Here is a 288,358-nt window from a genome sequence, read left to right as displayed (position 1 = left end):
TAATGAAATATAACAGACAATGATGCCAAGGAAAGTATAGGAGAGGTTATAAGACCGAAATGTAAGGTACATGTGAACAAAGAAAAGCGGGTAAAAAGATAACTTGCCGTGGGTGGGAACAATGCCTATGACCTTTGAATAAAGCGTTCGATGCTCTTACCAGTGAGCTATCACGGCGGCCATCCCCCCAGCCACTTTTTTATGTGAATTTAAACATATGAGTGTCAGTCAGCGCCATCTGTCGCCGTAGCGGCGAGTGTGGAACAACTATTCGTGAGTCTGTGTGGCGTCACGTAGCACGTGAACTTAATACGAGTGGGCAGCTGACCACTAGTTGCTCGTATACATCCTAAAGCCCCAAGTCGGCCAGTACGAGACTCTCGTTAATGAATAAGGGAAAGAAGTGTATATATAGGGGTCGTTTTTCCGTGTTTTGACACAATAATAATGAGATCTAGCAGACAATAATGCGAAGAAAAGTATAGGGGAAGTTATTAGACCGAATTATAATGCAACTGTGAAGAAAGAAAAGTGGGTGAAAGGATAACTTGCCGTGAAGAGGAACCGAACCTGCGACCTTCGAATAACACGCTCGATGCTCTACCACTGAGCTACCACGGCGGCTATCCTCCCAGCCACTTTATTGAGTATGTATGTGAATTTAAACGTGGGAGTGTCAGTCAGCGCCACCAGTATCCATGACGGTGCGTGTGGCACACCCTTTATGAGCCTGTGTGGCGTCGCGTAGCACGTGGACTTATCACCAGCCGGCACCTGACCAATAGTCCCTCGTATACAACCTAAAGGCACCAAGTATGCCAGTACGACACCCTCGTAATGAATAAGGGCAAGAAGTGTATACATAGGGGATCGTTTTTCCGTGTTTTGACACAATACAAATGAGATCTCGCAGGCAATGATTCCAAGGAAAGTATAGGGGAAGTTATTAGACGGAATTGTAGTGTCGTGATGGTATTGTGACTTTATATATATATATATATATATATATATATATATATATATATATATATATATATATATATATATATATATATATATATATATATATATATATATATCTATATATATATATATATTTATATTTATATATATATATATATATATATATATATATATATATATATATACATATATATATATATATTGTCACGTTATTACGGTTACAGAAAGACCACAACGTCTGTTCAAAGGAGCAGAAGCACTGAACGACGAGCCGAATCGAACGTTAGACTACGAGGACATTAACTAGTTTTCTCCTTTTCACAAAAAGGCACATACTCGCATTGACATGGCTCAATCTCGTTCCATGCCCGTGGCATTACCTTTTTCCAAAAAAAGTACCGCCTTGATGCTCAATGCCGAATAAACGTTAAAGTAATCACGTACACGCACAAAAACGCATGATGAAGCAGTGTCGGGTGGCTCGGGGATAGTGTGGCTTCATCCGTGACACTTGAACAATGCCCGCCTGCTGGGAACATCGAGATCGCTGAGCTGTGTTTTCAAGCAGGACTTCTTAGTTCACATCTGTGAGTCGCTGTAGTACTCTATAAGGACCGAAGTAGCGGTGAAGCAGCTTTTCCGAGCGGCTTCTTTGGCGAACGGGGATCCAGGGCCACACCACATCACCGGATTGGTAAATAACATGGTGATGACGGGAGTTGTACCTCTGCGAGTCGATGCGTTGTTTTTTTGTTTTCGAATCCACTCGAGTGCAAGCTGGCGGGCCACGTCGGTGAGCCGGATGAAGTCGTTCGCATCAGTAGGAATATCGGTCATGTCCGGCAGGAGCATGACATCTAGCATCGTAATTGCTTCTCGACCGTGAAGCAACCGGAAAGAAGTGAAAGCTGTAGTCTATTGAACCGCAGTGTTGTAAGGGAACGTTACGTATGACAAAATTGCATCCCAGTTTCTGTGTTCGTGGTCGACGTACATGGATAACATGTCAGCGAGCGTCTTGTTTAATCTTTCTGTCAGACCATTGGTTTGTGGATGGTATGCGGTCATTTTGCGCTGAGCTGTTCCACTAAGTCTCATGACATCTTGCATCAATTGTGCTGAAAAGGCTGTTCCACAGTCAATGATTAGAACTGTTGGCGCTCCATGGCGGAGGACGATGTTTTTTCTGAAAAAATACACAATCTCATTGGCGGTGCCTCGTTGTAGGGCTTTCGTTTCGCAGTACCTCGTTAAATAGTTAGTAGCGACTATGATCCAGCGGTTGCCATTATATGACTTCGGGAAGGGCTCAAGCAAGTATATGCTGGTTCGTTCAAGCGGTTGTGACGGTGGTGCAACAGGCTGCAATAAACCAGCAGGGCGCTCAGGTGGGGGTTTACGGCGCTGGCAATGATTACAAGTAAAATGTCAGCACGTAGCCCGAGTGGAACAACGAGGAGGTATTCAGTCGCATAAGGTTTGGAGTGCTCTTTGTAGAGAGGTCATTGCGGAGACAAAATGACCCTGAACGTGCGAATGCCGATGGTGGACTCAAGCTGTGACCTTGAAGGTATTTGATAAGTTGTTGGAGCTCTGAATCATTCCACTGTTGTCGGGCCAAGTCAGATTCACTGACTGCACAAAGCAAATCGCCATCGGTATCATCATCGCCCGATGTCGTCGCGAAGGGAGTGCGTGAAAGGAAATCAGCATCAGTGTACCTGGGGCACAATTTGTAGACGACTGTAACCTCAAATTCTTGAAGGCGCAAGCTCCACCTCACGAGGCGCCCTGAAGAATCCCTTAGATTAGCCAGCCAACAGAGAACATGATGGTCCGTAACTACTCTGATTGGACGGCCATACAGATACGGTCGGAACTTTGATATCGCCCAAATACCAGCAAGGCATTTTTCCTCCGTTGTCGAGTAGTTAGTTTCTGTAGATGATAGAATGCGACTACCATAAGCAATGGGACGCTCTGCGCTGTCTTGTCACTGACTAGCACTGCACCAAGACCGATGTTGCTTGCATCAGTGTTAATTTCAGTGGCGCCATCTTCATCCAAGTGCCCTAGTAAGGGTTCACTCTGAAGGCGCTGTTGAAGCCTGGAAAAAGCGGCTCTCTGCTCTGAACCCCATACAAAAGGAGTATTCTCCTTCGTTAAGCGGGTAAGGGGTTCAGCGATGTTAGCAAAGCTCTGTACAAAGCGCCTGTAGTAGGCGCAGGGACCCAAAAATCGGCGCTAATCCCGTTTGTTTGAAGCTGGAGGAAATGCAGCGATGGCCATGGTCTTTTCTGTGTCCGGTCGAATGCCGTCGTGACTGACAAGGTGGCCGAGTAACTTTGGTTCCTCGTGGCCAAATTGACACTTATCCGATTTTAGCGATAGGCCTGCGGATCGAATAGCGACGAAAACGGACATAAGTCGTTGCAAATGCTGCTCGAATGTTTTGAAAAAAAACAACGACGTCGTCTAAATACACGAGGAAGGATTCGCACTTCATACCAGGCAGCACGGTGTGCATCATCCTTTAGAACGTTGTTGGCGGAGAGCACAATCCAAACGGTAGCACTTTGAATTCGTAGAGGTCATCGGGAGTTATAAACGCTATTTTTTCCGGTCACGTTCATCGACCTCGATCTGCCAGTAGGCGCTGCTTGAATCCATTGAAGCAAAATATCGGGCATGTCGAAGTCGATCCAGTGGGTCATCTATGCATGGGAGAGGGTACACGTCTTTCTTCGTCACTTTGTTGAGCTTCTGGTAATCGAGGCAAAATCGAAGAGTGCCGTCTTTATTTTTAACAAGTGCGACGGGTGACGCTCATGGACTGTTCGAGGGTTGGATGACGCCGTCGTCGAGCATCTGTTTCACCTGAAAACGTATTGTATCTTGCTCTTTTTGTGACACGCGGTTGGCATGCTGTCGTACAGGCCATTCGGTAGGGTGCGTTACAATGTGGGGCTTCACGGTTGGGGTCTGCTTGATTTTGGAGGCGGATGCGAATCAGTCACTATAAGTACGTAAAATCATGCGTATCTGCTGCTGCTGCGCAGAGGATAGGTGGCAATTCACGTCAACTGTACTGGCTAATGCAGTGTCATATTCGGCGGCAGTGGCAATCGGAGCGATAGTGGAACCTTATTCGTCATCAATGGCATCAAAGTTCGCGATCGCTGTTCGCTTTGCCAAGTGTTGGTACTGGCCGCCGTGATTCGTGATCAGAAGCTGAGTCCTCCGATGTTTCAGTTGGACGATAGCGCGCGCGACACAAATCTGCTGAGCCAAGAGCACCGAGAGGTTAGTTTCCGCGAAGCCACTACTCTTGTTGTCACAGTCACTCTCCACAGTTTCCAACATACTAGCTCGCAGCGGAAGTGCGATGGTGTTGTCAGCAACTCGAAGTGTTGTGGTCTGCGCAGCTGCATCCTTTTGTCTGGCTGTATGGTCGTCAGCGAACGTTATGAGCAGACCGCGAAGGTTAATAATGGCTCCATGCTCGCGGAGGAAATTCATTCCGAGAATTAGGTTTCGGGAGCATTCGCGCAATACGACGAAGGAAGCAATGTATGTCGACTCACAAATTCGGAGCCGAGTAGTGCTTATTCCCAGTGGTGTCAATAGGGGACCTTCCGCAGTCTGGAGGTTGGGTCCATGTCCCCAAGGTGCCCTTACTTTTTGTATCTGTGTAGCGAGGTGAGCGCTTATCACGGAATAATCGGCACTCGTATCCACCGGAGCGGTAAGCGGGTTGTTGTCGACAAAAATGGAGATGCAAGCTGAGACACGTTTGTGGTCGATGGCACACGTCGGTGAAAGGATGTCGTCAGATGTCGGCAGGCTGTTCGGGGGAGACTCTTGTAACGGTCGATCAACAGCGGCCTCACCCCCAGAGGTCGCTGTACTTCGTTTCCCCGCCGCGGGGTCGTGAATTTAGGTGATCTTCCTGCAAGGACATCCGCAAAGGTTGATTATTGGCCAGGTGGCGTGGAGCACCATGAAAACGGTGAGCGGAATTGACGACGCGGAAGGGTTGGGGACTGCTGGCTTACCAAGTAGTCGGCAATAGCATGGGGACGCTCACGATCTCTGGGTCGACGAGAATCTGGACGAAAGCCAGGAAGACCCATGTGCCCATATGCTCACTCACGGTAGATTTGACCTGGTTTACCTCAGAGATAACAGAGAGGCCGGTTATCGGGAGCACGCCGCACACTGGATTTTTGTGTAAGTGGTGGGTTGCCCTACTGCGGTGGTCCTGAGTAGAAAGATGGCGCCGTCAGCAGGGTGGATGGACGGGACGGATAGTCAACAGCTGGTGCAGGAGTACGTAATGCTTCCACGTGCGTTAATGGCTATGGTTAATGGCTGTGGGTCCAAACAGTTTTTTATTTAGCATGTTGAAATTGAAAATAAAGTGAAAGTGAAAGTGCAAAAGAAATAGTGGAGCTTCGGCTAGATGCGGGGCCGCCAAGGGTTTGAACTCGGCTGGGCGCTGAGTCATCATGGGTTGCACCAGCAGCCGGACCTCTTCGCGGACGACAATCGTTAGAGCAGCAACATGGGGCTGAGAAGACACTGCGTGCAGCTTTTGCAGCTCCTCGTGCACAACACTGCGCATAAGCTCCGTCAGATCTCTTATAGTCGTGACGTCAGGTGTTGGCAGGGCCGATGACACTGACGAAAGACTGCCAGGGCGCTCATACTGATACGAACGCTGCCTTAGCATTCTCTCCGTCGTCGTGGCTTCGCGGAGGAAATCCACTACAGTGCTGGGAGGGCTGCGCACTAGTCAGCGAACAACTGCTCTTTCACTCCCCGCATCAGGAGGCGCATTTTCTTCTCTTCCGTTATTGAGGATTCAGCTCGCCTGAACAACCGCGACATATCCTAAACGAACATGGCGGCACACTCGTTCGCACGTTGATTTCGGGAATTGAGGAGCCGTTCCGCTTATTCCTTTCTGTCATAGCTTCGGGAGGTATTCCGCAACTGGTTGCAAAACTCTGGCCAGGTTGTCATAGCGGCTTCATTGTTTTTGAACCTAGTGCGCACAGAGTCCTCGAGCTAAAAGTAGACATACCGAACCTTTCGGTCTCATTTCACTCGTTGACACTGGCGGAACGGTTGTAGTCGTCAAGCCTGTCGTCGACGTCCTCGTAAGAGTCACCATGGAACAGCTCCGGGGTTCGTGGGGCGTTGAAGAACCATGGAGAAGGCAGCATCGATGTCTCTTGGGTTGGCGTTCCCACACTAGCCATAGTTTTGTCAAGTTGTGGAAGTGGTCGAAATTCAGGCGGTACGCCTAGTTGTCGCCTGCTTCGCCGTAGGTAAGCTGGTTCTTCCAAGTCGCGACTAGTGTCGGGATTTTGCTGCTGATTGCAGTGCATACAACACTACCTAACAACTCCACCAGAAAATTTCACGTGATTTCAGAAAGACCAAAACGTCTGTTCACAGAAGCAGCAGCACAGGACCATGAGCCGAACCGAACGTTAGACTACGAGCACAACAGCCAATCTTCTTCTTTTTCACAAAAAGGCACACACTCGCATTGGCATGGCGCAATCTTGTTCCTTGCTCAAGGCAATGTATATATATATATATATATATATATATATATATATATATATATATATATATTGCTACGGGTCGCCACAAATGAACATTCTAGAAAAGAGGACGATGTTCAGCGCGAGCTCGTGCAGACCGGGCTCCATATTGTGTGCCTGCCTGTTTACCAAAAGTAAAGGCATTTTTCAGACGCCTTCTCCCCGTAAAATTTTGGTGGAGAGTGCGGGACTTCCCACAGTCAACACCACGACGATTCTACGCAGCGGACGTTCCTTGGCTGCCTGTGCGATGCCTGATCAATGTGAACACGAGGATTCTTCGGAGACTACCCCAAGCGTGCTTCGTCCAACTACGCAGCAACCAACAGCACCGTCGTCCTGACTCAACCGCGTGACCCAGGCACATTTTCGGGCAGTGACAGTACAGACGTGGAGGAATGACTCCAGCTGTACGAAAGGGTGAGCGCTCTTTACAACTGGGATCCGACGCTCATGTTGGCCAATATTATTTTCTACCTTGATGGTACAGCTAAAGTTTGGTCTTCCAACCACGAGGAAGATATCACGAGTTGGGACATCTGTAAGCAGAAACTCATCAATCTCTTCGGCAAGCCCATCGGGCGTCGTCGTGCTGCGCAGAAAGAACTAGCGTCCCGACTCCAGTCCGGCACCGAGTCGTACGTCACATACATACAGCATGTGCTTGCCCTCTGCCGCAAGGTCGATGACAAGATGCCGGAATCTGAAAAGGTCGCGCACATCCTCAAAGGAATCGCCGATGACGCTTTCAATCTCCTCGTATATCGAAACTCATCGACCATAGACGGCGTTATTAATGAATGCCAACGCTTCGAAGACGCGAAAAGTCGCCGTATCACTCCACACTTTTCGCGTCTTCCCAACACGGCTGCAACATCAACCTGCGAGGACGCCCGTTTGGCACCAGCCCCTGCTGCTTCCGACAATATCGTGCGCATCGTGCGCCACGAAATCGAGGCAGCATCACCTCTGTCTGACCAAGTCCAGGCCCCTGACGACTCTCGCGCCACGATTTCTTTAATCAAGAGTGTCGTACGCCAGGAACTGGCCAACGCCGGACTTCAGACGCTATGTCCCGTTAACCGACCTGACTACCGACTGCCCAGAACACCTAATATGTCCTGCGGACCGAACAACCGCCCACGTTACCGGAACCCGGCAGAATGGCGAACTTCTGATGACAGGCCGATCTGCTTCAACTTTGGACTGGCTCTCGGATGTCGATCTACACGGCACAAGATGATGCTTCGCCATCCAGGCCCGCCCAACCAAGCCGCTCTCCGTCGCCCTCTGGACGCATGTCCCGCTCAACTAACCGACGTCGCTCCCCCTCGCCCTCCTACCACCAGTCCTCGGAAAACTGACGGGCGCAGCTCCTAGAGGTGAGCCTGCTTCGACGACCCGACCCAAAATTCCTCTACACACGATACCCGGACACAACAACTTGATTAAAGTAAATGTTAACGGTACTTCTGTGGCAGCACTCATTGACACTGGCGCTCACATATCAGTCATGAACTCCAGCCTTTGTGCTCAACTCAAGAAAGTGCTCACTCCTGCTCCGATCACTCTTGTCCGAGTAGCCGATGGTGCAACACCAGCGGTCACCGGGATGTGTACCGCCCGCGTCACTGTTGCTGGACGTCATACCACTGTTCTGTTTTACGTACTGGACCACTGCCCACATGACATCATATTGGGACTCGATTTTCTGTCGGAGCATTCCGCCTAATTGACTGTTCTGCTGGTGTTGTTCAGCTCGTCCTACCACACGCCGTTGCCCCTCCTGATCTCGCGCCGCCAAAGCTATGCTCCGCCGACTTTGTTCGCCAATCTTGTCGAGCTGTGACGTATATCGACGTCTCTTCTGATCCACCTGTGGCTGACGGCGACTATGTCATTTCACCTAATCCTACAGTACTCTGTTCGCTCAATGTTGCGTTCCCCCACACCATCATCACAATGAAGAACAACGTGGCATGTCTCCCTATTGTGAATTTTGGACTTTGCTCTGAAGTGCTGCCACGAGGAATATCCCTTGCAGCCCTTGCCCCGGCCGGCGACTACCACATATCGGCCTTAACAGAGGATACACCGTCATCTGCAAGTATTCATGACTTCATTGCGCAAACACGTACACGGACACAAGGAAAAAAGGCAAACAACACGGGTGCAAACTCACAACTAGTTTATTTTGAACAATGAACTGTTCTTATATCTTCACGTAGCCCACGCGCCCCCCCATCGGTGGATCCAGGAACAAACGAGATAACCTAAAGAAAGCTTATTCAGCGCTACGTCATGTGGGCTACGTGAAGATATAAGTGCAGTTCGTTGTTCAAAATAAACTAGTTGTGAGTTTGCGCCCGTGTTGTTTGCCTCTTTTCCTTGTGTCCGTGTACGTGTTTGCGCAAAGAAGTCATGAATGAGTACCGACTCGCCCAACTTTCAGTACTGTTGCAAGTATTCAGTCGCGCAGTACACTAGACTGCATAGCTGGAATGATTGCCTCTGATCTCCCGGCCGAGCATGTGTCTGCGCTTCGTGGCCTTCTTGCGTCGTATCAAGACGTCTTTGATCTCTGCGACCGACACCTAGGTCAAACGACCGTCGTAAAACATCGGATCCAGACCGGTGATGCAAATACAGTACACCGGCCACCCTATCAAGTTTCTTCCACCGAGCGCCACGTGATCCAGCAAGAAGTCGACAAGATGCTTGCCCGAGACATCATTGAACCTTCTTCAAGTCCTTGGGCTTCGCCCGTTGTGCTTGTGAGAAAGAAGGATAACAGCTGGCGCTTCTGTGTCGACTACAGAAATCTTAACAAGGTTACAAAAAAAGACGTGTATCCTCTGCCGCGGATAGACGACGCTCTTGACTGCCTTAGTGGCGCAAATTATTTCTCTTCCATCGACCTTCGTTCCGGGTACTGGCAGATATCAGTTGATGATCTGGACCGTGAAAAGACAGCATTTATAACTCCCGACGGGCTCTATCAGTTCAAAGTAATGCCGTTCGGTTTATGCAATGCCCCGGCTACATTCGAACGAATGATGGACGCTCTTCTTCACGGTTTCAAGTGGTCAATCTGCTTATGCTACCTTGATGACGTCATTCTTTTTTCGCCAACTTTCGAAACTCACCTCGAGCGTCTCTAAACAATTCTTTCAGTTTTCCACAAAGCAGGGCTCCAACTAAACTCGTCGAAATGTCACTTCAGCCGCCGGCAGCTCACTGTCCTTGGACACCTTATCGATTCTTCTGGTGTTCGTCCCGATCCTGAGAAAATGTGTGCCGTCAAAGATTTCCCTGTGCCGACCTCTGCGAACGATGTTCGAAGCTTTGTGGGCCTTTGTTCTTACTTTCGTAGATTTGTGCAGAATTTCGCTGACGTCGCACGACCGCTCACGGAACTACTAAAAAAAATGTGACTTTTGTGTGGGGACCTGAACAAACCAGAGCATTCGTTGAACTGACGAGTAGACTTACGACGCCACCGATTCTCGGCCACTTTGATATATGCGCTCCAAGGAAGTGCGTACCGACGCCAGCGGCCACGGCATCGAAGCCGTTTTGGCACAACGACAGCATGGCTGCGAGCGCGTTATTGCATACGCTAGCCGTCTTTTATCGCCAGCAGAGCGAAATTACTCCATCACAGAACGCGAATGCCTCGCACTCGTCTGGGCAGTGGCTAAATTTCGACAGCTGGTCACCTGGAAGTTTCAAGAACTTATGAGCGCGTTCGACGTCGCTTCTTTTGGCCCGGTATTTACCGATCCGTCTGCCGTTTCGTCGCCTCATGCAAATCCTGTCAACACCGCAAAAAACCAGCAACCCTTAAAGCGGGACGCCTTCAACCCATTCAGATCCCATCCGAACCATTTTATAGGGTAGGTGTAGACTTACTAGGACCATTTCCTTTATCGGCGAGCGGAAACAAGTGGATAGCAGTCGCCACGGATTACACCGCTCGGTATGCCATCACACGGGCCCTTCCTACCAGTTGTGCGACCGATGTCGCTGACTTTCTTCTAGAAGACGTCATATTACACCACGGCGGTCCTCGGCAACTGCTTACCGATCGGGGTCGCTAATGTTTATCACGAGTTATCCAAGACATATTGCACTCTTGCGCTACAAAGCACAAGTTCACAACGGCGTATCATCCTCAAACCAACGGGCTCACGGAGCGGCTAAATAGAACCATCACGGACATGCTCGCCATGTACGTTTTTTCCGACCATCGTGACTGGGACTTCGCCCTTCCATTTGTAAAATTTGCCTATCATACATCTCGGCATGACACTGCAGGTTTCTCGCCATTTTTTCTCCTGTACGGACGAGAACCTACGTTGCCTTTCGACACGATCCTTCCTGCCATTGGCCACACGTCAGAATATGCCCGCGATGTGATTTCTAGAGCTCTAGAGGCACGTGAGACTGCTCGCCGACGTATGAGCTATTCGCAAGAACGACAACGACAGGTCTACAACGCGTGCCATCGTGACGTCTACTTCAGTCAAGGTGACACAGTCCTTCTCTGGACGCCGTCGCGGCGAGTTGGCCTGTGCGAAAAGCTGACTTCACCGTACTCGGGTCCGTACTGTGTGGTGCGCCAAGTCACCGACGTGACATATGAAATTGAACCTCTTAACGCCACCAGCGCGCGATCGTGTTCTGAGGTTGTTCACGTCACTCGGCTGAAACGATTTTACTCAGACCAACCAAGCACCGAGACGGTGCCTTCGCCGCCGGGGGTGATGCTACGGGGCGCCACGAATGAACATTCTAGACAAGAGGACGATGTTTAGCGCGAGCTCGTGCAGACAAAGGCTCCATATTGTATGCCTGCCTGTTTACCAAAAGTAAAGGCATTTTTCAGACGCCTTCTCCCCGTAACAATATATGTATAAGTGTGTGTGTGTGCGTGTTGTGTGTGTGTGTGTGTGTGTGTGTGTGTGTGTGTGTGTGTGTGTGTGTGTGTGTGTGTGTGTGTGTGTGTGTGTGTGTGTGATTTTTAAACGTGGGAGTGTCATTCAGCGCCTTCTGTAGCCATGGCGGCGAGCGTGACACACGCTTCATGAGCTTGTGTGGCATCACGTAGCACGTGCAGTTATTACGAGCTGGCAGCTGAACATTAGTCCCTCGTATACAAACTGAGGCACCAAGTCCGCCAGTACCAGACCCTCGTTAATGAATAAGGAAAATAAGTGTATACCTAAGGGCTCGTTTTTTCCTGTTTTGATACAATATTAATTAAATCTAACAGATGTTAGTACGCCTTTATCAGTGAGCCGAAGGCACTTTTATTGAAAGAAGTGCAGAGGTAAAGCCGACCAACTGTCAAGGGGAGTGAGCGCGAGCAGCAACAACACCCATCCTTCTCTTCTTTCACTGGTGCTTCAGCCTGTGCCACATATCAATGCTACAGCTCCCTCCCCCCCCCCCCCAGAAAAGGAGCCATCCTGGCGACTTATGAACCGGGTAGAACGGGTGGGTCGTAGTGCGGTTTCAATCGATCGACATGAACAGTCTCGCGACCGCGACGGCGTCAGTCTGTCGATGGTTGAACTGGCTCAACATTACAGTTAACCGGTGATGACTGACGTAGGACTTGGTAGGGGCCTTCCTACTTCTGCAGTAGCTTGGTGGAAAAACCAGGAGCAGTTGAGGGAATGCGAAGCCATAGCAACGTGTCAGGCGGATATGACGGGGGGGGGGAGGTTTTCATCATGACGGTCCTTCTTGTACGCTTTATCTTGTGCGGTTAAAGAACGTGCGAGTTGCGTGCAATCTTCCGCATAGGCGGCGACTTTGGATAGAGTTGTGGATTCTGAAGCGTCCTGACGGTACAAGAGAATTGTGTCCGTGAATGAGGAAGGTTTGCTTCCGTAAAAGAGAAACAACGGAGAGAATCCTGTCGTAGGCTGAGTGGCGCTGTAGTAAGCGTAAGTAAAAAAGGGAAGTATGTGGTCTCAGTTGGTGTGGTCAGTGGACACGTATATAGACAACACGTTGCCCAATTTGCGTTTAAACCGTTCGGTAATTCTATTTGTTTGCGGATGGTACGCGCTGGTTGTCCGATGCACAAAGTTGCATTCACGAAGAAGGGCTTGAACGGCTTCGAAAAGAAACGTACGTCCACGGTCGCTGAGTAGCTCACCAGGCGCGCCATGGCAAAGCACATGATTGTGAAGGATAAACAAGCCAACTTCTTGTGGTGTGGCTTCTGGCAGCGCAGCAGTTTCAGCATAGCGTGTCAAGTGATCGATAGCGACAACCACCCAGCGGTTCTCGTCAAGAGTGTAGCGAAGGGGACCGGGCAAGGCAATGACTGCAGTTGTCCATTGGCTATATTCGGTGGGCTTTTTCGGCGTTGACATTTTGAACACCAACGTACGTACTGTTGGACAAATCCGTACATTCCGCGCCAATAGTACCGCAGCCGGAGGCGTGCATACATTTTTATCACACCGGCGTGGCCGCATTGAGGATCCACGTGAAAGGAGTCGCAAATAGCAGCACGTAGGTGGCGAGGAATCACAATCAACCACTTGCGGCCGTCGGGAACGTAGTTGCGACGATACAGGAGTCATGACATGCTGCCTTATTTTGTCAGACTCTGCCATAGATGCATTCACGCGCTTACACAGATTGATGAATCCTCAATATAACTCGTAAACGTCTCACTGTTCCTTTGGGCTCTGGCACGGAGGCGTTGTTCGGCGCGAAGCTTGTGCAATCCAGGCCGACCGAAGAACGACACGATGATTTGCTTGAATGCCGACCAGAGGTCAGCTCGGCTTCATGATTGTAGTACCATAGCTTCGCCACATCAGTCAGATAGAAGGTGACGTGCGTCAACTTAACAGGGTTATCTCATTTGTTGGGACCGCTAACACGCTCAAACTCTACCAGCCAGTCTTCGACGTTAAGTTCGTCGGTGCAGCTCAACACCGGAGGGTCATGTTCACGAAGCGTCCCAGCACACATGACCTTAGGTGGTGCTTGGGAAGGAGTGGAATCCTCGGCCGTTCCGGGGGCAGATGGTAAAGTACGGTTGCCGAGCTCCAGGACTAAAAGAGGAACGACCTAGCAGTGCTCCACCAAATGTAACAAGCGTGTTCGTCGGAAGAGTTTTAGCAAGAAACTCGCCAGGGCAAGCAAGACAGCTGCAGCACAGAAAACAGTTTAAACATACGTATCCAAATAACTGGCTGGTAAAACAATTTCATCTTACAAAAGGGGCACTGTCCGTTTCATGGCCGATCCTCCATGGTGGGTTGCGCCAGGACCCTGAGGAACAACCAACCAACCAAGCATTCAGTTAGACCTTGCACTAAATAAATATCTTGTTCACCGAGTCAACTCCTGCTTGTTCAACAACCCGTTTCAAGTAGTGGAAGTGTTGGGATACATCTGGTCTTCACCCTTGAACTTCGCAGCCATACACTCCAACGACCTTCTGCAGTGACTGATCCGGGGCCGTCTCAGGCCACCACTCCAAATCTCGCAACCGTACCTGTCTTCTGTGCAGGCGCTCTCCGACAGCGCGACCCCCTCCCCATATTTGGTGGCACAAAGGACTAAGATGTGGACAACTGGATTGCCGAGTGTGAACTGGTGAGCACGTAAAATAAGTGGAACGCAGCCGATAGGCTCACAAGTGTGAGTTTTCACATGACCGGCGTTGCGATACTATGGTACCGGTATCATCAAAGTGATTTCAGTACCTGGTCGGAATAGGCAAAAACCCTCTCGGAAGTCTTTGGCCGTCCTGCTTTCCGCAGCCTTCGCGCTGAACAGCGCTTGCGTGTCAGAGTACATAGAACAGATGAAACTTTCACGAGCTACATCGAAGATGTGCTCTTCCTCTGCAAGCTCGTCAATTCGACTCTGGACGAGGCAGGCAACATCAAGAACATTAGGAAAAGAATTGATGACGGTACATTCCTAATTCTTGCTGCGAAGAGTCCCCAGATGGTCGCCGATGTGATTCAACTCTGCAAAAGATATGATGAGCTGCGAAGGCAGCGCGCTTTCACACGGTGTGCTGCTCAAGACACCACGGACCTTTAATCCCTCGACTATCACCATGACACCGCCAACCACTCTGCGTAGATGCCACTTATAAAGCAAGTCATACGCGAGGAGATCACCCGGCAACTATCTATAATCACAAGAACTACCAAGCCGATGGCACCTTTGTCGCCTTCGCTTCGCCAGGCCATTTAATCGCAAACTGCCGATACATTGCCGCCAGCTAAGGCTCCACCATCTGTTACCGCACCACTAACGTATGCAACCGTTGTGGCTTGGCCACATGCGCCATCGTCTTCGGCTATCTACGAAGCAACTTGCCACGTTTATTCGTCGACGCCACCTGCCCGCCCGTTGACCGTCCCGTTTCCAGCTATATACGAAACAACTCGTAACGTTTGTATGACGACGCCGCCTGCACGACCGTTCACGGTACCTTATTCGATTAACAATGCTCCTACCGTCAGCCAATGGCGCACTCCGGATAATCGGCGATTATGTTTTTTATGTAGCATTCCAGGCTACATAGCTCGTCACTGCCGCCGTCGCAGCTTCCGTTCACATGACATTGCAGGGGCCTCCCATTACATGCCCACCATGCCCACTGAGCCGCGATATCCCATTCTTGCCGATCCACCTATAGACGTACGTACCGGTCGCCGCCCATCCTGCTCAAGCCGTTCGCCTTCTCCTCGTCGCAGATCTATTTCTCCAATGTTACGTCGCAACAACCCACCGCGAGGGGAAAACTGACGGGCGCAGTTCCGGAGGCAAGAACTGCGTTGACAGCGAAAATTTCAAGACCTAGCTGCTGTCCCCCGAATGAAATCGCACTTTATATTGATGGTATTAATGTGCACGGACTTGTTGACACTGAAGCTACCATATCTGTAATCAGCGAGAAACTGTGCCAAAACTTGAAGGAAGTGACCACTAAACTTACCGACCTATCTTTGCAGACAGCTACGTCCCACCATGTTCAGCCTGCAGCTCTGTGCACTGCATGAGTCGTCATTCAAGGTGCGATGTACGTCGTCGCATTTGTAGTTTTATTCCGTTCTTCGCATGACGTTATCCTTGGATGGGACTTTCGTCAAATTCTGCTTTGGCCGACTGCTCATTCCGAACTCGCGTAATCTGTGCCGTGCTATGACCCCGACGATGGCGCTTCGTGTAGATTGTTTGCTGCTTCTGACGTTGACATTGCGCCTTTCTCAGCTGTTGTTGTCCCGGTGTCGTGTGCCTCTGTTCTGAAATCGCCTGTGTTGTCTATGCCATCGGTCACATCCACGTGCCGTCAAATTTTCATGCTTCCGTTTGCCGTCATCATTTTTCGCAACGGCCATGCTGCCATTTATGTGTGCAATGCCTCGGACAGCCCGTCATCCCTACTACGGGGAGAATGCCTGGGAAGCTACGAATCTTACGAGTGCATTCTTCCAGCTACTATACCCGATTGTACGGTTTCACTCCCAATTTGTGCTGTCACTCCTACCAACGCGCCTAATGATGTTCTGGACGTCTTCTCGGATGCCATCGACTCTGCGCTCGCACCAACTCAGCGCCAAGAAATTATAAATCTTCTACTCCGTCTTCGCTCTTCATTCTATCGTGACCAGTCAGGCTTAGGCCGAACCTCTGTGGTCGTTCACCGTATTGACACCGGTCAACGAGCCCCAATTTGACAGCGTCCATACCATGTGTCATCTGCTGAACGCCATGCCATCGACGAACAAGTGGACGACATATTGAAACGTGGCATCATCGAGCCCTCCAACAGTCCCTGGACTTCCTCGGTTGTCCTCGTCAAGAAAAAAGACGGATCCATCTGGTTTTGCGTTGATTACCACCGATTGAACAAGATAACGCGCAAAGGTCTATACCCCCTGCCTCGCATCGACGATGTTTTGGACTGCCTACAAGGAGCACAGTTCTTTTTTTCGTTAGATTTACGCTCCGGCTACTGGCAGGTGCTCATGGCATAGGGTGACCGCCCGAAGACAATTTTTGTAACACCGGATGTACTATATGAATTCAACGTGATGCCCTTTGGCCTCTGCAATGCGCCTGCCACTTTCGAAAGGATGTTGAATACCATCCTGCGAGGTCTGAAATGAAAAACATGCCCGTGTTATTTGGCCGATATTGTGGTAATTTCAAGCGACTTTGCGACCCACCTCAGCCACCTCGAGCAAGTTCTTGCGTGCCTTTCCACGGCGGGACTTCAAGTTAACTTGAATAACTACCACTTCGGCGCTCGCAAGCTTGTAATCCTCGGCTATGTGGTTTCCAAGGACGGCATTCTTCTGGACCCCACTAAACCTAATGTAGCCGCGGCGTTCCCAAAACCAACAACCATCAAAGAGCTCCGAAGCTTCATCGGCCTATGTTCGTACTTCCGGCGCTACGTCCGCCATTTCCCCTCCATTATCACCCCCTTGACCAATCTTCTCGTCGGAAGTTCTGATTTGTCAGCGTGGTCGCAGGCGTGTGATGATGCATTTCAGGAACTCCGACTGCTCCCCACTACGCCTCCAATACTTCGACATTTCGGTCCATCTGCTCCATTGGAAATTCATACGGATGCTAGTGGTGTCGGGCTAGGGACAATACTGGCCCAACCAAAGGATGGCTTAGACGAGTACGTCATCGCCTATGCCAGCCGCACCCTCAGTAAAGCCGAGAAGAATTACAGTCTGACTGAAAAGGAGTGCCTCGCCAAAGTTTGGGTAATCGAAAAATTTCGGCCTTATTTATATGGACGTCTGTTTGATATTGTGACAGACCACCATACGCTTTGCTGGTAATCTTCACTAAAAGATCCGAATGGTCGGCTCGCTCGTTGGGCATTCTGGTTACAGGAATTTAATATCCGTGTTATCTACCTTTCTGGTCAGACGCATTCCGACGCCGATGCCCTGTCACGCTCACCGTTGGCTTCAGAGTCGGTCTGTTCACCTATCTCCACCAGTGCTGCCTTGGCCGTCAGCATTTCGGACATGCCTTCCGAGCAACGCAAAGACGCTTGGATTTCTTCCCTTTTGGACTTTCTATCAAACCGAACGCCCGCTCCAGTTCCCAGGACGCTTCGCCGTCAAGCACAACACTTTGCTATTCGGGATAACCTGCTTTACTACCGAAACTACAGCTAGATTGGCCGTAAGTGGTTGCTGGTCATTCCCCGACCTCTCCACTCTGACGTCTGCGCCACGTTCCACGATGATCCGCAATGTGGCCACGCCATTGTGTTAAAAACATACACTCGCTTGTGGCTGTGGTACTACTGGCGCGGTATGTACTGTTTCGTTCGACGTTACGTAAGGTCTTGCCTTACATGCCAGCGACGCAAGATGCCCGCTCAGCACACCACTGGTCTCTTGCAGCCGTTGCCATGTCCAACACGACGTTTCGATCATGTCGGAATCGACCTTTACAGTCCGCTTCCCTATACTTCGAGTAGCAACCGCTAGGTCATTGTTCCTATCGACCACCTAACGCGGTACGCTGAAACAGCTGCTTTACCTTTTGCTACCGCAAAAGACGTTGCATGTTTCATACTGCAAAACCTGGTTTTAAGGCATGGAGCACCTCGGGAGTTACTAAGCAACCATGGCCGCTTTTTCTCTCCGATGCCATCAAACCGTTGTTGAGCGAGTGTCGCATCATACACCGCACTACCAAAGCCTATCACCCGCAAACTAATGGAATGACAGAGCGTTTTAATCGTACACTTGGAGATATGCTGGCCATGTACGCTTCATCCGACCAGTCAAATCGGAATAGCATACTGCCTTTTGTGACATATGCATACAACACTGCAAGGTAAAGCACCACTGGATTTTCGCCTTTCTTCCTTCTTTATGGACGCGAGCTATCATCAACAATGGATACTATTCTTCCTTATCGACCGGATCGTTCAGAGTTAACAACCGTTTCACGAGCAGCAGCACACGCTGAAGAATGTCGAAAGCTTGCCCGTGCGTTCACGTTACACGACCAGACGCGCCAAAACATCGCCACGACGCGTCAACCACGCCTATGAGCTTTGCTCCTAACTCACTGGTGTGGCTATGAATTCCTTCTACTCCTCCAGGACTCTCCCACAAGCTTTCGTCTAGGTACCATGGTCCCTATCGAGTTGTACGCCAAACATCCCCTGTCAACTACCTTAACGAGCCACTGGACCCATCTCCTGACAAGCGCCGTCGGGAACAAGAAATCGCACACGTCTCTCGCCTCAAGCCATACCATGATCCTTCTGTGTACAACTGTCCTTAGGTCGCCAGGGGGGCTACCTCTTCGTGTGATTGTAACGAAAGCAGTGGACACAGAGCGCAGGTAGAGAATGAAGAGCACGCACTGGTATCACAGGCTTGCATTCAGTTAGCCCTTGCGCTAAATCTTTTGTTCGCTGAGTGAACTCCTGCTAATTCAACACCTTGTTTCAATATATATATATATATATATATATAGGTTCACGTCCATACAGGAGAAGGAAGGAAGAGGAGTCGGTGGTAGTTTGGGACGCAGAGTTGTAAGCGTAGGTGACGAAAGGAAGTACGCGGTCCCAGTTTCTGTGGTATTCCGACATGTACTCCGCCAGCATGTTGGCAAGGGTACGAATGAAGCGTTCCGTCATGCCGTTAGTCTGAGGATGGTATGCGGAAGCGGTGCGGTGTACAATGCGGCATTCTTTAAGCAGAGCCTCAATGGCATTTGAGAGGAATACGCGGCCATGGTCACTAAGTAATTCACGTGGGGCACCATGGCGCAGAATGAGATGACGAAGAAGGAACTGTGCGACGTCTTTCGCAGTGGTGGCTGGTAGCGCAGATGTTTCTTCGTTCCGCGTGAGGTGGTCGATGGCGACTATTATCCAGCGCTTGCCGTCAATAGTGGTCGGGAGTGGACCGAAGAGATCGACTCCGATGCGGTCGAATGGTCGGGCAGGGCAGGGCAATGGCTGTAGAGGACCAGTGGTGCTGTGAGTAGGAACCTTGCGACGTTGGCACGCAGGGCTCGACTGAACGTAGTGGCAAACGTATCGATACATGCCTCGCCAGTAGTACTTCAGGCGAAGACGTGAATACGTCTTGAACGAGCAAGCGTGACCGCACTGAGGGTCGTCGTGGAAGGCACTGCAAATGTCCGCGCGCAAATGATGGGGGATCACGAGGAGCCACCTGCGGCCTTCGGTCAGGTAATTGCGACGATACAGCAAGCCTTCACGAAGTGTGAAGTGTTGGACTTGACCACGTAGAGTGCGTGAGGCGGAGTTTGGGGCCCGTTGAGACAAAATGTCAAGCAGGGAAGCGATCCAGGTATCTTTGCGCTGTTCTTCCGGCATGTCGGTGATGGTCAGAGATGATGAATAACAAGTGGAAGCTGGTGAGCCGGCATTGTCGGAAGGAAGTGGCGATTGAGATAGGGCGCCAGCGTCTGAGTGTTTTCGTCCAGAGCGATGAATCGCACGTATATCGTACTCCTGTAATTGTAAAGCCCAGCGAGCCAGGCGTCTAGTCGGGTCTTTCAAGGACTGCATCCAGCATAGCGCGTGGTGGTCGGTAACAACATCGAACTGACGCCCATAGAGGTAGGTGCGAAATTTACAGATTGCCCAAACAATTGCCAAACACTCCTTTTCTGTGACGGAGTACTTTGACTCCGCCCTTGTGAGGGTATGACTGGCATATGCTACAACGTACTCGCCAAAGTCTGGTTTTCGCTGGGCGAGTATCGCGCCAAGGCCGACACCGCTAGCGTACGTATGTATTTCTGTAGGCGCGTTGGGGTCATAGTGGCGCAGAATTGGAGGAGACGTGAGGAGTAGGCGAAGCTTCGTAAATGACTCATCGCAATCGGCAATCCAAGATAAGAGGTCGTTGCTGCCGACGAGAAGCTGTGTCAAGGCAGATATAATGGAGGACAAATTGCGGATGAAGCGCCGAAAATATGAACACAGCCCAATAAAGCTTCAGAGTACCTTATGAGGGCTGGGCTTGGGATATTCGGCAACCGCTCGAAGTTTGGCAGGATCTGGTGAAACTTCTTCTTTGGAGACGACGTGGCCTAGGATGGTAAGCTGACGGGCACCAAAATGACATTTCTTCAGGTTTAACTGCAAGCCACCGTTAGTGAGGCACTCGAGAACTCGTTCAAAGCACGCGATATGTGACAGGAAATCTGCAGAAAAAACCACTATGTCATCTAAGTAGCACAGACAGGTCTGCCATTTGAGGCCTCTGAGAATGGTGTCCATCATTCTTTTGAAGGTAACAGGCGCGTTGCAAAGGCCGAAAGGCATTACGTTAAATTCGTATAAACCATCAGGGGTGACGAACGCTGTTTTCGGACGGTCGGCTTCAGCCATGGGCACTTGCCAGTAGACTGAGCGCAAATTCAGTGATGAGAAATATTCGGTTCCTTGAAGGCAGTCCAGGGCGTCGTCGATGCGGGGTAGGGGATAAGCATCCTTCCGGGTAATCTTGTTTAGGTGGCGGTAATCAACGCAAAATTTTATTGAACCGTCTTTTTTCCGCACCAGCACGACAGGAGAGGCCCAGGGACTGTTCGATTCATGAATCACGCCACGTATCAGCATGTCAACGACGTTGTCGCTAATAACGCGGCGTTCGGCCTGCGATACCCGGAAGGGGCGCTGTCGCAGGGAAGCATGATGACCGGTGTCAATACGATGAGCCACTGCAGACGTGTGCCCCAATAATGGCTGGCCAACGTCGAGAGAGACATGAAAGCGTTCAAGCAGTTGAACAACCTTTGTGCTCTGGACTGGCGTAAGCGCGTTATCGTTGCTACGCAGGAGGATGTCTTCGATAGGGGAGGGGGGGGGGGGGGGTTGCAGCCACAACGGAGGTGACGGCATTCATCGTCAGCGGTGCCTTTTCGCACGTTGCATCTAAAGGGAAGATGGCCTCAAAACTGTCTAAGTGTCCAACACATTCACCGCGTAACAGAGTTGCCGAGCAAGGAAAGGGATTGCACGCGTATACCACACCGGCACAATGCGCAAGGGTAACAACAGCAAATGGGAGCATGAGGTTCCGTCGGCGTGCACAGTCTTCAGACGGTGTAAACAGGGCGGTTAAAATACAAACTGAGCCAAAGGAAACGGACACCAGGGCGACAGAGAACGGAGAAATGATAGCGTCCTCAGCGACCATCAATTTAGGCACCGAGCTCGGGACGTCGACGACTGTGGTACTGAAAGGGGACAAAGCGAGTCGAGCTCCAGCGCAGTGAACGAGCGCATTATGTGTAGAAAGGAAGTCCCAACTGAGGATCACGTCATGGGACGCATCTGGCAGGACAACGAATTCCACAGTGTGGAATGCGTCGTTGATAAAAAAACGTGCCGTGCACGCCGCCACGTGCTCTGAGCTCTCCGTCCGTAATAAAAGATCAGAAACGGGTGTCGTTACTTTCTGCTGTTTGTGGCACAAAAGTTCACTTAAAACAGAAACGGCAGCTCCTGTGTCGACAAGAGCGTTTGTCGCAACACCATCAATAATAACCGCGATCTCGTTCGGAGGCGAAAGATGAGGCCTTCAAATTTTCAACGAGGGTGCAGTTCATGCCTCAGGAACTGCGGCTCTTAGTTTTCCTCTTGCGTGGGGATTGTACGGCGGAGCATAGGGGAAATCGAGCGGCGCCGGGGAGGAGGAGGTCGACGTCAGAGGGAGGGGGGGGGAACTAGCACAGCAAGAATAAGCACTCGATGAGTCGGCGGAAACAGGGTATGCTGGCTGCTGTGGCATGTAGTCGAGTTTGGGGTTGTAATCATTGGCATAAACCCTGCACTGACGACGACAGTGACGCGCAACAAGGCCAGGAATGCCGCAGGCGTAGCAGATGGTCCTGTTGTCTGGAGTGCGCCAAGGGTTGTGAGGTGGTCCGGGAGGCGAGAGAGGTTGCGCGAGAACCGGGCATATTGGGTGAACAGGGCGTGGTGGCGAGTAGATGTTGGTGACTGGGGCGGATGGTGTTGACGACGGTCGAGCATAGGAACGGGTAATAGCTTCTTCATAGGTTAGAGGTGCTGCAGGCTGCGTTGGTGGTACAGGAGGTGGAACCGCCTCAGCAACTTGAACTTGAACGACACGACGGAGCGAGTGATCCAGTGCCCTGGGATTCTCGTTGACAGACGTGACAATAGAGAGCTGACGAGCCACTTCCTCACGGATGTATTGCTTAATTTACGGCAGTAACGTGGAATATTCAGCGCCAGTGCTCTTAGCTTCCAAAGATGAGAGTCCGCTGTGGGAATTCCGGTGCGACAGGTAGAAAGGCGCTCTTTGCGCAGCTCGTCAAAGCTTCGGCACAGTTCAATGACTTGCGCTCCTGTCTGAGGGCACTTGGCTACCAGCATATGAAATACATCGTCATCTATGCCGTTCAGTATGTGCCTTGTTTTGTCAGATTCCACAATAGATGCATTCTCGCGCTTACACAGATCGATCACGTCCTCAATATACCTCGTAAACGTCTCACCGTTCCTTTGGGCTCTGGCACAGAGGCGATGTTCGGCGCGAAGATTGCGCAATCCAGGCTGACCGAACAACGAAGCGATGATTTGCTTGAATGCCGACCAGGTGGTGAACTCGGCTTCATGGTTGTAGTACCATACCTTCGCCACATCGGTCAGATAGAAGATGACGCGCGTCAACTTAGCAGGGTCACCCCATTTGTTGGGACCGCTAACACGCTCAAACTCTACCAGCCAGTGTTCGACGTCATGTTCGTCGGTGCCGCTGTACATAAGAGGGTCATGTCGACGAAGCGTCCCAGCACACATGACCGTAGGTGGTGCTTGGGAAGGAGCGGCGTCCTCGGCCATTCCGGGAGCAGATGGTAAAGTACGGTTGCGGAGCTCCAGGACGAAAAGGGAAACAACCCAGCAGCGCTCCACCAAATGTAACCAGCGTGTTCTTCGGAGGAGTTTCAGCAAGAAACTCGCCAGGGCAAGCAAGACAGCTGCAGCACAGAAAACAGGAGGGCAAGAGCGCGACGTATGAACTTCGTCGTCTTTTTTCTCCCTGGCACAGAACTAACGCCGATGTGCACCGGTTCTATATATATATATATATATATATATATATATATATATATATATATATATATATATATATATATATATATATATATATATATATATATATATATTATACCTAAGGGCTCGTTTTTCCGTGTTTTGACACAATAATAATGAGATCTAACAGAGAGTAATGTCAAGAAATGTACAAGGGAAGTTAGTAGAACCAATGGAATGTAAATAAAAAGAAATGAAAGTGGGTGCAAAAATAACCAGCCATGAGCTGCTCACGGCTGGTTATTTTTTCACCCACTTTTCTTTCTTCTAATTTACATTCCATTGTTTCTAATAACTTCCCTTGTACATTCCTTGGCATTACTGTCTGTTAGATCTCATTAGTATATATATATATATATATATATGTGTGTGTGTGTGTGTGTGTGTGTGTGTGCGTGTGTGTGTGTGTGTGTGTGTGTGTGTGTGTGTGTGTGTGTGTGTGTGTGTGTGTGTGTGTGTGTGTGTGTGTGTGTGTGTGTGTGTGAAGAACCAGCATAGGACCCGTTAGTTAGTATTAGAAATAGTTAGTTTATTTTTCGGTAACTCACAGGGCAAAAACGACGAAGACGCAGACGAAGGATAAGACAACATGAGCACTGACTCTCATCTAAAATTTATCAAAAGGAAAGGCACGAGTATATACACAGGTCAACCTGCTTCGACAGAGAAACTGCGCATGTCAGCAGAGTCATTCAAGTGACAAAACTTTTTCAGGGCACGCGAAGCATCCACGCGCGGCAAACAACAAAACAATAGCTGCAAAAACGGTTTCGAAAGTTCCACTTATCCTTGGATGCTGCACACGTCTGTTTTTGTTATTATGACCTGTTTTTGTAGATATGTTTTTGTTCCTGCCTTTCCTTATATTCGTAGATGCCTTTTTTTGATTAAACTTTAGTTGAGAGTCAGCGCTCGTGTTGTCCTATCCTTCGTCTGCGTCTTCGACCATCTTGCGTTGTCCGTTATCGAAAAATAGTATATCAAGAACGTGCAAAAATCGTCCCGGAGAAAAACTGACGGTTCGGCCACGGAACCGGCCTTCATCGAAGTGATGCACAAACGCAGCAGTAGTGTAATATAGGACACTGGTGACGTAGTATAGCACTGTTACTGGCAGACAAGAGATTGTTACAAGCGCTCAGCCGTTATTTTTCATTGTGGTTGAGGTGGTGATGGCTTTGCAACAGACAGGTTAGCCTGGCCTGAACAGCTGGCAATCGTTCCACCTGAATATATCGTGCGATCCGCCACCGCATCAACGAAGTGCACGTATATTATGATGAGAACCCTGCAGAAGAAAAAAGGTGACGAAGAGGTGCAGGCAACGTTCGAACGAAGTAAGTGCACTATAACGTGAAGCGGGAGCCGCGCGACCCAAGCTGCGAACGGGACGCGAGCAACGATGCGCTGGCATTTTCGGCGTCGCCTTGCAAGGAAAAGGTCTTTCTCACCAGCTGACTCACTGACAACGAGAATGGCAGGACTTCGACACTCAAGACTGCGAAGCCGTTGTCCTGAGAACTCGACCCGATCCGAGTGTAGCTGCTCGGGATTCAGCAACCACGCACAGCTATCACAGATGTCCCTGGTGCCAGCCCCCTTCGAAGCAAGCAGCCGCGGATAATCCGCGGTGGGCCACCGCTCGTGCCGGGTGTAACCGACCACAAGTAGGTATAAACTTGGCGGCCGCTGTGACGTGAGCAATCAAGCCATGCGCTGACGACAACGGGCGACTCCTCACAACGGCGAGGACAGCGATGTTCGTCGAGGGAGCCGAGTGCAAGAGCGAGACACAAAACAACCAATCACAGGCTTTGACTGTGGAACATCTGAAGTAAGCGCGATCCAATTCGTCAGCTATTCGGAGTCTAGCAGAGCTGTCCTAGGATTAAGACAGTATAATTAGCAGTGATACAATTTACTGGTTTGTGTGAGTAGGCTTGTAGTGATCCACATACTTTTGTAGATTTCTACATTGATTACGGTCCAATGCGTGTGTTTGTTAAATGTGTTGTGTCGTTAAACGTGTCTTGTTTTAGTTCATCACCCGGAATCACCCACATTAGTGACTACAAGCAAGCCGGCCATGATTTCATTTCCTGCCTATTATGAATTCCAGGTGCCTAGCTTTAGACTTAGTCAAGATACTTACCTCAGTGAATGGCTACGAATTTCGAACCAAGAAGCGTTCCAGCATGAAGAAGAAGAAAAGCATGAGTTCCTAAACAGAAAGATTTCGCGTGAACTGAAAGAGAGGCGAAACGTGCCGCTGTGCCAGAGGACTCGCTTGGTGAATTTCCTGCCGCACGATTGTGTCGCCCGCGATTTCCGACGCCAGCGTAGCTATCTCTGATCGGCCCACCGTCCACCACCTCCTGACGCCATGAAGCAATCACCGTGTGTTGCCCCGACCTTGGACTCTTTAAACCCTGTCCCAGTCCTTCCTTTTCTCAATCTTTACTTCTCATTGTATACTTTTTCTCCATCCTTATCCCTTTTGCTCGTTAGCTAGTAATCAGGTGTCGCACTTTGATAGAAACCATTGCGCAGGGCTGAGGTTTCTCTACTTTTTTCCCATTTAGGATTTACCCCCCCCCCCCCAGCCGAGCGAGAAGCGCATGCTACAAAAGCGGAGCTGCTGCTAGAGCTCGAATTGCGGTTGGGGAAAGCCGTACGAGACGCAAGAACGGACGTAGGGTTGCCGTAGGCAAAATTGTCTGAAGAATTTAGAAGGCCCAACGTTGAAAATACGCCTTTGTTTGAGTGCTGAATGCGGTGATAGCTCCACACGCCAAACAGCTCGGAGTGCGCAACTGACAAGAGAAAAAGAAGACTGGTTCTTGGAGCGTGCGCGGCCGGCTTCGATTGTCCACGAGGCTTTGGACCTCGTGCCCTAGGCGCTTTTTCCGAGTGAGCATTACCAGGGTGCCTTCAAGTTGTCACGGTGTGACACATCGACTTCGAGCTCGAGCCAGGAAGCCACACGACAAGGCGTGTTCGCACCACGGACGCTACAACGACGGACTAGACACAACAGTCTGGCTAGTGCTACAGTTATCGCAATGGCGGTGCGCGTGAGTGCTGTCTCTGAGAACTCAGTAGAACGCGAGTGAAGCACGTTCAGTATTAAAACTAACACTTCCGTCTAACCAGAAACAAAATTTACTATAGAGGACAGTTACCAAGTTACAGAAACACGACGGTTTTTTTTTCTTTTTCAGTCATTGTATAGTAAACTTTCTATTTCGTTAATTAAGTGTTGTCGTTATGACGATAGTTATAGCGCGCGAACAGAGCCACGACAAAGAGAGAACAAGGACACGAGCGCTAACTTCCAACTGAGTTTGTTGCACAGAACTCGAAAACATATGTAGGAGACAGTAAACCATGTGATAAAAACCATGTGGCACAAAGGGCAATTCATCAGTAAAATAATAAAGCAAAAGCACATAAAAGCCGAAGAAAAGTCCTTAACGAAACGAAACGCAAAACTAAAAGTAATGTAACTACTTGCGCGCACCGAAGCCTTCGAGGGACCTCAGTTCCTCATAACGAAAGGTATAGCGCAAGAACAGAACAACGACACAGACGCAAAAAGGACACGAAGGACACGACACGACACGTCTCTGTGTCGTCATTTTGTTCTCGCGCTATAACTTTCGTCATGTCATACCAACCAGCCCGAGCTGCCACAATTAGTTCCTCCTCGGACAGGAACACGAAGGGCTTGCTAATGCGTGACACCTGTTCGCGTACCATCTGCGCGGCCTCGACAATAATTCGGGTGCGCTCATTCCTGTTCTTATACACCGTCACTGTGTCCTTGAAAAGGGGCACACAGTTGCACTCAGCGCAGTGCTGAGCAAGAAAATCATCTTTCACGTTTCTAACATTGTTAGCGTGTTCTTTCAGTCGATCATTCAGACACGTTCCGGTCAGTCTGACATAACAAGCACTGCAGGAAAGGTGGACCCAATAGACAACTTTCCGGGAGCATGCCACATACCTCTTTATAAGCCTAACTCTACATTCAGCTGATGACTGCTTTTTCCGGGGGGTTTGTAGATTTGGTGGGACTGATTAATTTGAACGGTACAGAGAACAGCACACGTACTCTCGCACGTTTTCCGATTTTCTGGAGCCTGTGTAATACCAGGTGTTCTTTCACAGCTATCCTTTCACGCTCTGTATATGTGTTGCTCGGGTCATGTCCCTGCCTCTGCTCTGCCCTATTGGTCAAATCAAATCAGATCATTTTATTTTCCCAGAAAAAACAGGCACTGGAAAGGTTCACTGGCTGAAAGACGTCTATGGACAGCTGGACGAGGCCTGTGAACCCCATACAAGGCAGATGGGACAATGATAAAGATGTGATTTACTGATTGATATGTAGGATTTAACGTACCAAAAGCACCATTGGATTATGAGAGACGCCGTAGTGGAGGGCTCCGGAAATTTTGACCACCTGGGGTTCTTTAACGTGCACCCAAACCTGGGTGCACGTTAAAGTGACTGTCTCTGGATTTCATACAATGGACAGTCACACAGGATGTGGTGTAGCGTCTCTTCGCAATGACAGGCATCGCAGAGAGCGTTGTCGGCCATTCCTATGACAAAGGAGTAAGATTTTGTAAATGCCACTCCTAGCCATAAGCGATGAAGAAGGGTGGCTTCTCTTCGGTCGAGTCCAGTGGGCATGCGGAGAGCCATCAAAGAGGACAGGTGGTGTTGACGATTCGTATCGATGCTTGGTGGGCACCACAGTGAAAACGTGATTTCACGCGCAAGTCGTCGAAGATTACTGGCAGCATCAATCCTCGAAAGTGGTATGGCTTCTTCTCGTGTTCCTTCAAGGGCTGCCCGCGCGGCAGTATTGGCATGTTCGTTCCCTATGTTGCCGCAGTGACTTGGCAGCCATTGAAGCGTCACATGATGCCCTCTCTCGAGTAAAGTGTGGAGAAGGCATCGAATTTCGAAAACAAGCTGTTCGTACGAGCCGCGACGCAGTGCTGAGAGCACAGATTGTAGGGCAGCCCTTGAGTCGCTGAAAATCGACCATTGTTGCGGTGGTTCTCGATTGACCACACAAAGTGCAGCGCGCAAAGCAGCTAGTTCCGCTGCTGTAGATTGCGTGGAGTGGTCAGTCCTAAAGCTGATTGTAACACCTCTTGCTGGGATAACTACTGCCCCTGACGAACACTGGTGGTTCGTGGAACCATCGGTGTATACATGTATGCTGTCTGAATATTTCTCGTGCAAAAGAAGGAGAGACAGTTGTTTCCGCACGGGCGACGAAAACTCAGATTTCCTCCGGATCCCTAGTACACTAAGATGCACTGTGGGTCGAATAAGACACCAAGGTGGTATGGATGGTTTAGATGCATGAGTGAAGCCCGAGGGAAGTTTATCGTTGTATTTCATGATAATTTTGGCGAACGATGCTTGGCGCCTCTCTGAAGGCAACAGTGCAAGGTGATGGCCGGGGGCACGTGCGAAGTGTCGGATGTGCGTTCTCAGGACTTCTACAACAATGTGAGTTTGTATCGAATAGTCACCAGCAATTGCAATTGTTGCTTCTGTTGACGTACCTTTGGGCAGACCGAGGCACACTCTCAGCGCTTGGGCTTGTACTGCCTGTAAAACATGAACATTGGTCTTGCAGGTATTGCTAAGCACGGGCAAGGTATATCTGAGGAAACCGAGAAACAGGGCCCTGTAGAGCTCCATCATTGCGTCTACTGACATCCCCCACGTCTTTCCTGCCAGGAACTTGAACAGTTGAGAAATAGCGGTCAGGCGCTTCTTCATATAGGTCACATGCGGACTCCAGCAGAGGTTCCTATTATTAATGATGCCCAGAAACCGGTGGGTTTTGGCGTAAGAAATCGGCCGCCCGCAGATTGAGATGACATAAGGGGTCATTGCTTTGCGAGTGAAAGCCACCAGCGCGCATTTTTCTGGTGATATGCTGAGACCTTGTTTGAACAAGTAGTTGGCAATCATAGTTGCTGCTTTTTGAAGCCGGGAACGTATCTGAGGACGTGTGACTGCCGATGTCCAGACACAGATGTCATCTGCGTATATTGAGATTTTAATGGTGCTTGGCAAGTATTCAGCAAGGCCAATTAGTGCAAGATTGAATAGCGTCGGGCTAAGAACTCCGCCTTGAGGAACACCCCTGGAAGTATAGCGTCGCGTAGTTGGGCCATCTTCTGTTAACACAAAGAATGACCCTGCAGCCAGGTAACTCGAAATCCACCGAAAGACTCGACCACCAAGGCCAACCACCGCAAGAGCACCCAAGATGGCTTCATGTAGTACATTATCATAAGCGCCTTTCACATCTAAAAAGAAAGCTGCAGATAGTCGCTTACGGGATCTTTCGTGCTGAACGTACGAAACTAAATCAACGACATTGTCAATAGAAGAGCGGTCGCGTCGGAAACCAGCCATTGAATTCGGATAAATCTTGTAGTATTCAAGATACCACTCCAGGCGGCCTAGTATCATCCGTTTCATTATCTTCCCTACGCAGCTGGCCAGTGCTATTGGGCGGTATGAGGTGAGTTCGAGTGGGGATTTGCCCTGCTTCAAGATGGGTAACAAGCGGCTTACTTTCCAGTCATCAGGAACATTGTCATCCTGCCACGAGATGTTGTAGAGGCTCAACAGTTCTCTCCTTGCACCTTCCCCAAGGTTGCACAAGGCTCGGTACGGAATACCATCTGGGCCCGGAGAAGTTGAACGCCTGCAGAGAGCTAGTGCCGCCTCGAGCTCCTCCATTTTAAAAAGGAGGTCCATGTGGTAGTCACGGGAACAGGGGACGTCACCTCTCACTGGAGAATCTGGACGAGTGGCTTGGTTGGCGATCTGCGCACAGAAATCTTCAGCGACATCGATGTCTTGCCTCCTTTGAAATAGCGCGAGCGCTTTGAATGGAAAGCACTGTTCCGTAGGGTGACGCAGACCTTGCACCGTTTCCCAAATGTGTGAGAGTGGCTTGCGAGGATCTAGTGACTGGCAGAACGTTGTCCATCGTTACGACGCTAATCTATCCATGCGACGCCGAATCTTCTTTTGCATCCTCCTGGCTGCCCTAAGATCATGAATTGATTTTGTATGCCGATGCCGACGCTCCGCCCGGCGTCGCAGTGCTCGGAGTCACTCCAACTCTATATCAAAGTCGTTTCGTGTGGAAGATATCGTCACCGTGCGAGTGGCGTTTTGCATTGTGCTCTTAATTGTTTCCTCTAACCCAGATCGTAGGCCATCGCTGCAAGCATCTTCCATGTTAGATTTGAAGTTGGTCCATTGGACTGCTCGAATGGTCGTCCATGGACCATAACTAGACAAGCATTTGATGTTAAGGTAGATTAGAATGTGATCACTTCCTCGTGTCTCAACATCTGGAAACCACTTGACGTACCTCGCGAGAGAGTTGGAGACAAAAGCAAGGTCGAGACAGCTGCCGTATGTCACCCCTCGAAGAAAAGTGGGGCTGCCGTCGTTCAGGAGAGTAAGGCCATAGTTGTAGGCGATGTTTGCTAACCTGCATCCTCTTGCATTTGTCCGCGTACTTCCCCATGCGTGACTGTGTGCATTGAAATCACCTATGAGGACCCATGGGGCAGGACACACTCTCAAAATATCCGCTAATCTCCTGGAATCAAGATTACTTGACGGTAATATATAAACGCCTATGAGAGTAAACATGAGTTGGTTCTTTTTCACAGTGATGCAGACATACTGATTGTCATCGTGAGGTGCAATTGGTTGCACAACATACGTCAGTTCACGACGAACAAAGACGATGATTTTGCTGCACGCACCGTTCGTTGAAGACATGACAGCTTCGTACCCCGATAGTCTTATTGGTTTCGACAAATTGGGTTCACAAAGGACGATCATTAGAAACACGTTGGTAAGCACAAACTGACAAAAATCTGAAAGGCGTGATTTTAGTCCTCTGGCGTTCCATTGGATGACGGATGCAGCCTTGACTTCTTTACAAAATGTTGAGGTGTGAGTAGCCATCTTCCTAGTTGAGAGATTCAAGCACTGGGCTTAGGGCGTCCAATAGTCCAAGTGCGCTTCGAGCAGATGGTGTCTTCATGTCGACTAATATCGCTCGGATGGCTTCTATAAGGGAACGCAGCACCGAGATCACTTGACGATCAGTTTTAGGCAAATCTTCCATGGTTGGAGACGGCTCTTGTGTGGCCACAATCTGCAGAGGTTCCTTGGCAGAAGAGCGCGTCGGGAGCGTGGGCCATTCCTCCAGAGAAGGAGGCTTCTTTGTTTCTTTCGTAGAAGTGGTGGGTCCTTTCGCGGCGCTACTCGATAGAACCGCTAAAGAGTGGGAAGGAGCGTCTCGGGAATGTGCCTTCTTTGAAGACTTTCGATGATGCCGACGTCGACGCCGACGCCGGACTACTTCGGCTACCTCCCTGTGTGTTGAGTTGTCTCGAGCCATTTGTCTAAGAACCGCGCGCTCCTTTTGGATTCGAGGACAGTCTTTCGACGAAGCAGCATGAGGACCACTGCAGATGGCGCACTTCAGAGTAGTCGCCCGACAGGCGTCTTCAGCATGAGGTTCAGCGCAGCGGGGACACAGTCGTAAGTTGGGGCAGACGCCCTTGACGTGTCCTAGCCTGAAGCACTGATGACATTGAAGTGGCTTTTGGATGAATGGTCGAACCGGATGTCGAAAGTGTCCAACTTTAACGTGGGACGGTATGCAATCTCCCTTGAAAAACACTTTTACGCAGCGCGTATTTCCAAGGCGCCGCACTTGTGTAATAACAGTTCCCTCGTTTGCAGGCTTGATGAGGGTAGACCAGTCAGCATTAGGAATGGCAGTGTCGATGTCATAAATTACACCGGCAATTGATTTGTCATCCATCGGGATAAAGGGGCGCATTTTAATGCCACCTAGCTCAGTCATCTGCTGCAGCTGTCCTAGCGCACTCACATCGTGCACGTCTATGGCGAGAATGTTCTTCCTTGGGTTTACTCGTACGTCCTTAATTTGATGTGGCACCGCACATTCGAGAGCAACCGAAAGGGCTTGCCTGTTCAGAAGCCGTAGGTTGCTTGATGAATCTTCGGGCATAAAGATGATGACGTGCGGCCAGCGCGCAGGCCTCGAATGCACAGTCGCTGTGCTTGCAGGAGCTGATGCTGCTGTATTCGTCGTCCTTCTCTTCGCCCTCTTACCCCGGACAGGTATAAAGCTGCCATCGGATGTGTCGTCTTCCGACATAGAATAGAGATCGGTGTCCTCAGTGTCACTGGGAGGGCCAGCTCGCTTCCTTGTGCTTGACGGGTGTGAGGACCTGTGACCAGGCGGGCCTCTGGCATGCTCCATGTCCATCACCGCAAGACGGAGAGGCGAGGCACCTCAAAAGACCGATGATTTCACTAAAATAAAACAGAGCGCAGAAACAAGCGTTCTTCTAAAGAGACACTTCTTCCTCCCTGCATGATCTGAAGCTGCACTATGTTAGTTTTTGTCGTGGTTGCCCACACCGAATTGCCCTAATTTATGTGCGAAACAAAAACAGCATGGTATATATACAGTTTCACCTTTGCGGGAAAGATATGTTTAGAACGAGCTAGCACGCCAACTACACTAGAGGCTTTTTTTGCAGATGTCAACGATGTGTTGGTTCCAGCTGAGGTTTGATGAAAAAGGTGACGCAAAGAATTTTGTGTTCATCTACAAAACGAATGTCTTCACCGGCGTAAGATAACGCTTGTGTTGATAAAAATATTTTGTCTTTAGCTCAGAATACGAAGGCTTTTGTTTTCAGTAGATTATTTCTATTAAACTTTTGCTAGACCACAAGAAAACCTTGTTAAATAGCTTATTACACCAGATATTAGCTCATGCACATGAGGGCCTGAAAAAAGTATTTTCGTGTCATCAGCATATATAACAAAGCTTACACTGGAATCAGTATCCACGATATCATTCATGTAAACATATTAGTGGCCAAGTACGCTTCCCTGGGGCACACACCATTTATAACAGGTAATTATGATGACGTATGAGTGCCTAATTGAACGCATTGCTGTCTATTTTGCAAGTATGACTTTATCAACTGAAGTAACGTGCCACGGAATGGCACGTCACTGACATGCCACGGAAGCAGTGAAATGGCATAATTATGCAAGCGAAGGCCTTGCTGAAATCAATAAAAACAGCTATCGTGAGAAGATTTCTTTCAAAATTTGGCAGTACCATTTTCTTAAGTGTTAATAGGGCCGTGTCCGTTGACCTTCCTTTCTACAAATCAAACTGAAAGTCAGTGATTATATTTCTGGAACAGAAGAAGGCAGATATACGCGTATGGATTATTTTTGTAATCTCTTAGAAAACACCGTAATAACAAATATAGGTCCATAATCTCAGATATAGGTCTATAGTCTAAGCAACAGAAGCGATAAACGCCCCATGAAAACCTGAAGCCATAAGTCGGAACACTTGAGTTTTGAAGCTCTCAGAGATGTTGTGAACACACTTGTTCAAGGCATTCTCAAGGTAGGTCCGTGTCATGCATTTGCAAGCCTTCCGTGTCTTTGTTCGAGAAGGAACTAAGGTTCCTCGAAAACTTTGTTGCGTGCAAGTAGGTATAATACCTTTAGTTTTATAATCCTGTTTTGTTTCCTTATAAAATTTTTTTGTGCTTTTGTTTTTTTTCCTTACTCATGCATTGCTCTTTGTGCAACATGGTTTTTGTCCCATGGTTTACTGTCTTCTCTATATGTTTTCGCTTCGCGCTCTGCGCAATAAACTCAGTTGGAACTTAGCGCTCGTGTCCTTCTTGTTTCTTTGTCGTCGTTCTGTTCTCGCGCTATAACTATCGTCATGTCATACCAGCTAGCCCTAACTGCCACTTCTAAGTCGTCGTGATGTTCGTTCGTGTGTCGTGCTACATTGGTTCAGAAAACGTTAATGACTTAGGTTACGGTGACTTCATTAAAAGAGAGCATAAAAATGTCCCGTGACTTCACACTTGTTGCGGTCGTGAATGCTTCAGGGCAGGCAGTGATAATAAATGTTGACTTTGTAATTATCAGGCTGTCTTGAATGCGTCCGATGAATGGGGACCATTGAATATTAACCTTTACCCACCACAATTAAATATATTATTGCTATAATTGGATCTGCGTGAAGGAATGCATGCTACCAATTAGCGAGGAAAAGAAGATGTCAGGTGTGACAGGTAGTTCCAGTGATTCAGTCTTTTGTGAATGGCGTGCGGATAATTCGAATGAAGAAACTCAGGAAACGATTAAAGTTCATCCAGGTGTTATGAAATTAAGGGTAGCTAATTGCTGAAAGTTCCGCCCAGGACAAACACAAAAGCTGTTTTTACCGGAGAATGCAGCATTCATTGGCGGAGATGAGGACAGCGGTGCTGCACGTGTAAAGCAAAGTAATAGTAAAACTGATCCCATGACTGCTCATAGATATTTGGAGGCTAAGAGAGTTGCATGAATTCTCAGCTGAAAACATTTTGTTAGGACACACACATAATAATGGATGTGGCGTTCGACGATTGATCAAGAGCCGTAATAATGGGAGCGTTCGTTGTTTAGAGAAAGTGGTTACCAATTTTGAGTACATGGTACTCTACTATGTGAGAGCATAAAGCCGTCCCATGGGCCTCACACTTCATGAGGTTCATACTAAATGTTCGCGAAGGCGAAGATGTGAAAGAAAATCGCCTAAGACACACTTAGGGATGGAAAGAAGGCCTGATTAAATGCTCAAGAACAGTACGGGTGTATAAAAAGAAAGTTCACTGAGACAGCGTTAATTAACAACGTGGGAAAAAACTAAAATAATTTAGGCAAAAAAACTATTGACTATGGGTATCTTCATGGACCTACCCAAAGTTTTTGATCTTGTATTCACTGACATATTGCTGCAAAAACATGACTAATATGGTATTTATGGAGCATAACTAAGCCTTACTAGCACGTATCTCAGAAAACAGCGACAGTATGTAGTTGTGAACCATATAACACCATTCCAAATGACAACTAACAAAGGAATTCTCCGGGATTCCATTTTAGGCCCTTTTCTTTTCTTGGCATACATATTTGATTTTCCTGACTATATCACAGAAGTCTGCAATTTATATGCGGACGATACCAATACATTTCTCAACGATGAAACGCAAACCGAGCTTTATGAGAAAGGTAATACTGTCCTGCTAAAGCTATCTAACTGGCTTTAAGGAAATCACCTTCTAGCAAACAAAACAAAAAGTGACTTTATAATATTAATCGCAAAAAGAACTCGACTAATGAGTACTACATTGTTGAAATCAATAGCAGTGATGACCAACCTCTTACCCACTCCCTCTGTTCACTAGAGCAGAGCTCTCTGCTGCGTAGCTGCTGTTGCTACAGAAGGGAGTGGAAGGTTGGTTGCATGGTGTGCGTCTTGTCTTGACGTGGCTGCTGCTGCTTGTCAAGGATGGAGACCAGCGCCTTTCGATACGTTGCAGCCACTCGACTTTATGTACAGAAACCTATGTAGAATTTTAGAAGACTCTTCACCGTTGGAATCGTCGCATGTCGCCTCGGCAGAGCCAATAGTACAGAGCAGTGTTTGCTGCGACCAGAACGCCCGTGAGGAGTCAGGAGCCAGGTTTTAACACCTGGGTTGTCCCTCCTCGTTCTCCTCACGGCCAACCAAAACAACTCAGTCCGTTCATTGGACAGGCTAAACACACTTAATGCCGGCCTCTTCTCTCGCTCTTTCATTCAAGCATTTGAGCTCCCGGTCCGAGAGAGAGAGCCGAAAGAAACGACCTGCAAAAGACGTTCCGTGAACTGTGCAAACGCACACGATGGTGGCACTCTTTGGTTGCCCCGCTCGTGTTACCAGGGTGCAGCTGGTTTATTTGTGAGCCGATGCCATTACTGACAGATGGTATACGCTGTCCTGCAAAGCAGCCGCCTCGCGGACTCTAATCAAGATGTATGGGTGTCAACACACCAGAAGTCTTCGCACCGCATGCTGGCACTCCGCTGTCCGGAGGCCCCCTCGCTGGTAATTAAAAACAAAAACACACCGCGGCCTCCTGCCCCCCCCCCCTCTAATGGCCACGGGAAACTGTGAGGGAGGATGGGGTTCTATCGCTACACCTCGTTTTCTAGACCTGGCGCCTTTATGTCGGGATTCTCGTTTCCCGACAATCGGCTCCTTAGAAAGCGCACACTTTTTGGAACAAAGAAGAGTCACCACTATTACCTGCGATGCCACATTTACAATAGCCTTCCTTTGCAACTACGGCCAGTCCAGAAGGTCCACAATGGCACCACGAGACAAGGACTAATAATTCCGACGTGGACGCGGCCCTCCTCGGTCTGAAAATACCGGGCTTCAGGACACAAATAAAGTTTTGTGAATCAATGAATGAACGAGTTCATCACATGAAGTTTCTCGGTGTTCATCTCGACAGTCAGTCCAACTGGCATAAACACATACAAGAAACAACCCTATCTATCTATAAGAAAATAACAATATCCTATAAACTGCGTTAAACGTTTCCTTTGCACACTTTGCGCACACTCTATACCTGTCTCATACATTCACACATTACATACGCTATCTCTATATACGGGCTCACATACCACAACACTTTTGTTGCGAATTATTGCCGCACACAAAACACTACTCCAAGATATTCTCTTCTTAAAACAAACCGATTCAATTACGTTTGCATACGCAATGCTTAACATTATTCCTGTGAAACGCTTCATTGATTATTTTGTTCTCAGATTTCTGTATGAAATCATGCATGAAATTATGTTGTGTCCTTCTGTGAAAATTATTTATTAAACGCCCCAATTCCATTACGATCAGTTACTTTCAGTACTTTTACCATTCCGAAGTCTCGCACGAATTCGGGATCATTTACCTTTACACATACCGCATCACATCTTTGAAACAAACTACCAACAGGCTTAACAGAACGGCAGTCTCTTGCCTGTTACAAAAATAACCCGCATTTGTTCATGCTCTGTTCACTTATTTGAAATATACCCCCATTCTATCCAAGTCATAATGATTTCATGCGCGCTCTAGCACTTCTATTACTGGATACGACATATGGGCCCCCTGCACAACTTCTTTCGAGTTATTGGCCCTGCCTTTACAAGTAAACAGATGTGCATATCGTCTTGTGAATAATAATAAATAAAGTTTCGAATATGCTACTAACTTTGCATGCGCTAGAAAAGAGTTCGTGAATAAATAGTGTTGTCTATAGTGGAAACATCGCTTGTTAATTGGCTTACGCGGTGTTTTAGACGATAATATTTGGGAGAACAGTTACAGCTTTGCGCAAAAGCAAAGCAATGAACGTGATAGCAACAAATTGGAAGGTCACGCGCGGAATGGCAAGCAGATCGAAGCGTACCTTGTGTTTCTCACGCACCAATGACGCACGAAACGTACTCACAGGTAGACATGAACGCGAATAAGCGTCTCACTTGTAACTTCGCTGTGTCTGAAAAGCGCGCCCTTTGCGCAAACGGAGGCTGCGCTACGATTGCAGTGACCTTTGTTATTGATTTATTTGGGGGCTCACCATTCCAAAATTACTATATGATTATGATAGACGTCGTAGTGGAAGGCTACAGAAATTTCGACCACCTGGGTTTTTTTAAGGTACACCCAAATCTGAGCACACTGGCCTACAGCATTTTCGCCTCCATCGGAAATGCCGCAGCCGGGGTTTGACCCGCCACCTGCTGGTTAGCAGCCGAGTACCTTAGCCACTAGTATAGTGCCTAGAATGCACTCACTAGTGTGCCGATCATGGAGCGTTTACAATAGAAAAAGCTGACACTACCAAAGACGCCTTCCTCTGGAGTCCAGATGGTCGCTAGGAGTCTACGGAGTGCGGACGTGCGTCGCATCGGCTCCGCGGCTTTTCTACGGTTTTCGACATTCACTTGTCATGCTATTCTGTATAAATAATAGCAAGTGACAGCGCAAGTTTTGCGGACTCTCGCGATACCAGCTTTAGGCAGGTGAGCTCATAATTCGGTTACTCCTACAAGATTTTTCGTACCGCCACGCTGGCCCGACAAGCCAATAGACGGGTACCGTAGGACCGACGTGTCGGTGTCGCAAACCATTGCTACCCATCCACTGTGATGGCGTCTGAAATGGACGTCGTGCAAGTCGATGGAGAGGAGCTATGACCGACTGTGTTCGGGAAAGAGCAAGAATGGTGCAAAAATCAAGCGTAAAACTAAGAAAGTGCTGTAGACGCCAATCCAGCGACTAACCAACAAGCAAAACCAGCAAGTTCCAAGAAGGCCGCATTCATCCATAGAGCCACGCAGCATGTGCAGAAAATTTGCGCAGCAAGGCGAGCCGAAAGCCCGAACTGTTGACGGATGACTACAAGATCATCATACGACCTTGGAACGGCTTCGACGTATCGCAGTACCAGAACGACCACGTCCACTGCTACATATGCAATGTGGCAGGGGTGGGACGCAAAGAAGCCGAGGAGGACAGCGTTTGTCTAAACGAGCGCAAAAACTTGATTGTGGTAAGCATGCCGTCAGAAGATCGTGCAAAACGGTACAGTGGCATTTGCAAGCTGCGTATCGGTGACCCTGAATTTGAAGCGAATGACTACAGAGTGGCGCCGGAGAACAGATCCAAGGGCGTCATCAAGGGCATATCGCTTGACGAAAAGCAAATGGACGTGGTGCGAAGTCTCGCAAACCACCGCAACCCCAACATCCTGCATGCCAAGCACATGCACTCTAAGGCAAAATTACCCGAAAAAGAAGTAACAGAGCCGAGTGGGCGCGTGCGATGAACGGATAGATCGTTGAGAAGCAACCACAGAGGGAAGCGTGCTGCGCGAAACCACTTAGTCTCCAAACACGCTCCAAAGAGATGAACCGCCCGAGGATCCCAGGCAGTGCGAAAAGCGTTGCCGAGGCGATCAGCCCGCCTTCTCCTCCTCTGCTGGCTCAGTCTTTCCCCGTATTTTTCCGGCAATGTTCGCGTTGCGTCGCGCTCGCAGTGCTCGACCACGGCCGCCTGGATTCGAAGATCTAAGAATTACGACGTGGTGCTTGTGTGTACGCTTGGATGAACGTGGGCTGCTGCTTTTTCGTTTCACTGCACCCATGAAGTCTAAAACAAGTCTCGACACGCCACCACGTCACGCTGTAAATCTCTGGCTAGAAGATAGTCACGACCAACACACGACAGCAACAATTGGGAAGGCCAACATGGTGGTTGAGAAGACAGCAGGCCTATGAGATATATACTTCAGTCTGACTCAGGGCAGAAATCAGCGCTGGATTCTTTCGCAAGTTGTTTAGCATTTCTTATGCTACGCCACTTCTTGCGTGTGCAATAAGGATCGCGCTTGCCGGCAACGGGCTTGGTCGTGTTGTATATCGCACGCATGAAATGCATCGCTAAGGTGAGCTTCGGCGTCTGCGGTTCGCCTGTAAATTGGCCGCCACTGCCGTCGACGGCCTGGAAATTGGCCGCCATTGCCGTCGGCCTCCCATACGCTCGCTCATCGAGTGCTCACCTGTCTTCGCCACCGGGATGAGCTCCTGGCTGGCGATATTGGGCTGAGACCTCGTCGCTGTGTTGGGAGTCTTCGAATGCACGTTGCGGGTTCTCGTAAAGAGCTTGGATGTAGTATGTCGCGTGCTGTAAGTGCACCAGCACAGGCTGGCAGGGCTTTCGCTAACGTCGGAACTCTTTGAAAATTGGTCGCCATTACAGTTGGCTTTCCCGTCAGTCGGTCGAAAGCAGCTCGGCGCCGTCCGTTGGCCGCGGCGGCAGACTCGCGTCTGCGCGCTGCACTCGCTTAAGTTTGTGAAAAAGGGCCGCATACCGTCGATATCTTCAGCGCTAGCTCCAAACCAGCTCGGCGCTGTTCGTGGCGGGGCTAAGTGTACGCTCACTCTCCTGTTCGAAGTTCGCTGGCGGCAGACACTCCACGTGCAGCGCCGTGTTTGGTCTCGCGTTTGCTTGCTCGAGCTTAACGACGTCACTCGCTAGGACTCACCAACTTGTTAGCAACACGGTGGTGCGCGGAGATGTGGCTGCGGCCGCCGCTCCTAAGCTGTTGCCCTACGGGGATTGAAATGAGTTTTTGACGATGTGCGACATCACGGTGAAATTATTAGCATGACATATCTCACGTATGTTTTTATTTCCCCTTGCACGTATTTCTCAAATGCATTTGTATTCATCCTCTGTCACGTGTGACTCACTATTTTACATACTTATTGTGCAGCCGTGGGCACACACCATGCTGAAGACTGTGTGCGCTGGCGTCTGTGATGCCTGTCATTCATCTCTTTCGTCAGAGCAGCTTCAGAAGGTCTGTGCGATAAGTGAAGGTAAAGTGATTTGTGTGTCATATTTTAAGGCTTGTTTTTATATTAGCGTGCACGTACTTGTCATATGCGTGCATCTTCATCTTCAGTGACGTGTGCCTTACTATATTTACTATATTATTGTACGTGCAGCCGTGGGAACACAACAGGCAGAAGGCTGCGTGCGCTGGCACCTGCAATGCCTGTCATCTATCGCTTCCATCGGAGGAGCTCCGCAAGAAGTGAACAAGATTTGACAACGAGACTGTACTTGTACACTTCACCATGAATTAACTTTAAAAAATGGAGAAACTCCATGTGCATGTAGCAAAATAAAAGATTTAGATGTCTCACTTTTGTCTTTCGTTGTTGCCATGACTGCGAAAGCAGTTACGTATGGGTGGCTAACTACATTTTCGCGTGTTCTTTTCTGTGCAGTGAGCAACAAAGGCGAAAAAAGTATTAGTCCAGGCGGAAAATAAACAAAAACAATGTTCGAACAGGGGACAAAAAGTTCATTTGATTGGATTATTTAAGTGGATCAACCGTTCGTCCGGCAAGGTGCAACTGTGAGGACTAACGGCTGCCCGGTAAGGTGCAAATGTAGCGATTACCAGTTGCTCTATAAGGTGCAATTGTGAGGACTAAATGTTAGTTCTTTGAGGTGAATATTGGGACTAACGTTTACTCACTAAGGTGTAAATGTGAGGACTAAATGTTAGTCCCTTGAGCTCGTCTGTGGGGACTAACTGTTAGACCCGGTGCCATTAGTCCTTAGAAAGAATACTGGTTGTGGCAGCCCCATTAGTCCCCAAAAGGACGAACCACACACCCGTTTAACACCCTTTTACCTTACAATGTGGGAAACGCGACGAACATGATCATTCTGTTCGACGGATAATACGTGCCCCGTTACGTCAAATACGGAGGAATGGTGCTAAGGTGCACCCTGTACAAAAAACATTTCGACATGTGCTACCAGTGTGGTCATCTGGGACGTAGGGCTGACGTGTGCTCCAACCTGAACGACAAGAAGTACCGTGGGTGTGGATGTGGCAACCAGCCCAACGATCATCGATGCGAGCCCGTGTGCCAGCTGTGCTGAAAGCACCCCTCACCGGAGACCACAACAATTTCTATGAGTCCGGGAACAACCGGATGTAATCCTTTTGCAGGAAACAAACGACCCGGTCAAGCTGGTGGGGTACAAAACAATATATGAGGTTGTGAACACGGGAGACCCGCCGGTCGCTGCAACGCTAGTGCCACGCAACCCCACCGTGCACAATGCGAACTTACAAACCTCAACATACTGCCAGTACTCATAGAGCTCATTCCATTGAAAATGCGTGGCTCAATCATGTTTATATTGAACGTATATAGCCGACTTAAAGCCAAACGTTGTTTTAGCACGTTACTGCGAAAGGTGCGCGATGCAGCTGGCGACGCGCCCCTGCTCATCGCGGGTGACTTCAACGCACCCTACGCGGCTTGTGCGTACGGATACGAGACGCCAAAGGGTAAGCGCTTTTGGCACGACGTGCAGAATGAGAGGCTCGAGTTTATAGCAGACCCTTCTGTGCATAGGCGCAGGGGCAACACCGTATGTGCAGATTAGCCGACCTAGTTTTCATTAGGAAGGTCTCTAGCGTGCATTGGCAAAATGCGCAGGAGGACCTGGGTAGTGATCACTCAGTGATTGAAATCTAGGTCGACGCTAGACGTCACCACCACCTTCATTGGACGCCACCAAAGGCAAGCAGCATCAGCTAGTGGATTCGGACGCGTTTCGCAAAGCCCGGAAAGAGTAGAAACGTGGCAGCGCAGCCATCGAGGATAACGAGAGCTGGACCGCGACGCTCTGGGGCGATGTAGAACCAGCAACGTGGAAAGTTTAACCGGAAGCAGAGCTAAATTAATAGACAGCAAACTCCTACATATGTGGGAAGCCAAATGCAGCCTGCAAGACAGGTGGAACGCTACGCAGACGCATTGCACTGCTAAGCAGGGATATAGGAGAGCATGCCTTACAAGTATGCAAAGCGCAATGGGAAGAGACGTGTAACGGAGTGGAGAACCAGTGAGGCTTTGCCAAGGCTTGGCATCTTCTCCAGCATCTCTTGGATCCGGAGGAGACCAAAACAGCGCACGCACATAAGCTAAACAAGTTAATGCACCAGTACAAAGGCACGCCCGTGGATTTTTCGGATGACGTGCCTAGCCATTGCTTCACGCCCTCAAACCCCATCCCGCACCCGGCATACGTACAGGATAGTGAGAGTAACGAGGAGCTAGACGAAGACTTCAGTGTAGTAGAAATGAGGGCGGTACTACGCAAGCTGAGCACGAAATTGACACAAGGCCTGGACGGGATAACAACAAAACACTGCGTAACTTCGATGATGACTCGATAGATAAAGTGACAGCTTACATGAACAATTGCTGCAACCCAGGTGCTATACCGAGCTCATCGAAAACTGCACCCATAATTGTGATCCTCAAACCGGACAAACGGGTAGAGATTGACAATCCTCGACCAATATCTCTGACTTTCTGCGTTGGTAAGGTCATGGAACACGTGGTTCTCGCTCATCTTACTAACTACCTCAAGGACCAAGACATCATCCCGCACACGATGTTGGGATTCCGCCGTAACCTTTCCAGGCAGGACTTTATGCTTCTACTCAAACGTGATATCGTAGACAATACCACGCGATTGCAAAAGCAATACTTGGGCTCGACCTCAAGAAAGCGTTCGACAACGTTAAAGACGCCACAATATTTGAAAGCATACGAGCGTTGGGACTGGGCGAAAGATCGTACCACTATGTCCGGGATTTCCTTACAGGTCACCGGGCCCGCTTAGTGATCAGGGGACTAAAATCGCAAGATATAGACATGGTTTGCACGGGCACGCCGCAAGGCTCTGTAATGTCGCCCATGCTTTTAACCTCGTCTTTGTTTTAACCTCGTCTTTGTCGGGTTAACACAAAAATTTGCTGAGATAGCCGGCCTCCACCACAGCTTATACGCCGATGATATAATCCTCTGAGTTGCCGAGAGGAATGACGGACATATCGAGCAAACGTTGCAGAAGGCGGTCGACGTGATACAGGACTACCTTTGCGACACGGGTTGGAATGCTCCGCGTTTCGATCGGAGCTCCTTCTCTACAGGCCCCTAAGCAGGCGCCGTAAACCCAAGAACGCCGATTTTTCCAGCGAGCGTGAAGACGGAGATATTAAAATAGTAACATTGGACGGCGCTGTCATCTCGCAAGTTAACAGCATTCCAGTACTGGGCTTGCACCTGTCGGCCAATCGCCATAACCGTGAAAGCATATGCATAGTAGACGGTGCTTTCAATGGAACGCTCCGGTTACTGTAACGAATAACAAATCGCCATAGCGGAATGAAAGAAAGAAATACCGTCCGTGTGGTACATGCTTTAACAATAGGCCAAATAACGTACGTCGCCTCCTACCTCAAGTGGCAGGCGACTTAACGAACCAAGCTAGCGCGTCTTATCCGCAAGGCGTACAAACGCGCAATAGGCTTAGCAATAAATACTAGCACGGGAAATTTGCTCGAACCGGGGTTGCACGATACCCTAGATGAACTAATGGAAGCGCATAACATCGCCCAGTACGAACGCTTGGCGAGAACCAGAACCGGTCAACACATCCTTCAGAGACTGGGCATGAACTACCATACACAGCGTGGTGAAAATGTCGGAATACCAAGACCAATTTGTGAGCTCATTGTCGTTCTGCCATAGCCCAGAAATATGCATTCCACTCATCACATTGGCCTGCAAAGAAATTCGGCAACAGTAAAGACACCGTTTACGTAGACGCGGCCCGTTACGAGTGGCAACGCCCCGCAGGGGCGCCTGCGCAAGTAGGCGTTTGGTGTGTAGCGGCACCACGGACCAGAGCTAACGGGGGAGTTTTGACTCCCTCCCACGCCTAACCGTGCGTGGCTTTGCCATGTCTGGGCTAAAAGGGGATCCTGGGAGTTGAGCTGACGCTGGGTGATTTGACCTTTAAGGCCCCCCGGCAGAGGCAACACACCCCTGTGGCCCCCGGCCTCACGTAGACGGCACCCCTGGGCTGACACACCCAGGGGAAATCGGCAGTCGCCTTCTCCTATCTCTCTCTACCTACATCTTCGTCTTTCGTTCTCCCTTTACATCTTTCCTGTCTTCTCCTCACTTCATTTTACTTTCAATTTTTCCTGGTGGCAAAGGTTAACCTAGTGTAAATATCCAACCTTGGGTAGATATATTAGGTTATGGCAGTGGCGTACTACTGGCATTGTGCAGACATGTTTACATGTTCTGCCACATCCCCGTGTTGGGCTCCGTGGTTGGAGATAGGCACCATTACTGAACGAACTGCACTTTTTTATGGGACCACAGAACCTCTTCTCCATTGATCACCCCTTCAAAAGGTGGCACACCGAAGCAAAGGTAATGCTGATTTCGGAAAACAAGACCATTTCCCTAAGTACCACGTTATTCGTTGCAAAAACTCGGACAAAAAAGCTGGCAAAATCTTCCCCTTCCTCGTGTCTAGGTGCCTAACCGAGACTATCAGAACTGGCTATAAGGCTACAAAGATGGCAAGCGGGGACTTGCTGGTAAAAGTTAAAGACAAGACACAGTTTCAGGAACTAGAGAAATTAGTAGCATTCAGGGACAAGCCCGTAACCGTCTCTGTGCACCGAACGATGAACACTGTCAAAGGCGTTGTGTCAGACGATGACCTGAAAGACCTAACAAGCGATGAGCTTCTGGCTGGCTGGAAGGGCGAAAATGTCATTCACGTACAGCGTATCATAGTGAGAAGACAAAAACAAAGAAACTCCAACCAAGCACATAATCGTGACCTTCGGGTGCTCCACACTACCACATGAATTAGCTACCGGCTACCTAAAGCTGTCTGTGAGACCCTACATTCCGAATCCGCGGCGTTGCTTCAAGTGCCGAAGATTCGGACATGCTTCTCAGAGTTGCCATGGGCAGCTTACTTGTGCACGGTATGGTACCACAGGCCAATCTACAGATGATGACTGCAAGGCCGAACCCCACTGCGCGAACTGCGATGAGGAACACGCGGCGTATTCTACATTCTGCACAGCATGGAAAAGAGAAAAAGAAATTATTACCATCAAAGTCACCCACAACGTCAGTTTCCGCGAAGGAAGGCATCGCGTCTCTCCTTACTATGCAACAAAATAATTTCCTGAAGTGGTGCAACAGGGGGCAGCAACACAACAAAATAATTTACTGAAGTGGTGCAACAGGGGGCAGCACCACGACGGCATTAGGCGGCCGCCCAAGCTACGCACAGCGTGCTGGAGCGACCGCCGCTTGCCCCTTCTGCGGGAGCAGCCAAGGCTGCTCAGGCCTCACCCAACAAGGCCCCACCACCGGCGCCGACATGCACTGGCACGAGCCAGGACAACGGGAAGACTGCGGGAGCCCCGTCGACGTCCGGCGTAGAGGGTTTGAAGGCTTCGTATTCTAAGCCGAAGCTCACAACACCCAGGGATTGCTCGGCAGAGCGACGGTCCAACGCTTCTCATGATGCTATGGACACAACCGCCAGTCAAATGGCGCCTGCAGTGCCAAAGAAGCGGCGAGTTTCTCTCGACCGCTCCAAAACAGACAAAAAACAAATTGCAGGGCCTCTAAAAAGCCCTGTAAAATAACTTTCGTTTCCCATAACCTAAAAGGTTATGGCACCATTCTGTTTTTACTTTATTATCGCACACTCGTCACCAAGGTTTTATCGCCAACAAATCAATTCTAACTCCACCTTTGCGCTCAAGTTCATTGCCCAAAATGGCTTTTCTTCTCCATCGGAATTGTAGAGGACTCAATCACAACATAGGTGACATAAAACATTTGCTAAGTAGTCTCTCTTCAATGGCTATGTCCTTACAGGAGACCAATCCGGGAGAAAAACACACTAACTTCCTTAAAGGTTTTACCGTAGTACGGCGCGATTTCGTCCATGCTAGGCGGTTGTTCGGCAGCGTGGCTATGGTCGTCAAAAGTGGTATTGCAGTGAGAGAGATCACCATCAACAGTCACATTGAGGCCGTGGCCGTCACCATTTTAGCTCACAAAACTGTCACCATATGTTGCATTTATATCCCCACACACACGCATTTTACAACTAAAGATATAGAGCATATTTTGGACCAACTGCCTGAACCGTTTGTTATTGCACGGGATTTTAACATTCACGGAATGCTTTGGGAAGCAGTACAACTGACACCAGAGGACGAACCCTCGAAGATTATATTCTCAATAATGACGTATGTCTTTTAAATACTAATAGCGGCACCTACTGCTCCCCAAGCACAGGAGCCACTAGCTGCTTAGATCTAGCGCTGTGCTCACCGTCGCTCTTTTGCGACCTAAAGTGAGGCGTGATAGGTAATGTTTACGGCAGTGACCATATGCCTGCTCTCATAAAATTAACACAAACCCTCCCCACCACTCCATCTCGACCAACGAATTGGAAACTACATCTGGCAGACTGGTCACTGTTCACTGAAAAAGCTGCCCTAGAAAAAGAGGTGCTTGATGGCCTAAGCATAGAGGAACAAGACAGTCACCGCCTGCATACTCGCGGCAGCCGAGCAAACTATACCGCAATCTTTCGGCGTTATAAAGAAAAAACTTAAACCCTGGTGGACAAAAGAGTGCACACAAGCTAAAAAATGCAACACAAGGAGTGGGGCATTTTTCGTAAATATTCTACAGGAGAGAACTTCCTAGCATTTAAAAAAGCGAGAGCAAAGGCAAGATTTATTTGCAGGCAGGCTAAAAAACTCTTGTGGAAAAAGTACATTTCATCCGTATTCAGTTCCATCACACTTAAAGAATGCGGGATCAGGTGCACAAGTTGAACGCAACTACAGTTCATATACCATCCCCATTTTCTCAACCCCTGGCATCCAGACAACTTTAGGCGAACAGGCCGACTTACTAGCGCAGCACTTTTGCGCTATTTCGAGCTCAGCAAACTGTTCGGCAGTTTTCCCAAAACACAATGTACAGAAAAACAAAAGCTTCTTATTACAGGTTATCACGACAGATCATACAACTCCCCCAACTCTGCAAAAAATTAACAGAGTGCTTTCTCAAGGTAAAAAACAGCACCTGGCCCAGACAAAATCCATTACCAAATGCTCGCCCATTTGTCGCAGGAAGCGGTGAAGGCATTGCTGCACTTTAACGCTATTTGCGTCACTGGAAGAATGCCAACAGAAAGGAAAAAAGCCATTAAAATTCCATTTCTCAAAGGCGGAAAAAATTCTACATTACCAACAAGCTACAGGCCCATAGCACTCACAAGTTGTATGGCGAAATCCTACGAAAGCGTTATTATTATTAAGCTAACACACATCCTAGAAACCCTATAACTTGATAGATGTCCACCATTGTGATTAAAAGAAAGGATGTTCCACCACCCATCACCTTGTTCGCCTTAAACATACAGTACGAGAAGCTTTCTTATACAAGGAGCACTGCTTAGCAGTATTTTTTGATCATGAAAAGGCATACGACACAACGTGGAAGTTCGGTATCTTACGGGACCTGGCAGATCTAGGAATTCGCGGAAGCATGCTCAACTGCTTGTCCGACTTCCTGTCGAACCAGACTTTTCAGGTTCGTTTAGGTACCACACTTTCAGAAACTTTTACTCAAGAGAACGGTATGCCTCGGGGCTGTGTCATAATCACAACTTTCTTTGTCATCAAAATGAACTCTGTGAACCAGGTCATACCATCTACTCTCATGCTCTCACTGTATGTGGATGATCTCCAAATAGCGTGCCGGTCATCTAACATGGCGACGTGCGAGCGACAGATTCAAATAGCACTAAACAAGCTAACGCAATGGGCTAACAAAAATGGCTTCCGGTTTTCTGAGAAAAAGACGGTTACTGTAGCGTTCTCCCAGAAACTAAGCTTATAGCCTGACCACGTACTCAAAATAAACGAAACAGTATTGAGAATAAAACAAGATCAGAAGTTTCTGTGGGTCGTATTTGATAAGAAGTTCAATTTTTTCCCCACATTATTAATCTCAAGGTGAAATCCAACATCGCCCTCAATGTCCTCAAGGTCTTGTCCCGAAAGCACTGGCGTTCTGACCGTAAGTGCCTCCTGCTCATCTACCGCTCTTTTGTACGCAGCAAATGAGACTACGGTAGTATAATCTACTGTCAAGCAAGAGACTCGTACCTTAAGTGCCTAGACCCTGTCCATAACAAGGGGTTATGCCTCGCAACAGGTGCCTATCGAACCTCACCTATTTCGAGCTTATACGCCGAAAGTACCGAATCGTCCTTGGAATATAGGAGAACGAAATTAATGCTCACGTATGTCCTTAGAGTTAGTTCTTCACTAGATCATATATGCCACAGTATTGTCACACGCTGTGACCTACGACAACACTACGCCAAGATGCCAAACGCAATTAAGCCACTAATACAAAGATTTGAAGAAACATTTCACACCCTAAATCGGCCTAACGAAGCACTCTCTATCGCCAGAAGGCCACCCAGTTTGGTCCCATGGAGTGACTTCTCCAAATTCTTAGATTTTTCACTCACACATATAAAGAAATAAAACACCCACGTGAACATGTACTACACGAATTCCTCACATTACAAGAAACGCACAACACTTGCGAAGAATTTTACATTGATGGTTCGAAGACATCTGCTTATGTCGGAAGCAGCGTGGTAGGAGCAACACACGGGCAAATAAACAGACTACCGCAGTTCCTATCTATCTACACCACTGAGTGCTATGCGTTATGGAGGGCAGTACGATACATTATAATCTCAAAACATAAAAAGGCTGTAATATTTACAGACTCGTTAAGCGCGCTGAAAAGTCTCAATTATAAATCTCAGTATGAGCCATTCATAGGCGATATTTTAAACATGCTATCCCACACATGTCTAATGAAGAATGAATTCATACGGTTTTAAGTTTGCAGACCTTAAGAAAATAGATTTTAAAAATGTCTAATTTTGCGACAGTTTAAAATAGGTTACGTATTCCGCATTTTTTTTCTCCGAAAATAATGCAAGCAGCGTTTTCAAAGTTGACATGTTTTAAGGATATAGTGTGTTCATTAGGTACATGAATTATTGCTGTCGTAGGGCAAATGCAAATTTTATGTATTGCCTCAAAGTTCTCATATTTTCAAAAGTGTACTCCACTGAAATTTGAATAATGAAAGCATACCATCTGCATTTTTTCTTAAAATATCGTAAATAGACAACCGAAGGCTATCATACAGTAATATAGAAAAACTTGTTGCATTATTTTGTTTTTAGCGACAATATTCGTCGTACAAATCAGAGCTTTTCGAGAATGCGCTGACAGGTTGAGAAATCTAGAAATCGGAACGGAAAAGCAGCAATAAGCTTCAAACGCGAGTAAACGTGACCGCATTTGCTGAAGAAAGGCTGTTTTAGCATTGTGACAAATACGTACCCGTGAAGGCGCATTTATGCTCCTGATAATACAGCTCTAATGGAGGAAATCTTCGACACTGTAACCCAGTTGCAAAACATCTGTCTATACTTGCAGATAAACTCAAACATGAAAATGTTCCAACGCAAGTGTTTAGTTTCGCTAGAAAAAGCATATTCGCTTCTAGTACCCTCACTGGTATTTTGGTGGTGACTGCGTGAACCAAGAGATGCGCTCAAAATGGCTGCATCTTTTGCAGATCACATTTAGCAGTACGTGACGCTAACAAAACACGACCACGAACAGTGTTCTCAAATGTGCTTAGCCAAACATGCCAAGAACCTATGCCTGGAACACGTGGCAACGATTTCCACTGGCTCTTCTTAAACTGCGGAATGTTTCTAGCTCGTCAGCATTTGCACACAGCAGCTTGACATTCTTGAGCTTCGCGCTCATTTGCGCCACCATTTAGGATGCTGACATAATCACAGCTGAGCTTCCCGCTCTGCGGTTGTAGAGCGTAGCCTGATGCTTTAGTAGGCCACCAACACCGTCACAAGAGTTCTTGCCATGTCCTGTGGCCGAAAAAGTCCACTTTGTTGATATATGACCTTTCTGACATAACTCGATCAACTGGTACTTGTTTTTGAACTGACTGCATGCACCATCAGAAACATAAGTAACATGCGTGTCAGGCTTAAGTTGTTTCTAGATGTAGTTGTGGATTATTTGTAGAGCAAAACAGGCATGTGCAGCATCATGGCATGTGTCATCACTGATGACGAAAAAACTTTGAATTGGTTGCTTCCTTGTGACGACACACGTGAATATAGACACCTGTCTTTTGTGCCAGTGATACCACTGTACCTCATTCGGTAAAATGGCTGTCCAATTTTCGGCGAAATCAAAATGAAAAATGCAGGATTCTTTTTCTTGGTTCTCTTTCGCCTGGCGTATTGCTGATTCTTGAATGCATCTTATGTAATCATGGGTTATTCACTTCACGAACCATAGTTTAGCTCTCGCAGAAACGCACTTTCCTGGGCTGTTTTTTTACTAGATCGCCATTTTTCCATACTGCATAGGCTAGCTCAATATCTTCAGGGATTACTAAAAATGTGGCTGTCAGAGCGTCCTCTTTAGCTAAATAGTCACAATGGCCTAAAAAACAATCACTTGTAGTGGAGCTGCAAAGACATAGTTCTTTCAAGAAGTCCGCCGTGTAGGCACCATCGGTGACGTCTTGTAGGGCAGAAACACACTCTGTGGCATTAGCACAGTATATTCAAAGGCACACTTCTTGGTGTGGTGCAAGAAGAACCCACTTCGGCCTCAGTGAATAAAACTTTGAGAACCCAATAGGCGTGTTCGGATTAGCTTCTCTAAAGAGACGGTAAGCCTCTCGCACCGAACGGGTCATAAACCTTTTCGAAACAAGCTCCTTTTTTTCCGTCAATGATAACAGATACTACATCTTTTTTGTTGGGACTCTGCCGAAAGCAGCTATACTCATCTTTGGAGTAGTAAGCCCTACTTGCCTGGACGTCCATTGGGTTCAGCCGTGTCCTTTTTACCGCATTCGGTGCTAACCATATCCCGTGTTTTGCGCGCCAGCGTCGGGATCTGTATATCATGTAAGCTGACAAGTTTGGTAAAAGCGCTTGGAGTTTTCGGTGCTCTATATCGCTCGGCAACAGTGTCAACAAATGCATGCGCTCTTGATACGAAGAACACGCTTCATAGGCTTGTTGAAGTTCTTGAACCACTGGGCACACTGCATTTTAGATCTGATGGTTGAAAGTGGCAGTTACACACGTTACGATGGCATTTCATGGTTACTGTAGAATTGCTGCTAAGTTGTCTTGGCTCTGCATGAACTTTGCTATTTTGCGCATGCAGCTTCTCCAGTCGCATATGTGACAATGCTTCAGGCGTGTTTACGCACCACTCTTGACTGCTGCTTTTTCTTCTTCCGGCAAAAACTCATCAGCTGTTTCAGCTGAGAAGCCATTAGACGAAGACAGCATATCTCTGAGGTGTCTGAAGCAGTTCTGGCAGACGTGGTCGTTGTTATGTGCATGGTGGGCAGCTTTCGGAGCATGGCAAAAGCTTCTGGAGGGCAAACAGGCCGATGTCTTCGACCTTGAGGAAGTTTCTTTGATAAGGTATTTCCTTTTTATGCAACATGAGGTAATCTGAACAAAATACTGTATCGCGGCTGAAGTGGTCAGCCATCCCCACGCTCCTTGAGGCTCAAATTACTGGCAATGCAACTATGCGTGAAACCAGCAGCACGAAAGTGATATATCAGTCGTCTGTTACTATGTCTCTGACCTTTAATGAGAGCAGACGTAAAACAGCGTGCGCAAGTATCCGCAGTGCGAATGCAAAACTGAAGTATAGTACGTTAAAATGAATTTCACTATGTTTTTGTCGATAAAATTACGGGAGGAGTAATCTTTGTCCCTACTTTGAACCATATTGTAAGCGCGACAAGCGAATGACTTTTTATTCTCTTTGATATCATCATCACCTGTACATTTTCTTCATCTGTAAATATCATCACCAGCGTGATTATCTCGAATCTGGCTGAATAAACCGGTTCCTCACAAGTGGTGGACTGTGCTTTTCGTTCCCTCAAGTCCTCTCACCCGTTCTCGCTGGAGCTCCGCTCGGGTTGTCCCATACAACCCCCTGCCATGGCGGCCCAAGAAAACCCTGGCCCATCCAACGTCGCCGTCCTAGTGCAGCAACCGCTACCCGCTCCGCTCAACAACATTCGCCTGCGTGATCCACCTGTGTTTTCCGGTCTCCGAGGCGATGATTTCGAAGACTGGATCAAGAACTACGACCTCGTCAGCGATTTGAACAGGAGGGACAATCCACAGAAGTTGCACAGCGTCCCATTTCACTTGTCCGATGTTGCGAAAACTTAGTTCTGGAACCACCACCCGGATCTTCCCGACTGGGACACTTTCGAGCAGCTAATTCGTCAGATATTTGGTGCCCCTGCAGTTCGCACTGAGGCAGCAAAGAAGAAACTCGCTGAACACACGCAGCTGCCGGGTGAATCTTACACCTCTTCTATTGAGGATGTCCTTGCACTGTGCAAGCGTGTTAACACCGGCATGTCTCAGAACGACCAAATACGCCACATTATTAAAGGCGTTAACACCGTCGCCTTTAACGCCCTCGCCACGCAAAATCCGGCCACCACCCAGGACGTGATAACCATCTGTCAGCAACTTGATGAGCTTCAGTCTCTTCGCCTTTGCTACGATGCCACCGACATTCATTTGCCTGCACCCCTCGACTTGCGTGCGCTTATTCGCGACATTTTTCGTGAAGAGCTTCACGGGCGCTGCTCTTCCTGTGCTGCAAAAGTTACTTTCTCTTCTTAAAAAGATAGCTTGCGAGAGCTAAATAAACAAGAGATCGCCTCCGCATCACGTCCGACGTGTTCCAACGGTCCCTGCATGCGCCAGACGCGCACGTACGCCGAAGTTGCCGCGCTCTCTGCCGCCCCCACCGTTTCTGTGCCTACAACAGCAGACCATACGCCTGTGGCTTCGTTATCACCGCCAGTGCGTGCACCACCTTACTACGCACCTCAGCACCCACCTCGACCAAACTGTTACTACTGCGGCTATCGAGGATATATCGCTCGGTTTTGTCGAAGGCGCCAACAAGACGAGCAACGTGGCTACACTCCCGAAGAACATCGAAGCTTCCGCCCGACTATGAACTACCTACGGCCACCCTCCCGATTGTCCTATTACCGTTTACCGTCTCCTACCTACCATAACGACATGCCTGGTAATTCCCGTACGTCTTGCCGCAGGTCGCCTTCGCCAGGTCGCCGTTCAGTGTCACCTTTGCGGCCCGCCTCCCATTCCACGACCGCCCACGCGGAAAACTCCCCAATGCAGTTTTAGGAAAGGAAACTGCATCTACCGGACAACTAACAATTCCTCCAGAGCGTCCATCAAATTTGGTAGTAGTGTTTGTAGAAGGTGTACGCGTTGAGGCTCTTGTAGACACTGGAGCTGCCGTTTCGATTATTCGTGATTTTTGCTCCCGCCTTCGAAAAGTCGCCACACCTTATGGCAGCCCACCTCTACGTGCGGCGACCAACGCTCTCATTAGTCCACTTGCACAGTGTACCGTTCGTGTCTGCGTAGAAGGCATTCGTCATCACACTGTTTTAGCGGCATTTCGTGAGTGCACCCACGCTTTCATTCTTGGGTGGGATTTTTTGTCTTCTGCATCCGCTTTCATATCATGTCATCAGCGCCTCCTGCATCTAAATGCCACTGACTCTTCTCCGCTTGAACACGATGGACGCATCCGCCTTGTCACCACGTCAAATTATCTACTTCGGCCATACATCGAAGAAATTATAAGTGAACAAATTATAATTATATTCGAAGAAATTATCAGGCACCGACATTGTGGATGGTGACGTACTAATTCTCCCTTACGGTCATACCCTACGTAGGGGCATTGTGATCACACCAGGGCTTTATTGGCTTCTTCGATGGGTCTACGTACCTAACCGCCATAAATCAAACGCCCGAGTGTGTACTGCTCCCCTGTGGCTCAACAGTATCTTGCGCGGTCGACAGTGAGCCTGTTGCGATTGTTACCCTTCCGAACAACAACCACAACGATGTTCCGAAGTCACAATCACTGCCATTCAATGCCTCTGCCACACCTGTGTTGGCAACAATAAGCACTCACTTAACACCTGATCAAACTGAAGATTTGCTCGCCCTGATAAATACACATCGTTCTTTCTTTGACGTGAACTCGCCCGCCCTCAGCATGACCACCACCGCTACTCACAGCATCCAGACTGACGGCTCTCGTATTGTACATCGGCGTCCATATCGCGTGTCTCAGGCAGAACGCAAGATCACCGAGGAAAACGTCTCAGGCATGCTACGACGCAACATCATACGTCCTTCTTCGAGTCTCTGATCATCCCCAGTTGTTCTCGTCCAAAAGAAAGATGGGACAGTGCGTTTCTGCGTCGATTACCACGTGCTAAACAAAATAACGCGCAAGGATGTTTATCCCCTCCCTCGGATAGATGATGCACTGGATTCATTACATGGCGCAGAGTATTTTTCTAGCCTCGACCTTAGGTCAGGCTACTGGCAGATACCAATGTCGGAGTCTAATAAAGCGAAGACCGCCTTTTCAATGCCAGATGGGTTGTACGAGTTCAATGTGATGCCTTTTGGACTCTGTAATGCGCCCGCCACCTTCGAACGCATGATAGACGGCGAATTGTGTGGTTTGAAATGAAAAACATGTCTGTGCTATCTCGATGACATAGTAGTGTTTTCATCCACGTTCTCGCAGCATGTACAACGTCTTGACGAAGTCCTCACATGTCTTGCAAAAGCCGGTCTACAGCTTAACACCAAGAAATGTACCTTTGCTAGCAAGACAATCAAGGTTCTCGGCCACCTTGTCAGCAAAGAAGGAATTCGGCCCGACCCCGAGAAGCTTGCCGCTGTCCTCGATTTTCTTCGTCCACTACGTCAAGAGCACCTGCGCAGCTTTCTTGGGTTATCTTCTTACTTCCAGCGCTTCATACGTGGCTTCGCGGAACTTGCGTCTCCGCTCCATCAACTCCTCGCAAGGAACGTGCCCTTCATTTGGTCTGAAGACTGCGAAAGCGCTTTCACGGCATTGAAGCAAGCCCTCACGTCAGATCCGGTACTGTGCCACTTCGATTCCACTGCACCCACAATCCTTCACACCGACGCAAGTAGTCATGGTCTTGGTGCGGTACTCTTGCAGCGTGACAAAAACTCACGTGAACGCGTCGTTGCTTACGCAAGTCGTGCTCTTACCGCTCCAGAAAAGAACTACACTTTCACCGAGCAGGAGCGCTTTGCTGTTGTTTGGGCAGTGCAAAGATTCCGACCATATCTTCACGGCCGTCATTTTACCGTCGTGACCGTCCATAACGCCCTATGCTGGCTTTCATCGCTGAAAAACTTATCGGGTCGCCTCCGTCGCTGGGCGCTTCACTTGCAGGAGTATGATTTCGATGTCGCCTAAAGATCTGGGAAGAAGCATCAAGATGCTGATGCTCTATCGTGCTCTCCTTTGCCCAGCGGAAGCTACTCACCATCGATACTCCTAAACGACAGCACCTCTCCAATCGCAGCGCTAAGTTCATCACCTGCCACCCTATGCGTCCTTGTTTCAGAACAACGTGTCGACCCATACTGCCGCACCATTGTTGACTGCTTGACCGGCTCTAGTACTCCTCCAAACGCCAGACTCCGTCGACAACTTAGACAATTTAAGCTTGTCAGTGATGTTTTATGTCGCTACATTTACCACATCAATGACAACAAGTGGGTACCTGTTATCCCACGTTCTCTGCAACGTGAAGTTCTGAAAGCCTTTCATGATGATCCAACCGCCACTCATCTAGGCTATCCCAAGACTTACGACAAAATACGAAGTCGTTGTTTTTGGCCTGGCCTCTCTTCAGCCGTCGCTAAGTACGTCACCTCCTGCGTCCATTGCCAACGGCGAAAACAACCGACAACTGCTCCGGCTGGCTTAATGTAACCTCTTCCTTGTCCCGCCTCGCCTTTTGAAGTCGTTGGAATCGGCTTGTATAGTCTTCTTCCTATATCATCTATTGGGAATCGCTGGATTGTCACAGCCGTCGACCACGTTACCCGCTACGCAGAAACAGCTTCTATGCCATCTGGGACTGCCACTGAGATCGCCGATTTCTTTCTTCGCCACATCTTTTTGCGTCATGGAACTCCACGCATTCTCCTAAGTGATCGTGGCAAAGTCTTTCTCTCTTCCATTGTTGAGCAATTTTTACGTGCCTCGAACACTGTTCACAAGACCACTTCTAGCTACCACCCGCAGACCAACGGATCGACTGAACGGTTTCATCGGACCCTATCGAACATGATTGCCATGTACATTCACCCCAACCACACGAACTGGGATGCAACTCTACCCTTCCTGACATTCGCCTATAATACGGGTGCTCAACGCACTACCGGCTTTTTTCCATTTTTTCTCGTCCATGGTCGCTCGCTGAGTTTCGCTCTGGATGTCTCTTTCCTTTCGGCCCCTGCACCCTCGACGGCTCCATTCTCTGAAGAATTCCTATCTCGTCTCGCAAACTGCCGTCACCAGGCCCGTGCTAACACTGGCCTCTCTCACGACACTCGAAAATCTCGCTACGACTCGTCTCGCCGTGTTGTGAGTTTTTCGCCTGGTGACGAAGTTCTTCTATGGACTCCACTACACGCCCCCGGCCTGTGCAACAAATTCATCAGTCGCTTCATTGGGGCGTACACGGTGGTCGAACAGACATCTCCTGTCAATTACCGCGTTTCTCCTCTTAGCGCTAGTCCTTATCATCGTTGCCGAGGAACAGACAGAGATAGTGCATGTATCTCGTTTAAAGCCTTATGCCCGACGCATTTCATAATACTGTCAAGCGACCAGGTGGCCACTTTCTCCGCGCGGGGGAATTAATGTGAGCGCGACAAGCGAATGACTCTTTATTCTCTTTGATATCATCATCACCTGTACATCTTCTTCATCTGTAAATATCATCACCAGCGTGATTTAGCTCGAGCCTGGCTGAATAAACCGGTTCCAACACAATATGATCTAAAGCATTACCTCCGAGATGCGGCGCACAGCAATTCATCTGTACAGCAGACGACGGATGACAACTTGCCCTAAAGCGTGTTCTTCAGTCTAATGCGGCAGTCTTCCTGCCACAAATGATAAAAATTTGTTATGAATCGTTTATGAACTCATTCAACATTCAATTCTCTTACCCAGCGTGTTGAAAACACATGGCCGTCACAGCAGCTCCATCTGTGTGTCAGTAATGGAGAGGCACCACATATTAGAAGTCTCAGTGCTCTACGTATAAGAGTGAATTCAGATACTCTAGAATATCGTGTTCAAAATAGTTACTGCTATCTGCTAAAACAGCCTTTCTTCATCAAATGCGGTCACGTTTACTCGCGTTTGAAGCTCATTGCCACTTTTCCGTTACGAATTCTAGTTTTTTCAACTTATCAGCGCATTCTCGAAAAGCTCTGATTTGTACCACGAATATTGTCGCTAAAAACAAAATAATGCAACATGTTTTTTTTCATATTACTGTATGATGGCCTTTGGTTGTCTATTTACGAGATTTTAAGAAAAATCGAAGATGGGGTTTTTTATTATTCAAATTTCAGTGGAGTACACTTTTGCCAGTACGAGAACTTTGAGGCAATATATAAAAATTTGCATTTGCCCTACGTTAGCAATAGTTTATGTACCTAATGAACACGCTATATTCTTAAAACGTGCCAAGTTTGAAAACGCTGCTTGCATTACCGTAAAAAAAGAGGAATACGTAACCTATTTTAAACTGTCACAAAATTATACCTTTTTAAAAATTTTTCTTAAGGTCTACAAACTTGAAACCGGATGAATTCATTCTTCATTAGACATGCATTTCAGATATAAAATATCTTAGTTGAAACAAAAATATTTGTCCTTTTATAGCATCTGCAATTTTCAAAAATGACAGGTGACGAAATTGGTGCCTCCGTGTTGGTGAAGTTTGATATTTTTTTCTCGTAAGTTATGCCGTTATTCATAAAACGAAGTTGACTTTCGGGCTGCCTAGTGAGAGGTGCACGAAATATAAAATACTCAATGAAATCTAAAATATCAACTTTTGGACCCGTGTCGATGGAATGGAATGAAAAAACTTTATTTCAGTCCTGCAGGACGCGCTTAGCGCGCAGCGGGCGTCTTCCACGTAGGGACCGACAGGGAGTACCTGGCGGCCGCTTCGTGGGCCTGCTGGACGGCCCATTGCTGGTCGGCGAGAAGTGAGCTCTTGAGGGACCTCTCCCACTTGCTTGAGGTAGAGTCGGGAGGAGTTGTTCTACACTCCCAGAGCATGTGTGCGAGTGTCGCTTTGTGTCCACATGATGGGCATGTGTCGCTGGGGTATGCATCGGGATAATAAACGTGAAGCGTGGCAAGGTTTGGGTACGTGTGTGTCTGTAATAGGCGTAGGGTTAATGTCTGCGGTCGGTTAAGTTTCGGATGTGGGGGTGGGAAAATGCGGCGTTCCAGGTCAAAGCGCTTTGTAATTTCATTGTACGTAATTGGTGCATCCCGATTGGTATCTAACCCAGCAAGATGAGGTTGCCCTGTGGCAGTGCGGTCGGTAACTGCGCGCGCTGCATCATGGGCGATCTCGTTGAGGTTGGATGGGGCACCCGGAACCCGTGTCGATCTCTCGTGGAATCACCCCGGACCGTTTTGTTGTTGTTGTTGTTGCTTTTCGTTGCCATATACAGCCTTCGCTCTAAAAAGAAGACGGCAAAGCGTGCTAGGTGCTCGGATCGGCACGAGCGATCGCTCGAGAAATTCCAGAAAGCTCATGGCATGTGGCCCGAGCCGTCAAAAAATAGGCGAACAAAGCAAGCACGGTCATAGTCTGCGTGGACGGCGAAACGGAAGGTTGCATCGCCAGCAGACGCACAGGTTACGGGAGCGACGGACGTTTTAGTCAAATAATGGTGACGCGGACGTATGGAGGTGTGGCCGGCGCTAGAGCAAGGTTCCTCGGAGCTGCAACTACCGCACCTGCATTTACCAGGAGCGCATTGACCAAACACTGACCAGGAACGAAATTTACTGTAAAGGACAGTTACCGAGTCAAAGAGACACGACGGCTTTTTTTTTTGTTTTTCAATCATTGCATAGTAAACTTTCTATTTGGTTAACTAAGTGTTGTCCTTATGACGATAGTTATAGTGCGAGAACAGAGCGACGTCAAAAAGACAAGATGGACACGAGCGCTAACTTACAACTGAGTTTGTTGCGCAGAACGCGAAAATATATATAGGAGACAGTAAACCATATGATAAAAACCATGTGGCACAAAGGGCAATTCATCAGTAAGGTAATAAAGCAAAAGCACATAAAAGCCGAAGAAAAGTCCATAGGGAAACGAAACAGAAAAGTAAAAGTAATATAACTACTCGCACCCACCGAAGCCTCGAGGAACCTCAATTCCTCATGACGAAATGTATAGCGCGAGAAAAGGACAACGACACAGATACAAAAAAAGGAAACGAAGGAGACGACACGACACGTCTCTGTGTCGTCATTTTGTTTGCGCGCTATAACTTTCGTCATGTCATACCAACTAGCCCAAGCTGCCACACTTAGTTCCTCCTCGGACAGGAACACGGAGGGCTTGCTAATTCATGACACCTGTTCGCGTACCATCTGCGCGGCCTCGACAATAATTCGAGTGCGCTCATTCCTGTGCTTATACAGCGTCACTGTGTCCTTGAAAAGGGGCACACATTTGCACTCAGTGCAGTGCTGAGCAAGAAAATCATCTTCAACGTTTCTAACATTGTTAGCGTGTTCTTTCAGTCGATCATTCAGGCACCTTCCTGTCATTCCGACATAACAAGCACCGCAGGAAAGGCGGACACTATAGACAACTTTCCGGGAGCATGCCACATACCTCTTTATAAGCCTAACTCTACATTCAGCTGATGATTGCGTTTTCAGGGGGTTCGCAGATTTGGTGAGACTGATTATTTTAACGGTACAGAGAACGGCACACGTACTCTCACACGTTTTCCGATTTTCTTGAGCCTGTGTCATACCTGGTGTCCTTTCACCGCTATCCTTTCACGCTCTGTATTTAGGTTGCTCGGGTCACGTTCCTGCCTCTGCTCTGCCCTATTGGTCAAATCAAATCAGATCATTTTATTTTCCCAGAAAAAACAGGCGCTGGAAAGGTTCACTGGCTGAAAGCTGTTTATAAACAGCTTGACGAGACCTGTGAACCCCATACAAGGCAGGTGGGACAATGACAAAGATGTGATTTACTGATTGATATGTGGGGTTTAACGTCCGAAAAGCACCATATGACAATGAGAGACGCCGTAGTGGAGCGCTCCGGAAATTTTGACCACCTGGGGTTCTTTAACGTGCACCCAAACCTGGGCACATGGGCCTACAACACTTCCGCCTCCATCGGAAATGAAGCCGCCGCAGCCGGGATTCGATCCCGCGACCTGCAGGCCAGCAGCCGAGTACCTTAGCCACTAGGCTACCGCGGCGAGGCATTCAAAGATGTGTATAACAATAAAGACCATAAGCTAACATTACAATACCAAATACGGTGTAAGAAAAACACATATATACACTACTACGAAACTACGTGATACCAGCATAGCACAAAACATTACATGCAAAAGCGCAAAAAAATACACAAAAGAAAAATTCAGCAACCGTAACACCATTATTGTTAAAAAAAATATTTAAAAAAATGGCCAAATATCAGGGAAGGTATATACAGATTTGCTCCTTGTGCGTGTCCTGCATCATACATTGTACATAACATGTCAGACAAACAATATTATACAGACACAATCTTTGCTATATGTTTTAATCATATAACATATTCGATACAGCATGGATGCACACACTGAAAATGTGCTCTCCGTACTATCGTACAGACAGCACATTTTACTAAGTGAAAAAGATAGCCTATACTTTTAAAAGAAAGGATCGTAGTTACTTTAATGAGAAACTGTTTACGTGACTGTATTTATTGAGAATCTTCGGTAGATTTCATTGCATTGTTTGAGATTTGTAATTATTGCGAAATCTCGGAACAATCCAAACATCACTGCGTCTTGTTCCTAACAAAACATTTTTTGCAGTTATACATGCGGTATTTTTTGTGGATCGTTTAAACGAAATAGAAAGGAAATAGTAGGATCGCAGAATGGAAAAGATATACATATATTCCACTTTATTATTACCGTAGTCCCGACACGCTAGTTGTTACGACAAGTAATCTAAATTGGTGACATGTCTAATAACGTTTTTTCTGCATGATCTAAAGCTGCATTATGTTAGTTTTTGTCGTGGTTGCCCACACCGAATTGCCCTAATTTATGTGCGAAAGAAAAAGAGCATGGTATATATACAGTTTCACCTTTGCGGGAAAGATATGTCTACAACGAGCTATCACACCAACTACACTAGAGGCTTTTTTGCAGATGTCAACGATGTGTTGGTTCCAGCTGAGGTTTGATGAAAAAGGTGACGCAAAGAATTTTATGTTCATCTACAAAACGAATGTCTTCTTCTGCGTAAGATAACGCTTGTGTTGATAACAATATCTTGTATTTAGCTCGGAATACGATGGCTATTGTTTTCAGTGGATTATTTTTATTAATTTTTTGCTAGACCACAAGAAAACCTGGTTCAATAGCTTATTACACCAGATAATTAGCTCATGCACATGAGGGCCTGAAAAAAGTAATTTCATGTCACCAGCATATATAACAAAGCTCACACTGGAATCAATATTCACGATGTCATTTATGTAAGCATTAAACAATAGTGGCCCCAGTACGCTTTTCTAAGGCACTGTGATGAGTGAAGTGGCCGTGCGTGATCGTGAAGATAGAACTGTGTTTGAAGTGCGCGCCACAAAGACAGTCGAAGAAGACGACGCAGGAAGAAATTAGGGAAGGTGGTGGGGCGAAGAAGAAGGAGTGAGGCAGACGTGGCTGGAAGGAAGAAGCAAGGTGAGTGACCAGATGCGGACAGAGAAGAGCACGCTGATAATGAATCAGTTATGACTGCTACGACTGGAATGGAAATATTTACCTTTAGCAAAGCTAAAATAATTGCCATGAATTCAGCCAAAAGACAGGAAGAAAATCCGGTAAGCGAAGTGAAAATGAACAATCAAGTACGGGGCAATATATTCCCACGCCTGATTTTTCATGTGATTCTTCTCTGTCCGCATCTGGTCACTCACCTATAGTGAAACTTTTTAAATCGTTCATCCCCTGATATCTCCGAAGTATTCATTTAATCTGGACACCAGGGCACAAAGGTTTGTTGTTAAACGAAATAGCTGATACTCTCTCGAAGGCATCCCTTTCGACACCAATTATTCCTATTTTTCCTCATACAGTATACATTACGGTGGCTCGATTTCGCACACTTAAAATTAGGCAAAATTAATCTGACCCTGCACTGACGGCTTCTCCAGAGTACAAACACTTGTTATTTCCCTGGCGCAGTGAACTGACTAATTCAAGGATGATGGAAGTTGTCACCACGAAATTTCGTTGCCACGTTACCTCCCTCAATTTTTACTTGCATAGATCAGGCATACTGAATTCCCCTATGTGCATTTACTGTAATCAAGAGGAAACGATCAGTCATTTTTTATTACATTGTCGCCGTTTCGATTTATTCAGGCAAAGCATACTAGCACCACCTCTTCAAAGACTGGGCTTGCAACTATCACAACCTGATCTTCTTTCATTCGGAGCCTCTACACTGGGTTTAAACCACAGGGATGTTTTATTCGCCGTTCAAGAATACATCACTGCGACTAAACGATTTTCTTGCTATCATTGCTGTCTCATTATTTCTCTTCTTTTTTTTCTGCAAACTTGATATCGGTATTTCAAATGAAAATTAAGTTACAAAAAAACTTTTGTAGGAGTGACTCAATGCTGAAAGTTTAGGGCAAATTCACCTTATAATCGGCCAATCCCCTTCTTTGGGTACGAGCCATTTGCACAGGGGAACAACAACAACAACAAGCAAGGTTGAAGAACCAGGGCGTGGGAGCAGTGGCCCGTCGGGTTGCGGACTCGAGGTCTCAGCAGGCTCCCCCCTGGGGCGATACCAGCCGTCCTTGCAGTTTGGGCCTGGCGTGGGCGAAACGTCGCCAGGACGTTTCCGCTAGGCGAGTGCGGCACCTACGGCAGCGAGCGTCAGCCAGCGTTCGAGATAGGCATGGCAAACGCCATGCGTGCTCCAGGTCAACGACCTCCGCAGTGAGCCGCGTTCATGGCCGCGGCTGTCATTGGACTTACCAGGCTACCCAAGCGTCGGCCGTCCCTTCCCAGCATTGAGTTTGCCGCCGGGACTTGACCAACGCCTTCCTCTCTGGTGAACTCTTTCCGTTTTTATGCCCTTGTGACTCTCACACCAGCATTCCAAGCATGTTATATTTTTTCCCTTACTTCATTTATTATTAGACCTTTCATGTCTTTTGTAAATACATTTTTTTGTGTGATTGCATAAACGGCCTCGTTACTCCCCGATTACGATTGAGTCATCGCAGGTTTCCGTACAGAAACACGAGCGTCTCGTCTAGAGCTTTGTTTCTCTATACAGCTCGTTACAGGCACACACCATTTAGAACAGGTAATTATGATGGCGTATGAGTGCCTAATTGAACGCATTGCTGTCTATTTTGCAAGTATGACTTTATCAACTGAAGTGACGTGCCACGGATTCCGTATGATTCTGGATTAAGCAGTGAAGTGTCATAATTATGCAATCGAAAGCCTGCTGAAATCAATAAAAACAGCTAACGTGAGAATATTTCTTTCAACATTTTGCAGTAACATTTTCTTTAGTGTTAATAGGGCCGTCTCTGTTGACCTTCTTTTCTTAAACTTAAACTGAACGTCAGTGATTATATTTCTGGAGCAGAACAACGCAGCTATACGCGTATAAATTAATTTTTGTAATCCCTAAGAAAACACAGTAATAATAAATATAGGTCCACATACTTAGCTATAGTTCTATAGTCTCAGCAACAGTAGCGATAAACGCCCAAAGAAAACATGAAGCCATAAATCGGAACACTTGAGTTTTGAAGCACTCAGAGATGTTGTGAACACACTACCTGTTCAAGGCATTCTCAAGGTAGGTCCATGTCATGCACTAGCAAGCCTTCCGTGTCTTTGTTCTAGAAGGAACTAAGGTTCCTCGAAGGCTTTGGTGCATGCAAGTAGGTATAATACTTTTACTTTTACATTCCTGTTTTGTTTCCTTATAAACTTGTTCTCTGCTTTTGTTTTTTTTCCTTACTCATGCATTGTTCTTTGTGCCACATGGTTTTTGTCCCATGGTTTACTGACTCCTCTATATGTTTTCGCTTCACGCTCAGCGCAATAAACTCAGTTGGAACTTAGCGCTCGTGTCATTCCTGTCTCTTTGTCGTCGTTCTGTTCTCGCGCTATAACTAACGTCATGTCATACCAACTAGCCCTAACTGCCACTCCTAAGTCGTCGTGATGTTCGTCCGTGTGTCGTGCTACATTTGTTCAGAAAACGTTAATCATTTTTCTTACGGTGACTTCATTATGGGAGAGCATAAACATGTCCCGTGACTTCACACTTGTTGAGGCCGTGAATGCTTCAGGGAAGGCAGTGATAATAAATGTTCTCTTTGTAATTATAAGGCTGTCTTGAATGCGTCCGATGACTGGGGATTATTGAAGAATAACCTTTACCCACCACAATTAAATATAATATTGCTAGAATTAGATCTGCGTGAAGGAATGCATGCTACTAATTAGCGAGGAAAAGGAGACGCCAGGTATGACAGGTAGTTCCAGTGATTCAGTTTTTTTGTGAATGGCGTGCGGATTATTTGAATGAAGAAACTGAGGAAACGATTGAAGTTCAGCCAGGTGTTATGAAATTAAGGGTATCTAATTGCTGAAAGTTCTGCCCAGGACAAACACAAAAGTTGTTTTCACCGGAGAATGCAACATTCATTGACGGGGATGAGGACAGCGGTGCTGCTCGTGTAAAGCAAAGTAAAAGGAAAACTGATCCCATGACTGCTCATAGATATTCGGAGGCTAAGAGAGTAGCAGGAATTCTCAGCTGAAAACATATTGTTAGAAAACACAAAGAACTATGGATGTGGCGTTCGACGATTGATCAAGAGTCATAATAATGGGAGCGTTCGTTGTTTAGAGAAAGTGGTTACCAATTTTGAGTACATGGTACTCTACTATGTGAGAGCATAAAGCCGTCCCATGGGCCTCACACTTCATGAGGTTCATACTAAATGTTCGCGAAGGCGAAGATGTGAAAGAAAATCGCCTAAGACACACTTAGGGATGGAAAGAAGGCCTGATTAAATGCTCAAGAACAGTACGGGTGTATAAAAAGAAAGTTCACTGAGACAGCGTTAATAAACAACGTGGGAAAAAACTAAAATAATTTAGGCAAAAAAAACTATTGACTATGGGTATCTTCATGGACCTACCCAAAGTTTTTGATCTTGTATACACTGACATATTGCTGCAAAAACATGACTAATATGGTATTTATGGAGCATAACTAGGCCTTACTAGCACGTATCTCAGAAAACAGCGACAGTATGTAATTGTGAACCATATAACACCATTCCAAATGACAACTAACAAATGAATTCTCCGGGATTCCATTTTAGGCCCTTTTCTTTTCTTGGCATACATATTTGATTTTCCTGACTATATCACAGAAGTCTGCAATTTATATGCGGATGATACCAATATATTTCTCAACGATGAAACGCAAACCGAGCTTTATGAGAAAGGTAATACTGTCCTGCTAAAGCTATCTAACTGGCTTCAAGGAAATCACTTTCTAGCAAACACAACAAAAAGTGACTTTATAATATTAACTGCAAAAAGAACTCGACTAATGAGCAGTACACTGTTGAAATCAATAGCAGTGATACCCAACCTCCTACCCACTCCCTCTGTTCACTAGAGCAGAGCTCTCTGCTGCGTAGCTGCTGTTGCTACAGAAGGGAGTGGAAGGTCGGTTGCATGGTGTCCGTCTTGTCTTGTCGTGGCTGCTGCTGCTGCTGCTTGTCAAGGATGGAGACCAGCGCCTTTCGATACGTTTCAGCCACTCGACTTTATGTACAGAAACTTATGTAAAAATTTAGAAGACTCTTCACCGTTGGAATCGTCGCATGTCGCCTCGGCTGAACCGATAGTGCAGAGCACTGTTTGCTGCAACCAGAACGCCCGTGAGAAGTCAGGAGCCAGGTTTTAGCACCTGGGTTGCCCCTCCTCGTTCTCCTCACGGCCAACCAAAACAACTCAGTCCGTTTATTGGACAGGATAAACACACCTAATGCCGACTTCTCCTCTCGCTCTCTTATTCAAGCATTTGAGCTATCGGTCCGAGAGAGAGAGCCGAAAGGAACGACCTGCAAAAGACGTTCCGTGAACTGTGCGAACGCACACGATGGTGGCGCTGTCCGGTTACCCCGCTCGTGTTACCAGGGTGCAACTGGTTTTTTCGCGAGCCCATGCCATTACTGCCAGATGGTATACGCTGTCCTGCACAGCGGCCGCCTCGTGGACTCTAATCAAGATGTATGGGTGTCAACACACCAGAAGTCTTCGCACCACATGCCGGCACCCCGCTGTCTGGAGGCCCCCTCGCTGGTAATTAAAAACAAAAACACACCGCGGCCTCCTGCCCCCCCCCCCCTCTAATGGCCACGGGAAACTGGGAGGGGGGATGGGGTTCTATCGCTACACCTCGTTTTCTAGACCTGGCGTCCTTATGTCGGGATTCTCGTTTCCCGAAAATCGGCTCCTTAGAAAGCGCACACTTTTGGAACAAAGAAGGGTCACCACTATTGCCTGTGACGCCAGACCTCACAATAGCCTTTCTTTGCAACTACGGCCAGTCCAGAAGGCCCACAATGGCACCACAAGACTTGGCCTGATGATACCGACGTGGACGCGGCCCTCCTCTGTCTGACAATACCGGGCTTCTCGACACAAATAAAGTTTTGTGAATCTATGAATGAACGAGTTCATCACATGAAGTTTCTCTGTGTTCATCTCGACAGTCAGTCCAACTGGCATAAACGCATACATGAAAATACCCTATCTATCTATAAGAAAATAACAATATCCTATAAACTGCGTTAAACGTTTCCTTTGCACACCCTACGCACACTCTATACCAGTGTCATACATTCGCACATTGCATACGCTATTACTATATACCGGCTCACGTATTACAACACTTTTGTTGCGAATTATTACCACACACAAGACACCACTCCAAGATATTCTCTTCGTAAAACGAACCGATTAAATTACAATTTTATACGCAATGCTTAACATTATTCCTGTGAAATGATTCATTGATTATTATAATCTAAGATTTATGTATGCAATCATGAATGAATTTATATTGTGTCCTTCTGTAAAAACTATTTATCAAATACCCCAATTCCGATACGATCAGTTGCATTCAGTACTTTTAGCATTCCGAGGTCTCGCACGAATTCTGCATCATTTATTTTTACACATACCGCATCCCATCTTTGAAACAAACTACCAACAGGCTTAACAGAATGGCAGTCATTTGCCTGTTACAAAAATAACCTGCATTTGTTCATGCTCTGTTCACTTATTTGAAATATACCCCCATTCTATCCCAGTCATAATGATTTCATGCGCGCTCTAGCATTTCTATAACTGGATACGACATATGGGCCCCCTGCACAACTTCTTTCTAGTTATTGCCCCTGCCTTTACAAGTAAACAGATGTGCATATCGCCTTGTGAATAATAATAAATAAAGTTTCGAATGTGTTACTAGCTTTGCATGCGCTCGAAAAGAGTTCGTGATTAAATAAATAGTGTTGTCTATAATGTAAATAACGCTCGTTAATTGGCTTACGTGGTGTTTTAGCCGATAATATTTGGGAGAACAGTTACAGATTTGCCGCAAAAGCAAAGCGATGAACGCGATAGCAACAAATTGGAAGGTCACGCGCAGAATGGCAAGCAGATCGAAGCGTACCTTGTGTTTCTCACGGACGAATGATGCACGAAACGTACTCACAGGTACACATGAACGCGAATAAGCGTCTCACTTGTTACTTCGCTGCGTCTGAAAAGCGCGCCCTTTGCGCAAATGGAGGCTGAGCTACGATTGCAGTGACCTTTGTTATTGATCTATTTGGGGGGTTCACCGTTCCAAAATTACAATATGATTATGGTAGACGCCGTAGTTGAAGGCTACGGAAATTTTGACCACCTGAGGTTTTTAATGTACACCCAAATCTGAGCACACTGGCCTACAGCATTTTCGCCTACATCGAAAATGCCACCGCCGCAGCCGGGGTTCGATCCCACCACCTGCTGGTTAGCAGCCGAGTACCTTAGCCACTAGTATAGTACCTAGAATGCACTCACTAGTGTGTCGATTATGGAGCGTTTCCAATAGAAGACGCTGACACTGCCAGACTTTCTCTGGAGGCCAGATGATCGCTAGGAGTCCACGGAGTGCGGACGTGCGTCGCGTCGGCTCCACGGATTTTCTACGGTTTTCGATATTTACTTGCCATGCTATTCTGTTAAAATGTTCGCAAGTGACTGCGAAAGTTTTGCGGATTCTCCCGATACCGGCTTTAGGCAGGTCAGCTCATAATTCGGTTACTTCGACAAGATTTTTCGTACCGCCACGCTGGCCCGACAAGCCAATAGACGGGTACCGTAGGACCGACGTGTCATTGCTACCCATCCACTGTGATGGCGTCTGAAATGGACGTCGTGCAAGTCGATGGAGAGGAGCTATGACCGACTGTGTTCGGGAAAGAGCAATAATGGTGCAAAACCAAGCGTAAAACCAAGAAAGTGGCAGGAGACCCCAATCCAGCGACTGACCAACAAGCAAAGCCAACAAGTTCCAAGAAGGCCGCGTTAATGCATAGAGCCACGCAGCATGTGCGGAAAATTTGCGCAGCAAGGCGAGCCGAATGCCCGAACTGTTGACGGATGACTACAAGATCATCACACGACCTTGGAACGGCTTCAACGTATCGCAGTACCAGAAGGACCACGTTCACTGCTGCATACGCAATGCGGCAGGCGTGGGACGCGAAGAAGCCGAGGAGGACAGCGTTTGTCTAAACGAGCGCCAAAACTTGATTGTGGTAAGCACGCCGTCAGAAGATCGTGCAAAACGGTACAGCGGCATTTGCAAGCTGCGTATCGGTGACCCTGTATTTGGAGCGAATGACTACAGAGTGGCGCCGGAGATTAGATCCAAGAGCGTCATCAAGGGCTTATCGCTTGACGAAAAGCAAATGGACGTGGTGCGAAGTCTCACAAACCACCGTAAGCCCAACATCCTGCATGACAAGCACATGCACTCTAAGACACAATTACCCGAAAAAGAAGTAACAGAGCCGAGTAGGCACGTGCGATGAACGGATAGATCGTTGAGAAGCAACCACAGAGGGAAGCGTGCTGCGCGAAACCACTTAGTCTCCAAACACGCTCCAAAGAGATGAACCGCCCGAGGATCCCAGGCAGTGCGAAAAGCGTTGCCGAGGCGACCAGCCCGCCTTCTCCTCCTCTGCTAGCTCAGTCTTTCCCCGTATTTTTCCGGCGATGGTTCGCGTTGCGTCGCGCTCGCAGTGCTCGACCACGGCCGCCTGGATTCGAAGATCTAAGAATTACGACGTGGTGCTTGTGTGTACGCTTGGATGAGCGTGCGCTGCTGCTTTTGCGTTTCACTGTACCCATAAGTCTGAACAAGTCTTGACACGTCACCATGGTGCGCTGTATATCTCTTGCTAGAAGGTAGTCACGACCAACACACGACAGCAACAATTGGGAAGGCCAACATGGCGGTCGAGAAGACAGCAGGCCTGTCATATATATACTTCAGTCTGACTCAGGGCAGAAATCAGCGGTGGATTCTTTCGCAAGTAGGTTATCATTTCTTATTCTACACCACTTGTTGCGTGTGCAATAAGGATCGCGCTTGCTGGCAACGGGCTTGGTCGTGTTTTATATTGCACGCACGAAATGCATTGTGAAGGTGAGCTTCGGCGTCTGCAGTTCGCCCGTAAATTGGCCGCCATTGCCGTCGACGGCCTGGAAATTGGCCGCCATTGCCGTCGGCCTCCCATTTGCTCGCTCATCGAGTGCTCACCTGTCTTCGCCACCGCGATGAGCTCCTGGCTGACGATATTGGGTTGAGACTTCGTCGCTGTGTAGGGAGTCGTCGAATACACGTTGCGGGTTTTCGTAAAGAGCTTGGATGTAGTATGTCGCGTGCTGTAAGTGCACCAGCACAGGCTGGCAGGGCTTTCGCTAACATCAGAACTTGCTGAAAATTGGTCGCCATTACAGTTGGCTTTCACGTCAGTCGGTCGCAAGCAGCTCGGCGCCGTCCGTTGACCGCGGCAGCGGACTGACGTCTGCGCGCTGCACTCGCTTAAGTTTGTGGAAAAGGGCCGCATTACCGTCGATATCTTTGGCGCTAGCTCCACACCAGCTCGGCGCTAATTGTGGCGGGGGCCAAGTGTACGCTCGCTCTCCTGTTCGAAGTTCGCTGGCGGCTGACCCTCCACGTGCAGCGCCGTGTTTGGTCTCGCATTCGCTTGCTCGATCTGAACGACGTCGCCCGCTTAGGACTCACCCACTTGTTAGCGACACGGTGGTTCGCGGAGATGCGGCTGCGGCCGCCGCTCCTAAGCTGTTGCGCTACGGGGATCGAAATGAGTTATTGACGATGTGTGACATCACGGTGAAATTATTGGCATGGCACATCTCACGTATGTTTTTATTTCCCCTTGCACGTATTTCTCAAATGCATTTTTATTCATCCTCTGTCACGTGTGACTCACTATTTTACATACCTATTTCGCAGCCGTGGGCACACACCATGCTGAAACCTGTGTGCGCTGGCGTCTGCGATGCCTGTCATCCATCTCTATCGTCAGAGCAGCTTCAGAAGATCTGTGCGAGATGTGAAGGTAAAGTTATTTGTGTGTCATATTTTAACGCTTGTTTTTATATTAACGTGCACGTACTTGTCATATGCGTGCATCTTCATCTTCTGTGACGTGTGCCTTACTATATTTACTATATTATTGTACGTGCAGCCGTGGGAACACAACAGGCAGAAGGCTGCGTGCGCTGGCACCTGCAATGCCTGTCATCTATCGCTTCCATCGGAGGAGCTCCGCAAGAAGTGAACAAGATTTGACAACGAGACTGTACTTGTACACTTCACCATGAATTAAATTAAAAGAATAAAAAAACTTCATGTGTATCTAGCAAAATAAAAGATTTCGATGTCTCACTTTTTACTTTCATTGTTGCCGTGACTGCGAAAGCAGTTACGCATAGGTGGCTAACTACTTTTTCGCGTGTTCTTTTCTGCACAATTAGTTGCTCACTACGCAGAAAAACAGGCGAAAAAAGTATTAGGCCTGGCGGAAAATAAACAAAAACAATGTTTGAACTGGGGACGAATAGTTCTTCCGATTTAGATATTTGAGTAGATCAACCGTTTGTCCAGCAAGGTGAAACTTTGAGGAAAAACGGTTGCCCGGTAAGGTGTAAATGTAGCGATTAACAGATGCTCTATAAGGTGCAATTGTGAGGACTAAATGTAGGTTCTTTGAGCTGAAATTTGAGACTAACGGTTACTCACTAAGGTGTAAATGTGAGGACTAAATGTTAGTTTCTTGAGCTCGTCTGTGGGGACTAACTGTTAGACCTGGTGCCATTAGTCCTTAAAAGGAATAATGGTTGTGGCAGCCCCATTACTACCCAAAAAGACGAACCACACACCCATTTAACACCCTTTTGCCTTACAATGTCGGAAACGCGAGGAACATTATCATTCTGTTCGATGGATAATACGTGCCCCGTTATGTCAAATACAGAGGAAAGGTGCTAAGGTGCATCCTGTACAAAAAAACATTTCGAAGTGTGCTACCAGTGTGGTCGTCTGGGACATAGGGCTGACGTGCGCTCCAACCTGAACGACAAGAAGTACCGTGGGTGTGGATGCAGCAACCAGCCCAACAATCATCGGTGCCAGCCCGTGTGCCTGCTGTGAGGAAAGGATCCCCTCATCAGAGACCACAACAATTTCTATGAATCCGGGAACAACCGGGTGTAATCCTTTTGCAGGAAACAAACGACCCGGTCAAGCTGGCGGGGTACAGAACAATATATGAGGTTGTGAACATGGGAGACCCGCCGGTAACTGCAACGCTAGTGCCACGCATTCTCACCGTGCACAATGCGAACTTACAAACCTCAGCATACTGCCCGTACTCATAGAGCTCATTCCATTGAAAAGGCGTGGCTCTATCATGTTTATATTGAACGTATATAGCCGACCTAAAGCCAAACGTTGTTTTAGCACGTTACAGCGAAAAGTGCGCGATGCAGCTGGCGGCTTGCCCCTGCTCATCGCGAGTGACTTCAACGCACCCTACGCGGCTTGTGGGTACGGATACGAGACGCGCCAAAGGGTGAGCGCTTTTGGGACGATGTGCAGAATGAGGGGCTCGAGTTTATAACAGACCCTTCTGCGCCTAGGCGCAGGGGCAACACCGTATGTTCAGATACTTTAGCAGACCTAGCTTTCATTAAGAATGTCTCTAGCGTGCATTCGCAAAATACGCAGGAAGACCTGGGTAGTGATCACTCAGGGGTAAAAATCTAGGTCGACGCTAGACGTCACCACCACCTTCATTGGGACGCCACCAAGGGCAAGCAGCATCAGCAAGTGGATTCGGACGCGTTTCGCAAATCCCGGAAAGAGCAGGAAAGTGGCAGCGCGGCCATCGAGGATAACGAGAGCTGGACCGCGACGCTCAGGGGCGATGTAGAACCAGCAACGTGGAAAGTTCCACCGGAAGCAGAGCTAAAAGTAATAGACAGCAAACTCCTACATATGTGGGAAGCCAAATGCAGCCTGCAAGACAGGTGGAACGCTACACAGACGCATTGAACTGCTAAGCAGGGATATAGGAGAGCATGCCTTACAAGTATGCAAAACGCAATGGGAAGAAACGTGTAACGGGGTGGAGAACCAGTGGAGCTTAGCCAAGGCTTAGCATCTCCTCCAGCATCTCTTGGATCCGGAGGAGACCAAAACAGCGCACGCACATAAGCTAAACAAGTTAATGCACAAATACAAATGCACGTCCGTGGATTTTTTTTGGATGACGTGCGTAGCCATTGCTTCACGTTCTCATACCCCATCGCGCACCCGGCATACGTACAGGATAGTGAGAGTAACGAGGAGCTAGACGAGTACTTCAGTGTGGTAGAAATGAGGGTGGTACTACGCAAGCTGAGCACGAAATTGACACAAGGCCTGGACGGGATAACAACAAAACACTGCGTAACTTCGATGATGACTCGATAGATAAAGTGACAGCTTACATGAACAAGTGCTGCAACCCAGGTGCTATACCGAGCTCATCGAAAACTGTACCCATAATTGTGATCCTCAAACCGGACAAACGGGTAGAGATTGACAATCTCCGACCAATATCTCTGACTTTCTGTGTTGGTAAGGTCTTGGAACTCGTAGTTCTCGCTCATCTTACTAACTCAAGGACCGAGACATCCTCCCGCACACGATGCGGGAATTCCGCCGTAACCTTTCCACGCAGGACTTTATGCTTCTACTCAAACGTGATATCGTAGACAATACCACGCGATTGCAAAAGCAATACTCGAGCTCGACCCCAAGAAAGCGTTCGACAACGTTAAAGACGCCGCAATACTTGAAAGCATACGAGCGTTGGGACTGGGCGAAAGATCGTACCACTATGTCCGGGATTTCCTTACAGGTCACCGGGCCCGCTTAGCGATCGGGGGAATAAAGTCGCAAGATATAGACATGGGTTGCACGGGCACGCCGCAAGGCTCTGTAATTTCGCCCATGCTTTTTAACCTCGTCTTTGTCGGGTTATTACGAAAATTGGCTGAGATAGCAGGCTTCCCCCACAGCTTATACGCCGATGATATCATCCTCTGGGTTGCCGAGGGGAATGATGGATAAATCGAGCAAACGTTGCAGAAAACAGTCGACGTAATACAGGACTACCTTTGCGACACGGGTTTCGAATTTTCCGCGTTTAAATCAGAGCTCCTTCTCTACAGACCCCTAAGCGGGGGCGAAAACCGAAGAACGCAATTTTTCCAGCGAGCGTGCAGACAGAGATATTAAAATATTAACACCGGACGGCGCCGTCATCTCGCAAGTTAACAGCATTCCAGTACTGGGCTTGCACCTGTCGGCCAATAACCATAACGGTGAAACCATACGCATAGTAGACGGTGCTGTCAATGGAACGCTCTGGTTACTGTAACGAATAACAAATCGCCATAGCGGAATGAAAGAAAGCAGTACCGTCCGTGTGGTACATGCTTTCATAATAAGCCAAATACCGTACGTCGCCTCCTACCTCAAGTGGCAGGCGACTTAACGAACCAAGCTAGCCCGTCTTATCCGCAAGGCGTACAAACGCGCAATAGGCTTAGCAATAAATACTAGCACGGGAAAATTGCTCGAGCTGGCGTTGCACAATACCCTAGATGAACTGATGAAAGCGCATAACATCGCCCAGTACGAACGTTTGGCGAGAACCAGAAGCGGTCAACACATCCTTATGAGACTGGGCTTGAACTACAATATGCAGCGTGGCGAAAATGTCGGAATACCAAGACAAATTTTTGAGCTCATCGTCGTTCTGCCATTGCCCGGAAATATGCATCCCACTCATCACATCCGTCGGCGCAACAGATGCGTGCAAGATCTGGAAAGAAAGTCGGCAACAGTAAATAAACCGTTTACGTAGACGCGGCCCGTTACGAGTGGCAACGCCCCGCAGAGGCGCCTGCGCAAGTAGGCGTTTAATGTGTAGCGACACCACGGACTCGAGCTAACGGGGCAGTTTTGACTCCCTCCCACGCCTAACCATGCGCAGCTTTGCCATGCACGGGGAAAAGGGGATCCTGGGAGTTTAGCTGACGCTGGGTGATTGGACCTTTAAGGCTCCCCGGCAGAGGCGACACACCCCTGTCACCCCGGCTTCCCGTATATGGCACCCCTGGGCTGACCCACCCAGGGGAAATCGGCAGTCGCCTTTTTCTATCTCTCTCTACCTACATCTTTGTCTTGCGTTCTCACTTTACATCTTTCCTGTCTTCTCCTCACTTCATTTTACTTCCTATTTTTCCTAGCGGCAAGGGTTAATCTAGTGTAAATATCCAACCTTGGGTAGATATATTAGGTTATGGCAGTGGCGTACTACTGGCATTGTGCAGACATGTTTACATGTTCTGCCACACCCACTTGTTGGGCTCCGTGGTGGGTGATAGGCACCATTACTGAACGAACTGCACTTTTCTATGGGATCACAGATTCCCTTCTCTATTGATCACCCCTTCAAAATGTGGCACACCGAAGTAAGCGTAATGCCGATTTCGGAAAAACAAGACCATTTTTCTAAGTACCATGTTATTTATTGCGACAAATCGGACAAAAAAGCTCGCAACATCTCCCCATTCCTCGTGTCCAGGTGCCTAACCGAGACTATCGGAACTGGCTATAAGGCTACAAAAATGGCAAACGGGGACTTGCTGGTAAAAGTTGAAGACAAGACACAGTTTCAGAAACTAGACAAATTATTAGCATTTGGGGACAACCCCGTAACCGTCTCTGCGCACCGAACCATAAACACTGTCAAACGCGTTGTGTCAGACGATGACCTAAAAGACCTAACAAGCGATGAGCTTCTGGTTGGTTGGAAGGACGAAAATGTCATTCACGTACAGCGTATCGTAGTGAGAACAGAAAACAAAGGAACTCCAACCAAGCTAATAATCGTGACCTTCGGGTGCTCCACACTACCACACAAATTAGTTACGATCCTAAAACTGTCTGTGAGACCCTACGTTCCAAATCCGCCACGTTGCTTCAAGTGCCAAAGGTTCGGACATGCTTCTTAGAGTTGCCGTGGGCAGCTTACCTGTGCACGCTATGGTACCACAGGCCAATCTACAGCTGATGACTGCAAGGCCAAACCCCACTGCACGAACTCGGATGGGGAACACGCGGCGTATTCTGGATCCTGCACAGCATGGAAAAAAGAAAAAGAAATTATTACCATCAAAGTCACCCACAACATCAGTTTCCGCGAAGCAAGGCATCGCGTCTCTCCTTACTATGCAACAAAATAATTTCCTGAAGTGGTGCAACAGGGGGCAGCAACACAACAAAATAATTTACTGAAGTGGTGCAACAGGGGGCAGCACCACGACGGCATTAGGCGGCCGCCCAAGCTACGCACAGCGTGCAGGAGCGACCGCCGCTTGCCCCTTCTGCGGGAGCAGCCAAGGCTGCTCAGGCCTCACCCAACAAGGCCCCACCACCGGCGCCGACATGCACTGGCACGAGCCAGGACAATGGGAAGACTGCGGGAGCCCCGTCGACGTCCGGCGTAGAGGGTTTGAAGGCTTCGTATTCTAAGCTGAAGCTCACAACACCCAGGGATTGCTCGGCAGAGCGATGGTCCAATGCTTCTCATGAAGCTATGGACACAACTGCCAGTTAAACGGCGCCTGCAGTGCCGAAGGAGCGGCGAGTTTCACTCGACCGCTCCAAAAAAGACAAAAGACAAATTACAGGGCCTCCAAAAAGCCCTGTAAAGTAAGTTTTGTTTTCCATAACCTAAAAGGTTATGGCACCATTCTGTTTTGACTTTATTATCACATACACGTCACCAAGGTTTTATCGCCAACAAATCAATTCTAACTCCACCTTCGCGCTCAAGTTCACTGCCCAAAATGGCTTTTCTTCTCCATCGAAAATTAGAGGACTCAATCACAACATAGGTGACATAAAACATTTGCTAAGTAGTCTCTCTCCAATGGCTATGTGCTTACAGGAGACCAATCTGGAAGAAAAACACACTAACTTCCTCAAAGGTTTTACCGTAGTACGGCGCAATCTCGTCCACGCTAGCCGGTTGTCCGGCGGCGTGGCTATGGTCGTCAAAAGTGGTATCGCAGTGAGAGAGATCACCATCAACAGCCACATTGAGGCCGTGGCTGTCACCATTTTAGCTCACAAAACTATCACCATATGTTCCATTTATATCCCCCCACACACGCATTTTTCAACTAAAGATATTGAGCATATTTTGGACCAACTGCCTGAACCGTTTGTTATTGCAGGGGATTTTTACGCACACGGAATGCTTTGGGGAAGCAGTACAACTGACACCAGAGGACAAACCCTCGAAGATTTTATTCTGAACAATGACGTATGTGTTTTAAATACGGGTAGCGTCACCTACGGTGCCCCAAGCACAGGAGCCACTAGCTGCTTAGATATAGCGCTGTGCTCTTTTTCGCTCTTTTGCGACCTAAAGTGGAGCGTGATAGATAGTTTCTACGGCAGTGATCATATGCCTGCTCTCATAAAATTAACACAAACCCTCCCCACCACTCAATCCTGACCACCGCATTGGAAACTACATCTGGCAGACTGGCCACTGTTCACTGAAAAAGCTGTCCTAGAAAAAGAGATGCTTGATGGTCTAAGCATAGAGGAAATGAACGAGACAGTCACCGCCTGCTTACTCGTGGCAGCCGAACAAAATATACCACAATCCTCCGGCGTTATAAAGAAAAAACTTAAACCCTGGTGGACAAAAGAGTGCACACAAGCTAAAAAATGTAACACAAGGAGGGGGCATTGTTCGTAAATATCCTATATACAGGAGAGAACCTCCTAGCATTTAAAAACGTGAGAGCAACGGCAAGATTTATTTGCAGGCAGGCAGAAAAACTCTCGTGGAAAAAGTATATTTCATTAACAGTTCCATCACATCTAAAAGTATGTGGGGTCAGGTGCACAAATTGAACGGCAACTACTGTTCATATACCATCCCCATTCTCTCAACCCCTGGCATCCAGACAACTTTAGGCGAACAGGCAGACTTACTAGCGCCGCACTTTTGCGCTATTTTGAGCTCAGCAAAGTGTTCGGCAGCTTTCCTAAAACATAAACAATCTACAGAAAAACAAAAGCTTTCTATTACAGGTTATCACGACAGATCATACAACTCCCCCTTAACTCTGCAAAAAATTAACAGAGTGCTTTCTCAAAGTAAAAAACAGCACCTGGTTCAGACAAAATACATTACCAAATGCTCGCCCATTTGTCCCAAGAAGCGGTGAAGGCACTGCTGCACTTTTTTAACGCTATTTGCGTCACTGGTAGAATGCCAACTGAGTGGAAAAAGCCATTAAAATTCCAGTTCTCAAAGCCGCAAGAAATTCTACATTACCAACAAGCTACAGGCTCATAGCAGTCACAAGTTGTATGGCGAAATCCTACAAAAGCGTTATTATTATTAGGCTAACATACATCCTAGAAACCGATAACTTGATAGATTTCCACCATTATGATTGCAAGAAAGGATGTTCCACCACCCGTCACCTCGTTCGCCTTGAACATACACTCGTTCAAGGCGAACGAGGTGACGGGTGGTCACGAGAAGCTACGAGAAGCTTTCTTATACAAGGAGCACTGCTTAGCAGTATTTTTCGATCATGAAAAGGCATATGACACAACGTGGAAGTTCGGTATCTTACGATACCTGGCTGATCTAGGAATTCGCGGAAGGATGCTCAACTGCTTGTCCGACTTCCTATCGAACCGAACATTTCAGGTTCGTTTAGGTACCACACCTTCAGCAACTTTTACTTAAGAGAACGGTATGCCTCGGGGCTGTGTCTTAAGCACAACTTTGTTTGTCGTCAAAATGAACTCTGTGAACCAGGTCACACCATCTACTCTTATGCACTCGTGGATGATCTCCAAATGGCGTGCCGGTCGTACATTGCGACGTGCGAGCGACAGATTCAAATAGCACTAAACAAGCTAACACAATGGGCTAACAAAAACGGCTTCTGCTTCTCTGAGGAAAATACGGTTGCTGTAGCATTCTCCCAGAAACGAGGCTTACAGCCAGACCCCGTACTCAAAATAAACAAAACATTATTGCCAATAAAACAAGAACAGAAGTTTCTGGGGGCCGTATTTGATAAGAAGTTCAATTTTCTTCCACACATTTTTAATCTAAAGGTGAAATTCAACATCGTCCTCAATGTCCTCAAAGTCTTGTCCCGAAAGCACGGGGGTTCCGACCGTAAGTGCCTCCTGCTCATCTACCGCTCTTTAGTACGCAGCATATTAGGCTACGGTAGTATAATCTATGGTTCAGCAAGAGACTCGTACCTTAAGCGCCTAGACCCTGTCCATAACAAAGGCTTACGCCTCGAAACAGGTGCCTATCGATCCTCACCCATTTCGAGCTTATACGCCGAAAGTACCAAACCTTCCTTGGAAAATAGAAGAACGAAACTAATGCTCACGTATGTCCTTAGAGTTCGTTCTTCACTAGATCATATATGCCACAGTATTGTCACACGCTGTGACCAACGACAACACTACGCCAATAAGCCAAACGCAATTAAGCCACTAATACTAAGATTTGAAAAAAATTTCACGCCGTAAATGTTCTTAACGAAGCGCTCTCCATCGCCAGAAGGCCACCCAGTTTGGCCCCATGGAGTGACTTCTCCAAATTCTTGAATTTTTCACTCACACGTATAAAAAAAGAAAACACCCCACATGAACATATACTACATGAATTCCTTACATTATAAGAAACGTACGAGACTTACGAAGAATTTTACACTGATGGTTCGAAGACATCTGCTTATGTCGGAAGCAGCGTGGTAGAAGCAACACACGGGCAAATAACTAGACTACCGCCGTTCGTATCCATCTACACCGCTGAGTGCTATGCGTTATGGAGGGCAGTACGATACATTATAAGCTCAAAACATAAAAAAGCTGTAATATTTACAGACTCGTTAAGCGCGCTGAAAAGTCTCAATTATAAATCTCAGTATGAGCCATTCATAGCCGGTATTTTAAACATGCTATCCCACACACCTGATGACCACACCATACGCCTCTGTTGGGTCCCGAGTCGTGTCGAGATCCCAGGCGATGAAAGGGCAGACCAACTAGCTGCAACAGCAAAAGAGATGCGCGAGTCAAAAACCAACATACCTGCCAGAAGAGATGAGATTCATGCTGTTCGCTGGGCCACCACCTTTCACTGGCAGCAGGAATGAAAATCACTACAAAACAAAAACTTTCCCTAATTAAACCTGCTCTTGGTGAATGGAAGACCTGTCTTTATGAAGCACGTTTTATTGAAGTAGTTATATGTCGACTACGAATAGGTCATACGCACATTACACATAACAATTTATTGGCAGGCGAAGAAGCCCCAACATGCGATAAGTGGCAGGAGCAACTAACTGTAATGCACATTTTAATAGCTTGCCCACATATGGAAATATTAAGAGAAAAACATTTCCGTATGTTTTACAGGTTAAATATTTTCCTTTCATCCAATGCTACTCTTGGGCGATGACGCCCTAATACCCATAACTGATGTGATCAGCTTTTACAATTAAGCACAATTTCTGAACAAGGTCTAACTACACTAAACTATACTGCCACTAGACATAGCAAAACTTGACTGATGTGACTCGTAGCACAGCCTCTTCAGAGAGACATCTGCTGCAACTGGACTTTACAAAGAGGCACTTGCCTCCCGGCCCTTAGGTATAAGGACACGGGTATGGCAGTAGTGCTATGTAAAAGCCCTTACGGTTTTTACATAACCTCATGCACCAACAATACACATTGACCACGCCGAGCACGTCACACATAATCTTAGAAGAGATATATACTTCACGCGTTTACGCAGCCCATCCTTTTAGGCCTTTTTACAGTTACGCTTCACCGCTCATCATATCCCATATGTCATCGCCGTCAAGACATTTCATAGTCATTGTGATAGCCCTGTCCACTGTAGGTATTCTCACCATGAGTCTGGCGCAGCATAGCCTTGGTCGCTCTTGCGCCACAAAACCCAACATAACTAACTAACGTGTGGCAACGCGGTTTCGCCGTAGCGATCACAAATTACGTGCGAATTTGCATAGCGAGTGCTGCAATACGCAAGAAAAAAACGGAGGTGGCCGAAGAAGCGGTGATAGCCCTCGCGATAGCTACCACGGACGCCGAAGTGATAATAGGCGACTCTCAGGTGGCCTACGCAACTACGCCAGTGGCCGAATCTCCCGCCAAGCAGCACACATTCTCAGAATTCACGAAGGATATATTTGCCACAAAAACGACAGTTTCCTCGTATGGACTCCCGCCTACACAGATGCTCCACTCGCGGGCAACGCGACTGCCCACGCCGCGGCTCGAGGTCTGGCACGCCGAGCTGTGGCGCCTGCCGGCAGCCCCTATGTCTCGCAGACACCGAGAAGAGTGCGGGAGTGGAAGTGGGGGGATCTCATGACAACTTCCAGAGACATCACCCTACACTACAGAGTGAACAGATGCAAATATTCACCACCACACGAAAAATTAAAGAAAAAACAGGAGGTTGCCTGGAGATTATTACAGACTCACACGTACCCGAACCCAGTGATCCTGCGTCTCTGTTACCCAGACATTTATACATCCGACGACTGTAAAGCGTGTGGAGCAACAGCGACGCTGCAGCACCTGCTCTGGGAGCGCACCGGGAGCGTGCAGCAGTCCCCTATGAACCGGGTAGACATGGCAGTCTCGAACAGCGAGGCGCGATGGGAGGCGGCTCTGCTCAGCCGCGACCTCGCCGATCAACTATGGGCAGTCCGGAACGCCCAGGAAGGCGCCTGTGTCCAAGGACGTGAGGCCGTCACCTAGGTTGGGGTGCTTCTAGCCCTACCCTGCTAAAGACCGCCGGACAATGTCAAAACATTTTTTGCTCACTCCCTCCTCCGGAGGCCACCATATGGCGATCCCCTTAGGAACCGTGCTATCCGAGTGGTGGGGCGCAACAATAGCGCGCGTCGCTCGGGCGTTGAATGGCATTGCATGCACGTCTCTTGCACTGTGTATGCACTGCGAATGCGTGTCCGTAAACTCCTTCGGTTGTGGTTTAGTTGCGGGGCATTTCTGCTGTTGAACAGCTAGCGCATGCTTCCGCATGCAATTTCTGTGTTTTTTGTGCGTGTTGTTCACCCTTGTCTTTACACGGATCTGAGATGTCACAGAAAAGAAGGCGTCAATACAGCGCCTGTTTTTTGGGGGGTCGAAGCTTCTTATAGCGGCACCCGTTCATCCCTCGTAGCCGTTGTAGTAGTGTGTAACAAGTATAAAATTTTAACCTCCGAGTTGGTGCCGTTGAGAGATTTCTTCTGTGCGCTGTTGAACAAAAAAAAAATAGTGCTCAATGTACATGCCAATGGCTGCTAATGGGGAATGAGAGACAAGAGAATTCGGCTTTTAGCTAACGCGCACGCTGCAATCCCCATTAGCAGCCATTGGCATGTATTCAAAGAAAAGCGGCGCACAAAAAAGACGGAGACAAAGATAAGTCTTTGTCTCCGTCTTTTTTGTGCGCCGCTTTTCTTTGAATATGAATACGCACCAACTCGCCCAACTTTCTATTCTGTTACATTGGCATGTACTTTGAGCGCTATCTGACAAGACAGGGTTGCTACGTTGTACTCGCTGGGTGCAACCTCCTTAGTTTTAGAAAGGTTTAGCGAGCGTTGAGCCACAGTGTCATAAATACAATGAACTAGTATATACCATGAAGACGAGGTGGTTAAAGGTAGGAAGTAGACCCGAAGCGCAAGCCGTAAGAAAGTGTGCGTGTGCCACCTCTCGTTAAGTCCTTGGAATGTCCACTGGATGGCGGTGCTTCTACATGGGGAATTTATGATGAAAAGGTGTGAGATGGTGGTACTTGGAGTGTTGAATATATGGACGAATGGACACACAGACAGATGCATGGATGGACGCATGAACGGACGCAGGGGCGGATTCATGGACGAACGCACGGAAGGGCGGATGGACGCATGGACGGTCACACAGACAGACGCCACAAATGATAAAAATTTGTTATCAATCGTTTATGAACTCAGCGTGTTGCAAACACATGGCCGTCACAGCAGCTCCATCTGTGTGTCAGTAATGGAGAGGCACCACATATTACTTAAAGAAATAAAAGGTATTATATTATTATTATTATTATTATTATTATTATTATTATTATTATTATTATTATTATTATTATTATTATTATTATTATTATTATTATTATTATTATTATTATTATTATTATTATTATTATAAGTCTCGGTGCTCAACGTATAAGAGTGAATTCAGATACTCTAGAATATCGTGTTCAAAATAGTTACTGCTATCTGCTAAAACAGCCTTTCTTCATCAAATGCGGTCACGTTTACTCGCGTTTGAAGCTCATTGCCACTTTTCCGTTACGAATTCTAGTTTTTTCAACTTATCAGCGCATTCTCGAAAAGCTCTGATTTGTACCACGAATATTGTCGCTAAAAACAAAATAATGCAACATGTTTTTTTCATATTACTGTATGATGGCCTTTGGTTGTCTATTTACGACCTTTTAAGAAAAATCGAAGATGGGGTTTTTTATTATTCAAATTTCAGTGAAGACTCTTCCCAATACAAGAACTTTGAGGCAATGTATAAAAATTTACATTTGCCCTACAGCAGCAATAATTTAAGTACCTAATGAACACACTATATTATTATAACGTGTCAAGTTTGAAACGCTGCTTGCATTACTTTTAGAGAAAAAAAAATGGGGAATACGTAACTTATTTTACAGTGTCGGAAAATTAGACCATTTTAAAACCTTTTTTCTTAAGGTCTACAAACTTGAAACCGTATGAATTCATTCTTCATTAGACATGCATTTCAGATATAAAATATCTTCCTTGAAACAAAAATATTTGTCCTTTTATAGCATCTGCAATTTTCGAAAATGACAGGTGACGAAATCGGTGCCTCCGTGTTGGTGAAGTTTGATATTTTTTTCTCGTAAGTTATGCCGTTAATCATAAAACGAAGTTGACTTTCAAGCTACCTGGTAAGAGGTGCATGAAATATAAAATACTCAATGAAATCTAAAATATCAACTTTTGGACCCGTGTCGATCTCTCGTGGAATCACCCCGGACAGTTTTGTTGTTGTTGTTTTTCGTAGCCATATACAGCCTTCGCTCTAAAAAGAAGACGGCGAAGCGTGCCCAGTGCTCGGATCGGCGCAAGCGCTCGCTCGAGAAATTCCAGAAAGCTCATGGCATGTGGCCCGAGCCATCAAAAAATAGGTGAACAAAGCAAGCATGGTCATAGTCTGCGTGGACTGCGAAGCGGAAGGTTGCATCGCCAGCAGACGCACTGGTTAGGGGGGCGACGGACGTTTTAGTCGAATAACGGTGACGCGGACGTATGGAGGTGCGACCGGCGCTATAGCAAGGCTCCTCGGAGCTGCACCTACCGCAGCTCACAAGCATTGACATCCGTGAAGCGAGCCTCCTTCTGCAACAGGCCACCAAGGGCAATTCTCGGAGTGTCACGTTATCGGTCGGACATCAGGCCGGGTAACCGCGTGAACGACGACATTCGGCCAAATGGGCCTGAGCAGGAAAGCAGACTGCCTGCTTGTGCACAGGTGACGGCCCATGCACCAGACAACCGAGATGCCCAAATACCGGTGAGAGAATTTCTGAACGCAACAGTGGCCTTACGACGATGACCAACGGGAACGGCAACATACGAGACTTCGGTTACGTACCAAGTCATACGAAGTAAGGCCGGCCCAATTTCTAACTTGGAGGAACAGTAATGTTAGAAGAGGACTGCTTCGATATCTAGTGAGTTGGTAGTTTCTCAACAGTGACTGCATTCGGTATATGTGCATAGTTTCAGAGTGCCGCGTGTTGCTATTGTTTATAAATGTTTGTACTTTTCTACATGCGAAGTCTTGAATGAGTTCATCATTCGGGTCCACTCGAGTCCGTAGTAGCATAATGCCTTACAGATGTGCAACAGGTATCTCACTTCTCTGCACAATTAGGAATGGGAGAATAGTGGAGTCAGTCTCAGAGTGTGTGAGCTTCTGAGAACACGTTTGCGAGCTGTATATAATGCCGCAGTGGACGCGGATCCGAGGAGCCAACGCCACAGGGGGTCCTCGGTACAGGTGGCTTGAAGGCGATCACAGTTTCCCTGAATTATTGCTTTGGAGTTTGTCTCGGAGATACGAACCACGACAGCCGATTTCGCGACGGCCAGGCGAGCGCCGCGGTGCGGGCCTTGTGGCTGAAGCAACGGAGGAGCTGAAGATGCGAGATCAGGTTACGGTCCGTCGGCTATAATGGCCAACGCGGGTCGTGTGCCAGAAAGAAAGCGTCCCGAGAATTCCTGTTCTTCTTGCTGAGAGCAAGGAGGAGGGGGAGCACGGAGACTGTTTTCGTTTACGATTGTTTTTCAGCTGCGCGAGAATGCGCGGTTGGGAGACGGGAAAAAGAGAGTTCGTTGGGCACGGCCCGAGCGGACGGTCGTGCACTAAACGCTCATTAGGTGTAGCTCATTAAGCTCAAGCAAGTGCCAACAACGTCTGCGACAAGTGAAGGATGTCAGCAGTAGTACACAAACAACGCGAATTTTCGTATAAGGTTCGAGTTTGTAGCAACAGCAACACTGCGAAAGCACCAACGTTTTCCGATGCCTCCATTTAGAATACAGATATTTTTTATATCACATAGCGCTACTGCTAAGTAAAGTGGTTCCTGGACGTAAGAGGTATACAGCACTGTGGTTGCCAAAAATTAATTTATGAGGCTTGATGAAAAGCCGGTTTCTCAGCAACGGTTGGTTTGGTGAAGTAGTAGATGAGAAAAATGATCCGCTTTCATTTCTGCTAAGATAGTTTTTGTGCTCGTGCATGCAGCTTTTCTTCACAATTCTCTGCTTGGAAAGATATTGTGTAGACACCACGATCGCACGACACGAGAAGTTGTCGAGGCCTACCACATTAACGCGAGGGCTCCCGTGTGCGTAGCAGTCCTTCTTCGGGCAAGGAAGTCGCACTACTCATGGAAAGGGGTAGACCAGGGGGGAGGGGGTGCAGGAGGTGTATTACTGGTTTGTATTATTGCCATTTGTTTCAGCCTCGATGGGAATGCACAGGTTTCTGTTACGCAGCAAGTGCGTTATATATTTTCGCGTCAAGCTTTAAGCTTTCAGTTGTGAGTAAGCACTTGTGGTGTACCTTTTCTGTTCCGTGTCTTTTTGCGCTGCATTTACGTTGTTATGGTACCACCAGTTAGCGTATCGCTTATTTCATCAAGTTTTTCGCGTACATTGTGAATTAGAACAGCTCAGAATTCTTAGAGCGTGTTAATGAGTAGGAAAATCCCTAGTGAAATTTCTGAAAAGTAGGAAAATTATTTCGTTTCTCGCCTATTCTCACCTGATTTGCAGTTTGTGCTTGCTTTTCACCGGTCGCCACTCCCTAAGAAGTTACATCACGAATCAGCTACTCGTCGGCCGTACAGGAACAGACACCTCTTTTATTTGCAGTATTTCTTTTCAGTCATTATGAGTAAGTACATTGGTAAAACCTATCACAGAAAATTAAATGAACCATGGTAACGCTGCCCTGAAGTGAACGTGACACCTAAAGGGAAAGTTTTACGCCTAAAGAATACAACAAGAACTAAAAAAAGCACAGGGAAAGAGCGTGCTGTATAACAGTTCTGAATATTCGCTCATAACGGTGTACCCGCTAGCCCAGCAACAACTACTTCTAAGCAGAATTTAAAATGAAAAAAAATGTGCGATTCGACCTACTTGGATCACAATCACCTTGAAGTTTTGGCGCAGACACACGGGGACCATTATAAAAAATACAAACGGGTGAAATCTAACAAATGGTTCATTTTTTTGAAAAAGTTCACTTAAAACATCTGTGCAACCTGGTAAAAAAAAACCATGAACGGCACTTCCACCACAACTTGTGAGCACACGCTCAATTAACAGAAGACAAGAGCGAAATTTCTTATTCAAGCAAGGCAACCGATAGGTGGCTAACACACTTTGAGCTTGACAATGTAATACGCTTCCGTTACCTCTGTCGAAGTTCAGTTGCGATGTCTATATTATGCGGTGGTGTTATTCAAAGAACGCAAGCATGCGCCCTCTTTGCAATGCAGTGCTAAATGTAAAGTGAGGTGACTATTCAGGCTCAACATATGTTTCCTTAACCTCGTGTTAAACATCTGCTGTTCTCGTCCACGTGCCCATGACCACACATCACGGAATACAGTACACTACATTGTTCGTACACTTAAAAAACTGGTGCGTGTGCTCAACGCTACATTCTTTCAACACACTGCTCAGTTTTTCATATTTTCGATTAACCAATTAACGAGCCCAATTTTCTAATTTCGCTTTATGCTAAAAACGCGACCTTAACATTGTAACTTCTAGATTCTTTTTTTTTTATTCTGTCAGATAGCCCATGCACATAAGTGATTTTCGCTCATGAAACAAGCTATGAGCAGTGTAAATACAAAATTTTAACGATGCCGACCAAACACGATTTGTCATAATGCCATTCTTGATCAGCTTTGAAAGATTTGAAGCAAAAATCATAAGTGGTTTCGTAGCCCGACGCAAAAAGGTTCAACAGACATCGTGGGCCAAAAAATGTAGCTTCAGATCGAAATTGTTCAGCTTATTTTCAACCAGTACCTAAGAAGTAAAAGTTACTCCCTTTTCCAGTGAAGCAAAAGCATTCAACAGCGTTTTTTTTTTTAGTCTTCCTTGTGAACATTGCAGCATAGGCATCCACATGTCTTTAGACTTTGTTGACTACACCTTGCAAGCACATTGCCCAGTCTCGATCTATGCTGCCCATGAACATGTCATTAAAAAACGGGGCTACCTTCAACCCGATGCGAACCCTTTGCCTGTATGAACGGTTGTTCACAGAATGCCACGTGAGAGTTCTCTAAATAAAAGTGGATTAGCTTAAAGAACGGCTCCACAAGCATCCCCACACGTGATCTCTTTAGCACAGTGCACTAAAGGCGCATGCGGCAACGGCTATTAGGTCTTGAGCATCTATGCTGACACCCTATAGCTATTTCTTCTGCTATTCGATGCCAGAAAATTGGTAAGGCCTTCGCAATTAGGCAGAAAGAAAGGATCGTCTGGGTCCAAATAATTCAACATTTTTTGCCGATACCCCGCAACGAGGCATCACCACGCCCCGTTTTCTTAAACAAGCGGCCTGTAAAGTATTTATTGTTTTTAGGTTTTTGTGGAAAGCGACGTCTACTTCATTTCTTTAGAATTTATAACATCAAAGACAACTTTTTCTTGGTTAGATTTTTTAGTAGCATAACAGCCTTCTTTTTCACGCTTTCCATACTCACTTCAAGATCTTTAAAGCACTTTTGTATCGCTGCAGAGGCTTTTTCTACAATAAAGTCCACGCTAGAACAACCAACAAATCTTCTTTGTCTGTTTGAACATATGCATCGAATATACGCATCGCAATCTAACTTCGAGACACATAATTGCAGCGTATTGCATTGACAAGCTGAAAAAAAAGTGTTAGCCACCCACCGGTTGCTTCGCTTGAAAAATAAATTTCGCTCCCCTCTTCTGTTCACTGAGCATGTGATCACAATTTGCATATGCGGTCCCCTGTTCATAGGTTCTTTTTATTATGATTTAATCGAATTGAGCAGACGTGAGGGTTCTCAAATGTGCGTTTTCTTTAAAAAACAAATCCAAAAACTGGCTTTAAAACAAGAGCCAGTTCTTAGATTGCGACTGTTTTGCTTATCATCTTTGTCCCCATGTGCCTGCTCAAAAACTTTAATACGGCACTTGAAGTTCGTGACCGCCCCGTTGACATATAATTGTGGGCACAAGGGAAGAATTAAGGTGATGACCGAGACGACTGTAAAAAAATGCTGAATAAGCGCAGCGTGGCAATGCACTGGCGAAGACAGAGATTACGTAGGCTGAATTATCTAATTAGGGCTTGTACACTAACTTAGCAATGATAAGTAAAATGTAGTGCAGCAGCAGGGTGTTGAACCCTCTCCAGAGCGGTGAGATAAGTCTCGTGTGAGCTCCATTTTTTTTGCGGTTTCAGAAGCTTAGGTCTAAGAAGTGATTGCTAAGCTAGATTTACATATATTGCGGGCATGGTGAAATTAGCCTTTCCGGAGTTCAAGAAACCCTAGTTCCCTACTGACGTAATGATACTGCGTGAGCTTTTCCTGATGTGATTGCACGAGATATCGTAAGGTTTCCGCAGTCACTCGGCCCAGTGTCTCAAATGGCGACACGCAAGAGACCTTTTTGTACTGTGCGGTACGTAATGCCACCAGGATTATCCATACTGGTGTGCGAAGTGGCAAACGTTGGTACTGCAGCCTGACGTCATGCTAGTGTCGATAAAGTTATGTGCGCCATGTTGAAACAATCCTAATAGCAAAATAAAATCTCTCCTTTGCACCTACTGACCTTGACGCTTCATCAGGGTCACCTGTGCATACAGATTTGTATGGCTTGGTTTTTTGAGCTTTGAAATTTATTCTCTGTACCCTTTGAACGCAAATATCAATAGTACACCCCCCCCCCATTATATTCCTATTGTAGTGGAGCATACGCACTAGCGCGTATGTGCCTTCCAAAGAGAAGAAAAAACCCCGTGCTCTGATTGCACGAGAACCTGGGCCGCCTTTGCCAGACTTGTCGTACGGCCATTTTTTTGTTGCGACATCGTTGCGACTTCTCCGGTTCAATAAACGTCATCACAATTGGTGGAGGCTACTGAGATCCCCAAGCAGACCTGGAGCTCCACTCTCGCAAGTTGCCCGAGAGACCACCGCGAAACATTACTGACGCAGTCGCCAACCAGCCCATCCCAGCCCAGCCAGCACCACCGGCTGTCCCGTCTACCTGCCCCGGCGCTACTCGCCAACGCGACCCACCAATCTTTAGCGGCAGTGGTGAGCAAGACGTCGAAGACTGGCTCTCCTTGTACGAACGCGTAAGCGCCAGCAACGAGTGGGACAACGACTCTAAGCTCGCCTACGTTATCTTTTACTTGGCAGACGTAGCTAAGCTTTGGTTTACCAACCGCGAAACCGCCATCGCCAACTGGTCCTCCTTTAAGACACTCGTGACTGAAGCGTTCGGCCGACCAGAGGTCCTCAAGCTCCGCGATGACCAGCGCCTGCGGCACCGAACCCAGCAGCCTGGCGAGACGTTTACTAGTTACATAGAGGACGTGCTCGACCTCTGCAGGCGTGTGAATCCATCTATGCCCGAAGAAGAGAAAATTCGGCAGATTCTCAAGGGCATCGAGGATGGCGCATTCCAGATGTTGCTAGCGAAAAGCCCGAACACGGTGGCAATCCTCGTAAGCCTCTGCCAGAGCTTTGATGAACTGCGCCGTCAGCGTTCCATCGTGCGTATGCTCCACTACACTATATACAACTATTTATCTTGCAGACACAGCGAAGCTTGACTGACACATACTGCAGTACGAATCCATACTGCGAGAGTACAAACGTGTATTGATAGCAAGCGCACTTTGTGCTCAAGGTGGGTGGCCTCCTTATTCCAGTAGCCACACGCCTTCGTCATCTCTCGTACCCATTGAACTAGGCTTCACTCACTCTCAAAGTCTGGGGCCTCCGCTAGCCTTGGGTTAGTGTAGCTGTGCAAGACTTTTCTCTGCATACCCATACTCTATGGATTATCGGGGGCATCACAGTATATATGCCGACCTACGAGCGAGTGCTCAGTTGGTGAGATGCGGTTAAGTGTTATACCGTGAGCTTAAGCATTTGTGTGCAGTCTACTTGGGACTGCTGCTCCTTTCTTAGTTAGGCTGGGGTGAGCAGGAGGATAAATTATTCTGCCTAGTCTACAGTGATGCAATATGTCGCTGTTGCTGGGTTAATATTGCCTATGAACAACCTATGGTGCCTGGCGTAAATATTGGGGGTAAGGGTGTCTAGACTCCCCTGTTGTTCATGCTGTGGTGGACAGCCCTTGAGATTTATCTTTTTTTGAACATCATATATTCTAAATACGTGGATCATTTTCGAAGGTGGAATATGTTTAACGTGTGCCTGCGTTCAATACCGTTCACCTTTGTGAGACTATGAAAGTCGCATAAGTAGCTTGTCTGGTTCATGGAAAACTGATTAGAGCAATGTAAATATTTGAGTTCGGATCTCATACTCGTTTTTGTTTTATTTCAAAACATGACTTATTTCCCATTTAAATAAAAATTCACCCATATAGAAAACAAGATGGCCGCCATGGTCTGATTGCGGTGCCCCCTTGTGATTTTTCTGGATTACGACAATGGTGGTGCCTACGCGCATACCACAGGCTGTGGTACGTGGTCTACGTCATACGGCACAGGTGGACAGGACTGTGTGCCCTACGCGACAGGGAGGTCTGGTCATTCATGTCGATCGCTGCTGTCAGTCATTGCTGATGTAATTTGCTTGTGGCCGCGCGTTACCGTGGTCCACAAATGTTTGCGGTTGTGTTCATTTCACCATTTTTATTTCCAAATTATCTACAGAACCTCGTAGGGTAATTTTTGTCAGTCACTTAATATCTTAAAAGAGCCACGGATTGTAGCATCAATGCTCTTTTGTAATGAAGGCGCTATTTCCCCACTTCTTTTTACAGAAAACGTGAAGCATGGAGTCCGCGTTAATTTTGTGAAGTAAATATATCACGCCCTGAAAGTACCTTCAACACCTAGGAATAGTTGCACAATATTAATTGCAGTGCTTTGCTCGGTTAGATGTGTCTACTGTCTTCTGTATACAGCCCGTTTCGTGCACAGTCTCTTTTGAGTGAACGAGAGGGAAGCAACCGAATGCATAATTAGCTCTCATAACTGGATCTTGTTACTTGGAACGAGTATATCAGTTTTACAGTTTTGACTCATATCAATATCCTAGTGACGTTTTTGTGTTGAACTTGCCATGCACTGTTTCACTGATATCAAAATTTTAGAGGGTCGTATAAGAGAGTCATGAAGGCTTTCAACCATCGCGCTGCTCAACGAACAGCACATGCCTTGTGCAGATCTGTTACCACCCCTGCTAATATCCCCGCGCGTAAGAAAAAGAACATTTGATAACGAACATAACAGAGAGCGGACCGAATGCACAAGTCATGCTTTTCCTACAGGCTCGCGGACATTTAGCGCGCGGATTCGCGAATGATATCCCAGCATTGCAGGATCGGCTGAGATATTCTCCTATGATGAACTCCAGCCTTAACACGCTTTTGCGAATAAGCGTTGTAGTGCATAGTTACTTCGGCACCTATAACTAGATGGCTACCTTGTATTTTAGTTGTGCAAATACGTCAAGTTCATTGTTCAGCTCCTTCCACGTTGGTCTTGCCTTGAAATGAAAGGCAGATTTACTACAAAAAAAAACAGACCACTGCACCATCCATGGCTGTTATTTTCTGCTAATGAGCACTCCAAGTGAGCTTAGTTTGCATGCTGCCGGGCTGTATACTACAAGTTTTGTGAGGAACTTTGGTGGTGTTGTATTGTACATCAGTAACTCAACATCTCACGTTTGAGGTGACAATGTAGTTAATGAAAGAAGCAGTGGTGTTTTCTTGTAAATATTCAGTGGGCAAGAAAATAAAAGCAGATTACTTGGTTCGGCCTTTTGGTGCCATCACTGCCTATCATTGCCTGAACACTTTCAATAAGCATCTTATTTCATTTCGACCGTATCACTACGATGAAAGTCGCATCCGCAATAGGCATGCAAGCAAACTGAAACCATGACTTACGTTTTCATGTGTGGTGGACATCACAAATAATGGTTTTCATCGTCCGTAGCATCTCAAAACGCTTTCAAGTCAATTTTACCCCTTTCAGTCTTGCGTGTATTGCCACCAATATCGGCAGGAATACTCGCTAAAGCGAAGAGGATCATTTACAGGTGAGCAGTGTGTATTCTACAGTTATTTCACAGAAACTCTACTATACGCTGTTGTAAATAGCTGGCATAACCAATCGCTTAATACAAATGGAAACCTTCTCACAAAAAGCACTGCCATCTTACTGCAGGTGAAGGCAGAGGTGAAAGCAGTAAACACAGGCAGTGAAATTCGCTAACTTATGTTAGTAAACACACATTGCAATATTGCACACATTGTGATCCTGCAATGCTGGGATATAATTCGCGAATCCGCGTGCTAAATGTCCGCGAGCCTGTAGGAAAAGCATGACTTGTGCATTCGGTCCGCTCTCTGATATGTTCGCTATCAAATGTTCTTTTTCTTACGCGTGGGGATATTAGCAGGGGTGGTAACAGATCTGCACAAGACGTGTGCTGTTCGTTGAGCAGCGCGATGGTTGAAAGCCTTCGTGACTCTCTTATACGATCCTCTAAAGTTTTGATGTCAGTGAAACAGTGCATGGCAAGTTCAACACAAAAACGTCACTACGATATTGATATGAGTCAAAACTGTAAAACTGATATCTATTGTCCGTCCAGTCATTTAAACCAGCGAAATAAACTTACCCACGGATAAGTTTATGCCTGTAATGTGTGCGCGTCCCCTGCACGACGCTTGCGGACAGTGGGATTACAGGGCGAAGTGAAATATTGAGGAGAAACAGTATGGCATTGGAGAGTTTTGCAATTCGAAAAAAATATACTGCACGTTGAACTCTCCGCCACTCTTCAAGGCAAGAACCCGGTTTACTCATTGGAATGAATCAAATTTTGCAATTTTGGACTTGACCAATACTGGCGGAATGGTAGCATTCAAGGAAACAGCACTGTTATAATTTTACCACTGTTGATCACATTGTAATGTAATATAGAAACACAAGTACTAACAAAAGTGACTGAAAATTATGTGACACGTATGCACCATGCACCTATGAAGGAAAGAGTGTAAATAAAAGGGCTCACTTTCTTTGTTAAACGCAATATTAAAGGAACAGTGAGATGCATTTGACGCATGTTGCGTTTTAAAGCGAAAGCTGTTATAAGATCACCATTCGGGTCACGTGCAATTGTCCGCTGCTGGTGTCCGTAACCACATCGCACAAAATTAGAAAATTAACCTAGCACCAGTGACACAGTGGGGCTCGAATGTGGGTCCGCTGAGTACCAACACAGTATTCCACCACAAAACTATGCCGGTTTTTACATTTTATTTTATACAAATGCGGCTTCCGAATATACATAGCGTACAACATACATAGCCTCGAGTCTACAAATGTGCAATGGACGTTACCAAGTAAATCTCGTACAACACAATTTCTAAAGGGGTATTTGAATAGCACACTTCATGAACTCAGCATACCAGTCCGGCTGAAGTTGCAGTTGGTCATAGAAGTCCCTTAGCAGCATGGTCATTTGCACAAAGTGGCATCGTGAAGACACCATTTGTTCCACATGCGTGTCCAACATGCCAGTTTTCAATAAATTATGCATACCCAATAACAACAGCATGTCGACTGGCATGTCGTGCATTTGGACGGTACAAGATAACGGATGCTACATGAATTTGAAACCAGATGTTTTTAAAGCCCTCTGCAGGACGTCCCAGAAAATTATGGCGTCCTACATTGCTTCTGGAACTTCACAGAGGCGGTAGTTAATTGAGGATACAAATATCCATTTGGTGTGAGTAAATTTCCTCCTCCTCGACTAGTTTCAACACTAGCTAAGGAGGGAAGATGTTTGAGGTTCGGAATGGGTCCCCTCGATGACTCGAGTGCACGGTGGCAGCGCGAAGGAAGAGCCGTAGTCCGGTGAAGAGACTCTTCATTGCAGCCTCAGGCTACTGCCCGAGTCCAAGCTCGAACATCCGCTCTTTATTTCAGATTCAAACATCCTCTTGTCAACCCTCGGTTGAACAAAGAGTCTTCACACACACCAATCACATGTTGGGACTGGCATCATCACAACCAATCGCAGGAACACCTTCATGACAGGCACTACACTTGTGAAAACCACGTTACCAAATAAAACACGCAAAGGGGTAGGTTCTCCGCGTGTGACACTCTCTCCCAAACCAGGCCGTGCTGCCTCCGTCGGCCGACTTCCGTCGGCAGCCGTTCTCACGCTCGAGCCCCGTCAGCTCTCTCATTACATGTTGCTTCGTAGAAGCCTCCCTAAGAGCGGTGAGTACACCGTTAGGCTCCGTGCGCTTACCAGGTGTGCATGCGACAGCGAGGCGCCCCGACATCCTTACAGCACTCGGTAATGACGTACAGCGGGAGAGGTTATGCTCGTCTCCCTGCCGCCACTTTGTCTTGGTCAGCCAAGTGGTCGCGTCCCCGCGTCATTCTCAATGGCACGTGTGCATGCCAACAATGGTGTCAACTCAGACGGTGGCGCCTGACCTGCCTCTTGCCACACGTTCTTCCAAGTAAGCTTTCCCCTTCTAATAGACCGATCCCACAGGCCAGTTTCGCGACGCCACCGCTGCCGCGGCAGCCGCGGTGCATGCCGGTACTTGTAGTCGTCCGGGCGCACCAGCCAGCCGAAGTGCCTGAGCGTTCCCTTTTCGATAGATTTTTCGGTCGTGTGGAGCCGTCTTACGATGGGAGGATTTACGTGCTGTGTTCCTGGATGCTACAACAACAGCACAAGGGATAAAGGCTTGGGTTTCTACGTCTTTCCTAAAGAGCAAAAGCTTCGGGAGACGTGGATTCAGCGTATCAACAGGGCTGGACGGGGCGGCAGGTAAGACATCTTATTAAATGTATAGTGCCGCTTTGAAACTAAATAAGAGTATTGCGGTGGTTTTTTTTATGTGAATGTTTAATCATGAAGCTTAGCATACCAAAGAATATGATCTTTGCTCACTCTGCCTGCGTATACTCTTACCGGATAGCTCAGCCGCGGTTCGCGGTTGTGCATGCCGGTCATTTTTTAGCGCATCTTCCTTAGTCTAGCGTTTTTTGTTACCGCTGCGTACTAATATTATTATTATTACGAGTTGTAGTGCTGAGGTCTTTTAGTTTTCCATGTTGCGCAAGTGCCGCACCGCGTACGCGGCTTGCGTTTTTTTTTTTTTTTACAACGCAAGTGGCAAGCATGCAGGCATAAGGGGAAGGCAAGCTCATTGACGAGGCTCTCCTAATAGCTCTACCGTACATCGAGACCTTACTTTTTAGAAACGACGTAACGTACTTCACGGCACGCTTGCAACAACTTACCCAGAACTCGTTGTGCCAAACGGCGATTAGCTTTCGCGGATCACCCTCGATGCAAACGGTGCCTCTGTAATCTCGTCCTTTCCGTAAAATAGTTATCTGGTGCATGCACGCGGCCGATTTCGCTGCACCTATGCAGATGAGTGGCACAAACAGCTGTATAATTTACCTGTGTGTGGCGTTGTCGAGTGAGGCTGAAAATTAAAATTACATTTGTCATTTGCCCTTGACTGATATGGAACTTTTTGTACGTTAATCAAGAGAAAGTGATACTGTTGTCTTGCAGTGGTAGCATGCAGACTGGACATTTAAAAGGAACCTGAAAACGCAGTAGGTGATGTTCAGTGTCATATGAAATAATGCTGGAACTTTTTGTGCTCAGGTTCTCCAAGTTTACGCCTACCACGGGACACCGAGTATGCGGTGCCCACTTCGAAGGAGGAAAAAAGACTTACATGAACAGAGTGCCCACAATCTTCCCGCTGAGACCGCAAAAGGTGGAAAGGAGGCGACCACTCATAAGGACACAGGTAATTTGAGCGCAAGCAATGCAGAGAAATAGCATTACGTTGTTGCATATGCACCACTGAATATTTTGTTATGGCTTAATGCAGGCAATGGCTACTTAAGGGTTGCGCTACTGCGTAAAAAAAGCAATGATGCCGAGTAAACTTAAACTCGTGTGAAGGTATAAAATGCAGTATTGGAAATCTCACCTGCAGCTGCACAGTGTGTTGTAAAAATCACTGAAACACATGTCTTTCTTTTTCCATTTTCCCCTGACAGCCGGAACTTCCCAACAGTCCAACTGTGGCACCCCAGCACGACCCAGAAGTCTCAGGCTCTGCCATCACTAGTAGCAGCAGCGACAGTGAAGACACCGCACAGCAAAGCACTCTATTCATGGACCATGCCTACAGCAGCCAAGAGTCAAGCTATGACCAGCTTGCCAAGAAAGTTGCTTGCCAAAATAATATAATAACTGAGCTAGCAGAAAAGGCTGAAGCTGCTTACGCGCATGTTGAAGAGCTCAACCGCCAGCTAAAACGCTCTCAACAGGACCACGCTGAAGCAAAAAAGCTATGTGACCGCCTTCAGCAGAAGAATAGGTGCTTGCGGCTTGAGCTATCCTGTATGCAGAAGAAAGTCAAGAGGTGCAAGGCTGAAGCTACACAAAAGATTGACATCACGTATGAAGCCCTTGTAGAAGATGAAAAGAAGCTGCGGTACTACACTGGCTTTACATCCAGAAAGTCCTTCGACAGTTTTTGGTCCCTACTTGAACCAGATGCGAAAAAGCTGCGGTTCTGGCAGATGAAGGAAACGGAGAACGAGGACCGGAACTTCATCCTGCCTTTGAAGACACAGCTTGTGCTCGTCCTGATGAGGCTACGGCTGGGCCTTGACGGCCTTGACCTTGCGTACAGGTACGCTGCCAACGTTGAAGTGTTTTTTTTTGCATCAGTACTCATTTTTGCCTTTGCATAAGGTCCAAGTGGAGTGACTAATGAAACTCTGTTACCATGCCAATACATTTACGCGGGCATACTGTGTATAATGTTATTTATGAATATGCTGTGAGGGAAACAAGCATAACCCAATCAGCCCGAAAGGGGCCATGAAGACAAAATACGAGTTTGCTTTATTCAAAAGATTTGGTATTTTGTAATACCCTTAGTGCTTGTCCGGGAGCAAACGAACTTTCATTCACTGAGAAATTCAAGTTTAAGCCAAATTTCAGTGTTCCTGCCGAGCGTAGCTGGTTTCGTTAGTTACTTTGTGCATAGGGGGAATGCAGCATGCTGTGTATTCGTACGTTCCTCAAAATATCAGCAATGGTATGCAGCACTTTTTCACTTATCGTTTATAATGAAAATGACTGGAAGTAACAAGGTGCTTACACAAAAGGAATTCAGTACCGTTTAAGCATCTTCTGCAATGACATCTTAATTGCAACCGTAGGTTCTTTTGTTTGTGCTGCAGAAAATTACTGATGCGCATTTTTTGCAAATTTGTTTTTCGTACAGGTTTGGCGTTTCTACGTCAACCGTTTCTAGGATCTGGGTAACATGGCTGGATTTTTTGGACAACAGGCTTCGCCAGATATGTCAGCACCAGTTATCTTTTTTTATTGCCTTTTGTTTGTGGTATCTGTGATGGCCGCGACAAATTGCAACATTTATGGGAAGGGAGAAAGGGGACTGGATGGAATTTTAGGTATAAAAGGCCAACTGTACACTGATCAGTCGCGTAGCCAGGGTTCTATTTCAAGGGGTGTTTGTCAGCCTTCCCCTCATGGCCAGATATATTAGCCCCCACTACTGCCTTTCTGTCTGTCAAGATACCTGCTAAGAACGTACAGGTAATTTAATTCCCCGAAGCATGCTTTTTTAAGCTTACTGCAAGATTGCTCAGCTTGAACACCTTGTGTTTGCATTCTAAGATGGATCGATTGAATTAAAGTAAATTTCAGTAAAACTACTCGTTAGGCAGTTGGTGCACGCTTGTAAAACCCAGAGCGCAAAAATACAACACAGGCGAAGCACAATGGGACAAGCACTCACTCTCAGCTAAAAATTATTGGAAGCAACGTCACATGTCACCTCACCTTAAATGTACTCATTTCACTTTTTTTTATTCTGCGGGTTGCTACATGGCTCAGTGCCCGCGGCGTTGTGCTGCCCAAGGATGCGGGTTCGATTCTCGGCCGTGGCTTCCGCTTTTCTTACGCAGGCAAAAAGCGAAAATGCTCGCATGTTCGAGATTAAGGTGCTCGGTAAAGGTTCCCATCTGATCAAATTAAACTGAAGCCCTCCACTACAGTGCACCTTATAACTTATGTAGTGCTTGTGCATTATAACTCAATAAATCAATCGATGAACCTTCTGGGTCTTACAGCACATGCCCAATGCAGTAAATGATTTTATTTATATGTAACGATGCTTCCAAAAAAAGTTTTGTTGAGAGAATGCTTATCCCAGCATGCTTCTCGTGTGCCCGTGTGTTTTTTGCTAATTTTTAGAGCATTTGTAGATTCATTTAACAGTGTTACAAGCTGTGATGACTCATCTTGCGGTCTCTACTGCAGAGCAGTGCCAGTACTTGTGGCAAAAATCAAAGGTGGAGAAGGTGACTTTTTAAATCGTACATTAAGAGCAATGGGGAGATTCATGTGCAATGAGAATGCAGTCTTAGATCCTTCGCATAGATCCACCACTCTAAGACCACTCCCCCCGCCCGTTCCTAAGCCACTGATGATATTAATGTAAAAAATATGAAAACCCACTTTTCCTTCTTTTTTTCAGGTCCCAACTTGGATGCCTCCCCACCTGTGCGACAAGTACAGGCCACAAGCTTTCACTGACAAGAGCTACACCACTGTTGACGGCATCCTCGGCTGCACCGAAATTTTCATCGAAACCCCCTCGTCATTCCGTGTACAGAGTGAGACCTATTCCTCGTACAAAAAGCACAATACTGCAAAAGGGTTAGTTGTGTGCAGCCCGAACGGCTTTGTTATGTTCGTGTCCGATCTTTCTCCTGGGAGGCTGTCTGACAAGGCCCTAACAAAGGCTTCCGGTGTGTTGGAAAAGTTCTCACCAGGGCGAAGTTTGATGGCTGATAGGGGGTTCACCATCGAAGAAGAGTGCAAGGAACTTTCACTGCACTTGAACATTCCGCCATTCATGGAAGGACGGCCTCAACTGTCTGAAGCAGATGAAACTGAGACAAGGCTTATTGCCAGTGTGCGCATACATGTGGAAAGGGTCATTCGGAGGATAAAGACCTACAGAATACTCTCACAGGTGTTTCCAAACAGCATGTCTGGACAACTGAACAAGGTGCGGCACGTTTGCGCACGCTTGACAAACTTTGTGGGTGAGCCATTGCTGTGAGCAGATGTGAGTGAAGTCTGCATGTCTGCTGATAGGCTGCGCCAGTTCGCTTGCACTACATTTGACTACTTTTTTGGCCATGCAACACAGCCAGAAATGGGAAGGATATAGGCCATTGTGCCTGTTCTAGGAACTGCTCACCGTCTCTCCAAGCTTTTTTATTCACCTTAGCCCAAAACAAGGAACAACCCAATCCCTTCAGGAGGGCACGTACGAAGAGCCGTATCCTTCCCGTGCACATTCAAGCATCATAAGAATTGTCCCTGCCTAGGTTTTGTATTCAGTTTATTTGCTTTGTTTACTTGGTCATTCCCTTGTTCTCTAAATTTCTTGAGAACTACGTTTACTTGCACGAAAAGATGTGTTGTCTGCATTGACCCCCCTTTTCTTTTTTGTTGTCATAACACATTGCTACCTGTACTGTCATGAACGTGCATTATGCAATAGCCATACTCTCTTCATCTCTGTCACCATTTCAAACAGCGGCACGTTTTGATGCTTTCCATTAAAATCGAAGTGAACCCATGCCTGGCGGTGTCAATGAATAGGTACATACATTTATTTCGATAGGGTAAAAGCTCGTGATCGTGGCCATAGCTGCCCATTGAGAAGCATACTTGTATGGGCTATCACCATATTGTCCCCTTGTGTCCAGCCATCCAGTCTGCTGTGGTTTAACATAAACATGAAAGGTTAATTAACAGGCTGACGTAGCCTTTTAATGCGTGACAGCATTCATTGATAAACTGAAGGTATGTTGAGTGTATCATTTCCTGCATAGAAACCAGCTGCAGGAGGATAATGGAGCTGTGAAGAAACGGCGTTACACAGTGCTCGAGTAAATTTCAAGAAGCCTGCAACCGCCTGTTTTGCAAGAAACAGTTGTCTAAAAATATTTTCCACATAGGGCTCCAGTACAGTGGTTTATTTGACATTGTTTTCGTGCTTCCCGTAAACTGTGTAGGGCCTTCAAGAAAACAAAAAAAACAGGCCAGAAGGCACATGATAGTACAGGCCTACACACTAGCAGTGGTGGGTAAAAAGTAGGGCCATAAAAGAAGCGGGTCACAACACATCATAGCACAGGCCTACACATTAGCAGTGGTGGGATAAAAGTTCGAATAGCTCATGCCAAGTGACACGTGAGCAGGTGCCTCGCTGTCCCACAAAACACTGATTCATGGAAAGCTGTGGCATGTGTTACCGGTCTGCTTGTTTAATTCACCTTGAATTAATTCAAAATGAAGGCGAAAAGAGAAGTACAGACAATGCAGCAGTAAAAGAGCCCGTCAATGTAACATTACATTGAACAAAGTGGCAATGAAGACAGACACAAATAACACAAATACCCTATCAGTAAAGAAGCAGTTAATAAGTATCACCAGGCTTTTTACCTCCACAGTACGTAAGCAAGCTTAGGTGCCCCGAGAATTTTTTTAATTTCCACATAAGTTGCTGTTTTGGAGCAAGACCGGCCCTTACAGTAGCACGCAAGCCATAATGGTGTGAATATTAGTAGCAACAATAACGCCAGTGGTGCAGTTTCGTGTGCTTCATGGCATAAATAAGCAAGCCTATGCCTCCGCGAAATTAGCATGAAGCACACAGACGCTTCACACTGGAGGGCCTCCCGCTCATTTGTACTATTTTTCCCCAGCGTGGTCAAGTTATGCACGTGAATGATGTACAAAGAAAGAGGGTAGACTGTTCTTGTTAACGCAGAACAAAAATGCACAAACCTCATACATAAACATCTTTGTTGTAGAAAAGGCAATTTACAGGCACAGAAGCAAAACTCTGGTGGGCTACTTCTACTGGCTTGAAGTATTTATGGTATGACAGAACACACGCACAAGCTTGAAAACATTTTCTAGCTTTACTTTACCAGTTACTGGAAATGTAGGGAAGCAAGTAGCTGGAAGTAAAAAATTTGCAACGTTCTATGAATTCCGTGAAGAAACTCTGGTCAAATGGCACGGAGATTTGTCGGCACTCTTCCTTGCTGTAAACAAACAGCACGCAGGTGTTCAGACCAGTCACACCCATCTGCACTTGCACCTGAGTATAATAGCCACTACTTTTTTTTAGTTCCCCAGCACGCAACTGCCTTTTGGCAAAATCTTGAATTTTTAGGGGCACTTTGATCTCAAGCAGCCGTGGTGCGCAACATTTACACTTCACGAGCCCATCTGGGCTTGCACCTAGAAAAGCGTGATGACGAGAGAGGAAGAGGCCAGTTTCAGTCACCTCAAGCTCCACGTGGCTGTCATTTTTGTCCTGAAAGGCTTTCCTGGCTTCAGGCTCACACAGCAGGCCTCTCTTCATGGCAAATGTTGCCCTGCCTTTCTTTTTCCCAACCACTGCTGCGATGAGACGTCGGGGATCATGCGGCCCCATTTTGGTTTGGCACGTCCTGACCAATGTGTAAACTCTATGCGCTACAGATGCAGTGATCAGACCCTCCCTATACATATGCCAAAGGAGGCAAGCACTTTGCAGTCGTGTGGCTGCCTCTACGGCTGTAACTTCTTCGTCTGTGTATGACAGCAAAGCATTCCCCTGTTTGGCTCGCTCCAGCCACCTTAAAGGTAGCCCAGCCACATCTTCGGTAGCGGGGCTCTCAACTTTTCCTTGTTTTTCGGGAAGAAAGTCATTTGCTTCAAGTACATCTGCGAAGCAATCGAGCCCACATTCTTTGAAGTTTCCATGCAAGTTTATGAGGCTCAGTGTTGACAGATTCGAGTCTTGTGTTCTCAAGCATGAGTAGGCTGCTCGTTTTTTGTGAAGCCTTGGTGCATCACTGATTTTTTCAGTGGTGTCCTTGGAGAATACAATCTGTTGAAATTGCTCAGTCACTTTTTTTGGATCCCGCGGGTTGTACCACTGCCGTTCACCTTCAGTGCATGCAATGGCATTTGGTACTTCAGTGAGATCATGTTGCGCAATGTGCATCAGCCCGTACAAAACGCAGCAAACATGTTTGCAGACACCACCTTTCCCAGCAACACATGAGCAGCTGCCACTGACAAGCTCCCCATCACACTTAAGCAACTTCACCCCAACACTGTACACTGTCCGTGTTGCCATGGATGCCAGAACTTGTGCCTTCACCACGGTCTCTGCGGTGTCTTCAGTTGAAAACACCAACTTTTGCAGGTGGCCTGATGTGAAAAGCCGCAGGCCAGCATCTCGATGTTTTCTAGCGCCTTTACTTTCAGTGTACCTGCATGAAGAATAAACGTTCACGTTTACATGCTGTGCAGGACTTTTTCCTTCCAGAATATACATTTACACATTCCACCCTTTATTTAACTGTTGCATAATAAAAATAATCCCACTTTCAGGCCTGCAGAAACAGCTGAAGAAATTTTTGTAATTGTACTTGGCTAGAACAGTTGGCATGAGTACATTCCTGTGCATAAACACCTTTTCATTCCCTACACAAATTTGCACACTCCCACTTTTTGTCCATTGTGCAAGTTCTGAAGATATCGAACTAAAACTAAATTTAAGAAGACTGTCTACTGCAATCAGATATGTAAAAAACTTCATTTTAAAGTGACCTCAAATTGTAACAGCAAAATGGTTGGGAGCTGCGCTAGTTGGCACGTATTCGGATGGGAATCAGTGGAACTTTGTCGGAAACACACGGCACACTGTTGACTTTGTGATTGGGAGCGACGGAAGTAATAGCCGGCGAGAACAAACTTTCAGGAAGATGGGGACGATCGAGTAAAGTCGGGCTCGACTCGATCTGGGCGCTTTGTTACGTGGTCTGAAACTTCACGAAATAATGTGAGGGGAATGGAGGAGAGAAATGCCAGCTTTAATTATTCATTTCTCAGCAATCAAGAGTTGTTGGTCATTGAATAAAAGCTGAGAAAGCTACAAATGGCGTTATTTTCCAGCTAAACACAAAGTTACTCAGACCCGCCGCGGTTGCTCAGTGCCTAAGGCGTTGTGCTGCTGAGGGAGAGAATGTAGGTTCGATTCTCGGCCGCGGCGGCCGCTTTTCTGATGGAGGTGAAAAGCAATAACGCCTGTGTTTTCAATATTCCGGCGCACGATAAAATCCCCAGGTGGTCAAAATTAATACGGAGCCCTCCACTACGGCGCGCCTCATGCCTGCATTGCATCGGCGGATTAAACCACACAATCAACAAAGTTACTGAGCCTGTAGCGTACCACTTTAATAAAGAGAAGAATTTTTGCATACTACAGAGCCTACAAGATGGGTAGAGCTTTGTGGCACTAGGAATAGTTCAAGAAACGTTACACTTTCTGAAACATTTGGGTGTCAGCATGCTCTTTTTTTCCCAAATAGCACTCATCAGTTTTAGAGAATCATGACTGCCGAGTTAAGTTTGCATACCTGACAATGTGCTCCTTTCCAAAGTATGGGTTCAGGGAGCTTGTTTTGCAGGTCCACCCTTGACTGTTGTGGTTGTGTAATACAGATGCCATGGCACAGCATTACACGGAGCTGCAAAAAAAAAACAGAGCCTGAAGGTTAGTTTAATCTGAACATAGCCAGCTAAACTTTCTGCTAAGCCAATACACTTTCTTAGATTACATATTTTTATCAGGGCGTTACCCTCTATTGGTGGAACATACAAACATCTGCATGCTGCGTACTCTATAAAAGAACCCCGGGCAGTGTCAGACAGTCGGTGCCCGTTGTCCACGCAGAAGCCAGGCCAATGAACCAGCTGCACGTATTAATAACATAATATGCCTCCACTGCATGATGCTCGTACCCGATGAGTAGTAGTAACGACGTGTGGACTAGTTGGTGTGGTAGCATCATGCAAAAAAGCACAAAAAACAATGAAACGCAGCAGTAGTTCTCATGAGAAGAAAAGAGAAGAAATCGCTCGCCCTGTTTTCAGGACCTTACCAGTACCAAATCTTTAGTCACATGATAGTAATCCCATGACAGGGACTGCACTTTACTAGTGCTGAGATAATCTTCACTGTTGCACATACTGCACACAGTAAATACTTTTAAGAGAAAAAAGCTTAGCGAAGTAGAAATTACAAAGACCATAAACAACAGGGCTATAACAACGAAAAAAAAATAACTGCAATGAAATAACGCAGGACCACGACAAAAGCCATAATAAAAACGCAATCCATGAAAAGAATAATGATTATTTAAAAATGCAACCAATGCATTACTGTACCGCAAGAATGCAGTTTTCTAGGCGATGCCGTCCTCCAACCACACGAACCTGCAGCTCTCTGGTAACTGCATGTACAGAGGTAAATACTGTTAACAACGCACGAACGCGTGGCTTTCGATACGTGCAGCACAGCCTGCTGATAGCCACTGGCGTAACCAGCGATATTAGGTGACGGCGCTGCGGCGGCTTGGCATGCGAAAGCTATTGCCCATGCTTCCTTTTTTTTTGGGGGGGGGGGGGAGGCAGGGAGAGATTCGACACCAGAAGTCCCTCACCACGACCGTCGCCAACACATAAAATAAACGATATCTGACGCTGATAACCAGCGAAGTCTGGATCATTTTCGCCTTTGGTATGGTTACTACGTTCCCCTTTCTTTATTTCGGAACTATATACCAAAGGCAATAAAAAGACAGCACTAGTTATCAGGGTAAGATAACGTCCCTTGTTGGCTCCGTATCCTTACATGCGGCTCAACCGACAAGTGCGAATGACTGATGAATGCGTATCACAGTTGCTAATGGAGAGCGGCGCGTTTGCATATTCACGTGCGCGAAACATGGGACGCTACAATGTCAAGAGTTTTCAAAATATAGCGACCGCGTCGTTCGGTGGACTAAAATCAGAACGCCACCCAAATTAAGAATTTCAAATATTATTACTACCAAATGCTGTATGTTGAACGCGACACTCGTGCACGTAAGTGCCGTAAGACACGAAAGGTTCGGCGCCGCATATAAAGCCTGTCCCCAACAGCACGTCACTGTGCAAACAAACGTTGCAATCCCCGAGATGCACATGCGAAAAAAACAGTCGCGCAGAACAACCGCTTACATCCATCACTCAAATGAAAACGGTACTCAACAGGCAATGAACGGGTGGCTGTCCTAAGTCCCGCCGAAACGAAGGAGTAGCAGGCACTTATGACCGAAATTCGCGCCGCCTGCTCCCATTAACAGACAATGTAGGTATTGAAAATACTCACATGACGACTTTTTCTTGCTGGTGAAATCGGAGAGACGTCCGCGAAGCTCCGGCGCAGTACTGAAAAAGCGGCGGCCACTGCGTAGTCGCTGTAGTCTGGTTGACCGATTGACTACAACTAAGATGGCGGCGGGGCAACTCCGGAAAACCGGCGCATGCGCTGATCGGCTGGTGGGATCGGTCTATTCCGAACGGGGGCGACCTTGACGGCTCCGCTCGTGGACCGTGCGAACGAAGAAGGCTCCTTTCTCTCCCATGCTCGGGTCTTCCGCGTTCGCCTTCGTGGAACCAATCAGCTTCGCTAGTTGACGGGTCGGGAACTGGCTACGCACTCTACATCAGCCGCATTAATTCCGCTACACCCAACACGTTGATAATTGGTGCCTTATACTAACTGTGTGTAACCACATTTTACAGGTATTGTTTTGGTATGGACTTTCTAAAAAAATGTCATAATTATTGGTGAAATAGGCATTTCTCTTACACGTAATAGCACGTCATGATCAGAAAATCCAATATATAATGAGTGCTAAAGTGGGGCCGGAAAATGCGCATCCAACACATCATAATAGAGGTCTTTCTCGAGCTGGAGAAGTACTCATTGGAAAATCTGGCTGTCAGGAAACGCTTCACGCATGAACTTCACGCATGCATGGTTCATGCATGCGTGAAGTTTTCATGCATGGTTCATGCATGAAAAATACTTCACGCATGAACCCTTGCAGATAAGAAGCCGATGCAACATTAGTAGATACCACTCAATTTGGTAAAACATCTGCGAAATTCACTTGCAAAAAGGTTCGAAGCGCTAGATAAGCACACTGCAGTCACGAAGATAGAAAAAGCGGCACACCAGTTGTCTAGTGAAGAGGTGTACCAACCCAAGAGAACCTGCGCCGACAGGTCTAAAAACATTATTTCGCCTCATTGGTTCATAGGTTGATGACCAAACAAAGGCAGCAAATACACGGTCAAACTTCTCTATGCAAACTCTCAAACGTCAAATCATTTGCGGAACGTATAATATTTTTGTTGCCGAAAACAGGTTCCATGCTTTAGCTCTGCTAAAGATAGAGAGGTTATGTGGAATAAACGTGCATGTCACTTTAGGGTGGGTACACGTCCTTTTCAATAATGTGCACTTGATCGATATGCATTTATTAGAACGCCTAGGTAATTTAGCGGAACACAAGACCATTCTATAGCCTGAAAATTGGTTAGTTTATATGTCCATGGGCCACACCGCAGTCTCAAGTTTTTAGCAAAGTTCATTCGTGCTCCTGAAAATTTTCCGAATTCGCCAATTGTCGACACCACCATTTTTTATAGTAGAAAGATCTGTGCAAAAGAACGTTAGGTCATCCTCATACGCCAGTATCTTTACCTTATTCCCATAAGCACTAAAACTGCGGACGTTACTGAATTGAATCACATTTAAGCACAGTGGCTCCTATTAAAGAGCAAAAAGCATTGGCGACAATGGGCAGCCCGGTTTTACAGACGAATTGGAAGCACGGGTTTTGGAAGATTGTCATTAATAATTAAACGGATTGAACTTCATTGTAGCATAGTTTTACACCATTAAACATAGTGGAGCCAACGTTGGCATGTTCGAGAAGAGAAAACGAAAAAAAATGGCGAACCTGATCAAAGGCTTTAGCTAAGTCTGCTTGTAGTATTACCAGTTGTTCATAACAGTGTGAATAATGTTTCAATACTGTGCGAGCAATGTGTATATTAGTTTGTGTTGAGCGAACCTTTAGGCCGCACGTCTGATGGGCACCAATAAGTATCGGCATTTCAAATGAAAGTCTGTTTGAAAGTATACTTTGCAAACATTTTGCAGTCAACGTACACAATGTAATTGGTCTGAACCATCAACGTGAAGAATTTTTCTCAATCTGAGCATCTTGGGATTAGAACAGTGTGGCTTTTAGCAAAAGAGCGAGGAAGCGTCTACAGATTGAAACTCAGCATGAAATGTCGAGTGGTCCAGAAAGTATAGATTTCAATGCTTTGTAAAACTCGCCCGATATTCCATCAAGTCCCGGCGTTTTTGACAATGGTAACTAAGTTCTATTTCTTGTATAGTGAATGGCTTACTAATAGATTCACATTCTTCGGCATTTAGAGGAGTCACAAATGACAAAACTGCGTCACCAGATCCTCAATTTTGTTTTCGCAAAAAGCGCTGCACACTTATTTGCAATAACTTTCAAATTCTGACACGCTTTCACTAGACTTATTGACCAATAATGCTCCAATAATCCAATAGTAAGTAAAGGTTTACGCCGGTGCTTCAAACTAGTTGACAAACTTGCCTTAAGCAGGCTTGATGTCGGGAAATCAATCGTGTTAATACGACCTATAAAGCGTTTGAAAACAGCGAAAGAAGAACCTGTCGTCGCACAGTGCGAATCGTTCATTGCTCAAATCCATTACAAAAGCGTGTTCTTGTTCAACCACTAACTGTGGCGCATACGCACTTCTGGTATAATTCCTTGTCGTCGTCAACCACTGCATGAAGAATTGGCAAAAAAAAAATTCGTTTTAGTTTAGCGGATACCACGCCTCTCAGAAGAATGAAGAAAAATAGCATAGCGAATGTCAAACTACTACTCTAAAAGTTTTTTTGTATTGTTGCCGTGATAGGCATCAAGCAAGTGTGCTTGCAGCAGTTACCCAATGAGTTTTTGAAAAGGCTCTGAAAGGCCGCTTTTCTAGCTTTCGCGGTGACTGTGCTGCGCCTTCCGCGCAGGCCCGGCGTTTTATTTTTTTTCTGCACTTGCGAATATGTTTTTATCCACGACTTCTGACACCATGTGTAGGGTAGAGATACATGGCCATTGTGACTGAATTTCTCGCATCATTGCAAAGATACTGCCATTGATGAAGGAACACGCAATTAAAAGCACTGAAACATACATTCTTGGAGGTTAACGATGAGCTTTTACTAGCTTTTCTAGCTCTTGACTTGTAAAATCAAGCTGTTCATGTAACAAAGTATCTTTAAAGCTAGTAAGTTTGCCCGTCTAATGAGTGCATACTGACGTTTATGAAGACTATGCTTGCTAGCATCAGCATGTGGTATCAAGCGTAGGCGTTCTGTCTATTGACCTTCGCAATATTGTAGCGATGCTGAGGCAGATAGGCCAAAAAAACAAGCAACTTTATTAGGGCGAACTTGTGCCCACAAGTCTAATGACTATGGTCGTCGAGTCCAAGTAGTCGAGAGGCACAGAGTCAACTAACTTCCTCTTCCTCGTTGTTGGAGCGTACGAACGCGTGACGCATGCCAGCCGGGTCTTGCTGGTGCTCTTGCCATGATGATTGCGGCGGCTACTTGAACGTGGCCAACCTGTCGCGGCAATATGCACATCAATTGCTGGTTATTCAGTGGAGATAAGTACGTTTCAAGAAGCATATCTTACTATGGCTGTTGGTGTGAGTTGAATCCATCTGACATGTGCAAACGTCTGTGCTGTGCAGATCAGTTATCTAACAGGAGAAAATAAAATATCTACCAATTTCGCAGTGCCGTCGCACTTTTTGATTTGTCGCGTTGGCCACGTGTTTGTGCCGCTACTCAGCTCTACATCACAGATGCGATGTTCCCAGCTGATGTAGTCGGAGGTCTGCCCGTAAAACCGGAGCCAATCAAAGTGCCAGTCAGATGTCGAGGAGAGAGACGGTGCGGTCAACAAGAGCTTTTATTTACGTTATATACAGGTTCAAGGTAGCGTGATACCACAATGTTTTTGGTTGCATGTCTCGTGCTCTCTACGCTCGTGTTTTTAAAGTCTATTTCTTTCCAGGATCCCTTGCAGGGTAAACATTGAAACCCACGATGGTCCAACCAAATTGTCCTCTTCACCTCCGCCCTCGAAAGGGGAGGGTGAAACACCGCCCCCTTCCCAACCCAGGGAAAGAGGGAAGAGGCACGCCCAGTTCGTACCATGTTCAGGGAGAAAACACTGCACAAACACTGCACCAGGCGCACGACACAGCACAGCGCGAAGATGTTGGGTTCTATGTAAACATCAAAGTCGTAATTCGTTGGAGTGAGAAGTCAACGGTGCCAGGCAAGCCGTGGTTTGTAGAAACGGTGGCATGGCGGAAGCACAGAGAACTTGAGAACGCACTCGAGCATGGACCTCGTCGCTTGGCCCATTCGTTGTCCGTGGCCCTTCGACGAGCAAAGACGTACAATGATAACCACCCTTTTTAAGCCGCTTTGATTGTAAACAGCCCTTCATAGGCTGTCAGTCAGGCAGGTAAGTTCAGAGAATTCTACGAGGGAAAACGTTGGCCTCGCCAAATTTCAAGTACGGTTAGCTTGTCATTGTCGCTTTTGGTTCACCTTTGAGAAAACTGTCCAGCAACACGTCTCACGTTTAAGCGGTGCAATGCCGGGGAGGCCGATCACAACACCGCTGTGGCCACATTTCAATTAGGCTAAATGTAAAAACAGTGTGTAAACTTTTTTCTCGCTACAGGGAAACGAAAATGACGTAAACAGAACGGCACGGAAAACATAAGCCTGAACTATTGTGAGTTTATTTGCACATTGTAATGAAACAAAATATACATACACAAGAAAGGGCACGAACAAGAGCCCAAAAAGAAACACTCACAAACGCGGAAGAAATATATGAAGAGTGATGCTATCCTCACTCCGGCACCCACGTGTCTTGAGGTGTATTGTATTCCATACTTTAAAGGAAAAGACACACCTCCATCTCTATTAACTATACCCAACTGGCCCCTGCTTTGGCTGTTATAACAAAAATCACAGCATATCTTTGGAGTGAATGAAGATGAGTGGGGCGAAGCGTTCATCCGTCCGTCCGTACGCACGGGCAGACGAACGGATGGAAGCACGGATGGATGGAAGCATAGACGACGGACAGACAGACAGACAGACAGACACAAGAACGGACTTCTGGATGGAAGCACGGATGGACAGGGAGACAGACGGACGGAGGAATGGACAGACGGATGGACAGAAGCACGGAAGCATGAACGGGAGGATGGCGGACGGAAGAATGAACATACAGATAGAGGAAGGGACGGACGGATGAACTCACGGATGCACAGAAGGAAGAACGTACGGATGGACGGTAGCGTGCACCGACGGACGAAAGCATGGACGGAGAGACAGACAGATGGGCTCACGAATGGACGGACAGACAGACGAAAGCACGAACCGAAGGATGGTTGAACGTACGGATGGATGGACACACGGACGGACGAGTGGATGCTTCGCCCCACTCATCATTCACTGTGAGGGTATGCTGTGTAAACCACAAACGACATCTAGTTATATGATTTCCAAGGACGTAAGAGTTACTCTATATGCTATATACAGTAACTCTAAAGATGGATGGATGGATGGATGTGGCTGTACCCTTTAGATCTGGCGGCGGCTAACGCCACCTAGTCGTAATACTTTGTGAACCACCAGTTAGTTTTATCTTTTTTTTCTCCTTTAAATAGTGAAGTATGGGAATGGTACTTTGCAGTGAATTGTTTCATTTTCACTCGTGCCTTGACTTCAGCGACCAATCTGATACCCTTCTTCTATTTATTTCTATCCGCTTAAAGCCTATTTTGCCCTGCCTGTCTATAAACCTCAGTGCTTTGAAAAACTCTGCGCCATCATCCTGAACTATAGGGTGAAGCCTTTTACAGAACATTTTCAACCGTTCGGCAGTTTCCTCCTCTCCGCATGCAATGCAAGTCGTGTCTAACCCTTCGTATTTGGCCGGATATGTCTTGGTTCGCAATACTCCTGTCCTGGACTCAAACAGTAGAGAACTACCCCGAGTATTATCATACATCCTTTCCTTGGCAATTTCCCGCTGAAAAGTTTGATAGATCTCTAGTGCAGACTTCTTAATCATGCCAATTCTCCACATATCAGTCTCCGTTTCCTTCACCTTCTTCTTGACTTTTTGGTTTGGCCGCCTGCTGTTTTCTGAGTATTTACCCGTCAATTTTCTGGTTCACTTCTCCATTTTGTATCGACATTCTTCATGTACAAGTAGCTGAAAACCTTCCACGCCCAACGCTCTTCCCCCATTTCTCTCAATCGCTTCTCAAATTTTATCTTGCTGCTAGCTGCCCTGCCCTCAAATGATGTCCATCCCATATGACCTTGTACTTCCTGAGATTTGGTGTATTCCCGTGAGCTCCTAAAGCAAGCCTACCTATTCAACGTTGCTTAATTTCTAATCTTGCTTGAACTGCTGATCTCATGCACAAGACCGCATTGCCGAACGTCAGACCCGGAACTATGACCCCTTTCCATATTCCTCTCAAAACATCATACATATTATTATTCCACAGTGCCCTATTTTTTATCACTGCTGCATTCTTGCTGTCTTTAGTGGTTACGTATATTTCGTGTTCCCTTACGTACTCGGTCCCATTGCTTAGCCATACGCCCAGATATTTGTATTTATCTGTTATCTCTAGCGTGACCTCCTGTGTCCTAAGCTCACTACCTTCATTAACATTAAAAATCTTGACTGCTGATTTTCCTTACTGAACCTGAAATCTAACGTATCTCCCTAATTACCGCAGATGTCCGTCGATCTTTGCAAATCTTTCTTGTTGTCAGCCATTAGCACTATATCATCTGCGTACAATAATGATGGTACTGCTTGTTCAACGAGCTTTCCTTGTTTGACAAAAGAGTGGTTGAAGCCAAGTCTACTTCCCTCTAATTTGGCCTTTAATCCTTGTAGGTACATGATGAATAACAAGGGTGACAGAGGACACCCCTGCCTAAGCCCCCGTTTTACCTCCGTGGGCTTAGATACCTGTTTTTTCCACTTTAAAACTACGTTGTTACTTTTATAGATATCCTTTAGAAGATTAGTGACTCCATCTTTCACACCTAATGTGGCCAGTATTCCCAACATCTACACAGGACATATACACACAACGCCATCTACTGAGCACGTATACACAGGACATATACACACATCGCCTTCTATTGAGCAACTCATAAACTAGATGTTGCTAGATACTACTACTGCGGTTACAGAGGAGGGAACGACTCACCGCCTAAAGAGATTTGCCCCTAAAAGATTACGACTGCTCCACGGCGCGTCCCATAGTTTATGAAGCCAATTTGATTAACGGAATGAACTGCGCCTAGCAGGCGTCGAGGCGCGTTTTCTTGCTGTGTGCGCAACCTCTTAATTGCACAGCAGCGCCGCGCTCGACTTATGCTGGGCGCGGTTTATTCCGTTAATTAAATGCCTCCTAATTGCACGGCAGCGCCACGCTCGACTTCTGTAACGCGTGGTTTATTCCGTAAATAAAACGAATTCTGTAACGCGCGGTTCATTCCGTTAACTAAAATGAATTCAACTTCTGCTAGGCGCGGTTCATTTCGTTAATTAAAACGAATTCTGTAATGCGGTTCATTCGGTTAATTAAATTGGCCTCCTAATTGCACGGCAGCGCCACGCTCGACTTCTGCTAGGCTCGGTTCATTCCGTTAATTAAAACGAATTCTGTAATGCGCAGGTCGTTCCGTTAATTAAAACGCAATTAAAACGGCCCCTTAATTGCACGGCAGTGTCACGCTCGACTTTTTCTAGGCTCGGTTCATTCCGTTAATTAAGACGGCCAGCGTCGCTCATGCACTCGCGAAATGCACCGCGGATGGCAACAAACTCATACGGAAAAGCCACAACTACAGAAAAAAATTTTCGGCCATATTTAGCGGCAGTTTAGCAACAAGCACACCAAAATCTGGCAACTGATTTATGCAACGCCAAACGGAATCTAGCCAAGAACTCCAGGTCGTCGAAATTTTTGGAGCCCTCCACTATGGCGCCTCTCACAATCATGTGATGGTTTGGGGACGTTAAAACACACATATCAATCAAATCACTCGAACCTTCATCTAGCAACAAATTGCAGGAAAAGGGGCTGTGCACCGCTTTTTAGTGACACTTCAGTGACATCCCGTCATAATAATGTAAGAGCGTGTGAACTTGTTCAAGCTGTGCACTCTCACTAGGAATCTGAGTCTTGCGCTAGTGTTGCCTATAGCTTTACATGAAACAGGGTCAAGTTAACTTGGTTTTGTATGAAAGGCGTCGTTTATGTGATCTGGGTTTTTGCTGATTTGGTCCCTCTACCCTTTTTTCCCTCCCTCTTCTCCTACTCTGCCTTATCTTGCTTTTTATTCTGTCCTTCATGGTGCCTTGATCTTGCAATAAAGCTTCAGTTGATAGTCTATGCTTGTCTGTCCTTTTTACTTCTTTTGTGTTTCTGTAGTTTTTGTGCAATCGCACATTAAAAAATGCAAGGGCGATGTACAACCGCGGAGTCAATGCGATGTTGATTTCCACTTTTAATCAGAATGCGCATCTTGCCGGATCCGTGCCACTTCACCGGCTTGGCACACTATATTTCTTTAAAACAAACAACACACCACAATCCAGTTGCCGAAACGATACCCAAAGAAGATTCTCGACACGTGGTGCAATATCACTGGCCCTGTCATGACTTGTGCCTGAACTGGATTACTGCGTTCGAAGCAATCTGCCTGGTTGAAAAAGCTGGCGAATGCCTCGCTGAAAAGTAGGCCGACAGCTGGCGACTACTACATAAACTGGCGATGTTCTTGTTTTTTTTTTTCTTTGGCGTCAACCCACCGCAAGCGCCTTCCGCAGCGCTGCTGTGGTTTGGATTACAAAACAGTGACATGAACGTGGCACTTCAGTGTTTGGAGAGACACAGAGTCATTGCAGACGATGGGTGCCGTGTACGCTTTCTTTACTGCACTAATGTTACTAAGCATCATTGCATCAACCTCGCAAGCTGAGCCGAGCCGCGGTAAGTGACATTGTTTAGAATGTTCATCACTGTGCATTATCCAACATTGGCTCAGACTATATTTGACAAATCGTGTAATAATCAACAGACTTCAAGGGTTATTCAATCGATGTGTCATATTCCACAGTCAACGTGATGAATCATTAGGACAATAACTTCAATAAAAAGCAGCGAATGGCATAGAACTTTTAGAGAAATAGTGTATGGCTATTTATTTTTAAGGCTGCATTTCCCTTCTATTTAAAAAAGGTGAAGACTGTTACGGTTCACAAGTTATTCCTACCATAACTTCACGCAGTAATTATATTGATTTGGGACTTCCTAAAAATTTGGCGAGAATATGATACATTGCAGCTTTTCACCATCTGTAGTCGCGACAAGCTCGACGCATTTCAACTTTTCAGCACGTGCTACAACCACAAGCCCCGAAAATGAGCATCTGAACGCGTCTTCAATTACCAGCCTCGTAACTGTGCTAGAATTTTTACAAACCAAACTGAGTCCACTGATGTATTTTGCAGCTTACACAATCGAAAAATCGTGGTGCAGCGGCAAGTCACGTGCTGAACCGAACGACGAGATCGCTGCCAGTCGGTAACTCGTGCGCGATTCGCAGCTGGGCACCGGTTGTTTGCGAAACAACTGGTGGGCGACCGTTCCAGGTTCCACGTGGTGTAAAGGATTCGTGTTTCGGGCTGATTTATGGCATCGCTTTTTTAGTTGTCCTACAAAGGTATACTACATATGACTTTCTACTATTATTTCTGAGTTCCAATTGACTTAGCGTATCTGAAACAGGAATAAATCAGTAGTAGAGAAGTGAGTTCGATATAGCTGGTAGCTATGAGCTGTAAAGATAATTTGCGCAAGACACACCGGACAGGGTGAAAACTACAGAAAAGACGGATTGCATATAGCTACAACTAAGAATTTATTCGCAGACAAATGTTCAGTTACTTCGAAGAAACGCTCAGTTTTTTTTTTTATGAATAACTGTCCATTTATGCGCTCCGCCCTGTCTGCTGTCCTTATATATTCCGTGGTTTTCTTCGTTAATGATTTATGCCTGCAGATAAACCAGTACTGAATTCACTTAGCTGTATATTAGGCTCTTAGCTGAACTTGGACTCATAGGGGCATTGTCCGTAATACCCCCCCCCCCCCCTCCCCCGTGTCATGCTTTAGCTTTCGAAACGATTGGCATGCAGGCTGTATAGAAGAAAAAGCGAGTGAACAAAACAGAGGGAATGCATTCGCCATAGGGGAATATAAAATGGACCTCATTTGGTCTGGCTATGTTCATGTGCTTATATTGCTCCTCATATCGGCATCCAACGTTCACTGTAACTTTAGCTCACGTGCTACCAGTACTCACTAAACGTGCTTCCCTGGTCGTCTTACCATTAATACTGAAACGTGCTAGCCCTAGCTCAGCGATGAGCAACGAAGCTGTACTAGCTCGCGAACGGTGCCGTGAACATTTCTTCTGTGAGGTACACCTTGCATTTTGTAAATAAACGCGTTCCATCGTCGCAATACTTACGGGTGGGCGCATTTTATAAAATTATGAACAGTGAATCAAGTAGCGTCTTATTCGATTTGATTTGGTACTCGAATTCAATTGCGCATATCCTAAATACCAATTATTTTTTATATTTATCGAATAATCAGCAACGGCGAAAAATGCTCAAACGAATAATACGTGGACACAACGTGTGGCAAATTTTGTTTTCTTCAGCACGGAATTACTTAAACGCATGCAGCCCATGTACCCACGGTACTGTTAACGCCATATTGATGGCAGGATGAAGGCATTTTACTCGAAGCGGCAGTGGCACCGAAGCAACAGTGAGAAATGAACTATCTTCGATATCAACTTCATGAAGATAACTCATGAAAATTGCGTAACATGTAGGTAACAGTTTTACATAGAAGCTATTGACAAAGTACCACCTCGAGTACTGTTGTCGCTGCTATATTTCAGCCTGCACTTAAAAATTTTTTGAATCCTATAGTCACTGCTCACTTTAAATAATTATATTATTTGTTGTCTGTTAAATGTAATCACCATTTTTTTCTTAAAGCTTGCGAATATTTGTTTCAAACAAGGTATTGCATATTTCTTGTGTTGTTTTAGAGATTGTTGCCTTACTCTTTGAAAACAATTCAAATAGTACTGTATTCTATGCCATCATTATTCGGTTCTTATTCAATTTGGTATTGAAATTAACAATTCGCATATGCCCATTATCATTCGCTAAATAATTCACCTGGCCTATAACCTGCACAACAGTCACCATACATACGCACAGTCACGCTTTCGCTGGTTTTTGTACCACTTTCTCTCCCGTTTAGACTAAACTGAAGTCACCTCTAAGCATCTGAAGCCACTATAAGCGGAACCTTTTGATAGTAACTCTTATTTAGAGTTAACAGTACGTAACACTATGTCGCAGAAGCACAGTAAGCTTTCCAGCCTTCACGCAAACCTTCACGCAGGCCTCCAGCCTCGTACCTCGTAAGCCACAGTAGTTTGTTGTGGTATCAGTAAACTTTGCCTATTGTTTTATAGAATTAAGTTCTTCGAGGAAAGCAACGCCAAAGAAATTGATTACATTTCTTTATTCAATCAATGATTTTGTGACAGTAATTTATTACAGCAGACAATGAAGGCTTTAAATAAGTAATCGGATTCTCAACTGTTGCTTATTTTGCCATCGTACTTCAAGTTTATGTCATATAGGAAGAAAGTGTTTAACACTAAAACCAGAATAGTGTCTTTCCTTAGCAACTTGGTTATTTCGAGGGGCAGTTATAATAACAGTGTTGTATTTATATATTAGCAAAATAGTAAAACACGATGTCCTGTAGATCAAGACCGGTAGTGTTCTACTGCTGAAAGTTTGTTTCACATGTGTGCTTTCCCCGCCATTCTACTTTAATTAACAGTAGAAGTCCTTTTAGTTTAATTTATTAGCGCGTGTTGTTCACTGATTCTTTCCTGATTCGTACCTATTGTCTAATGCTCTCCTGAGTCGTAGAACACTAATTTGCCTTATTACACTGTGTTACAGCAACGCCCTTTCTAGAAAATGCGCTGCTTGCAGTGGACTCGCATATTGCCACGCGTGCTCTTTCTACTTTTCATGTTACAGCTTCATTACGTGGGTAACGGATGACTAGCGCCAGGGGCAGCCTAGCTGGGATAGATATGTGGGGTTTATCGTCCCAAAACCACCATATGAATATGAGAGACGCCGTAGTGGAGGGCTTCGGAAATTTCGACCACCGGGATTTATTTAACGTGCACACAGATCTGAGCACACGGGCCTTCAGCATTTTCGCCTCTATTGAAAATGCAGCCGGCACAACCGGGATTCGATCCCGCGCCCGGCGGGTCAGCAGCCGAGTACCTTAGCCACTAGACCACCGCGGCGGGGCTAGCTTTCAAGGTGCATACATTATATTCAAACGGGACTTCCTGCTCTGGCATTTCAGATTTAGATTCAAGATGAGCGGTAGGCTATGCTTAAAAACTTTGAGTCACCTCCATGTGGCGCGCTAAGCAACTTCGCTAGTAATCCGCCTTCGCTGGGTAAAATCAGAATGACGCATTCTTTGGTTAACTTTTCTGTTTCTTTATGTTCTGCAGAATCTCCGACTTGCACGTACCCTGAAGGTGAGTGCCGATAGCATTTATCTTTAACCACTGCCCTAACTCATTTCTCGAACGATTTTTGCGTAAGGCTGCAAATAAATTACTTCTAGGAATGCTGCAATGACTTAGTTGTTGACGTGTCGCTTTCTCTTTTTTTTTTTGCCCGAGTCGGCAGTTTTATTTCCATCCATGGTCAGCTACATCTGTGCCGATTAAAAATACAAAGGTAAGCGAAAGGAATAAATAAGAGGAAACTAAACTAGACATAACATTAAACTCCATTGCAATACTTTAGATTCGCTGGTTACCACAGAACTTTAAAAAAAATGGCAGCGGATCTGCGCGCTGCCGAAGGTCGTCGAAAGACGACAGTCATCTGTCTCGATAAAGAGAATAAACCGTTTTTTTTTTTTGACGTTCTGCACGAGAAAATTGGCGACTAGGCGCTGCGTCAGATATGGACGCCAACTAGCAGTAATTTCAAGAAACGGAGTTTTTTCTTGAACGCAAAGTCACTGGTAGGCGGCAGCGTTGGAAACACCTGTTTTTCGATCAAAGCGTCGCGCTGCCAGCGCCGCGTAATAAGCATGCGGTCTTTAGAATTGAGAATATGTGCACTTTAGCAATAAAGTAACATACTACCTGCGATCCCGTATTGATGTTGCGCCAAAATATGTGTAATATGTGTTTTTAAAGACGTTAGTTTTTTCTTAAGGAACTTCGGCGCAAACATTTTGTTCTGTCTGTCTTTCTGCCTGTGCATTTGTCTTCCCACCGAAACGATACCTCAAACGGTTAAAATCCGACCCCATCCGCTGCGCCCATCAATATTGCTCAAGTTTCAGCATTCATACTCGTGCGATTGTCAATTAAAAAGCAAACGTTGCGCATGTCTGAGGCACAATAACAACAAGTCTGCATGTGTGTTTTTATACTATAGAGTAGTCATACATAAGTAATTCTAAGAACCGTAGCGTTTATCACGCTGCGCTGTCCTTGCAACGCTATGCACATAAAGGCAAGTGTTTCCAATGCTTTTCTAAGACGACACAGTGGTGGCACCTGCCCGTCGCTTTGCGTTCTACACCTTACCGCCTCCGAGACAGGCGCGCACGCCTTCCTTCGTTTTCTAAGACTGCCAGTAAATCTAACGTGCGCTAGAGTTACTGTATATGCTACCTTTAGGTAGCATAGTTGCGCCAAGGTACGCTATCTTAGGTTAAGAGAGAGAGAAACAACTTTATTCATGGCGTAGCAAGGTCGGTCAGCTTAATTTGCCGGTGGTTTGAAGGGTGGTGGCCAAAAGCTTGCCACAACTATTTCGGCCCACTTAACCACTTCTGCCTGAAGACGGTAGTCAGCTGACGACAGGAGCGACTCCGACGCCTCGAGGGAGGGAGCTGGCAGTATTGTTCATTGTGGGGGGTTACCCTCGCAATCCGAAAGGATGTGATTTTGGGTAACTTTCACGCAGGTGCAATGTCGGCAGTTTGGTGTAATCGCTTCTGGATAAATTTTAGACAGCCGATGAGGGCTGGGCAAGGAATCAGTTTGGATTTGCCTCCAGATCGTGGCCTGCTCCCTTCACATATCTGCCTGCGGAGCCGCGTATGTCTCGTGGTTCTCTCGGTAAGACGCTGTAATTTTGTTATACGTGGTGATCCCTTCCTGCGGGAAATCCAGGGCGGAGGGGTCCACGTCCCGGTCGATTAAACCTCGGGCTACGCGGTGGCCCGCCTCACTCCCTGGATTCCCCGCGTGAACGGGCACCCACATAAGTTGTATTTTATTGCCTAGTTTCTTATTTTTGATAATGTTGGCCGTGATCAGCCCAACACAGCCCATCTTGAAATTCATGAGCGCTCTTTTCGAATCACTCAGGATGGAATTGGTAGCCAGAATTGAATGTGCCAGCGCGATGGCGGCTTCTTCTGCCTCTAACGCTGAGGCAGTTTTTACGGTGGCTGCAGTATTAAGTTCCCCATTGCCGGTCCCCGCGAATATGGTGAAATGGTCTCTCACTTGTCGAGCGGTGTCAACATACAGAACGTTTGGGCGATGCTGAAATTGTTTTGCGAGGTTTCCTGCTCTTGCCTTTCGTCTCTCGTCATGTATTCCTGACAGCATATATTGGGAAGGGTTTAATTATAATGTCTGCACGAGTTGCCGCTGGCAAGATAACCTTGTTGTCGAGCGTGCAACTGGTGCGTCGACCGAGATGGTTGAGTATGTGAAAGTCTGCTTTGGTTCGTGAGAGCGTTTCTTCTTGGGGAGTTAAATGCCCTTCTATTAGTTGCTCCACTGTGTTGTGGGTGCCAAAGCGCAGTATTTTTTCAGTGCTTGCGTATCTGGGAAGTCCTAGGTCACGTTTATATTTTTGTCTAATTAGGGAGTATAGTTTTTCCACATCTATCTGAGTTGGTAGTAGGGGAACGAGTAGGTCACTCGACTGATTACACAAGCGTGAATTAACTTGCATAGGTCAGATTCCTTCACTCCCTAATTTTTCTATGCCACTCTTCTTAGTAGCCGAGTAATTTGCTGTACGGATGCCTGTAACTTGTTAATAGCTTCTATGTGAGTGTTATGCTGGATGAGCATTCCTAAAACTCTGATTGTACGAACAGGGGGGACAACGTTCCCATTTACTGTAATATTGAATGCGGAGTTCGCTCCACTGTAAGGGTCATTCTTCTTGTTTTTTGGTCTCATCAATAAGAGCTCGGAATTGTTGGGAGAACAACTAATGCCCACTTTCTTTACGTACTCCTGTACAGTGTCGGCAGCTGTTTGCAAGGCATCACAGATTTGCCCATCTGAGTCTGTGCAGGTCCGTATGGTATCATCAGCATACAGTGAGTGCCTAATGTGTGGGATCTCATCGAAAAGAACGGGCAGGCCACGCATCGTAATGTTACAGAGGAATGGTGATAACACGGCTCCTTGTGGAGTGCCCCGTGTTCCAAGGGTGATTTTGTTGCTTTTGAGGTCGCCGATGGTTTGTTCAGCCATGCGTTCATGCAGAAAAGTTCTGATATAATTGTAAGCGTGACTGTCGACATTCATTTAGGCTAAGTTGTCAAGTACAGTAGCATACAACACATTATCAAATGTTTTAGCGACATCCAGGCCCAGGACGGTCCTGGTAGTCGCTCTGTGTGTAGAATTCATTATATCATTGTGAAGGTGCAGCCATTTATCCTGTGTGGATAATTACTGGCGGAATCCCACCATCATGGGGGGTAGCAGGTCCCTCGACACTGCATAAGCTGTTAGTCGTCGTAGAATTTCGTGTTCCATTACTTTCCCTGAACATAATGTAAGAGAAATAGGCCGAAAATTTTCCATACTCAATGTCTTGCCCAGCTTGAAAATAAATACTACTCGAGCATGTTTCCAACTTGACGGTAGTGTCCCAGACGCCCAATGTTTGTTCATAAGGTCAGTAATTGCCTTATTAGACTTATCGTTTAGATTAGGTAATATTTTGTTAGAAATTTCGTCATCTCCTGGGGAAGCCGTTGTACGAATATTATTCAAAACAGCACGTATTTCTGCCTTGGTTATATCTCGATCTAGCTCATGGTTAGTATTTCCGGGGACTGGTCTGTGGATATCAGGGGACTGGTCGGTGGATTGGAGGTGAAATTGCAAAGCTGCCCGTTTGTTGCGGTAGCTCCTGCAATTCCACTGCCAGAAGAGCGTGCTTGTCACGTTGGTCATCTTTTCGTGAATAGGGCGTTGCCCTGACATATTGGGTCGAGGGCATTTTGGGACTTTTGTGAGCCATGGGCTGCGTGGGAATTGAGGACGGTGTCTGTGGTGTGATTACGTCAGCCATAGCTGCACTCTCGATCAGAGCAGGAAGTGAATCTAAGCGATCTGTAAGATTAGCGAGAGCCATACAAAGGGCACCGATACTCTCAGCGAGTTGTTGGTTTTAAGTTGTATGCTCCCTATAGACATCCTCTCGAATAGAAATTCTAGCCTTCAATTCGGTCATTGATTTGTGACACGTTCGAGTCTGCGGTGGTAATTACGGCTGCTGGTTCGGCAGGCTTACGTTTTGTGTCCCTGAGCGTGTCTACGTCCATTGTGGCAGTGTTATCATTTTGCGCGGCACGGCCATGATCTGTTCGGTACTGCTCGTAATAGTGGCGCTAGCGGGCGCTTGTTTGCGTTTCAATTGTTTAATTTTATTGTTAGCGGCTGTCAAATGTTGTTGCAATAGTATGACCTGTTCTGCCAACTCCCTCCCCCTGCTTATTTCCGAAGGGTTGCGTCTGTGGCTGTTGCTGCTTGTCCATGTGCCAAGTGCCAAGCAACGCTGTTTTCGTGTGGAACGGCCAGAAGTCTGTTGTGGTGATCCCGGGTCCTTGGCGGGGATCGGGAGTGGGCACCGTTGTCAGGTTCGGTAGCACTGGTGCTCCTTCCATCAAGCGGCGGGAAAGATTCTTGATGGTTGTTATTGTCAGTATTAGTATGCTCGGTCTGGGAGTCGGAAAGGTGCTGAGTTGCTTTGTCGGTGCTCTTGTCATTTCCTGGAAGCTTCCTTTTCAGGAATCGGTATTTACAGTTGCGACTGCCGGTTAGGTGGTGTCACGAGGCTGTTTAACGGGCATGCTCTCGTGTAGGTTCGTGCAAAGCAAAAACCACCGATGACATAACCATCATCGGGAAAGGAGCTGACGAGACCATTTGCTTGCACCCAAATCCCCAACACTACTTATATTTAGAAACCTCTAAAAGACATATAGCAGACAAAGGACACAGAATACGTAACTAAAAAGAGGTTAGCAAGAAGAACAAACGGCTAAAGACGTGAACACTGCATGAACATAAATCTTCAGTGGAAAATACGCCTTGTCACAATAAAGCGGGACGCGGTGCTTGCAGCGAAAGCTGTGCTACCAAGGCATGGACAAACTCACACAAACGATGACAGCGGTGATGCGGGGCTTGCAACTGATGCGACCGAGTAATGGTGAAGACGCACTCGTGCAGCAGGGGAAAGACTGGCGATTAGCTTGAGACACTCACGTGGTTGACTGGCATGGTAGGAAGCGTAGGGCTGGTCGAAGACAGTGACCTTTCAGCTTTCGGCAGCCACAGCTTGTACACGACGCCGGAGGCGTTTCTTCGCCAACGCCACAAGACCAGAACAAGCCTGGCCCACGTCAGGTGACGAGAAGAAGCTCTGTGTCCAGGATGGAGCCCGCTGAAACCTTGATGCAGGAGCTCTGCTGGCCGCTACTCCCACGCCATGGCCACCTTCTTCACTCGGTCCCGACTCGGCCACGTCTGCCTGGCTTCGCTGTTCTTCTCCCGTGGTTCTCCTAAATCTCCGTGGAGGCAACTTATTGGCTCAAAATGTTCACGCTCACACGCGTCGCAACTGAGCGTCATCTTCATCGTCCTCTTTGGTTGAGGCTGATGGCGTGGCGCACTGTTCAAACGCGCACAAAAACATCACAAAAGCCCCTCTTTCGGAAAGTCTTTTCTGCTATAAAAAAGCTGCAGATAAGTGCGCGTTTCACCACACACAACACATATCCTGCCCAACGTTCACTATAATCTTACAATCAATCCACTTTACCTTATACGTTCACACAAAACCTACTGAAAGTCCACTACACAGTTCACAGCTAAGCTACAGCGTCCTGCCGAACACTAAAAAATCACAATTCTTGTGAAATTAGAGTTTTAAACACAGAATATTTACAAACAATGTAAGTCCTTGTCCATGTGGTCTTAATCCGGATGCAGCGACCGAATATTTAAACTCGACTCTCAGGTTATAGTGTCCCACACCAGACGAACAGAATAATTGTTTCTTTCATATGAATGCAAAACGAAAACCTTGCAGCATTTCCGATCAGAACTCTGCCTGTAGTTCTGCCTCAAAATTTTATCCACATGGTCGTCAGCCCTGCCAGCGGCATCTGTCACTACACCTGGCGCCATGCAGACGGACACTGCTGCAAACCCCTCCGAGTTTTAGGGGCGAAGCTCCTTATCGCGTGGCTTGTGCGTCCCTCGTATTACGGAACCACCAGTGGCACATACCCGAAATAGCGGTCCTTACGATTTTGACCTCAAAGGTGGTTCCGGTGGGAGATTTCTTCTGTGCGTTGTTGAACAATAAAAGATAGTGCTCAACGCACATGTTAATGGCTGCTAAGGGGGAATGAAAGACAGGAGCATTTGGCCTGTAAATAACACGCACGCTGCGATCCCCATTAGCAGCTATTGGCATGTACATTGAGCACAATCTGACAAGAAAGGGTTGCTACGTTATACTCGCTGGGTGTAACCTCCTTGGTTTTAGAAAGGTTTAGCGAGCGTTGGTCCGCATAGCCATGAATAGAGTGAACTAGTATACACCATGAACTCGAGGTCGTTAAAGGTGGGAAGTAAACCCGAAGCGCAAACCGTAAGAAAGTGTTCATGTGCCACCTCCCGTTTAGTCCTTGAAATGTCCGCTGGATGGCGGTGCTTCTATATGGAGAATATATGATCAAAAGATGCGAGATGGTGGTACTTGGAGTGCTGAATAGATGGACGAACGGACACACAGACAGATGCATGGATGGACGCATGAACGGACGCAGGCGCGGATGCATGGACGAACGCAGGGACGGACGCACGAACAGACGCACGCACGGACGGGTGGATGGATGCATGGACGGTTACACAGACGTACGCAGGAACGGACGGAAGCAAGAACGAATGGACGTACGAATGCTTTGCTCCACTCCCCATCATTCACTCTGGGGATATGCTGCCATTTTTTTTTACTTGGCTTGCACACAAGTCACATGCTCCTTCATTAACTTCTTTTTGTTTTTCAAACTGAATGATTTTGTAGTCGTTTCCTGCTTTTCGTACGGAACGCTGCACGCTCTACTTTGACAAGACGTAATCACTGTGCCACGTTAAGGCGAGTTATTTTATGTTCCTCGACCATGCGTGCGCCACTGCTTACATCTGCTAGTGTTACGCAGGATGGCTCCACGACAACCGCCTCAGAGTTACCTTCAAGGCATACGCTCCTTGCTATATCACTTGTGTTACTTCGTCGCCGGAAGAATCGGCGTCTCTTCTAGAGACTGCCCCTTGGTTTCCGGATGTGCACTCTATGCGAACATCAATCGCCCTTTCATAGGGGTTGTCTAGAGGACTCCGTACCTCTTCTATTATTGTGCATTCCGTTGCACTAGTTCGCGTAGCCACATGTCTATACAGGGAACTCGCCTGACCCTTCTCAGAGACTTCTTGCGAAGCCATATTGATCACGGTCACCAAACCTCGACTAGTCTCACCCTCGCTCTTCCCTTCGACTCTGCCGTCCACTTGTAAGGAATCTCTGCCTAAAGTTTCATCACAGGCGTTCTCAAGTCTGCCATCGTAAAGAGAGACTGAATTACTAAGAAAACGCCCTACTATTGGAGCACATATCGAATACCCGCTTTTTGGACCTCAGATACGAAACTCCTCTCGCCAGTTTCTACCTTTTAGCGCCCTCGCTTCGGCCCCTGCCAGTTTCAGCCGCATCTGAAGCGTCTTTTGCCTTAGCTCCTCAATTTCATTTTCCTTCTTTCTCGGTTCTATTTCAAACTCCATTTCCTCCTCCATCTCTTTTTGAATGCGCCTCTCGCATTCTTCACACCAAGCCACCATTTCATTGCCTTTTAGACCCATGCGTATTGCCAACTCCTCTAGGTCTGCCCTACTCATGTTCGTGTTCTCGTGTGGAGAAGTAAGTGGTAAAAATGGTCTCCTCCTGTCGCGGAAGCCAATTGTCACGCGGCTGTTTAACGGGCATGCTCTCATGTAGGTTCGTGTAAAGCGAAAACCACCGATGACATAACCATCATCGGGAAATGAGCTGACGAGACCATTTGCTTCCACCCAAATCCCCAACACTACTTTTATTTAGAAACATCTAAAAGACAAATAGCACACAAAGAACCCAGAATACATAACTAAAGGGAGGTTAGCAAGAAGAACAAACGGCTAAAGACGTGAACACTGCATGAACATAAATCTTCAGTGGAAAATACGCCTTGTCACAACATAGCGGGACGCAGTGCTTGTAGCGAAAGCTGTGCTACCAAGGCATGGACAAACTCACACAAACGATGACAGCGGTGATGCGGGGCTTGCAACTGATGCGACCGAGTAAAGGTGAAGACGCACTCGTGCGGCAGGGGAAAGAGTGGCAATTAGCTTGAGACGCTCACGTGGTTGACTGGCATGGTAGGAAGTGTCGGGCTGGTCGAAGTCAGTGACCTTTCGGCTTTCGGCAGCCACAGCTTGTACACGACGCCGGAGGCGTTTTTTGGCCAACGCCACCAGACCAGAACAAGCCTGGCCCACGTCAAGTGATGAGAAGAAGCTCTGTGTCCAGGTTGGAGCCCGCTGGGACCTTGATGCAGGAGCTCTGCTGGCCGCTACTCCCACGCCCTGGCCACCTTCTTCACTCGGTCCCGACTCGGCCACGTCTGCCTGGCTTCGCTGTTCTTCTCCCGTGGTTCTCCCAAATCTCCGTGGGGGCACCTTATTGGCTCAAAATGTTCACGCCCACACGTGCCGCAACCGAGCGTCATCTTCATCGACCTCTTTGGTTGAGGCTGATGGCGTGGCGCACTTTTCAAACGCGAACAAAAACATGACAGGTGGCCGACTTTACAAACGACGCATTGCGCCGGGCAAGTGAGTTCTTTGCTGTCGGTAGGTTGTGGGTGGCTTTTGCCACAACGACGACAGTTATCATGTTTCAGCTTCCGACACACGTCGGTCCTATGACCAGTTTGTCTGCAGTTGAAGCACGCCTCTGCTTGTTCTATGAAGGGAAATATCAAGAGCGTGAAAGTAAGGTAGCGGACATGCTTGGGTAGGAGATGACCAGCGATGGTTAATACGAAATATCTGGTCTTCCCTAATCGCCGAGCGCTTACGATGTAGATAGCGGGCGCGAAGCTCGTTGAAAATTTGGTCATCGCTTTTGAAGCTGTGAGCATTGAATAATATGCCTCTAACCGAGCTGTCTGATGCAGGGGCATACACAGCCATGGCACAGGATTGGTCGGCAATTTTTAGTTGGGTAATCTTCAGGTAAGCCATTGCACTGTTCAGTTCAGGCGTGCTGACAGTGATAGTGTTGTTGGTCGGTGAATGCACATCAGGTCGGTGTGAAAGACTGCGGGTGAAGAGAATCCGGCAGTGGCGCACAAGGCTTCAGAGAGGCGGGCTGGTCACAGGTCAGCTAGGTGTAATGAACCCTGCGGTGGCAGGACTATTTTGTAGTCTTCCGGCGGTAACCGTGGCAGTGGGCGTCGCTTTCGAGTGGGCGGTGGCCGTGCACGGCAAGGAGTCTGCTTGCAGCGTTTGCTGTCGGTGGTCACATTGTCGGCCGCGTCTGAGCGGTGCTCGGGTTCAGGACGGCGATATCGGCGTTGCATGGGCCAACGCAGTATGTGACCATGATTCGTCATTAGACTCTTCATCAGTTATTGGCGTTCCTGTTACGAGAACTTCCATTTTCGTCTCTAGGACGCACTCTGGAAGCGAATGCTGACAGAGAAAGGCGGCATCTTGTCGCAACGAGAGAGACGCTGCTGGGATGCCGATGAGTGCAGACGCGTGCACATCGAGCTCCGTATGTTCTTGTCTTTTCTGTATGGTTCAACCCTTGAATCGTCCAGAAATTGCCACAGGCGTGTAGGGGAGATGCTCCGGTATCGGTGGACTCCAGTTTCACTGAAATCGAACCATTTTTCTTGTTTTTACGGCCACTTCTTCGTTCGCCCATGTGGAGCCTTCGCTACCTCTAGCGTCCAGTAGAGGAGCGGCAGCGACGACGCCGGGAGACGCTCGCCCGAAGACGACAACCACGGCGTTGCCGCGGTTGCTGACGGCTGTGAACTCGACTGGGGAGTCGCAAACAGCGTCCGTACGACAATCCGAACCAGGTTTGGGTGAAGAAGTCATGGACTTTGCCGCGCAAAACCGGGATGAAGCAGCACTGCCTGGGAACTGCAACGCGGCGTCCACGCACGCCGCCGCAGATTTTTCCGCCCCAACGGAGACCGACCACACAGAGGAGGGATGGCAAATATCCCAATCGCTCAGAGCGAAGAAGAAACAGGCGAAGGAGCGGAAATTTCAACAAGGAGGGGACTTCTCCGCAGGCAGCAGTCCTACGACGGACAACCAGCCAAAGCACCGGGGTCGACCTACAAGACGGAGGCCCCCAGCACTACCCAAGGACGATCTGAAAGTAGTCTTCCGACCTCACCAGGGACTGCCTCTGAGGAATGTGACCACCCAAGCGATCTCCGACGCTATAGTGGAGGCTTGCCAAGGAAAAGTCAGGTGGGATCAGTTTATTCTCCGCATCCAAGGAGGGGACTTCTCCGCAGGCAGCAGACCTACGACGGACAACCAGCCAAAGCACCGGGGTCGACCTACAAGACGGAGGCCCCCAGCACTACCCAAGGACGATCTGAAAGTAGTCTTCCGACCTCACCAGGGACTGCCTCTGAGGAATGTGACCACCCAAGCGATCTCCGACGCTATAGTGGAGGCTTGCCAAGGAAAAGTCAGGTGGGATCAGTTTATTCTCCGCATCCGACCGGGGTCCAACATTGCGCTAGCGTCGACTCCAGACACGACCGTCGCGATGGCGATGAGAGGCGTCACGTCTTTGAATATCAACGGAAGACCACACCCGGTCAAGGTCTACGTTACGGCAGGTGAAGGAACCAAAAAAGGTGTTATTCACGGTATAGAGCCGCACACCCCGTCTGAGACCATCAAAGCGAGCATCCGTTTTCTCACCCAGTGCGTGACGCTGGTCGACGCTCGGATGTTGGGAGACTCTCAGAGTGCCGTCTTGACTTTCTTCGGGGACATTCTACCAAGATATGTTTACTACAGAGGAGGTGAGAAGGAGTGTATTCCTTTTCGTAACACCGTCCAATTCTGCCGAGCGTGTGGGGCGGTTGGCCACCGCACCGACGTGTGTCCGCAGCCAGACTCACCCGTGTGCCATACCTGTGGAATGCGCAACCCCGAAGTAAACCATAATTGCACTCCGACATGCGCAATTTGCACGGGAAACCATATCACTGGAGACCGCAGTTGTCTGAAACGCCTCAAGCCTATTCGCAAGCAAGCAGCGAAACCACCCAAAAAACCACACAAGCCAGCCCCTCGCTGGTTTCAGTCGGAGGAAGAGGAATCAGAATGGGAGTACGGACGAGGCGGGACCCGAAAGAGCCGTTCCAGAACCCGCACGCCGTCGAAAAACCGTGCCGTGGAGACAGGACAACCAGGACGGCGGCATCCAAAGTCGACTTCGACGCCGAGAGCAATCTCCCAGGACAATCCGAACGCGCAAGCCCTTCCGAGAAGCAAGCCACCGGGGGCGTGTCCTGCACATAGCAACCCACAGGCGGACGCGGTAAGCTATGCGCAAGCCGTATCTCCCACTACCAAACATAAACCCGTTACACCAACGATCACAGAACACCCAGAATACAAGCGGGTAGTAGCTGAAAACAGACAACTTAGAACAGAACTACAGGAGGTTAAGTCTCGAATGGCGCGCCTGGAGTCACTACTAAACCAGTCGAGCAACACACAGAATCCTCGCAAGAGATCTTGTCAGAGCCCGGGTGCCCCCACCAGACAACCTAAAGAAAGTGGAATAACAGATTCCGAGAATACCAATCATGGCTAGACACCGTAACAATAAAAAGACCGAGCAAACGGAAATATGGCAGTGGAACTGCTGCTCATTGAGAACAAAACTTGAAAATTTCAAACAATTCATTGCAGCATCTCCAATCCATCTTGATATAATCTGCCTTCAGGAAGTAGGCAAATTTCAGATAAATCTGAGAGGGTACATAAGACATGTTAACCCAAAGTACCCGCAAGTGGCGACATTTACCAAAAAAGATATCGCATTGAGTGTCAGCTACGTGAGCAATGAGGCAGTGCAACACCAGATAATAACAGTGTGGCCCAAAAAACGTGGAGGACCAAAAACAGTGGGGGTCAATATATATAGCCCACCTAAGGAGAGACGAGCCGACTTTGAGAACATTATAGCACATGCGATGGGTTTATTGAAAGAGAAAGACAGGTTAGTTATCATGGGGGATTTTAATGCGCCACACATAAATTGGGGATATAAGCAGGACAGCCCTAAGGGCAAACTCCTTGTAGACCTTGTTGAACGGTATGATCTCTGCCAACTTACACAACCAGACCTACCGACACGGGTCGGGAATAGCTTAACAAAAGACACGTCACCGGACTTAACGTTTACAAATTCTGAAGGAAACGTCTCATGGGCGCACCTCGGAGAAAACTTGGGAAGCGACCACTACATTCTCGGAATAACTATTAATGCCGCCACGACAAGAAGAATGGGGAAAGCGACAATATCTGATTGAAACAAATTTAGGGAGAACGTAGGAGACCAAGGGGAAATAATAGATCTAGGTAACTGGGTGACACAGATAAAGGAGGCACACAGGAAAGTGACAAAGGAAATAGAAACAAGCGTGGAAATCCCAGCAGTCGACAAGCACCTGCTACATTTGTGGGACGCGCGGAGAAGCCTCACAAAGCGATGGCGGAAGCAAAAGCTTAATCGCAAATTGAAGATAAGGATAGCTCAGTTGTCACAGGAAGCCAATGACTACGCACGTCAACTAAATAACAGTAACTGGAGGCAATTTAGTAACTCACTTAGAGGGACGTTAGGAACCAAAAAGACCTGGCACATCCTGAGGAGTATGATCGATCCAGGGGCAACAAAAACAATGACGAACAGGGCTTTAAGAATTCTGGAGAATGAATTTAAAGGTAACGATGACGCACTTATCTATGAAGTCAAGAAATTATATGTCGGACAAGACGCATGTGAAGTGGTACATGGCAAATATGCAGGAAAAGAACAACCAGAGTTAGACGCTCCCATAACATTTGAAGAGGTTTATGCGGCGGCCCAGTCTTTCAAAAAGAATACCGCCCCAGGACGAGACAAAATAACAAACTCTATGCTTAGAAATTTGAGCGATGCGGCCCTTCGACGAATCACGGATTTCTTTAATGAAAAGGTATGGGTAGACGGAGGAAACCTTCCAGTAGAATGGAAGGACTCAAACATCATGTTAATACCAAAACCAGGGAAACCAAGAGATATTAAGAACCTCCGACCAATCTCCCTTACCTCATGCTTGGGTACGCTTTTTGAAAAAACAATATTGACTAGATTGACAGACTATGTAGAGAGAGAGGGTCTGCTACCGGTGAATATGTTCGGTTTCCGACCACGTGTATCGGCCCAGGATGTTTTCCTGTTGTTGCAAAATGACGTCATGAACCCAAACAGAGGTTCAAGCGACGAATTCGTACTAGCACTAGATATCAAGAAAGCATTCGATACAATATCACACAAGGTGATAATGGAAGGCCTCGAATCGATTGACTGCGGCCAACGAATATATGAGTATGTCCGGTCATTTCTGACAAGCAGGAAAGCTACCATTTCTTTAGGCTCGGTTACATCTGAAACCTTCGACTACCCAAATAGAGGCACCCCCCAGGGAGCCATGCTATCCCCGATACTATTTAATATCGGCCTGAGAAATCTCGCATGTGAGCTGGAAAATATAAAAGGTCTAGGAGCAGCTCTTTACGCAGACGATGTCACTTTATGGACAAAGGGTGGCTCTTATGCGGACAAAGAAAACGCCCTCCAGGAGGCAGTAGATAAAATACAAGCTTTCGTGACAGCTGCAGGAATGCAATGCTCGCCAGAAAAAACTGAAATGGTTAGAATTAGGGCAAGATACGCAAAGAAAAAGGACTTAATACCGGTAGCAGTACTGCTGGATGGGAGACAAATCAGGGAGGCAGATGTAATACGCGTGCTTGGCATGTGGATACAAGGAAATTCGGGAACGTCACACACACTACAAAGGCTACGGGGAACCACGGCGAATGTGGCCCGGATGATCAGGCGGATAGCAAATAGCGAAATGGGACTAGAGGAGAAAGAAACCATTGCACTCGTTCATGCATTTGTGATCAGCCGAGTTACGTACGCGCTACCGTACCAGACAATGACAAACCAGGAGACAAAGCAAATAAACACAATAATAAGGAAAGCATTCAAAGTAGCATTGGGGATTCCGGAAAATGCCAAAACCAAGAGGGTAGAGAAATTGGGCATATACAATACCTTTGAGGAGTATGCGAATGCGGTGCTTTTATCTCAAAAGGAAAGGCTCAATTCAAGCTATCATGGGAGAAGAATTCTGGAAAAGATGGGATATACATTGCGACCGTTATATTGTGACGAGGAAACGGTGCTAATAGATGCGGAAAAACGCACACATTTAACTGTAGCGCCTATTCCCAGAAATATGCATCCGACGTATCACGCAGGAAGGAGGAAAGCGAGAGCAGACTCCTTACGCAAAGCATTTCAGAATAGCTCAGAAGCCGTCTTTACAGACGTAAGTAAAGCGAGCAGAGGGTCACATGTAGTGGCAATTGTAGCACAAAATCACACCACAATGGCGTCGGTTAAAACTTGTTTCACACGAGTGGCAGAGGCGGCAGCAATAGCCATAGCCATATCCAACGCAGAAATCAGGGGAGAATCAGTGGTTGTGCTCTCCGATTCACAGGCGGCATGCCGAATGTTTCTCCGAGGAACGCTACCTGAAATAGCGTATAAATTTTTAAATAAACCCATAACAGGAGACCATCACATTATATGGTGTCCTGCTCACGAAGGTTTGGAGGGGAACGTCGTGGCAGACCGTATAGCTCGAGGCATCACCAACCGAGCGACGGCAGGCCACGACGTTGAACCTCTTTCCAATTCGCGTGACATCCTCCTCCAACAAAGGAAGCAACGAAAGGAATATGGGCTTCCACATAAGGACTTGGATAGCCAGCAAAGCAGGGATTGGAGACGCATACAAACCAATAGCTTTCCCAATTTGTACCATCTAAGTAGAATATATCCCGCCCGCAAGATATAAAGACACCTGTCCGTGGTGTTCACAAGTACCAACACTCAGCCACATAACATGGGAGTGCACCCAGAGGCCCACACACATCGACAGCCCACACATCACGAAGCAACCACACATGTTTCACAGGCAGTGGGAGGCATGGCTTGCGGACGAGGACAAGCAGAGCCAAATAAATAGCTTTGCTTGACCAGGTCCAGCGAGCCGCTCGTGCCAGCGGAGCCCTGGACTGAGGGCCGACCAAACTGCCTGCATTTCAATTTTTTTTTCTCTCTGAATAAAGTTTCTTCCTCCTCCTTGTCGCAACGACGCCGTGGTTAGGGTAAGCAAGGCGGCCTAGCGTAGTCTGGCATGGCGCGTTGCGTTCACAGCATCAAAACAACAACTTGCCAGTGTGAAGTGGTGATTTCCAACGGTGCCTGGTGTCGTCTTAGAGCGTTGGGTCACTTTTCAGACGTAGAAAAGGGAACTTGAGGCGACGCAGCAAGGTGAAACCGCAGAGCCCATGCGAAACGTGTCCACGAGCTCTGGTGATCACAGCGCCTCCCTCATCTTAGATTCAAAAGTCTTGCGGGAAAAGCCACTCATCACCCGCGTAGGAGCAGCGCTCGTACTTCAGAGTACTAGCGTTGCTTTATTAAAGATGATAGTCTTTCTTCGAGACCTTCCACGCAAAAACATTGATCTGTCTGTCTGTCTGTCTGTCTGTCTGTTCTTTTGTCTGTTTGTCCACCGTTACCACGAACCGGGTACTCTAAACAGCACCAACCGATTCTCCGAATGGCCGACCCCATCAGCAGCGGCCACCGATGTTGCTCAAGGATCAGCGTTCATGCGTGTGCGATTGTTAATTAAAAAACAATCATCGCGCATATCTGAGCCACCATAACAACACAAATATATTCTGCATGCTCGCCTTTTACTAGAAAAAGGCATGCATAAGTAATTATAAGGACCGTAGCGCTTATCACGCTGCACTGACCATGCAACACTTGCACGGAAAAGCGAGTGTTTCTAACGCTTTGCTAAAACGACACGGTGGTGGCACCTACCCGTCGCCTTGCATTCTACACCATATCACCTCCGAGACGGGTGCGCACGCCCGTCTCAGGGCCATACGCTTTGTTTTCCAAAAAGAACTGCCAGATGGCACTCATGTCTCACGTGTGATGTGACTTGATGCGCTCATTCGCCTCCGCTGCACGCTCGAGGCACTCTAACGCAGCGCCTCCGGAATACCATTCACCGATTTTCTTGCACAGAATATCAAATAAATGTTTTGTTCACTCTCTCCACACGCAAGACTATCGTCTTTCGACGACATTGCAGATTACATCGTCTCCACGATTTGCAGACTACATGAAAATATGGGGCCAGTTTTTTTCGCTTTATTTTTATTTATTTTTTCAAGGTACGAGCAAAACTTCGTTGCTCCGATCATGCCTACAAGCTGAGACGCTGAATAAGAAGGGGGCAGCACCATAGAGAACGTTTACTATGTTACTCTGTGGCAGCAACGCCCTTGAGACGTCTCAGTGGGGCGCGCCCAGTGTCTGTGAAGGGCGTACTTAGTGTTCGTGATGAATGCGCTCGATGTCTGAGCGAAGGGCGCCAGCACGCCTATAATACTGTGAAGGATCGGCGTCGTCTGTGTATTCTTGGCTTCTCCGCAGTGCATTTGAACCACCCATGACCATGTGATGACGCGCGGCCAATAGCGTGGCTGTAATCGTCAAAAGCCGGAAGAGCAGCGCCCGGAAAGCAGTGGCGCAACTCTGCTACCTAAAGGTAGCATATACAGTAACTCTAACAAATGCGCTCGTTCGACTTCGCTGCACGGATTGAGACTCATTAACACAGCGCCTCCAGAATACAATTCAGCTGTTTTCTCGCGCCGAACATCAAATAAACGTTTTGTTCACTCTATCCAGACGGAAGACTATAGTCTTTCGACGACATTCGCAGTAAAACATGCAGATACGGTGCCAATGTTTGTTTAGAGTGTTAGTATGTGTGAACGTAGAAACCAGATCAAGCTTTCTGGTCGTTGAGGGAGGGGTTAAACTTTGCCCACAGTACTTTGTATCGGGTGACAGATAGGAAAAGAGCAAAGGCATACATGACCGAGATTTCTGCGTAGAAGTATCTCAAGAAAGGCTATTGTTTTTAAACAGATAGGAAAGCACGACAATGTATGGGTCGTATTTGCTGAGCCTAAAAATTTATCTGCAGTGCATTCCAAAGTAAACAAAACAAGCAGGCAGCCGCTTTCGAGTTCCGTGAAGCATGTAAACAGATTTGTGAGCTTTATTGAAGGTGTCGTATGTTCAATGCCATTGTCTGATGGAATAAAGTCGATAGGGCTAGCAGGAAGATGCTTTGAAGGGGTGCTGACACAAAAACTTCGGCCTCGCGTTTTTTTTTTTTTTTTGCTGCAATGCGTTGCTGGGGGCCTGTTAGTCATGACACGACACATCGTTTGCTGCAGCACGTGACAGATAATTAATTACAGGCCCATAATTACCACATAGTTTCACTTTTGATTTGAGAGAGTTCCAAAAACTGGATGCAACTGTCGCCACCTAGCGTGTGCAGCTCTTGGCCATGTCAGCACTCAGAGCTGTGACGCACTTCCACATGGTCGACATCAGGAATTACCTTCGAATAGAAAGCTAGACTGGAATATCGCCAAACGCAATACTTTCTAAGCGTGCGCCACGGCCACGCACTCACAACCAGCCGCCGAGAAATATAGACTTCAGGAACTAACGCGGCAAAAGAAAGAAGGCGGATTTGACGTCATCATAACTTGTTTTGTCGACCGCAGCGTGGTGACGTGAGGGAAGTAGAGGGTCACCTCGGGGTCACCTCCGAGTGTGTCTATAGCGTTATGGAGTCAGTCACGCACGCAAACTTCAAAATTAATTTAAAACACCTTCCAAGCTATATTCGCTGTTGACATCTTGCAGATGATATACGAATGTTCACGAGAATCGATACCGCGGGCTATCTCGGCCCCAAAATTTTGTGTTAGTAACTCTTTAATGAGCAACTAAAATAGCCTAACTACAACATAAATACAGCAGTTAGTGGACATCAAGACCTCCAATCTAGAGATTTTGCATGCAAGCCAATCTTTTTCAAAGAACAGTAGTAGCAACAAACGAAGATATTAAAGCTAGAGAAAAATTAAAGTGGTGCGAATAGGACGTATCAAGATTACGTGAGCATGTCATCTCTAACCCTCTAAAAAAATTGGGAGATCCAACGTACAGTGGGAATCGTTGATATGCGAAGCACGAATAAGAAACATTAATATGTCACTTTAAAATCAGCACTACCTCACGTTAAAGAACCCCAGGTGGTCAACATTTCCGGAGCCCTGCACTACGGCGTCTCTCATAATCATATGGTGGTTTTGGGACGTTAAGCCCCACAAATCAATCAATCAAAATCAGCACTACCTTACGAGGTGGAGGTAAATGAAGCCGTACATGACTTCCGTGTAATGACTATCATGTTTGCATGTGTCGTTTACCTTCGTCATCTATTCACGTCACGTAATACCAAATTTAGTATATGTAGAGCTAGCGAAACGGCTGCGAGCACGCTATGAGCGTGGCATGTTCTCGTGTTCTTACATGACACGCGTTCTATTGGATTATCATGTTTCCACCAGTCATATGTTTCATCATCCATTGACGTCGTGTAACACCAAATTTGGTTTATGTGGAGCTAGCAAAAGGACCGCGAGCGCATCATGAAGGTCCCAATATACTCCAATGTAGTTCTGACGCACGCGCACGCTGGGCACAGCGACGCTACGTTAGCAAAACGCGAGCACTCTATAGCCTGATGCCAAGCGCAACCAGCGTCCGTCAGCGCGGCCCGATGGCGACTGGTGCGAAATGCGACATGCTGCATTTCGCGCCGATGCGTTACCCAGAATACACTGCGCCTCCCTCTTTTCGTGACGGAGGGACGCCGGACGTGCTGAAACGCGCATGAGTTAAAGCAACGCAGGGTGGTGCGTGCCTGCGAGTAAATGGCAGGACTGGCGCCTGGCGTGGCAACGCCAGCGTGACGCGACAAAATGAACACCGGTGAGCACGCGCACCGCGTCACGTCGAAATGTATCGGCGCCTTGACTGTGGCATGTAGTAATGTTCTGACATTATACGCAACTCATGATTATTATGTTTGCACCAGTCACATACCTTCGTTATATGTTGGCGTCACGTAATACCTAATTTGGCATATCTGAAGCTAGTGAAACGGCCGCGAGCGCATCATAAGCACAGCATGTAGTCATGTCGGTACATGACATGCAACTCATGTTCATCATGTTTCCCCCAGTCGCATGCCTTCGTCATCTGTTCACGTAGCGAAATACCAAATTTAGTATATGTGACGGTAGCGAAACGGTCGCGAGTGCATCATAAACTTTGCATGTATTCATGTTGTTACATGACACGGATGTCATGATTTTCATGTTAGGGTCTGTCACTTATGTTTGCCATGGAATCATACCATACCATACAAGTTTTGCAATATGTCATGTGAAGGAAACCACCACAAGAGCTGCAAGATCATGAAATGTATAAAACATGACATTCATAACATACATGTCGTGATTTCCATGTTATGAGTATAGTCAAATATGTTCTTCATACAGTCATGTTATGCCATACCAAGTTTGGTACCAATGCCATTATTGAAAGGGCCAAAAGAGCCAAACGTCGTAGGCGGCTAAATAGATACGCTCAAAGTCATTGAAGTTCGCTAAAAAAATGCTTCGCACTCAAAATAGATTTTTTGAACCATATCGGCTCGGTATAGCAAGTGTTTTTGGCACTCAGCGCAGATGCATATCGACTAGATATACGGACACGGAAGCATGTTAGTTTTCTTTCAATATTTCTAACAGCCAAGGTATGTGTCACCACAATAAAAAAAGTCATCTGTAGGTCAGTGCTCCTTTTGTGCCTTCTTTACCATGCGTGTTCCGTCAGAATTTCTCGCTGTCTATTTTTTCCTGTTTTGAAGGCCTAGCATTTCTTTGCAAACATCAGAGACTTAGAGCGTATCTATCTATCTATCTATCTATCTATCTATCTATCTATCTATCTATCTATCTATCTATCTATCTATCTACCTATCTATCTATCTATCTATCTATGTATCTATCTATCTATCTATTTATCTATCTATCTATCTATCTATCTATCCGCCTACGACATTTAGCTCTCCTCGCTGTTTTGATGATAGTCTCGATACCAAACTTAGTACGGCATAACATGACTGTATGAAGAACATATTCGACTAGTCATGGCATGAAAATCATGACATGTATGTCATGAATTTCATGTTTTACATTTCATGATCCTGCAGAAGTTGCGGTGATTTCGTTCACATGTCATGTTGCGAAACTGGTATGGAATGACATGATTGCATGGTGAACACAAGCGACAGACCCTAACATGAAAATTATGACATGCGTGTCAAGTAACAAGATGACTACTAGCCACGCTCATGATGCACTTGCGACCGTTTCGCTAGCGTCACATATACCAAATTGGGTATTAGGGCAACGGAATGAATGACGAAGGTATGTGACTGTTGCAAACATGATATTCATCAGATGCGTGTCATGTAACAACATAACTACATGCCAAGCTCATGATGCGCTGGAAGCCGTTTCCCTAGCTTCCCTTATATCAAATTTGGTATTACGGGACGTGAATGAATGACGAAGGTATGATACTAGTGCGAACATGATAAACATGACATGCGTGTCATGTAACAATATGACAAAATGCCACACTTATGATGCGCTCGCAGGCATTTCGCTAGCTTAACATATGCCAAATTTGGTATTGCGTGACGTCAATGGACAATGGTGCTATGTGACTGGTGCGAACATGATAATCATGATATGCGTGCAATGTTAGAACATGACTACATGCCACAGTCGAGGCGCCAATATATTTCAACTGGACGTGGTGCGCGCGCTCGCCGGCTTTGGCACGCCAGGCACAAGTCCGCTGTCCCTCAAAATTCTATTATACCGATCACTAATTCGCCCAAAGCTTGAGTACGCGTCCGCTATATGGGATCCCGTGCAGCAAAATTTAATTAACGCGTTAGAATCTGTTCAGAACCGCTCAGTTCGGTTCATTTGTTCTAATTATTCCCGTACTGCTAGCATATCAGAAATGAAATCTAACCTTGACCTACCCAATTTAACTGTCCGGAGGAAACTGGCGCGACTGCATTTTTTTCATAAGATATTTTTTCACAATCCATCAATGAAGCGAGACCTCATTTCACAACCGTCATACCACTCATCGCGCATTGATCATCAGCATAAGGTTGCCATTCCGTTTTGCAGCACCAAATTATTTTCAGCAGCCTTCTTACCGAAAACAGCCGCCGATTGGAACCACCTTCCCTCTTCCGTTGTATCAATAACAGACCCTTTGTTATTCAAGACTGATATTTCTCAGCAATGCTTGTAACTATACGCAGTTTCCATTATCTATCTTTGTCTTGTATGTGCTTGAATTCTTATACATTTTTAGTTGACTTATGTTGCCTTCCTGATTTGCGCATCTGATACTTGTTTCTTTATTTTGTCTTTTTTTTTCTTGTGTGTTATATATGTTGTACCCACCCCCTCTGTAATGCCCTACGGGCCCTGAGGGTATTCTAATAAATAAATAAATAAATAAATAATCGCAGACGCGCGCCGCGCTGCGTTGCTTTGAAGCGTGCGCGTTTCAGCGCGTCCGGCGTCCCTCTGACGCAAAAAAGGGAGAGGCAGTGTTGTCTGGGTAACGCATTGGTGCAAAATGCAGCATGTCGCATTTCGCGCTGGTTGCCGCCGCGGGTCGAGCCGACGGACGCTGGTCGTGCCTGGCGTCAGACTGTAGAGAGTTCGCGTTTTGCTAACGTTGCGTCACTGTGCCCAGCGTGTGCGCGCGTCAACGTTACTTTGTAGTATATTGGGCCCTTCATGATGCCCTCGTGGCCGTTTTGCAAGCTCCACATATACCTAATTCGGGTTTACGTGACATTAATGGATGACGAAATATATGACTGGTGCAAGCATAATTGTCCTCACATGCGTGTCATGTAAGAAAATGACAACATACCTTGCTCATAGCGTGCTCGTGGCCGTTTCGCTAGCTCCACATATACTAATTTGGTATCACGTGATGTCAACAGATGACGAAGGTAAACGACACATCCGAACATGATAATTATGACACGGAAGTACGGCCTCATTTACCTCCACCTGATAGCATTGTGCTGATTGTGAAGTGACATATCAACATTTCTCATTCGTGCTTTGCATATCATCAATTCTACTGCACGTGGGATCTTCCAATTTCTTCAAGCATGAACTAACTAGCCTAAGCCTCAACCGTACCATGCCAAATTGTTTAGTTTGTATATAGGGGAGTTCACTAAAGTAAACAATCAACGCCCACGATAGTTGCAAACCAACCGCTGTAACTGCAAGCCTTTTTGTTCTTGATATGAGAGAGTTTTAGTACTGCGTACGCTGCGTACGTGGCGGAATTGCGTACGTAAGGACGCCACGTTCTGCGTAGTGCGCATGCGCAGACCACAATGCGCACGTATCGCGTTACGAACGCAGCCGCTACGTACGCACGCATGAGATGCGTGCGTGCGTACGTATGAGCTGATCACGCTTCTCTCGAACAAGTTCACGACAGCGCGAGACTTCGTTTTGCAAAATGGCGGCATCGAAGGCAAGCACCGACCGGCTCTGTGGCTTAAAATATGGCCTTAATCTGGCTATAACACCTGGATTGGCTCACATTGAATGTCAACAACACGTGCTTCTATTTTGATCTACCAGATGACACAACACGCTTCACGCTCGTTACGTACGCGGGTACTACGGCGTACTAAAAGCCGATTAGTGGCAAACGACGCCCCGTAACGCAAGGCGCTTGCGTGATGCGTACGTAGCACCATTCCGCAGTACTAAAACTCTCTATTGATAGTATCTGCTTACGGGCCACGGTGCGTGCGGGGAGCAAGGTGAAGGCTGGGAGCAGAAGCCCGTGTTATCCCCCCTAGTCGTCTTAGAAGGAAGAGCGAGGTCAGCCCCATATATTTACTCAGTCGCACATTTCATGTCATTTCTCAATACACAAGGGGGTGGCTACGCATGTTTTCAGAAGGTAGTCATGCTGTATTTAAAGAAATTATTACTTTCAATATTTGCTTATACCGCATAACGAGGGATCAGCGTAAGATCCTGGGGTTTCCCGACTACGGCTAAAACCAATAAGTTGGTGTAACGAAGGCGTAAAAGGTCGTAGAGGTTACAATAAACAACAAGCCTATTATATGTTTGATTGATTGAATCGTGGTGTTTAACGTCCCAAAACCACCATATGATTATGAGAGACGCCGTGGTGGAGGGCTCCAGAAATTTCGACCACCTGGGGTTCTTTAACGTGCACCCGAATCCGAGTACACAGGCCTACAACATTTCCGCCTCCATCGGAAATGCAGCCGCCACAGCCGGGATTTGATACCGCTGCCTGCGGGTCAGCAGCCGAGTACCTTAGCCGCTAGACCACCGTGGCGGGGCGCCAATCATATATTTACACAACAGTGTTTTACGGACCATAGTTTTGAGCTTTCTGAAAAAACTGTACATGAATCCTCTGCCACCGAAAAACCTTTTGTTGGTAAAAATGCTTTTAATGAATACTTCATACTTTAGATAGATAGTTCTCAATTTTTTTCTAATAAATATCAGATGGTCTAGCGTGCAGGTATACAGTTGGCGTGGAATGACCTAGCCAAGTTCATTAGTTGGTTGCTGTCCGTATTAAACGGGTTAAATGCTGCACTCCGCGATAGAGACAGCAAATAAGCAGTAATTAGTACAGGGTATCTTAACATAAACGCAACAGCGGTTTTGTTGTATACACAAGTAGCTGTGTTGTCACAAACATGCGAGAAACTATCAAATATATCGGGCTGTACAGGTATATTCAGGCTGGGTTGTACAATTATTGCAATTTACTAAAGCAGATGTGGGTGACGAAGCGAGATGAAAGGTGTTACATAGAGTTCACCCGCTTATTTCGCTGTGTAAATTACTTCTATATATTTTCATGCTGTTGCTACTATGCGTATTTCAAAAACAGACAGTAAGGAAAGTATTTCTCCTTTTAGTTGTCCTAATGAGCAGTGCGATAGCCTTATACTGTTTGATGCGGCTGATATTCAATATAAAAGCTACATATTTATAGAATAATTTTAATAGTGAAGAACGATTTACCAGCTTTGATCCACTCTTAAGTAAGCTAGACTGGCATTCCTATTTTTCTCGTTTAGGCTCCGTCACTGCGTCTTTATACTTCACGTACAGTGCTAAACACTCATGTCTATAACGATGGAGCGTCACGCGCGAAACAGCACTGGCGACATCTGCAGACGCAATTATGCCGCATCTGAGCATGCGCGGCGCCAATGATCTGCCTGTCTTGCAATACTGATTCATGTTTATCACCGCGGATGCAAGAACCCCTTTGGCCGTCGAAATCACTCTGAACAATTTAGTGAAAAAACAAAAAAATACAAAGTAAAACCGTTGTCGCTGTGATATGGTATCACAACGCGATAGTATAAAAGGCGCCCATCCGGGCAATCGCTGATTTCTGTTTTTTTCTTTTATTTTGCTTCTATAATGTTCACAGCGCTTCGAAGGCCAAAGCAGTCATAGCGGCCGCGGAGATAAAGGGTGCAAACTGCAAGGCAGGCACATCATTGGCGCCGCGCATGCTCAGATGTGGCGTATTTGCGACTGCAGATGTCGCTCGTGCTGTGTCGCGCGCGACGCTCCGTCGTCATAGACATCTAGAGTTGAGCACTGTTCATACTGTCGGACAATATCGAGATGCTTACAAAAATGTCTATGCTGCAGCCGCCCTCATTCGTATATGTTCTCGCGTGAACTGTCACAGCTTCTCTTCAATCAAACTATCTTTTCTCAATGCAGGCTGTGAAGATCCCGTGAAGATCGGACCATGCAGAGGCTCCTTTCCACGCTTCTTCTACAACACTACAGCGCAGATGTGTCAGTCGTATCTTTGGGGTGGCTGCTCTGCGAACTGCAACAACTTCGAGAATGAGAAAAATTGCGAAAAGAGTTGCGGGCCCTTTTAATGGCTTTCTCTATTACTTCAAGCAAGACGAGCGTCAGAACGCAGTTAATCTACACATTGCCGGCGCACGTGCTCTGCATTGTCCAATATATATGTTCATACGTGTTGATGTTGTTGACACGTCTTTATTCACATTTCATGCCCTGTGGGGGGCGGCGGTGAATCTAGGTGGAGAGACGGCATTAAATAAAAAAAACAAGAGCAAAGGAAAAGGGGGCACAAAAAACACAGCATATCTAGGAAGTGAATAATGATGAGTGGAGCAAAATGTCCGTACTTCCATCCGTGCTTCTGTCCATCCTTTCATCCATGCTCTGCCGTCCGTATGTTGGTCCATGCACCCGTCCGTGCGTCCATCCAAGCGTCCGTTCTTGCATCCGTCCGTCCGTCTATGCGTCCGTGCGTGTGTCCATCCGTCAGTCTGTATGAGTGTAGGTCCATCCATTCATCCCTGTCCGGCCTGTCTGTCTGTCCGTCCGTCTGTATGCCTGTCTATCTGTCCATGAGTTCGTCCATTCATCCGTTCATGTGTCCGTCCGTCCCTGCATGCATCTATACGCCCAATCACGCACGAGAATGCAGACGGCGTGTGGGTAGCACTGAGGCACGAGCAAATGAAGCCGAGCGCAAGCGTCTTCAACGCGCCCACCTCTCTGCTTCGTCCATGCTCCACCAACGATACGCCACGTGCGGCGACTATACGAGATACTGTGGGAGGCACTTCTTTCTCGCGCACCCAGGCGCAACCCACGCAGAAACCACTCGGAGAGTAGCGGTATTGCGCCATCTAGAATATCCTCACGCAACTGCAGTTTGTGTGTACTTCCATGACACAGTGACGTCTACTATACTATTCGAGAGATACTGCTTTCCTTTTAGGGGTGAAGCTTTTTATGGTGTGGCTTGTGCGTCCCCGTTGCGGGTAAGCGCCTCTCGGTGATTCTTGAACCGGCCATACAGGGTGGTATTTGTACTTTATAACGAATGCATATACGCTGAAAAATGGAAATGGTACGACACAAGAGGGAGTTACTTGTGGAAAATATAATTAATCGAAGGCGAGTTTTGTGAAAACAGGATTGATGTAACACGTACGGAAGGAGAGAGACAATCGCGCAACTACGATCGTGTGTTCTTCGGCGGTCCTTTATAGTACAATAAAAGCGCCGTTTTGGCGCGCGCGCACATTCAGATGCTTGGCGACGGAGGATAGACAAGGATGGTGAGTAGCTTGCGCGCAGGGCGGTGGCGGCTCGTGCTAGAAGAAGGAACCCCGACGTGCGGGCTCGCGAGGCAAAAACGTGCCGCGAAGCTGTGCGGCGGCGTCACGGGGACCCTGCAGTGCGACAACGGGAGGCCGATGCGACGCGGGATTGGCGTGCGGACCCAGGCGTACGTGAAGTGGCACGGGAGCGGCTTGAAGTGGATCTTCAAAATTTATTGGATAAATATATACAGTGTTTGTCACATCTTCGATGATCTAGTGGGCGATAATCATGGATGGTTCACGGTTTAGCGATGAAACCCTCCAGCGCTTCGCCCAAATCAACATCATCGTTCACTACATGGATATGCGGTGATTTTCTTTTCTCCTCTCTTCTCTCAGTTACGCCACATGCAGGACAAGGTTAAACTAAGAGGATCTTCGCTTCTGAAACGCAGTCCTGGTGAGCGTCTTACGAGTTGATGTTCTCGCTGTCACGCCCAAAACAGAGCCTGGTGCCTATGGCTCAAGCCTTGCGATCGTCCAGGTACTCAACAGCAAACAGCGACTGCCATAGCTCATTGGCGGTGGTGCCGGTGATGCGCCCGGGTGGTACCCAGGCCTGGAATGAAGTCGGGCGCCATCCAGGTGGAATTTTAGAAATGACCTGTTGCCTGGTTCCAGAGTACAGCGGGCAGTACCAGATAAGGTGCGCCAGGTCCTGTTGGGGGTCGCTCTGGCTGCAGATGCCAATAGTCGGGGTGCCCAGGTCTCGATATCTGTGAAAACGCTGCACAAGGAAAATGGTAAGGAGAGTTCCCGTCTGTGCCTGTCGCAACAATTCCTGTTGCCACGCGTACCAGCGCTTGAAGGAAGTGGAGGTATGTCCAATGGGTTAGATACATCGAGGAGATAGTTCAACCGGTAGCACTTTGCTTGGGCTTTTGCTTCCATGGCATCGTGCCAATCGCTGTGTTGTTCAATTTTTTCTGGTGCGCTGCGCAATATGTGTTCGGGCGGTTTCGATAGCGTGGACAGTAGCCATGCGCGCACCAGTCGATGTAGCCACTCGTTTCATTCTGCATCCATGTGTCCCAGAAGCCAATGCAAATTATGCACTTGTTCCCACAGACGACGCACGTAAAAACGTAGTTGTTAACGACGAGATTGGTAGTGCGATAGAACTTGCAAGTGCGAAATGCCTCTTGGGAGTCATAAATAATCTGTAGAAAATTTTCTTCTCACTTGGTAAGGTCTGAGTGGCGTAATAAGCTTGTTAGGCAAAATCAAGAATAGCACATAGTTCGGCCATAGATGTATAAACAACGCTAAGCGCTGTGTGCAGCTTGGTCTTTATTTCGGTGGCCTCTAGGTTGGTTCATGCCCTATATAGCGAAGATCGGTGGCTATTCTTGTTGCCCGATGGATGCGTCCACGTACACTATTTAGCAGGAGCTATAGGCGTGGTTGATATATACAGTTGTTATATACCTACCACTCAAGAGGAAGGCGTATAACAACTGCAACAAGCCAGTACTTACCTACGGAGCAGAAACTTGGAGGCTTACAAAGAGGTTTCAGCTTAAATTGAGGTTGACGCAGCGGGCAATGGAAAGGAAAATAATAGGTGTAACCTTAGGAGACAAGAAGAGATCGGAGTGGATCAGGAAACCAGCCGGGGTTAAGGGTATAGTTGAAATCAAGAGTGGCGAATGGACACGGGCCAGGCATGTGGACACGGGCCAGGCAAGTGTAACAGACTGGATTGCCAGAGAAATCAAGTGGGTTACGGGGAGAGAAAAGGTTAGGTGGGCCGATGAGATTAAGAAGTTTGTCAGTATAAAGGGGCAGCAGCTAGTACTGTACCGAGTTCACTAGCGGGACATGGCAGATGCCTTAGTCTTGCAGCGGACGTAGTCGGTCTGATGATGATGATGATGATGACGATGATGGTGGTGGTGGTGGGGGGGGGGGTTGCCACTGCGTATTTCCTGCGCGTATTTCTCGCGGCTTGGGGTGTGCGCCTGCTTCCTTGCTGAATGTTCCTTTCCCATGTTCTTGAGCAGAGGTTTGGGGTCTGCAATTTGTAAGTGGTAAACTCAGCTGAACTTCTATTGGTTGCTCAGGTGTGGGACTTAACGGCCTCATGAGTAGTCTTTATTAGAGTTTCAAGGCACATACTAAGTGGTGTATTACGCATAATAAAAGAAAGCTATTTCATTGGTGTAAAAGGCAATCGTTGCCATTTCACCATAAAGCAATTTGTGCGTCAAAATATGTCCCAGATAAAGCCAGAATTCTTACTTAGGGCATATGAAGCTCCTGCACAATTCCAGTGTCATAGGCACCAACTGTGTTTTTGTATGTGTTTCGCTTATTGCATGAAAAGGCAGGTTGTTTTAAAATGTACATTTCTAACAGACTTGGCAGTAAAACAGCGCCGCAAACAAGAACAGACGAGACGAGGAGAAGGAGACGTACACAAGTCTTACAGGTTACCACGTGATGCACTGCCCTGTCTCGAGTAATTTAAGCTTCCTTCTTCTGTTTATTCATGTGAAGGCAGTATTTATGTGCAAGTACTAAATATATTTTAAATTGTTAGTCTGGCTTTTATTACGTGTCCTACTCGCATAGTCTGTTATTGTCTCCGGTGCTGTTTTACTACACATACGAATCACCTAGCCCGAAATTGCCTTTTGATAACAACTTGGCTTTTAGACATATCTACAGTACACGTAAGTACATTTAGGCACAGTACATTTTTTGTTCTCATAAATGCACTTCCATTAAAAAAATTTTTTGAAGTTTCGCATGCGTTCTCGCGAACCATTCCTTTTATTATGTGAAAAGTTTACATAGACAAAATAGCTATACGCGGAGTTACTAGCAAACTCCATCATATGTATATCTGTGGGCAGTTCTCGTTTCAGCGTAAAAAAACGTTTTTAATGTTGATTTTCATGTTTATTTGTTGTGTCTTATTCCAGAACGTTATGCAGCAAACACCGGATGCTCACTCTGAACTCTAATTTCACTGTCACGTAAATCGAGCTTTTCTTAAACCAGGAAGTATCATTTTCATTGGCCCAGTCCTTTTCTGATGAATACGAATCAATACTTCTGGGGATATCTTAAAAGGAAACGGAGTGTTTTTCACTTACTGTTTTTGAATCTACTGTGGTGTGTGTGTGTGTGTGTGTGTGTGTCTGTGTGTGTGTGTGTGTGTGTGTGTGTGTGTGTGTGTGCGTGTGTGTGTGTGTGTGTGTGTGTGTGTGTGTGTGTGTGTGTGTGTGTGTGTGTGTGTGTGTGTGTGTGTGTGTGTGTGTGTGTGTGTGTGTGTGTGTGTGTGTGTGTGTGTGTGTGTGTGTGTGTGTGTGTGTGTGTGTGTGTGTGTACTGTTGTATCTGGGATTTCGAGGATCCCACCGCTTCCACCAGTTGTAGACACCATGGTTTCGACAGCAGAGATGCCGCCACTGTTACGCCGTTACCAGCTCCGGGGACTCGGGAGGAAGACTTCGAGCATGAAGTGACTGATGAGGAAATTGTACAGAAGTTCATTCTACCTTGTTTAGGAGCGAACATTTCCCGCCACATAATGAACGTCTAGACTAAGATGTCGTCCTACATCCGGACCATCTCGTGGAAGGCTCTCGCAGGAGCCCACTGTGGCTGGCTATCAAGAGTTTTTTCTCCCTTACCCTTACATTGGGGGATAGCTTTTATTTTCTCTGTTCAACCACCGGACACTCATCAGTGATGTCTCTGACCAGGACATGGCCACCACATGTGCACTGCCTCTCTGGGCCGAAGTTGTCTTCTCCTTGGGGTGAGATGCGCTGGGTGCCGCGTCCCACACTCGTACTAGAACTGCACCTCCGGGGGCATCAAAGGACCTGCGCTCGTCACGCTCATTTTGTGGAGCTTACGGTAATCTATGCTGTCACCATCATCTTTTCAAGGAGACTTTCTCGACCGCAACCATTTTGGTCATCTTGCAATACACTTTGCGGCGCGGCTATATCTAGCCATCCTAGCGCGGCGTCGCAACTGCATAAGCCTCGCTTCGCGGTTGGGAAGATAATACTTATATTTGAACCGCTGTCAGCTGGTACGCTTCCTTTCGGCAACTTGTTCGCAGAACCGTGAACAACCCTCTCGGCTTGGCTCAAGCGCCGATCCAACAGTACGCATGCTTGTGTATATGCGCGTGTGCGTGTGTGAGCGTGTGCACTTGCGCGCGTGCGTGTGTGTGTGTGTGTTTATGTGCGTGGCTGTGTATGTGAGCGTGCTGTGTGTGTTTGAGTGTGTGCACGTGTGTGTGTGTGTGTGTATGTGCGCTTGTGTCTGAGTGTGCGTGCGTTTCGCGGCGAGGTTGCACTAAGGATATGTGCTAATGCACGGAGAAACGTGCAATAAACGACCGCATATGCTGTATATCACCAGTTGTTGAGAATAGCGTAACGATGATAACAGCAACATATATAATAACACCAGAAGGGATAATTAGATATGAAGCGCTGGTTCTCGCGAGGATGGTAGCCCTGGACACTGCTACATTAACTTATAAGCGGTTGACACGTGACTACATTTGATGTTAAGTCGACGTGGCGGCTCTACGTATGTAAAGGTATAAAATTGGAAAGCCCACTGCTGACGTTTCAGGAACATTGTGGTCTATTTGACCGGCAGTTCTGAGACCTGGCGTGGCTCTGTGGTAGAACATTTGATATCCACACTGAATGCTAGGGTTCCATTTCAGCTCGGACAATGACACTTATTGTTAGCAATCACGCGGTTAACGCTGCCGTTGTCCGCTTTTTATTACGACAAGGCGTTCAAATTCCCTATGCGTGCTGTCACCGTTTCTGGTAGATATAAAATGTCATACACCTGTGGCACATACCCACTGTTTCTTTGGATTGTGTTTGACGACGAGCGCGATGGGATTGTCAGTGACATCATGCATGTCATGACTAGTAAGTCGTATTTGCCAAAACAATTCACCCACCCGTAGTAGTTTTGGTGCTTCTCTAGATAAGTGGGTGATCATGATAGCACCGACACGTAAGCGGATAGATAGATATTGGCGTCGCTTGAATTTTTATTAGGGGGATAAGGATGGGGAGGTGGTAAAGAAGCGCTGCATCGCGGCTGATCGAGGGGGAAGCGCTTGTGCAACATCCTTATGGCGCGTGCGGCCTGATGGTGATAGAAAGATAGATAGATAGATAGATAGATAGATAGATAGATAGATAGATAGATAGATAGATAGATAGATAGATAGATAGATAGATAGATAGATAGATAGATAGATAGATAGATAGATAGATAGATAGATAGATAGATAGATAGATAGATAGATAGATAGATAGATAGATAGATAGATAGATAGATAGATAGATAGATAGATAGATAGATAGATAGATAGATAGATAGATAGATAGATAGATAGATAGATAGATAGATAGATAGATAGATAGATAGATAGATAGATAGATAGATAGATAGATAGATAGATAGATAGATAGATAGATAGATAGATAGATAGATAGATAGATAGATAGATAGATAGATAGATAGATATGCTCAAAGTCACTGAAGTTCGCCAAAAAATGCTTGGCATTTAAGAGAGAAAACACGATGCTTAGTATGTAGGATCACACAAAACTAGACAAGCACCAGTTTTGTAGAGAGAATAGTTGATTGTGTTCAAGTCCGATTTTATTGCGAGGCATATTTGTTTCATGGTGAGATATCTCAGCGCTCCATTTTGAGAATTTCACTAGTTCTTTGTAATAGCAGCTTCCCTTTTACGCATGATATATATATGAGGAACGCCGCAGTGGAGGAATTCGGAATTCCCTTACATGGGGCTCTTCAAAACGTACCTCAATCTAGGTACACGGGCTGCTACTACTTCGTCTCAATTAAAATGCAACCACGACGACCGGGATGGCACCCGTGATTTTTCTGTCAGCAGCCGAGCACCATAGTCACTGCACCACCACAGGAGCTCTTCGCTGGCTCGCGCAGAAGCGTTTATGGTATTTCCGTGCGGCCTGCGTTCTTTGGTCACTCCTACGTTCCACCGAGTACAGGTTCACGGATGAAGTCGTTTAATGGTGCTTTGTCGCAGCGCCCTGGCAATTTACAGAGACGTGAATAATTTGGTGTAATAATTTCTTGTCTTCCCCAACCTCGCAGTTGTATTTCTCATAAGCACAAACGTAACGATCTATCTTACGCAGATATCTTCTGTTTGCATATCTTTGGATTGAGCAGGCAACCACGACACACCAACGTGCTGTCTAGTTAATGAGGCCAGTTACACTCACGACCCCTAAACCTTGGAATTCAGATGATAAAAATGTTCAATCCTGCGTTTAAGCATATGAACGCAGATGAAATGAAAATTGTTTCTTAATTTATAGGAGTACTATTCCTACTGCGAGATTGTGAGCTTTTTTTGACCAATTGTCTTGATTACTGAATGTCCAGCAAACAAAGCAAAAGAGACCATCATTGCACCAGCCATGATGAAGAAGAGGTCGTCGTAGAAGCCCCCCATGTCCCGAAATAAGCCTGCAAAGAAAGGAAACAACAACCGTGAGTTTCACTTGTGGACCGAGTATAAACGTTTTTTAACCTAAGAATTGAGCGTAATGTGTAAAGCAAATTTTCTTTTTGGGAACGTCACTGAACGCGTCAGCGAGGGTTTGCTACAACTTATAGCGTATCATGTACGGCAATTAATATAGCATATAGTCACAACGATCGCACGGTAGAAGATACTATATAACTTTTGCGCATTTCGCATGTTTCGGCGAGCATCGTTTATTCATTATATTATGATTTCTCAGAAATATCAAGTGCCTGCTTCCGATCCTGACCATCTCAAAGAGTTTATTATTCAGCCTAATTAGTTTAGAACTTCATCCAGGTAGAATAGTGTCCTTAATATGCTTCGGCTTGCTTATAATTATGAATTTTAAAAATGTGTGTGCATAGAAGTCTATGTAAATGACTGACTTTGGGCATGAAGGAGGTGAAATATTAATTTAGGCTTACTAGGTCATACAATGAGATATCTTCTGTCCTGCTTCTCTGACTGTGCCACTAATATGTTCAATGTTACTTGAATTTGTGTGGCTACCGAAGCTTCCGCTGGCATCAGTGTTCGGATAATAATTACCGCGCCTTTCGTGTTTATTCACGCAGATAAAGTAATGAATCTGGGTGAAAGACTCCAGTGACACATTTCTGCAGTCGTAACACGCTCACTTCGAAAAAAATGTCATAAATTATACTGCGTGTGCTAGCTGCCGAAGACTAAGACGGTGAAGAATTATAGCAACCCAATTATTGCGAAAGCTGAGTAATTGCGTAGCGCAGACGTCCCAGCGATTGCAGTTCGTAGAGATCCGGCTGCTGCGTTTACCGAAGTGTCGATGACGGCAGTGTTTTAGGTTGTAATGTATGCAAGATTTCCTCGGTATGAATAGAATGTTGTGAGGTAGATTTGCAAAGTTCTTGTGCGACATGTGCGCTCATTTTTACTGCGTTTTTTGAACTTCCCATTTGTTACGGCAGTTGAGATACGCGTCCCCTGCAGTGTGTTCCTTCAGATTGGGGTTGTTTCACCCATCAGATGTATAGCGACGCAGTACCGGCACAGATTGCGGGGTGGGGACATCCACTAACTTGGCGAGATTGTGACGCCCTCTCTCACTGCACCGGAATCAGTCCAACGTTTTGCACCGCCGCGGTGCTCTAGTGGCTAAGGTACTCGGCTGCTGACCCGCAGGTCGCGGGTTCGAATTCTGGCTGTGGGGGCTGCATTTCCGGTGGAGGCGGAAATGTTGTAGGCCCGTGTGCTCAGATTTGCGTGCACGTTAAAGAACCCCAGGTTGTCGAAATTTCCGGAGCCCTCCACTACGGCGTCTCTCATAAGCATAAGGTGGTTTTGGGACGTTAAACCCCCCAAATCAATCATCAATCAATCAATCAGTCCAATGTTTTCAGACGTTTTAGAGATTTTAGGTTATATAAAGTGTAGGTTGTTTCTGGTATTGGTATTATTTTAGACCTTTTTCATTTATTTTAACCCGGTTTTGAGCATTGCCAGTCTTGTTGCCTGTATTGAGCGCTTTACAGCGATTGTGATCACGCCGCATGTGATGTGTGGATGGACGACAAGACAAGCCTATGAAGGAATTCGCACCTAAAAGAGAATAGCAAAGGAAACCTATCATGTACACAACAGCTGCAACAGTGATTGTAGACGTGCCTATGGGAGATATCTGAGCGGGAGATACATATTAGCCAAAAAGGGAGGATGTCAGGACCGCACATTAGATAATTTTAGTTTAGCGTTAGCGGGATAGTGAGAGTTACAGGAATAGTGATTCCGTGCCACAAGCGTTCATTGCAGACAGCAAGTTTAAATATAGTGGTGTAGCGAATTCATGAGCGAGCTGTGACTGCAGCGTGACCTACTAGACGATGAATGCATGCAAAAAAAATAATAATAAAAAACTGAAAATGCTCGCTTGTATCTCTGCATGCGACTTTTCAAATATTAGTAAAGGTAAATAAACAAAATGCGCAACAGAAGCGAAACCCTATATGCTGCAGGTATATTTATACTGACATTCTTGTTAGGACTAGGGCCGTTCAAAATAGAAAATGTTCTCACAAACTCCACTGAATTATGAACACTTGGTGGCTGAATCTGCAAGCGAAGCCCTTTAACACCGTCCTTGAAAATCCTTCAAAAGCAACGCCAACTTAGTTCGATGCGGCCGTCAACCCATATAACATTTATGCGTCCCACGTAAACCACCCAAGCGCGGTTGCGCTAAATCTGAAAAAGATAGCGTTACTAATATAAATGCAACGCTTTGTCTGGTGCATGGCTCATGCGTATTTTGTTCCCGCTTTTCCGCTAAGTCCGTTAAACAATACTGCCTATTTATGACTGACTTATGGCTGCCTAACAACTGGAGGTTTAAGATCACATCAGCGCACTGCGCCTGACCAGCCTTTGGGACCCTAGGAGTCAGTGGCGTAAGCCCAAGCCAGGGAAGCTGAAAACGGTGACCTCCGGAGGTGAGGCCGCTGTCACGCGAACCAACAAACGCCCTCCACCGCTGCCTTACAACGTACCGTTAAAGCGTTTCTGAAACCGCCAACAGAACGTCCGCTGCCATTGCCGTTTCCTTCGCCTGTTATCCGGTGACTGCGCTTGTCGACACGGGAGCTGATTACTCGGTGATGAGTGCTTCATTAGCCGACCCTCCATCTACACAAGGTGCTGATAACGCGGGACGGCCCTCAACTTGTCACCGCTGGAGGACACCTCGTATACCCTATGGAAAGGTGCACCGCCAGGCTGGAGATTTCTGCGTCGGCTTTTGTGGCGTCATTTATTGTACTGCCCAACTCTTTTCGGCCTATCATTTTAGGCATGGATTTTCTGCAAAAGTATGGAGCGATAATTAATCTGCGTGATTTGTTTGTCAGTTTCGCCAGCTGTGTTTCTCCAGGTTTCGACATCGATAACGAACATCGTGGCGTGGCCTTACGCGTAGTCGATGATTGCGTCACATTGCCACCTCGCAGCAGTATCTTCGTCCTTGTTTAATGTTTACTGGGACAGTCAGTTACGTGCATCGCCGGAGGTAACCTGGCATCGCCGGAGGTAACCATTGCTTTACCGGGAAGTCACCATTGCTTGAAGTCTCGTTCAACTCCGAAATGGCCAGACTGCGCTTTTAGTTACGAACTTCAGTGGCGAATACAGGCATTTTGCGAAACGTACACCCGTACCTTAATATACGTACTATACGAAACATACTATGAAACGTACAACCGTACGCATTGGACGATTTGGATGCCTTCCCTTTGATTACGACAATGTCGACTGAGAACAGCTGCGAAATTGACGTGACCAGTCGCCTCAACATCAATCACCAGTTAGAACAACCTGAAAGAGCAAAGCTCCTCAGTCTCCTCTCATCATTTAGTGACTGTTTAGCCACAACGTCGAAAGGCCGGCAGACCCCTGTAATGAAGGACAGAATCATCACTGAGCGCAAAGTCCAACCCGTGCGCCAACACGCTTACCGCGAATCGCAGAAAGAGCAAGATGTCATCCGTCATCAAGTGAAACAAATGCTCGACGACAACGTAATTCAACCATCGACGACTAGTCCTTGGGCGTCACCAGTTGTTGTGGTTAAAAAAAACATGATTCACTACGATTCTGCGTAGACTACCACAAACTGAACAAGATAACAAAAAAATGTATATCTTCTTCCGCGCATCGATGACTCCTCGGATCGCCTGCGACACGCCTGTTACTTCTCTTCCATTGATCTCCGTAGCAGATATTTGCAGAATAAAGTAGATGAACGGGACCGAGAAAAAACAGCGTTTATAACACCTGACGGTCTCTATGAAGTTAAAGTTCTCCCTTTTGGCTTGTGCTTCACTCCAACCATACTTTAGCAATTTATGGGCACAGTTCTATCTGACTTGAAGTGGCACTCGTGCTTAGTGTACTTAGACGACACAGTCGTCTTCTCTGCGACTTTTGAACAGCACATTGAGCCGCTTCAGGTGGCTCTTCTGGCTATTCGCACTGCCGGCCTGTCTCTGAAACCGGGAAAGTGTTCTTTTGGATATCAGGAACTCAAATATTTCGGCCATATTCTCAGCAGCAGTGGTGTTCACCCAGACCCTGAGAAGGCTATACCAGTTGCTTTGCTCCCGATACCAAAAACAAAGCTTGATGTACGCCGCTTTCTGAGCCTTTGTGCTTAATACCGCCGCTTTGTGCCAAGTTTTGTTGAAAATCACCGACCCTCTACAAACACTCGTCGAAGACCTCGTCGCTTTCGTCTGGGGTCCCAAAGAAACCGAGGCTTTCCGCGACCTTAAGCAACGCCTACAAACGCCGCCGATCTTTGGTCACTTCGACACCAAATCAGCACAGAAGTCCTCACTGTCACGAGTAACCTTGGCCTCGGAGCTACTCTCGTGCACTATCAAGATGGCGTGGAACGCATCATCTCCTACGCTAGCAGCACGTTGTCATCTGTGGAGAAGAACAACTCGACGACTGAAAAAGAGTGTCTGGTGGTTGTACGGATCATAATGAAATTCAGGCCCTACTTGTACGGACGCCCCTTCCGAATCTTCAGTGACCACCAATCTGTTTGCTGGCTAGAGAATCTGAAAGATTCTTCGGGCCTTCTCGCAAGATGGAGCCTTCGGTTACGAGAATTCGATATAACGGCGGTTTACAAGTATGACCAGAAACACAGCGACGCTGACTCTCTTTCCCGCGCACCCGTCGATATCACTGCAGAAGGCAAGGATGAAGGCTTTACTGTTCTCGCATCAATAAATGTGGCTGAGCAGCAACGCGAAGACTTAGAACTACAAGCAATGATCGGATACCTTGAGGGACGTAGCCCAGAACCCCCACGTCAGTTTGAACGTGATTCGTCATCTTTCTGACTACGCCAGGACATCCTCTACAAGCGCAACTGTCATCCAACAAAAACTGTTCATTTTCTCGTAGTTCCTGCTGATCTCCGCGATGGTATTTTGCGTGCTTGTCATGACGAGCCCTCGTCATGACATCTTGGCTCTGCGCGTACTCTGGCGTGGATTAAGGGCAATTACTACTGGCGAAAACTTACGAAAGCCGTCCGGCAGTACGTCAAGACATGCACAGCGTGCCAGTGCCGCAAAAATTCAACGACGAAACCAGCCGGTCTGTTTCAGCTTTTACGACCCCCTCACGCACCTTTTGAAAAGGTCAGAATGGATTTACTCGGCCCATTTCCGAAGTGTACGGCTGGTAACCACTAGATTGTGGTAGCCACCGACCACTTGACGAGATACTGCGAAACACAAGCCGCCCAGCGAGCAACTGCTTCCAATGTGACTAACTTGTTTATCAAGAACATCGTTCTCTGCCACGGTGCTCCCGCTGTCGTCATCACAGGTCGTGGTACTGTTTTTACGGCGCAGTTAATCCAAGAGATCCTGTTGCTGAGCGGCACGACGCACCGAACAGCAACTGCGTATCACCCACAGACTAATGGGTTAACCGAACGCCTTTATAAAACGATTGCAGGTATGCTTTCGACGTATGTCACCAAGGATAACAAGAATTGGGACAAAATACTCTCATACATAACATTTGCCTACAACGCGGCGCTGCAGGAAACCACCAGCTTTGCTCATTTTCATCAAGTTTACGGCCGCGACGTCACCGCAATGCTTGACATCATGCTGCAACCAACTGTGCCGAACATGGTTACCCCGGATGCATATGTCTTTCTTCAGCGTGCCGAAGACGCCCGGCACGCTGAAGACGCCCGGCTACTACTACTACGACGACGACACGGCATGTCTGTCTGCACGTCCGTCCATCTGTCGATCTAGTGAACACTCCAATACCGTCATCTCGCATCTTTTCATGATATATTTCTCATGTACAAGTACCACCATCTAGCGGACATCCTAAAGTATAAACGAGAAGTGGCTAGTACGACGACGGCACGGGACATACGACCCACGGTGTAAGGAGCTTAGTCCCTAGAACTTTTATCTCCTGGGATTCTTTAACGTGCACCTACATCTAAGTAGACTGGCGTCGTGCATTTTCGCCTGCATCGTGAAGGTGGCCGCGGAAGCCGGTATGCGATGCTTCGACCTCCGGGTCATTAAATTTTTGCATTCACGAGTGCGATATAGCTTTTCGTATTCAAGTTCTTAATTCAAGGCTTTTTTATTATGGAGAGGTCTCAACATGCAGTGTCAGACGTCTCAAAGGCAGTGCGGACACGCTGGTGTCTTTCAAGCTTGCAGGGCTTCATATGTTCGTCTGTCTCTTCCAAGCAGCGTACTGTAGAGATACACAGTCTAATTATAAGTGATTTCGAAAATCAAACGCACGTTGACAAATATCGTCGCTGCGCCTGCGCACTACTGGCACTTTCGAATTGCAACAGTTACACATTCATCGGCGTCCCTCATAATCATATCGAGGCTTCGGGAAGCGAAACCGTCACATGCATCTATTTTAGATCGACGGTTTTTAGATCGTATGGTATTCTCACCATTTGGCCGTTTAGCAACTTCCTAAAGCAGGACAAAACAGCGCATTTTTTCCTTCCGGGCATTGCTCGTCTTTGCGGCACGATTCATGACGCCAGCAATGTGCTCACGTCACCTCAATACCTAACGAGCTCTCGACTGGTCAATATACGAACGATATTTGTGTGAATTGACTCGTACCTTGAAGTCGCATGGCCGTTCTGCCCTCTCTCGCGTGACTATCGTGCGCGATAAACTGTTTGCACTTCGATTTTTTTTGCATTTGTTACTGCGCAAGCTGAGTTAGCAGCATGATGTCGAAATCCTGATTGGCTCAACAATTTGTGTTGACATGCTGCGTGTTTTCTGATTTCATTGGTTTGTGGAGTTTAACGTCCCATACCACGATATGATTATGAGAGACGCCGTAGTGGAGGGCTCCAAAAATTTCGACCCCCTGGGGTTCTTTACCATGCACCCAAATCTGAGGAAACGGGCTTACAACATTTCCGCCTCCATCGGAAATACAGCCGCCGCAGCCGGGATTCAATCCCGTGACCTGCGCGTCAGCAGCCGAGTACCTTAGCCACTAGACCACCACGGCGGGGCTTCGTGTTTTCCAAAAAAAAAGTGGCGAAAAAGTGTTAGCGCTTGTAGGAATCGCAGTGAAGGTGAGAAATTACTCTATTCTCTTTCAACTAGGTGATCCGAAAAATGTCAGGAAGAGTAAGATGGAAAGTTTCATTGAAGAAATCCGCAAACAGGAGTTGTGTTCTCGAGCCGCCGTTTCGAAGAGTCGACGTGTCTACTTCAAGGCTAGAGCTGGTCTTGAAGAAGACGAGTCCTCTCGTCGAAACGGGGCCTCCAGCACACCACCCTTGTTTACGGATACCTCCATCGTTGACCTCGGTGTGGTTTAAGGGTCTCTCAAGGGGTCATATGGTAAACAGGGCTATAAATAGCTTCAAAACATTTCCTACATAAGGGTCGGCCACCTCCGGCACGCAGGGCAGTATTGACATCAGAGGCAATACTGCCCTGACATCAGAGGCAGCCTTTTACTACCCTTGCTACTACCTAGCCGAAGGCTGACGTGGCAGTATCGACTTCAAATAGTGTGTTATTTTCTAACTTATATTTGCAAATTGGAACTTTATGCCATGCATGCGGAAACAACGCATGATACATATATGTCTCTTCTCAATTTTATTGTTTTTGTCAATGAATTGTTTTTGTCAATTCGTGCAGCTCCTCCCACGTCAGCTTCATTCAACTCAACCCTCCACCTCACAATATTGTCCACCGCGGCCCTAGATTAACAGCATTTTTGCAAAAAAAAAATATCTTATGCAAAGTTACAATACTCTTTCACGTCATCATTTCCAGTGTAGTTTCTTTCTACGTTCCAACGTCCTTTAAAAAGCTTTTGTTTTGAGTAATAACACGAGTACAACCGATTGTCATGTGTTTGCTTTTCGGCCTGTTGTCTACCTACCTCGTTCAGTACTAATTTGAGAGAAGAAAGACGTTTTGCCATAAGCGTTCTCGGAGAACGTTTACGCCAAATCTACTGATGCATCGAGAACTCGGTTAGTGTCAGAAAAGTACAATTATTTCAGCTTCTTTACTGTCACCACCTTAATTTAGTTTTCCGGCTTTGCAAGTCGACAGACGCGAACGGCACAAGAGAAGCGAAGCATATAAAAAGGTACGAAGGTTAACTAGGCTAAGTCCAGCTTGCTACCCTACACGAGGGAGAGGAAAATGGGGGAGTAAATGAGAAAAAGAGAGAGGAGGAGATGGGCATTGCACACCACACACACCACACTCAAAAAATGTATTCAACTGCAATAGACATCTGTACCTTGCAGCAGGGGCATAGGCAGAAATTTTTTTGGCAAGGGGGGACACATTTTCAACCTGAAGCGGGGGCCCGACAGGGATGTTGGTCGAGCTCTATATTGTGTGCTGGAATGTTTGGGACACAGACCCAGTGCCATACCCTGGTTACGCCGCTGCCACATATTTAGCGGCTTGAGGTGTACACACCCTCCTTAAAACATTTTAGCGAGGCTCATACGCTTTTAAGGTCGGCGAAATGATATTTACCTATTAGGGTGGGTGTCGTGAACGACCCTACTGCCGCAGCGGCAGACATGAAGCCGAGAGCCATAGGCAGGTTCTCTTCTCCAGCTGCAGTGTACAAACTTTCCGAGAGGCCAACATTGATATAACCGCAAGGTAGACCCAAGGCCAGCGCGACGATCCAAAAGCCTATCTTCTCCGTTAGGAGCGCCAGGCTAGCGGCGAGCACCGATGCTACGAGATATGAGCTGGCCAAAAGCACAGGAGTTGAGAGTACGTTGCAGTCACTAAGGATTGGGATGACAAGACTACACAAAGCGTCTGTCACCGAGAAAAAATGGAGTACATGAAGCGCGTCACCTTGGTCCACTCCGCTATCTACACAATAGTCTACGATCACTGTAAGGTATGTATCCAGGAAAAGGCAGTAAGCCCAGAAAGAATACGCGATCATATAAAACTGGGGCGTTCTGGCCACAAGTGCAGCGCTTTTACAAAGAGTCGTCCATCTTGACAACCTCGAGCCTGTTTTGATTGAACTTCGCCTCTGAAAGTCCTTTAGTTTCACGGGATCGACTTCCGTGCTTTTTCTGAGCGGAATCAGTGCTGGAAGTGAAGACGTCATTATGTCATGAAGCTGTGCAAGGCTTTTTTGACTAAGCGTAGTTGTCTTGCATGTCCATGTCTCCAATTGCGGATCGCTTGACCTTGGGCGAGAACTTGTGATTCCAAATGTAGTATTGCTGCTAAGACCGTCTTTCAATATCTTGCTCGTTTCTGTTCCTCCCACGTCAGGGATTCTAAAGGATTTGCTGCTTTTCAGAATAGAACCGCGGCGTATGTGGTCGTCTGAATTGCTTCGCGAGAGACTTTCCACGCTTTGGCAAATTGTGGGCGGGGAGCCGTCCTTGTCGGTGTAATGCGCTCTTGATGATGGCCATAATTTGGACTTTGTCGTTGATCCATTGGTTTCCGACTGTCGGCACGCTTCTTCTGTGGAACTGCGAAGGCCAGTGCGAAGCAGGAGTCCGAATACAGGAATGTTAAGCATGTATGCTCCCGTGAGCAGGAGTGTGCCGCGTAGTCCGTGCTCCTCGAGGGTGTAGTTGAATATTGCGGGAAATATGAATGACGCTGCAGGAGCCCCTGTCATCACGACACCCAGTGCGAGTCCTCTCCGTGACGAGAAGTAGTCCGCGAGACCGACCACGCTGCAGTTGAAGATTATTCCTTGTCCAGTACCTGCAAAAGAGCAAGAACTCGCCATAAGAACTACTGCACTGTCTGCTTGCTGTAGGATGTAGAAGAATGAGGGAATATCATTTCATTGTGAGCGATCTGTAGTAATGCATTGCAACGCATTATTTCCACAGTAACGTTGTTTATCATTTCTGACCATGGATTTTTTTACTCTTTTAATCAATTCGCGCAATATGTGCACCAAGTGCTCCTGTTTGACCTCTGTGAAGCAGCCCATTGAAGAGTGAAGCAGCCCATTGAAGCAGCCCATTGAAAGAGAAGTAAGTCATTTCTTTTCTGAGTATGACGACGCGTGAATTGGCATCATGACAATGGTACTGTCCTGCGTGTAACAGCACATTCTACAAGTTTTGTACAATTTGCATTAAATGATATTCACGTTCTGTACGCACGACCTGTTTTAATTTGCTTGGTGCTTAAGCTACGTATGCACAGAAACATACTCGTATCTACAGAGACGAGAAGACGAAAGGGGGTTACGAGCCCCCCTCCGATACCCACCGAAAAAGTTTGCGGATTGGAAGGCTTCCTTTATCCCCTTTTGATATTGGTTATTGTCGGCTACATACTGGAAAATAAAGAACTGAGGCACAACTTTCTTTCAACATAGAAATCACGTAATCGTGTCATTACATTTGCCCTACAATTCTGCTATGGGCAATGTCCACCGCGTTCACGTCCTCGGCGGTGCGAGCTGCCGGGGCTGCCTGTGCGACACTTTCACGTTCGCGCTGCAGCATTTTGGAGGAGGCTACCGCTGAACAGGGGCTCTATAACGCTAAAGCACTCTGTCATGCTTTCATGTTGCTTTGAGGGGCTTGAAATTGACATAATTGGTGACGCAAATATGGACCAAAACGAGAAACGCCTTATTAACCAATCAAACGCTCTTCTCGTTTGAGGAACTTAGTTTTATTTCATCGAAAGCGAGTAGCATCGCGGCTGCCTAATATAGTTGATGTGAGTTGATGAGTGGGCAGACGTAACGCTCTTCTCGTTTGAGGAACTTAGTTTTATTTCATCGAAAGTGAGTAGCATCGCGGCTGCCTAATATAGTTGATGTGAGTTGAGTGGGCAGACGTGTTGACTGCGTCAGTTTGGCCGAGTCAGAAGAGCTAAAAAAAAAGGGGGGGGGGGGCTTTCCGTTTCCGCTTTAGTGTCCAATTTATGTGCTTTTCTTTCCTTGTTATAAGGTAGCAATCGCAACGTCTTGTAGCAAGGGGATAAAGGGCACATTTTGAAGCAGCTTTTCGCGCAGCTTGATCTGCTGGATCAGGAGTATGATCAGGTTCCACGGTTTTCGGGACTACGAATTCTTAGACTTTCCACATGCGAATACTTGCCTCTGCTAATAATAATGTTTATTTCAGTCTCAACAAGGATGAGTCGACTGACTTTCATGCGTGCACAAACAGCTCAACATTGTTAGGCTACAACTAAACAAATTTGATGCATACGCTCACGCATCCCTCTCGCCAGCAGCTACAAGTAGCCTCTACCATTGTGATTGGTAGGCCTTCTTGACTAACGATCATAATTAGTCACCCTGCAGCTATTTGAAGTACGTTTATGCATTGTTCAGCGTAGCAACGCGCTTTTTAGTCTCTGCGTGCAGTCTTCACTCTATCACCGAGTCTTCGGAGATTTGCGACGTCGTGAAACAAGCAGGTGATTTTATGGCATACCGAACTTCTCTAAGAATAGCGAAGGACAAATGGCCTACACTATGCCATATTATAAATTCAAACAAGACGGCTCATGCACACAGAAGCTGCTGTGCGCATGACCTAGAAAGTTTGAGCAATCATAAACAACTAACGACCTACATGGAAGGAAAACTACGTGGGCTAGTTGAACATCATAATCGTCCACACTTCTTCAGCGAGAAACTAGAGACTGCATCATCTGTACAGCATATTCACCTGCGAACACTGCCTAAATAAATACAAGCCACACTAGTGCATATTTTGTGCAAAGAAATAACGAGGCAAAGGATAATTTTGAGACAGTGTGCTGTCCAACGCTAGAGGGCAGCGAAGGATACCTAATGTATATATTCCTAGTCATTCACTACCTTACGTGAAAGCCTTCTCAATGTGATTTTCATTTAAGAAACGCTGTTCAAACTGCATTCGACGAAACCAAATTCTACTCATTACCCAGTTCGATGAAGAAATTTTCATTTACTGGCAGTTACCCATGTAGGGTTCAAGGCTGCGATCAACTCGAATAAAAGAAGTTTTGATGGCTCCATTTAGCAAAGTTTTTTCCAGAAATGATTGAGTCAATACAACGATTCCGGTAATTTTTTTACGCAGACGGTTTTTTTTTTTCTGCTGGTGCGTGCTGTAACACAACACAATTAAAACGGCCATGACATGGTCGCGCAACAATTTTTGTTTTTCAGGAAAAACTAGAGGTAGACGGTCTATAGGTCGCAAAAGAACATGTTGGGCAAAAACAAGCCTGACGAGTGGCCGGCTGTAAGCCCCGCCCATCGCCGGCGGCTCCCATTTCGCTATGGCGCGTGTGACATCATGAGATGAATGCAGTGGAGCCATCGCCTTCTGCTGAATTTTCAGCCAGTGCAAACTGTTTCATTTCATTTCAAAGCTGAAGTAAGCAAAAACATCTCAATTTGTCGCGCTCGCTGCCATGAACCAATATCATTTGCCGGAATGCAGCTGCTTGCTAAGCCAACAGCTCGTAACGTCATGGCTCGAGAGTGCGTCAGTGTAGCCCTACTCACAGGCCACTCGCGTACTTATAATAATAATGAATTCTAAATCAAGTGCTTTTGTCAAATGAGCTGCAACGTTGCTACCTTAAGTGTGAATGTGAAACGATTAACCAACATAACACGCAATATGATCAAAAATTCGGTACCATAGTCCTTTTAAAAGATTAAGCCAAACTATGCATGGAAATACTTTTTATTTTATTGAGGTTGCTCAGCACAGTCGACAGCGCTTTTGCACATAAAATGCCTTTCAGTGGCGGCAGTTTGTTGCTTCTGAATATACTCCCACAGTAACACAGCAATCGCTTTCTTTTTTTATTGGTGTAGGCGACATATGGCACTTACCAAACTTGCTGTGCTTGGTGGCACGTTGACTGCCCTCATTCTCCCTGTGTTTGAATATTGGGAGCCTTTCGTAGCTTCACACAATCACGTATGTGTATACCACGTCTCTATAGCTCGGAAATGGGAGAAATTCATGCTCGGGCATCAATACTTCCCGGAATTTATCAACGTTTTAACTTGTGCTCTGAACCATTGTCTAAATATTTACGCGTGGTCCTTTGAACAACGATTTTTCACTTTTTTGCATTTGCTCTCGGTTACTACGCGGAGGATGGTGCTATAAAAGCGTATCAAAGTGGCCTAAATGTCGTAAATTTATTTTTCATAAAGCTGAGCCTTCGATCAGAAAATGTTTTCAAAAATATGATTGACGGACAGAAGAACACTTGAAGAATATCAGACAGTAATAAACCTCGATGTCGCGCCAAACGCTCGTATTACACTGCGTGAACATCAGTAATTCTCATTTACTAGGCTGCGAGTCAACCGCTAAATGATATCTTCCTTCTGATCTTTATAAAAAATGGCTCCTTGGACGCCACCGTCTCTCTGCGTACACATCAAACAGGCAACTAAGTTGCTGAAGCGTTCTTGTCTATTGGCCACTGACAGAGCATCTCTAATTGAGGCAGATGGCACTAACATATTATACGTACTCTGAGTCAAGTGATCGAGCTTGACAAGCCTGCCGCTTCCGTTCTTTCATACAAGGGCTTGTACCTATTATCATCACTGAAACATTGTTGTCAGATGTTTGAATGGCTTGCCATCAAGTAGCCCATGTGTGACCGACGACAGTTCATGCGGCATTGAACTGATCAGAATGGGAAATCGAAATTGAGTTTGAACTTTTGTTTTCAGTAGCACCAGATGCGGCTGATATAGTGGCCTTCCCGCGATGGCCCACGTGCTTGTGAAAGACGGATGAATCGGAAAATGTCGTTTATGACTGAACTGATAAGCTGTTTATTCTTGCATACGGCACAAGGCAAAAATAATGCGACTTGTTTCAACCCAAAAGCACTCTGGCAACTGGTCTTTATACTTGTGCACACCCACTCTATTTCGTTCTATTGCTGCATTTCTGAAGCGAAGCTATGTTACTATATAAATTATCTGATACCTATTGTGCTCCGTATATTACCTATCGTTTATTATAGAGAACGGTAGAGTCGGTAGATCAACTGGCAGAGCATTTCACACGTTATCGGACGGTTTTCGGTTCGGTCCTTGCAAGCGGCGAGTGGTATTTTCGTCTATGAAATTTGGTTACATATTCATGATATTTACGACATTACGGTTGGACCTGTATTTTACTCTAAATGCGCAAATATATTCTTTCTTTTCATCAAGCTGCACATAAAAAAAGGAAACGAACCCTGACCAATTCCCTTCCTACGTTTTTTCTATGAAATGTCATTCTTTTTTGAAACGCTTAGAGAAAGATTGACTATAAAAATAATCCACTTGACAAATAGAATGCCAGTATGTGGAACCATTGCTGCTTTTTCATTTTCTTCTTACTTCATTTAAAGTTTATGACTGAATAATGTGCTCACGCAACTATGAAGAACTTCCGGACCTAACACGTGGCGTGAAAGCGAAGTAGGCGCGTTTTATAAGGATCTGCCACCTAGAGCTTTTGCCAAGCGGTAATGACCGTAGCAGGACCACGGCACATTTCCAAAACATACACATACTGAAATATCGGGAGACACTATTAGTTCAATGCCATCAGTTAAGGTTCTGGAATCATTGGTCGTAACTGCGCAAAGTCAGAGACCAATTATTAAGGCAGTGTGAGTTCACAATGAAACACATAGGTGTGGAGTTTACCAATGCAATGTTTACGAAACATCCATCGAAAATAGTTGTCAATGTCACTGAATGAAGGAGTAGTCGTTAAATTCTGGCCGTATTCAAATAAAGAGCTGAAACTATGAGTATGTAAAAGAAATTTGATAAGCGCCACGCAGCATGCGATGTAACAAGAAATAACATATTAAATGTCATAAGAAATAAGAAGACCGCACAGTTAATTAGAGCACGAAAATTCGCCAGGTCCCATGCCTTGTCAAAGTTTAATTTATTCGAAATGTTCAACTAGTAACCACCATGATAGATCCTCCGCTTTGAGCCCAAAACTACGAGTTCAATGGACGTCCAGAGCGATTCCAAACTCCATCATCACTTTATCACGCCCCCTAAGACGTCGTCGTGCCGCAATGTATTGCCCAAATTTTATGACGTCATCATGACGTTACATAACTTGACATCACATTATCCTGCGATCGCATGCCATCACCACTTGGTCAAAGTTGCGCCGACAACGGAGGCAGTTTGAAACGAGCTCGGCTGCAGAATTTTCGCAATGTCTACAATCCTGGAGGCCGCACTGGACCACGTTAGCTGCAGAAAGCAATTAGAATGGGGCGGGGTACGATTGATACACCGTTTGAAAAAAGTAGAGCGAATTGGATTGCACCTTTGAATCGTCTTCGGGGAATGCATAGAAGCCCCTGCAAGTTTGTTTGTTTTAGTTGTCATTACATGGTGTTCTGATTGTCTGCTTAAGGGATACAGTTGTGACCTCGCATACGTGGGGCTACACTTGGACTTGCACATTAACAGCAACGTGTACAGAGAAATATTGGGCGTTAATAGAGGCCGGCTACCTTTTATACGGGCACTAAGCACGATAGCCAGTCAGTCCAGTCACAGACGTCATTGCGTGTGCTCCGTCACCCGCAACGCACTGCACTTACGCACACGCTCTGACGATCACACACGGAAACAACCTTCCTTCCTCTTTATGCGAGAGTTCACAGAGCGCTACGAAACGTCATAATCTCGAGGTCACCTCAGTCTATTACTGCGACGCAATGGTAGTGGAGCCTAGCCGCGTGAAAAAGCTGTTCCGGCTTCCTGCGCTGGTTCCTGGATGGGCAAAGAAGGCACCTCCTGTTGCCCGGAGCTTCGCTGGACCATTTCTGACGCAGACGCTGATCGGAGGTCCCCGAGGGCTGCGTCCATCACATCTAGGAGCCGTGCGGTATCACTAAATGTGCTGTGTCTAGTTTGTTGTAGGCTTCAGTCAGCCAAATATCAGGCGTCGACTTCTTCAGTATACTGCGAAGTCATAGGTTGTCTGCGTGAACATACCACTCTTCGCTTCCCGTATGGACCAAACAGATGGAAATACTGACGCGCCCGAGCACGATTGCTTCCAGCTATTTTTTCTGACCCGGCCTTGAGCCATTCACAAAAAGAGGCTATCTTTCAACAAAATCTCGCCATTTTCCTCGGGTTTCGTTTGCCGTATCATTCCTCCTGTCTAACGTTTCTCGCATTCGTTGTTCAAGTTCGGCGTGAAGAAGGCTTAACCATGTCCGAGGCTTCCGCGACATAGAAACAGCAGGGCTGGTGTTTCCCCTTTTGTTCCAGTCGGCGCATTCCTGCACGTGAAGATGAATTGACCAATACGATTGTGGAGTGACTACGGTTCACCAGTTTGTTTTTCCTCTAAAACTTGTTTTGTGAGGTGTCACTTTAATGTTTGCACGCAACGCTCAGTAGTGCCATTCAAGGCAGGTTGGTAGGGAGGCGTCTTTGTATGGTGAATTCCATTTCGTTTCAAGAAGATCTCAAAGCAGGCCGAAGTAAACTGGGGACTATTGTCTGCTACCATTTATTCAAGAAAACCATAGACAGCAAGCAATGAACAGCTTTTTTATTATCTTTTCACTGTTACTTGTCTTCATAGCAAAAGCTTTCGGATGCTTCGAATGAGCGTCCACCAACACAAACCACTATTGATCCCGATAGGCAAAGTAGAAATGTAATCGCTGCCACCTGCGTGCAGGCTATCCGCAAAATAACAGTGGTACTCTAGATGCTGAATTTTGTGTCATTGACAAGTGAAGCAGGCAGTAAGCGTTTTATTGATGCCTTGAGTTAAGCCAGGCCACCATAAATGGCCTTGTTGCAGCCGTTCATTCCCATTTAGCTTTCTTGCTTATAAGGTGATACAGGGCCTCTGTTTTGACTTGTTTGGAACAAACTTGCCATAAACATTTATCAGCCCGAGGATGAATCGGAACCTTTGCCTGTTTTCAGGTGTTGGTGCTTCCTTAGTTGCCTGCTTCTTCTGGTTACTGATCTCTCCCAAACTTGCATTTTTCTTTCTGTGGTTTGATTCTTCGATCTTTTATCATTTGATATGTGGGGTTTAACGTCCCAAAACCACTATATGATTATGACAGGCGCTGTAGTCAAGAGCTCGGAAAATTTTGACCACCTGAGGTTCTTTAGCGAGCATCCAAATCTGAGCACACGGGTCTATATCATTATCGCATCCATTGAAAATGCAGCCGCCGAAGCCGGGATTTGATCCCGCGACCTGTGGGTTAGCATTCGAGTGCTTTAATCACTAGACACACCATGGCGGAGTTATTCTTCGATCTTTGAACCTTACAACTAGGCATTTCACTTTCTTGCAACATCCTACCAGTGTTTGCCCTGCTATAATGACGTCTTCGAGATAGCATGACACTATCCAAACCCTTGAGCACTTCATCCATGATTACTTCAAAAATTGCTGGGGCAATGGTAATTCGGTACGATAGTCACGTGAACTCGAACAGTCCCATGTAGTATTAGTTACTGACAAGCTGTAGAGAGATCCAATACTGTGAAGTATTTCCATCCATGCAAGGTTACGAAGATGTCTTTCATTACGGGTAGGGGGTAATGGTCAGTCCGCAGCCGAGGATTCACCGTCTCCTTGGACCTCGCCAATCGGTTTCGAAACTACTACCAGTGTCGTTGACCAATCGCTCCGCTGAACAAGAACTAGCACTCCGTTTTCCACTAAGGAGTGTAACTTTTGCGCAACAGCACCTCGCAAGGCGAAAGCCTCTGCACGGGCCTTGCAGAAAATAGGTAACATACCTTGTTTCAAGACCAGCTTTAACGGATTGCCACTTATTAAAACCAGTGCTGGCTCGAACACTTCCGAAAACTTTTCGATTAGTGTAGCCAATTTATTTAGACTTCTATCATGCACTTTCGTGCAGTCTACTTTTCACGCCTCCAGCCAATCTTGACCCAGCTGCAACATTTTTGAATTTTCGTGTTGTTCGTACCACCACGTTAGGTAGGTTCACTTTCTGGCTGTGATGCTAAACCAACACTTCACACTGACCTGAAATATTTTAGATGAACACCATCATAAGTTTCCCACCACCCACAAGCCCAAGATGCGTGGAGCCAGAGGCAAGTCAGGCCAGCAATTCCTGTAATCACTGCTTATCACGACAGAAACGGACGCCTCAAAATCAATTTGCATTTTGTACATTTTTCCTGGTCACTTTAATGGTCGCCATGCAACTATGAGTTATATTCACACAAGAAAACATGTTATAAACCAGAACATCACTTTCATCGCGAGCTTCCGTACATTCGGGGGCATAATTCTGCCTTGAACAACCATCGTTTCTTCTTAAACTGTCAGAATTCCTGACTTTCCCTGAACAAGCGGAACGGAAGACGTCACCCCCCGGGATGGGGGACCATCCATCCAACGAGACAGCGGGCCCAAGCCGTTTGCATAAGGATGAACCGAATGTGGGTGACCGCGTTGGCGCATCTGCTCCTTGTGATGATTCTACCAAGAGCTCATCAGTGGAAGAGATGGAATCGGAAGCCGACTTCGGGACATTCCATACCCGCCGATTGAAAAGGAAGCTTCGCAGGACGTCATCAACGGCAGAGCCACAACCGGCACTAGACAAAGGCAAGCGATGTTTCACCATCTCGTATGTACCCATGTCTACATCAGACAACCTGAACTCACTAAACAGGCAGTCATTGACTAATTATTTCGAGCGAGTTGCACCTGCTCAAGTGAATGAAATTCGCATAAATAGCAGGAAAAACATATTGTCAGTTGATGTGACAAACAAAACCATTCTTGACAAACTGAAGGCCGTCACGCAGCTCGGAAGTATTTCAGTTCGCGCGTTTCTCGCTCACGGGAAAGGAACAACGACTGGCGTGATGAATGACGTCGACGCTGACATCACAGACGCTGACCTGCAGAATCTTGTGACGTCGACAGTCAAAATCGTGACCATACGCCGCTTCGGGCAGTCTCGCTGCATCAAACTAGTATTTGATTCTGAGACTCTGCCCCCTAGCATGAAGGTTGGATACGTGAGACATCCCGTGCGCCCTTACGTGCCACGGCTTTTGCAGTGTCACAAGTGCTGCAAGTTGGGACACGTCAGCGCAGTGTGCAAAAGTGAGACAACTTGCCAGCGGTGCGGCGGGTCTCATAAGGTGGAAAACTGCGATACTGCTGTTCCATTGAAATGTCCAAACTGCTCTGGTGCACATGAAGCAACGTCGAAGAAGTGCCCGAAGATCAAAGAAGAAATTCGCGTCCTGCGGAAGATGGTCAGAGACAACTCGACACACAAAGAAGCAGTCACGTCCATCCGCCGACACAGACGTCGTCCAAAACGTAGGCACCAGCGAAAGCATAGTGGACATAGGAGTGATGCATCACCATCAGCAACAGATGAACATACGCGTACGCATTATCAGGCCGCTACACCCATGTTGTATGCACCACGTCCCAGGGATGCAGAAAGTGGACCAACGCCCGCGTTGCACGCCGATGCTTCAGATACTGAGTGGCCTTCGCTACCGACTGGAGCAATAAAAAAGACCACATCATGGGCTGCAACTTCAAAGAGGGCGGAAAATGATAGGCAAAACACTGAGAAGAGCCAAACTATGCTGAAGAATCTATTAAAATCTATTCGTGCGATTCTCAACGAGCTACACACACCAGGAGCGAAAACAGCAGTGCAGATCCTCAACGTGCTGGAACCGCTACTGCTGACCCTTCCATAAACAATATGGCGAATTTCTTCGATGAACCTGTGCGCACCTCTGCCATAATGCAGTGGAACCTACGGGGTTTGCGAAGCCGATTATCTGACTTTCGACAACGGATGTTTAAATACAAATTTCCGTTGGTTGTAATATGTGAGCCGAATATGATGTCGTCGTTTCGTATTTCCGGATACGTCACTTTGTGGTCACGTGATGATCGAAATGCGAGCAAAGTAATTATATGCGTACGTCAAGATTTAACGTACGTGAGACATGCCGTGGCTCCTCATGCTTCTAACGACTATATTTGCCTATCTATAAAGCACAAGCGACGTTCAATATCAATCATTGGTGGATACATTCCTCCTAGAAGCCGCGTGGGCTGTCCCCATCTCTTGTCTGTTCTCCAAGCTTGCCCTGTACCACATGTATTAGTTTGGGATTTTAATGCACATCATCCCATGTGGGGTTCTGCCTCAATGAACACCCGCGGCAGGGACGTTGCCGATTTTGTGCTCAATCAAGGCCTTATGTCCATTAACGATGGCTCACCTACTTACCTCCGTGTCGAATCGTACAGCAGCTGTCTAGACGTATGTTTTGTGAGCAGAAGTCTCTTGCCTACCGCCTGTTGGTTTGTAGACGTTGAAACACATGGAAGTGACCATCTCCCTACATATATACAGCTTAAAGGTTTCCATCGTTCGTCTCCCCGGCCTGTGAAAAGCGTAGACTGGCTAGGATTCCAAGCTTCTGTAAATGCTGAGTGCGGAAACATTCAATCTATATCTGAAATAGAAAGCCTAATTGCATCAGCCTTAAAAACGCATACGAAACTTGTGAATGTGTCGCTACCAAGATCACAACTTGACGCACAATATGAATACCTTCGTGCAATTCGTCGCCGGGCAGAGAGAAAATACAGGAGGACGAAATCACCAGCTGACCTATCTACAGCACGCCAAGCACAACGACATGTATTGCGACACCTCGATAAGCTCAATAGGCAACGGTGGAGCGTATTTTGTAGCTCTCTTGATCCCACAAAACCCCTGTCTCGAATATGGCAAACTGTCCGAAGCCTTCAGACGCCCACTCAACAGTTGTTCCCTTTCCGATCTTTGGCTCTAAAGCAAGGTCGACCTGAAGTAGAGGTTGCAGAAGATTACTGCCACTTACTCGTAGGTATGTCCTCCTCATCGATATCACCTTCGTGTTTAGCCTCACCGCCATCTAGCGACGATCGCCTCGACTTGCCATTCACAATGCACGAACTCGACGCTGCGATTTCTACGTCCCGACGGTCGTCCGCACCAGGGCCTGACGGAATTACTTTTTCGGCTCTATATCACCTCAGCCAGGAAGCAAGACAGGCTCTCTTGTCGTTCTACAACTCTACGTGGGAAACAGCGACAGTACCAGAGAGTTGGAAGTGCAGCCGCATAGTGGCCTTACTGAAACCAGGCAAGTGTTCCCACGAGTTGTCTTCTTATAGACCCATTGCCCTAGCCAGTTGCATCGGTAAGGTGATGGAACGCATGGTGCTGGCAAGATTGGAATGGCTGCTGGAGAATAATGTCGGCTTACCAGATTTTATAAATGGCTTCCGTAGAGGTCGATCATCTATAGATGGTGTTGTAGATCTAGTTTCTTCTGTTGAAAAAGAAAGACAACGTCGGAGATTGGTAGGGGCCATTTTCTTAGATATAAAGGGCGCGTACGATAGCGTCTACCATGAGGCCATTCTTGACGCACTTGAAGACATCGGCGTAGGTGGCCGACTACACGCATGGATAGGGAGCTATCTCAGAGGACGTACCATTTTTATGTCGACATCCGACGGTGACACGGCCAGGCACCTCGTAAGCCGTGGAGTTCCGCAAGGCGCCGTCCTGAGCCCCATGCTTTTTAACATAACACTCATTGGCCTTGAAGCTGAGCTTCCCGACGTTGTCAAAATCAGTGCGTATGCGGACGACATATGCATATGGGCATCTGGAGCAACGCGACCACAACTGCGAGCAAGGCTACAACAAGGCACATCAATAACATCTAAGTACTTACGTCGTCAGGGCCTGGAACTTTCAATAGCAAAATGTGCTGCATTGGCATTTACGAAGAAATCAATGTCGCCGTACCCAATCTTCGCTCACGGAGCAGTGATTCCCGTGGTTAAGCACCACCGCTATTTAGGGGTCGTCATTGATCGCAACCTGTCCTGGTCAAAGCATGTGACTGTGCTGAGAAACAAACTAATCAGTTTTGTGTATGTTCTTCGTGTTATAGCAGGACTGAGATGGGGCCCTTCGGAGAAAAGTCTTCTGCAGTTATAGAAGGCATTGTTTGTGGGCTATATAAGGTACAGCTCACCTGTGCTTTCCAGCATGCGGGCAACGTGCCTTCGTACTTTAGATAGCCTTCAGGCACGAGCACTGAGAATATGCCTTGGCCTCCCACGGTGCACATCTACCTCTGGCACTATAGAGGAGTCACGCACATACCCTATACAGGTTTACACGTCCTGTGAGCCTCTTCGAGTGCACCTTCGTCTGCTGACCCGACATGCACAGCACCCGTTATCTTCGCTACAAGTGGACCGACCAGGCTGTACCTATTCGCGATGCCTCGATACGCATAGACACATGATCCCGTCAGGCTTTGCACCTGCCGTAATCCCTGCAGTGCCTCCATGGACATTTACTAAACCGCTGGTGTGCTTTCACATACGTGGAATTTCGTATAAGTCGCATGTTTCTTATATTGCCCTCAAGCAACTCACCTTGGCACATTTAGATGGCCGACACAGCGACTCTGCACATTTACACCGATGTATCCGTAACTTCATCCGCCTCAGCTGCAGCCTTCGTGATCCCTCAACTCGGTATTTCCCGACAGTACAAATTAGATCATAGGTCATCTTTGACAGCTGCAGAACTTGTTGCTATACAAAAAGTCATAAAATTTGTGAACGACCAAGCACCGCGTAAATGGGCGATTCTGTCTGATTCAAATCAGCGCTTCAAGCTATCCATTCTTGCTTAAGAAGAGGCCAATTTTACGAGTTAACGTTAGGAATCATCCAAGCATTTGACCTAACACACAGGGGCGGTCACTTGATTGCACTCCAATGGATTCCTGGACACTGCGGCCTGGTTGGCAACGAAACAGCCGATAACGAAGCAAGAGCGGCAATATACAACGCTCCTATGTACGTGAAAGTACCCTACTCACGAGGTGACGTCAACACATTGTTGAGATCACTCATGCGCGAATGCGCTGCCACTTACTGGTTGCTACCAGATCACCGGAACAAGCGCCTGCGGGAAACAGACCCCAGTATGACTTTTCGTCTTCCAGATAAAATCAGCCGAAGACATGCTAACATACTGCACCGAATTCGCCTGGGCGTCGCCTTCACTCGTCACTACACCCACCTAATCGGCCGTGCGGACAGCCCAAATTGTGAACGCTGCCAAGTGCGCGAAACGATAGCTCACATATTTTGTGACTGTGCATTATACGTGGCACAAAGAGAAATGCTAACTGCAACGTTGCCAAGCATTGGACGAACACCATCAAGTGAAAGCCACATATTGTCAGCAATGAACGACCAAACAGTGTCAAAAACTGCTACAAAGGCTGTTCTAGACTTTATAAAAAGCACTGGACTAGAAACTAGACTGTAGGGTACTATACTAAGTGGCTACTGTACATACGCACCACCTCTTCTTGTACCCATCATCACCCTTCATCCCTCTTTCTTTCCCCTTTCCCTTATCCCCTGTGTAGAGTAGCAGGCTAGAGCGAACTAGCTCAGGCCGACCTCTCTGCCTTCTAATAAATTCTCACTCACTCACTTCCGTACATTCGGGGCTGTCTTTCACATTGTGTATTGCCCTTGACGTTTGGCGACATTTCCTCAGATGACCCAATCGGTGAGAAGCACGGCACCAGTACTTCCGAAATGGGCAATCGCTGGTGGCCTGGTTTTGTCCGCATCGGAAACAGTTTTCTGCACTGTGTTCTGGGCTTACGCATGCATTCTTTGCCGCTGTTTTTTTTTCTTCATAGGCATTTAATTCGGACTTTTCACTTGAAAAATGCTGCTTTACCACGTTTTCTGTATCCCTAGATGGCTAGAGGATCTTTATTTCTGCGCAAGCCAGATCAATACTCTTCGCAACTTCACACGCGTCAACAAATGAGAGCTTACTTCTTTTAGACAACTCTTCTTGTGTCCCCTGATCTCGTAATCAAGCAACAAAACAGTCTCGTAAAGCCACAGCTGAAAAATCATCGAATTCGCAAGACTTGACCAGCTTTTTCAGTTTCATCACAAATGCTTCCACGGGCTTATTTTCTTGTACTCTGTGGTTACACCGGAACCGTTCCGTGACAACCATCTCGGAACCTTAACGATTTCTGGATAATTGCTGTTATCCGGTTTTTCTGTGTGAAGCAGGTTCTTCAGCGTTTGATATGCTTTCTTTACAATGGCCATTACAAAACGAGAAACATTCAGCTCAGCGCTCAGCTCTGCAGCTTGTAGGTAGTGTTCAAAGCGCTCGACGTACGTCTCAGTCTTCGTCTTCGTCTTCGACGAATGGTTCGAACCACCTTCGTGGAGCCATGCCGCCGTCTTCCACCCCGAAGATCTGTAGGACTCCCGATATAGGTGGTTCAGTTCGACGGCAATCCCATCATTGTCGCCACTGTTGTGACCTCAGTATACATGGCGCAACACTTGGGCTTGCACATTAAGAAGGGTTTAGAACACTAAGAGGTACAAAGAAAGGATGGGCGCTAACATGAACTGGCTGCCTCTTATACGGGTAGTAGCCACGATAGTAATGACATGATTGTCAGTCCATCAGTCCGTTTGTCTGTCTGTTCGTTCATCCATTCGTCAACTTTACGAAAACCACTGACGCCATGTAGTGAAATTATTTCGAAGGACATATACGCGCAATGCCATCTATTGAGCAATTCATAAACTAGAGCTGGCTACATACATATGGCAGAGGAGGAAACGACCGACACCTTACGAAGCTTCGCCCCTGAAAACAAAGGTGGTATACTTCTGTAATTCTCTACTGCTGATGCCATTGTCTTGCTTAGCAAGTAAGGGACGAATTGCAACCCACAATCATTGAAATTCAGAAGCGAAGCATTATTCACGGTTTAAGATGAACCTATAATATTAATTAAGATATTCCGAATACTGGGCTAAGGTAAGTTTACTTTAGAATTTCGCAAATAAGAACCACGATCAGGTCACCCTTTTCTCTTGTGTTCATGCACTACGTCTGACAATGCAGACTCAACTTACCTCCTAGAACACCAAGTACAGCTGTGAGGAAGGCTGTTCCGTTGACGAATGAAGATGCTATGAAAGTGGTGCTGAGCAGGATACCACCGGCGACTGCTGCTGCCCAAACAGTGAGGACTTGTATTACTGTGCCTCCTAGAAGCGCTGAACAAAAAAATAAAAATAACAAGCCTTAGGAATCGCCATCATAAAGCTGGCTACATAACATATTACCAACCTGTGAGGGTATAACTTTACTCAGTTCGTGCACATTGACGAGCAGGATTTTCGACAAAAAGCCAGTCGAAGGCAGTGCCTCTCAGCGGATTTCACGTCAATGCTTGATCGCCCAGAGTTGATGCTCCTATTCTGGGCTGAACGTGGTGATGCCGCCAACGCGCCCAAACGTCCTCAGTCAAAGCCACGTCCAGTTTTTGCAAATTATTGTAGGACACTCCCAGATAACACGAGCTACAGTAGCCCCATTCGTTCATACTGGCATGAGCTCTTCGTATCTAAGTAGGAGCAAATGCGATGCATGATGACGGGCTTAGTGTAAGTGCTTCTTTGTAGTTTTCTCCAATAATCGTACTGGGCCCGTGTCAAGAATGACAAGATGAAGAAAAGAGGAAGAGAAAGAAGTTGTCTTGAATAGGTAATTTAACATGCTGGAATGAGGGGGAAGAGGAGGAGAAAGAAGAGGGCGCAGGGCGAGTGAGGAACGTGAGAGCCGGGACGTGGCGTTCGAGGGGACAAGGGCTGCAGACGTTCGGACTAGGTCTCGCTCCAGGCTCCCGCCCGAGCACCTGACTCGGCGAGCAGCACAAGGAAGCTCCGCTGTCCCTGGTTCTCGCCCGAGCACCTGACTCAGTGAGCAGCTCACGGAGCGACATCTGATCCTGGACGGCAGTTCTCGCTTGAGCACCTGACTCGGTGAGCAGCGCGCAGAGCAACCGCTGATCCTGGGCTGCAGTTTCCCGCCAGAGCACTGACCTCGGCGAGCAGCCTCGGAACCACCGCCGATCCTGGGCTGCAGTGTATCCAGCCCGAGCACCTGCCTCGGCGAGAAACCACTGGAGCCACCGCTGTAGTGGGTCTTCGGCATCGTCGTCACCGTTGAGCATCAATAGGGCATGTCATCACGCCTGAGAGGGACTCCCAGCGGACCAGAGGCCACGCCACAACTGTAAGCGCGAGACTTAAAGAATGCCAACGGAATCGAACGTTGAAACGCAAGTCATTAAGACATCTTTTCTGTCTTTTTCAACGTGTGCGTGTTTGTGTTGTTGTTTCATCTTTGTGATTGTCATGGTAATGAAGTGATAGTTTTCGTTTCGTACCATCAGCCTCTATGGTTCATTTCGCAACGCCCGACGAGCGAACCATGCCTCAGCATATATTCGTGACAATGGCGAGCCTGCCAGCATCCATGTAACTTTGTCACACGCCTAGGTCTGTCGGGAGCCGTTAAATGGATCGGGAACGCTTGCTGGCAGTCAGTAGTGCTGTGGGATTATCGGCTGAGGCTATTATGACGCTCTATCATGAGGAACCGAAAAGATTACGTGAAGAGCGTGCAGAGGCATGAGAGGCCGCGAAAGAAGATGAAGAGCGAGCGAAAGCCGCCGAAGAGAGAGCGAAAGCCGCTGATGAGCGAACTTATAAAAACTTAATGCTGGAAAAGGAGCTCACTGGAAAAAAAATTGCAGTTGCACGTAACCATTAGTGTGGAAGTACCAGATAGGTCAGAGATGGTACCCCAGCCACCAAAAGTGAGCCCGCGTAAGTTAATAGCACCTTTTGACGAAAGGCGAGACGACTTCGACGCTTATATACAGCGGTTCGAGAGAATAGCGATAGGACAAGGCTGGCAGAGGAGTGATTGGGCGACTGGATTGAGCATGTGTCTTGCGGGAGAGGCATTGGCTGTTTTTAGCCGTATGCCAGCAGCGGATGCGCTAGATTACGACAAGGTAAAAAGGGCTCTGCTCCAACGCTTCAGATTAACTGCCGAGGGTTTCCGAGAAAAATTCCGGAGCTCGAAGCCACAGGAAAATGAAACAGGCCAGCAGTTCGCTGCTCGAATTTCCAATTACTTCGATCGGTGGTTGGAGATGGCTAACATAGAGAGATCATTCGAAGATCTAAGAGATAACATGATTGCGGAACAATTCCTGGCATCGTGTCACAAGGGAGTAGTAATATTCCTGAAGGAGCGGAACTTGAAGACGGTGGCTGAGGTATCCGAACACGCCGACCGTTACTTGGAAGCTCAAGGTCAAAGGAATCTAGGGAAAGCCCAAGATGAGGGAGGTTTGGAGAACAAAGAGCAAACCCGGAGCGCAGTCAAATGCTACTTCTGTGACAAGATTGGGCATAGAGCAGCAAACTGTGCCGCGGGTCGCACTCACAGTTCATTGTCGAAATGTGACCTGTGCGGAAAGCGTGGGCACACAACAGAAACCTGTCGTGATCGGTCAGGAAATAAAGCGGCTTGCATGGTTGCAGATAAAAGCTCTACTGATGCTGACAGGGAAAAACAACGTGACCAGGAGGACAAAGATAAGACAAGTGCTGTTACGACTTCTGTCAAGGCGGGAGAAGCCGAAGATGCTATGCCAGTGGTCGTGGGGATGTTGCACGGACGTAAAGTTTCGGTACTTTGAAACACGAGCTCCAACATTGTACTTGTAAGAGAATCCATGGTGCCAGAAACGGATATTACGGGTACAGCAAAGCCGGTTCGGTTGGCTGATGGAACAGTACGGCGGATGCCAGTTGCTAGGGTACTGATTTTGTCGCCGTACAACTGCGGTTGGATTGAAGCCCGATGTGTCAAAGACCCTCTTTACGGCGTAATTTTCGGTAATATGCCAGGAATCAGAGGAGTTGACGATCCGGATCCCCTCTGGAGATTGCCTACTACAACGTGCGCTGAGGGTACGGAGTTCGAACCTCATAAGGTTATGGATAAAAGTGGCGAGAGATGTGTTGATCAGCATACCAGGGAAGATTCCGCCTATGCCGTGGAGAAAGCTACGAGGAACAAGAGTGAAAAGGAAAAGGAGGGCATCAAGGAGAACAACTGAGTAGCAGCCATGGACATAACTGCAGCAGAAATGTGGAGAATGCAGGAATCGGACAGTCCGTGCGACGGTGTTTTGAGATTCAGGGCAAATGGATCTATTGTAAGAGGAGTCGGGTCGTGCATAAGTTTGAGAAGCTTTCAGGACTGTTGTACAGAATAGTCAAGACCCATAAGAGAGGAGAAAAGAGACAGCAGTGCCGGTAAGTTTACGAGGAGCTGTTCTAGACTTGGCACATGACACTATTGTGGCTGGCCATCAGAGAGTAAGAAAGACAACTAGCAGGGTCGCTGAAGAGTTTTTTTGGCCGTGCATGCAAAGCGACATTAAAAGGTTTGTGCGATCTTGTGACACATGTCAGAGAACCACATCAAAAGGTTTGGTCTCGAAGGTACCTTTGAGGACTAAGCCTATTATTGAGCAACTTCTTCAAAGAGTCGCAGTGGACATTGTAGGACCTATAAAACCAGTATCCCACAGAGGAAACTCCGTGCGGACACATACCTAGTATCATTGTTTCATGGCTGATGTGGGGTGATAGTGAAGTGTGATGGTGACTCACGAAGAAAGATATGCGCGATAGTGTAGGCAAGTCTAGTGGTGCCACTGTGGATTTAAATATGCCGTGCATTGACATGGTGTGCCATGAAGTGAAGGGTTGTGCAGTGAAGGGAAGTGCCAAGATGTGCCGTGAAGTGCTGTGTCGTGCAGGGAAGTGTTGTCTTGTACAGTGAAGTGTATGGTGCTAGTGGGGACGACAGTTTTCGTGGAGCAAAAACACAAAAAATTGGGGGCTATTGTCAAGAATAACAAGTTAAAGAAAAGAGGAAGAGAAAGAAGTTGTCTTGAATAGGTAATTTAACATGCTGGAATGAGGGGGAAGAGGAGGGAAAAAAAGAGGGCGCAGGGCGAGTGGGGAACGTGAGAGCCGGGATGTGGCGTTCGAGGGGACAACGGCTGCGGAAGTTCAGACTGGCTCTTGCTCCAGGCTCCCGCCCGAGCACCTGACTTGGCGAGCAGCGGAAGGAAGTACCGCTGTCCCTGGTTCTCGCCCGAGCACCTGACTCGGTGAGGAGCTCACGGAGCAACCGCTGGTCCTGGACGACAGTTCTCGCCGGAGCACCTGACTCGGCGAGCAGCGCACAGAGCAACCGCTGATCCTGGGCTGCAGTTTTCCGCCCGAGCACCGACCTCGGCGAGAAGCCCCGGAACCACCGCCGACCCTGGTCTGCAGTGTATCCAGCCCGAGCACCTGCCTCGGCGAGAAACCACTGGAGCTACCGCTGTAGTGGGTCTTCGACATCGTCGTCACCATTGAGCATCGATAGGGTGTGTCATAACGCCTGAGAGGGACTCCCAGCGGACCAGAGGCCACGCCACAACTGTAAGCGCGAGACTTAGAGAACGCCAACGGAATCGGACGTTGAAACGCGCGTCATTAAGACATCTCCTTTTCTGTGTTTTTCAACGTGTGCATGTTTGTGTTGTTTCGTCTTTGTGATTGTCATGGTAATGAAGTGATAGTTTTCGTTTGGTACCATCAGCCTCAATGGTTCATTTCGCAACGCCCGACGAGCGAACCAGGCCTCAGCATATATTTGTGACAGCCCGGTTAAGTTTGTAGTGGTGCGGGGGTCGTTGCCTTAGCTGCATTTTATGCTGGTGGGCCAAGTTTGTGAAAATCGTTAGTGTGAGAGGCACGCTCTCAGCTGCACTATGCCAGCTGGAAAACTGCCCTTCCAAAAAGAAGAAAATTCCGGAGCCCTCGCCTAGATGGTCTTCGACATGCACCGCACTGAATGCATTGTTGCGGTTGTTCGAGTAAGTGGACTGAGTACAAAATGTGGCCGTTTGCGGATGCTAGCGCAGTGCAGTACTGAGACGGTGCCCGTCTCTTCCTTTCCTTTCTTTGGGGAGAAGCTCTTTAGGGTGTGGGTCTGTACATTCAATGGGGTTTGTTGGTGGTGATGTATATAGCTACCAGTGGCACATACTCAATCTAGAGTGGGTATGTGCGAGCGACGGTGGTACTTGTATGTGAAACTAGATGGTGGTATTTGTAGTTGATGATGCTTGCAATAAATCAAAAATTTTGCTATATAGAAATAAGGCACCTGACAATTTATTTCTCAATGTACAACTCAATACAACGCAAATTAAACAGGTTAAAACCATCCGAATTCTGCGGGCCCACTTCAATGACCAGAGCACCATCTGATTTGCTTTACATAAACTAAAAACTTCCTGCCTACAAATCTCTCGCATGATTAGTCGGGTAGCTAACCGACAACGAGGTATGAAAGAACACGGCATAATGCGACTCATTCAGGCATTTTTATAAGTCGCATAACCTATAGTTTTCCTTACGTGATGGTATTGAAAACAGACGACCTCAAAATACAGTCACACTTTTGACTCTCGAGAAGGCTCGGAACCTTCCCCTGTGGACACTCACACAACGTCTGCTTCAAATGGGGCTCTGCGATACCGCATCAGAACTATTCCTTGCACATCCCACGAATCAAGTCAAGCGCCTCGTCATCACTAAAAAGGGACGGAAAACACTATCAGAACTTGGCATTGAAGCCCCCATTGAGAGAAGGGGAAACAACGTATCCCACATGAATGGGGGCAGGACTTCATCATCAAACCACTACCACGCAACAGACATCCTCAGTTCCACGAAAATCGACGTCAGGCACGGGCAAACATTTACGACTACTACTCAGATACTGAGGGCACCTTCTTTGTCAATGCAGCTGAACCAGTGAACAGCAATTGTACAGCAAGCGTCACTCATCGTGGAAAACAAGTTGATTGTATATTAGCCCAGGACACAGACACAACTAGTAAAAAGAAGCAGGAATTGCCCTCGCCCTACAGAATTCATGGCCCACCTAGCTTCGTTCTAACAGATTCAAAAGCAGCCTAACGAAATTTTTGTAAAGGCTACATTGGCCCCATTGCGCATCGACTTCTTATACAACTCTCGTCCTCACGCTCAGAGGGCGAATGAAAATAGCTGATATGGATACCCGGTCACTGCCTAGTTATACGCAACGAGCTCGCCCATGCCTCAGTCCAAGAATTACTAATTCGGACCTCCCACCCCAGCATATCGCACCCGCCTTCGGCTATGCATATGGACCCACTCCTAACATGCACAGATATTGTAGAACACCAAAGATTCGAACGACGAAAACTTCCACCCCCGGGTTCTAAGCACAGTAAAGAATCTTCGGTAGCGTGGCGTTGACTGCAGATCTTGTATTTCCCCAATCCATACATACTGTCCAAGATAGATCCCGACACATGCGCACCCGACACATGCGAACAGTGCAAGTTCTGCGTCAATAAAACATCCACCCTGTACCACATAGTATGGAAATGCCCACACAATTCGCCTCTACAACCCAGAATACAAAACAACACTGTAGGGCGGGAGGCAGCTCTGTCCAGCTCGGATCCTAATACCCAAGAGGCCCTCGTCAGACGAGCAAGGACACCGGCCCGTGCCAATGGGATCCTGGACTAAGGATCCCACTCACCTACATTCCTTCCTTGATCGCAAATAAATGTTTTATTCTCTCTCTCTCTCTCTCTTGTATGTGATAAAATTTAAACATAGTACAAGAATGCACCGTTCCTACTCGTTGGTGATTTCAACGTTGATATCGCAGACACGACCAATAATAATTGGCTTATCGAACATGTAGCCTCTATATATGCAATCATATGTATATTGTATGGCCATATTAAACCAACCACAATCTGAGGAATGCGCATTGACCTAGTATTTGCAAATTTTCCACTGCAACCTATACAGAAAGCACTCACCCTTCATTTCACGGACCATGAAGCATCATAATGAAGGGCTACCGCAAGCCATCCATCATATCTAAGAGTAAATAAATGTAGATTTTTATGTATACACACATAGTGTTTCTCGTGATGTCTTTAGATCATGATTCACTGGGCGAATTGCGCGGGGAAGGTGTACGGTGTTACCAATAATTCTCTCCAAAGCTTCCCTACTGGTCATCATTCACCCCGTTGGTATGCTTTGATTTTTTGCCTACTGTTGTCGATTAGTCTTCTTCTTTTCTATTCCTTCACACACACGCTCTTTTCTCATGTGAGGGGTAGCAAACAGGATTCTGTTAGCCTTCATGCTTTCCTTTATCTTTCTTTCTTTCTATTACACCATTTACAAAACTTTGTAGCGCCATTTGTGCGTCTCTGATCGTGTTGCTACGATACTGGGTGAGCACATGAAAAAAAAAAGAAGAGAACGACGTTGGCTCGGACTGCCACCTACTAAATTTCTGGGTTTTCACATCAAACATTTATTGTAAATAAACGTATCTCATCGTAACAGGATTAGTGGAGGCGCTGGGCACACCAGAGCGATCCCGAGCGAACGGTCACGGAAGTGCCACATCTCGATCTACGACAAAGCCACCAACTGGCCAGACTGCCATCCCTCTCAGAGCACCCGGTTGCTGACGGTGACAACACGCGGTCTTCGTCAGGCGCTTCGTGGCTACAACACATGGTGCCACGAACCTTGTTAGGGAAAGTCGGAGATGTAGAAGAATAGCTAAATCACTACAATTGGGGGAGTGAATAAAATCATTGGAATTCAGCCTCCCTGTTTACCAACGTTGGATTGATCCTCGAAGGCAGGCCCTTCTATAGGAAATAGTGAAGCCTTCTAGAAAGAAAAAGTGAGCTGCTTCTGGGACCCATCAACGAAGAAGCGGGATGAACAAACTTTAATGCAACGTGCTCAAGCCACTGGCCAGACTTGCACAACCTACATTCAGCAAATCTTGAATTTGTACAAGTACGTAGACCTACGCATGAAAGAAGACAAGGTTGGCCATCTCCTCAAAGGCATTGCTGAGGATATTACGATTTTATCGTAGGCAAGGGCGCCTTAGAGTCTGCTGCAAACGCAATTCAAAACTGCCGCCAGATTGAGACTTTGAAAGGCCAGGTGCATTACTCCGAAGTTCACTTGAGTCGCCCACGTCAACAACATTCCAAGTGTCGACGTCATCCTAACACCATCCAGTGATCTTGCCGCTCTGATTAGACATATACGCAAAAAACTTCGACGCCATGACGACCCTTTCCTCTCGGCATGAGCACACGCCCTTGCCGGGAGGCAAGGTCACGTGCCCATGATGTGTCTTTGTCATATTACGCAATGAGTGCAGCCTTTCATGCAACAGTGCATGATTTTTTCCCTTCAAGTGCACCGGAGTGACAAACCGACCACCTGCGTCGTCACAATGCTCTCCGAAACGCCTTGAACAAGCCACCTACAATGGTATCCTCGCACATGGTGCTTCGTGGAAGGCTTATCAATTTACATGAGGCCCCTGTGTGCTTTTACTGTGGTTTCTGTGAACATGTGGCCCAATCCTGCGCTCAGAGGCGTCACGCAACACATTACCACTATGGGGGACCAGTGGCTTCTCCTCAACAAAACAGCTGGCATGGTGGTACGCACTCGATGCTGGAAACCTTCGTGAGGAACGGCTTGCAAAAAAACGCCCACAATGAACCGCACTCCAGGCACAATTTTCACCTGAATTTCCGCAGCGACTCGCCCTCATCCCTCCTTCGTACAAAGCTTGACGCCCCCAACTGCACGCCGGCCCCTCACCGCATCTGAACGTATCCCTGTGAGCTTTGGCCCCCGTGATAGCTACGTCCTGCGGGATTCTCTCATCCCTTGTGTTGAGCTAAGCAATGAATATGCATTTGGGCGTATTGTCTACACTCGCCTCAGCACCGCGGTGAAAGTTTCAAAAACGCGTCGCATCGACAAAAAGCGCCTCCTTGTTGCATCCAAAATTTTAAAGAATCACTCTGGCTTTCCTGATTCTTCTAGCTTTGATTCTAGGAGAGCTGTTGAGCCTTTACAACTACTTATGACAGGATGGCAATGTTCTCGACGACGGTAAAGTAAGCCGTTTGGTGTCCCTCTTGAAGCAGAGATAATGCCTTTTCAACCTCACCTCGTACCGTCCAATAGTCATCTCTGGTGGAAGGATCATGGAATGCATGATCCTTGGACGCCTGGTGTGGTATCTTGAAAACTGCAAGGTTTTCCTGGACTCTATGGCTGGCATAGGTTACCCAACTTATTCAGAAGTGAGTGTAACTCAGACTCACTCATACTGAAATCAAACCGTGAGCCTGTGTGTGAGTGAGGCCGGTATAGTGACACCTTGATTAGTTAGAGTGCGAATGAATCCGGCTGAAATAAATTTTGAGGAGCCTTATAGTCCGAGTGAGTGCGCGGGAGGAAAAGTTTTGTGAGTGTGAGTAGTAGTAGTCTGTCTGAGTGAGCTCAACATTTTTGGGCGGACTTATGCAACCACCACTGAGCTACTGCATATTTATCAGCCTGACGTCGGCTCCCATATATACTCCCGTCTACTCACTCAGAGTGGGCTTCATACCCCAGCTAAACATTTATTGTTCGGAGGCTTGAGTCACGGGTGGGTCAGGTGCCTTGACCCCCCCCCCCCCCGGCAAGATTTTCAAGACGATAGTCTTTCTTGGGGACCTTCGACAGAAAAATCTTGATCTGTCTCTCTGTCTGTCTGTCTGTCTGTCTGTCTGTACATTTGTCTGTTTGTCTGCCCTAATGATACCTCAAACGGCACCAAACAGGCAACCCTATCCGCAGCAGGCTCAATTATGGGTCAAGGTTTAGCGTTCATAGTTGCGCAATTATCAATTAAAAAAGCAAATATTGCGCGTATCAGAGGCGCCATAACAACACGTCTATGCCTGTTTTTATACTAAAAGAGCCACACACAAGTAACTCTAAGGACTGTAGCGTTTATCGCGCGGCACTGAGAGTGCAACGCGATGCTCAAGAAGGTGTTTTGAACGCTTTCCTACGACGACACGGTGGTGGCACCGGCCCGTCGCTTTGCATCCTACACCTTAACACCTCCGAGTCTGGCGCGCATCTTTTTCTGCGGTCGCGCACGCCTTTGTTTTCGAAAAGAACTGCCAGGTGGCGCTCGTGTGTATCGTTCCTAGATGCGCTTGTTCGCCTCCGCTACACGCTCAAGGCACTCTAACGCAGCGCCTTCACAATACCCTTCACCGATTTTCTTGCGCAGAACATTGAATAAACGTTTTGTTCACCCTCTCCAGACGCAAGAATATCGTCTTTCGACGACATTTACAGTGTAACAGGTAGAATTGGGCCAATTTTTTTCACGGGATTCCTTGATAAAAATATCTTGTGGGTCATTTTTTATAAAAACGTCCCTAATGCATTACAAAGACAGATAACTCGTTTGTAAATGCACGAGATCAAAAGAAGTTAGTGGAACACTGATTATTCGAGACATTTTTGTTAAAGAGCACTGAAGACTTGGTCTAGAAGGTTTAATATATTTTAAAGGAGTCATGAGTTGACTCACTCAGACTAACTCAGGCTCAGATAAAGCTTTTTTGTCTGAGTCTGAGTTAGTCCATGTAAGTTATTAGGGCAAGTTTGTGTCTGAGTGAGCTCGGTTAAAAAAGACTGTAAGGAGTCTCAGTCCAAATGAGTCCGCGGGAGGAAACGTTTCGTGAGTGCGAGTCCGAGTGAGTTCTAGAGGCGAAGTATATTTTATGAGTTAGTCTCGTTGAGCTCCACATATTTAGCCAACCTATTAAGGCTGGTTTCCTACATGACCACTCTTCCATCGACAATGTTGTTGATCTCGTTTCATGTGTTCAACACAAAAAGTCCCGAGAGCAATTATCTGCAACGTCTTTCTTTGATATGAAAGGCGCTTTGAATAACGTTTAACATGAGGCCATTCTCAATGCTCTTGCGGTGGTTGGCCTCAGTGGTGGAAATTTTTAGTAGGTTGCAAGTTCTGCAAGGTCATTCTTTGTTTTAAAAAACGATGGCCCCTATACGATGCTATACGTATGTCAAAAGAGTTAACTATTGTGATTGCTCGTAACCATCTAATGCAAATTCACTTTGCGTTGGAACAGTGGAAGTCCTGAGAATGCATTTCAGACATTTTGCATGTGTTCCTTGTCATAACCTTGCCACACCGCCTTCAGACAGGCGCCAAGCATCGCTGTCTATTAGTATTGTCAAGTACAACGACAAACTTCTCTCAAACTTCAACACTCAATCTAAACCATCGATGCATTGGTGTTTTATTTGGTCCATTAAGCATCTTAGTGTGCCATGAATCCGGAAAAAAAATTTCGAAAATTTCCAATTTTTTAAATTTTTTCAATCACATCTGCTGAAGCAACTGGCTTTGCTTGTTTATTTTAAACAAGGGGTGTGCGGACAGTGTACATACTGTCTCATCTTGGTTTCGATGGCAGTTATTCAAAGCGAAACCTCGGAAAACGAACTGGCAAGCACGTATTCATATGACAATGCTAATTATGACACTCGGTGATGATGAGGACAGAGAGACAAACCGATGATGGTTATTGTAATTATGCAGAGGTGAAGAAGTAAATAATGAATGCCCACACTAATCCCCGCTCCTTGTGGAAACGGACATCCTGGACGCCGTAATTGAAAGTGACGAAGAATGTCGCGTGAAAGGTTTCATGCAAAAGACGTGAACAATTTTAGTGCAGTTGTAACGCCAGTCTATCGAGAGGACAAGTGGTGTTACGCGATAATTAACAGCCAAAGTCTGTTCCAAAATTATGTATGGCCTGATGACGCACGACTGAAATTTGTCACAGAGATCAGCAAGGCGATGGTCTCTGTGAAGATGAGAGTAGTGAATCTAACTTTCTTGTGTATTCATAAAGAAAAATGTGCGAATTCTTCGTTACCCTTGCATATTGTTCTTTGTAGTGTGTTTTTATTCTATTTATAATACGTCCCCGGAACAAAATCATTCTGGTGGCGTAATATACAAATAAAATTTGTATTGCGTTCATGATGATTGCTTATGAGTGAATGTACAGGTATTTAGTTTACCCTGTCTCTTTTTGTAACACTACTCTATTTTATAACACTGTTCTATTTTTTGTTATTTCTCCACCTCTAACTGCACTATATTTGTGAAAAGCCTCTATTCCCAAACTGCTGCCATGTATGCGGGTCCTCAGGCATTCGTAAGTGGTTCTTTTTAACCGCTTTCCGCCGGAGTAACCCCAAACTTTTTAAAAAGAACATGTTGAAAATGTTGTTGAAATAAAATTGAAATAAAATAAGCAAAACTGAACCGGTGTTAAAAGCGGCCTCTCATCTCCTGGTTGGAAAGATAAATAAATGATAAATTATAAAGAAATGATAAATAAATAAATGAAATAAATGAAGAACAATAATTGAACTTCCGCTCTTGTTGTCTCACTGCAGTATTAATGAGAGCCGGATGGCAAGACTGGGCCAATCGGAAAACGTATTATTCGCTAAAAGGCTGACATCAATTAACATTGGTATTAAGAAAGAGACGTGGAGGAAGGTGGCAGGAAGACATCCGTAAATGACGTAGAATGGCGAGTTACCAGTTGCGTGCTGAACAGCCGTGTTTTATGAGAAGGCCAGGAACGGTAGAAAGGTATCACAGTTTTTGTGGTTGTGTTGGACGTAAATGGCTATCATGTCAGCAAAAGTACTATGAAATCTTTCGGTGAGACCATTGGTTTGAGGTTGGTAGCTTCAAGCCTTCTTGTGAGTAGCTTAAAAAGTGCGCAGTACTTTATTTGAAATTTGTAACAAGAACATGCTTCCACGGTGACTAAGCAGTGCACGAGGAGCCCCATGACGCAGGATGATAGCGTGAAAATTTAAGTCAGCAACTTCCGGAGCTGAGCCAGTGAGGTTTCCTCAGCGTAGCGTGTCAGTAGGTCTATGGTGATCACTATTCACTGTCTGCCTGCATATACTCATGGCTCCACAAATATACCGTTTTCATTCGGTGAAGTGGTTGTACCAGCAAGAGCTGACCGCCCTGTAACGTTGACAGCTGCGGGACCGCTGATCTGCGCGCTGCACCTCGATCAATCGGAAACCACCTCAACAATTGTCGATCTTCAGTGACTCTCAGGCTCACTATTTGACTCTGGCTAAAACGCGTTCTTGGCATAGCTGGTGCATGGTGTATAATATATATATATATATATATATCATACTATCTGTGCTAGCAGCACTGCCCCCCCACGGTGGTCTAGTGGCTAAGGTACTCGGCTGCTAACCCGCAGGTCGCAGGATGGAATTCCGGCTGGGGCCGCTGCATTTTTGATGGAGGCAAAAATTCTGTAGGCCGTGCGCTCAGATTTGGGTGGAAGGTAAAGAACCCCAGGTAGTCGAAATTTTAGGAGTTCTCCACTACGGCATCTCTCACAATCATATTGTCATGTTACACCATAACTGCAACCTGTACATAAGAGCATTCAAGAAGGTCAGACTGGATCGATCAACGGCAGTACTACGTTATCGTTTTTTACGCAAGCGCATCTTCGTCCTCTTTTGAACTGTGGCATATACAAGCCTGCAAGCATCTATGAAAACAATACCAGCGGAACTCGTACTAGTGGCGTTATCCCCCTTTCCAATGAACATCGTCACAATGTCACAACATAATTACGAGTTGAATATAAAACACTTGCAATGACCACCAGTACAGGAGGGGGTGTTCACAATCGCTTAAAGTCTACTCAATGAAGCTTGACGAATAGTCAGCGTTGGTAAGAAGGTTTCATTCTCGAAACATTAACGACGTGTGGCTGTTGTGAACGGCGGAATTGACGAGCCGCGTCCTCGTCAAAAACTTCGTAGTTTACTTCGCTGAGACGATGGAGAACTCTATAGGGACCAAAATAGCGGTGTAACAACTTATCCGACCGGAACGTTGTCCAAAGGCAATCCACAACCATACTCGTTCTCCGGGTTGGTAAGAGACATCGCGACGACGAGCGTTGTACCGCAGCGAGTCGATGCGTTGTTGCTAATGGATTCGTTCGACTGCAAGCTTACGAGCAGTGTCCGCTAATCTGATAAAATCATTCATCTTGACACTAATCTGGTGTCTGTCTGGTAGAAGCATGGCATCCAGCATTGTAGTGACCTCCTTGCTATAAAGCAACCGGAATGATGTGAATATAGTAGTTTCTTGCACAGCGGTGTTGTAAGCGAACGCGACGTAGGGGAGGATATCATCCCAGTTTTAGTGGTCTTGGTCAACGTACATGGATAGCATGTCGGCGATTGTCTTGTTTAGTCGCTCTATGAGGCCGTGGATAGATAGATATGTAGGGTTTAACGTCCCAAAACCACCATATGATTATGAGAGACGCCGTAGTGGAGGGCTCCGGAAATTTCGACCACCTGGGGTTCTTTAACGTGCACCCAAATCTGAGCACACGGGCTTACAACATTTGCGCCTCCATCGGAAATGCAGCCGCCGCAGCCGGGATTCGAACCCGCGCCCTGCGGGTCAGCAGCCGAGTACCTTAGCCACTAGACCACCGCGGCGGGGCGCTCTATGAGGCCGTGGATTTGTGGGTGGTATGCAGTAGTTTTTCGATGTACTGTTCCGCTAAGCTGCATAACGTCTTGTATCATCCGGGCGGTAAAAGCTCTGCCACGATCAGTTATCACAGCTTTTAGTGCTCTATGTCGGAGGACGATGTTCTTTATGAAAACAGCGGGTAGCCTCAATCGCGGTGCCATGTTGTAATGCCTTCGTTTCACTGTAGCGCGTCATGTAATGAGTAGCGACTACAATCGAGTGGTTGCGTCACGATACTGAGTAAAAGGTCCCAGCAGATTCATGCCAATATGTTTAAACGGTTGTGTCGGAGGAGCGACGGGCTCCAAAAAGCCGGCTGGGCGCTTATGTAGTGCTTTACGGCACTGGCACTCGTGACACGTTTTCATGTAATGCTTCACGTGCCTATTGAGCGCAGGCCAGTAGTAGTGTTGGAGAGTCCGGGTCAAGGTACGCGCAAATCCTAAGAGGCCTGAGGAAGGCTCATCGTGACAGGCGGACAAGACATCGGCTCGTAACCCTGGCGCGACGACGAGCAGGTAATCAGTCGCGTAAAAGTCGAAGTTTCTTTTATAAGGTATATTTCTTCGAACGCACAATGATGATAACGAACGTGGGAATGCTGGTAGTGGATGCGGACGGTGGCCTTCAATATTCTTACAAGTAAGCGTGTAATTGGGGATATTTACGATGTTTAATTGCGATGGCAATGGCCGACACACTGGCAGGCTGGGACCAGTCTCTATCCACTTCGTAGACTTTTCTTCCAAGCATAGACCCTCTACCGCTTTATGCCCCAATCCCACTACTGCCTTGTGGCACTGCCCCGCGGCGTTAAAGCAACGACCCGGCGCTTGTCATGATAGCGGAGTGTTGGGCGACATATAAGGCTTCAGTCTTACGACGTGCACAACAGTAGATGGTGGTGGCGTTGAGTGCGCTTCATCGACGACTCGCTCTATCTCGAAGGTGCGGTTATTGACCTCGCGTAGGACTTTGTATTGTCCGCCATATCGAAATAGGAGCTTTGTTGAGAGGCCGATATGACGACAGGAGGTCCACAAGTGTACTAGTGAACCGGGTGCATACAAAACTTCACTATGGTGACGATTGTACTGATCTTTCTGAGAGGCTCGAGAAAGTGTGAGTCGTTTTCGGGCAATCTGTCGTGCTGCGTCGGCTCGTTCTATGGCATCGCGGGCGTATGTGACAGGGGAGCTTGAACCAGCGGAAAGGAGTATATCGAGAGGAAGAGAGGGTTCACGTCCATAAAGAAGGTAGAACGGGGAATAGCCTGCGGTGTCATGTCTAGAGGAGTTGTAAGCAAAGGTGACGTAGGGTAACGTTGCGTCCAAGTCACGGTGGTCTGGAGAAACGTACATCGACAACATGTCGGTGATAGTGCGATTCAGGCACTCCGTAAGTCCATTAGTTTGTGGATGGTATGCCGTTGTGAGCTTGTGGTTTGTGGAACAGGAACGTACAAGATTCTGGATGACGCGAGATAAAAAGTATCGGCCTTGGTCAGTAACGAGCTGTCGAGGAGCACCGTGATGCAAAATGGTGTCGTGCAGTAGAAAGTCGGTAACTTTGGTAGCGCAGCAGGTTGGGAGAGTGCGGGTGATCGCGTAACGTGTCGCGTAGTCGGTCGCCACGGCAATCCATTTGTTCCCGGATGCAGAAATGGGAAATGGCCCGAAAAGGTCAAGCCCCACGTGGTGTAATGGTTCAGCGGGGATCTAAATAGGGTGACGGAGGCTAGCTGGAAGCGATGTTGGTCGTTTTCGACGTTGACAAAGGTCGCAGCTGGCGACATACTTTTTCACAGAGCGATGTAGACGTGGCCAGGAAAAACGGCGCCAGACGCGATCATAAGTGCGGGTGACTCTCAGGTGACCAGCGGCAGGTTCATCGTGAAGCTGTCGGAGAACATCTACACGCAAATGGGAAGGCACGACGAGAAGGCGGTTAGGACCATACGGCCGCATGTTGTGGTGGTATAGAACCCCTTTATGAAGGGAATACAAGTTCAGAGAAGTGGGTGGAGTAGCGGAACTCAGGCCGTCTATGATGGGAAGTAAATCCGGGTCGCGGCGTTGCTCAGAATCGATATCAAGATGTAGCAAGGCTCAATAAGCGCCACGTCACTGTTTGTACCTTTAGTGCGCATTCCTGGCGGCGGCACTAGTTGTGTATATATACTCGTTCTTGTTCCGGCAATAAAGTTGTTCATTGCCTGAAGCCGACGCGCACACATGGTGGCAGCGGATTCCCGTCGCTATGTCGGGTCCGTCAACCCTGCTTCCCCCACCCAAGCCACTGGACCCGTCGACAGACGCATGGCTTGCATGGAAGACATGGAAAAGTGAGTTCACTTTGTTCTCCACCGCTACCCAGTTGAGAAAGCAGCCTAAATAAGTACAAGCAGCAACGTTACTCGTAACAGTCGGCGAAGAAGGTAGGAAGGCTTACAACACCTTCAAATTCAAAGATGATGCAGACAAAAACAACGCCGAGACGTTGCTCGAAAAGTTTGAGGAATTCTACAAGCCAGTGACTAACCTGACGTTTAATGAATTCCGCTTCGGATCAAGGAACCAAAGGCCAGGGGAGTGTTTCAATGACTGGCTAACCGATCTCCGGCTTTTAGCGAAGAACTGCGAGTTCGGGGACCTAGAAGACCGTTTGCTTCGCAGCCGGATTATTCTGGGATTCAGAGTAAACGCTTGCAAGAAAAGCTTATCGCCGATAATCCGTCGTACAGCAGGACCGTCGAAATGTGTCGCGCCCAAGAAATTGGGAAGGAGCAGTTTAAAGAAATTAATGAAGGCACAGAAGCAGCAAGCGCCGCAGTTATTCAGGCAGTCAGCACCCAAAAGCATCACTGTAGTCGGTGCGGTTATAACGCGCACGGTAACGCAAGGTGCCCGGCTACAGGAAAAACCTGCAAAAATTGCGGGGGGCGTAATCATTTCGCTCAAGCATGTAGATCGTCGGTGCGGCGACAAAACATAGGCGTGAAAAAAGAGCTGCACGAACTACAAATGGATGAAGAAAATTTTTTCTTGGAAGCTTTGACCGTATGCGCAGTCGCAGCGGGAGATAACTGGACTGCAGCAGTTGACATCGAAGGCTGCCAATTCACGTGCAAGCTAGACACAGGTGCTAACTGCTGCGTAATTTCAAGCAAAGACGCAAAAAAGCTTAGCAATGGGCCCCTGCAAACCTGCCACGCGACCCTGACCGCCTTCTTCGGCCATAAGACCCCAGCGACAGGAAAAATTCGGCTGCGCCTACGTGCTAACAGCAAAGAGAACGAAGAAACTTTTTTGTGGTCGAACAAAATGTGCCTGTGACTCTAAGTGGATTAGTGGCGGAACGCCTAGGATTTATTTGCCGCGTGCAAAATGTTCACGTCCAACAGTTGTACCCAGCGGCTCAACCTTTCGCAGAAGTCTTCAGTGGACTGGGACAGCTGAAAGGCGAAGAGTACGCAATGAAGTTAAAGCCCGGAGCCATTGGAATCGTCGTGCCAGCCAGGCGAGTTCCCGTGGCCCTTCAGGAAAGAGTCAAGGAAGAGCTCAAGCGTATGGAAGAACAAGGCGTGATAACTAAGGTAAGGGGTCCAACGGAATGGTGAAGTCACATGGTCACCGTCGTTAAGAAAGATAAAGTACGCATCTGCCTAGATCCCATCGAGCTCAACAAAGCACTTTTGCGGGAGAACTATCCTATGCCTACACTGGAAGACGTTGTGCCAAAGCTTGCTGGAGCCAAATTTTTTTCGACATTAGATGCAGCTTCAGGTTTTTGGCAGATAAAGCTGAATGACTATAGCTCCAAACTTTGCACAATGAGTACACCGTACGGAAGCTACCGCTTTCTCCGCATGCCCTTCGGTATTGCCTCAGCACCAGAAATATTCCAAGCAGCGATGCATCGTGTCCTAGAAGGTCTCGCAAATGTAGCGGTAGTAATGGATGACATTCTAGTCTGGGGTGAAACAAAGCAAGAACATGACTACAATTTGCAGCTCCTTCTAGCACGCTGCCGCGAACAGAATCTTCGACTAAACCTAAAGAAGTGTTTCTTTTTGCAGACAGAGGTTCGCTACCTTGGGCACGTGCTCACTGCCGAAGGCTTGCGTGTGGACCCACAACGTGTACAGGACATTTTGGAAATGCCAACACCAAAGAACTGTAAGGAGCTACAAGTCTTTTTGGGCACAATGAACTTTGTACAGCGTTTTATTCCAAACATGTCTGAGGTCACAGCACCACTTCGTACTTTGCTGCGGAAAGACACTGCATGGGTCTGGACGGAAGTGCAGCAAGAAAGTTTTCTTAGACTGCGTGAGGCTCTGATACAAGCGCCAGTACTCCGGTATTTTGATTCCAGTACACCGGTGACCTTATCGGTGGATGCGAGCCAGCTGGGGATGGGCGCTGTCCTAATGCAGGATGCGCAGCCCGTCGCATTTTCGTCACAGACACTTACGGAAGCGCAGACAAGATACGCACAGATAGAGAAGGAAACACTTGCTACTGTACATGGGTGCACTAAATTTCATGACTACATATTCGGACAGCATGCAGTGACTGTGGAAAGTGACCACCGTCCCTTAGTAGCGATATTCAGTAAACCGTTGTATCAGTGCCCACTACGGTTACAACGCATGCGCCTTACTCTACAACGTTACCCCATCCATGTGACTTACCAAACCGGGCAAAGAACTATTCCTAGCTGATGCTTTGTCAAGGTTTCCGAGCAAAGCATGCATGCCAGAAGACGAGCAGTTTCAGGTCAATGTTCTTCAATGTATTTCAGCCTCTGCACGCGCGCTGCAAGACTTGCTTCAAGCCACCAATGAGGACTCAACCCTGGGCAAGCTCCGCGAATACGCAAGTACAGCATGGCCGATTCACAAGCAAGACGTCCCCGAGCCACTTCGGACGTACTGGGAGTACCGGGACGAGATACACGAACAGAACGGCCTCGTATTTCGGAGTAACAAAGTAATCGTGCCACAATCGAAGACATCAGAAATGATGAGTACTCTTCACTCAGCGCATGTGGGAGTCGAAACAATGAAGGCTAGGGCAAGGAACGTGATGTTTTGGCCGAATATGGCGGGCAACATCGAGCAGTTCTGCAAAGCTTGCAAAGTATGTCAAAAGCATAAACCTCAGAACCCTAAGATGCCACTTTTGAGTCACGAGGTACCCTCGCTACCATGGCAAGTTGTCGGCATAGATTTTTTCTGTTTCGAAGGCCGAGAGTTCGCCGTCATTGTCGACTTCTACTCGTTCTTCTTTGAACTACGAGAGTTTCGGACGACAACGGCGAGCTCGCTTAAAATATGGTGTTCAGAAAGTTTTTCCGTCCATGGCTTGCCACTAACGTTGTGCAGTGATAATGGCCCGCCTTTTAGCAGTCATGAGTTCAAGGAGTTCCTGGACACTTTGGGCATTGCTCACGTAACCTCAAGCCCCTACCACCCGCGGTCAAACGGCATGACGGAAAGAGCGGTCCAGGAGGCAAAAAAGCTTTTAAAAAAGTGCTCATTGAAAATGCCCGTGTTTCAAATGGCCTTGCTTGAGTGGCGCAATACTCCACGTGATGATTTGCTCCAGTCCACTGTGCAGAGGCTGATGGGACGCCAGACTAGAACTCTGCTACCGGTGCCTACCAGCCATTTGGAACCGAGGACCATCCCACCGAAAGTGGTACAGGGCCGCCTTCAAGAAATACGGCAACGACAGAGGACCTACTACAACCGCGGTAGCAGAACACTACCGCCTGTGAAGCCAGGCCAGCAGGTCACCGTATATGATACAAACCAGCGGACCTGGGCGCCTGCAGTCTTCATCAGACCGTTCGGGGAAACCCGCTCAGCCATCGTTAAAACAGAAGACGGCCGGGAACTTCGGCGCACAAGAGAGCATCTCCGCTTGCTAGAACCGCAACCAGAATCAAACCAGCCAGAAGCGAGCCTTGTCCCTCCAAACGGGGCGTCCTCAACGGCCCCTACAGAACTACGGCGAAGCACAAGGCAACGATGCGAGCCCTGTCGGTACCCTCTACCTGAGAGGCGTTAACCAGGTGTTAACTGCCCCGTAAAAAGGGAAGATGTAGCAAGGCTCAATAAGCGCCACGTCACTGTTTGTACCTTTAGTGCGCATGCCTGGCGGCGGCACTAGTTGTGTATATATACTCGTTCTTGTTCCGGCAATAAAGTTGTTCATTGCCTGAAGCCGACGCGCACACACAAAAAAGTGTGACATTGATAAGATGCACGCCTCAGTAGCTCTTTTTGTGGCGTCTGGCGGATCCACTGGATACCGTGACAGGCAGTAGGCGTCCTGATGAAGGTGACCAGATTTATACACGACCAAGAAGGTGTATTCTTGGAGGCGGAGAGACCAACGACCAAGACGTCCCGTGGTTTGTTTGAGCGATGAAAGCCAGCAGAGCGCATGATGATCGGTTACAACAGTAAAACTGCAGCCGAACGGGTACGGTCGAAATTTAGTGACAACCCAAACAAGAGCAAGACACTCTCTTTCGGTGATGGAATAGTTTTTCTTGGCAGGGGACTAAAGGCGGCTGGCGTAGGCGATGACGCAGTCACGTCCATGCTGACGCTGACCTAAACCAGCACCAATTCTGCGGCCACTCGCGTCAGTACGAACGTCTGTCAGTGCGGTCTGATCGAATTGGGCTAATATTGACGTAGTCATGAGGGCTGCAATGAGCACCGAAAATGCAGCACGTTGTGGCAAATTCCAAGTAAATTGGACGTCTTTTTTAGGAAACTCGATGAGAGGTCGCGCAATTTTGGCAAAATTCTGGATGAAGCGGCGGAAATAATAGCACAAACAAAGGAAGCTCCGGACATCCTTAGCAGAAGAGGCTACGGGAAATTGAGTCAGTGCGTGAATTTTGTCCGGGTCAGGCTGCACCCCAGATTCGTTAATGAGGTGACCAAGTACAGTCATTTCGCGACGGCCGAAACGGCATTTCGAGAAGTTCAGCTGGAGACCAGCGTTGCCGAATACTTGGAGAATACTGGAGAGTCGCTCAAGGTGGCTCGTGAACGTCGGTGAAAAAACAATTATATCATCCAAGTAGCACAAGCAAGTAGATCATTTGAAGCCGCGCAGAAAGAAATGCATCATGCGCTCAAAGGTGGCCGGCGCATTGCGGAGCCCAAACAGCATTACTTTAAATTGATGTAACCCATCGGGGGTTACAAATGCTGTTTTTTCTCGGTTTTTTGGGTCGACAACGATCTGCCAATAGCCAGATCAAAGATCAATGGACGAGAAAAACTTTGCGCCATGAAGGCAGTCAAGGGCGTCATCTATTCTTGGTAAGGGGTAAACGTCCTTTTTAGGGACCTTGTTGAGATGTCTATCATAGGCGCAAAACCGCCATGTGTTATCCTTCTTCTTGACAATCACGACCGGGGATGCCCACAGACTAGATGACTGTTCGACGACGCCTTTGGCGAGCCTTTTCTCGACCTCTTTCTGGATGACAGAGCGTTCGGCAGCGGAGACACGGTAAGGGCAGCGATGTATTGGGATGGCATCGCCAGTGTTGATGTGATGGGTCACAACTGATGTCTGGCCTGAAGGGTGCTTGTCTAGATTGAATATGTCCGCACAGGATGTCAAGAGACGGTGGGGGTCTTGTGCTTCGGAAGGCGAAAGATCTGGCACTATCATTTTGGCAATGTCAATGCTTGAAAGGTTAGGCGCAGTGAGCAAGTTGACATGAGGAGTAGGTTGCTCAGCTGACAGTTCAGAGATATCACACTCTTTCAACGACGACACGATGCCTAGTTTAATACTAGCAGGCAGCACGTGCGTGGAGAAACCAAAGTTTAAAAGAGACGAATAGGTCCGGTTGTGCTGTACTCTCACAACAGTGTGCGGGACAGCAATGGAATGCTTTAGCACAACGTCGGTAATGGGTGAAACGACATATTCATCATTGCGCACAGGCGGATCGCACACGAGCAGCACGTAAGTCGCGGCTTACGGTGGAATATGCAGGAACTCGGTGGCACAAAGACGACTTTGAGCATCACGGGCAACAGCAGCGTCAAAAGGCAGTTCCAACTGAAGAAAGCCCGTGGAGCAGTCGATAGGAGCGGAGTGGGCAGAGATAAAGTCAAGACCGAGAGTCACGTCATGTGGGCACTGCTCAAGCACAGTGAACAATACGACGGTCTGACGGCCAGCAATACACACGCGAGAGGTGCACATGCCGAGAACGGTAGATGTGCTCCCATCGGCAAGCATTACTGCGCACATAAAAGGAGGCGTGATCACTTTTCGCAGTTTCATACAGAGAGCAGCGCTCATGACTGAAATTTGTGCGCCAGTGTCTATGAGGGCTGTAACGGTTACGTCATCCACCAAAAGGTCCAAAATATTGCGGCGTGTAGGAATCGTCAACAGAGGATTTGCAGACCGGGTTGTTAATGCAGCGTCACCTCCGGGAGCTGCATGGTCTAGTTTCCCGAGGTTGAGGACCCAGGTCGTGCAGGAGACCTGGATGGAGAAATCATCGGCGAGAGAGATCGGCGGCCTTCGGGTTAAGGTGACCGGCTGAACCTTCGGCCCTGAACGTTAGTAGCAGTAGGCTGGGGATCGTACCGAGTAGAAAACCGACGAGAGTTGTCTTCAAACCGGCGCCATGTCCTAGTGTTCCCGTATGAATTGGACGTCCAACGATTGCGACAGTAGCGTGCAATGTGTCCGGCGCAAGAGCAGTGAAAGCAGATCGGTCGATCATCCGACGTCCTCCATTCAGCAGGGTTCCGGTAGCGGGAAGGGTAGCGTGACGGGTACAGCGGGATCTGGTCAACTGAAGCCGAACTCTCGGTAGTGTGAACAGCGCCAACAGGTGCGATGCCGAGATTTGCTTTTTCTTGGCGAACGGCGGCTTGGATGAGGGAGACAATAGATGCATTATTTTGAGGGCCATTGGAAGCGATAGCTGCAGGAGCCATTGCTTCGAGTTCGCGGTGAACGATCCTGGTGACATTTTCGGATGATGTAGCTTGCGTGAACCAGGGGCAGTCTTCGCAGGTAAAAGTGGCTGCAGTATTAGGCAGGCGCGCAAACTGGTGGGTTATACGACGGTTCTTGGCATGCTTTAAGCGTTGACATTCCTTCACCACCGCGTCGACGGTGGCACAATCTTTAACGATCAACAGGTGAAAGGCGTCGCCGGCAATTCCTTTTAATATGTGGGCGATTTTGTCAGTTTCGCTCATGTTCTCGTCCACATTTCGCCAGAGGCCCAATACGTCCTGTATATAAAATACATACGATTCCGTCGATGTCTACACGCGACCTTCCAGGTTTTTCCTCGCGGCCTGCTGTCGCCCAAATGGCCTGCTGAACAACTCGAGAAGCTTTATTTTGCAAATGTCCAAGCTGGTGAACTCCGATTCATGCGTCTCATACCAGGTGAGTGCCGTATCCCGCAAGTAAAATAAAACGTTGGCCAGCATCAACGTGGGGTCTCACCTATAGTATTCGCTCACGCGCTCGTACAATTCGACCTAATCTTCGACATTCACCTTGTCCTTGCCTGTGCCCGAGAACGTACCGGGGTCTCGTGGAGGCAGGAGAATCAAAGGAGGCAGGTGCTGCTGCTACTGCGGTTACTGTTGCGGCGGCTGCTGTTGCTCTTGTGGGTAGGCCTGTCGAGCCATTGCAGGAAATCAAAGGTGGCGACCACTCCGAAGTTCCGTGTTGGTTTGCCGGGAGAGCCAGGTAAACCTACCCCACACCTCCACCAATAATCTTATCTGGAAACGTCCAAGTGCGGTTATTTACGCTGTTTACTTGCGATGGCAATGGCTGACACACTGGCGGGCTGGGACCAGTCTCTGTCCACTTCGTAGTCTTTTCTTCCAAGCAGAGACCCTCTACCGCTTTATGCCCCAATCTCACTACTGCCTTGTGGCTATATATTCGATAAATTGTCGAAGCTCGGAATCGTTGTTCTACGGTTCAGCCAAGACGGAGAGACTAACGGCGCAGAGAAAACGGCCATCGAGATCATGATCACCTGACGCTGTCGTAAGAGGAGCTCGGGAAAAGCAGTCCGCGTCGGTATGCTTTCGGCCAGACTTGTACACGACTGTCAAATTGAGCTCCTGAAGGCGCAAGCTCCACCTGTCCAGACGACTGGAAGGGTCTTTGAGGTTCGCCAACCAGCAGAGCGCATGATGATCGGTAACAACTGTGAACGGGCGGTCATAATGGTATGATCTGAATTTAGCTATTGAACAGACAACAGCTAGAGACTCTTTTTCAGTGGTTGTGTAATTTGCCTCCACAGATGATAAAATCTGGCTCGCATAAGCAATAAAACGTTCGACGCTGCCTTGCCACTGGACGAGGACTGCAGCAAGGCCGATGTTACTGGCGTTTGTGTGTAGTTCAGTGTCGGCATCTACGTCGTAGTGTCCGAGTAAGGGCTCAGTCTGAAGACGCTGTTGGAGCTCACAGAAAGCGCGTCTTTGATCAGGGCCCCACATGGAGAGAACATCTTCTTTTGTCAGACGGGTGAGGGGTACGGCAATGTTTGCAAATTTTGCACAAAACGTCTGTAGTATTCGCAGAGGCCTAAAAATTGACGCACATCACGTTTGTTGGCAGGTGGTAGAAAATATGCGACAGCTAATGTTTTGTCTGGGTCCCGCCGAATACTGTCGTGGCTAACAAGGTGGCCGAGAAACATTAGTTTGTTGTAACAAAAGTGGCATTTTTCTTGTTTCAGTGTAAGGCCTGCTGTGCAAATTGCAACAACTACAGATCTAAGTGGCCACAGGTGCTGCTCAAACGTTTGTGATAAGACAACGACGTCGTCTAAGTAAATAAGGCATGCTTCCCACTTGAGATCAGACAGCACTGTATCCATCATCCTCTGTAATGTCGCAGGAGCAGAGCACAGACCGAAGGGCAGCACCTTTAATTAGTAAAGACCATCAGGCGTTAGGAATGCTGTTTTTTTTTCGGTCGCGTTTATCAACTTCGATCTGCCAGAAGCCGCTGCGTAAATCCATAGAGGAGAAGTACCGGGTGCGTCTGAGGCGGTCTAGTGAGTCGTCGATGCGCGGAAGAGGATAAACGTCTTTCTTTGTCACTTGGTTGAGTTTGTGGTAATCGACGCTAAATCGAAGTGTGCCGTCCTTCTTCTTTAAAAGTATGACGGGGGATGACCATGGACTGTTCGAGGATTAGGTTACACCGTCTTCGAGCATCTGTTTCACTTGAGAACGTATTGCCTCTTGTTCATTCTGTGATACTCGGTGGGTATGCTGACGTTCAGCATGGCCTGTGACAATGTGGTGATTTACGGTCAGCGTTTGCTTTATCTTGGATGCAGACGCAAAACAGTCGCTAAACATGCGGATAATACAGCGAATATGCTCTTTCTGCGCACATGACAGCTTCGGATTGACATCGATTGTATCAGCAACCGTGGTGTCAGTTTCAATTGCTGCAGAAATTAGGGCAATTGTCGTACACGCTTCATCGTGAATGGGCTCGAACTGAGCGATAGTTGTTTGCTCGGCCAAATGTAGGTATGATTCACTATAAATGGGGAGGAATTGCTCAGTAATCCCACGTTTAAATTGAGTTATGCCACGGGCAACGCAGATTTGCTGAGACAACAACAGCGAAAAGTTGGCTTCAGCGATACCAATGTCCTTATCTATGTCGCCCTGTACAGTAACGAACATGCTGGTCATGGTGAAAGTGTGAAGGTGTCATCGACACTACAAAGCGCAGTCCTGTGTGAATCGGTATCTCTATGCTTTGGAGCATAGTCCTCAGCAAGCGTTACGAGGCAGTCTCGAAGATCTATATTAGCGCCGTGCTTACGAAGAGATTCATGCGAAAGATAACTTCCCGGGAGCATTCGGGAAGCACAACGAAACAAGCAATGAACGTCGACCCACAGATTTGCAGCCTTGCGGTGGATCTCCTGATCGGTGTCAAGAGATGACCACCTGCTGTCCGAAGGTTTGGTCCATGCCCCCAAGGTGTCGTAACGTTCCTGAGTTCAGCCACGAATCCAGCCCTGATAACTGAGTAGTCGGCGCCGATGTCGACAAGAGCAGTTACCGGAGGGTTGTCCACAAGAACGGAAATGTCAACAGGAACGGGTTGGTCGGCGATGAGAGGTGTCGACTGAAAGTAATCGTCGAAGGTCGGCACATAGGTTGGAGGAGGCTGTTTTGACGATAGCTTAACAGCGGTTCGAACACCGGAGGCCGCGGATCATATGGTAATTTTGGAACGTTAAACCCCACGTATTTATCAACTAATTAGCACTGCATCGTGGGCCATACGAACAGCTCGTATTTTAAATTCGATGTCTTCTTCATCTATCATGTGTGAACGAACAGCACGTGACCATTCAGTGGCTTCCAAGTTACTGCGGCGTCATGTGGAACAAATACGTCGATAATGCCACTCGGGCAGCTCTTGAAAGCAGAAAGGAAGACACGATACCGCTTTCGATATCTGATTTTGTCAGCCGTCTTCGAGGGCTTGTACAGGAGGTTATGTTCTTTCTATGGTGCCCATCAAAAAGCCCGACCAACTGGAGAGATCGCCAATGCCACCTGTGCTTTTTGATTCATCTATGACTGTGTTCCGATTCTTAGACAGCACGTAGACAGTCTACGCAGACTGCTTAGAAGACCGCACCGAGCCCATGCTGCCCGAGAATTGGAACACGTTTAGACCGTTTTTAAGCGGCGATGTGCCCCCTCACGTCGAGAAGAAAAAGCTAAAATAAACAAACGTAACAGTTGTATTTTCTGGCTTATTTCGTGTTGAAATCAAAAACAAGTAAACGTTACTCACATTGAGCATCTGGGAAAGCGTCTGCTTCTGTGCAGACGACCATTCCTGTGAGATTTGATTTATCTGAGCGATTCACTGAGCCGTCATCTTGTTTATACAGCAAAGTAACCTGCACCGTATTTATCTACGATGCGGTCTTCTCGGAGCTGTCTATTTCGCCGGCTACGTGAAAATTGGAATGGGACTTAAAATGGCCGCCGTCCATTTAGTTGCCTATTTAGCCGTCTACGGTGAATATTGGAACACACCCTATATATTACAACTGAACTAACTCCACCTAATAGAGACCACACTACCTTATCATTTCAGGTTAACAGTAACAATCACGAAGTTGTATACTTTCCTCACTAGAATAGCTCAAAACGCTTCCAGCAATACTTGTCGTGGCGAAAAGGCGCTAAGCCACATCTTGTGTGATTTGTCCGGTCTATAATATTCATAGACAGTGACCGGCATCCATTCTAGCACTTCTTTACTATATACTAGTGTCTATTGAATCTAGCCTGGCACGTATGTGACATACGACATCACAGCTGAAGGCGACCAAAGAACTACTGAGGTTTGCAAGATAAACATGCTTCGACAACCGGCTCTGATGGTCATGTCGCGTACCGCTCCAGAGTGATGAACTGTGACTGACTGCGTTTGTATGTGCTGTGTTATATGTGCTGTGTTACGTGCTCTATTTTCTATGTTGCCTCTCCCTCTTTCAATGTTCCCATTCTGTTCGCACGTGTTGGGTAGCAAACCGATTATTCGCAGCTGGTTGACCTCGCTACCTTTCTTTCTTTACCATTGCTCTCTCTCTAGCTTTGTTGGGTTCAGGATGCATGATCTTTTTTTTTTTGCTGTTTGTGACAATGGCAGCGTATTGAAATGAGCGTGGAGAAATTGTTGTCATGGGGTCGTGACGCTGATAAAGGCGGGGACAACGTTTCTAAAATGAAACTCTTCATTTGACCGAACCTGTCACTGATAAACAGAAAGTAAGATTACAGCAACGTACACTGTCACTGATAGTGGCGACCGTCGATCAACTAACAAATGCTCACGCGCGTCGGCACTTATACATGTGCTGTCGAATATTTCAGCGCTATCGCTAGTGGCCACGTAAGTTCCAGAGTCAGAAGCACGAGTTGTAAATGTTGGTGGATGTTCATCGTAGAATATTTTACAGCACAACGGGTTACATACGGACAGAGTAAGGACACTGCGCCGAACTCACAACTGCGATTGATTTGGAAGGGGAAGGAACATATACAGAAAATTTGGCTCATCAAAACTGTGCTCATGTGCACAAATATTACGACATGATTCATGTCTTTTTAAAAGGTATTTTTATACTTATTCTAAAGAGTCATATATGGATGACTTATGCACTTGTTATTTGATCTACTGAAAAATGCTTCAGCGCTGTGCCCTTTTCTGCCCGTATCTAACATGTTGCGCTTTAAATATTCTACAATGAAGTTCGAAAATAATCTGTAATGTTCCCGTCGTGCACGTAATCTTAACAAAATTATCTACTACTGTACTGAAGCTTCTCAAGCACTGCGAAGTGGTTTACGCTTAGAATTAGATACATTGTTACGGGGCGATAACAAAACTTGAGCAAGAAATGTGGCAATATGAAATGCATCGTATAACTTGAAGTTATGATTTCCTTCTCTGTTTCTATTATAAAAGTTGAGAGATTGATTTATTCAGTTTTGATCATTATAACTTACAACAACGCGAAAGTTAGGAGGTCTGCAAGAAGAGAAACCTGCGTGCATCAACGTGAACTCACAACAATTATTTCTTTTTTGTAAGCCTTGCTATGTCTAATAGCCAATCCATTGAATCAGTACTGTCGTCTGCGCGATTATCTTGCTGGTCTACCGTCTTTTCCGGTGCTCTGAATTCGGAGCACATCGTACCAACACACAGAAACATTACCTTTATGGCCTTTTGTAGACATGATGTTGATGCGGTCAGCAATGCTTCTTGATATATACGGGAAAACTGCATACCATGAATAGACTGTTCGTAAAGTTGGTAATTTGAGTGAGTTGGTCCACGTTTTCTGCACAGTTGCTTTCATAATAGAAAGCTGTATGTTGAGCGAGTTACACTCTAATTAACTTTGCACCCTTAAGGGTGTTTTGAGCATTCAGAATATCTTTTTGCCAAACAAAACTTCTCAAAAATATGCTGTAGCAGTTTTTTGCTTACCGAAACCACTCTTGCAGGAATACAAAGGTTTCATCTCAAGCACCCTTCAGGAGGGAAAGGCGTGTCGCATTCTCAAAACACCCACGACTTTTTTCGGAAGCTTTATAAAGCGCGCACATTGGGTGCTGCAAGAGCAAGTCGCATACAAGGAGCAAAGGCACAGCCGACGGAGAAAGCCGAGTTTTGACGACCACTCAACTTTTTTATACTGCTTGTGTATACATACGCGCGCACACAAAGGCATAACGTATACTAAAATCTTAGATTAGTTTTACAGTGCCACTAAACAGACGCCTATTTCCTCCGCGTGAAATCGCATAGCCAGTGCCTCGTCATGTGCACACAGCACAGTCGCCACGCATCCCCTCTTTTGTTACTAACGAGACATGAGAAATACAGTTCAACAAATAATTTTACGTGTGCTGCAATCTGAAATGTAACTATAGCATGGACAACAACAATGTAAAACTCGAACGCGATACAAAGCCGAGTGACGGAATGACTTCGAACGACGCTCAAAAATGTGCAATCATACTTCCGTCTTTTAGCTGTCTGGCCGACATGGACCAACTGCACAGATAGAGCTGTCAAGCTGTCGACCTCCTAACACCATTCTTTCTCCCCTTCTGTTCTACTTTCCAAATATGTCCTAGTGTTTCATTGTATTGAACGCTTTAAAAATGCTGCAACCTGCGCAATGCACTGATAACACAAAATAACAACATCAATGATGGAAATGCGTGGTTACTTTCAACGCCACCTTTCCTGAAATGTGTATCAAATAACACTCGTTAAAGAGTAAGGCAAAACAAGGTAGTGCACCTGCTCCCCACGTGACTTTTCGTTTCTGCCACGGCCCTTTCTGCTTTATTATGTTACCTTGTCTACTCTCTATTGCAATGTGTACTCCACACTGTTTCAGGTACACATTGCGAAAACCTGCGCATGTGCTCTTATATGACGTGCTCTTCTCGGAAAACATTATTAGAGGATAGGTGAGCAGATCCTGTTGAGACAGGCATGTGTGCTAGTCAAGTGATATCCGGCCTAGCAGATACCCGGCAAAATAACAGGAAAAAAAAACGCCAGGCCTGCGCCGAGATCACAGCGCAGTCCGAGCGAAAGCTAGAAGAGCGTCAATGCTAGAACCCGTTGCAAACTCTTTTGGGGCTGCTATAACGCTTGCAAGGTACCCACTACTACAGTAATTGATTCCGTGGCTGATGACGATGCAGAATTATGGCTGAGCCCTCTCTAATGGGTTGGAAACATTTAATGGCCCACCCATATTGCCATTCATATTTTTTTTATTATTTGGTGAACTTTAATTCTATTGTGTTGTTTAAAGTTGTGTATATTTCTTATTGGGTAGGTTTATTTCAGTTCTCTAAAGTTCTTTTCTGATCTTGTGAGCTTACATTATCAATCTGCAATGAATAAACAGTTCATTTTCAACCCGTTCACTCAATGAAGCAATTAGTTCACTAAGTAAGGCACCGTTTGATATGGCCTATCCCCCAGAGTGGGTTGCGCCAAGCTATTGCGTAGCCAACCAACCAACACCTGGTCACTAAATTAGCCTTCTGTGGCGTCTGGTTGTTGCAATAGTCTTCTACCCCGCTATATTACACATGTTAACGCGGTTCCTTTTCGACATAAAGCTTGTGTGGGTTTTTCTCCGTTTCTCCTCCGGAGTTTAGAGCACCAGCATGCCTCAGTGGTAAAATACTGGGCTGGCACAGAGAGGACCCAGGTTTATACCACTTTGCATTCTAGATATTTTTTTTTATTTTGTTTTTGTGCAATGGCAGTTACGAATACCGATGGCGGGCAACTACGGCACCCTTGTTGTGATCTCATAACAGCTTACGTTGTAAAATACTGAAAAAAGGGTCAAAGGAAAATAGGGGGAAACGAGCAGCAGGTAGGTTAACCAGCCTATAGACAGCCGGTTTACTACCCTGCACATGGGAAGGGGACGGGGGAGACCAGAGATAGAGAGGAAAGAGTGAAGAGAGATAAACAAAGCACATTCAGCAGCACACGCGCGTACACTCAGAGTCCAGTAAAACACTGAACTAACCGACAAGAGGACGGATGCAGCTGCAATCATGTGGCACAGCCAGTGACAAGCATTGCAAGACGGGTACCTGACGTACATGTGTCAAGCTGACACGTATTTTCTGTCTTTTTTTAATGATGAGCTGCTATGAGATCAAAACAAGGGTGGCGTAGTTGTCCGCTGCCGCTCTCGCCGTTGTTCGTAACCACTATCGCGCGAAACCACAAAAACAAACGACAGAACAAAATATTCAGCATAAAACGGGGCTAGAACCTGGGTACTCGCCATGGCAGCCGAATATTACACCGCAGACAGCCATGCTGGTTTTTTTATTATTGTTTATTCTACCAATAAAAATGAGGATGGGTTGCCGTTTGATCTAATAATGCTTATCTCTTAACATTGTCTATGGGGAGGCTGGTTTTTCCTGCGACCTGGACAGGGGACCTGCCCGGGTGCGCGAGAGAATGGTTCAGTACATGGACGTACTGAAAGAACAAGACTTTGTTGTATAAAAAGGCCGGCTAGTTAATTTTGCTGCATACTGAAGCTTTAGCGCACACACACGAGGACAGAGACGATAGGGACACAGGGACATGTGCTGGTCCCTGTGTCCCTATCGTCTTTGCCCTCGTGTGTATGCGCTAAGACATTGAACCTGGCTTGCTTTCCAAGGTTGTCTCTCTGGCTTACCTAAAAGAACTTCGATAATGTAACTGTTCATATGTTGGTTGACTAAACTGACACATTTCAAGTTTTGTGTGTTACTGTTGAAAGTGTCCGCTTTTGATGCATGTGGCGTGTTCTGAGGCATGTCGGTGCTCGAAACTCCTGCGCACACAAACCCTAGACGACGGCTATGTCAGGAAGAAACCGAGTTACCATACGTTATATACAGCGTGCTGGAAAAAACGGCCAGGCGACACTAAACGCGAATTGTGTAACCAGGCATCGCACAATATATATTGCGTAGCGAGTAGGTCATTGAACGCTTCCAACCTAATACGAAGAACCTAGCCATCATTCTTCATCGTGATCGGCCACCAAATCAATTATTGGAATGGTGGGTACCTTGCAAGCGTGCTTCTATTAGAAGACCCAAAAGAGTTTTCAACGGCTTGTGTAAATGGCTCTCTTCAAGATTTTGCTGTGGCTGCGTGGAGCTTTCCTAGCATGCCTGCTTTTTTTTTCCTCACTCAGAGCTAAGGTCGTCTGCGTTGAAGTTGACTTGTTCTAGCATGCAGGTTACATTTAACGATGAGCGCGGGAGCAGCATAATTTATCACGTTTTACAATGCTACCAGCCAGGGGAGTAGCTAGAGGGGGAGGGGATTCAAACCCCCCGAAAATGTACAATTTTCTTTGCGTATATATACACCCACACATACAAAGGCACACACGAACATGCAGGTTGAATCCTTTCCCCCCCCCCTCCTCCCCTCCCGACAAAATATTTTGCCTACTATTCTGCAATCTGCTGCAAAACTCAAACCATGTTTTTATTGAGGGGAACAGTGCAAAAACGGGACGGAAAAAGAGTGAACACACGACACAAGAGTTGTTCAATCTTTCTCCGTCCCGTTTTAGCACTGTTCCCCTCAGTATCATGTACCATCTAGCCCTTCAAGAAACCCTTCTGCAATGTTTTTATTCCTTACATCGTGATGGTGTTCCGGTCAATACTACTGAAGTTGAAACACATATAGCAAACTCGACAAAATAAGCTACCTCCACGACAGTGAGCTTACTCTCCGCCCCACGTAAACAAATAACGTAGCAACTAAACGAGGGCTCACAAAATGTAATCTTCGTCAAAATAAACAAGTAAGAAAAGCATAACCCAACGAGATATTTTTTTCTTCAGTGGCATAATTCTCATGCTGCTAATTTATAAGGCTTCAAAGAATGCGCCAATAGTGACTCTCGAAGCTGCCACTGGGATAGCATATTCCACAGCAGCCACTCTCTTAGCAGACGGTAAAAGAGCTCTTGCCATTCTGCCAGTCGAAGATACGTTCCGATAACAAGCGAGCGACTTTAGTGCACTTCCTTATACTTGTATGATGTTGAAGCACATGTTTCAGAAATGCATGTTCGCATTGGCGTAAATCATGAGGGGGGGCGCGGGAGAGAGAGGTAAGGGGGGTCCGGACCCACCTTGTGTTGAAGATGGGGGGGGGGGGGAACCCTGATACTTTTGATTATGCGTTAGAACTTCATACATTTGATTTACTTGACCTTTCGGTAAAGCGCAATAAACTTTTTTAAAAGCTGGTTGTTTTTAAGTGTCCGCCCGTGTTCAATACCACTCAGGTGTGAGAAACTATGACAATCACAAGTCATTGGCCTGTTCAATTAAGGCTGATTAGAACAATACAATTACTCGAGCTTGGACCTTATACTTGTTTTCGGAATTTTATTTGAAATCATGATTTATTTTTCATGTAAATAAACATGCAAGTAATGTTTAAAAAACAAAATGGCCGCCATGGTCTTATTAGTGCCTCCCCTCATGGGTTTTTTTTTTGGGGGGGGGGTGATATAACCACACTGCATGCTCGTACAAACTAGTACACACCAGATAGAAAAGTGCCCGACATTGTGCTTTAAATGCTTTCTTGCAAACCATTTAATTCTATCGTTGATTGTTCAGATAGAGTGCGCCACGGACGGCTGCACACAACTTCATAATAGCTAAACGTCAGCTGCTCTCTGAGAACCGAAGGGGCATCACCACTGCCATGTTTGCTTCAATTCGTTTATAGCACACATTACAATTACTACATACATAAAGCGCCGACTTTGGAAGAGGTTTATCAACAGCTCCAATTCTATGCCGCATTTTTATTCCTAATTTGACCATGTTTTCTCCAAACCGTCCCACCCGTCTTTCCGACAACAGGATTCCGCGGAATCATGGTGCCTTTACTATTTTCCAGCATATTTCGACATAGCGACCACTGCTTTTGAAGTGGTCACAAACAATAAAAAAGGGGTAAACGGCGAGTAACCCAACACTCCGTTGAGAGCTGTTTGCGAATTTCGCACACTAGGATGCACATTGTAATGAAGGAACACTATTTTTGGTCATACATGCGCACTCAAAGAGAAGAAACTAGAAAGTTTGGACAGACACTCTATCACAATACAGAAATTATTTGGGCCGTGGCCTAAGAAATATTTTCAGAAAAAAAAAAAAAATATATATATATATATATATATATATATATATATATATATATATATATATATATATATATATATATATATATATATATATATATATATATATATATATATATACCGCAAACAATGACCGCAAAATGGCAGAGAGATTGAGGGCGCAGGGGAAGGAAGAGTGAAAGGGGGCGCCCGGGGGAGTCTACCTTATAATCTTCTTTTTTTTTCTTCTTTTTCCGCATTTTTCCTCTTTCGCTCTCTCGCCCTATGATTCAAGATTGTATAAAGCTTAGCACCAACAAACTGTACCCTCAATCCTGATGAAGGCCACACTCTCGGCCGAAACGTCGAAATAAAGCACGTGGTGACCGCTCACGGAGGATCTGCTTGACTATGTATATATATATATATATATATATATATATATATATATATATAATTGGTGTGTTAGTCTGTACACTCTGGGAAAAAAATTGGAAGTTAGATAGAAGTTGGTGGGTGCGTCTGAACGTTGCATTGCCCTCTGAACTCCCGCAAGTGAACTGCACATTATGCTTTTCAAGTTGTGTCGCTCTGCTACGCACTTTTCCTTTACTTTGGTCGCATCCACAGAGCACCCTGGAACGTTATCGAAGCCCTCATTGCCATTGAGCCACGCAAGCAGAAAAAGCTCTAACGTGCACTCTCTTTCGCGTTGTGCTGTAGTACTCCTGTAGCTCTCCGCACCCAAACAAAATCGCAGCATGGCAACACCCCAACTAAAGAGAGTCGATAGAGTTGTAGCATTTCTAAGGTAAGCAAATGGGTGACCTTTAAGAGTGCCCGTGTGACACAGGTACCAGTCAAGTCTGCCAAACCGCCCACTCAACCACTTCACTGACGATAACGTCGAGTAACATCTCCACATATCCACAATGTTAACTTTACGATTGTGTTTCTTCAAATTGTGTTTATTACTGATTTTTGCCTGTTTGTTCTTAGTATTTATTTTTTTATATTTCAAGAAGTGCACTTAATCGGCATCGTTGTCATGCTGGTCCTGTTATTGTCAAGGTAGGTGTGACGAGTCAAGCCGTCTAGACGCAGCTTTTGTGTCACCACTCTTGCTGCTTATGCTGGTTCTGTACCTACGCAGCAATAAACTTCAAAACTTCAAACCTACCTCCGAGATGAAAACAGCCTCCGTAGACAAAGAGCGGCAGTGCAGCCCTTTCTCTGGTGACCAGAAACGTGCCCATGATTGAAGGGTAGAAGAGCGCAGCATTCCGAAAGAAAGCACTGCTGATGAAGTTGATGGTGAAGCACGCTCCCAGAACGATCCATTTGTTCTGCGCAGGCTCGGGAGAATCTTGAGTGTTGCCGGCAAACTTGGGAGCTGTCATGACCCACAAAAACCTTCCTCTCTCATGCGGCTTCTGTAATAAAATGGCATCGTATCATTAGGTATTTTTTAGTTTTTTTGTGAAGCAATCTAATGTACCATAAAACAGATTCATGGAGTCTGTCATTTGATCGATATGTGGGATTTAACGTCCCAAAACCACCATATGATTATGAGAGACGCCGTAGGGGAGGGCTCCGACAATTTTGACCACCTGGAGTTCTTTAACGTGCACCCAAATCTGAGCGCACGGGCCTACAACATTTCTGCCTCCATCGGAAATGCAGCCGCCGCCGCCGGGATTCGATCTCGCGACCTGCGTGTCAGCAGCCGAGTACCTTAGCCACTAGACTACCGCGGCGGAGCGAGTCTGTCCTTTATGCAAGCTTTAGGTGCGAAGCATTTCTTCGCGTACTGCGCCAACTTTGAGTGTCGATATGAGTACCAATATATCTATCTATCTATCTATCTGCCTGCCTGCCTGCCTGCCTGCCTGCCTGCCTGCCTGCCTGCCTGCCTGCCTGCCTGCCTGCCTGCCTGCCTGCCTGCCTGCCTGCCTGCCTGCCTGCCTGCCTGCCTGCCTGCCTGCCTGCCTGCCTGCCTGCCTGCCTGCCTGCCTGCCTGCCTGCCTGCCTGCCTGCCTGCCTGCCTGCCTGCCTGCCTGCCCGCCTGCCCGCCTGCCCGCCTGCCTGCCTGCCTGCCTGCCTGCCTGCCTGCCTGCCTGCGTCGGCTGCTCTCGTGATCACCCCCTTACCACGGGGTAAGCTAAAGTCAGTATGGGATGGTAAAATAGTTGGACAAATATGACTCGCTGTCAAGACATTATAATGCGTACGTCGTCAAACTTTTTCCGCCTACAGTGTGGCACGTACTCGCGGATGGGTATGTGCCGCGGGTATGTGGGTATATGCCACGAGTGATTGATTGTTTACATCCACCCAGGAACGGCGAGAACAGACATGGGTAATTTTAACGCGTGAGCATTAAATAAGAAAGCTGACATCGGCCACGTTGAGCCGAACAATGCAAGGATTAATGTCAGGGTCTCAGCAGAAACAGAACCTCGTCATTCTGCGTGGCAATCAAGTCTTCTACCTCAGAACCACGCCAGGTCTCGGACGTAGTTTTCAAATAGGCTTTATTGTTCCTGACACGTCAATTGGGGTTGAAGTTCTGACTATCTATCTAATTTTATAAAGTCCTCTCTTCTTAAGTCCTCTTTAAGATCTCTAAGTTCTTAAGTCCTCTTTATAAAGCGCTTGTTTTCTCTTCCTTTCTGTTTATTCGTGTGCTTGAACTGACAGTTATACCATGCATATCCAACTAGCCCAACTATCGATTCTGTTGTAATTTTATAAACATTGCATATGTACTCCCAAGATGCAGCGGTCACGTCTGGTTAACGTCATTTGGAGTTGGGCACTGTCCACTGAAGTTTACTTATGTAGCACTGTCCAGAGCTACTATCCTCGCGAACACCAGCACTCCATATCAGCTTACCACTTCTGGTGTTGCTAATATCCGAGTTGCTGTTGGCATTGTTATGAAACCGCAAACAATTGGTTATATAAAACATCGCCGTTCATTTAACGTATGTCTGTGCGTGTACTTGCACATATATTTAGCGCCACATCGTAACTTCTTGCGCAATATAAAGTACAACACAGTCACCTTCCATTGACATGCTTCGCAGAACATCAACTCGCAAGGTACGTGGAATCGACCTATATTTTTTTAATGAGTGTTAGTGAAACAACTTTACTTGGTCCACAATGGGCGTCAGCTAACTTGATGTCACTTGCATTTCTTGGCATACTCCAGGGACTTTAAGCATTTATATCTAAGTATCTGGGCGCTCTCACGATCACCTTCTTGACTTGGGTCACACCAAATTTTTACGGGTGATAAGAGGGTTTCCTAGTTATGACAGTCTGGTCATGACATGATTAATGTGGAAATCCCGTCGAGTACAACGCCGAACCTTCTGACACGTGTGGCACGTACTCGTAAACCACAGGCAGTTCTGTCCGTGGTATACGAGTACGAGTATCTGTCACAGATATGCGCGCATGTGCCATAGGTGATTGACACATTACATCTACTGAGGAACAGCGAGAACATATATCTGAAATTTAAATGCGAGAGGAAAAGGTTACATTACCAGTGTTGGCTCGAGGGATGAAAATAATACGTATTGCGGTCCCAGCAGAAATCAAAATTAACCATTCTGCGTGACAGTCAAGTATCCCACCGTGCACGTGCCAGGTCTCGGAACCACATGCTTTGTTAAAATACCCCATACAGGTGTAATGTAGGTGAAACGTCGTGTGTGGTTGCAGTGCTCCCCAACTGATGTTATAAGCATTAAATGTGTAGTGGAATGACACAGGCGTCACGTAATCTTGGCGTCATTTTACTTGGGCACCATGGCCTAAGTTTCTCTTCGTAGCACTAGCGATACGGCTACCACACTCGCTAGCACAAGCGCTACATTTCAGCTTACCGCTTGTGATGTCGGTAATACCCATGTTGTTCTTGGTATCGTTACGCAGCAGTAAAAACCTGGTTCTATAAAACCGTTGCGACTGTTCAGCATACAAGTCTGTGCGTATGACTTTGTACAAATGTTTGGCGTCATTTCGTAACATTTTTCTAATAAACATTAGGCTACAGTCACTTTTCCTCCACAAACTTCGCTTGACATCGATTGTCATGGTACGTGGGAAATGTAAATTTTTTACAGCGAAAGCTGCTTTAAGATCACAACTCGGGTCACGCGGCACCGTAGTTGTCCGCCGCCGCCGCCGCTGGTGTCCGTAACCACATCGCAAGAAATTAGAAAAAAACCTAGCGTTAATGACACAGTAGGGCTCACACCAGGGTCCGCTGGGTGCCAGTCCAGTATTCTACCTTTGAGCCATGCCGGCTCTTGGGACTTGGTGGTAAACTTGCCTTAGGCAGGCTCGATGTAGGGAAAGCAGTCGGGTTAATACGACTTATAAAGCATTTTAAAACAGCGAAAAAAAAACAACCGGTCGGCGCACATTGCGAATATCGTAACAAGTGGGTCGTCCAATGCTCCACCCCATTTCAAAAGCTTGTCCATGTTCGCCTAATAGCTATGGCGCATACCCCCTTCAGGCATAATTCCTCACCATCATCAGCCACTGCTAAACAATTGGCTCAAATTTTCTTCCAAATGTTTAGCTGATACCACACTTCTCAGAATATTGATGAGAAATAGCATAGCAATTGCCGGGCTACTACCAAAAAAATGTCAATAATGCCATAATGGGCATCAATCAAGTGTGCTTGCAGCAGTTACCCGATGAGTCTTTAGAAAATGCTCTGAAAGGCCGGTCTTCTCGCTCTCGCTGTGACTGTGCTGCGCCTTACGCACAGGTCTGGCGTGTTTCGAAAAAGTTTATTCTATCATGGGACGCAACAAACCTAAGGAACAAGCGCTTGTACAACCAGCATAATACCACACAAACGACAAAGCACAACATACAATACACATATAAACAAAAGTGTCCAACTCCGTAGGGTGTCCATAGTCCATGGTACTAATAACTACATACCCTACATATATACACTAATCACATTATGGACAATGTACATGATGATATATGTACAGAATTTACAAGACTTTGCGAAGATGTTAGGAAATATCTACAACAGGTATCAAAATTCGTAAAATATGACATAACTTACAGCGTTGGAATGAAGTGCATATATACTAGAACTCACACCCGTACAGGGCATTCACAAACACATAGAAACAGTAAACACATACAGATTACATACACTAATCAGAAATTGACAGGTGACCTGGCTATAGGAACCAGGCCAGGTGGAAGACTAATCGAACACGTCTGTCAACTACGGATAGAAAGCGGGACGACCATTGTCGCAGAAATTCTTCCTCCCCAAGGAAGAACAATTCCTCCGACAGAAACGATAAGAGTTCAGACTAGAGGCGTTCCAGAATCGGAAAGAGAGCACGACGACGATGACCTGCCGCAACAGCCTCGCACTCATTACGCCACAAGCGAGCAGCTCCCGCAGCTATTAGAAGGTGTGTAAAGCGACTACGCGAGCAGTGACCAAATTTTACAAAGCGATTAGCACATAGACCACAAAAATTAGTGTTAATGGACTTCCAAAACACCTTCTGCAATGACACATTGCTTCAGCATACGCTGGTTAAACTCCTGTAATGGGAAGTTAGGACAAGTGGAAGATGGGACCATGCCCAACTTCTGCACTCTGTCCCGTGTTGGGAGGGCTCTCTATCCAAGACACCACATAAAGTCGCGGAGGTGACCAGGCATAAACGATGCCATTATCGCGCTCCACGAGACATGTCTCGATCGTGCTATACGGGCAGGAGGAACCAGAGGACGCAGAAGAGACGCCGTTGTATCTACAATGCGGCTTTCGAGAATGTTCACAACGGAACAAACCTGCTGCGCGTGAGGGGCGAAGCTAATTAAAGCGGCACCCGTTCGTGCCTCGTCGTACTCGTAGTGCGTAACCAGTCTTACGCGTTGACCTGCAAGGTGGTGCCGGTGGGAGATTTCTCCTGTGAGTTGTTGAAAAATAAAAAAATTTGCAGCATTCGCGTTAACTAAAAGCCGAATTCTCCGGTCTCTCATTCCCAATTAGCAGCCATTGGCATGTACATTGAGCACTATCTGACTAGAAAGGGTTGCTAGGTTATACTCGTTGGGCGTAACGTCCTTGATTTTAGAAAGGTTTAGCGAGCATTGGGCCGCAGTGCCATGAATTTCTGTTTGTTTGTCCTTTTTATCCTGGTGCAACCCACCATGGGGATCGGCCATGAAACAAACGGTGTCTTGCTAATTAAAAGAAAATGTTCATAATTTCGAAATGTTACGTTTCCAATTATTATGCTAGATTTTGATAATTTTTTAGACGATGAACTTAGCATTCTATTCTTCTCGTCTTTCGAAGGGAATCGCAAACGGCTTTGCAAACGCTCCTGAGGCTAAAAGGCAGCACGGTAGCTCCAATGGAAAAAAATACCGGAAGGAATAAATTTAATCTCAACCTTCAAATCGGTTTGTTTAAATGTCTTTTCCTCTGATTTGTGAATAATCTGCACGTTAAAAAGAAATGATCAAGAGATTCACACTCATTGCAATAGAGGCATAAAGGTCAGTGTACCAGACCAGACTTGTGTAGGTAAAAATTCAGTGGGGGACTCGGCATCGTATTTTGGTAACTGCGATCTCGGTCCTTCTGGAGGAACACCATTGATTCTTCCAACGATAATTGAGTTGAGCGAACTCGGAAACTGACAACGCAGACTTTGCGAAGTTGTCCGATACGGCAAATTTTTCAAAACGCGCCGCCGTTTCAAACGCCAACGTCGGCAAAGTAGGTATTATCAGACCGTTACATGATAAAAGTGCGAGTGCATCCGCTTGTTCATTTAGAGGTATACCTTTGTGCCCTGGTACTCATACCAAGCGAATAATACGTATATGTCTTGAAATGAGGGAATGAAATATTTCTAAAGAAATTGAAAAATTTGGTGCAGTTAAAGAGGAGCAGACGGATAGGCTGTATGTAGGAATGACGGCTTCTGATAATGATAGGTGTAATTTCCGTAGAGCTAATATAATGGCAAGTGATTCCGCATGATAAATAGGAGTAAAGTCCGGTAGGCGAATTGAAAAAGACCAATATAGATATAATGATGCGATTCCCACCCCCGCCTTTTCTACACAAACAGAAGCGTCAGTTGCTGTCACTGCAGCCATTTCTAATCTAGATAAATGGTCCTCCAAAATGCAAATTAGGTATCTAAAAGGTAAATGTTTGCAATTCTTGGGAAATATTTCATGAAATTCTATTCCACTTGTTTGTACAGATCTGCTTATGATTATTATCTCACGGAGCTGCACTTGTAATGTTTCGAATTGTGTCTGTGCAAAATTAACTTGGGGACACCGTAATCTTGGCCACAGATGGCCGAAAAGTTGCGTCTGATCATTAAGAAAAATATATTGCGATCTCCTCAATGGCGATGCATAGATCTTTAAAAATGTACGCACGGTTAGGATGTTAAACCGAGTACGAAGAAAAGGCAGGCGTGCTTCTTTGTATAAAACAGCATTTGATACAAATTTTGGAAGTCCAAGACATAATCGTAATGATTCGCGTTCCAAAAGAACCAGTAATCATAGTTTGTATGCAGGTGCACTAAAAAACAAGACACAGCCGAAATATAATATCGGGCGAATATACATGCAGTAAATCATGATGAGAATATCACGGCGTAAACTTGAACGTTTGTTTCCGAGTCTACGAAGCATCCCCAGCGCACGTGTTTCTTTGGCAGCCATGTTTTCTATATGTGGATTTCAATTTAGTTTTTCAGTATAAGTGATTCCTAAGTACTTAACAGATTCTGCCTGCGGGAAAACGTCTTGCCGGTAATGCAAAGCGATAAGGACCAGAACACTCAGAGGAAAAACTACCATCGCACTTTTTTTTTTTGACATTAAGTGACAAATTTATTTTTTCTAACCACGTTTCTAGAGCGTTCATTTACGTCTACAGACTTGAATAAAATGAATGTATACCTGCAGCTGTAGCAAAAAACGCGATATCGTCGGCATATACATACACTTGTATGTCCATCTGCACAGGAATAGTGCATAGTAAAATATTAAGTTATTGTGGCCATAACACTGATCCTTGTGGGAGACCTCTAGTTTGTTTCTGCCTTAGAGACGACAAACCAGATTGAGAACAGTGAAATTCCCTGTCGTTTAAGAAGGAATATACCTATGCAACAAAGTATTATGGTAGACCTGCGTTTTTAAGTGAATTCACTAGTTTCGAATATTCCACGCTGTCATAAGCTTTTGTGATGTCTAGAGTTACCAAGGCGGCATATTGTTTCTTATAACGGGCATATTCTGCTTTCTAAATCGACATGGGCACACCAAATTGAGCAACCACGCCTGAAGCCAATTAGGCATGGGCTCAAGACGAAGTTTTCATTCAACAAATTATCTATTCTAATGTGCAAGAACCTTTCAGTTAGATTTACCAGATTATATGTAAGTGCTATAGGCCTGATGTTATCTATTATAAAACCAGCACCTTGTTTTTTATAAAGGAATTATCTTAGAAATTATCCAATCAGATAGAATCCATGAGTTCTGGTTAACCATTGCCAGTAGTTCCTGTAGTAAAATCTCATGGATGATTTTTATTGTTGAAGTAGTCATTCCATCAGGACCTGGCGCAGTATTGGGCCAGTTTCTTACTACTTGTTCCAGCTCCGAAGCAGTGATCTCCTCAAAACCGTCAGTTTTCTCGGGAGATCGCGAGTGGTTTGAGAAGGCAGACATAAAGCGATTTTCAAGTTCTTTTGCAATACCTTAGAGAAAACTAGACAGTTCACTTGGAGTAGAAACCACTGATTCAATGTTGTTGGATGAAGGCATAAGCTTATTGGTTCTGAGGAAATTGAACAGGGATTTTCTAATGCTAGGTTTTGACAGAAACTCAGAACGCTGACCATCATAGCTGTCTTTCGCTGCGGCAACTGTTCTCCTAAAAATGGCAGCCGCATATTTGTAATCACTCCAATTTCTAGGGCATTGGTTGTAAAGTAGCTTACGCCACGCAGCTCTTCTTAGCCTCTAATCGCGTGCACAAGCTGAATTCCAGCAACTATTAGAAGGACCTTTGTTAGATCCCTTTACGTTTACGTTGAATTTCGATTTATTTAACGATTATTTTATCCAGTTACTTAAATTTAGAGCAGTTTGCTCTTCACATTTAACCATTCGGGTTGACCAGGCGGCCCATAGTGATTTTTCAAATGTACAAAAATATAGGTGAGTTATTGAGTGGCTGGGTACAGAGGTCTCCGGACATACAATCTCAAAATATATAGGCAAGTGGTCACTACTTGTACCCAAGTTCAGGGTAGACCATGTAGAGATAGTAAAGTTAGGACTGTAGCAAGTAAGGTCAATCGTGGAACGAGACCAACTACTAACAAAAGTGGGTGTTCGTGTGTTAATGCATGTTAGGTTACACTGTGAAACCAGATCTCACAAACGCTTGCCATTCATATCGGTTCTGAAACCCCACGATGCATGGTGAGTAACGAAGTCACCCGCCAATACTACTTGTTTCTTACATGACGAAATTACAGGATTGAGCACAGAAGTATCTTGAACACTGGCTGGAAAATAGGCATTCACTAACGAAAAAGGGGGGCATCCCGGAAGAGAGATATCTAACGCTAAAATTCCATTGTATAAATTCATGACTTCACCTGTAATTTTAACTCGATGAGCAATTTTTGAAGTAATAAATATGGCTAAGCCGCCACCCCTAGAGAACCGGTCTAACCTAAAGATGCGGTAATTTTTAAAGACGATAGTCTTTCTTGGGGACCTTCGACGCAAAAATTTTAGTCTGTCTGTCTGTCTGTCTGTCTGTCTGTCTGTCTGTCTGTCTGTCTGTCTGTCTGTCTGTCTGTCTGTCTGTCTGTCTGTCTGTCTGTCTGTCTGTACATTTGTCTGTTTGTCCACTTTTAACGGCATAGGGTACTTGAAACGGCCGACCCCATCTGCGGCGCCCACCAATGTTGCTCAAGGTTGAGCGTCCATGCTTGTGCAATTGTCAATTAAAAAGCAACTATTGCACATGCCTGGTGTATCATAACTACACGTATATATTCTGCATGTGCGTCTCTTACTAGAAAAGACATACGTAAGTAATTTTAAGGACCGTACCGCTCATCACGCTGCACTGACCATGCAACGCTTGCACGGAAAGGCGAGTGTTTCCAACGCTTTGCTGAAACGAAACGGTGGTGGCACCTACCCGTCGCCTTGCGCTCTACACCTTATCGCCTCTTAGATGGGCGCGCACAGCCATCTCAAAGCCACGCGCTTTGTTTTCGAAGACAACTGCCAGGTGGCGCTTATGTCTCACGTGTGACGTCACTAGATACGCTCGTTCGCCAAAATTCGTGGCAAATGAAGTAGCTGCTGCGCCGCTACTTCGCGAAAATATTACTCGGAAGACGTTTGCATGCGTGTCTAAATCAGCCACCGAATCTGAACGAAGGTGGACGAAAATTCAAAAGGAAGTCATGGCGATTGTGTATGGATGCGAAAGATTACACCATTTCACATACTGTCGTAAGACTATCGTAGAAACAGACCAGCGTCCACTGGTAATGTGTTCTCAGAAAGCAATCAGAGACACACCGGGCTACAAGGCTTCTTTTTTGCGCCATATTCTTTACGACTTGGAAATTATCTTTTATCCAGGGAAACATGTCCTGTAAGAACAAATACCTAGCAGACGTTCTAGAAATCCTGGGCAAAACGCACCGATTCTCGGCCGGCTAAAACCGCTTAACGAAGAGGTGTAAGTTTGTGATGCCTGCTAGCATAAACCGTGCAGTACTAGAAAATTACACCATCTCCCGCTAAAGGGAACTGTAGGCTTATGTCACAGGAGTGAAAGAAAGACACGCCTGAACGATAACCGATGCCAGCCGCGGAACGTGAGCCGTGGCTTCACGTGCCACGGCCTAGCGCCTTCTTTATTTTCTTCTGTCGCCATCGCGTGTTCTCCGGTTTGCGCGCCGCCCGAACGAGGGCGCTACAGAACCATGTATAGATGCGAAGCTGTGGGCGCTAAAGCCTACACTGGTGCTGCCGCTCATCACGATATTGCGCAGGGGTGAAAGCTGGGGAAGTGCAAAGCATGCGCAGTGATGAATCAGTGTCTTCTACTGGAGCATGAAAACCAATCCTAATTGGCAATGAGAGACAGTAGACTTAAATTGCACAGAGAGAGCTGCAGTGCACTTTTAGTTAACGTGCACACTGTGATTTTGATGTTGTTGTTTTGTTGTTCAACAGCGCACAGAAGCAACCTTCCATCAGTTATATCTTGGAGGTCAAATTCTCGTGCCTATATATGAGGCGTTTGTTTTCTCTGTAAAAGAGCCAAATGCAGAAAACGAAAGCAGGCTAAATTTCTGTGGAACATGAAACATGCCTAAGTATGTTCCATTTCTAGAACAGTTATAATCAAAATGGGACAATTGCTTATTGTAAAATAAGCCCGAAAAGGCAGTTTCTAATCAAAGGTGAGCCAAGTATTTCAACTGTTTCAATTAAAGTGAGCCACATTCATTAAACGAACACTGTGCCAAAACAACCAACATGGTTCTACTCAAAATGTTTCATTTGTTTCTTAATTACTTTGCTATTGTGTTTACGTTCCACAATGAGGTTTTTAGCGCGAGTAGGTGCTCACTGAAGGACATGATGTTCAATGACAAAACTCGATTCTAAAGAGTTGTTTTTGTTTTGTTTTTCTCTTGCTCATGTTCTGCTCTTTGTGCCACATGGTTTTCGTCACATGGTTACTGTCTCCTCTATATATTTTCGTGCTCTGCGCATTAAAATCAGTTGGTAGTTAGCGTTCGTGTCTTTCGTGTCCTTCTTGTTTCTGTGTCGTCGTTTTGTTCTCGCGCTATAACTATCGTCATGCCATACCAACTAGCCCAAGCTGCCACACTTATAAGAAAAGTAAAGATAATATAATGACTTGCGCGCACCGACACCTTCGAGGAACTTTACTTCCTTCTCGGACAGGGATAAGGGGGGCTTGCTAATGCAAGGCACCTGTTCGCGTGCCATCTGCGCGGCCCCGACAATGACTCGGGTGCGCTCATCTTTGTGCTTGTACAGCGTCGCTGTGTCCTTGAAAAGGGGCACACAGTTGCACTCAGTGCAGTGCTGCGCAAAAAAACCATCCTTCCCGTTTCTAACATTGTTAGCGTGTTCTCTCAGCCGATCCTTCAGACACCTTCTGGTCGTTCTGACATAACAAGCACCGCTTGAAAGGGGGGTTCTATTGACAACTTCCCGGGAGCATGCCGCATACCTGTTTCTATGTTGAACTCTGCATTCCGTTGATGACTCCGTTTTCAGGGGGTTTGTAGATGTGGTGAGGCTGAATAATTTGAACGGTGCCGAGAACAGGACACGAACTCCAACTCGTTTCCGATTTTCTTGAGCCTGTGTGATATCTGGTGTTAGTATGGAATTACGGCTATCCTATCACGCTCTGCATCCGTGTTGCTCGGATTCTGTCGCTGCCTCTGCTCTGCCTTATTAGTCCCCATGATAGTCTCAGCAACGGAAGCGATAAACGCCTCGAGGAAACCTGAAGCCTTAAGCCGGGAAACTTGAGCTTTGAAGCTCGCAAAGATATTGTGGGCGCACAACCTATTTAAGGCAATCTCAAGATAGGTTCGTGTTATGCCTCGCTTAACTAACTTGCTGTGAGCGGAAGAAAAAGAAAGTGGCGGTTTCTGCGCACGTGGTTCATAACACCAACAGATGTGCTGTGAGCTAAAAAACAATCTTAAATCCAAAAAGCATAACTTGTCATTCTCGGGCATTTCATGTGTCAACACAACAGGCTTTAAGCAATCTTCGAGCACACCTATTGTTTGAGTCGCAATCGAGTGGAACATAGAGGAATCACAATTTAGAAGAACCATGAAATCATCCACGTATCTGAATACTTTGACGACATGCGAGCCTTCTAACTTTTTCTGCAGTTTTTGCCCATTTTTGGCAATAGAAGATCACTGAGTAGAGGTGTTATGAATGAGCCGATTGAAACAACCTTTTTCTGTAGATAAATGCAATCATTTCATTGAACAAAAGTAGAGGTAAGGTACAGCAAACTGCTGTACCTTACCTCTACTAACTAGCCCAAATAGTTGTTCTTCTTCAAAGATGGTTTTCTTGCTCAGCACTGCACTGAGTGCAACTGTGTGGCCCTTTTAAAGGACACAGCGACGCTGTACAAGCACAAAGATGAGCGCACCCAAGACATTGTCGAGGCCACGCAGATGGCACGCGAACAGGTGCCTTGCATTAGCAAGCCCCCTGTGTCCCTGTCCGAGAAGGAACTAAGGTTCCTCGAAGGTTTCGGTGCGTGCAAGTCGTTATATTATCTTTACTTTTCTGTTTCGTTTGCTTATAGACTTTACTTTGCCTTTTTTCTGTGCTTTTGTTTTTTGTTTTTGTTTTTCTCTTACTCATGTTGTGCTCTTTGTACCATATGGCTTTTTGTCACATGGTTACTGTATCCTCTATATAATATCGCGCTCTGCGCAATAAACTCAGTTGGAAGTTAGCGCTCGTGTCCTTCGTGTCCTTCTTGTCTCTGTGTCGTCGTTTTGTTCTCGCACTATAACTATCGTCATGCCATACCAACTAGGCCAAGCTGCCACACTTCTTAGCTGGAACACTTTCAGGGCATTCAATATACTTCAGGAACAAGAAAACACTAATGACCGTCCAGAATGGTTCACCTTTTTCTAGGAAGGACCACTCGCTCTTCAAGTCTAGTAATCGCTATGACGCTCATGCGTCGAACACGGCACCGCGGAAGCACAAGTATGATGTGAATTCTATCGCTTAATAGTTTTATACCGTACATTCCAACCGTTCTAAACCTATTTTTCGGGCTATTTCATGTCAAAATGAAATGTTTTAATCTATATGAGTCAAATACAAACACTGCCCCACAATACTTACAATACTTGGCTATGTAGGTTTTAGCAACTATATAGATTTGTGGTATTTAGGAGAGAGGAGCATACTGGCGACAGGTTGTTTGAGCAGGCCCAACCACATTGTCAGTAGAAAAACGTGTGCTTTCTCAGTTTTATTGAAAGTACATTTAGCTCACTTAGAAAAATGAACGCCTCATATGCAGAATAGCCAATGAATGGTTGTGCAAAATAAGCATTAGCAGTTGTTTTTTTTTATACAGAAAGCTTCCTAGCCGAATATGCCTGCATCGGCGTTGCGAGGCAAGAGAGAAGAGAGCGTGGAAGAGGGGGGAATGCATGCGCAATGGTTGTGAGGGAAACCCCGCAGAGAGAAAGGGGCAGTTAGTGTAGACAACGGTGTAAGAATACACAGGTACTGACAGTCTCCCCGCAACGCATTGAAAAACGTTGTCCCAACGCCTCCAGACAGCGCTTCCTCTATTTTTTCAGTGCCCGGGCGAAGGAGCGCATTTCAATGGGAAGCGGCCGTCGGGGCTAGTGCGGCGATTTCGCCGACCGCCGCAACTGGAGTAGAGATGCCACCGCACCGTCTCTCGCGCAAACAAATCCCGCGGCTGCAATCGAAGCTCTTATACGGCTCGGTTTTCGAAGGTATTCTCATTGTTTAAGGTGTAATGGAAATTTGGAAACGAGACTCGCGAATGCACTTGTTGTTTCACACACCTAGGTCATTTTAAAGACATGTGTCATTCGCAAATACTTGATCAAGGCGCTCGCGCGTCATCTGCTAGGCCGATACCAGATAGCTCATGCTAGCAATCCATGGAAGATCGTTTTGTCACCGCGGTGTTCGCTTCACTGAGAGTTGCTTTTTTGACTAACTGAGAGTCGATTTTTGAGATAAGCCTTTGCCAGGAGCTAGTAATAAAAGCTTTGGTGCCTAATGTCTCCCGATGCTTTCTAATCTCCAATGGCGTGGCACATTATGCGCAAGCCTGGAGTTCATGCACTAAATAGCACAAAATTCCGCTAGACTGCTTCCAGAGATATAGGTCATCATCCGTTCTTTTTGCAAAGCATTATAGGTGTTGCCACCGCGAAAAAGCAAGTGTCAAAAATGAGGAAGTAAACAGGTGATATCACCATTAGAGAGCCTAAACTATAAAATAGTCGTGAAATAAACAAGAACAGCTTTATATGCGGCGCGATTTCTGCTATCATTGCCTGTGTTTTAAACAGGCGCTGTTGAAGTCTGATGTCTAATGCCGAATCTCAACTTGAGCAAAGACGACAGGCATGAAAAATGTGGCCTGTGCCCAATTGCTTGAGCTAATTGTCTGCGTATTCGTGGACGGATTGTTGTAGCGTTAATATCCGACTGCTCAGCTTTGTTTCGTTCTTCTTCCTTCTGGCCTCTTGATTTGGTAGGGGGCGGAGTAGAGGTCGAATAGCTGTGTGGTGCCCATGGCCTCCAATTCTTTTCGGGGCGTAATGTTAGCGTTGCACACGGCAGTGATCGCGGTGCAGCGTTGTTACTGATAGACTCACTTGTTGACTGTTAGGATGGAGCGCACTCCCGTTTAGTGATATCAATTACCATGTTGCCAAACGTGACGTGTAGTCTTCAGCCCCCACTACCTATAATCTGTAAAATACTCGGGTTGTAAATGACGGCTACATATTACAGTGAAGTACAAAGATTTATTAGGAGACCAATTGTTCTGCTTAATTGCTGCAAGCATGCTCCCCCAAACACCAGTAGAAACTGCCATTTCACAGAGCTACAGCCATCCAGTGCATTAAAGCGATAGCTTTAAATTCCACATCAGAAGCGAAAATTGAGTCGCGTCCGGCGTCTTCTTGCGTCGGTGGCGGGAACACGTAGGATGCAAAAATATTGTCATTAAGTGAAAACGCCATCATATGACGTCACATGTCATGAATGTTTGTGACGTATCGGAAGGTCACATAACTTGACGGCATCATATAACATCTTCGCTTGGTTGAAATTGGCTGATAATGAGGGCAGTGCATAACCGGCTGAGGGGCAGAAAGCTAGCTTTGTCTCCAAATCCTTGAGGCCGTAAGAAAACTATGTCGGGCGCATAAAGATCCAGGAGGAAGGTAGGAAATATTCAGGGCGTTGAATGGGAAGAAAACGAGGATAGTTTTTGACTTTCAGTCGTCTCAAGTGAATTCATATGGGGATCAGCAAGCTTTTTGTAACTAGTGAGAAATGAAAGACAGTATGATTTTTTTTTATCAGATATGCAGTGGTACACAGTAGTATTATACACTGAGGCATGCAAATATTGAGCTAGCAATACCTTTAAGAAGAAAATAAAACGCGAATGTGAAAGAACTCGAACGCATATATCGAACCAGTAGCACGTGCGGCTTGGCAGAGCCCGGTGAAAACAGCGCGCCGCACTGTCCATGTTACTTCTCATCCTCCCCGCATCCGTGAAAGCCGCCAAGAAGCACGACTGCAAATTAACTCGCATGAAAACACGGATTCGCGAGCTTCTTAATGTGCTTAATGTGCTTAATGTGCTTAATGGGACGGACGGACGGACGGACGGACGGACGGACGGACGGACGGACGGATGGATGGATGGATGGATGGATGGATGGATGGATGGATGGATGGATGGATGGATGGATGGATGGATGGATGGATGGATGGATGGATGGATGGATGGATGGATGGATGGATGGATGGATGGATGGATGGATGGATGGATGGATGGATGGATGGATGGATGGATATGGCTGTACCCTCAGTAAGTATTACGGGCGGTAGCTAAGGCCACCAAGCCGTAATACTCAGTGAACCAAAAACTAGATTTATTTTTTCCTTTAAATAGTGAGGTTGAGGACTCGTACTCTGCAGTGAAGGGTTTTCTTTCACCCGTGGCTTGACTTTAGCCATCAATCAGATAATCTCCTTTTAGTTAATTCTACCCGCTTTGGGACTATTTTGCCCTCCCTGTCCCTAAACCTCAGCGCTTTGAAAAACTCTGCGCCATCATCCTGGGTGAAGCCCATTATGAAGTGTTCGGCAGTTTCCTCTCCTCTCCACACCTACCGTGTCTACCCTTTCGTATTTGGCCCGATATGTCTTGGTTCGCAATACTTCCGTCCTGGCTTCAAACAGTAGAGAACTACCCCGAGTATTATCAATGATCCTTTCCTTGGCGATTTCCTGCTTAAAAGTTCGATAGATGTCTAGTGCGGACTTCCTAATCATGCCAATTCTCCACATATCGGTCTCAGCTTCTTCACCTTCTTTTCAACCGATAATTCTTTCTGGTTTAACCCGCTGCTGTTTTCTAAGTATTTACCAGTCAATTTTCTGGTTCGCGTCCTTCATTTTTTATCGACATTCTTCATGTACAAGTAGCTGAACACCTTCCTAGCCCAACGCTTCTCCCCCATTCCTCTTAATCGCTTCTCAAATGTTATCTTGCTGTTAGCTTCCCTGCCCTCAAATGATATTCATCTCATATCACCTTGTACTCCTTGATTTGGTGTATTCCCGTGAGCCCCTAAGGCAAGCCTACCTATTCAACGTTACTTGATTTCTAATCTTGCTTGAACTTTTGATCTCATGCACAAGACCGCATTGCCGAATGTCAGACCAGGAACCACGACTCTTTTCCATATCCCTCTCACAACATCATACCCATTGTAATTGTACAGTGCCCTGTTTTTCATCACTGCTGCATTCCTGTTACCTTTAGTCGTCACGTATATTTCGTGTTCCCTTGGGTACTCGGTCCCCTTGCTTAGCCATACGCCCAGATATTTGCATTTATCTGTTATCTCTAGCGTGACCTCCTGTATTATAAGCTCACTACCTTCATTATCAATAAAAATCATGACTGCTGAGTTTTTCTTACTGAATCTGAAATTTAACCTATCTCCCTCATTACCGCAGATGTCCATCAATCTCTCCAAATCTTCCTTGTTGTCAGCGATGACCACTATATCATCTGCGTACATCAATGCTGGTAGAGCCTTTTCAATGAGTTTCCTTGTTGGACGAAAAAGACGATGAAGCCAAGTCCACCTTCCTCTAATTTGGCCTCTAATACTTGTAGGTACACACCCGTAGTACCTGTAGTCTACCCGCGCAGCACCACCATGCGGCATTGGCGAGTGGAGGCGGAGCGCGCGCTCGACGGCCTGAAGAGAGCGTTCACCCAGGCACTGAAAAAAATGGAGGAGGCGCTGCTCCAGATAATGTTCGGGCCGTTATCAGTTATCTCCCAGCTTCATCAGTGCCTTCTTAGATGGCGCTACGACGAGCGGGGTCAGCCATCTTGGTCTCGGCAACACGCTCGGCAAAAACGTGCATGCTGCAGATTCTGGGTCTTTTTGTGGCATGTGCGACCACGCTGTTTTGAAGACAGGTTTTTTGTTCGCCGATGTTTATTCCTATTCTACCGACAAAGGTGGCACCAAATTGCTGAAAAGTTCTCAAAATGGCTCGAACGTGTTCTGTACCGCTTTGCCGTCTGCCTTCGGGCATGTGCGAAGCTTGCGCCTCTCTTCAAAGTACCATGTGACAGTGATCGTCTGACGGTGATCGTTTACATAAATATGTGAGTTCGCATCACAACATCTAATCGTAAACAACCACAAATATTTAGTGTGCTATATATGAAATATGTGCTTGGTTCAAATATTTTATATTAGATAGGGCACGGCAGCATCACTGGCATGACGTCTAATCTGTTTGTTTTCATCGTCCAGCTCGTCGCTACCCTTCTGCTAATACCGGCAGAGTGCGATGTACTGGGCTGGCAAGCTGCGATCAACGCCTTGCAACCGGCTATCCTCCTGCCTGTCAACGTGTCAACCGCAGATGCGCACCTGAGCGATATCTGGACTACGTCCCCTTCATCGACAGCAGTTGGTGCTCTGGCGGGCCTCGACGGAGGAGTGACGGCGCTACAAGCAATTCACTGGAGTATAAAGCCGGATCGCAACCATCCAGACGCCATAGGGCACGGCAGCATCACTGGCATGACGTCTAATCCGTTTGTTTTCATCGTCCAGCTCGTCGCTACCCTTCTGCTAATACCGGCAGAGTGCAATGTACTGGGCTGGCAAGCTGCGATCAACGCCTTGCAACCGGCTATCCTCCTGCCTGTCAACGTGTCAACCGCAGATGCGCACCTGAGCGATATCTGGACTACGCCCCCTTCATCGACAGCAGTTGGTGCTCTGGCGGGCCTCGACGGAGGAGTGACGGCGCTACAAGCAATTCACTGGAGTATAAAGCCGGATCGCAACCATCCAGACGCCATAGGGCACGGCAGCATCACTGGCATGACGTCTAATCCGTTTGTTTTCATCGTCCAGGTGAGAAAACATTATGGCAAATGCTTTCGCTAAAATAACCTTTGTCTAGTTGTGCTGCCGTGCCCAGGGCTGCTCTGCTTAATATTGACTGAAATGCTGTCTCATATTAAGAAATTACTGTTACTTTGTGGAGACGTTGAAACTAACCCTGGACCTGGACCTGACCTAACCCTCCTCCTTAAACAGATTCAACAAATTGCTGATGATGTCAAGGAAATTAAGAATGACCGGCTCACTGCCATAGAATCCAAACTGGAAAAAGTAGCAGCTCTTGATGAGAAGGTTTCCTCATGTGTAACCGCGGTAAACAAATTACAGCAATCACTTTCTGCTATGGAAAACAGGCTAGAGGACCTTGAAAACCGTTCGCGACGGTCTAATCTAATACTGTATGGAATTCCAGAGAACGGCAAAGAAAACGACAGGGACCTTGCTGAAATGGTTAATGAAGATGTAATAAAGAAGGTACTCGAATTAGAACCCGTGGCTATCGAACGGATACATAGACTAGGAAGACCTTCTGCCAACAAAGCACGGCCGATAATACTAAAGCTTTTAGATTTCCGGGAAAGGACTACCATACTGAAGAATCACTATAAATTGAAGGGATTAAAGATCGCGGTGGGGGAAGATTTCACTCCCCGTGCACGCGATATCAGCAAGAAACTGTGGCAAGCAGCCAAGGCAAGGAAACTAGGAGGTGACAAGATAAATCTTGTGTTTGACAAATTAAAAATCAACAATGAAGTGTTTGAATGGGACGACGATGTAAACTGCATTCGGCCTGTTAAGCGCAACCCTCAGCAAAAAAACGAAGAATCCCATGTGCGCGCGTTGTGACCACGCAACACTCAGTCACGCACCAAGTTCGCAAACATAAACGTTCGCAGCATTCTTCTAAAGACAACCTGCCTAGAATCATTTTTACTCAGCACAGATCCCGACTTTGTCGCACTCACCGAGACGTGGCTGTCAAGTGACGTCAGAGACTTCGAAATAACGCCACCCAACTATGTAATCTTACGTAAAGACAGAGCTACACGGGGGGAGGTGTGGCCATCCTAATAAGAAAAGATATCGCCTTCACGGCCCTCCCCGATGTCGATGGGGTGGAAGCAGTTTTTTGTAAAATGCACTTGACTGCCTGTCCAATGGTAATTGGTTGCGTTTATCGGAGCCCCTCGTTGCACTCGGAAGCAATGCATTCCCTGTATAAATACCTGCACATTCACGCTCCTGCATGTAGGCTTATACTTGTTGGCGATTTTAACCTCCCTGATATCGACTGGCTCCCCATGAACCATCAATCATCTTCGTATGACATTATTATTGATACTATGCTGACATTCAACCTCTCCCAAATTGTTAAAGAGCCCACTCGTGTACAAGGGTGTTCCTCAAATATACTTGACCTAGTTTTTATTAGTGACCACTTTCCTGCAGATGAGGCCATCATTGAGCTAACTGATGGTATGTCAGATCACAAGATAGTATTGTGTTCGATTCCCTTGCATGAACGTATCAAGAATTCAAATTCAGTTTTGTCATTTCTTGATTTCAGCAACGCTGATGACACTAGTGTACTGGACCACTTATCATACGAATTTAGCTCATTCGAGCAGCTTGCTGATAATCCGGATGTTGATATCGAAACGTTGTGGCAGAAATTTAAAGAAATTGTTTCGTATTGCGTCTCTCACTATATACCTTCTAAAACAAAGAAAGAAAGACAATTCAATCCACGGATAAACCGCGACATTATTCATGCTAAACGTAAAGTAAAGCGCCTAAGAAAGTCTTTCAAACAAACATCGAATCTCATAACTGGTAAAAACCTTGCGGAAGCCATCAGTTCAATGAAGTCTCAAATTAAAGCAGCTAAGAATTACTACTTTTCTTATGCTCTACCTAATTTTCTTAATGATGCACCTCAAAAATTCTGGAACTACCTAAATCCAAAAAATAAAAAATATAGTACAATGTCTCCAGAAGAAAGTAGAGACCGAGCTAATCTGTTCAATAACTACTTCCACTCAGTTTTCACTACAGATAACGATATCCCACCGCCTCTCGAAATTCATGGAGTAGACCCCATTGAACCTCTCCGTATAAACGAAGCAGGTATATTTGACCTTTTGCTAAAAACGAAGATCAAGAAACAACCAGGGCCTGGTAATATACCTAATGAGTTTCTCACACGTTACGCTGAATGGGTAACTAAATATCTGTTTATTATATTTAACATGTCCCTAACAAAATCTTCACTGCCCAATGACTGGAAAATAGCACAGGTCATACCGATTCACTAATCGGGTAGTGAAGCTGACGTCGCTAATTATCACCCGATATCCTTAACAAGCACAATCTGTAAATTATTTGAGCATATTATTCTTAAACGTATAACTACTTACCTTGAAAACGAGAACATTTTGACACCATCTCAGCACGGGTTTCGTAAAGGTCTTTCCACCGTTACGCCGCTTACCGAATTAATTCATGAATTGTCATCGGCCATTGACCATCAAAAGCAGATCGACCTCATCTCACTCGACTTTTCTAAAGCATTTGACCGGGTTTCGCATCAAAAGCTCATGGAAAAATTGCAGGTGACAATAGGTGAAGGACCAATCACAAACTGGATTAGAGCATGTCTAACCAAGCGGACGCAGTTTGTGAAAATAGACCAGCAAACATCGGAACTAACGGAAGTTACCTCAGGTGTACCACAGGGCGGCGTCCTAGCTCCTATTCTATTTCTGATTTTTATCAACGATTTGCCTCAATCCATCGGGACGAAGATAAAGCTTTTCGCAGATGATTGTATTATTTACAAAGAAATTAACTCACCTTCAGATCATATGGTCCTCAGCAATGCTCTATTATCAGTGTCAGATTGGTGCATGAAATGGCAGATGACATTAAACGTGAAAAAATCAGCCTTGTTAAGAATAACCCGTAGACAAAACATTTCAAATTTTGCCTACACTATTGGCGGCACGCAACTAGCTTCCCTGAAACAGCATAAGTATCTTGGACTAGTCATTTCTAGTGACCTTAGATGGGAGGCACATGTTAATTACGTTACATCCTCAGCCTTAAAAAGATTATTTTTTCTTAAAAGACGACTACAATCCGCACCACCTCAAACAAAACTCTTAGCCTATAAAACCTTCATTCGACCTACAATAGAATACGCTTAGTCTGGTTCCCGGCCACAAATAACTTAATTAAAAAGCTAGAAAGTGTACAAAGAAAGGCGGTTAGATTTATTTACAACAAATACAGTCTGCTCGATTAACCTACTGAATTAATCGCAAAAGCTGGGTTACTAACATTGCGAAATCGCGCTCAACTCTCACGTTTAAAAATGCTCTTCCAACTCATTCATAAACAGCTAAACATCGAAAGCTCTAGGTTCATATCAATTTCGGAAACTAGACAGTCACGCCATAAACATCCATTAACTTTACAGGAATATCGTTTCAACAGCAACTGCTTCAGGTATTCTTTCTTCCCACAGTCAATTAGAGAATGGAATAGATTACCCGGCTGTATAATTAATAGTAAAGATTTGAATACATTTTTGATGTTGCTTAATAATCATATTCGTGCCAACCATAGTTAAATTGATGTTTTTTTTTCCTCAATTCTTGAGTGCCTCTTGATCATGATAGGTATATCAGTGTCGTACGCATGGAAAAGTCTTTCATGTTTATTAGTGATATTTCTTGCATGTTATTAATAACCGTCTATTATGTACCAAATCTGTGTTCTAAATGTTTTTCACCACATTGTTTATGCTCCCATATAATCCATGTAATATCGTATAAGATCTGTAGTCATACATTTTCACTTTTTCAATGTAAGTGTATCTATAGTATGTTTTGGTTGCCCTCCTGCAATAGTCCCCATTGGGACTGGCAGTATGTATAAATAAATAAATAAATAAATAATAAATAAATAAATAAATAAATAAATAAAATATTTCATTGATTAACTGCATTGCTCTTGTGTGCATTGTATGGAATACTTGGGTGTTTGAAATATTTATTTATATCGCATTCACATTGAACAAGCACAACTATGCTTCAACTATTTCCTGTGTAAATAAAAGCAGACATGTGTTTGAAATACGTTTCAGGTGCAGTAAGAGTTCTATTTTAATAAAAGGGTAATAAATAATAATGTGGTTTACGTGTCGAAACCACGATTTGATTACGAGTAACGCAGTAGGGGAGGACCTCTTTCTAATTATGAAGATCCCGGGCTCTTTAACATGCACCTACATCTAAGCACGTTCAAGTACCTTGAATTTCTTCCCCACGAGGAAGTATTTTGATGAACGAATAGCACGCTGGCTAACGTTATATAATTGTGTTTTTGCATCAAGCAATATAATAAAAAGACAAAAATACTAGTGCGCGTGTGCGGAATTATCTGTGTCGACGACGTTCTCACCCTGCAGAAGGCATTTTTGTGTTAATGAATCCTTAGACCTGGTGAAATGTTACCTATTATTCTGAAACAACAAATTTTCGTCATGCTTTAAAGGGGCCCTTTAACACTTTTTACGACTTCATAGTTTTACATGTTTTCTAGCTCGTTGCGTACACTGACGGCTTAAGAGATAAGTGTCGCAAGAACAGCAATGATGGGGCCACGCAGTGCAACCTGAGTTATTCAGCGTAGAGATATCAAGACACAACGAAATGGATGCTTATCCTCAACTCGATTTTCACGGGCTTGCCTTACCGTATTTCTCTCGCCCTCTGACGTCGGAAGGCTGCCCAATGAAATGAACTGAAAGCCCTACCGTACAGGAAGTCCGCATGACATATTGCTTTTTATGTCCAGCGTATTAAGGATGCCGTTGCGATGGTAACAAAGAATGTTGTACTTGAAGAGGGAACAACTCGTGCGAAATGAACCAACTCGCGAACATTGTCCACTTTTGTAGCTTTACTGATATTTTTTTTGCAATGACGTATATATACCTACGCTGTTACAATATTTTTTTTTCTTTCATATTCATCAAACAACGGCGCCCGGAGCGTCGCCGGCGCGTTTACTCCAGGACATGGCATTCGGCGCATTCTTAGACCAGCTTTGCAGTTTTCAAGCTGAAAATGTAGGAGAGCTTTATTCTCTGTCAATTTGAGTGAAAAACTCATGCTAATCAAAACATGAATCCAATATTAATCACTCTTTTGATGCAATACCGTGATCACTTTTAACGTTACATTTATCCAATTATATGGCGCCAACCTTCCGGTGTCATTTCCGCTCGCAGTAGTTCTGGCGAGTGCCACTACGAGGTATGCAGTCGGCACCGATGTTTTCAAACGTTATAGTGCCCATTTAAGTGTTACTTACACCGCTTGGAACAAAGATTTATGGAGGCAAAGGAATTTATATGCGCAAGCACCACTCTGGGCCCATTGGCCGTGGCGCCGTCTCACGGCTCGCAGCAAAGTGCGCCCACGAGACCGAACATTATCTGGTCGCTCAAGCACGCTCAGTGTCAACACCTGGTTATTTTTACACCATGGCGTAGACTAGCAGACGCTGCCTGCATTAGCATTGCGAGGAGAGGGAAGTTGAGCGTAAAACAGGAGGGGAAGGGGGCACGAAGGCGCAAAAGGGTTCTGAACGCCGCAGTTAGAGAAGCCTAGTAGAGAGATGGTGTGAAGCGAGCGTAGACTAGCAGGTGTTGCCTGCGTCGGCGTTGCGAGACGAGAGAGAGGGAGCACAGCAGAGGAGTAGAGGATGGGTGGGGGAGCGTATTACCGATGGGGGTGTAAAAGCCAAAGGAAGAGGTGCCTAGAAGACAGAGCGGGGGGGCGTAGGAGAGAAGAGAGAGGGGAGGGGACGCGCATACGCGGTAAGGGTGATCACCCTGCACACCGGATTCAGCTCGACCCTAAGATACTTCGCATCTAAAGAATGCATTAAGGGTGTCTAAGCACCACAAAGTGTAAGTCCAGGCAGCATGATTGCGGTTTCTGGCCTGGAATGAGTCGAGTCATTGAATACTGCAGTTTGCAGTGGCATAAAGCTTACCTACAGACAACCCCACGAACTCGCTGGGTTGGCTGTAGGCAACTTTATTTTCAATATTTAACCATTGTGAAGGCGCCCGACGCCTAGAAAACATGGTACTGAGTAGGTGCCTTGTTTGTCTGGCGTTAGGTGTCCATAGGGACATTACAAAAATACTCTGTGACGCCTTTTCTACCTGTAACATTTTGGTAAAGCGTGCGGGTTCTCCCAGCTTTCAGCCTCACGACGATTTTCTGTAGCGGACACTTCTTGGCTGCCTGTGCAATGTCTGGTCAAGAGGAATACGGGGATGCATCGAACACGTCCCCAACGGTGCCTCCGACAGCCAAGCCTGTCAGGCCGCAGCACCGCCGCTAATCGCCCCATTGTCCTGACAGAACCACGCGATCCGGGCACCTTTTCCGGCACTGACAACAAAGATGTCGAGGATCGGCTTCAGCTCAATGAACGGGTGAGCGCACTGTACAACTGCGACCTGACGCTCATGCTGGTCAACATCCTGTTCAGCTCGAGGGAACGGCGAAGGTTTGGTTTCGCAACCACGAGCAAGAGATGGCGATCTGGGAGATTTGCAAGCACAAACTCATTGATAAATTGGACAAGCCCATCGGACAATGTCGAGCTGCACAAAATGAGCTCGCATGGCGAATCCAGACCTGAACCGAATTTTGCTTCACATATATTCAAGGTGTGCTCGCGCTCAGCAGCAAGGTTGACGACAAGATGCCAGAACCTGAAAAGGTCGCACACATCTTGAAAGTGTTCGCAGGCGATGGTTTCACTCTCCTGGTATTCAGGAATTTGTCGACAATCGACGACTTCAATGGCGAATGTAGGTGCTATGAAGAAGCCAAAAGCCGTCACATTGTTCCTCATTTCTCACGCCTTCGCAACACAGCGGTGACGTCTACTTGCGAGGACATCCATCCACCACCTGCTCCTGCTACAGGCGAAAACATTGTACGCCTCGTCCGCCGCTAAATTAAAGCTGGAACTCCAGTCCCTATGCAAAGTTCTGGCCGCGGTGATTCCCACACGATTTCTTTATTACAGACCGTCATACGCCAGGAACTCGCTAATACCAGACTCCAGACGCACTGCCTCGTAAATAGACGAGACTACCATCCAGCCCGTTCTGATCTGCCCATGCCGGACGGTGATTATGTTGGGCATAAGCTTGTTTTCAAACTAAAACTTGCCACAGCACCAACAAGGAAGCCTTGCTAGAGCTGTTGCCGCCTGAGAGAAAGAGAGAAAAGCAAAGAAAAAGCAGGTAGGTTAACCACGTAGCATTAGGTTCGCTAACTTATGCGAAAGAAAGAGAAAATGAGAAAAATAGAATAAATAAAAAACAAAGAAAAAAAGGCAAAATAGTACAATAAAACGCACCACAGCGCGTGTACCGCGCATGCCCGGAAGGTTCTAAAACAGTAACAAGTTGCTAAGTTGCACAGACTATCGGTAAACGTGTTTGCATGGTGTGTAACATGAGCCAGCGCTCTAACACCTCTTTTTAAATTCGCGGACCACCAACCTCTTTCAGGTGAACCGTATTGCTAACAAACCTCCCGAAATTCCACCGTACTTGGCAATGAAATTAGTCGGCAGCTGAATCATCGGATAAATTTGAAAAGATGTTATTTGCAAGGTCTCACTGCCGTTTTTGTGCGCCTTCACTCACTCAAGTCACCAAATTAGGAGTACTTTTTTTGTATTGTAACTTCAAGCATATTTTTGCTTTTCTTCGCACATATGCAGCGCAAATACCATTGTTTGAGTCTCACACAATAGACATGGTAACAGTCCAAGCTGAAATAGCCAATTCCTCGCGAGATGTAATGAAAAAAATTTTACTACACCCTGAAAAACGCTTCGAAGCATGTCTGTACTCGCGTGTCATTGTAAGCAACGGCTAGTGAATCCCCTGGCGATATCTACTCACTTAATATCTCATCTATCTGTGCTAATTGATTATTTTACTATGATATCATCATTCCGTGCAACAAAGCTTTCATTTAAGCATGCACAATGAGACAGCGCATGACAACAGAAATGTGCAGTGTACGGGACGCTTACCGGAGTCCAAGTTTTCGTTCGCACTCTCCAATGGTTTCGGTGCACGCTGTCCCTGTTCCTTGCAGCACTTTGCAGAGTGCAGGCGATTGCAGTTTGACTGACAATGTGCCGTTTTGCTTCGTTGCACGCTCTCTCCGCAAAGTGTAATTGATACCTCTGTCTCTTTTCTTTGCACTCAGAAACTTCTTCCGCCCAGCAATTGGGAATAAGAAGACGCTAAGAGTATCCAGTTTCATCGCGGGTACCATTCTCTTTCCGTCTCTCACGCCAACGACAACACGAAGCGTGAGCGAGATTCTTTCTCTAAAATCATCGCGCGCGAGATACGTGATAACGAATCCAAGCGGATCCTCTCCTCCAAGCAATGATCTTCGACCTCACGTTTGAAAAGAATGGAGGCTGCTGGTCGTGGCCAAGGCACAAAAGCACTAGCGTGTCCAGCACGCATGGCTCAACTCTTCTCAGGAGTGGATTCAGTCGGTTTGAACGCAACAATAATATGACGAGTCATCTCGGGGCTATTTCGAAATGTTATGCTACGGAGCAGTCATTAGTGGCAGCCACTCACGTGTACCCGAGACGGGCAGTCCCCGCGTTTTTTAAAGGACGAATAAAGTAGGAACGGTCTAATAAATGCCAAGAGAGCGTGTTATGTCTTCACATCTTTGTCGTATTTGGATTTTAAACATATGCAATAAGCCTAAGTTTTTCTCAATTCAATTATTTTATTACGTCATTCTGATTGCATAAAGAAATACACTTTTTAAAATCACTTTTACTAAGTTGTTTTGTTTTAAAATATTATATATCTGTTAGTCTTAAATCACTGCTTAGACTATGTGGTCCCATATACACATTAATGAACCTGAAAGACAAAATATATATTCGATACTATTTTTTCGTCATGCACAATAATTCTACGTGACATTATTGCGAAGTTCAAGCCACAACCATCAAAAGACCTCGGCACATCAGTTTGGATTTGCCTTCTGATTGAGACAACATATTCCTTCTAACGACGTCCTGCACCAATTAACCATTTACTCAATTTGCTTTTCAGAAGTCAAGTGAGCAAGCATTGTCAGGAAATTCTGCTTAAACAACTGGCTCGCGCCGTCACTGTGGAACTCACATGCCGGGGTCCCACACATTTGTTAACCGGGGGTTCGCAGAGGTGTTCCCGGTGAAGCCGCTGCGACGAAATATTCAGAGCATTATACGAAAGAAGCCTACCACACGGAGTGGTTTAGTGACCTTTTTTCGAGTGAGCTTGCGTTGTTGTCGCTTGTTAATGTTACAACGAGGAGGGAAAACGATCTGCCAGAGCAAGAGATCTTCATGCAATGCATAAAAATGACAAGTTAGTCACTTCCGGGGGCCATGACCGAAAAAAATCGTCCAATGTATACCGGGAGGATGGTGACCAGAGTGGCACAAAGCACCCATAGCTCTTCGATACAGGTGCCCGCCGCCATAGAAGCTGAAAGTACTTGTATTTATTGCTTTCGCCATGACGAGCACCTCCGATCAAATTATCGGGAGTAAATCGAAGAGATCCATCAATAATTATTCGAAAAAGAGCATCAATGACCTAGCGGTGAGGACTGTGATGTCAACGCTACAAAATTATTGCATTTGTATGGGCTCCTATCCGCTCGGGGAACCCTGGGTACGAATATGCACACCACGTAGCCTAAGACTAACAAACCGGAAAAGAACCGGTATTTCGTGGTTAGGCACCGACCTTCTTTAATCACTTGACAAATTTGTACAAAAACGAAGGGTGCGTCTACCCTTCACCTGAAGAAATCCTCACAAGCACGCAGGCCATGATCCTCCACCGCATTCAAACTTCTCTTTCCCTTGTGCTCATCGACTTTCGTTGATTACATGCGGTTCAGTTAACCCAATCTGCCAGAATTGTAATGCATAAAAATTGGCCACACAAAATCAGATAGCTCCTTGAAGAATTTCTTCCATCAAAAGGCTCCTGCCAGAGCCCTCACAGTCAGTGTGAGAAAAGCTTATTAAAACTCCCATTAAGAGAAAGCAGCTAGCGATTGCTGGCTGGGCCGAAAGAGTTGACAGTACACGTGGAGCCACCCTGAGGGCTGCGTCCGCTGTGTGAATAGTCATTCTTCCTCCTCCAGAACGCAGTGCGGATGGAACCGTTTTCAAGCACAGCTCGGACAAGGGGGCTCTGCATAACCATTAGAACGTGGTGACAACATGACGCCGACTGGTATTAAGAGGCCCTGCTTAAATGTCAGCCAAACATCTCAGCGTGAAATGCAACATCAAACTTAAAATTTGAATTTCAAGTTCAGCTAAAAACCACTCTCTCTTCTTTCGCAACAGAATCGAAAGTTGGGCTAGTTGGATATGCATGGTATAACTATTAGTTAAAGCGCACGAATAAACAGAAAGGAAGAGAGGACAAGTGCTCTTCTTTCGACAAATTACACAGCATACCCCAAAAGCAACTGTGATACGTACCCGAAAGCATATGGACAACGACATTCTGAGCATCGCGAGCTGTGTATGGCAACGGCCGTCGCGGTGCCCAATCCACGCTTAGCAAACGCACTTGTGAGGCCACTGCAAACGAGCCGCACGTCCAGGGAAGGCAAAAAAATATTCCAAGCTATCACGCTCACTGATATGCGGACTTATCGCTTGTTCGCGCGCACAACTAGCACCGGTAGCACCACCAAGATATAGCAGCACAGCTATTTGGCCTTGTTGAAAGCACTTGCAGCAGTAGGAGTGTGCATGGGATAAGCATGGCATGGGTGCGTGTATGGACTGACAGGTGTGTGACCACAATATTGAGAGAACACATAACCAGTCTGAATGTACGTCCTAGCACACATCTCTCCTTTCACTGCCATGAATGTGAGTGAACCCCTTTCGTTGAAAACACTGATGATCTCTTCAGACGGAGAAACAGACATCTAGGGATATCAGCGAAGCACTTTTTTTTTCATTTCACAGCAGATCACTTTTGTACCTGCTTTTGTGCGACTGTTTAGCCATTTTTCGTGTTTCACGATGTGCGCGGATGGGTTCAAGCACCTTCTGCAGTTCAGTTTGGATAAGACGTCTGAGTATGCAGTTAATCAAACTAGTTGCTAAAAACCGCCCGTACTGCGTGTTTCTTTTCTTTGTCATTCTCTTTCTTTCACTCTTCCTGATGACGACCAAGTTAGCAGCTAAGCGACAGCTTTGGCTTACCAAATGCTACTCGATTTTGTTTTATTCCCGAGGCTACAATCGTAAACCACTTATCAATAAAATTGACAGAAAGAGGATGCCAGCTTCTTTTACGGGCCTAAGATAACGCGAGCAGGCATGAATTTAGTGAGTCTGCAGATAAGCGTGTTAATTGATTGATTTGTGGGGTTTAACGTCCCAAAACCACCCTATGATTGTGAGAGACGCCGTAGTGGAGGGCTCCGGAAATTTCGACCACCAGGGGTTCTTTAACGTGCACTCAAATCTGAGCACATTGGCCTACAACATTTCCACGTCCATCGGAAATGCAGCCACCGCAGCCGGAATTCGATCCCGCGACCTGCGGGTCAGCAGCCGAGTACCTTAACCACTAGACCACCGCGGCGGGGCAGGTAAGCGTGTTAAGAAGGATGCTTGCCCTCAGCTGGTTCACTGGACGTGTTCAGGAAGATTTACAGCAACACACACAGACGTGAACAAAGCAAGAGGACATACATCTTGTCACGACCCAGACCATGAGGTGTGAACCTGCTTGCGTCCTTCATGCGACCTGAATGCAAAACGCGAGCGTGTGTGCACTGTAGTCACCTTGAGTTACTCTTTTGTCACCAGTCCCAAATGGTGACGGTTGTTCTTGGCGAACAATGATCCTATCTGTGCCCGAAATATGGAGAGTTACGCAAACAAAATAAATAATGACAGTTTTCGGTTCCGAGTGAGTATGAACCCAAGTTGTTTTTGTGGCAAGTAGGTGTTCTATCAAAGAGCTGCGATATCTGAAAGAACTACTTTGCAAAAAAAAACCACGATATCAATGTTAGAAGGAGAAGAAGCCAACGCAACGTACACTTGATGCTAAAATAGTACGATCGTGCCAGGCGTCAAAAACATGAAAATTGATCATCGTGTAGATGTTTGAAACTCAACCCATTACAAAGCACTCAGATATATTTGATCATCATCGGTAGCATTACAATCAGCCAAGTTAACAGCTGCGTCGCTTCGCGTAGTGCTCTACGCACGCGTAGTAAGTCCTTGGCTGATTCGCAAAAGGACTAATAATGGCGCAGAGAACACTTCACAAGGCCGCTTGCCGTACGCACTCAGTGATACTTTGCAGTGGCCAGTGCTACGCGCACATCCATTGACTGTTTTCGGCATGGTTGAGGTATGCAGCTTGAGTCCGAGTGAGTTCGTCTGAAAAAAAAATTGTGAACCTGAGTGTCGCGAGCCCGGTTGAGGAAAATTTCGTGACCCTGAGTTCAAGTGAGCACTAAGCCCAAAATCGATTTCTTCAGTGATTCTGAGTATTGAAGCAAGCAAGCAGATTTAAAGACGAAGCTCACGAGGCCTGATTACGCTGTTGCGATCTGCTCTTGTAGGCAGAGCTCAAATGTCCTACAGATTTTCTAAAATTTTTGCCTCTGTTCTTTTCGCGAAGCTGTAAACGCCATATCGAGGTCATTCGATGATTACTTGGAAAAGTGTTGCTAGGCGCGTTTATGTTACCTTAAGAAAGGTGTTTCGCAGACAGTGAAAGCTAGAAACAATGTGCTTCAAAGAGGGTATGCACTTCCCAGGAGTTAGGTCACTGCGTCTAACAGTTTTTGGCGTTACTTCCTCTTTTATAGGTCATGTTTTTCCCATGCACTAGTTGAAATGTGCTCTGAGACAGCGTGTAAGAGCAACCCCTAGGCACCCAAAGCACCTAGACACTGTATTATGTGGCCTCTGTGATCGTATTCTGGCGGGTGTCTCAATAAGACCAGTCTTGATGCAGTTCTAACGAGCTGCTTGTCTACATGAAAAAAGTGAGCAATTTTGACTATAATAAAGCAAATATGTTAATCCCTTTCAGCGTAAAGTGGAAGAATACATTTATCACACGTGCCCGTTGACCTCGAGTGTTGATACAGAGCATTCTCTCTTTTACGGAAGTGCCAGAAATTAATTTGACAAACACGCCGGAGAGAGGAAAGATTTGGGAGATCCCACGTACCATGAGAATCGATGTCCACAGCGAAGGCGACTGTTGTGAAGTTTAGTAATTGAACCAACCTTCACGAAATGACGCTGAAGATATTTACAAGTGTTGTGTGCACAGGCAGGCGTGGTTCAGACCATTGATATAGACTGTGAATGACCCGTGCTGTATACCCGAATACCACGGCCTATTGTATGCGGGTATGTGCCATATGTCACTACCACACGTGTCATGACGTAAATACATAGATAGATGGATAGATAGATAGATAGATAGATAGATAGATAGATAGATAGATAGATAGATAGATAGATAGATAGATAGATAGATAGATAGATAGATAGACGGACGGACGGACGGACGGACGGACGGACGGACGGACGGACGGACGGACGGACAGACAGACAGACAGACAGACAGACAGACAGACAGACAGACAGACGGACGGACGGACGGACGGACGGACGGACGGACGGACGGACGGACGGACGGACGGACGGACGGACGGACGGACGGACGGACGGACGGACGGACGGACGGACGGACAGACAGACAGACAGACAGACAGACAGACAGACAGACAGACAGACAGACAGACAGACAGACAGACAGACAGACAGACAGACAGACAGACAGACAGACAGACAGACAGACAGACAGACAGACAGACAGACAGACAGACAGACAGACAGACAGACAGACAGACAGACAGACAGACAGACAGACAGACAGACAGACAGACAGACAGACAGACAGACAGACAGACAGACAGACAGACAGACAGACAGACAGACAGACAGACAGACAGACAGACAGACAGACAGACAGACAGACAGACAGACAGACAGACAGACAGACAGACAGACAGACAGACAGACAGACAGACAGACAGACAGACAGACAGACAGACAGACAGACAGACAGACAGACAGACAGACAGACAGACAGACAGACAGACAGACAGACAGACAGACAGACAGATAGACAGATAGATAGATAGACAGATAGATAGATAGATAGATAGATAGATAGATAGATAGATAGATAGATAGATAGATAGATAGATAGATAGATAGATAGATACGCTCAAAGTCGCGGAAGTTCACTAAGAAATGCTTCACATTTTATAAATTGGAACAAACGAAGTGTACTGGTTAATTGGAAAGAATTTGCGCGCACTTAAACTAGTCAGATCCGGTCACACACGTTCTGGCGAGAATCACTGATCGCCAAGTCCGATAGGAATCAGCGTCGCGGCCGCTGCCACCACCCTCCCGAAGCGCATCGTCTTCGGTTCCGTCGAGCGCCCTCTACGTCCCAATTTCTTGAAGCTCTTTTGACAAAGCTGGAAGAAACAAGATTTCACGACACGGCGATACCGGAAGACCTATGCATCCGCGCATAACTGAAAAGGCCTCCATCGATGGCAGGAAGTCTGCACTAACAAGCTCACACTCTTCTGCTTTCTAGCGTACCAATCACACATGACGTCATGTTGAAGTACGTCCCCTTGAAGTGCTTTGTGGCGACACGCTTCCCGTTTTCTTCGGTGAAATTTACAACAGCAAGCTGCGATTTAGCCCAATATAATTACTGCAGCACATCGCAAGGGAACCGTCAAAACACGTCGACCGGATGGCGAAACCTAAGCTTCCGAAATCATCCAAGCGTGCGTTGCAGCGCGGACGCAGAGAACGAGGGAAACCAGAGCCGTATATTCCTTCGAAAAGTACGGCAGAGGGGCGGAGCCAACAACCATTCAAATTTGGCGGCGGCACCCTCCGCCATTTTGTGCCGCAACTTTGTAAGGTTACGTTGGCGTTCGCCCACAACGCGCCGTCTCTGGCTAAGCTTCAGAAAAAAAATAGTTGCTGGTAGCACGAATTTTTGACAATGTTCCCAAAAGATAGCTTTAAGGAAGGCTAGCTTAACATACGTCAAAAGTAGAATGGCGTGGGCCATTGTACATGAACTGCTCTTTGCCGTTTTGACCCGCAGAAGGTCTGCAGCTCTGCCTTGCACCTCGCTTTACGCCCGATTCAGTTACTGTGGCAGTTTATTTGATAGGAACCAAACATTACGAGTCTGTTAGGCACCGATGAATTGTACATTCCACATTTCGGCACGTATGTAACATTCGATATTAAATGTACGATACAAAAGTTGATGTCTTCAACTTAACAGACCTCCATTTCGGGCGCCTCTCTCTTGGCGACGCCGCTTATACGACAACAACGATGTTTTGTGAGTGCTTTATTTGAAGCTTTCAATGCTAGTAAGTAAAAGATTACTAACGTCGCTTACCGAGAACAATACGGTGCATTTGCTTAAGCGGGCGTCAGCACCTGAAGAGTTTGCTGGTGTGCAGTGAAAGTATATAGAACATTATCACTCGTGACATAATGACTCGCGACTTGTGGTATTTGTGACCTAACCCGCGAGGTGTTCACTTTATTCGATAATCTTTAACTTGCTTCATTCTAACTGGAAGGCCATGGCAAGGGGAATATCATCCAAAAAGAAGTTGATGGCTCGAAATAAACAGGGCTTGATTGGATGAAGGTTGGTCCGATAAATACTGTACAAACGTACTTATGTCAAACAGGATTTCCTGAACTCAAGGGAACTTTTTCTTGATTTGCACGCCTAACGGTAAGCAGCTGTGCCCAGAATCGCCATTTAATAAAGTTTTACTCAATGCATCACCAAGTTCCCTCATTAAAGGGGTATAGCCACTTCTGAAATAAGGCATTGGGTATATAAGTAATAGAAGAAAGTCGCATACGATCGTTTTATTTCCAGATATGCTTAAGCATCATTTGGAGGTGTAACAGGTGTTCACAAGAATACGAATACAAAGAACAGTGCTCCACTACACTTATCAGCAATCACTAGGAGCTGATGTAAACAAACACAATAACACTAAATCAAAAACATACTAATACAAATATGAAGAACGGTGATCTACTTCACTAATCCCTAATTGTTGCTATAAACAAATACGAAAACAATGCATCAGAAAGACCAATACAGATACAAAAGACAGTGTTCCACTTCACCAATCAGCAATCTCTAAGAGGTGGTGTAAACAAAGAAGAGAAGAGCGGATCAAAAACATACTTGTACAAATATTAAGAATTGTGATCCACTACACCAATTAGGAATCACTAATAGGTGATGTAAACAAATGCAAGATTAATAGATCAAAAGCCAATTGAAAAAGAAAAAACTCATATGGAGGATGATAAAATAATTTTGTTGCGTTTCATCATTTTGGATAAAGATATGCCAATACAATGAGTCCAGAGCAAACAAGACCAGAAGGGAACCCCAGTCTGTGGTGAATATTTACAAAAAAAAAGAAGAGAGACTGAGCTACATCGGGTCAGCAAGAACAAATACCAGATGAAGACAAGTACCACAAACCAAGTGATCATCATAGTGAGTGCCCAGAAAAAAAAACACATTAAATTGAAAGTCACTGAAGCGACGAACACAGGAGCAAACATGTCCATTAGATTATGACAAATCCAGCTGAGAGCTGATAGCACCATTGCTATAAATAGGTCAATACCAACCTCTAGGGCTTAAATTCATGACTTATTTTTACTGTTCATGGCAAGTGATGCAGGTTTGGATAACTAAACATTGCTTTCCCGGCTGCTGCTTAAAAAAAACATTACACATATGTAAAATTCTGGTATGGTAGTAAAACGTGAACTGTACTACAGGTTCTTGATTTCATGTCTGCAGCGAGATGATGTTCTGATGCCCCACTCCACCTTAACAACTGAATGCAAATTGCCTCACCTTTAGGAGATTTTGCAGTCTTCAAATATTTAAAAAAAATTACACGTTACATGGCTTTCTTCAGGAGGTTGAATGTTTTGATTTCCGAGGCACGCCGCGGTGGAGGGATGCGAAAAATTTGACTACCTGGTTTGTTTGTCATGCGCTGGCATCGTACAGTACACGGGCCTCAATGGTTTTGCTTTGATCGGTATTTGACCACCGAGGCAGGGACCAAGCACACGTCTTGCGGGTCAGCCGCTGAGCACCATTCCACTGAGCCCCCGCAGTTCCCCAGCTCTTTTCTTCGATCACAGCTGAATACAACTCTAGAACAACTATGTCGATGCAGCAGAAACTGCATTTTAGAGACTTCATCATGAGTTAGCCTTAAACACAAGCTCCGCGAGCCGTCATTGCCAGAGCCATATCGCGATGGGCATGCCGGGCGAAGAGCGCTTGCTTATCACACAAAATGCAGCCACCACTGTAAACAATCTGCGACAACGATACCACATGGCATTCACCTTTTTTATCTCAGGAGGTTTCCGCTTCTTCTTGTCCGCGCAATGCAGAAACAACGTCGGAAGAGTTGTGCTCTTGAACTCCTTCGGTCCTTTGCGAAGGGGCTCAAACTGATCAGGCTCGAAGTGAACCTGCAACGAATGCGCACACATGCACAGCATGAATGCGGATCTATTTGGGCCTACTAATTTTCCCACTTACCTCACAAAAGCGGGAGTTGTCGTTGGCTTTCCATTTATCCCGCTTCGCTCTTTTTAAACAAGCTGTGTCTCACAAACTGCTTGCAGTTTGCGCCATTGCCGGACAGCAAGCAGCCCATATGGTTATCTCTCAAACACAATGAAGAATTGCCTAGAAAGCAGCCACTTCAACTAAAGGAAGCAACACTTTGCACAAATGATGCTACGTTGGGCCAGCCACACGACGCTCACATAGGTCCACAGCTGCACGAAGAAGACGTTATGGCAGTTGAACATGTCTTGCGTCAGCATGTTGAACTTTTCGCCACTGATGACAAGAATTTGAGCCTATACAAAGGGACAGAACACACCATTGAGCTTGTGCCGGGTGCATTGCTATATGCCCGCCTAGCTTACCGATACAGCAAAAAGGATCGTGACATCATTGAGCGCCAATGCCAAGAGCTTCTCGAAAAAGGTATTATTGTGCCATCTTCCAGCTCATAGGCCTTTCCAGTTGTCATCGTTTCCCAGCCTACAAAGAAGCAATTCTGTGTAAACTATATACCACTTAACAAACATACCATTTGTGTAGCACAGCCACTTCCATGTGCCGATGATATTGTGGATGATATTTTCGATTGCTCCCTCTTCGCATGTCTCTATTTGAAATTTGCTTATTGGAAAATTGGGGTGCGTCCACAAGATCAACCCAAAAAATCCTTCATCACGCATCGTGGCACATTTCAGTGGACGCGTATGCCATTCGGACTAAAGAATGACCCAGCTGCCTTTCAAAAGGCTATGCACGCTGTATTCGAGAGCCTGCAGCCTCGTCACCCAAAATGTGGAGTTCGAGTTTACTGGGACGCCATTCTTCTCTTTTCCACAACTTTTCTGGAATTCATCGACTTGTTACATGAAGTACTTGCAATATTACAGAACGTTGGTTTCAATGTTTCCCTTTCCAAATGCCCATTCGCCGGTACATCACTAACGTTTATGGGTTTTGTCATTTCAAAAGATGGAAAATGTCCAAACACAAAGAAGGTAGAAGTCATTTTGAAGGTGCCTGTGTCTACTACTCCCAGGGCAGTGCTGTCGTGGATTCAAACTGCAAACTTTTACCGATGCTTCATCCCTAATTTCGCCAAGGTGGTCGCTCCTCTCCAACACATTGTAAGAATGGAAGATTTTTAGTGGTCTCCAGAATGTGAGTCAGCCTTTTATGCCATCCGTGAAGCCCTCACTTCCGCGCCTGTTTTTGGTCATTTTCAGCTATCGGCCCGAATAACTGTGACCACAGACGCTTCTGCCTGAGCTCTTGTAGCAGTACTCTAACAGTGTCAAGATGGCAACGATGGGGTAATCGAGTAAGCCAGCAGGGCACTGACCCCCACTGCAAAAAAAACTGCATAGCAATGTCTGGGAGTGCCTTGCAATACATTGGGCCGTTGATCCCGAATTTCGCAGTTGTCTCTTGAACAAAAAATTCTGTTTTTTTTTTCACAGACAACTGGACAGTAGCATGTCTCGCGTGAAATATGAAACCATCACGCTGAGCCGGCATGTTGATGGACCATGTTGAGTTTTAATTCACTGTGCAACACAAGCCTGGTAAGCAGAATGTGATCGCTGATATGATATCACGTCTTTCTTGCGGTGTTTTTTAACCTATGATCACCCTTTGCCAGCTTCAAGGACAAGATGAAGAATGTTGATAATGATTGATACATGAGATTTAACGTTCCGAAACCACCATATGATTATGAGAGACGCCATAGTGGAGGGCTCTGAAAATTTTGACCACCTGGGGTTCTTTAACGTGCACCCAAATCTGAGCACACGGGCCTACAACATTTCCGCCTCCATCGGAAATGCAGCCGCCGCAGCCGGGATGTGAAACCGCGACCTGTGGGTCAGCAGCCGAGTACCTTAGCCACTACACCACCGCGGTGGGGAAAGTTGAAGAATGTTCTGCCATACGCTAAAGCCTACTAGACAATACTGGTGCACCTCGAGATTTCGTCATCATTGACAACATACTGTACCATTGCGCGTCCCCCAGCCTGAAGACTATTGTTGTTCCACTTAAGTTACGCCAGGCGGTCCTCGAAGTTGCATGCACATGATCATAGTGCTCTTGTGGATTTAAAGCGTACGCTGAAGAAGGTGCAAGAACGTTACTGGTGGCCCAAGATTAGGTCTCTGATAAAACAGTATGGTCAAGGATGTCAAACATGTCAGATTAATAATCGGCCAGTGAACAATAATGTTGGTAAAATAGGATTCATGCCAACTTCGGAGGCTCCATTCTCTGTTGTCGCTGTGGACCACGTTACGATGCCCTGCATCGACAGCAGCAGGTACATACTTAATGTTATAGACTTCGACACACGCTTTATAATTCCTGCTGCGGCTTCCACTACTTCCACGGGATAAGTAATTCAATATTTCTATGCTGCGTTTTACCGCTACGGTGTTCCAGACCACTGCTTGTCAGATCATGGTCGTGCTTTAGAGTCAAGAAAATTCAAGCGCTTTCTTTATCTTCATGCAATTCAGCAGCATTCATAGAAATCTTCATGGAATTCGCGCAGCAAGTAATGGGCTGGTAGAAAAAAGCAATGCTACCGTCGTCTCAGTACTTAGAAAGATATGCCACTCCAATCTGTTCCTTTGTGGGAAAAGCTCTGTGCTACCGCGTTTGCCGTGAACACAAGCCTCAACAGCAGTTCACAGTTTTCCTCATTTGAACTGCTCCAAGGATATATTCCAAAGCTACCAAGATAAAGGTTTCGTCGTTCAAGAGATGAGACCCTCGAAACAACACTTTTTGACCTTGCGAAGACTCGCGCTGAAGCACCAGAAAACACCGTACGAGCACAACAAAGTCGCAAGAATATCTATGACCAAACCCATTGTGAGAAGAAATTTCTTGTGGGCCAGTCAGTATGTGTGGCTCCTACGCCAAGAGCAAATCACTGACGGTACAAAGGTCGCGCCGACTTTTCAAGACCCGTACAAGACTACAGAACAGAAAACTCCTACCACTTTTGAGATCCACCGTGTCCATCTTGATATCAAAAATTATCCGGTAGCCGACGTAAAGGTGGCCCATGTCAGCCAGCTGAAGCTGTTCCATCAGCCATACATTGATTCAGCACTTTTTCAAGCCCAGAATTTCCAGCCTAGCTCTTACACCGCTAATATTTCTGACGGATCACAAGCCGAGACAGTTTTTGATGATGCTTCCGAAGGTGATGTTTCTTCGGGACTATCAACTCAGCTGTCTGCTTCCATTTCCGGTGACAATACATACAATGAGTCACACCGTCGTGACCACCCTCGGCGTATCGTTCAGCCTCTCGGTGGCTCCTAGACTATGAGACTTTAAAAAAACGGGGTTGGGTGATGTCGAAAGCGCATCGAGCATTTTAAAAAAAGAGGGGTCGGATGTGAGACAGCCAGTAGTCTGGCCGCCCTGTGCTACATGTTGAGCTAGTCGTGACGACGTTTCGTAGCTGTTCCTAGACACGCGCGTGCGCCATGACTGCATTGATGCCGTAGCTTCTGTTTATTAATGTCATTTTCGCCTTATCGCCGCCTTGTCTATGTTGGCGAGTCCTCACAAATTGAAAAATTCCCTTACATTTCAAATTGGCGTCCACAGCAACAGGACACAACCGTTTGTTTTTCATCTAGGTTTTTGGACGCGGTGTGAACCGTGACTAGCACATGGGATATCTTAAAGTTGGCTGAACGCATGGGTCTCAAGGGAGCGTAGTTTAGAACTTGGTATGAGGAGCGAAAGGAGCGAGAGCATACAGAAAGGGCTGCAGAGTGAAAGGCGAAGAAGGAAAAGCTTGAAATGGAATTAAAAGGCTAAAACAGAGCAGTTGGAGCCAGAGACGCGTGAAATGAAAAAGCTGCTAGAGGGCGTGACACGCGAAAAGAAAGTACTGATAGAGTGTGAGACACGCATAAAGAAGCGGCACCTCGTATTAGAAAAGCGACAACTTGAGTGGAGACTTTAACTTGTTTTGGGCCAAATGACGCAGTCGTAAATGCAACAGGGTAAGCCAGGTGTTAATGTTGGCTCTGATAGCACGGTTTGCCGGTACGAGCTAAATTCCTGCATGGTTAGCCTGGAGATTAGCCACATCCTTACTTTGGAGCGAGAATCTAAGATGGAGGAAGGCAGAGGGGTGTGCAGCCAACAAAGCAGGAGTCACGCGGAGCTTGTTCAAGTGACGGATAGCTTCCCAAGCTTGGAACATGGTAGTTCCGTTCGTAGTGACTGTTGCCTTCGAACCCCTGAGGGGGTGGGCACATCTAATGAAGAGGTAGGATTACCTACAAATAGTTCTGCTGAAAGAGCGCAAATCATCACCTGAGTGATGACGGCAAATGCCGTGGTGTAAGTTCTGAGGTTATGGCCACCGTTGTTTGTGTACTGTGGTATACGGTAACTGGGACCACAAGCATGGTCGAACTCTATGCAAATGCTCCGCCACAGTGGTCTAGTGGCTAAGGTACTCGGCTGCTGACCCACAGGTCGCGGGATCGAATCCTGGCTGCGGCGGCTGCGTTTTCGATCAAGGCGAAAATGCTGTATGCCCGTGTGTTCAGATTTTGGTACACGTTAAAGAACCGGCTTCTTTAATCTATCAGCGTGACTAACACAATATAGCCTAATGAATCATGTTTTGCCCAATAAAATATCCCAATTGCAATAAAGAATATCCTATTCTGCGTGCGGGAATCATATACAATTCTTTCTGCAAGATTCACCAGTGTAAAACAGCAGCTACGTAACTGATACTGACATCCTCATAGGAAGTCACCTTGCCGAAACGTTCTGTACGCCATTCGCAAACAGCTTGTATGTGCGCATTGCTGTTTACTTCAAAATACCGCAAGGTGTAGGAAGAGCCTCGGAAAAGAAGATCACCCCTATTCGTTCATATACCAACAAGGCAAAACTGGTGCGTTTTTTCTCAGAAACTAAAACTTCCTAATTAACAAGCTATAAGCACTTATGTCCATGGTTTGAAAAAGTAATAAGCTCCTTCCCGGGTGGTTGCTCTATCAGTGGAACCAAAAAGAAGCTACAGCAGTTGACTCTACAAGTACCGATCAACTCGAAGCAGGCAGAGAATCGATACGAGAAATCTCTTCCCAGGAATAGTGAAATGGGGAAAAAGAAATCACGAATTAAGATGTCGCCCCACCTAGTTGAGGATAGTTTTGTTATACGCAAACCCACACGGTAAACGAGCCTCACTAAAAAAAACACCGAAGAAAAAATGTTTTTTCTTCTACAAGAATCAAACAAAACGAATTTGGTCAGTGTGAGAGCTAGCGAAAGATAATAAACCTGTTCCTCGCTACATCAGCAGGGTAGCCAATTGGTTCGCTACCAACTGAGAAGGACAAGTAGAACAGAAGATCACGAGTTCTCGATGACTGAATAATCGCGGCTCCAACTTTAGCGCAAGGAAGTGGCGTACCCAGGTCGTGGCACACCAGGCGTATGCCCCCCCCCCCCTCCTGCCTTTCCACCCAGATTTTTCCGCCTTGGCAGAAAAATCGAAAATGGCAATTTCAAGGGGGTGCCGCTGCCAAACTCAAAAAGGTACCGCCCCCACCCCCCGCCCGAACAAAAAAGTTCTGGCTGCGCGCTTGTCGCTGGGTGCTGTGATTGTCATAGGGCTGATTCCCTCAATATTATGTAGGTTACGTTTAATTCCGATTCAATCAATTCATCACTAGGCTGAGCCGAATGCTCCATCAGTTGCGTCTGGTGGCAGGCGAATATCTATTTAAAGTGTGAAGAAAAGAAAAACGAGGCACCACGTACCTGGCAACGTTGAATCAGACCATCACTTGCGGGCTACACAAAGGGCACTGCTAGCCAGGACATCTGTTTCGTATGGTCGATTCTGTCTTCTTTTTGTTTTTAATACTTTTGCCTTCACACCATTGCGTGTGCAAGTAAGGCAGCGATGTGCGATCCCTACACGACATGTGCTGTCATGTCACGCACGCAAGTGGAGGCTTGTGGGTGACAGCCGTCCGCGCTTTCTCTATATTTCGCTGCGATAGTACAATTTAAAAGTGAGTTGTGGGGAGCCTTGTAAGTTGGCTACACTAAGCGGTGGAAAAAATACACGAACAAGGCTCTAGAAAGCATAAAAACATATTGCGCTTGTGTAAGCTACATAGTGCACAGGTGGCTACCAGACCTCGTCAGAAAAACTTTCTGCATGAAAGAGTGGGCATAGTGGCAGCAACGAGGACACTATGCTAAAACGATGCCTTTTTTTGACGCAGCTCCTTGTCAGCCTGATCGGACCCCCGCTCTGCGCAAGTGCCGTTCCTGGTTTCAGCGCTGCATCGCCTTCTGACGTGCCAATCTGCCTGGAGGGTCATGTGGTCTTCGGTGGCGGCACGCCCCTGGACTTTCCTATCGCCCCCGTGCGCGATAGTTGCGACGTGTCCACCCGTGTGCCTTATCGAAGATTCCACTCCGCGCCCTCCTTCAACGCAGTCATCGATCATCCAATCATCGCCAACGCAAGACATGTGACGTCCCGCAGCGAAGCTATAAAGGAACCGGCCATCAGCTTCAGCTTCAGTGGGCATAGTGGCAGCAACGAGGACACTATGCTAAAACGATGCCTTTTTTTGACGCAGCTCCTTGTCAGCCTGATCGAACCCCCGCTCTGCGCAAGTGCCGTTCCTGGTTTCAGCGCTGCATCGCCTTCTGACGTGCCATTCTGCCTGGAGGGTCATGTGGTCTTCGGTGGCGGCACGCCCCTGGACTTTCCTATCGCCCCCGTGCGCGATAGTTGCGACGTGTCCACCCATGTGCCTTATCGAAGATTCCACTCCGCGCCCTCCTTAAACGCAGTCATCGATCATCCAATCATCGCCAAAGCAAGACATGTGACGTCCCGCAGCGAAGCTATAAAGGAACCGGCCATCGGCTTCAGCTTCAGTGGGCATAGTGGCAGCAACGAGGACACTATGCTAAAACGATGCCTTTTTTTGACGCAGGTATGTTACTTTTCTGACGCGTACGTAGTCCGTAGCGATGACCGTTTTTATTGCTGCTGCTCTGCCCACAAGTGTTTGTTTTGTCATGTTCGGATGCAGTGTTTTCCTTTAACAGTATTTTACTGTGTGGTGATGTCCAACCTAATCCCGGCCCCCCCAAAACTGCACCTGGAACTCATAACCGGCCGCATAGCACTCGTCCCGCTACTCGTTCATTCGGGAATTTTATTTCGACCCCTGAGCTCGGTGCACGTTCCCGAATAGCTGATTGTTCTATATCAGACAAACCCGATGTCGCTGCTTTGCTTTCACAACTGCTGGCTACTCAGCAGCAAATCGCAAGTGATATTGCTGACATTTAGCTCCGTTTCGACAACCAATTTGATGCACTCGAGTCTCGGGTATGTGCTTTGGAAAAAGCTTCCACGGGTTCCAACTCAAATTCTGCTTCTGTTGGGTCGCCTAACGCATGCATTGCCGAACTCGCTTCCAAGATTGATCTTGAGAATCGTTGACGGCGCAACAATATTGTAATTTATGGACTGGAAGAGGAAGCCTTCGAAGACGGTGGTTGTTTGGCAACTAAGATTGAGGCGTTTTTTACTGAAAAGCTGCAGATTGAATGTCCTCAGATTGAACGTTGTCACAGACTCGGTAGATAGCAACTAGATCGTTCCCGTCCTGTTACACTTAAGCTTCTTGATTATCGGTATAAAATGACCATATTTAAGAACGTTGCAAAGCTTAAAGGAACTAAAATTTATATTAACGAAGATTTCTCTCCGCGAGTTCGCGCTCTGCGTAAAAAAAAATGTGGGACGCCGCAGCTCCTTTTCGTGATATAGGGTGTTCTACTAGTTTGAGGTTTGATTACATTCTAATAAACAAAGCTCGGTACTACTGGGATGAAACACTCAATTCCCTTGTCAAAGCACCTAGTTTTCCAAATAATTCCGATGCGATGCCCTTCCCGGCTGCATCCGGTTCGGAACTACGATCTTCTCCTGGTGAACCTTCCCCGGCAGCAGCGCCTGTTGTCTCCGGTTGACGTCGTCCCGGCAGGAATGAAAATTTCGTCCTTCTAAACTTAAACGCTAGGAGCGTAATCAAGAAATTGCCTAGCCTTCTCTCCTTTGTCTCAGCGTATTCGCCTCACGTCATCGGCATTACTGAAACGTGGCTACATGATGGTATCCTTGATTCCGAGTTCACTCCCCCAGGGTACACAGCAGTTCGCACCGACAGACTCGTGGGGAAAGGGGGTGGTGTTGCTCTTCTTATCCGTTCGGACTTAAAATTTGCTGTGATTACAGGCCCAGCCGACACCGAGTCTGTTTGGTGCAAGATTTGCCTCGAAAATGTGCAATTGTCGTTTGCGTTTTCTATCGGCCTCCTGCCTCGAGTATTGAAACATTACAGATTCCTAATAACTTCATGTACAAGCGCAATTTTAGTGCGTCGAACTTCATTTGCATGGGCTATTTTAACGCCCCAGGTATCCACTGGCCTTCCCTTACGTGTGATGGTCGCGAAAGTAATATTTGCAAGGAACTTATAGACTTTACAGTATCTTTCGGCTTAACTCAAATTGTTCATGGTGCCACCAGGTTGAATTCTGTTCTCGATCTCGTATTTTTAAGCTCCGACCTTTCGGATAAAGGTTTTGACTATGAAATAATTGATGGCCTGTCTGACCATCAGGCTGTTCTCGTTTCCCTCGCATGCGTAATCAATAAACCGCGATATGTTTTCACTTCGTTTCCTGACTTCGAACGTGCGGATGACCTTTCTGTTTTAGACGCTTTGGCGGATGCGTACGATGACTTTGTGCCACTCAGCGCTTCAGGAGACATTGATACACTAACTACCACTTTTGAAAATCTAGTAAAATCATGCATTTCAGAGTTTATCCCTACAAAGACTAAAAAGAAAAACACTGATGTTCCCTGGATGACCCGCGATCTTTTACACTTATCTCGTAAAGTCCGAAGACTTCGGCGCTGCAAATCATCGAGCAATCCAGAAAGCATTATCAGGTTTACTGAGGCCAAGAGGGAACTTCGAGAGCAGCAAAATATAGCTAAAGATTTCTTTTTTCGTGTTCAACTTCAAAGTTTACTATCCGACAATCCCCGCAAGTTCTGGCGCTCGGTCCTGCCTCGCGATGCTTCTTGTAATTCTTTCAAAATAAACGATAGAATCATTGATGATCCGGCGGAAATTTTGAACAATTTTAACTCGTTCTTTCAGTCTGTCTTTACAGTCGACAATCTGGTTGTTCCTTCTTTTTCCAGCTTGAATTCAACGGCTCCAATCAGTGATGTAGTGATCACTGAAGAGGGCGTGTTAAATCTCGTACTTATGGACCCGATGGTATCCCCAACATGTTTCTCGTTCGCTACTCCCTTTGGACCTCTCAATACCTTACAATAATTTTCAATAAATCCGTAAAATCTGGAACCGTTCCCAGATCTTGGAAAAATGGCAAAATAGTACCTTTACATAAATCCGGTGACAAGCAAGTTTTCAGCAATTACAGGCCCATCTCTCTTACCCCTCATTCCTGCAAGCTATTAGAGCATATTATATACAAACATATTATTGCATTTCTCGAATCTAACAATTTGTTGTCTAGCTTCCAACATGGATTCAGACGAAGTTATAGTACTGTTACGCAGCTAACCGAATTTGTGCACGACATTTCTAGTAATATGGACATTGGTAATCAGGTTGACGCACTATTCATCGACTTTTCGAGAGCGTTCGACACTGTACTTCACTCTAAATTACTAGGCAAATTAAATGCCATATAAACAACCCGCAACTAGTTACTTGGATTTCTAATTTTCTTTCTGAGCGCTCGCAATACGTTTGTTATAACTCAACTGACTCCGACATTGTTAGTGTTAATTCAGGCGTTCCACAAGGTTCTGTACTTGGCCCGTTACTGTTCCTACTGTACATAAACGATTTGCCTAATAACGTCACCTGTAAAATTCGTCTGTACGCGGATGATTGTGTTTTGTATGAACCCATCGACTCTCCTGAAGCCCATTATCGTCTAAATGACTCAATTACTAAATTTTGTGAATGGTGTGTAACCTGGCAAATGAGTATAAATTTTAACAAATCTGTGCTTATGTCTTTCACGAATAGTAAGTCCCCTTCCTGCTTCACGTACTCGTTTAACGGATCCACCTTAAAAAAGGTAACGGAATACAAATATCTTGGTGTTGTTCTTTCTAGCAATTTATCTTGGTCTCAGCATATTAACTTTATCTGCACAAAATCTTTAAAAAAGTTAGGTTATTTAAGACGAACACTGTCCCAATTCCCCAAAAGCACTAAATTACTAATGTATAAAACACTGATTCGTCCTATACTTGACTACGCATGCCCCGTATGGAATCCACACAAGCAGGGTGAAATCGATGGAATTGAGGCCATTCAAAAAAAACGCTATCAGATTTATTTGTAACCGCTATGATCGCTACTTTTCACCTTCCCTTGCCCTGTCTTCTCTTGAACTAACCGCATTACGCATGCGCCGTCTAAAGGATTCTATAAAACTGCTTTACTGTTTTATTAACTTGGTCTATCGCATGTCCCACAATACCTACATCTCATTTGCCTCGCCGTCCACAACTAGAAGTAATCACCACCTTAATATCAAGCCTTACCATTGTCGTACTAACACATTCAAATTTAGTTTTTGCTTTCACTGCCGAAATGTGGAATCAACTGTCCAGTGATATTCGCTCCCTTCCGCTGGAAAATTTTTTACTTGCCCTTGCTGATTTGCGTTAAGTGTTCTTTTGTTTTATTGCTCTGTTGATCTGTTTGTTTGTTATTTTTTTTTTCATTCTGTAAATGCTCACTCCTGCCATAGCCCCAAATTGGGGGCTGCAGTATGTATAAATAAATAAATAAACCCGACATTCGCCATTTAAGCTATCACTCAACATAATCCCTGTTTTTCTAGGTTCATGTAGTAGGTAAAAAGGGCGGAAATAGCGAAGCATGAGACCAGGCAAAAAAAATGATCAGGAAGTAATGAGCTCAAAACTTCGGAAAAGTATTTGACGTAACCATTTCCAGCAATCTCGGACATTCACTACACCGGCAGGCGAATTTCTATTTTAAGTGTGGCAGAAAGAAAAGCAAGGCACCGCAAACCTGGCAACGTTCAATCCTACCGTCGCTTGCGGACTACACAAAAGCCACCGATAGCGAGGCACAGTCGCATTAAATACGGTATCGATTCTTGGGAAAACACGTGTGCTTGTCATTTGTCATCGATTCAGCACATCCAAAATCGGTGAATACGCGTTATCACTTTTACTTCCATGCAATCCCCCCATGCCTCTGCGTTACTCCGATCTTACAATATCTTGCTGGCTATTCATTTGTTCAAGTTCAACATAACCATCTTATTATTCCACTTGCTGCTTCACAACAACCTGCCACTTCCATTATTGTCACGTGATTTCTCCCACAATAAGTACCTGACGAGATTCGCAACTAATATTTTTGTTACCCATAGTTTGTAGTAATTACAGCAAAAAAAAACCATCTGCGTTCACTGCATTTTTATTTTGGAATGGTTTTCCTACAGCCATCAAATCTCGTGTGTTCTTTGCAATTTTTAATGACCTTAAGCATGCACTACCACTTTTAGTTTCAACTGGCAGTGACGGTTAAGGTCATTTTGAAAAATCGCAAATGACACACGAGACTTGATTGCTGTACAAAAAATATTCCAAAATGAAATTGCAGTGAACGCAATTGAGCGCTCATGTCATAGCTCTTGTCAAATAATTTTTTACCTTTGGTTTTTTTCTTGATGCACTTTATTCACCTTCCACTGTTGTAATTGTAAATGTTGTATCTAATGTGTTTTGATTTTGCCAAATATTCTACACAATTGCTGTGTTAGTTATTGCCCTTTATATTTGTGTAATTAACCACAGGTCCTACTACAGCTGTTTTTTTTACTTTGGCACCCTGGCCTGTGTATTTGTTGATTTTGCAACTTTTTTGAAAGCAATAAACTAAAACTAAAACAATCTCAACCTCAAGGGGAAGCGCTCAGCATAATGCTATGGGGAGCAATCTATAAAAATTATTACTACGCATTGCCATATTTCTTCGCTAACAGCACTCAATGAACTTTATGCCTACAGCGTTTTTATGCTGCACATCACGATTACTTTCTGTCCTCTCGAAGGATTTTTTTCCGGGGCACTTTTCTTCCTCCGTTAAATTTGCATGGTGTGATTTCGATCACTTATTTGCTATTCGCACTCTAGTGGCATGCAGAACAGGGCATTTCTATGGTTGGCCGTTTGGTGTGAATACGCCATATTATTTGTTTTCCTGAAGAGCACTTCTTGTGGTATACTGAGGAAAAGCAGCGGTACACAAATAAAAATATTGCCTGCCGCTAAAATGATTGAAAAGTGCATGTTGATCACGTTAAAATTCAGAAAAGTGAAAATATGTGTTAAAAATTGTCACTCTAACGTGCGCGAAATTAGTAATAGTAAGAAGTACTAATAACAAATCCAACAATTTATGTGAAACTTATGGTACCAGACGTCAGTTTAGAAGCACACATCTATCTATCTGTCTATCTATCTATCTATCTATCATCTATAGAGTAGCCTGCGCCATTGTGCTCTCATGGCCGTTTGGCTAATAGGATGTATACCAAAATCGGGATGGCCAAACATGACTGCATGACAACCTAAATGACAGCTGATAGCATGAAAGTCATCACATGCATGTCATGAGCGGCCTGATTTACACGCCAAAGTATCGGAACTTTTGCAGCCGTTTCGCTAAGTTGATATATACCAAAGTTTGTATGCCATGAAAAAAGTCTACAACAAACATAAATGGCAAAATTTAAGGTGCAAGTTATGACACGCATGTCGTGTCAAGTCAAGTTTATTACATATTTCACATTCAGTTACAAGGTTGGAGTAGTACAAGAGGAGGTCCCAAATTTTCATAGAAACTGACGGGGGGGGGGGGGGGGCCTCCTATGGCGACTTGATTGGGGTATTTACAAAAAACGTACAGCAAAAGGTGCGAATTTGTGAGAAATGTCTAATGAGCTTAATTAACAGTAACAATATTATTATTACATAACATAATGGTAGTACTACTAATAAAATTAAACACAAAAGTTTTGGACAGCAGGTATAAAACTCGAACAAAGCAACTGTACATGACTGGACAAATACAATTACTTTTTCATCAGTTGCATAAGTTGTAGAAAGGCAAATGCTAATATAAAGCTAACACTGAACTGTTGAAAGCTATAAACAGGTAAATACACAAGTCAGATGATTCCATCAATTCCTGAAGAAAATGGTTTTGCTACGCGAGGTGAAAGTATGAATGTTTTGCGATGATTTATGTTGAAAGGGCAATGAATACCAAATTGCTATGCTTGAAAATAAGGCTATAAGCTTGTCGTAGCTCGTTCTTACGGCTGGAAAAAATATTGCTCTGGGAAAACCGGGTAATATTGCTGTTAGTTAAGTGATGATCAATGCATGCAATTACAATATCATGCGTGATGAGCCTATATATAGGAAACTATGGACAATCTGGCGAAATAATTTTCTTATATACAGTATGTTAAGCTTTGGAATCAATGAGCTACAGGAAGAATAAAATGGTCTAAAAGTCAGTCTAACCGCTTGATTCTGCAGTCGCTGCAGTCGTTCACTGTGCGTCATGCAAGTGTTGGCCCAAGATGATACACAAAACGAAATATGACTGTGAATGTAGGCAAAATACAGAGAACGTATGACGTGAGGTGAAAAATACGTACGTGACTTGATGATAACATTGATTCCAAATGCAAGCTTTTTAACGAGTAAAGCGGCATGTTTATGACATTTTAGTACAGTATTTAAGATGATGCCAAGAAACCGTGCTTCAGAAGAAGTGTTTATTACCGATGTGAAGAAAAGGTTGTATATCAGGTGAAATTCGCGGAGAATGAAACACCACAAAGGCGATTTTTGGTTGCATTGATCTGCAGCTGATTGCTCAGGCACCATAGAGCTATGTAATGTAAATCTGTGTTGAGGTCAGTCTGGAGCGTAGAAACTGAGCATATATAGAAACTGATTGTATCGTCAGCGTAGAGTATACACTTGGTCCTAGCAAGAATGGTAGCCAGGTTATAATTAAACATCAAAAATGATAGTGGGCCTCAAATCGGTCTCTGTGGCACACCTACGTTAATGAACTTGGGTGATGAAAGGTGACTGTATACGTGTACCATTTGAGACCGATTAGCAAGATAGCTTTTAATAAAGCTCGAAGGAGGGCCAGACATGCCGAAAGATTCCAGTTTTTCAATTAGTATGCGATTATTTATTTTGTCGAACGCCTTCGTCAAATCAATAAAGACAGATTCCAAGAGTAGTCCTTTGTCAATAGCTTGTTTAATTTCTTCAGTTAAGGTGATTTGTGCCAGCTCAGTCGAATATCCTGGACGGAATCCAAATTTTTGTGGCGAGAAAAGTAAAATAGTTATTCGATTACTTTACCAAAAAAAGGGAGGATACAGATAGGCCTATAATTCTGGACAGAAGTCTTATCGCCCTTCTTAAAAACGGGAACTATTTTACCAACCTTAAGGCAGCTCGGAAACACACCCGCAGAAAACAGCTTGTTGATAATAAGAGACAAAAGTTGTGATATTATGCCCGAGACTAGTTTCACTTTAAAGGGGTCAATATTGTCTAAACCTGCACTCGTAGTCTTCAATGATACGATGACCTGAAAGACCTCTTCTGCATGCGTCGCACGTAGATAAAATGAATGACTACACCGTGGTATATCAAATACATGAATTGCTGACTGCTCCTTCTCCGCATATGCGCAGAAACGCTCACTAAACGCAGTCACCGTTTTTTCTGGGTCAGTATACATTTCGTCCCCTTGATTTATTTTCATTGTGGTTGCTAAGCACTCCTTTTTGTTCAAACATTCTTTGATGGTTTGCCAGCAACGTCTCGTGTTACCCGTATTTTAAAAAATAATAAATATCCTGGTAGTGAGTTTGCTTAGCACACTTCAATAAAGAAGCTAATATCGAATAATACTTCTGGAAGCGGGATTTTAATACAATGTTGAAAGGCTGCTACTTTAGTTTTTGTGAAGGTTATTCTTTTTATTATTATACTTCAACAATGAGTTAGTTATCCGTGGATTTCTAGGTGAACAATACCACTTCGTGACACTAGTTGAAGTGGTACAAGCCTCTATACCTTTGATTGATTGGTTTGTGGGGTTTAACGTACCAGAACCACGAAATGATTATGAGAGATGCCGCAGTGGAGGGCTCCGGAAATTTCGCACACCCGGGGTTCTTTAACGAGCACCCTAATCTGAGCACACAAGCCTACAACATTTCCGCCTCCATCGGAAATGCAGCCGCCGCAGCCGGGATTCGATCCCGTGACCTGCGGGTTAGCAGCCGAGTACCTTAGCCACTAGACCACCACGGCGGGGCATCCTCTATACCTTTGGCGATTACTTCTGACAAAGACTCAAAAGCATTTTCGGCGCAGTCCTCACAATTCACTGAAGTCTCGTCGACGGCACTAATCGTTCGCCCAAATTTATCTGCATCGAATCAGCGTTTAGTGAAAACGTTACTCGCCTTGCTGCTTTTGGAACCTAAAATGAAAACAAAAAACAGGATTATGATGTGCAATAATATGATCTATCACAGCAGCAGTGTGATCACTTGAAATATTCGAGATGATGTGATCTAATAATGTATTCGAACCTAGGAGATAACTTCTAGTTGGTGCGGAAATATGCGTAGAAAGCCAGTAGCGTATAACCAGTGCATATATTCCAGGAACGACAATCTCTACAACCTCCTGCCGAAGAGCCTGTAGTTCCTGTGCTAATTCCGCACAAGTCGGCATTTTCATGGTAAGCAATGAAGAGAGGTAACCAAAATACAAAGCGCACAATAAAACAATCTATGTCAAAGGCAGCAGTGGAAGCGGAGAAAAAATTCAAAACACAAAGAAGTATCAACACGCAACGAACCTGGACGAAGTGAAGACAAGGGTAAATGTTTGCGCACAGCCGCAACCACTGCTGCCAAAATGACGAGCAATGGTGAACGATGGCGTATTTGTAGGGTTTTTCCTCCGGTAGATGATGAACGTAGGGGCTGAAGCTCAGTGACGTAGTTGCGCGTGCCGAGGAAACAGCAGCAACAGCTACGCAGCGCTGTCCAAGAGATCCGTGCAGATAAGATTCACCACTTGGACGGAGAGAAGACAAGGGTCAATGCTCGCACACAGCCGCAACCACTGCTGCCAAAATGACGAGCCACGGCGAGCGATGGCGTATTTTTAGGCGTTTTGCTCCATATCCGGCGTGTAAACGCATGATTTGGATGACATGGTGTTGGGGTGCTCATGGCTGTTGAGCTTTAAGTATATGCAACAAAACTGGTATTCCGTGATGTGACTATATTACGAACATAAATGACAGGTCGTAACATAAATACCAGTAAATGCATGTTATGCACGCCATGAATAACATGCCACGCTCACGGTGAGGTCACAATTGTTTCAACCACTTTATATACACCGAAAATTGTATTGCCTGACTAGACTAAATGATGACCGTGTTTGACGTGTAGCATTATAAAAATAATGGCTTGCGTGTCGCGCATAGCATGTTTTACATGTCACTCTCATGAATAGCTCATGCCTATTTTATTCACTGGACATTTACCAAAATTGGTGCAGCGTCACATGACTGTATAAGGAACATATATGACAAGTGCTAATGTGGAAGTATTGATATGCCTGTCATGTGCGTCATGACTTTCGTCCCACGCTTACAGTAAGCTCGTCGTCATTTTTCCCGCTTGATATACACCAAAAAGGGAGGTATGTAATGTGAATTCATGAATGAAAACTAACAGACAATAGTGCTAGCAAAGGAGATGCCATTAGAAGTAATTGTAATGTAAATGTGAATAAATACAACGGGATGAAAAGGTAGCTTCCCATTAGCAAGGACCGAATCTGCGACCATCGAATAACGCGTTCGATGCTCTACCACAGAGCTGCGGTGGCAGTCATCCCTCATCCACTTTATAGAATATATATATCTGTGTGTGCATTTGAACGCGGGAGCGTCAGTCAGCGCCACCTGTTGCGATTACGACGAGTGTGGAACACATTTTTTTCCTGTTTTGTTTTTGGCGCATAGAAAAATGAAGTGGCAAAGAAAGCCAATACTTCTGCGGAACGAAATACCATTTATTTGAGGCACCATACAATGAAGCTTTACGTGTCGTACAGTATATTGATCTATATCTGACGGAGAGATAAAATCAAACAGTGGCCGAACTAGCGCTGAATAGGCTGTCCGCGTGTACTGCATCAATTCGGATTCGGCCGGTCTCTAATGCGATTCTCTTTTTTTTTTGCTTTTTTCTACTTTGAATAGGCGTATTTGAGACTGCCTGTAGTCTGGATTCTCAGAGCGGATAAGCCTGAGCGGATCTCATTTGGTAGGCTGTCCTGGCAGACGGCATCAGTGGCCTGGGGTCGTTAAACGATAGGGACTTCCATCTGGTCTACAAACGGTGGCACATGGTTCAGAAGTTCTGAAAATAGAAGTCAGACTCTTCCCCGGCAGCACTGCGGAAAACGCCGCCACCAGCGCCCCTATCGCTGCCCCGGCCATAAATGGGTAGTGCAAAGAGAGCCATCCGCAAGCGAACGTGTATAGGCCCTACTCTTTCGTTTGTCTTGAGGCGTCGTTCCCTAAAAACCAAGGGCCTGAAAAGATTCTTCCTTTAATCCAACCTCGCTTGAGAAAAGTTGGAAGCTTATGAAAATGAACTATGGGACATGCAAACGATGTTTTAGATATTTCAGCGTAATGCAACTGGCAAATTAAATATAACCGAGCATCGCATGGCATCGATTTTGATGCAAGCACTCCGACTTTAGTTCTGTAACGCCTAAATGCGTTAACCTTGGCATACAGAGGATTCCTAAGCGATGGCGTGCATACACGGGCTATCTATCTTACGATCAGCAGTACCGAGCTCGCTTTATCTGGTACGATTGGTCCTGGCGATTTTTGCTTTTGCAGATATACCATCCATCTACCTCTGGCTTCCTGTGCGTTTAACTGTTTTATTACGCATGCTGGAATACTCTGTTGAAGGTTGTGCTTTGTTTGTATGTACTGCAAATGGGAACACATGTGTGTCCACTATCTCGGTGAACAACGAAAGGCTAAACAGAGGCCTTCGAGATATATATCACTCCATAACGGAGACCAACGGCAAGAAAAACCTGATTGTGGTCGCGATTATTTCACAATTTACCTCTGCGACACATGCGTGTTCTCTTTTCTTAGTTAAAAATGGAACTTAAAGCTCTTAAAGCCCTACGTGAGCAACGCTGTGTGGTGGGGACGACTCCAGATTATCGGTGGTCGCGGCGTGTGCATGCGATGTTTATTGCGCTCGTCACCTGTATACTGTTGCACGGCGCGCACAGCGGTCAGACGTTCTGTTAACGCCTCACTATCGAAGCTATCACAGTTCTGCGTCAAGGCTACTCAAAATAGTAACAGCAGATCTACATTATCACACATTCTCCTGCGACCAGCTGTGGAGAACGCGAGTAATTCGCTTAGCCAACACGCTCGGAACAGCCCGTCTCCAGCGCTCTCGCCATACTGCTTCGCAAAAGCTGTGAAAATCAGCAAAAACAGAGTATTGAAGGACTCTGGCAAAACTGAAATCCGTTACGTCTGCGGCAATCCAGAACGCAACAGTAGTGTTCACTGGCGTCTTCTTTCGTAAAGTGCGGAGCTGTTGCGTCTAAGCTAATAAAACAGGCAGAGTTTTTTTGATACTTTTACTGGTCGTGAAGCTTAGCTGTAACTACATGGAAGAGCTTTGAACGCTGCCAACGGGGTCCGCAGGGTGGCGCTGCATCACCACGCGGGGCATCGCAAACCAACGCAAACCAAGAGATATGGCGGATGAGTCGAGAGAAAGGCTTTGGGGTGGTGGAAATAAACAGAGAGGTGCATAGGTGGGGTGGTTTTCAACGAGACAGAATTCACTTCAATGGGCGGCTAGGTCATGAGGTGGGTTGGCGGGACGCGCAATAGCTTTTTTGGAGGGCAAGCGGGCCCTTCGAGGTGCAGGATAGCTAGTAACAAGGAAAACAACCAGGGAGACTCTGACAGGTGGTATGGACAGATACGATTCCAAAGTGGCACCAGTATCTAAGATAGATAGAGTCCAGGGCAGAAAAACACGTAGTCACGACCGAGCCAGTTCAGACATATAATATATCAACATGCAGGGTAGTAGGAACAGGCTGAAGTGGGAAGAGATAGAAGAAGAGCTAAGGGAGGAGAGGCCGATGGTATACGGTTTTGTAGAAACACATATCAGGGACATGGAACAACTTCCTAACAATCCCGACTACGCGTGGGAATATTGTAATACAACAGAAGGCAGCAGAAAGGGGTGATATATTGGGGCATTCATTCATAAAAGTACAGACTGGCAAAGGGTCAAGCAGGAGTGCAAAGAACATTTATGACTAAAAGGGAAAGCGGCAGGGCAAATGACACTCCTTTGTTTTGTGTACTTGTAGACGGGAACAAAGGCCAGAGAGGAAAACCAGGCAATGGTAGAGTGTATATCAAATGACATTCAGGAGTTAGGAGGAGAGTGCGAGATAATTATACTAGGAAATATGAATGCGCACATAGAAAATATACATGGGTATACCGACCCGACAGGCAAAATGATCATGGATATGTGTGAAACGCTTGATTTGATCATTTGCAACAGTACCGAGAAGTGTGAAGGGCAAACACTAAGGTAGGTAGGAAAGCTGCAGTCGACGATAGATTACGCACTGATGTCACATAGGATATATGATAAGCTCAGGAGAATGCACATAGATGAAGGTGGCTCCAGAAGTCTGGGTAGTGATCACAAACGTATCAAGCTAAGTTTCGGAAGAGCAGTGAAAGTGGGAAGGAGACAAGATGAGCAACTACAGGAAAGTTTTTAATTAGAAAGCCAAATAGAAATAGCTACTAAACAAATTGATAAAGTAGCCACTCAGGATAATAAAACAGTGTGGACATACACGATTCTAATTAGACTGTTTGAGCTAGAGGTTGCTAAGGCACGTGACAAGTCACCCCGGAAAAGAACACACAAACCCAAAAGTTGGTAGGATGAGGAAGTTAACAGAGCCATAGCAAATCGTCAGGTAGCCTCTAGAAAACACAGACATCCTAAGCAGCGGGGTGAACCAACAGATGATGCTGAAAGAAAATGGGAAATCTTTCTAAGCTGTAGAAGGGATGCATCCCTTCTGATCAATGAAAAGAATAAAAGAAGGGGAGCCCAGTAGCTGCCAGAACTACATAAAAAAGATAGAAAGGCAGCTGCGAAATTTCGGAACCATCTAAACTCTCTAAGAAATGAGACGAGCCTAGAGCAGAGGTTTATAGCTACAGCTCAAGGTGCTAGGCTAGAAGGGGACGAAGCTATTGAATATATAAGAACAAGGGTGACAGAAAATTTTCAACAAATAAGTGCTTTATGCACCACAACAGACAAGGATGAATCAAGGGGCGCAATGATTTCATTTTCACAACGAGAGTGGGAAAGGGCTGAAAAAAGGGTTCCTAGTAGTACATCAACAGGCCCAGATGGCATTCCAATTATGCTGATAAAGACATTAGGTCCGAAGTCTAAGCAGGCTTTGAGAGAGGTAGTGAACAAAATAATAATCGATGGGGAAGTTCCCGATGGGTAGAAACTTAGCAGGATGAGCATGATCTATAAAAGAAAGGAGGACAAAGCTGACGTCAAAAACTACCGTACTATAACCGTGACATAAGTGGTCTACAGGCTGGCGATGCAGATTATAAAGGAAAGACTGCAGGCATGAATAGAGGATGAGGGGGTGCTGGGGGAACTGCAGAATGGGTTTCGGAAACACAGGAGGTTGGAAGACAATCTGTTCTCACTGATGCAGTGCATCGAATTAGCAGAAAAGGAACTCAGGCCCCTGTGGCTAGCATTTTTCGATATCAAGGGAGCGTACGAAAGCGTGGTTCAAGAGGAATTGTGGGGAAAACTGGACACAGTAGGCGTGGAAGATGTAGTCACTAATCTTTTAAAGGATATCTATGAAAGTAACAAGGTAACTATAAACTGGGAGGAACAGGTATCCAAGCCCACAGATGTGAAACGGGGACTTCGGCAGGGGTGTCCACTGCCACCCTTGTTATTCATGATGTACCTACAAGGATTAGAGGCTAAATTAGAAGGAAGTGTACTTGACTTCAACCTCTCTTTAGTCAAACAAGGAAAACTCATTGATTAGGCACTACCAGCATTAATGTACGCAGATGATATAGTGCTGATGGCCGACAACAAGGAAGATTTGTAGAGATTGATGGACATCTGCGGTAATGAGGGAAATAGGTTAGATTTTAGATTCAGTAAAGAAAAATCAGCAGTCATGATTTTTAATGATAACGAAGGTAGTGAGCTTCGAATACAGGAGGTCACGCTAGAGATAACAGATAAATACATATATCTGGGCGTATGAATAAGCAATGGGACCGAGTACCTAAGGGAACACGAAATATACGTGACGACTAAAGGTAGCAGGAATGCAGCAGTGATGAAAAATAGGGAACTGTGGAATTACAATAGGTATGATGTTGTGAGGGAAATATGGAAAGGGGTCATGGTTCTTGGGCTGACGCTCGGCAATGCGGTCTTGTGCATAAGATTAGAAGTTCAAGCAAGATTAGAAGTTAAGCAACGTGGAATAGGCAGGCTTGCTTTAGGAGCTCACGGGAATACACCAAATCAGGGAGTACAAGGTGATATGGGATGGACATCATTTGAGGGCAGGGAAGCTAGCAGCAAGATAAATTTTGAGAAGCGATTGAGAGAAATGGGGGAGGAGCGTTGGGCTAGGAAGGTTTTCAGCTACTTGTACATGAAGAATGTCGATACAAAACGGAGAAAGCGAACTACGAAATCGACTGGTAAATACTTAAAAAACAGCAGGTGGCCAAACCAAAAAGAACTGTCAGTTAAGAAGAAAGTGAAGGAAACGGTGACTGACATATGGAGAATTGGCATGATTAAGAAGTCTGCACTAGAGATCTAACGAACGTTTAAGCAGGAAATTGCCAAGGAAAGGATCTATGATAATGCTCGGGGTAGATCTCTACTGTTTGAGGCCAGGATTGGAGTATTGCGAACCAAGACATATCGGGCGAAATACGAAGGGGTAGACACGGTATGAAGTGCGTGTGGAGAGGAAGAAGAAACTACCGAACACTTGATAATGTTCTGCAAAGGGCTTCATCCTATAGTTCAGGATGATGGCGCAGAGTTTTTCAAAGCACTGGTGTTTAGGGACAGTGAGGGCAAAATAAACTTTAAGCGGATAGAATTAACTAGAAGAAGGTTATCTGATTTGTGGCTAAAGTCCAGGCACGAGTGAAAATTAAACCCTTCACTGCCAAGTACGAATCCTCAACCTCACTATTTAAAGGAAAAAAATAAGTCTAGTTTTTGGTTCATTAAATATTACGGCTTGGTGGCGCTAGCCACCGCCTGGTCTAAAGGGTACAGCCATATCCATCCATCCATCCATCGGGCAGACCGGGGAAAGCTGGCTGCTGGTGCCGCTATGGGGTGAATGCAAAATATCGTGGCGTGTCATCTGCCAGTGTTCACCGTATGATTACCATTGTGCCTAGTGTGTTGTGCCTGAAGATCGGGAAGGATGTCGTATACCTGCTGTGTACCTGGTTGTCGATCTGGTTACAAAACAAATGAAGAAAAGCCCCCAAGTTCGTGTTGCCTATAGACAGTGAACGGCGGAAAACGTGGAACCGCGACATGCCGCGACAAAAGCTGGCGGCTTCACTTTTGTTTTCCTTAATGTGCGCGTGTGAGAAAAGAGCTTCGATGAGATTTACATCGTTAGCATGGATCAGTGGCTAATCGCGGAGGTGTTGTTAAGTCACCGTACGACGTTCTGAAAGTTTTGCCAATGCTGTGCTGAGAATTTTACACGGCCTCACGGCGTATTTTTATAGTGCAAAAAGATGCAGAGCTTCGGGAACCATCAGTGAGCTGGATACCGTTGAGGCTGCATTGGACTGTGCATAAGCCCTTTTGACATAGTTGCAGTGGATAATGACACATTTAATGAATGTGAGCATACCGGCCGACTGTTCCTTATTCCATGCCATTAGGTACTACGGAAGCCCGATAAGTGAAATGCTGACCATTTTCGTTTATACAGACACTGAAATTACCAAAATTGTAGGTGTGATACACCGAACAGGCGGAGCTACATGCAGCTCCTCACTGCTTGAAAAAATCAAAGCACGCATCCGTCGCATGAAACAGAGACTTAAGCGCTACCAATGGAAGTTTTCTAGGGTGACGGCGCCAAGTAGGTTGCACCACAATGCTTTATACAAAATTTGCTCAAGCTGGAAAAGCGTGAACTCAATTTTTGATATCAATGTGTCATGAGCACGAGAAGATAACTTGTTGCGCCACATGTTGACGCCTTCGGTGTGTGACGCATTCTGTCAATTTTAACGTTTGAGGAGGCATGTAAGGCTTTCACCTTTACAGTACAAACAACAAAGAAAGAAAGGGAAAACACGGCATGAGTAAGCAACACAGCATAGTAAATGACCCAGAAATTACATTGCATGGCCAACCGAACTTAGAACGTGCTGCGGCACCGTAGCGATAATTCAACGGAAAAGAAAACACCGAAACGAGGCAAACGTCATGTGAAGTATTGCTTGATCCTAAACACTTGCTAAATTAAAAAGTATTGATTCATTCAAAATGGCCACTGGTTTAATAAGAGCGAGGCTATTTTAAGTTATATATCTTTCTATATAGAAACACCAAATGTATAGATAGCCCGGAAGGTTAAATATGCTCTGTCAAAAACTCTCCCACGTTGCGTTAAGAACCACCACAGTCATTGAAGAACTCTGCATTGTACACAAACGTTCACTAGATGCTTCAGAAAAAAAATAAGCATGCCTTTGTGGCGGTAGCCTATCTTACAGTGGAATCAGCATGCCATCCAATTTCCAGCTTCAAGGCTGTTTTCGACGCTAAATTTTACTGTATTATAGCTTTCCCGAATTTCCTTGAAGCTAACATCACTCTGAAGACGTAATAAACTGTCATGGCTCCATTTATTAGCGTTTCGCAGCTCCGGCCCGTGCTGTACAATGAACCTTGCCAGAAATTGTCGCGCGCCACCTACGGCGGCTGCAAAATATGGGAAGCCGGAGTTCCGACGGAGGGTCGTCTACTCGCGGAAGCGTTGGCTCACCTCATGTTCCGGAGCGCAAGGGTGTACGAACGCATCATTGCGGGAATATCGCGCCTCATAATCCTAACGACGCTGTTTAAATCTGCCCTCACAGAAGAGCCACAACCCTGAGCAAAATGGCACCAGCAAACACTAGTATCCTTGGCTTATTAATAGCCCGGGCTCACGTACCCACGAATAGGCCTGTCGAGGAAGGAGTGACGAGACGGCGGCGATGACCTCTTGCTGAGGTCTCAGCGTTATTTTGGGATGCAGGCGTAGGCGGAGTCACCACTGCGGCGTCCAGCCAGGTCCCCACGCTAGGCCGTTCTGAAAATCTCTCGTGGCTCGCGCCACACGAGCCACGCGGCTCGCTTCTTTTTCGGCACGGCCACTTAGCCAAATCTAGCGTGCCGCTTTATACGCTCCTCCCCCCCTAGCGCTTTGCGCGATTGAAGACATATGTACGAAAGAAAGGTAGGGACAGATGCTATATACATGAACGACAATCCGTAAAGTGTCCTTTTGGGAAGTGCTGATTGTCAACGTGCACGGGCCATCGGAAAGCAGTGGATCTCCGGCGGGCGACACTGGGAGAAACGCAGTGGACGAAGATGAAAGCGCCGGGTCGCTGCGTTTATAGACACGCGCATCCCACAATGACGTGGCGGGATCATTCGAAAGCGCACCCGCCTGTTCGAGTGGAGGCGGCTGACAAACGTGCCCACAGCTGGAACTGTGGACAGGCACTGAAGATCTCGCGCCGGCGATGTGGGCAAAATAGTGTGAAGGATCGGAGCACACCCATGATGACCGAGCACTGAAGTTTCACAGCCGCAGCGGGGTGGTTGTGCTGGTGCAGACGTCTCTGTCGATGGAACACCGACCTCCACGTGGCACTGCGGCCAGCCTGTAGACGGGTGACCGAGTCGACGGATGCGGAAACGCCGTGCATTGCGGTTTGTCATGTGCACGGCAAGTGGTTGGCCATTGCATCGGGCGAACCTCATACGTGCTTGCACCGTCTTGAAGACTAAGGCTGCAACACATGGCTGTTTACCAGAAAGCTTGAAAAAGGGCCGCTCTGTATTATGCCGAACTTGATTATTTTGTAGGCATACTGTCAAGGGCAGCAGATATGCAGTTGGACCACACGTCGTCGCTGTCGTTACCAACGAGCCTGCGTGGCGGACTACGTCTGGTGTCAAATGCTCTGGGGAATGGTTGTGAAGCTCAGAAGACGTGAGCTTTGCTGGAAAATCGGGTGGCGCACCTACACACGTTGAACAACCATCGGTTGTCCACGCATGAAGGTTGGCGCGCAGGTCTGCATGATTGATGAGAACTTCTACAGCATGCGTGGCATGTGTGGTCTGCTCTGCCATAGGCACAGCAGGTACGTCGTCCTCATCTGCATCAGTAATAGTCGCAGCGTCTCTAAAGTTTGGCTGTGGTTGACGGCTTGTGACTTTAACTTCGACTGCGGGAGACAGCGAGGGCGAGGATGGTCGCTGCTGGCAGGACGCACTGAGCATCGAGGTGGGTAGTGAGGCGCCTTCGGATATCGCCGACGCTGAAGCCTCCGCGACCGAAGGGTGAATATCGGGCAATACTATGGCCATAGTCGTGGGGGTAGACACCGGGGCATTCAGCAATGTTGCCGTCGTGCAGCCTGACATGTATGAGAAGTCGTGGCCTGTGGAGGTTGGAGAAGACGTGCGGGTGGCGAGAGTGCCGGAGGGACCCCCGGCTGAGGACTTCGAAAAAAATGCACCTCGTGACGGCCTGGTCGTTGGCGGTCGAAACGTCTTGAAGAACCTAGTCTGATCTCGTGGCTGACTGGTCGCATGCAGCACGAGTATCCTGAACCTCGTCGAATGGGCAGCCGTATGCGGAACTTGAGTCGCCAGTGGCCAGCCAAGAGGTTGCAAGAGACGTAGTCGGGGAAGTTAGGTCCCGGTCATTGGAGAGTTTCGGGCCGGAGGGTACCGCACGCTGCGACGCCGGGGAAACCTTGTAGTCGTGGGTGAACGGAAGCGGGTGGTAGGTGAGGCTGTAGGCGGCCAGCATTGCAGAGCAGAGGTCATCGTAAGGCTGTGGGCTGGATCTTGAAAGAGCAGAGAGATGACGCAGCTCTACCGGAAGGATATCGAGTAGAATGGCGTACATCAGCGGCCGGTACGTGACGGCATTCACTGCAAGAACGGCGTCGAGCTGCATAAACCATACCTTGAGCTAGGTCGATTGCAACGGTGGCACTTGCGGGCAGAGTCGCAACAACATGGCAGCCGATGGCTCGTCGGAGGGCGCGTTCTCCGGGTCACCATATGTCGAGGAAAGAGTGACGAGACGGCGGCGATGACCCCTTGCCGAGGTCTCAGCTATATTTTGGGATGCAGGCGTAGGCGGAGCCACTGCTGCGGCGTCAAGCCAAGTCCCCAAGCTAGGCCGTTCTGTAAATCTTCGCTTGTCTTGTCGCCTAGGAGTTCTTGGCTCATACCCACAAGGGGGATTGGCCACACTGTACTTTATATTAGATATTTTTTGTACAACGTTTGCTAAAAAAGAGAGAAATTAGATAGAAATAATAAATTTGTTCCTTTGAAAAATGTGAAAAAGTGCAGAAGAATCCGATAAACCAGAATATATAAAACAAATTAACAAGAATGAGGAAGGGGGACGAAGAATTGGATATATCTGGCAGTACCACTAGCAGCGTATCCTTCCGGTTGCCTGAATGACTTTATGTAGCGCTGACCGAATAGCACTGCGGCCCACACCCAACTGACTGGCTCCAAACGATAATAGGGTGGATGTATTGACTGGCTATCCGACCATAACAATCGGTCTTTCAAGAATTATTCGGCGCAGTGAGGGGAAGCGGCGGCATGTGAGAAGAAAGTGATCTATTGTTTCCGGTTCATTGCAAACTGCACATAGGTTAGTTAATGAAAATCCTGATTTGTGGAGATAAAAATTTAACCGAGCAACTCTACACCGAAAGCTTGTGAGGGTCACCTCACATTGACGTGAAAGGCATTTTGCGGTGTACCATGTGAATTGCAAGTGCCGAAATTCTTCAAATTGTGGCAGCGATGTTTCGTTGATTTTTAAGATTAACAGGCGTTTGCATCGTTCGGCAGTAATAAAAGGAAACTGTGGAGCTACTAGCACTACCGGGAAATTTAAAGATGCCGAAGCGAGCGGATCAGCAATTTCATTTAGTACAATTCCAGCATGCCCGGGGACCCAAATAAACCAAACTTCTGATAGGCTATGCGGTATGAGAGGCCAAAATATCCTGAGGAGAGGAGACTGCTTTGCGGACGTTAGGTGTGTACATACAGACAAAGCATCCGAAATAATAATAGCTTTTGATTGCTGATAATTTAGTTTTCGAAGAGCCAATGTAATAGCCAGGAATTCTGCGAGATAAATTGGTGTGAATTTAGGCAATCGGAGCGCAAAAGACCAATTAAGCTGAAGAAAAAAAATACCTACTCCAGCCTTCTGAAGATTTTGCGTTGCATCCGTCAAAATTACAATGTAATTGGGAAAATGACTGAGATCGTCTTTGAGGAGGCCCTCCAAAACCTGCTTTGGAAGTAACTTGGCTTTTTTCGGAAACTTATCATCGAAAATTAGGTCAACTGGCACCGAGAATAGGGTTCGGGGAGTTAAATGCTGAAGGGAGACGTGAAAATTTGATAACAGAGACTCGACGAAAATGACTTGGTGTCTTTGATAACAAAACCACGCGTTCTGAAAGAAAGAAACTGGATGTTTGATGAAAACTTTCTGTGAACAAAAGAGGGGCGCATCGCAAAGTTTTAAAAATGTTTGCATAGTAAGCTGTCGAAATCTAGCATCAAGTGGAATGACACGAGCTTCCAAATAAATCACGCTATTCGCGACACACCTAGGTAGCCCGAGACACAGCCGCAGAGCTTGCCTTTCTAGCAATATAAGAGGTCTTAATTTGTACTCGGCACTTCCGGAAAACAGAACGCAACCAAACTCCAGAATTGGGCGTACGTAAAGTTTGTATATCATAAGTAACGTATCCCTGCGCATCACGGAATTCTTATTGCAAAACCGGCGTAGCAATCCCAGGGCACTTTCTGCTTTACAGGTGTTTGATTCTATTTGTTGCTTCCAGTTTAAATTGTCCACGTAAACAATGCCAAGATATTTTAGTGCTGTTACTTGTAGAATCCGATCATTTCGATAATGCAGTGAAATAATTACGGGAACGGATAGAGGGAATAAAAGCAGAGCACATTTGCTAACATTAAGTGAAAAAGACAGCCCGTCAAGCCATACCTCAAGCTCACTCAAATATGACTGTAAGATTTGATACAAACTATTGATATCTCGATATGACGAGAAAAAAGCAGTATCATCGGCATAGACGTAAAGATGAACATCTTTATGAACGGGAATGGATGATAATAATATATTAAATAAAAGAGGTGACAGGACTGGTCCTTGCGGAACACCTCATATTTGCTTATATGAGGCAGAACTTATTTCCTCGTGGCAACAAAAGAATTCTCTCTCAAAGAGAAACTCCTGAATCCAAGATATAATGTACTTGGGCACCTCATAGTCCACTAATGTTGAAATTAATGTACTGTGTTCCACACTATCGTAGGCTTTTGCGATATATAACGTGACTAATGCAGACAGCTCACCAGATACTTTTGCAAGGTGAATTCGGCTTTCCAAATCAACATGAGCCGACCATATAGAGCACCCCTGTCTGAATCCTACATGCCTTGGTGAAAGGATGTCAAAATTATGAAAGGATGTCAAAGAAGTCAAAACTATGCTGAAAAGCCATCATAGAAGATAACGACTGTGTTCAAGAATTTGTTCAAAGAATGGCTTGCAGGTTAGTGACAGTTATTGTACCATAACAGAAAGGGAGTCGCGCCTTCTGCTTCGCATTCATATGTAAACAACAGAGGAGACCTTGCCCAGTCAATATGGCCGACTTCCGGCTTCATCGCGGCTTCGCAACGAGTGACCTCAGGGCCTCTCCTACCTTTCCTTCCTCCGTGCACAACTCCCTCTCTGTCTCAAAAAGCACGTGGCCCGCGCGCCAGTGATATCCGAAACCAACGAAACAGAATTCAACACGCTGTCCTGCCACGACACGGTTGACAAAATCGCTGCGTATGGGTGTTGTACTTTTGAACTGCCGGCGCTTACGATAAACACGGCAAGTTTCACGTTAAGCTTTTTTTTATTTGATGTGTTCTTTGTGAAAATAAAGATGATATTTCGAACATTGCCTCGCGACGAACTAGGCACCGTAATTTGTACAGCTTCTTACGGATCACTTTTTCTCCCTTTTGCGCTTCTCTTTGGGCTTTATGAAATTTTCGGTCAGGCTGTGGGCTAGACAGTTTTGACGGACGCTGCAAATTCAGAGTACGTATACGCGCGCTCGTTCCGTGGTTTCTAGTTCAGACACCTGGTTACAACCACTACTGGAGGAAAATCGCGTAGCTAACAATGCGGCACAAAGAATGGATGCTGTCGAATACCTGCAGTGCGCCACGGTTAGGTGCGAGGCCCACGAAAAGGCGCACACCACCGTTGGACCGCCTGAACGGTGCCGCACCGCACTACATCAACAATAAAAAAACGCCGCCATTGTGCCCAGTGAATATGGCCGCAGTGACGTAATTTCCGCCACATTTTTTACGCCCTGCGCCGGCTGGGCATGCCCTCTCCTTCTTTTCCTTCCTCCGTGACACTGTACTTTACTACAGCCTCTGCTTGAGGAGGGTGATCCCCACCAGGTTACCAACATGTTGGGAATTTTCGCTCTGATCGCGGGGGGGGGGGGGCAGCGATGTATGGTCGGGATCCGTCGAAATTGGGTCGACGTATGTTTGTTTTGGTAATGGTCAATGATGTGCATTTTAAAATGAATTTAGATTGCAAAGTGTTCTTACATGCCGAAAAAAGAGGGCCCTTCGTTGTCGTTCATGAAAACTTTATAATATCATAATGCTCAGATCATCACGTCACATTCGTGTCTGCCATAAAGAACGGTGGCAAGTACTCGCCGCTCCAGTCGCCGAGCGAAATTCTCAGAGCATTTCCAGTACACGTAAAATGAAACCGCTAATGTCGACGGCAACGAACAGAGCAAGTGTATCTATCCATGAATCTAATTTTGGTCTTTGAAATTAGGCCTCACCCAAATGGGTAAGGCCTCCCAAAAATTGGCCTATAGGCTCATTAGAGTGTCCCTCCCAACGGTAATCTTTAGTAAAAGACGAAAGATTAGTGCGTAGAAATTGAGGAGAGACCTGAGCGATGATCGAGAAAGAGGCCATGCCGGTTCAAGGGACCATGGTCGACAACACGAGAAAGTCAAGCTTCGACATATGTCATTTGCTGAAATTCAACCCTGTACAATTTATTGATCTAAACGAACACATGTGGATGTGTTATTTTAATCAATGGAAGCAGTTCTCTCAATATATGTACGACAATATCTGTTTTATTCTGGTGAACACTTCAAAAGTCGTGCGTCTCTCCACATGTAAAAAACGTTCCGAAGTCTCCTGTTGAAAGCGTGGTTAGGCGCTGTGGTGCTGCCCTCTACTGTACCTTTAGGCGATTACAAAGCGCACCTGATTCATTATGCCACCAAGTGACGGCCCCAGAAGTAGCCAAACAAAAATTTTAAAAAAGGAAAAAGAAGAAAAAAATGAAAATCAAATTTTTCATTTCAAAGTATCAGTTCTCAACATCACTATTTAAAGGGGAAACAAAAATAAATCTAGCGGTTAGTTAACTAAGTATTACGGCTAGGTGGCGTTAGCCGCCACCCGATCTAAAGGGTAGAGCCACATCCATCCGTCCTTCCATCCATCCAAAAACAAATGAGCGCGTTTAGTATTCGTGTTGAGTGGCAGAAATGGTGCGTAGCCATGTTTTAAAGGAGCACTGACATCAAATTCAAGATGTGCCCATCGTTCGATAGATTCGTATGCATAGGTCTTCTTGGCCGACTTTGAACAGCATCCGTCGCGTGGGACTTATTTTAATTTGATGTCAAACACCGCAGGAATGCGAAGGAGAAAAAAATGAAAATTAGGCTGCCCTGCGACATCGACATTATTGCTGCGTGTTCGGTGTGATACATTCCGCAAATAACTTTCTGATTGACGATGCGATAGTAGCGATGACGAGTAGGATCCGAGTGTTCTTATCGTGGCGCCGACTGGCACCGAAGCACAGAAATGCACTCTCTTGTCGTGTCTAGTCTTCGTCGCACCGGATTGAATGATTCGAAATAACGGCGAGAGAAAAGAGCATGATTAAACGTGTGCTTGTCGGTCAGCATGTTGGGGAATCGTGAGTTGCAGTCGCCTCGTTCGAAGCACGGAAAAAGCGCAATGAGGGTGTCTTTTCATATCACGTATGTGTTGCACGCCAACACGGCCACAAGCTATCAAAAGTGGAACAGCGTATAGCCAGATATCATTGCTAACAAGTAACACGCAGGTATCGTTTAGTTTTAGTTCATTTGTAGACTTTGCGTCCTCGTTAAAGTGGTAAAAGCGTGAGAACCGTGAAAGGCTGGAAGGGCGGGGCCATCTGGAGGCGCAAAAAAGAACCTGGTAAGCAGATACGTATTAAATTTCTCCGCTGATATCACTCGCGATAGTTATATTGCATTGACCCCTCTGAGTGCCCCTGAATGCTTTGCCCACCAAAACACACAAATATAGCTGAGACACACGAGCGAACATGGCTGAAGCCTGCATCCTCAGGCACCTCTGCAGTGCTGCTTGAAACGGCATCCATTTCGGAATCACTGCTCTGCAAAGGGTCGATCGAAGCAAAAATAAATGGCGACGTCACGAATTGCGGAGATTCCAAGCTCCCGACTACCGTATTGAACCCGATTCGTCACTTTGTACGGCGACGACAGCAATTCAGGTGACAAGGCATGACTGATATGCCCACCTAGCCCACGAAAAGTTTGCGGAGCAGCTGAGCCCGATGTCATTCTTTGCCGAGGAGAAGTGGTCAGCTGTGGCGTGATCTGGTGGTGACCGCAAAGTATCACTATAGTATACTAGAATAATCTAGTACACTGTAGTAGCACTATAGTGGGGTGGCTAGAATGGGGAGGTGTGAAAAGCGGCCGCCGAAACCAGTCCCCAAAGCACGCCGTTGCCGCTTGGTGCGCTGCATGCACCGGCGCGGGTAACCTTGCGGAGGAGACAACTGAGACAGCTCGCGCCACTATCCACAAAAATTGTTCCCACGCAGTGAGCTGGTGACCCGTTTTCGGTAAAATCATTTTGATCGAGCAAGTGTAGGGCAGTACATGGTACTTAACCTCTTTGAAGTCTCATCTCTGAAAACCAATCTTGAAAAGCCCTTGATATGTTTAGTTTAACGTCTCAAAATCATAATATGATTATGAGAGACGCCGTAGTGGAGGGCTCCGGAAATTTCGACCACCTGGGGTTCTTTATCGATTATACTCCAAATCAGAGGTTTGAATCAATGGGTCCGCGCTGCGAGAGCACAATATCATTTTAATAAACTTCGTACTTATAATCGACATGTTATAAAGCATTCGTTAAACATGGTTGTAGTACCATAATTGATCTTGCTAAGATAAACGTAAACCGAAGTGTTTGTCTCACTAGGCACGATTAATTAAATGTGGATTTTACTTGTTCTTAGAAGCGTTTAGGATGAACATTGTTCTACAGGCTACCGTACCTATTAACCACCTTAAACCACGAAGACATTGACCCTTTGTCCTTCCTTCTGCCATTGAGAACTTCTTATGAATCTATTTAAATATTGCAAGAAACGTCGCAACGATTGGCTGCCTTGCAGATTATTAAAATAATTGTTATTACTGTATTGTATCTTTTACTGTGATGTCTCTGTGTATAGTTTTGATCTGATGATTTCAGACACTTCAATATAATATTATGTGTAATTAATTCCTTACGATTAATTCAGTACTATAGCTCTGTAGCTATATGTATTTCAAATAATCAAAATCGCCACATTAGTTGCTTCGCCCAGCTAATTCACTTCCCCGAATAGTAGATCACCGGGAATTTCCGTCACTCTACTTATTGACTTTTGCTTTTCATGTTCATGCCACTCGTGATACATATGTATTCCCTCGCTCTCTGTTTGTCGAGCTTTGTTTCAGAACTTTTGTACTCGTGCTTGGTGTATTTTATACTTGTAAAGTTTTTTTTTCTACAAGTATGAATGTCTGTCGTGTGTTGCTCCTTTGCCAACTTGTGACTGGGTTGGTGTTTTGTCAATCCCTCGAGCTTTTAGTCCCGTGCTCCTTGACCTCTTGAAAGAAAAGAAATGAAGTCTCTGACCAAAACAACAATAGCTAGTTTATGTGAATTAAACTAGCAAATTTTGCACAAGATGCCGGACGTAGAACACAGAGGCCTAATGTGCACAGGAGAGTTGCATGTGATGGCTGATCACAACGCAGCGCACGTTAAACCTATTTCTCATTGTCACAGAAAGCCGTAATATTCTTTCACCGTCAACCCTCTTCGCATGGATATGATCACTGACCTAAAAATAATTACAGACTCTGACAGCTTGCATCTGCTAGCGGACCATCATCGCAGGTATTCGCATTGTAAATTATTTGCAGTGTAAATTATTTTTGCCCTTTTAACCTACACAGGGCCCGCTAGAATTGCAACTGTTTATGAAATAGTGAGCCTTGCTTTTCCAGGTACTGCCACCTAATGCTCCGTGACCTGTACTATCAGCAAGTTTTATTTTGGAAACACAACTGTGAAACAGCGCTACCGTGTTGCAGGAAGGACTTGCTGACAACATCAACTCGCACAATTTCAGCTGCAGCTCCATTTCTACATGAATAACTAGTGCGTCAAATACTAATTGCCGAAGTAATTCGTGCTATACCAGCAACGGTGTTACTTATAACGCATACCACCAACACTGCGAAACAAGGCAGGCGTTCTTGCTCATCAACAATTATTACGAAATACCAGATTTCTCACAGCGTAGCTTGCCGCATAATATACAGGGTGACCATCCGCCGCTCAGCGGTGTACAATTCATGGGCGACAGACACTGCTAGTGAATCAGATGGAAGTCTTTCATAGTCTTCTTTATTTTCTTCCATCTCATGCAGCATTTTTTCTACAGACAGAGCGACTCCTCCACTAAGTGATCCACGTTGCCACCCTTCAAGAGGCTGAACTTTGAAGAGGCTGAAGTTTTGCGGACAAGCATGACTGCGGCAGCGAACGCAAGCGGTTAGGTGGTTCTCGGTGCGGATTGAGTGGCTAAGTACCGGATAGCTTTTATTTTTTGCCTGGTATTTGGTGTGTTTTTCATTATTTCATGCAGTATATTTTTCTTTGCTTGATCTAGTCTTAAGGCTGTACTGATGTCGAGGAATTCTCCGGGTCAGGAGCGTTCCCTGTGGACGGCCTCGCTACACAATGATGACTTACCTCTCGATTTGTTTCTCCGCAGTGGCGTGAGCAGTATTCCCGTCGCTCTGGTACCTTTGGGTGGAAATTTCATTAAGCTGAATAACCATGAGGCGACACAAGAACATCTCCATGCCGTGACCCCAAACTACCAGAGCATAACCGACGTGCGGCAGTTTGGTCGCGGTGGCATTGTATGTCGGACACCAGATCAGCAATGTGTAAAGGATCTTCTTAAGTGTTCTTCCTTTGCTTCGATCCCAGTAAGTGCATATATACCACAACATCTCGCATGCACTAAAGGCATTGTGCGTGGGGTTTACGCACAACTAAGCCCTGCGGAGACGCTCGAGAAGCTGTCGGTGGTAGGTGTGGTTGCAGTTTACCGGTGCAATAGACTCGTTGACACCAAACGACATCCCACAAAGTCAGTGATTGCGACTTTTGCAGGTACGTCGTGTCCGTCAGAAAAAAAGCATGGCCATTAGTACTTCGAGTAGATCAGTTAGCGTCCCGCCCATTGCAATGTCAGAACTGCTGGAGGTTTGGACATAGCTCTCGTGGCTGCAAATCGGAGGGTCGATGTCGTAGATGTGGTGAACGCCACTCAGATCAAGATTGCAAGGCCCAAGATGACTCGTGTTGCTTGTGCGGTGGACATCATGCAGCTGATTTCGCAGAGTGCCAAATGCGCCATAAAGAAGTACAAATACTAGAAATCCTAGACAAAAGGAGATGCTCTAGAAAGGAAGCCATTACAGCTGTTAAGGAGAGAGCCCATGGCTATGCTGGCGTTACAGCACGTCATTCATGTCAGGATACTAATATCGCGCAGGCAGTGGAAGTTGCGGTAGGGAGAGCTATGGCTACAGTTATGGACCAATTGGTAGCTAGCATCTCCGAATGCATAGCACAATTTTCCAGTAATCAAATTACTAAACTGTTAATTCTAACTGCTTTGGGTAATCCTGAGCCCAACAAAATACCGACTACCAGTGATGCTACTGCAGTATGTAATGATGAGCTGAATAATGCGGATAACATCCAGGGATCCTCAGAGTGCATAACGAACGTTGAACGAGATCAAGTGTTAACCCTAAGTGTGTCTACTGATTTCGAGCTTGATGCTCGGGCACAGAAACGCAGCCGGTCCCCATTTAACCACGACGTCTCAAGTTCCCTTCCGTCAAATCCCAAAAAGACGCTGTCTAGTAAACTACTTAGAGAAAGTGTTTTGGAGAAAGCTATCTCCACAACAATTCTTACACCAAAATAGCGTCCCTAAGAGTTCTGCAGTGGAATTGTCGTTCTCTGTTTGCTGCTCTAACTGATTTACATTTCCTGTGTGATAAACTAAATCCTCATTCAATCTTACTTCAAGAATCTTGTATTGCTCCTGATACTAATATTCATTTCAAAAATTACAGTTTGTTCAGACTAGACCGCCATACGAGAGGTGGCGAAATAGTGACAATGATTTCGAACAAACTTTGCCACAAAGCCAAACTGATGTTAAAGTTCCTCTCTCCGGCATACGAAATATTAGTTGTAGACTTAACTCTCCAGAGCGGGCAGGTTTTGTCAGTAGTAAATGCTTACTTTCCTTTAGGCGTACATGACACTCGGCCATTATATACCTTAATAACCACGTGTGGAGGAAACGTTTTACTAGCAGGTGATTTCAACTCCCCCCATGTCACATGGGGAGTAAAAACTGATAAGTGTGGCAGCCAGTTGTGGCATTGGGCCCAAGATAATCATTTTTCATGTCAGAATTCGGGAAGCCCAACATACGTATGCAGTCATACTTCTTCATCGCTAGATTTAACTTTTACAAGCTCCAACCTTGATGTTTCATCTTGGACAGTCGTTGATTGCGCAACAAACAGCGACCACTTACCGATTATTTTCGAAATAGGAAGTCACATAGCCTCATCAATCTCTATTACTCGTACGCATATTAACTTCTCAACATTTGAGGATTCCTTCCTTTCTTCACTGTCTTCGTTGTCAGATAATAGCTCGATGCAAAGGCTCAGAGCTTATATTCTTTATTAAAGAATTCCCGTGAGAAATCTGAATTCGTGGTGTCATCAGCGAATCCTAGGTCGAATTCTCCTTGGTAGAATGACGATTGCTCGAGGGACTATAGACGCAGAAACGCAGCATGGAAAAAGCTTTCGTACAATCAGTTCCCTCAAAATTGGAAAGACTACCAGTTCATTGCAGGTGTTTTTAAACGTACAGTTGCCAAGTCAAAAGAAGATTACGAAAATCGGAAGTTCGATTATCTTTCTAGATCCAAGAATAAAAAAGCGTTATTCAAATTTCTACGTAGAAAGAAAATGATTCCGCAATCAATAAATACAGACTCTATCAATTTGTCGGCTGAAGCAACAAAAGCTTCATTAGAAGTGATTGGTAAGGGATTAAAGCAACTTTTTTCCAGCCAACTATCACCATCTCCTTCGCCGGCGCGAAGGGACGAGGACTTCACAGACGTTTCCAGGCATGAATTATCGCAAGTGTTAGCTAACTTGCCATCAGCGGCTCCGGGCCCTGACGGTGTTACCTCACAAGAGTGGAAACTTGGGATAGTTGGTGCGTAGTCATATTTGCAAGATGCTTCAGCGCGCGAACAAAGGAAAAAGGACAGGGTAGACAGAAAGAGCGCTGCAGCGCTCTTCTGTCTACCCTGTCCTTTTTCCTTTGTTCGCGCGCTGAAGCATCTTGCAAAGGTGTCACCTCGTTCATGTTGAAACTGATGCATAAAGAGTGCCAAAAATACCTATTGGATATAATCAACT

At 46.3% G+C, this 288,358-nt stretch overlaps 5 protein-coding genes and 1 non-coding gene across 17 annotated transcripts; 3 read left to right on the top strand and 3 right to left on the bottom strand.

Moving 5' to 3' along the window:
* Window positions 1-96,796: 96,796 nt before the first annotated feature.
* LOC119165091 (uncharacterized) lies at window positions 96,797-101,980 on the top strand. Its single transcript, XM_075888259.1, has 6 exons — window positions 96,797-97,086; window positions 97,942-98,089; window positions 98,346-98,986; window positions 99,587-99,666; window positions 99,863-99,921; window positions 100,865-101,980. The coding sequence occupies exons 1-6, from the start codon at window positions 96,944-96,946 to the stop codon at window positions 101,453-101,455; spliced, it is 1,662 nt and encodes a 553-aa protein (XP_075744374.1). The 5' UTR covers window positions 96,797-96,943; the 3' UTR covers window positions 101,456-101,980.
* A 1,336-nt stretch (window positions 101,981-103,316) lies between these two features.
* LOC119163884 (uncharacterized) lies at window positions 103,317-107,796 on the bottom strand. 2 transcript variants are annotated; one of them, XM_075890795.1, is made up of 5 exons: window positions 107,624-107,796; window positions 106,639-106,703; window positions 106,091-106,164; window positions 105,828-105,938; window positions 103,317-104,678 (listed from the first exon to the last, which is right to left on the bottom strand). In XM_075890795.1, exons 4-5 carry the CDS (start codon window positions 105,917-105,919, stop codon window positions 103,337-103,339), a joined length of 1,434 nt encoding a protein of 477 aa, XP_075746910.1. In that variant the 5' UTR covers window positions 105,920-105,938; window positions 106,091-106,164; window positions 106,639-106,703; window positions 107,624-107,796; the 3' UTR covers window positions 103,317-103,336. The 2 variants fall into 2 exon arrangements, with proteins under 2 accessions (XP_075746910.1, XP_037271857.2); XM_037415960.2 differs by lacking the exon at window positions 106,091-106,164.
* An 8,513-nt stretch (window positions 107,797-116,309) lies between these two features.
* On the top strand, window positions 116,310-145,528 carry LOC119168082 (kunitz-like toxin PcKuz1). 2 transcript variants are annotated; one of them, XM_037419507.2, is made up of 3 exons: window positions 116,328-116,481; window positions 120,134-120,160; window positions 145,256-145,528. In XM_037419507.2, the coding sequence occupies exons 1-3, from the start codon at window positions 116,400-116,402 to the stop codon at window positions 145,420-145,422; spliced, it is 276 nt and encodes a 91-aa protein (XP_037275404.2). In that variant the 5' UTR covers window positions 116,328-116,399; the 3' UTR covers window positions 145,423-145,528. The 2 variants fall into 2 exon arrangements, with proteins under 2 accessions (XP_075746909.1, XP_037275404.2); XM_075890794.1 differs by lacking the exon at window positions 120,134-120,160 and having other exon boundaries at window positions 116,310-116,481.
* A 6,805-nt stretch (window positions 145,529-152,333) lies between these two features.
* On the bottom strand, window positions 152,334-267,767 carry LOC119167556 (uncharacterized). Of its 10 annotated transcripts, XM_075890788.1 has the most exons (8): window positions 250,964-251,976; window positions 250,569-250,894; window positions 250,370-250,498; window positions 245,173-245,266; window positions 214,495-214,747; window positions 178,403-178,546; window positions 161,853-163,070; window positions 152,334-153,212 (listed from the first exon to the last, which is right to left on the bottom strand). In XM_075890788.1, the coding sequence occupies exons 5-8, from the start codon at window positions 214,712-214,714 to the stop codon at window positions 153,073-153,075; spliced, it is 1,722 nt and encodes a 573-aa protein (XP_075746903.1). In that variant the 5' UTR covers window positions 214,715-214,747; window positions 245,173-245,266; window positions 250,370-250,498; window positions 250,569-250,894; window positions 250,964-251,976; the 3' UTR covers window positions 152,334-153,072. The 10 variants fall into 10 exon arrangements, with proteins under 10 accessions (XP_075746903.1, XP_075746905.1, XP_075746904.1 ...); XM_075890790.1 differs by lacking the exons at window positions 250,370-250,498; window positions 250,569-250,894; window positions 250,964-251,976 and adding an exon at window positions 266,699-267,767; XM_075890789.1 differs by lacking the exon at window positions 245,173-245,266 and having other exon boundaries at window positions 250,569-251,976.
* LOC142803159 (uncharacterized) lies at window positions 256,853-266,701 on the top strand. Its single transcript, XM_075888257.1, has 2 exons — window positions 256,853-257,608; window positions 266,502-266,701. The coding sequence occupies exons 1-2, from the start codon at window positions 256,853-256,855 to the stop codon at window positions 266,580-266,582; spliced, it is 837 nt and encodes a 278-aa protein (XP_075744372.1). The 3' UTR covers window positions 266,583-266,701.
* Window positions 267,768-281,260: 13,493 nt separating the features above from the next.
* On the bottom strand, window positions 281,261-281,386 carry LOC119168793 (U5 spliceosomal RNA). Its single transcript, XR_005109483.2, has one exon. It is a non-coding gene; the product is annotated as a U5 spliceosomal RNA (small nuclear RNA).
* Between the last annotated feature and the right edge of the window lie 6,972 nt (window positions 281,387-288,358).

This window comes from Rhipicephalus microplus, chromosome 3 (assembly GCF_043290135.1).
Source record: "Rhipicephalus microplus isolate Deutch F79 chromosome 3, USDA_Rmic, whole genome shotgun sequence".
NCBI lineage: Eukaryota > Metazoa > Arthropoda > Arachnida > Ixodida > Ixodidae > Rhipicephalus > Rhipicephalus microplus.
Note: the sequence above shows the minus strand (reverse complement) of the source record. Positions and strands in the feature narration are given on the sequence as shown.

Bases quoted from the DNA above. Each gene is read 5' to 3' on its own strand.
- LOC119165091 (XM_075888259.1), top strand. From the start codon at position 96,944: ATGGGAGGATTTACGTGCTGTGTTCCTGGATGCTACAACAACAGCACA. The intron at 98,987-99,586 runs GTACGCTGCCAA...TTTTTCGTACAG, and splicing joins GGCCTTGACCTTGCGTACAG to GTTTGGCGTTTCTACGTCAA. The intron at 99,922-100,864 runs GTAATTTAATTC...TCTTTTTTTCAG, and splicing joins TACCTGCTAAGAACGTACAG to GTCCCAACTTGGATGCCTCC.
- LOC119163884 (XM_075890795.1), bottom strand. From the start codon at position 105,919: ATGGCATCTGTATTACACAACCACAACAGTCAAGGGTGGACCTGCAAA. The intron at 104,679-105,827 runs GTATGCAAACTT...TTCTTCATGCAG, and splicing joins GGAAAGGAGCACATTGTCAG to GTACACTGAAAGTAAAGGCG.
- LOC119168082 (XM_037419507.2), top strand. From the start codon at position 116,400: ATGGGTGCCGTGTACGCTTTCTTTACTGCACTAATGTTACTAAGCATC. The intron at 116,482-120,133 runs GTAAGTGACATT...TATGTTCTGCAG, and splicing joins GCAAGCTGAGCCGAGCCGCG to AATCTCCGACTTGCACGTAC. The intron at 120,161-145,255 runs GTGAGTGCCGAT...TTCTCAATGCAG, and splicing joins GACTTGCACGTACCCTGAAG to GCTGTGAAGATCCCGTGAAG.
- LOC119167556 (XM_075890786.1), bottom strand. From the start codon at position 243,364: ATGCTCAGAATGTCGTTGTCCATATGCTTTCGG. The intron at 214,748-243,331 runs GTACGTATCACA...ATTTTATTACAG, and splicing joins CGTTGTCCATATGCTTTCGG to AAGCCGCATGAGAGAGGAAG. The intron at 153,213-161,852 runs GTAAATATCATT...CTTTCTTTGCAG, and splicing joins CACGACACCCACCCTAATAG to GCTTATTTCGGGACATGGGG.
- LOC142803159 (XM_075888257.1), top strand. From the start codon at position 256,853: ATGCTAAAACGATGCCTTTTTTTGACGCAGCTCCTTGTCAGCCTGATC. The intron at 257,609-266,501 runs GTATGTTACTTT...CATATATTCCAG, and splicing joins GATGCCTTTTTTTGACGCAG to GAACGACAATCTCTACAACC.